The sequence below is a fragment of the Papilio machaon genome, chromosome 22 (genome assembly GCF_912999745.1).
Source record: "Papilio machaon chromosome 22, ilPapMach1.1, whole genome shotgun sequence".
NCBI classification, from domain to species: Eukaryota; Metazoa; Arthropoda; class Insecta; order Lepidoptera; family Papilionidae; genus Papilio; species Papilio machaon.
This window is the reverse complement of record NC_060007.1, coordinates 1,512,270-1,800,627: the sequence shown is the minus strand read 5'-3', so window position 1 is coordinate 1,800,627 and position 288,358 is coordinate 1,512,270. Positions and strand designations below refer to the sequence as shown.

At 33.0% G+C, this 288,358-nt stretch overlaps 9 protein-coding genes and 4 non-coding genes across 14 annotated transcripts in view; 4 read left to right on the top strand and 9 right to left on the bottom strand.

Annotated features, from left to right (window-relative positions):
• LOC106712570 overlaps positions 1 to 2,696 on the top strand; it is a 19,131-nt gene extending 16,435 nt beyond the window's left edge. Inside the window, exon 2 of the mRNA XM_014505174.2 lies at positions 2,199 to 2,696. Coding sequence (XP_014360660.1) covers positions 2,199 to 2,645 — 447 coding nt within the window. The 3' untranslated portion in view covers positions 2,646 to 2,696. The remainder of the gene's footprint in view (positions 1 to 2,198) is intronic.
• An 18,478-nt stretch (positions 2,697 to 21,174) lies between these two features.
• LOC106712549 lies at positions 21,175 to 45,285 on the bottom strand. Its single transcript, XM_045683556.1, has 2 exons — positions 44,368 to 45,285; positions 21,175 to 21,305 (listed from the first exon to the last, which is right to left on the bottom strand). Exons 1-2 carry the CDS (start codon positions 44,846 to 44,848, stop codon positions 21,250 to 21,252), a joined length of 537 nt encoding a protein of 178 aa, XP_045539512.1. The 5' UTR covers positions 44,849 to 45,285; the 3' UTR covers positions 21,175 to 21,249.
• A 10,077-nt stretch (positions 45,286 to 55,362) lies between these two features.
• On the bottom strand, positions 55,363 to 55,481 carry LOC123722281. The gene has a single exon (XR_006756462.1). It is a non-coding gene; the product is annotated as a 5S ribosomal RNA (ribosomal RNA).
• A 178-nt stretch (positions 55,482 to 55,659) lies between these two features.
• Positions 55,660 to 55,778, bottom strand: LOC123722280. The gene has a single exon (XR_006756461.1). It is a non-coding gene; the product is annotated as a 5S ribosomal RNA (ribosomal RNA).
• A 179-nt stretch (positions 55,779 to 55,957) lies between these two features.
• Positions 55,958 to 56,076, bottom strand: LOC123722276. Its single transcript, XR_006756457.1, has one exon. It is a non-coding gene; the product is annotated as a 5S ribosomal RNA (ribosomal RNA).
• A 1,767-nt stretch (positions 56,077 to 57,843) lies between these two features.
• On the bottom strand, positions 57,844 to 63,518 carry LOC106712554 (protein FAM114A2). Its single transcript, XM_014505156.2, has 10 exons — positions 63,255 to 63,518; positions 62,926 to 63,144; positions 62,479 to 62,652; positions 61,821 to 62,034; positions 61,129 to 61,380; positions 60,312 to 60,437; positions 59,442 to 59,577; positions 58,653 to 58,838; positions 58,216 to 58,339; positions 57,844 to 57,936 (listed from the first exon to the last, which is right to left on the bottom strand). Exons 1-10 carry the CDS (start codon positions 63,420 to 63,422, stop codon positions 57,862 to 57,864), a joined length of 1,674 nt encoding a protein of 557 aa, XP_014360642.2. The 5' UTR covers positions 63,423 to 63,518; the 3' UTR covers positions 57,844 to 57,861.
• Positions 63,519 to 64,747: 1,229 nt separating this feature from the next.
• Positions 64,748 to 138,274, top strand: LOC106712581 (protein kibra). Of its 2 annotated transcripts, XM_045683497.1 has the most exons (20): positions 64,748 to 65,395; positions 84,448 to 84,557; positions 93,636 to 93,730; positions 124,083 to 124,191; positions 126,064 to 126,238; positions 126,415 to 127,260; positions 127,450 to 127,579; positions 127,792 to 127,894; positions 128,080 to 128,181; positions 128,502 to 128,603; positions 129,112 to 129,229; positions 129,964 to 130,141; positions 131,207 to 131,360; positions 131,675 to 131,766; positions 132,066 to 132,211; positions 134,632 to 134,742; positions 135,353 to 135,466; positions 135,969 to 136,118; positions 137,136 to 137,306; positions 137,862 to 138,274. In XM_045683497.1, exons 1-20 carry the CDS (start codon positions 65,268 to 65,270, stop codon positions 138,193 to 138,195), a joined length of 3,468 nt encoding a protein of 1,155 aa, XP_045539453.1. In that variant the 5' UTR covers positions 64,748 to 65,267; the 3' UTR covers positions 138,196 to 138,274. The 2 variants fall into 2 exon arrangements, with proteins under 2 accessions (XP_045539453.1, XP_045539452.1); XM_045683496.1 differs by lacking the exons at positions 64,748 to 65,395; positions 84,448 to 84,557; positions 93,636 to 93,730 and adding an exon at positions 121,997 to 122,558.
• A 19,124-nt stretch (positions 138,275 to 157,398) lies between these two features.
• LOC106712557 (ras association domain-containing protein 10) lies at positions 157,399 to 246,705 on the top strand. The gene is made up of 6 exons (XM_014505157.2): positions 157,399 to 157,561; positions 229,132 to 229,188; positions 244,363 to 244,508; positions 245,108 to 245,235; positions 245,421 to 245,635; positions 245,765 to 246,705. The coding sequence occupies exons 3-6, from the start codon at positions 244,373 to 244,375 to the stop codon at positions 246,558 to 246,560; spliced, it is 1,275 nt and encodes a 424-aa protein (XP_014360643.2). The 5' UTR covers positions 157,399 to 157,561; positions 229,132 to 229,188; positions 244,363 to 244,372; the 3' UTR covers positions 246,561 to 246,705.
• Positions 229,799 to 230,141, bottom strand: LOC123722261. The gene has a single exon (XM_045683485.1). The coding sequence runs from the start codon at positions 230,139 to 230,141 to the stop codon at positions 229,815 to 229,817; it is 327 nt and encodes a 108-aa protein (XP_045539441.1). The 3' UTR covers positions 229,799 to 229,814.
• Positions 246,706 to 247,471: 766 nt separating the features above from the next.
• On the bottom strand, positions 247,472 to 250,004 carry LOC106712551 (alpha-N-acetylglucosaminidase). The gene has a single exon (XM_014505150.2). It carries the CDS (start codon positions 249,944 to 249,946, stop codon positions 247,619 to 247,621), a length of 2,328 nt encoding a protein of 775 aa, XP_014360636.2. The 5' UTR covers positions 249,947 to 250,004; the 3' UTR covers positions 247,472 to 247,618.
• Positions 250,005 to 251,704: 1,700 nt separating this feature from the next.
• LOC106712567 (proteasome subunit alpha type-1) lies at positions 251,705 to 255,309 on the bottom strand. The gene is made up of 6 exons (XM_014505169.2): positions 255,217 to 255,309; positions 254,648 to 254,898; positions 253,614 to 253,773; positions 253,136 to 253,345; positions 252,853 to 253,032; positions 251,705 to 251,911 (listed from the first exon to the last, which is right to left on the bottom strand). The coding sequence occupies exons 1-6, from the start codon at positions 255,217 to 255,219 to the stop codon at positions 251,891 to 251,893; spliced, it is 825 nt and encodes a 274-aa protein (XP_014360655.1). The 5' UTR covers positions 255,220 to 255,309; the 3' UTR covers positions 251,705 to 251,890.
• Trnaw-cca lies at positions 252,144 to 252,215 on the bottom strand. The gene has a single exon. It is a non-coding gene; the product is annotated as a tRNA-Trp (tRNA).
• Positions 255,310 to 264,407: 9,098 nt separating the features above from the next.
• On the top strand, positions 264,408 to 276,516 carry LOC106712574 (FMRFamide-related peptides). Its single transcript, XM_014505178.2, has 3 exons — positions 264,408 to 264,484; positions 275,579 to 275,713; positions 276,057 to 276,516. The coding sequence occupies exons 2-3, from the start codon at positions 275,589 to 275,591 to the stop codon at positions 276,481 to 276,483; spliced, it is 552 nt and encodes a 183-aa protein (XP_014360664.1). The 5' UTR covers positions 264,408 to 264,484; positions 275,579 to 275,588; the 3' UTR covers positions 276,484 to 276,516.
• Positions 276,517 to 288,358: the final 11,842 nt, after the last annotated feature.

Genomic DNA, 288,358 nt, shown 5'->3' with positions numbered 1-288,358 from the left:
ATAGTACAAAGAGGATCTTGTGACATATTTTGACGTTGACAGGGGCGCTAGTGTGCAGTCGTAATTTAGTTTGACTTGTGCCCATCGGTTCGAACATCCTTGTCGGTCTATACACTTCTATTCAAACTTAAATTTCATCGCACAATAAAATTGACTCTTAATGTGAGTGTAGCGTACGGTAGAGCCATTCGTCAACATCTAGATATAGACTTGAATCTAGGTCACAACCATTGTCGGTCCTGACATTAAACTGTCCTGCATATTTAATCGACTAACGATTTAATTTGACCTAAATATAGGGTGTTTTATTCTTGGTAGTGTATTTGTTTCTTTTAAATAACACACCAAAGTATTTCGATGCGTTAATTATATACAAAAATTCTATAAAACAAATGAAGCTATAGAAAATCGTTCAAAAACATGGTTGTTGTCTGTAGCTAGCACGCGAAATAAAACAAAACAGGAACTATGTATTCAAACATTATTACACTAACCTTATATATGTCTTAACTGTTCTAATATGTTAATTTTTAATAGAAAAATACAAGTATTTAAAATTGCATATATTAAAGACTATTGCAATTTTCTCATGACATGGAAAACAATCGCATCGTATTGTGTAACGTGTAACTAAAAGTGTGTAACGAATGCATTCCTTGTTACCACTAATGTTGCAATGTTGCAATGAACAGTGGTGAACTGTGAATTGTGGTGGTCAACGGTCGACTAACGGTGACCACTTCGACCCACCTTTGACTGTACTAAATACACGCTAATTACTCTGTTAACAACAAGACTTGCACAAATATATTTTAGTTTGAGACACATTACAAAATGCACTTCGATATTTTTGTCTACACCTATTACGACGTATAAAAAATTTGACTGAAATTTATGCCTGATATTTTAATTTTTATTTTAAACTAGCATTTACCCGCGACTCCGTCCGCGCGGAATAAAAAATAGAAAACGGGGTAAAAATTCTATGTCCGTTTCCTGGTTCTAAGCTACCTGCCCAACAATTTTCAATCAAATCGATTCAGCCGTTCTTGAGTTATAAATAGTGTAACTAACACAACTTTCTTTTATATATATAGATGTGTCCGATATACAATTATTGGAGACAATCGTATAATTTAATCGCATGTGCAAATCATTTTCAGATTAATTGCAAACAAATGATTTAAAACAACGGTTTAAGTTAGATTGTGTCTATAATTTGAATTAAATGAAATTGCAGAAATACTAGTCTTAAAATATCACGTAAAAGTGTGTAATTGTAAATACTCTAATCTAAAATTCTTTTTACCATCTCTATTCTATGTACAGTCGAACCTGGCGCGAGAATTGGATAAGCGAGAGATCTGTATAACCGATAGCCATTGTCCGGTCCTGACGGACGACCTCTATAACCAAGAAAAATATCACGGTCCCTTGGTCTCTTGCTTATCCAGCTTTAACTGTACTCCTAAGCTAACGTGATTAAGCAAGAACATGCGGTGCGTTAATAGCAGACAGTGTGTCGTCACCTTAAGTATGTAACGTAAACTGTGAACAGATTAAGACATCATCACACGGCCACTCATCGCTGCGAGACGTAACGCAGTGTTTTATGTTCACCGGAAGTTTATACGGAATAAACAAAGTTTTCAGTCTCGCGCAATTTAAATTCTTGAAGCGGTTTAACTTTTTAAGCCATAGGAAAAAGGTGTTTTTAATTTGTTCAACTGTACTTTCACCTTTAGATATTTACTATCTAATTAGGTATCTAATTAAAGTCAGTATAAAAAATCCTATTCTCTAAAAGTTCTAATTTGATCGTCTTATAGTGCGTATTTACCAGACCATACTTCAAAGCTCAAAGAAACAACCACTTCACTTTTCCATCACCACTTCATGCAATCCAATATATCTTCACCTGGCACCAAGTTTGCCGGGTCTTGTTTGTCATCAACTGAACCATACGTCAAACGCTTCACAATGTTTGGCAAACATTGAACAAATGGTCTTTTGGATGACAAGTTATACGACAATCAAGTTAATGGATTATTTTAAAAATCTTTGCAACTGTAATAATGTAATTATTATCACAATTAAACAAATTCCTTACTCATGTAACAAACAATATTGATTAAGAAACTATGTATTTAAATTAAATTAAATATTCCCAATTAAAAAAAATATATTTTTGTTCGCAGACTACCTCAAATCACCAAAGAGCCATGCATAGAATATCACCCGACAATCCTGTGAGACGACGTCTCTTCCCAACCGACGATCTAACAGATCAAGCCAAACATGACAACTTTGCAAACATGCTTCAAGAATCAGCCGCTAGAGAGAAACTAGAAAAAATGCACAAATGGAACTTTGACTTCGAAAATGAAATGCCTCTACAAGGCACTTATGAATGGTATCCGTGCACCGGTTCCCGTGATTGGATCGGAATTGATTCAAGCAAGTTTGAAGCAGATGACGTCATCAAGGTAACTGAAGATGTCTTTTTGCAGATGAAGTTCGAAAACGAATTAACACCAAAAAGCGATAAGGACGACAATGTTCCGCTACTTAGAAAAAGGAGGACGGAAGATCTGGAAAAAATGTTAGGAGACAGACGGGTTAAGCGCAAAATTAGCTTTGATTAGACTTAAAACGGAACAAAAAAATAGTAAAACAATTTGTTAATTAACAAAAGATTCAAACTGTCTCCGTAGAAGTAGTTACATTGTATTTTTTCTAAAGAATTTAAAAAAAAAAACAAAAATTTACTCTTAAAGTTAATCGATTGAAAAAAGGAATAAAAATTAATTTCTCAACATCACTAATTAAAGTGCCATGATTTAATTAAATCAATGTAAAAAAATTATTTATTTTAAGCTACTTTATAGTTTTTTTTTTTAATGTTATTAATGAATTATTTTCATAATTGTATGGATGAATCAATAATTCACCAAAATAAGACTGCTTTCTTGTGAAATATTTTAAATTTAATATTTATTTATTTAATATTTGTACATATTGGCTAATTTATAACAATATTCAGAATAATTGACGATATTTTGTATAAATTATAATTAATCTGGAGTGACAATAAAATTCCCTTTAAAATAAATCAATAACTTTCAAAATAAATCATTAAAAATATCGAAAAATAATATTGGATCTGATCTCTCTTAACAATTTTCATCATCATCATCATCATCAGCTCACTATACGTCCCCACCGAGGGGCTCGGAGCCTACCCCAATTTTAGGGGTGACTAGGCCATAGTCAACCACGCTGGCCAAGTGCGGGTTGGTTGACTTCACACATATCATTGAATTTCTTCTCAGATATGTGCAGGTTGCATCACGATGTTTTCCTTCACCGTAAGAACGTCGGATAAATGTACATATGTAAATCGAAAATCGAAAAACACATTTGTACATGGCGGGATTCGAACCCAGGACCTGCAGATTGCAAGTCAAGTGCTTAACCCCTGAGCCACCGACGCTCTAGCCACCGACGCTCTAACTAACAATTTTAGTTTTAGTAAAAATTAGTAAACTTTGTTTTAAAGGACGAACGTGATCACCGAATGCTTAAATTTTTTTAGTTAGTATTTTATTTATAGTGATATTAATTATTAATTTCCTACTGAATTGGTATATTTTTTGTTAGTAAAATAAACTAATAAACTAATTTTTCATATTTGAAAATACTATAATTACAATAGGTTTTAATTAAAACAGAAAAACCGAACCAAGAAATTCCTACAAAAAAGTTTATAAGAAAAATTTATCAGTTGTTTCTTTTTATGGTTTAACTAGCTGTCACACGCGACTCTGTCCGCGCAAAAAGTAACCGATGTGTCATATTCTGTATGTATGTTCTACATCTGTGTTAAATTTTATCAAAATCCGTTCAGTCGTAACGGAGATACCTTCAAACAAACATCCATCCATCTAAACATTCGCATTTATAATATTAGTAAGATTAAAAAGATTTATGTTTGCATTATTTTTAATTAATAAAAATAAAAATAAACACACTTAATACATTCCAATTAAAATTGAGTATGAAAATGAAATTCTTGAATAAAATCGAAATTGAAATAACCTAGTAAAATTTAATCATTTTAGTCAAGCCAATGGCAAAATAAATCTAGTCTAGATTTAAAACTAAAATATACCTATTCAGTAGTTAGTTTAATCTGTATTTAGTATTATTTTTACTATTTGATATTGTACAATTGATGTGTTTAAATATAGATTTTCAATGTATGTAAATAATGTAACATGTATGAGAAAACTTGGTTGAAAAATATTCCGCTAATTTTTTTAAACAAAAAAAAACGTTAGTTTTGATAGATTTTTTCCATAAAACTCCAATGAAATATTAAAACAAAAAATTTTTGTAAATGGAATACAATTATATATTTTTAATTTTCCATTATTATATTTTTGAATTTATAAAAATTTTTCCACTGCCGGAAAAAAACAGTTTTGTCTCTATTTTTTTTTTTCAAAGTAAATGAGAAGGACGGCAACATATTTATATACTTGACTTATGACTTTTGTTTCGAATGTGAAATATTTTTTTTCGTTTCAATAGAAATTTTTAGAAAATAGTACTTTCTTAATAATGCGTCCTAATGTGAATCTTAAAAAAAACACGTTTATGTAGTTTCGTATCAATTGAATTATTATTATTAATATATTTTCTTATATGTTTTGTATAATTTTTAAACACAGCTATATTCCAAAGTCCGAGTAGTACCTTGTTTTTATTACAGTACAAATATTTGTACATTCTTCTATAGTTAATTAATTTAAAATAAAATAATTATTAATCTCACTGAACACATCTTAATGTAATTATTGTATTTTTGCATGTTTAGTTAATTTATTGTCATTTATATTTATTTTAAAAACCTGCCATTAATTAGAAATATTTGTTAATACTATTTTATCGATGTATTATAGTTTAAATTTATTTAATAAATCATGGTCATTTTGAAATTATTGTTTACTAGCTGATGCCCGCGACTCCGTCCGCGAGAAAATAAAAAAAGACGTAATATGTAGCATATGTGTTCTTCCAGATTATGTTCTATATCTGTGCGAAATTTCATCAAGATCTGTTAAGCCGTTCCGGAGATACCTTCAAATATCCATCCATCCATTCAAAGATTCGCATTTGTAATATTAGTAAGAAGTAAGACTTTTGTGAAGAAAATTCCAGATACACTTTTCGAAATCTAATAGCACTTACCTTGGCATTAAAAAATTAGTGCCGTTAACATATTCAAGGTTAAATGGGTTGGGGACCAGACAGAGTTAAAATCGGGACGATTTATTATTTTCCGTTCGGTCAGACGAACCGTAACGCATCCGGCGTATACCGAATGCACCCTACATGACAACGTTCCAGTAATTTACAAACTGAGACATTTAAAGTAATACAAATTTGTGTTAAAAAGTTATAACTGTTCACTGATTAGAAGATTAGAGTAACAAAATTATAATCTTGGGGTCGATTTCTGAGCTGTTTATTATTTCAGATGAACGAAAAACAATATTCGTCATAAGAAGTAAATCCAGGGTAAACTTTGAAAGTACAGTTTTAAACCGTTAATTCTAGTCCCCAATATAAAAATCCTATAACATTTTATAATATCCCAGGATATTTCCAGGAAGAATCAGCCCCCGCGCAGCGCCCGTGACGTCAGATTGGATCGCCTCGTGCCACCACTCTGATATGTTCCCACGGGACCTCCACAAGGATAACATCTGACCCCTTTTTTTTGGACAATTTTCTTACATTGATTAGATTTTATATTGATAGTATGAATAAGCGTTAACAAAGTAATGAGATTGTATGAGGATGGCTCCAAACGTACATGATGACCGAAGGAAGTATGGCGTGATTTTGTAAAAGAAATGGGCATATTTATAACAATTACGAGACAGAATTTGTATTCAACATTGCAATATTCAAACTAAACTTGTAATGAACGTGTATGGTTCTTATTATTAAATTAGGAATATATTATAGGTAAGTAGAGACAGCAGATAAAATCCCTGGCTAAAAAACTATCTAATGCTCTAATGTTTCCAAATTTGAATCTAAACGCCTTATGTGCCTGGCCATCTAAAACTCTGAGATACTGTAAAACAAACAGTGATTAAGTCACAAAACAAAATAAGTAAATTCATTTAATTTTACCCTCTTGTTTTCTTTATATTTACGTTCCCGAGTGTGAGTCTTCATTCACAATGAGCACAAAAGTGAATATCATTCATAGTAATGTAGAGGAAATCCTGGAGGAACCCTCTAGTAAGTCAGGAATTTTGTTGAGGGAGAGATTGTTTAATTTATTTGCGAAATTTTGGTAATAATTAGTACACGTAACGTGATTTCGTTTTATGGTAACAGAGAGATAGTTTAATCGACGTATTTTATTAAAAATTATATTTTAAACAAGATTTTTAATATGTACTAAAGGTATATACACAAAAAACATATTATGGTCCCACTTATTCGCATAGTAATATGATTTTAAACAATCGAAACTATTTAAAATTTAATGATATATTTTATAACGTAAATAATGATAGAAAATATAACTTGTATTTAAAACATATAGTTGATATGTTACGTGATAGTTTACGTATCATATAACGGCCGCAACTATATAGTGTGTCACCACACGTGTTCGGTAATCGAATCCGATACCGCCGTGGAAACGGACATCCGCGCCCTCAACCCATCTGGTACTATGTAGGGCTTCCAACTGACAAACTGTTGCATCTAACTTTTATTTAAGGATCAATTTACTAGAGCGACTTATCTGACCCGGTGAGAGGGCGCTGTGATCGCGGTTAGTTCTGACAGAAAATAGGCACAGGATATGACAAGACAACTACAGTCCGACAAGTGTGTTGCGCAATGGGCACCTGTGAGCTTTTGAAATTTAGTTTCCCTTGTCCACCGTGCCACATAAGTTGCAATATGCATATCTACGGAAATTAATTTTTATGAAGTTTGACATATTCAACCTCTTTTGTAAGCCAAGACGTTTTAATACAAAAAGATGATACTGGCCTATAAGAATAATGAGTAAAAAAAATAAAAGTTCAATTGTCATTTGCGGAGAAAATAACAGTTCGAATTTTAATTTGTAAAGAGTAATTAGTACAGTATTGAAAAATTGTGCAAACAAAATATTTATTGTTAAATTAAATAACAATTTTCACCAAAATGCTGATATTATTAAAAATTACCAATACACTTTCCAATAAATGAATTTTATTTACTTTCGTCTCAGGACAAAATTAGATTCACATCAGATTCAGATCACAAAAATGTAACAAGTTAATCCGTTTATAATGATAACAATCACAAAAATCTTGTACCAACATTAAAATAAAATGATTTCTAACTACCTAAAATTAACAAAACAAAGGGCTTTCTCAATACTGTTGCTACGCGGCCCGTGACGGCGAGACGTTACGCCTAGAAATGTTATATAGAAAGTGAAATTTGAAACCGAATATAGGGCGGTTCACAGTTAGAAACAGTAAACAATATTATAAAGAACTTCAGAGGTTAATTTAAAATAAAGTGGACAAGTGACGAAATTAAAGTTGCAGATTGAAAGATGGCCGATTATTTTGTTTGGTGTTAAAGGTAAAGGAAACTAATAGATGCTGAATGGAGGTATATTGCATAAGGTAAGTGGTTGATAAATAAAACGATATCAATTTATGTCTCTAATAGCTTATTAATTCATCCATACATTTAAAGTAGATAGTTCTATGAATAATTTTGAATCAGACTTTCTAACTAGTACGACATAAGCCGGTCTTAACTTGAATATTTTTGACAATCGCATCGTCATCAACGAAATCACGTCCGAAAGGAGCGCTGTACAAATATTAGTGCTAGGCTCACAGTAATCAAAAGTTTAGCACAATCAACGTGCATGAAACGAGCGGGAGCGGAGTAGTCACCTACGTTTCTTTATATCACCTCGCTCCACAATCGGGCCGCCGCGCACTTCTACTTTCGTGCCCCCGGCCTTAGGGTCTTTTAAGAAGCGATCATATCTCTAATGGGCCGGCAACGAATCTGTATTTCCTCTGGTGTTGCTGATGTCATCATCGACGTGCATCGTCGATGATCATCTCGATGTTCCCGAGAAAGAATTTCTGAATAGAAATATGAATTTCTTTATTTAAATAAGGGCAGTTTAACGATAGTAACATTTCCCTATTATTTGTTTACTTTCAAATTGAATTGTACACTTCGCCCGTACCGCTTCCTCTTTAGGTCAATGAAAAATAGATAAAACTTGATTTTTATGGCGTATTTCGTAAAACCATGAGGGCGGCAATAGAATGCTAAATTTGTTTGTGTTGTCTAATATTTTAAATTTGAAACTAAACTAGAATAATTTACGCCAAATACTAAGTATGGTGAAAGATTTTTCCCGTTAAAGTTGAAATGACAACAACACATTGTTCTCACTGCAACAATGTTATCACAGAACATGTTATAATAACTCCGTTATTCAAATAAAATTACTTTTTGTATCAAAAGCAAAGGCAAACGAGCAAATGTTCACCTGGATTCGCCGATATAGCGAAGCTTTTCCGCCAAATCCACTTCCCCTTCCCACCCTTTCCTAATAAAAGGGCGGGAAGGGAAAGAGAACTAAAGTTAATCCTCCGGCACCAGACACTCATCAGACCAAACGCTTCCACTTCTCGCCTGTCTTCTATGTGGTCGTGGTATTTCACCGGTCGGCCCAGACCATTCATGCACCCAATAAATATTGTTGTTACGAGATCTACCACTGTTAAACTTTATGAATAAGTTGCCTCTAACCTAGTAGCCACTAGTTCTTTTTCAGAGTAAGTTAACAAAAAGTTAAAATTTTTTCCATTCCATGTACAATAAATAAATTACTATGTCATCCTTTCAACCCTTATTCGCCATTGTACTTAAGGTTGAATTCTAAAGATTTTTTTATGATTTTAACTACAAAAAACTATATAAGTTTGGTTTAAACTTTTAAAATAATCACCTATTTGTCCACTATTTTTATTTTTATTTCTTAATGTTTTGAATGTTTTTACATCTGAGATGAGAGAAAAAACTTATAAAATCATTACACATTAATCTAAATATTATTCCAATGTACAATACTAAATAAATAAATTAACTTTTAAAGATATTTGTTGTGATAAAATTAAAATCTGCTTGTATATTTTGGCCCAAAAAACCAAAAACAAAATTGGTATTCCTCAACGCGTTACCATAGATATAAGCCAGATGGCACCACTGACACTTGACACCAAAGTTGAGCGAAATTTTTTCTATCTAGCAGACAAAAACTAGTAAAGCATGCGGTTTTCGCGATGATTTATAATGGTAAAGATTAAAATGTAGTAGTTTTTGTAACAGGAGGTTATTTTGGAGCGTGGCCTTTTTAGATGTTAACAAAAAATACCATTCGATTTTTAAAGCCTAGTCGTTGAAAAAATACCAGACAAATCTTCGGTGCGTGACAAACATGAAACTAACATTTTTTAAAGAACTTTTACTATTAAATATTTATCTTAAATATTCCCGCCAAAAGCTTAAGCGGCTAAACTATTTACTACATAACCTCCTTCTTTTTGAAGTCGGCTAAAAATTAGACTGACCTTTGTAGTTCATACTAAATTAAAAATCGTCAAATTCAATAAAATAAAAAAATAATAATTACATAATTGCATTTTTAATATTCATCCCATTATTCTTGATATATCTTTAATTATTCGTGTATTTCTTTTGTTATTTAATCTTCAAAAATAATACAAGCTGTGACTAAAGTTATCACCATATTTTTTGAAGTACAGTATCGACATCTAGCGATGAATAGTAAGAATAGTCAGAAGTTTTGCCAACCATAGACATCGTTAATATAATTTAATTTAATCACATTTTTACTTTACTTAGTTCTTCGTACTTTTATACCGTTGTTAAATCTTATATATAAAATTTTCGTGTCACAATGTTCGTTCCCGTACTCCTCCGAAACGGCTTGTTAGCATATTGAGTGGGTCTGAAAATCGGCCAACAGCTAGTATTATTATAAAGGTTATATAAACGTTCAATGTTCGATAATTTTGTGAGCACTATAAGTTTAAAAAGCTTTTTTAATAACTTAAAATCTCCAAAATACTTTCAATCTTACTAATATTATAAATACGAATGTTTAGATGGATGGATAGTGGATGGATGTTCGTTTGATCGTATCTTTTAAAGGTTCTTGATGAAAGTCTGGAAGAACACATAAGCTACTTATTACGTTTTTTTTTTAATTCAACGAAGTCGCGGTGACAGCTAGTGATAATATAACTTAAAGACAAAACAAAAGAAATACTGTGTACAAATTATTTTAAATTACGAAATTTAGTTGTGGCTTTTCTATGCTAGATGGCATTATTAAGTGAGCGAAGCATAGCGATATGTTATTCCTTTTTTTTCGTTGTTTTTAATAGCAAAACAATTATACACAAATAAAAAACTTAGTAAAGATGAAAATGTTTGCTTATTTTAACGACCGGAGCTGTATCCTAAAGCGGAATATTTAAATATATGTTAAGTCATAAAACTCAGAAACCATAAATTTACACCAGACATTTCATTCATAATCTAATAATCCAAAATCACAAAACCAAATACACAAATTGACAATAAAATAAGTAATAAAAGCAAATTACATTTTAGTAATAATTTCATTACTGTCACAGAAGTTTTTTACACCCCTATATCTCTCGACACTTTTCCCTACAGAAAAAACATAAAGAATAGACCCCTATAGTGCTGAAGTGGTACACCAGAGGGCGCTGGACGCCTGTTTAACTCGTTAGGGGCGTCTCGATAGATTTTTATTCATTAGACTTAGAAGACAAGGGATGCTGGTACTTATCTTTGTTGCTGGTTTATCAATTTACCAATACTAATAATAACCCACGGTTTTACTTGCCATTAAATATAATCTCCAGTTCTCAAGGGATTCAAGTGAAGATATTTATTTTTTTACTGTAAGAAGTACTATTTGGACCTAAATTTAAAATAAATTGGGCTTTAATATTATTAGGTTTTGTATATATAGTTTTTATTAACATCATACAAAGATTATTAAAAACTGACTAGAATTAGAGCGGTAAAATAAAATCATGGGGCAAAATATGTTCCTATTTTAAAGTTTAAATCTTGTGTCAATCTCAAGAACTATTTAATACACAATTATTTTGTATTTAATAAGCATAGGTTTCCATTGTACACCAAATTATCGTCCTTTTCACTGTAGTGGAAACCAAAAATAACTTCACACTACACTTAGGACCTAATAACGGCAATTTCAGGCAACATTTATTAACTAATATAACATAATCCATAGATAAATAGATTTAGTATAGGTACATCTGGCATAAAACTATCGCTACTCCATCAAAATCAACCCCAAAACAACCCCGTAAATGAATAACGAGAGTTTAAGCTGCATCATTAATTTCAATCGACAGATGTTTTCGCCTCTTTGTTTCTGTTACAAAAAAACATGTTCAGTACAATCCCTTCTAATCAAATATATGAAACAATTTGCTTTTTACAAGATAAGAGAATTAAGCTATAACTTATCTTAACACTTTGTTGACCGGTCACTAGTTAACTCGTGTTTTTATGGCCGAATGTTGCTGACTGGCCACGAATAAACTCGTGATGCGCTTTTTTTCGCATCGCTGTTGTTTTCTCGAATATAACACCCGCCAAATCTTTTGTTGTAAAAATGTTTAGTAAATAAATAAAATAACGGAACGTAATGAAGAATCTTTCAATGAATTATACACCGATTCTTTATCTGATTGATTTTCAATAAAATTGCCGGTCAACAATGTGTTCATAGATGTGTTTTTTGTATTTTTTAAAATATTAGTTTACTAGGAATGGCGTTTAAAATAGTAATTTATTTAATAAGAGAATTTATTTATTTAATTGAATTTATTTATTTAAATATAGCATCGGAACGTTTGTCGACATTAGAACAAAATAACCGCATTAACAATTAACAGTAATTCCGTTATCGATGTTGTCGAGCATCAGTGATGGGGGCCGGCGGTGACAGATGCTAGAGATAATATCGCCCGTGGACACGCGCTGCCACAATACCGATTTAAGGAGACGTTACTTAAAAATCTACTAGTCTTCTAGTTATTTAAAAAGAATCAAAAAAATGGGACACATCTGCAAGCATTTCCTTTCGATTAAAATAATTTTTACTAAAATCGTACCACCAGGGGCGGAGCATCGCGGTAACATACATAAAAAAATACAGTCGAATTGATAACCTCCTTCTTTTTGAAGTCGGTTAAAAATACAGCGAAACAAAATAGAAAGCAAACCCAAATTTGATTGTTTGAAAAATTCGTTTGTTACAAAAAAATGAATTTAACATTGATATGAAAATGCTAGTTTTAGTTCGTTACATAGAAATATTTAGATCTAGGTTCGGTAAAGAAAATAGAAGAAACATTTCGTTTTTATGTCTCACGCGTTAGGTTAGTTTGGCTATGCTATATATCGCTTTCGAGGCAGTATTCTACTAGTTTTATTACAAGAGAATGAATTTTGTTTCTAACAACTCTCTTAACAATAATCTTGTCTTTTAGTTGTCTTCTATAATCTCATCAAAAGAGGTTTTATTGTAAAAACAAAATCGAGTCCAAACAATAATTGAGTTCCTTTTTAGAAGCTCACTTTCATTTTTACTCGGCCTCTAAATTCTGTATCAAGTCTGTATCCATTTTCTTAGAATAATATTTTGAATATGTAACTTCACCTTAAATAAAACTACGTGCGTTTTCCTGTCATATATACGGTATCCCGCAGCGATGTCGCATTCACTATACTCTCTTAATTTATGCACACACAGACAAAATAGACGTTACGATCGCCGCGATATATCACGATCCTGTCATCTGTATGTCACATATTTTTTCATTCGCCAAAGTGAGGAAATGTGTTCATAAATACAAAGATTTGTAAAGATTATGTCATATACCAGGAATGGCGAACCAATGACACGTAAAACAATATTTTGGACACGTTACTGATTGGAAAATTAAATATGCACTGCAAAAATGTGTGAAATATCTGTGATCCTTACATTAGGCAATATTTCCAATGATTAAAAAGTCAAAATTATTTTATGGCACTTCTATGACCTATTAACATTTCTCGAGAGTTTTCTATAGAAATGTTTATAGAAATATTACGCAAAGGTTCGTCACTCCATGCCGCATCCACCGAAGCGACCTAAGAGCTCTGTAGTCTCCTGATCCGGTAATAATAAGAGACTGTCGAGGGAGCCTTTGAGCCTAGTTACTCTTAGGAAATTTAGGCTAAGCGCTATCTGTGCCCTTCCACCTCAAGCCCGGTGAAGCTGTAAATGCCTCTTCAAGGCAAACAGTGGCAATTCAGTCACAAATGCAAACAATGTTTTGTTACTACTTGGTAACAAGTCTAGTTTAAAATGCCTGTAATATGTGACTTGTTTATTGACTTCTAAATCTATTACTATCTAATATTACTGATTCATGTACCTACAAAGAATTAATGAAAGTTAACTGACTGAAAACCTTAAACCAATAGACAATTAAATTGGTTCCCATTGTATGCAGATGTTGGGAGGAACATAACCTGCAATTTGGATGTTTAACTTGCATAGAAATTGCTAATACACGTGACCATTATTATCACAATTATAATATAAATTGATACATTACATAGCAAGTGAAGCATGAAAAAAATTACTTTTTATACATTTTAATTAAAAATCATTCAATATAAGTCAATATTAGGTATATTAAATTAAGAATAAGAACTTCACAATTCTAACAATTGCGTAGATTAACGTAAACGAGTAAATACTAAACGTAAGTTACTGAGAACATAATCTCCGTTTTAAATTTTCTGTATTTTGTCAAAGATGTGACAGGGATGACTATATTATGTTTTATACATATTTTGGTCTCAGAAACCCACGGTTAATCTAAAAGGGAAGTTAGTTTAATTTTATACTATTAAATTATTTATTTTTCAAAAAACAAGCTAAATATCTCTAAAACGACTAATGATTAATAAAAAAAACTTGAGAGGTGTCAAGGGACACCCGGATGGAACGAAGTTCCTTTCGATTAATTAGTGAAGGAAACAATGTTTCTTCTATGAATAAAAAACTTAAGTCTTCACAAGAAGTACATTTTATTTCTATGAATTTCACGTCGTTGCCATGGTTACTATAGCAAAAAGTGTCGTGACAACTTTTCGTAAGAATTTTTTCCGTCTAGCCCCCTTTCAAAACGCGCGATAAGGAACTTCGTTCCAAAAATATTGTATTTCAATATTCGAGTACAGTTATTAACAACAATAACAAAGTTTGAAACTATGTTATAATTTTCATGAATTAAAAATCAAACTTACCTACAAATGGTTTTATTAGACGTAAAAGGAATGTCTTAAAATCTTAAATCTATCTAATAATCTTGATTCATTCCACCCTTTTTCAATCAAAGCATATCCGATGTTTAATATCTTACACGGTTGTATATTTTTATATAATTTTTTTACAATCAAAATTAAAGGTGTAATTATGATTTCACAGTCGTACCCTTAACGAGCGGGGTTGAAACAAATGCACCTTGAATAACTTCTTACATTAAAATACTTTAGGACCCCAGCCATAAGTCTGACGTTATGCATATTACCGACTGTGTTATTTCGATCATTTTATGGTTAATTTATATTACATCTGTATTTAAGTCGTAAATAAAAGGTAAGCATTTTAAAAGTAGTTCAAAGAAAGACAATAATCAATTTTTGAGACATTTGTAGTTTTAAATTAAGCATGTACTTCCATTTCAATATAGACGTTTCAAAGAAATAAGATCTAGAATTCAAAAATATGACAAACTACTCGGAAATGTGGAATATAAGTAAAAGATATCATTGAAATAATCAATCATTAAACTCTGTCATTATAAATAGAGCCCTTTTTATTTAGATAAAATTAGTATCAATATACATTCGTGAATAATGTTTATATTAAATTAATAATAATACATAATTGTGTGGATGCGTGCGCTAGACGCGTGCCTCGATTCGTAATTAATTCAGCGATATGCCACCAGGTGGCGGGCGGCAGATGCGCGCGCATCATGGCGCCGCGCCAGCGACACACCGCAACGTTTTGTTTTAATTTGATGACAGTTTACTTTATTCATTCACTGATAAAATGTAAACGGTGCCATACTTGTATTTATTTTATAATTTTTTTTTCTGTAACAAATGATTGTTATAGTATTTAGTCCCTTCTGAGTCCTGAGTAATATATTACGCGGTTATTTTTATATGGTCAAACTTTAATCCATTCTACTTCTAAAATGCAAAGCCTTACATAAATATAGAGTTACATCTAGTTGCAATTTGTTTCTCTATCTTGTAGCTTTAGGTTTTAAAATTATACTGGGTTTGAAATATCGTAGAAACTAACAATAATGGTTCCTGGTAACTTGGAAACTTATTGGAGTACATCCAATAAGGTTGAACTGAGATGAAAGCGTCTAATGACAATTCTAAAAGGTAATAAAACAAATTACTGTCAAAACGTGCAATATGTTACAATTACAATTAAAAATAAAGTACGGTACTAATCTAATTTTTACACATATCAGCTGAACCTTGTAATTAGTGCTATCAGTTCCAATCTAAGACGTTAAGGGTCGCCACCCCGACGCGCGCGAGTGCTTACGTCACCAGGTGGATACTTTACCGCCACTTTACCATCTGGTTGAAGCCTTAAACCAACTAGAATTGTCTGGCTTCTCTACCTTCATAGCGACACGTGAACTTTTATTATAAAACATAAAATAGTTGTTTATGGTACCTACTTATCTGTGGTTTATTAAGATATCTAATATTACATCACTTTATATTTAATACCATGTATCTGTTAGGTGTTGATATAGCGACGGAAGGAGCAAAGATGATGAAAAATAAAGAAAAAATGTAGAATTTGATGTCTTTTTTATACCATTTATGGACCAACAATAGACGTTTTTCAGCAACATCGTCTTATTTAAATTTATCACTTCTGATTGTTGTAAACTCTACATTAAGGTTCGTCTTCATTCATTGCAAGGTATCGTAAGACACCCGGCCAGTAAGTAGTCGGTAAATTACCTTTTTTCCAATTTATAAGACACCTGGAGGGTGGCTTACCCTACAAGATGTTAGGATAACCTTAATCATTTTAATATCTAACTTACTGTCTCTTCCCGGTTTTGGTTGGCTTATTTAGTAACGGTTGCCGATGCAATATTTAAGTTATTCATTTATAACGTAGTCCACTTTTGATACAGCGTTCTTAAAATCTGTAATTAAATATGAGGAGGCAAAGATAGTACTCCGTAAAGCAAAAATTTTAAATAGAAAAAAATTGTCGTTCCTTTTTTATCTTCATAGTAAAACCAACACAATTAGAAAAATATCTTCTTTGTGACAGTTTCAGCCACAATTTCCTTTTTACAATACAATTTTTCTTTTACAACACTTATTTTAATGCTGCCAGTCGTTATTTTCATTATTTATAATTATATTATCATCAGCTGTTATCCGCGACTCTGTCAGCGCGATATTTAAAAAAACTTTATAAGTAGTCTATGTCTTCTTCCAGACTATTTTCTACATCTGTGCCAAATTTCATTACGATCCGTTGAGCCGTTCTGGAGATACCTTCAAACAAACATCCATCTTAACTTTCACAGTTAATATTAGTAAGATAGTGCAGACCCAATTACTTAATCGAACACCGCATTGCACTGTGAAGGTAATAAAAGAAAATACCGCATAATTTGTGTCGTTTACTGCGCAGGCGCATTACCGCGAACCTCCCTTTCGTGCGATGCGTTAAATTTATACAAGACGATCGCAAATTAAGGAATTTAGGGGAGGATGCGGTGTGTTTCTTGATGGAATATCGCCGCGGAATTTACGACGTCACGTCCGTTGTGTATCTACCCTTATGAAGAATTTAATTATTTCATTTTTATGAATAACATATGGACTTATTCTTCCGGATTTCAACTTTATTTCGATTACAAGGAATTTATAAAGGTAATCTTACTAATATTATAAATGCGAATGTTTAGATGGATGGATGTTTGTTTGCAGGTATCTCCAGAACAGCTCAACGGATCTTGATGAAATTTGGCATAGATGTAGAACATAGTCTGGAAAACACATAGGCTGCTTATAGTTTTTTTTAATGCCGTGCGAACAGAGTCGCGGGTGACAGCTAGTAAAGTTACAAATTAATTTTCAATCTGTGTTTGAATTAAAATAATCGTACTAATGTAATTTATTGAGCATTCTTGAATTTTTTGAATAAGTAAGAATATAAATAATTGAATTAATAACACAGGTCCAATTGTTTTCTTTTAAAACATCAGAGGAAATCTCACATCTATGTCATTCTGTTCGAATGATGTAAAGTATTTAAATATTTAAAAGGTAACGTCCATAATATTAAATAAATAAATAAACTATAATAATGTATTTTTAGTTTTGTAGTTTATAAAAACATTTGTAAAACTCATTTTTTTTAACCAGCAACGCCATCTGATGACGAGTAGTCATAAAAGTATCCAATACATTTTGGACAAGACCTTCTAAAATAATAAATAATTTCCAGTTTAGCAAATTGCAATTCAAGCTTTATTTATGCTTTATTTTTTAATAAACGAAATATTGAGACGAAAGGTGAATCATGTCAAATAACCAAATAGAAAAACATTGTCGAAACCGGGTTAAATGATCCCAATTCTTTGTTCATATTATATTATCACAGATGGCGCTTAACAATGACCAGATGCGTTCAAGGTGTGCTTCAACAATGGTCAATCAAACTTCCATACGGCACGCTCTAAGTGTTAAATGCCCCCATTATATTAAATGCAATCAGTTCCTATTGTACACGTAAAAATCGTCAAAACATATTCCCCTATTTTAAATACAAATGCCCGCAAATGATCACTAAATTGCATGATAATTACGTTTTGTCGTTTCATACCTGTTGATTTGTTAGTACAATACTGGGGTTGTACCTAATAATTTAGTGAACTGCTGTTCCTGCAAATACTTTATTATTAAAAACCGAAATAAAGCTTCAGTTGTCAGAGTTTTTCAGATTTTACTTCAAAGATTTAAACAAATAGTTGTAGTAAAATCTGAAAGGTAACCACCTTAATTACTAGCTTAAAGAATATATTACTTACAAAGTAGTTTATGAATAGAAGTATTTTGTCTTAAATATGAGCCATATTTGTATATTTATATTGAATACAATTGTAAAGCAATTATTATTAGCGCCTTACAAAAATAGTGTCGCAATTATTTATTTTTGTTAACTGAAGAAAAGAATAAGTTTGTTAATTAAATAATCTTAAACTTCTTTTTTACCATATTTTACAGAGATTAGATGAATTGTAAATGCCTCAAGTACACTTAGGTAAATGATAACTTATTACAAATGTTTGTTTAAATTTTATTTGTCCTCTTCTTGAAGCTTATTTTAAAGAAGTGCATAAGCATAAGACAGTTGGGTCAATTATTATTTTTATTTTGTTGCCATTTTCTATCGTATATTGGTGACCATGGCAACTGGAACTTTTGACATTGCATCTCTACATAAGACAACGTGTGCTCTTGTTTTACCACCGGCGCTGTAGATCTTGTCAATTGCTAAGTTGTTTCTTTAAGGAGTTACACTTTTAGTTGCTTCCAAATTATGTGACGGTCGGTAGATATTTTCTGATGGGTGTGATTACACTAAATACTTGATCTAATATGTAAGTTATTTATGACAGAGACAATGTTATATTTATTCTATGGAAATTAATTTTGAAATCAATCGAAATCTTAGCAACACTCCTTCGCATTATAAGAAGCACAAGAAATAGAAAAGACCTTGTTTGCTCTTTTTATTCTATAAGGCGCTTTTTAAAAATAAGTTTAAAACGGCATTTTTGTTTTCAATTATTCTGGACATACAAATTGACAAACAAACTGTTAATCACAAGTGAAAGTTTCTTTGTAAAATATGACTATCTTGTTTGAAGAATCCAAAGTGTGTAATAATTGAGAAAGTAACTCACTAAAATTAATTCATTCTTAAATAAACGACCGAAATGAATTTTTATCCGAAAAAAAAAACTAAGCTTTTGTGCCTAAAAGTCGTATCATAAAACTCATGTGAACTCGTTTTCTCGGTAGTCAATCTTATTCCCACAAAAAAATATATCGATGTTAAAAGTGACCGGTAGTCCAACAATGATTTTGTGAAACGAGGAATTCATGAATCAGTCTTCCCAGTATGAGTCACATCGGGACACAGCACTGACTCATACGATGCCCTTCTTTCTTAAGAACTTTCCTTTAGACTAGGATAAAGTTCGTAATGTTTAGATACAGTACTTTTCAACACAAAACCGAAAATAAAAAAACACATTTTATTAATCAATATTTTAATTGAAATTATATTAAAAGCATTTTTATAACTTTAATATTCTATTTACAAAACATTTTTCCTGGAAATGATTTTAACTTTCTAAAACGAAAATTATTTATTTTTATTAAATTATAGTGTGTTTTTCAAAATTATAAAATTTAAATATAGAATAGCATTTAAAGAATTTATTTTTACTTGTAAAAGGAATAAAACAAGTGAAAGTTTACATTTTAATTTAATGCATTTATTAAATAATCAATATTAGATACATTAAATAAACCAATTCCAAGATGTAATATTAACAACTAATTTAGTAATTTTAAATACAAAAACCATTCACTAACTAATAATTAGTCTTTTCTTAGTTAACTTAAAAACTAAGGGACAGAATTATAAGGAAGAATACGCACTAGCGCATAATAATTATTATTGCAGAGATCACAGACTAGATTCTACATTATAAAGAGGTTTTTTTAATCTGTAATATGTATTGTTATTAAATTCGTAGTTTCGAGGTAATTTTTCATTTAAATACCTTCATAAAAAATGTAAAATAATTTTGTAAACAATTTTACATTAATATCTTTTGTCTTAATTAAATTCATGTATACAAATGTATACTTTCTACATTGCTATTATTGTATACTTAAACATGTATAAAATGACAAATTGAAAGACAATCTATTTTTTAAAATTTTAGCCTCTAATATAGCAAGGTTTAATTTCGATACCAAAATATTTAAATAGTAAGAGCTTCATAAGTTTTTGCACACATTTCCTTGTGTTTTTTTTTTTAATTTGGTTATTACCTGACACAAAGACAATATGTGACTTTTAGTGGGTTTATGATTTTATGCATTTGGAACAAAATTTAAATAGTAATTTCAATTCTTAGAATGAAGTTCCCACTTTCGGAATACTCACAAAATAATACATTATATTAACTTTTAAATCAACAAAGGAATAGCAAATGTAAATATTATTTTTGATCTAATTTAAAAATAATATACATTTAATTTCCAATTGATGATTTTATTTTTATGAAAATGTTTTGTTTATGCCAACTTATTATTATTGTTATGGCTCTATAGATGTTTGTAGGTTATTTTAGGTGGGATTTATTAGGTGGTCAACAATGTACTTTAGATATATTATAAATAAACTTAAATTTATTTCTTCAAATAGAAAAATAAAGGAATAATTATCTGTTATTTTGTTCTTTGTACTATGTGTGTATTTTCCTGCGCTTTTTAAATATCATTTTGTTTATTTTATTTTGTCTTTTATTGATTTGAGTAAATTAATTTAAGCTTATTGTGGGATTTTGACTGTTGAATCTTGTACAAATATTATTGTCCTTTTTTTCTTTAAAAAAATGGAGATATCAAGATTTTAGTACAGATATTTTGCCAGTGGAATCCCACGGTAATCAGAACTTACCCGCCATTATAATTGATTGCTATTATTAATTTGATTAATTGTTTACATATTATTATTATATTAACTAAGCGTACACACATGATTAACTAATTTTAAATACGTACTACGTTATTAAATTAAATATTTAATAAAATTGGTTCTCTTTAATAATTTAGAAACATGCGATTTTTGATTGGCATTTGATTAATTCTAGTAATATTGGCCTAGTGCTAGTTTTCTTTATCACTAGATCCGGATTCGGTGTGTTTTCTTAATGTCCAGTAATCTGAAAAAAAAAAGAAAAACGCTGTTAATAAAAATATAAAATTCATTAATAACTGAAATATATTTTTATACTGTTTTTTCATCCAGCGTTTCCACTGTTGGAATACATTTACAAAAACATTTTTAGTCTGTTTTAAAATGTGTGTGGCATAGACAGGTAAAATCCATGGTAAGAATCATATTTGTAACATTAAGTATACAAAAATTATTTACAAATGTAAAAAACATTTGCACATCTATCATACGCAATATAATAGGCTCCGAAACTACTGGACTGATTTGAAAAATACTTTAACTAACAAGCTACACTATCCCCGGGTGACATAGGCTATATTACGAGATTTTTCGAGAGACGAAGTCGCAGGTAACTACTAAGTTTCACATAAAGGTAGTTTTAAATATATGGTACAAAAATAAGTTTTAAGTTAAATTAGGTTTTCTTCCTATAGTTTCAATAAAATGCAATATACATTTAGTATGCACGTATCATCAGCTCACTATACGTCCCCACTGAGGGGCTCGGAGCCTACCCTAAGTTAGGGGTGACTAGGACATAGTCAACCACGCTGGCCAAGTGCCGGTTGGTTGACTTCACACATATCATTGAATTTCTTCTCAAATATGTGCAGGTTGCATCACGATGTTTTCCTTCACCGTAAGAACGTTGGATAAATGTACATACAGTAGAATCCGTTTATTATGTCTCCGCCTATATTGACCAACCGGTTATTATGACGTAACTATACTACGAAGTTTGGTTTTCATATGAAATTCTTTATAAATAGTCGGATATAATGACTTCCCTTACAGTGACATGTCGCTTATTATGACCCATTTTTAATAAATTATGTCCGGTTATAATGACCGACATGATTCTGTACACCTTCGGTAATGTTCGTTGATTCCCGACGACGTTCGGCACATGGCTCGTTTTTGTTTTGAATCTCAGTGGCAATATTGAAAATGATAATTTGGCCATATAGAGCAAGAGCCCGTGAACCCCAGACCTTCGTTATTTTATAAAAGCTGAAAGTTTGTCAGCGCATGCTCCCAACACAGGTAAGAACGATGGACTATTATGAAGTTTGGGTTACCGTGGCTTTGGCAGGTAAACGGTACTAAAGGTGTGTAAAATACCGATCTAAATTCGTCAAATTATAAAGTGTGATTTTTTGGTATTACCTTCAGAATATTATTAAAAATCACGTTATTGATTGCCAGACACTTAACATCGTGGCAACCCCTTGCCAGACACCCCTAATGTTCATGAAATTATAATTCTACTTATGTTATAGTATAAAAGCTGATTTTTATATATAATACTTAGGTAATAATTAGATGATGTTTCCTCATCAACCAGACATTTTTGATAGTTCCAACCCCTTGCCAGACAATGATGTAGGGTCGCTGTAGGAGCGAGCGCGAGACAGTATATGTATGGTGGGTGCGAGTGAGATGGCGAGATAGGTCTATCGCGATCCCTCAATAACAGATTGTAAAACAAAAACCAAATAAATAATACTCAAAAATTTAATTAAAAATATATTAATAACATTACAAGTTATTATAGAGCAAGAGCCCGTGAACCCCAGACCTTCATTATTAGTAGTATAAAAGTAGTGTTAGAGACAAAAATCAACACTGTGCCGGTGTATCGGCGCAGCACTAGACATGTCAAATATCTAACAGACTGTTGAGGGTAGTCTCACAAAAGGTTTTATAAGGAAGCGTGCGCTGCTGCTCGAGGCAGTCTCTCTCCATCCGTCATTGCGGAACGTCTGACATTCTTGTTACATTTTTGTTTACTTACGTTCGGTTTGAATTTATACTATTGCGAGGATTATTTAGAAGTAGAGTTAAATTCACTATTTCGCTGTTAGTTTATTTCTTTTAAAATACTTTTGCATCAAATATCTAACAGTAGTATCCATTTCAATGGAATTCTCTGCATATATTCTCTCCAATGAATCAGTATATAATTCATGTAAATGGAATTATATATATATACTGATGACAGCGGCCATTGTTGATAATATCTTCTATGATGCTACAAATTTCATTGAAAGATTCTTGGTGGTACTCTCGATAATGATGCCAATCACTTTTAACAGATATTTTCGCCAATGAAGATATTTTATTATTAAACTGAATCCTACAGTCAGTGTGATAGTATATTTTCGGATTTGCAATACTTTCCAATCTACTTAACAACTCATTATACTCTTTTTGATTTTCAATGCTAGACATTATACGAGACTGAAATTGGTTTTTATCACCTTCATGGAGTGGAAGCATTTTTGATCTCACTTGTCTCTTTTTTTTATTGCAAAATAAACAAATTTTTTTACTTATACTGATTAAAATGACTAATGACTTATGACTGATGAAAAAATATTTTACCCCAGAACCTAAAAATTCTAAAAAGACTGTTGAAACAGAGCAAGAAAAAGAGCCATCTAAAGACGTAAATATATCAACAGACGATTCAATACCAGGTTCATCGCATTTGTCTGAGTTAACTGTATCACACCCACCTTCAGCTTCTCAATCAACAGAACTTCAACCTTCCCAGGCAGCTGTGGACATTCGCGGACTTGAAGAAGTGAGTGAAAATGCTAATGCAACCACAGAAGTAAATAGTTCGATTCAAGTGATACCAGTGTTGATATAAGTAAAAAAATTTGTTTATTTTGCAATAAAAAAAGAGACAAGTGAGATCAAAAATGCTTCCACTCCATGAAGGTGATAAAAACCAATTTCAGTCTCGTATAATGTCTAGCATTGAAAATCAAAAAGAGTATAATGAGTTGTTAAGTAGATTGGAAAGTATTGCAAATCCGAAAATATACTATCACACTGACTGTAGGATTCAGTTTAATAATAAAATATCTTCATTGGCGAAAATATCTGTTAAAAGTGATTGGCATCATTATCGAGAGTACCACCAAGAATCTTTCAATGAAATTTGTAGCATCATAGAAGAAGATATTATCAACAATGGCCGCTATCATCAGTATATATATATATAATTCCATTTACATGAATTATATACTGATTCATTGGAGAGAATATATGCAGAGAATTCCATTGAAATGGGTACTACTTTTACTACTACTAATAATAAAGGTCTGGGGTTCACGGGCTCTTGCTCTATAATAACTTGTAATGTTATTAATATATTTTTAATTAAATTTTTGAGTATTATTTATTTGGTTTTTTTTTTATAATCTGTTATTGAGGGATCGCGATAGACCTATCTCGCCATCTCACTCGCACCCACCATACATATACTGTCTCGCGCTCGCTCCTACAGCGACCCTACATCATTGTCTGGCAAGGGGTTGGAACTATCAAAAATGTCTGGCTGATGAGGAAACATCATCTAATTATTACCTAAGTATTATATATAAAAATCAGCTTTTATACTATAACATAAGTAGAATTATAATTTCATGAACATTAGGGGTGTCTGGCAAGGGGTTGCCACGATGTTAAGTGTCTGGCAATCAATAACGTGATTTTTAATAATATTCTGAAGGTAATACCAAAAAATCACACTTTATAATTTGACGAATTTAGATCGGTATTTTACACACCTTTAGTACCGTTTACCTGCCAAAGCCACGGTAACCCAAACTTCATAATAGTCCATCGTTCTTACCTGTGTTGGGAGCATGCGCTGACAAACTTTCAGCTTTTATAAAATAACGAAGGTCTGGGGTTCACGGGCTCTTAGACTAATAGCTATGTCTTCTATACACAATAGCATTAGAGATTGTTTATACAATAAAATGAAAAAACAAAAGCAGACAAAAATTACAGATTACTTACAATAAAAATACACTTGTATGTGTTATAATGTGCTGATTACGTGCAATTTTGATTTTGATTTAATATGTATGTAATTACTATGTTTATGTATTAAACTACTTAAGTACATTCATATTTACATAAAAAAGGTTTTTCATTTCACAAAACGCTTTGTATGACGTCCGCTTATTATGACAATATGTCAATCCCTTTCGATGTCATTACAAACGGACTTTACTGTATTTAAATCAAAAATTGTAAAACACAGGTACATGGCGGGATTCGAACCCAGGACCTGCAGATTGCAAGTCAAGTGCTTAACCCCTGAGCCACCGATGCACGTATACTGATAATCAAAAGATTCTAACGTAATTTACTGACTACCCTCATAAAATTAATCGATATTTAAGTACTCAATACAAAAAGAAATACGTAATTTTGTTAAATATACAGTAACTTTTTAAGGCTTCAGATATAGTATAGCTTTTTTCGACTTTGTGCTGTAAATTGATATTTATGACCGTCTGAGGTCGCATAAAAGTTTTTACGTGTTCTCAACATTTGAATACTAAATTTTGGGAAGTATTACCAAAAAAAGGTATTAGTTTTACGATGTTATTGACTTGGCTGTATAATATAATTGCGTATATAAAGTCAGTGAATTTTTTACATGTTTACTTGTGCGTAAATAGAGGACTGAATAAATAGCGATTTACTTCTGGTATGATACTAAGAGAATGGAGGTTTAAAATCTAAAAATATGTAAAATAAAACGAAAAAATGTTATGTTCATGAAGTATATTTTTATGAAATACCTAGCTCTCGCTGGCGACTTCGCCCTCGCGGAATTAAAAAACGTAATAAGTAGCCTATGTGTTCTTCCAGACTATGTTCTACATCTATGTCAAATTTCATCAAGATCCGCTGAGCAGTTCCGAAGTTACATTCAAACATCCGTCCATCCATCCATCTAAACATTCGCATTTATAATATATAATTACTAACTATCGTCCGCGACTCCGTCCGCGCGGAATAAAAAATAGAAAACGGGGTAAAAAATTATCCTATGTCCGTTTCCTGGTTCTAAGCTACCTGCCCACCAATTTTCAGTCAAATCGATTCAGCCGTTCTTGAGTTATAAATAATATAACTAACACGACTTTCTTTTATATATATAGATTGACTAGCTGTCGCCCGCGACTCCGTCCGCGCGCAGTTAATAAGCTTATATGACACGTTCGTAGATTTACCATAGCAGCGCCATCTATTGATTACTTACTCAACCCAGTCGAAAGGTATCGACATCTGTTAGAATAATTTGGAGTTAACAGATAATTGTGACTGTCAAATAATAACAGACAAATAATTAGCAATAAATTAAAATTGCGACTATAATTTGAGATTTAAACTATCCTATCTCTCAAGTTGGATCGAACTGCACACGGTGTGCGAATTTTGTTATAATCGGTTAAGTGGTTTAGGAGTCCATTGAGGACAAACATTGTGACACGAGATTTATATATATTAAGATTATTGATTGACATGACATGACATATTTTGGTTATTTACCGTGAGTTTTTGAAGTCAAAATCTGTTTATACAGAGAATTTGGTCTCAGAAACCCACGGTTAGACTTTTGTGTTATTTTGAATTTGGAATTCCAATCTATATCGAATCAGAAATTATATTCTACGTTCATTGAGTAAAAAAATGTAGTCTTATTTATTCGTGTTCTTGTTTAAATTGACCGTGTAGACAATTTATACTGCATATAACATTAGTCTAGCTTATGTTTATCTATTGGGGCGTGAAATTATCCTCACGACAATTATCACGCTGCTCTGAGAACCTTTCGTTCGAGATTATTATTATTCACGGTGTAGGAGAGATGCTGGTTAAACCAGTGATCCTCAAAGTTACTCCCTACAATCCACAGAGAACTCGGTGGGGGTGTCCAATGGCGGGAGAGTTCACAAGTTGAAGAAGTATTAAACTGTCTACGAGAAAAAAGTTTGGGAATCTCTGGTTTAGATGAATATTACTGACAAGGATCTAAACATAGTCTAAACAAAGATAGTCAAAACGTGATTTTAACTTGGAAAACAAATTTCCAAGCGAAGTTTCATAGATTTATAATCACTAATGTAAAAAATTCTGAAATATTAATAGAAAACAAAACAACATGAAACTAAACATACATTATTGCATTAAAGTCCATAAACTATACTATTGATGTAATGTGACCAAGAATGGTCGTAATATAAAATTACATAATCAAATGTACTAGTGGTTTTAAAAGTTTTTAATATATTAATAAAGGATAATAAAGGCTCTAGCGACCATGCCAAGGGAGAAGGAGAGGGGGACATGTTGCGCCTAAAAAAAACAAAAAGGCTAAAGGCTAAAAAAAAAAAATGTCGGCTTCACAAAGTAAAAGCTGTTGAAAGCTTGTGCACTATTATTGTATTACAATACATGAGATTATGTTGGTTTTTAATCTGTGCAAAATGAAAATTGTGTCCTTTTACAATTTAACCATTCGTAAAATTGTTTTAGATTTTTTTTACGTACGACTAAATTTGATTAGAGATAGATTACATTCTAGTTGTTTTGTCTCTTCTTGTATTTATTTATCGTTAATATTAGGTCCTTACATATGAAATTGGCGTTTTTCGTACTGGCCACTTTAATCACGAATTTCTCCTCTTTGGTAAGGAATTCCAAATTCAAATTTGTACAGCTATAGACTCATGTATTTGTGGTTCGATGACCGTCATTCATTTGTTTTTTTTCTTCTGTTTTTTTCTGTTTGCGTCACTCATTTTACAAAATGGAAAACTTAAAATATCGCATTATATACGAGTACGAGTTCCGCCGTGGCACTAGTGCTGCGGAAACGACTCGAAGGGTGAATGATGTGTATGGCGGTCGTGTTGCAAAAGAAAACACAGTTCGTTTTTGGTTCCAACGTTTTCGTTCTGGAAATTTCGATCTGCAGAACAAGCCCCGTGGACGGCCTGAGACTCAAGTTGATAATGAAGAGTTGAAGGCTATTGTGGAAGCGGATCCATCGCAAACCACGTCCGAGTTAGCTGCAGGCTGCGATGTTAGTGATAAAACTGTTTTAATTCACTTGAAGCAAATTGGGAAGATTAAAAAGCTTGAAAGGTGGGTACCCCACGAATTGACTGAAGCAAACCGGTAAACGCGCGTCGACTGTTGCGTTACATTACTAAACCGGCACAATAATGAAGGTATTTTAAACCGAATCATTACCTGTGATGAAAAATGGGTTCTTTACGATAATCGGAAGCGCTCAGCGCAATGGTTGGATCCTGGCCAGCCAGCCAAATCCTGCCCCAAGCGAAAATTAACCCCAAAAAAGTTACTTGTAAGCGTTTGGTGGACTAGTGCCGGTATTGTTCATTACAGTGTTCTCAAATCTGGCCAGACTATTACGGCTGATGTCTATTGTCAGCAATTACAAACCATGATGGAAAAGCTAGCGGCTAAACAACCTAGGCTGATCAATCGCTTCACGCCACTGCTGCTTCACGACAACGCTAGACCACACACTGCGCAACAGACGGCTACTAAATTAGAAGAGCTTCAATTGGAAAGTCTAAGACATCCTCCGTACTCCCCGGACCTTGCTCCAACAGATTACCATTTTTTTCGAAATTTGGATAACTTCTTGCAAGGGAAAAAATTCAACTCCGATGGGGCAGTCCAAATCGCCTTCAAAGATTTTATTGATTCCCGTCCGACTGGTTTTTTTAGTAAAGGGATCAATGAACTACCTATGAGATGGCAAAAGTGCATAGAAAATAATGGTTCATACTTTGATTAATTAAATATATTATATTAAAAAATATTCGACTTTTTGTTCCTCCCATACAAAACGCCAATTTCATATGTAAGGACCTAATATTCGTAAGAGCTTCGGTGGCTCAGGGGTTAAGCACTTGACTTGCAATCTGCAGGTCCTGGGTTCGAATCCCGCCGTGTTTTTCAATTTTCATCATCATCATCATCATCATCAGCTCACTATACGTCCCCTCCGAGGGGCTCGGAGCCTACCCCAATTTAGGGGTGACTAGGCCATAGTCAGCCACGCTGGCCAAGTGCGGGTTGGTTGACTTCACATATATCACATACACAACACATACATATGTAAATCGAAAATTGAAATTTTGGATTTACATATGTACATTTATCCGACGTTCTTACGGTGAAGGAAAACATCGTGATGCAACCTGCACATATCTGAGAAGAAATTTAATGATATATGTGCTATATATATATAGCGTGGTTGACTATGGCCTAGTCACCCCTAAATCGGGGTAGGCTCCGAGCCCCTCGGTGGGGACGTATAGTGAGCTGATGATGATGAATGTTCGCTAACTTTCAAAATTATTTCAATTGTCTAAACATTTCCAAAATAAAACGTTGTGACGTCTTATCTTTCAGTGATTTTACTCTAAACTTGTTTCTTAGTTTTTTTTTTAATTCTTATTTTTATTAGACATTTAAGTATTATATTTACATAAATAAAAGATTTGTAGCGACTGTCAGTGTAACACGGGAGCGTAACCTTCGAATCCTTTGATCTTATCAGCTACGGGTTGCATCTGATAAAGGTAGGTGTATTTATGTAGAAACTACAAAATGGTAAACTCAAAAGATTTAGGGTCACAAGTTTATTTCTTTATACTTGATTTTTAATATTACATATTCTTAGTAAAATATTCTAGAATTCACTCATCTATTGATTCTGACATATTTGAACATTTACTTCGTTAAAAACGCAAGTAAAAAGTTTTTTTGGTATACTTCCTTTGAATATACATATCTTTTACAAAACATAGATAACATTATGTTTTAAACGAGGATTTTGGTTTCAGAAACCCATAGTACGAAGTGTTATTTAAATTCTTAAAATGCAATATAGTAAAACGTAATCTACGTAACAAAAACAATATTACAAACGGTAAAAAAAAACTGGGATAGCAAACCAATGGCACGCGATACAATATTGTGCTCAAATCACTGAGCACAAAATTAATTATGCACTATGAAAAAAAAAGTATTATGAGGAGCAAACGAGAGTGATACACTAAGAAATGTTCCCAATAATCACAGTTACAGTGACTGAATGCCAGGTCTATGACTTAATTAAATATTTCTTTAGAAAAATGGCACGTTAATACATAAAGGTTTGCCATCACTGTAATGGACTATTCTATCCGTGATTTAGTACCAGTTCTATGTATAAGCAAGTCGCTTAGTGAGTTTTCAAATGCATTATGCTAATGTCAATAACATGAAAGCAAGTCATTGCCTCGGCTATCCTGCCAAATAAAGGACAACAGCAAACCTTGTACACGGGTACTTATTAAAAAACATATACATTTTAACAAGGTTATACCGAAACAAAACAATTGCTTGATCCTCTCAAAAGTTAATTTAAAATAACAGAGTATCTAACTTGGTTAGACAGAGATGGTGATAGTGCTGGACAAAAACTGGTTTCTGTTTTAGGGTGACTATACTTTTGTACATTATTATCGGACATGTCTATAAATGTATAAAAACTTCACTAGTATGCTTTCAGTTTCGAAGCACTCCTGAAAAAAATGTCGCATTTTTTATTTTCTTTGAAAACGCAAAAAATTATTTGTAAAAAATTAATGCTGACGCACTCATGAGAATCCTTCTTATAAGAAAAGCGATAAAACTAGTATATGGTCTCCGGAATTTATCAGAAAAACGCAGAAATACTTTCGCAGAATATTTATTATACCGGGCGAGCGAAACCTGGCGATCCATCAAATAAGGTACCACTCTAATTTGGACACCAGACCACTGCCCATAGATTAAATACAATAAAGCTATTTTATTTATTTATTACTGCAGCAGCAGATGATTTTGCGGACTCTACAACTATTGGGACAGTTTTATTAGTTGTGTTAATTTACGGACCCTACATATTATGTTAAAATAGGACTTTCCACTAAATATTAAGGCCACCCTACACCGCACACCCCGGTGTCTGACACAGAATAAAAAAACAGCTGCACAAAAACAGGCGCGGAGAATATATGAACGTATTTATTGAGTCGGCCGGCCCGCTACCTGACTTACGCGGGGCTTACAATGTAAGAATATTTTACAATTTACCTGTTTTTTTATACTCCCGACACGACAATGGATGAGATGTGGTTTACCGAATACATTTGTTTACGCGTCGAGTTTATTGCTCTGCGTAATTTTATGCATGAAAACACCAAATTCATGCAACTTTCTTATATTTTGTATATCTCATAAAATGCAAGCAGCAATACTCATTATGTAAATTTTACTAATAATCGAGTATTTGTATTTATTTATTGTTTAATAAAATTTAAAAATTATAAATAGCTATTTCTAATGAATATTGTAAAAGGGAAATATTTGATTATTTAATTTAAAATGTAGAAGCAGAGAAAACTAATGGGTTCGTGTCGTTTACCGTTAGTATTATTAAAATAAAATTATATCCACAACATTTTTATCTTAATTGGCAGCCCAGCTACTAACCTTTAATCGAATGGCAATCCAAAAAATCGATTAAAACGATACTCTCATGAAAATCAATTTAGCACCTGTTGTAATAAACTACGACTAGTCTTACCATTCAACTGCCGTTTTCTGTTCGCTAGATGCTATCAATTTGAACTCAATAGTTAACAAGTTACATTATAAATATTTATTTAAATAAGAAATTCACCTTGTATACTCTATGCTGATCAAAGATTAAGATCTATCAAAGATTATAAAATGATTTACAGAAATTCAACCAGAAAAGACAAGTCGAGTTTTTAATAGTTTTTTTTTTTAATAATTTTTAATAGTATGTTAATCTGGAATATTAATTATAATTTGACATAACATAAAGAGTTTTGTTTTTGGTATATAACATATATCACGACCATAATAAGATAAGGAAATAGTTAGCCTACAACTACACTTTCATAGTTCGCGCCAAAAATACAATTGACAATTTTTTTTAAGCGCGACCGTGGAAGTTAATAAAACAGAAAACAGACAGAAGAAAATAACAATTTCAAACTATTCGAAATTTGACAAGAAATAATGATACATTTGAAGTCATATTAGGTTAAAATTTAGGTACACATTATTTGGCAGGGGTCACATTTGAGTTGTGATTTTTTTTTACTTTTATAAAACAACGTGCGGTATCTACTTAGCGTGTGAACATCCGGTACGTTTTGGGAATGCAGGCCGAGTGTACTTTCCTTTATTACCGATAATTACTCATGCAATTGCCGGCATTCCTCGGAACTTTACTAATGACCGAGATTCATGGAATGACTGCAACGAAACGGAAATTTTAAGCTATAGTAATAATATATAAAAATCAAGCCACGGTGATTGTAATCGTAAATGCTTTAAGACACTAATGTTAGCAGAATTACTACATAATTAGTAGAATTACTAATTACTGCCAATTTATTTGGTCTCTGAAAAATTTACCTTTCATCGTGAAAGTAATTTTAAATCAATAGAATAAACTATAGATAGATGATCGTTCTGTGCTTTTGTCCGATTTGTGACTCCGTAAATAATTCGTCTCGAACCCTTTGCCAATAGATTCCGCGAAATCGTTTAACCATATGGTAAAGAAGCCCTTCCAAGAAGACCACTTGTATGCTAACAAATCATGAATTACGCGGGAATTAATGAGGACTTATGCCAGATTCATGACGCTATATTTGAATATATCTTTGAGTCAACGACCTTATTGAACTGCAACCAATAAACTTTATAAAATCCGTACAAATTAATTTTATTTAAAGCTGGTCTCGGTTGGAAATATAAGACATTTGTGAGTCTTTGATAAATACTTTAAAGGCGTACAATATGTTTTTTTTTTGGGTGCCCGAAAAAGGATGGAGAATTGTACTTTTTTCTTATAAAAAAACGAAGAGAGTTTTTTTTATGTTTTCATACAAAAATATTGAATTATTGGTAATGTAAAACAACGAATAGTTATATTAAAAAACCCAAGGCAACTGAATATGAGATATGAAACAAATGACTCCGTACACTGGATTAAGGGCCTGTTTTAAAATGTCCAAGTAAGTCCTAAATGAAACGACTTGGAACTTAGTTGTCACATAAAGTCGTCGTTTGCGTAACTCCAAGTAAGCTGTAAAACGCAAATATATTTTGAGAGAACGTAGGTACTTTATGTCAATTAGTTTATTTTTATTTATCCAACATTTAACATGGACATGTTCTAAAAAAACTTTTAACTATTTTTGATTCAAAAATAATGAAAGTAATAGCGATATTTTAGCAGATATTTTACGGTAGAGGAAACTCACGATAAAATCAAATTGTTTATAACAAGTCCTTTAACGTTATACTTTTGTCTGTGAGATAAAAAATAAAAATTAAATTCCTCGTACATAAGAGTACCGTCACAAAAGTTCAGTAATATAAAAAGTGTATGGGATGTCTCGATTTCAGTAAACATATCAGGAAATACCTGAGCCCTCGAAATGGTATTGCCGCATGAGCGTCCTCAATTACGTCACTGGAATGTACCTAATATGTGGTGAAAAAGTTCTTAGCAATTTTCCTCATTTATTTCGTTATGTATAAATTTTAGTACTTATTCTATACTAGCTGTCGCCCGCGACTCCGTCCACGCGAAATTAATAAAAAATATATTATGTAGCCTATGTGTTCTTCCAAACTATGTTCTATATTGATAAATTTCATCGAAATCCGTTGAGCCGTTTTGAATATACGTTCAAACATCCATCCATCTAAACATTTGCATTTATAATATTAGTAAGATTTATATCACTTACTAGCTTTTACCCGCGACTCCGTCCGCGCGGAATAAAAAATAGAATACTAACTAACTAATTATCCTATGTCCGTTTCCTGGTTCTAAGCTACCTGCCCACCAATTTTCAGTCAAATCGATTCAGCCGTTCTTGAGTTATAAATAGTGTAACTAACACGACTTTCTTTTATATATAGATAGATTCTATCTAGTTGTCGCCTACGTATTCATCGGAGTATGAAAATTACCAGGCGTTCACCGTTAATCGGACTTTAGACATTACAAGCCTGTGTTTGGAATCTATAGTCCAACAAGGATATCGGATTCGATTGGAGAGGCTTAACAATGTTAATTCTGTTAAAAAACATGTAAAACTAGAAAAAGGAAAAAATATGACATGCTAGCTACGGTACGAAAAAGATCTTGTGACACTTATATGACATTGACACTATTGAGCTGTCAAAATTTAGTTTTATTTTTCACCGGGTCAGATATCCTTGTCGGTCTATAGGTTTCGAATAAAGTACATACATGTGTTAATATAAATCGTACTAGAATTCGGTATGCGACATTTTTGGCAATCCCATACGCGGAGGTTATTCACCCGAGCTAACGGTACTCGGATTACGAGCCGTGTTGGTAAACAATGTCCCTGATTTTCTTTATTTGTACCATATGTATTATAACTTGTTATTGAAATGTCTTGTTTATGTAATGTATTACGAAACTTTCACGCCTTTAAATCAAAGGGTAAGCAGAGTCACAGATTTGGAATTTACACACTCAAGTTTCTGCTACCACGAGTTTTCAAAAATATATCTCAAATAGAACGTTGAAAAAGCCTGACAAAGCCTGTTGACAAGTTGACAGTGGTAGACACCAGCAACAACAACACCTGTTGCACGAATTGGTCGGCTCGCCCGGTGAAATACCACGACCACACAGAAGACAGGCGTGAAGTGGAAGTTATTCCGCGTTACGTCTGATGAGTGTGGTGCCTAATTTTAGTCCTCTTTCCCTTCCCACCCTTTTCTTATAAGGAAAGGATGGGAAGGGAAGGTGGATTTGTGGAGGAGATGCACAAGAAGGTTAAATATTATCTTTTTGTGCGTCTCCTCTTTCGTCGATTGAGGGTAGGCAACACATCTACAATTGCGAATGTCTATGAGCAGCGGTCGCTTCGCCATTTCGGCGAATTCATGTGGCCGCTTGCTCGTTTGCCAACTTGTAATATAAAATAAAAAGCCGCGATTACAATTGTTTGCATACGTGTTTCGGCAAAGTGAACCTACAATTGCATCGACATTAAAAACACATACCGCCAATATTACCGAAAAAATTACCGAAATTAATGTATTATGTATGTGCCTTTATACGAGTAGGAAGTAGTATTACCTAAACCTTCCCTGTAGCTACCAAATTTGGTCAACAGATGGCATCAGCAAAAAGAAATGGCGTTCCTTAAAGCCCTTTCTTTTTGCAATAAATATTTGTACTTTCATAATCGGAAGTGTACAGTTACTTGCAAAATAAATACGGCGTATTTTACTAAATGAATTCACCACCAATAAATAATGCTTCACAGATTATCATTACAATTCGTACAGACAACATAATTTGGGTTGAAATATCCAATTCCAATTGTAAATAAATAAACGTCATATCCGAAAAATGGCGGACATGGCGGCCATTACTCTATTTGATATTTTTAATGGAAAATATTTTTGTAGGTATAATGAAGTACAGTACAATATCCCGAATATATTTTTTATTTTATTTTAGATTTTCAACTTAAAATGTATCCTGTATTCTTTATCTTATAAATGCGAATGTTTGGATGGATGAAGGTATCTACAGAACGGCTCAACGGATCTTGATGAAATTTGGCATAGATGTAGATGATAGTGTACACACACATAGGTTACTTATTAAGTTTTTTTTTTAATTCCACGCGAACGGATTCGCGGGCGACAGCTATTTCTAATATTTACGCTTTCATTTTGAACATGACATTGACTAGATTTTCGTTGGTTTTGCAAATGTATTACCGCATGGTCTCCCACGATATATAGAGTTTGATTTTTCTTTAGTCATTCAATACTTTTTATTTGTTCCTTATGTTCTCTATTTCAATAACTAGGTCGAAGTTAGTTCTATGGGCGTGTGCCGACGTATTGTTATCGGATAAGGCTTCACAAGCACCGACTCTTATCAGGCCACGTGCGTTCATTGAACCTATTTTTCTCAACACCTGTGTGCATGATTAATTTAGTAACGTAAATACAGGTTACAAAAGCTATGGTTAAAAGTATTGTGCGATTAGTAACGTTAGGTTTTGTTGGTTTTTTTTTTGATATGACAATCTTAGAAGAGGTAATGGCGGATATTTTATTAATCAAGGAACAAAAGAGCCTAAAATATACAGTTTATATCGTTACAATATTAACTTCCTACTAATCAAGTCGTTAATAAATAAGGTATTTTTATAAAAAAAAAAATATTCTTAATATTCTATTTCATTACAATTTATTGAATAAATATAAATCCAAAACCTAATTCAAAAATTCTTCAAACTTCTTCAGTTACCTGTGCCTCTGATTCTCGGATGCAAATTAAAGAAAAAACAATCGCTGAGTAGCGTGAGAAGGAAGTTCTGCAATTTATAAATCTGTTTCGTGATGTATTACCGTTGGATGACACGTGAACTAGAGTTGTTTTTATCGATATTATAGTACGTGCTCGAAAAATATTTAAATCCTAAGTCGGTTTAATGAAGAGGAACGTTTAACGTGTTGTAATTTTTATGTTTTTAAAGACAAGTTTATCCTACATACAATAGTTAATACAACAGTTTTACTCTCTTACTTCTCTTCTGTATATAAGGTAATTTTTAGTATGCATTATTTCTCACCTAAATAAATCGGGCCGGTCTTTTATCGAGATATTTATTTCATCGTGGAAGGAATCGAATGCATAAAAATAAAAATTTGTCAAAAATTATATAAATAAAAAATGGATGGACATTAATGTCGATAATAACATCGAAATCATCAGTACATCACTAGTTGAATTTCTGGCTCAATATCTGCCCGCGGGCAATGATCAGCTCTTTAAAATTAGAATAAATAAAGACGTCCCGTTATCCGTGGAATGCCAGACGCACGGAAATATGTCTGATTTGGAGGAATATAAATAATTTTCACCGTGTAATTGGAAAAAAAACTATGACCGTATTGTAATTCTCTTCGGAAGGTCCTAAATCGTTCTATTTTTTTTAAGTTTACTTTAAATTCAATAACATTAGATATCAGTCTTTACTTCACACGTTCTCTGAAATTCTAGGCTACTATACATTTCATAGTACTAAGTCGAAAAAATTCTATTTCAGTGCTTTTAAAATTGTCCGTAAGTCGTCGTAATTTTTGTCTTATCCTGGTACGGACCATGAAAATACGTATACCCAAAGAATACCAACAAAAACAAAGTAGCGTCGAACTAAATATAACGCATTAAAATGCCGCAGTTACAGATCCGGAACGAACCGTGGTCCGTGACGAGCACCGTGCCCTATGAGCCTATGGGAATACATTACTGTCCGGGTGAATGATTCCTAAGCCGTTTGTTGCTAACCGAACTTGGGACTACGCTAGCGCTCGAAACACTGAAAAAATTGGTAAAGATACGATTAGACTACGAAATACATGTCCGACATTAATGTCTGCACTATTTTGCAGATTTTTAAGAAGCGGTTAACCCAACACTAATCATCGCATCGCAATCTTTGCAATCAGACACTAGTGTTGGTTGGACACACAGGTTGCAGGTTCAATTCCGTCACATTGTAAGTCATTCAGTGACCGCAGCATACCTCTTTGGTACCTCAAACTTTTTGGATAGTTGACATCACAGAACTGACGTCTATCATTATTAGATGACGTCATATTCTACAAAAGTATTTAGATATGGCATAGTATAGCCAAAACTATGATAAAGTTCAAATATGTAACTTAATGTTGAGATTCTTCTTTGCGCACGCTATCTTTGCAATAAGACACTCGTGTTCGGGTACATTCGTTGATATAAATTGAGTCATATACAAATTTCTTATTACTTCACTCGGTGATTCTGATTAAAATTTTTAAATACCTGTTTTGTTCAACCTACCTATTTTTTAAGATCTATGACATCACAATATGGAGCTGGTTAATGCATTTTCTTATTTTGCATTTAACAGATGGTTTATTTCTATATTTAAAACAACCTATATGTTTAGCATTTGTAGAACTATTTATGTAGCATAAAGAATTTCCCACAGCACCGAGAGTCGGCCTCATACGAATTGTCTCTAATCTATGTCATACAATCCGACATGCGTATTGAATACTAACGTGACATAAACTAGCCAACACAAACAAACTGATTATGCTTATAGATTGTGGTAGCTCCGAAGTAAATAATCGTAACCCGGAATTTCACCATTTTCATTATTTTTTTTAATCATACTAATAAATGCGAATGTTTAGATGATGATGAATGGATGTTTATTTGAAGGTATCTTCGGAATGGCTCAACGGATATTTATGAAATTTGGCACAGTTGTAGAACATAGTCTGGAAGAACTCATAGTCTACATATTACGATTTTTTTAATTCCGCGCGAACGGAGTCGCTGGCGAAAGCTAGTAACTTATAAATCTGTTATACTTTTTTAAAAATTTCAGTTGTGTGCCATATTGCCTTTGAATATGTTACAAACGTAATTTAACATTACATAGTTATTAATAATTTAAAAAGAAGAATGAGTTTTTAATCTTGTAAGCGAATAACGTAAGTAATGGGAATTTATACAATACGATTGGATTAAAGTCGAGTGCACTACATTGATGTTACCCTGGTACCAGCATTTGGTTTGTAACAAGAGAACAATAGAACAATACAAGGAAACCGTCTGTTTGTCGGTATTTGTTTGGGGCGCATCTGAAGCTACGTATCAGGGAGTCTTGAAAAAGGCATCGGCCATTGCCCTCAGAGGCGGACTAACTTACGTATTGAATGATTCGATTTCTTATTGTATTGTCCAACTAATTTAACAACACATAGTATGTTGTTATATTAGTTTGTCATATGATGTTAATTTTTATTTTGGTAATTAATGTTAGTTACAGACGGACGGTATCATGGAAATAGTATTTGCTGAACAAAACTGATAACTAGTTAAATGTGATATGTTATTTGTTGTGACAGAGTTTTTATTGTCAAAATACATGTACAAAAACACACATCAATCTGTTGTCTGATACAGGTGTTTCGGGAGTGGAAACTCAGGGTAAAGGGTTACACAAACACGATGTAATTAAATTTCATACAATAATTTTAAACCTTCCTTCACTGATGTTAAAGTTCATATTTAAGTATGAGTCTCATTATGAATCATACGTTGTTATGTCGTACAGGTTGCAGGTTCGATCCCGTCCTATTATGAGTCATTCAGTGACCGTAACATACCTCTTTGGTACCTCAAACTTTTTGGATAGTTGACATCACCGAACTGAGGTTCATCATTATTAGATGACGTCATACATAAATCTTTCGTGGCATAGTATAGCCAACAATAATAGAATTCAAGTATGTAACTTAAATGTTGAGTAACCGATAAAATGTATGTTTAAATATAAAACTGAAAAATTACGAAATTATGACGATTTCAATTGACTTCCTTGTATACTAGCAATCATTTTTCGTCGTTTTATTCTTATGTTCATTTGCTAACAGATAAGGTAAGCAAATTAAATACTGTAAAAGTACAAAGTCGCAGGAATCAGTTAGTTTTTCTACTAATACTTATCTAAACCATGGTTTGTATGTCATGTTGAAATAGCACATTACGTCTTGTTTATTTTGGTGTTGAAAAATGCGTAAAAAAAGTGGAACATGTTCATAGCAACAATGTTTCGTAAGGTGATTCAGGTCAAGTGACCGCTCCTATAAATGTTTGATATTGTCTGTATATTAGGTATCTAAGGATGCCACCACTTTGGGTATAATGGTTCATATTTGGGATATGCTTCGCATCGATGTGTTGTCAAGAAAAGAGATCCATATAAATCTTTTAAACGATTTCAAAAGAGATATAACTTTTTCCGTCGTATGTATCGAGATGTGGTCAGGTGTAGGAGAGAGACCTATACTCTCCCACAATGTTCACAGTTTTGTGATACACTTTACTAAAAAACTATTACCCTTTCAGATTTGGGCAATTAATTTCTGACATCTAGAAATATTGTCTATCGAAAAAATAGAAGATAGATCTGTTTTAACTAAAAAAAAACACTAGGATATGTATAACATCTATTAAATATCTATCTATCTCCGCGAGTTCTCCTAAAACACAGGTTTTTGCTAGTTTTATTTTGTGTTCTTATCGTTGTCAGTTTCTTTGTTCCTTCAAGAGTCAAGTGTGGACAAGTGACTGGTATTCATTTTTTTATTATAAGATGACAACCCTACGTGTTACTTGATATCATATCATCGATAAATATTTGTACAAAATCGATTTTAGGATACTATTGAATCGATGTTTGAATTCTGATAAACGATACGTATGATAACAATTAGTAGTAATTTCTAGTTGTAAATTGGTCATGTTTTTTATTACACGTGTCTATTGTACAGTTCTGCTAGTATCAATAGTTTCCACATCCAAAATAACGGTACAAGAACATACCGTACACATGAATCTCCGTGAAAATAAATCCCACGATTATGCAGATAAACTAGCCAGTAGTTTAAATATTCAATAATGTTTTTTTTAAGCTAAAGAAAAAATTACACTTTTCTCACCGCACGTCAAATGAAACGGAATTAATGTATTGTTTGAACATTTATCTATCTATATCTATATATATAAAAGAAAGTTGTGTTAGTTACACCATTTATAACTCAAGAACGGCTGAATCGATTTGACTGAAAATTGGTGGGCAGGTAGCTTAGAACCAGGAATAGGACATAGGATAATTTTTACCCGGTTTTCTTTTTTTTTTTATTCCGCGCGGACGGAGTCGCGGGAAAAAGCTAGTTTTTAATAAATAGTTTCAAATTGCAATATACAAATAAGCTACAAAGTCTTCTAATATAAAATTATTCTAGATAACAATCTAAATGCACTAATGCAAATTATTCAGCTATAAAACTCCAATTAATATCCTTTTATAAGTTGCAAGGTTCGTCGACCTATCTAATATTAAACATGTCACTCGGTACATCTAAGTTGGCTTCTATCAAATAAAACTGGTTACAATTGCAAAACCCGTCACGCTGTATGTACTTATAAGAAATCAAATACCATTAAGGTCACCAACCTTACTAAATACATTAAATTAATAATATATTAAAGTCATACGCACAGTTAAACTTTTTTAATTATAAGGTGTCAAAGATCGGTGAAGTGACCACTACAAATAGACATACGCAATTTCCGATGCTTTAATCGACGGAGAAGACGTACATAAGGAGAATATTTGCCCTTCCCATGCGCCTCCTCCTCCATCCTCGTTTTCCCCTTCTAATCATTTCCTTAGAAGAAAAGGGTGAGAAGAGAAAGAGAACTAAAATTAGTCCTCCGTCCACACTCATCAGACTACACGGGATTGCTTCCACTTGACGCCTGTCTTCTGAGTGGTCTGGTATTGCAACGGGCCAGACGTCCCATTCATACAACAGATGTTGCTGACGTATACCACTGTTAAACTGCAGTAAATTCTACCTTGTTCCAAATTCAAACTCTGTACATTGTATCCTAAAACCTACTAAAACTAGAAAATGCAAATGCAAAACAATTCACGATCGTACTAAAATTGTATCGAACTAGTATCAAAACAGTTACAGGCGGGGCCACGGAAGAAAGCTAAAGCGTTCCCGTGGCGCCCGCCATAATGCGTTAGAGGGCAGTCAGGTTTTAGTGGGTATTCCGGCCACCTTCTGTGACCGGCGAGCCCGGCGTAGGCGTGCGTAAACGCATTTCCTGACTTTAAAAAAAAAAAAAGTATCAAAACAGTTCAAATATACTATGTATCTTCACATCAATATAAATCAGGGTATATGTACTCTACTATATTCTATCATAAGAAACAGTTATGTCAGTATTAATGCTGGCAATGATTCATGGCCCTTTTTTGTTTTGTTTTTCTCCTTGCTTTATTACGATAAACATCTAACGTCGGTAGGGTGACCAAGTTAAATATATTGCGAGGAATTTTTAAATAGAAATCAAATATATTTACGCCTTCATGTTTTAACATTAGAATTTCAGCCGATCTTAATTAAAAAATATCTGGTATTTTTTGCGCACTGTACCTACTATAGAAGTTTTAAATTTTTTTAGGACTGAATTCTTGCCAAATCGCACTGTTATATTAAACCTTAAAAGTTAAATTATTCCACGGCCGTTTAGTTGAACGCGATTTTGTATTATTCGGAGTTTTTTTTACAATATCTACAGAACTCTTTTACTTACAAATGCTATATAATACAGTAGTACTATGTAAAGTACATTTTATTGTAAATAGGTACTAAATAAAAAAATAACCTGACAAACAAAAATGCATGGTTACTTTAACATAGTACAGTCAGTACAAAATTACAAATGCACACGATTTAAGTACAAAATACTCCTTATTGCAATGGTGTAAGGTCGTAAACAAAGTTATTAAATTACTACCAAAGTTTATAAAAGAGATAGCTCGGGCTTAGAGGTGGAACAAAAAATATGATGGTGTTGGACCATAGATGACGTAACCGGGCGATGACCTTAAACACCATCGAACTTTGAAAAGTTATAGGCTGAATACAAAACATCCGATCAAAGTTTATAGGAAATTTCGGAAGTCCTTTTCCGTTTTATTAATATTATTTACATGGAAGTAAATTCTTATAAAAAAATAATATAACCCTAATAATCAAATGGTAGATAAAATCATGCATTGAATAAATTCAGTTTAAAAACAAAATACAAACAAAAAATTCACATTTTCTGTTTTATTTTCGTAGTGCTGAAAATTTCTTACGCAATTAATAAACTTTTTTTTAATCTTGCACTGTTTTTATGTCACTGGCGAGTAAAAATCTTTTGATATAGTTGAAATTAAATTGTAGAAGTTTTTTTTCTATTTAATAACAACGAATGGGCACGTGTCTTTGCCGGTTAACCGTTTACCAATATAATCTTAACGATCCTTGTCCGCCATTGTACTCAATTAATTTAATGAATCCCTTATTGTTATATATCTGCTTTAGTACAGATAATGTAATACTGAATCTTTCATTAAAATATCCGAACGTGTATGATAACTTTCGGTTATCCGAACGCAATTGATTCATGTTCGGTTAAAATATTGAAACATGGCTGATTGGTTTCCTTTCGATTAAAATAATTGAAACAACTCACGCTTGTAACCCATAGGGGTAGGCAGAGATCACGTACCTCCATTTCGTGTGGCCAAATGAACTTCCGTAATAGACTTCGCCATTTCGGGAGACGGAACATAACAGGTGGCGAGCCGTGTCGCCGTCTTTTTCTCCCGGGAATTCACAGATATGTGCGGGTTGTGTCAAGATGTTTTCCTTCACCGTAAGAACGTCGGATAAATGTACATATGTAAATCGAAAATCGAAAAACACATTGGTACATGACGGGATTCGAACCCAAGACCTGCAGATTTCAAGTCAAGTGCTTAATCCCTGAGCCACCAACGCTTGATAAAATAACCGATGGTGGTTAATTAGTATTATCCTTCGGTTAAATATCCAAATTATTGATTTTAATGTAAAATATCCGCATACTTGATTGTAAATTGGTAAAGGTTATAAATAATTATATTTTTGTTAATCGTTTGAATTTTTATATCCCATATTCAGTTCATCAAAGGTCAAGCGTGAAGAAATGCATGTATCTAAATAGGATCTTGTTTTTAGTACGATGTTGAATATTTTCACACTACTGTTTTGCTTATTTTAACAAATTTAATTTTATTGATATTTTACATAATTATCAAAGATTAACGACACTATGTTTTTACTAAATTACTCCTAATATTAAAATCGGTAGTAAAAACTAGTGGCTATTTTATTAATTTTCTTATCAGAGTGGATTCGATGTGAAGATTGTATGTCGCCTGGATTGGACCATACTGTCATCCATTAGGTCATTCAACACTGAACAGATCAAATCATTGAATTTTCTAACTTACTTATTCCCAAATAAAATCGCTCATGAATTTATCAGAAGAATTTGCAGTTCTACAGTCCATATCAAAGTGGGAATAGAACAATTGCATAAAATTATGATTTTTCACAAAATAATATCTGTATTGAATTAGGGTATTGGATCTGGTACTAACCTGTCATCTGCAGCTGCCTCCTGGAGGCTGGCGTGCGCGGGGTGCGAGGCGTACGGGGCGTGCGTGGGGCGCGCGGGGTGCGCGGCGTGCGGGGCGAGCGTGGCGAGCTGCCGGCACTGCCGCCGCTACGCCTCGACGGCGACCCCAACATCCTCAGCTCCGTGTTTCCCACGCAGGACAACGCCTCCGCACCCGTCCTCGGACTCTCCTTATCCTCATCTATAAACTTCACAGGCGAATCCAATTTTGCAGCCTTGTACGCGCACTCCGTCTCGACATCGAAGTTGAATCTTCTAATGAAACGCTTTCGTTCCCGCGCATACTGCTCCGCCATGAGGCGCAGTGTCTCGTCCCTGTCCGGCGCTCCGAATAAACATTTGCAGCTCCCGCGCCTTCTCCTCGAGGAGTTCACGTCGCGTAGGCCCATCCCCGAAGACATCTCAATCCTCCTCTGCTTCGGTGTACGACCTCCAGCTGCCATGGTATCCGTGTAATAGGTCAGGTGAGCGACGACTGGTTCGCGAGAAACATCTGACTAATCTCCCGAGAGAAAACAGCTGTTGTGCAGGTACGGAGGGAGAGAGAAGCGGCACTGCGTTAGAGCGGGGGCGGCGATAGCACCTGGCGGCGAAACCCCGCCAATTCTAACCTATAAGGTACGGCGCGGCGTGGCGTGCGCGCGCAACTAGCAACTACGGACGACTGACGCTTAGTTTCCCGCGCATCGCCGCGTGCGCCGATTTCGGCACTCACTTGGCGCGCAAAAATCAACAATGAAGCCAAGGACGCGTTTTTATACGTCTCGGGATACAGGTGAAGTTACGAAAGGGGACGCAGAAATTGTTACCTTTCAATGACATACCATAAACGTCGTTTGTACGGCACAAGTGACATAAATAGAATACAGACGTCACCATTCTATCTATTGTTGGGTTCATGAATTAGGTCTGTGAAGTTACGAAATACTGTAGAATTATTATTACAAAAAGCACCATTTGCTGTTACAATAGTCTTATCGGTCTTAAGGTCGTAGCACACTTAAACGACTCTGCTCCAACACCGCTCCCACCCAACACCGCCCTAAACTAAGACGACTGCTCACAGTCCACGCGGTGACAGCTAGCAGGCACCCAGCAGTCCATGCGGCGACAGCTAGCAGACGGCCAGCTATCCACCCGCCGACCGCTCTCGCTTGGACTTTAGATACTGACCGACTGAGCGGCGACAGCGCCGACGGCGCGGCAACTGCTTGCTGTGAGCGCGCGGACACCGCACCGGTCGCTCATCTACGACGTGCGGCCAGCGAGGCGTCAACTACCGAGCAGTCTGACGGCGGTAAGCTCGCTGACAGCGAGCTGTCTGCTAATTTATGATGCTAATGTAAAATATATCTAAAGAGCAATACTTAAAGCCCATATTTAAATTATACTCTTTTTGCCGGGTGGGAGCAGAGTCGTGTAAGTGTGCTACGACCTTTAGTGTCACCGTTTAGAGTTGTCATAACTTTTATTATTATTACGAAACTCGTCAAACTTGTTGGTAATTTGTAATCTAATTGATAAACATGACCCCTAAAATGGCGCGTTATATTTGATAAAGCCTAGAATTAAAAAAAATGTTGTTCACATCATTGGTGAATCAATTCCTGACAATGCGCAGCCATTGGCAACAATTTAACTCAGCGTTATTGATTTGATCTAGCCAATAAACATGATTTATTTTTTATCAATAAAACATCTGTATTAACAATTGAAATGTATTTAGCTAATATAAGATGAAACAACTAAAATTACAGCTAATTGTTGTAATTCAAATAATTTCAGTAAAGATATAATACTATAGGTCTAATTACAATGGCTATAAAGGTAGTGGAAGACCATAGAAAGTATGGATGGATTGTGATAAAGAGGATATGCGTAAGAAGGGGGTAAATTCAGATATGACGGCTGATAGAGATGTATGGAGGAGTAGTACATACTGTGCCGACCCTCCATAGGGATAAGGGCATGATCATGATGATGATACAATACTTATTTAATTGTCTCTCTAGGTCTAGAATAAAAATGTATCCCGAAATACATCACGTAATCTGTGACGTCACTAAAAACGTAGACAATGCCCTTGCCAGACTTGCCCTTAAATCATATTCAAGTGTTTTAACTTTAAATATATAATGACTTTTTACGGTAACTTAAACAGTTAGTAAATTTTTAAGTTTGTTGCTTTAGTCGATTCATAGCTTAGGAAAATATTTGTCAGACTAAATAATTTTCGATATAAATTTAGCTCAGGATAAAATTGCTTTCGAATAATATAGTAGTATTCTGCCCCAATAATAAAGCGTGAAATTCATATGTTTGGGTACAATTTGCTTATTTTGACATTATAACGTTCCAGTGACATTTTAGTAATTAAATTTAATCGAATTTTAATTTTACTAGTCACAAAATGTTTTTGGAACTAAAAAAATTCTTACGAAAAGTTGTCACGACACTTTTTGCTATAGTAGTAAGTATGTTAACGACGAATGAGCGCTACTTCACCATGGCAACGACGTGACAATATATAACGAAAATTCATAGAAATAAAATGTACTTCTTGTGAAGACTTAAGTTTTTTATCCACAGAATAAATATTGGTTCCTTCACTAATTAATAGAAAGGAACTTCGTTCCATCCGGGTGTCCCTTGACACCTCTCAAGTTTTTTTTTTAAATTTCACCGTTCATGTTGATTACCTAAACACATTTACAAAACAATATTTAACTAAACAACAAAACGGCTGCCAGTACAACGATTATAAAAAAAGTTGACTTCAGTATTGTCCGAATAAACAGGGGCCTAGCGCGAAAAATTGCGAGCAAGTATTCGTAACGTCATTGACAAAACTTGTATAAGATTTGTTAGTGTACTTTACGCCTGATATGACCGCTGCACAAATATTATAACATTAGTAAGCTTTAAAAGTAATTTGCTATTAATTAGTTATTTTTTTTAATCTAAGTTTAATTTAAATTTATACCTTCCATGAAAGGTTGACAACACACGTCGTAAATAATTAAGCCAAAATATAAGGTTTGCAAAACATTGTATAATTTTTCCCTTTTAAATGATTTTCTTCTCGAAATTATTATGTAAATTAGTATTTTGTTGGTAATTCATTGTAATCAATATACCATAAGTTCAACGACCCTAGACTTCTTAAAATAAAAAAAACTCATAAACTATCACTTTACTATACTAACATATAATGCAGTATTGTTACCCAGTAGATTACAAAGGGAAAATAACCAGTAGCGAAGCACTTAGGTCTTAACAACGGGACCTAGACGGACTAACTCTGAATGGATATAACGCATCCAAAACACGTTCCCTTTACTACCTATTGTGTTACAATACACCTTGAATATGTTGTAAAATGTACCAGCTTCATATAATTGATACTCAGGTATTACTTTGTAACAAGCACTTCTGAAAGTGTACACGTATACCCCTTTAAAACTAATGTGTTTTGGAATAGTTATTTTACTTTAAAAGTTATATTTCGTTTTTCCTAGACTCATAAAGGGATAATTTCACCTTAACATATTGTAATTTAAGTTGGCTGATTTTTAAAAGATAATAGATTTGTACTGGATTATTCTAAAAAGTACAGTTCGTCACTGTTTCGTTAAACACATTAGCACTTTGACCGCCGTTGATTAATATTATGAATGTCAACGTGGTTATAACTATGTTTTGTGTCACCAAAACTGCTTCCAGTATAAGTATATTTGTTATTTATTAGTAAGACCACATTTCGGAAGCTCACGCATAATCATGATTTCTGGTAACGTCTCATATCAGCGTGCGATAAAAGGGTTGACATATTTAAGCTAAAATGTAATTGAAAGACTTTCTCATTTTTTTATGGTTAGGCCCTTAACCTTTCTCGAAATGTCATATTAGAGTAAAGGCAGTCGGTTTACAATTTTATTAGTAACTGGTAGAGATGAAGCCTAATTTATTTGGTGATTCATACTTTGTATACAAATGAGCAACTTTTTTAGGCAGACATGTTAAAGTTGCTTTAACATGTTCTCTCATGCTCTTGATAATTTATTGTGCAATAGTTGATTTTAACTGCTTTATAAAAACGTGATTATGACACGATTGTACTGTCGTGTAAATAAGTGTAAAAAATTTATTTTGAACAAAACAAATGAAACCATAAAGTCGAAATTGCTTAGTGATTTTAAGGGAATAGAGAAAAGACGGTTTCAGATTATTTGATGATGATGATGATGATGTAATCCCGGCCGATATCGGCCACGGCGACTGTCTTCAGCTCCGGTTTTGACGTTTACAGATTATTTAGAAAATAATTATTACAATTTAGCAAGATCTTTTACAGTTGGGAAGACATATTTATGATTGTAATAGAGAACCTAGAATAGTTAGGACGAAATGTTTAATTTTTATTTTTCAAAATTGAATCGATTTTTGTATCTAAATGTACAAATAGCGTTTATCTGTCTAGTTTAATATTTGAATTACGATCTTGTGTATTTGTATTTTAGTAACAACGTAATATTACAGATGTAATTTTTTATAAAAAAATTTCATGGTATGAAGTTTGAATTTTACGCACATAGCGTGGGTTTCTGAAAACATATCGTCTGTCACATCTTTGACAAAACATTACAATATTAAACGGAGATTGTGGTCTTAGAAAATCACGGTAAGTCCTTTAAAAAATTAAGAATTGCCTGAGAAACATACGTAATTTTTTTTATTTTAAGATTTATTATCAATATAGGCGTGGATCAACTCCTTTATAAAATCCCTTCACAACATTAACAACAAACTTGTTATCAAAACTTACTCCTTATAAGTATACAGAGTTAAGACAAAGCAAGGTCAAAGGAACAGTGAATTAATCAAATCTTGACCACCAATCAAATAAATTTCTTACCAACATTTTCACATTTACACAATGACCTAATACGTCCAGTGTTGACGAGTAATAAAACCTATTTGATTGTATAAATATTATCCGTACAATTAAATTTCGACTTTATAACTCAAGTTATAAAAGTACAAAATAGTCTGTAAGTTTTAAAGTCTATTAGTTCTTGTCTAGACCTGTATAATTGAATATAACCTTTTGTCTAAAATGACCAAAAAAAATGAGATGATGCAATTTTTCAATTCTAACTTTAAACAAACGGTTTTTAACGGTCACAATAAAATTAATTTTGAGATTTAGCAACAAAATCTGTCAATACAACTACATATAAGTATAAAAAATAATCTTTGTACATAAATGCGAATGTTTGAATGGATGAATGGATGTTTATTTGAAGGTATCTCCGGAACGGCTCAACGGATCTTGAAACTTATCACACTTGTAAAGAATAGCCTGGAAAAACACATAGCTACATAGCTACTAATAAAGGTTTATTTTAACTCCACGCGGACCAAGTCGCGGGCGACAGCTATTATAAAAAAATATACGCGATATCCAACCCTATACTTACTAAAAGTTAATTAGCTATCAAAATATTACCGTATGTTATAAAATTAATTTCATACACAACAATAATTTCGACCCTTCTGTAAGTATCGGAAATCATTATTGGGCAAAAATTATTAATTGAAAAATGCAAACCAATACTTGGGGTTTATTCGCCGTGAAATTGGACCCTGGGGTCCGCGGTGAGCAATCTGTTTGGCACAGTATGGTATTTTTTAATGATTTACGCAGGCACAGAACAATGTAAAATGATACGTTTCCCGCCTTTTGAGGTTTTTGTGTCATAACGGGTACGGGACAAGGCACGCGATTGTATTCAGCCACTACTTTTTTTATGTAACAAATCAACTTTTTTGTACATTTTTAATTTATGGATCGAGATCTTGATGTTTATTTAACATCATGAAATTATTAACTTTACAGCGAACTTGACAATGCAATCAGTAGGTTTTGTGTCAAGATTAAATATTTAATAATCGCTAAAGGTGTGTTTTGTTGGTTTATGCCTTCAAAACAAGTATGTTTCATCATCACGTTTGCAACATAACCGTACTATTAAAGAAATTTTTAATTTCGTAAATTATGAAGCAAAGGTGTTTTTATTACGGACACTTTGATAAAACACCTTTGCCTTTTAATGTCTTTTTATGTCAAAGGGTCATTGACACGTATGTATTCACGAGTTTCCTTTATACTCCTTTAATATTATTTGTTACAAAAAAGCAAAAAAATAACTACTAGTGTAGTGGTTTATTACCAAAATATGTTTTTCCTTTCTTTCTAAAAACTGTTATGATTTTTATGAGCATTCCTAAGCTTATTAACCATGATTTTTTTATCGTGAGGTTATATTAACAACAAATTACTGTCTCTATCTTTATACAAGTATTTCGAAAGTGGAAACCGACACATATTGGATTTGATCTGATGTTTAAAAATAACATAGGCTACGTAGATTTCTTAACTGTAGTGTATCGTTTCAAAAACACCTGCTCTTTCCAAGGTCGTCATTGTGCAGCCTGTGCGAAATCTTTCCCATTCATCTCGCGGAAGCGACGGCGGTAAGATGGCGGAAACGCTCACAATGAGTACTTACGGCGTAGGTTTCCGGTACGGTCTCGAACACAAGTGACAATGCATTTGGTAATTATTAAAAGTTAGCTCAGTTCTTTCATTTATTCGCGAATTCGTAAAACTTTTGCTAAACTGTCTGCCTGTAATCTATTCCATGAATCATGACATCATAATTTGTATTTTTAAATAAAAGTCTGCTTATCTTTTTTTTCTATTGACTCTGACTGTACTTGAAACTCGTGGATGTTTCAATTCCATTTTCTTTTCAAGATCATTATAATTAATAATGTCATGATTAATAACACTTTTGTACCCGCCTGTACCGTCTACCTGCGAACTAACTTTCGGAAGTGGTCATGTATTGTCTCACGCCCTATCTGTGACTTGAAAGCCAACGCGTACTTCGCTTTTTTTATTTGCAACACTCGAAATAGATTTATGAGTATAGAATATAAATTAAACAAATGGACGTCCGAAAGTATAAAGCCATTTGCAGTAATGTTAAATAATACTAGTTATAGAAGTACGTAAGTTTTCTAAAAAACAGGATAGAAAGGGCGAAACATCTGGACAGAAAGGAGCGTCTGCAAATCACAGACTCACCTACCTTGTTGCCCCTCTCCTCCAAAAGCATGGCAAAGCCTACCCTAATTTAGGGGTGACTAGGCCATAGTCAACCACGCTATCTCAGTGCGGGTTGACTTCAAACATATCTTTGAATTTATTCTCAGATGTGTTGCATCACGATGTTTTCTTTCACCGTAAGGACGTTGGATATATGTAAACATGTATGTCGAAAATCACATTGGTACATGGCGGGATTCGAACCCATGATCTGCAGATTACAAGTCAAGTGCTTTACCTCTGATTTTGTATATATAATTATTAATTAGTGATTCATAGACACTCGTTAAAGTTAATTAAAAATCCTGTCTAATCTAGAATAGTAGCGAAATTAAATCAACCAGTTTGTAGAGGAAACTACACGTCCGGACTTATAGTTCCCACACTTGAATATTATCTGTGCAATTAATGTCACCTTAGATACCTAATTTTAGTCCTCTTATCCTTCCTAAACTTATTTATAAGGAATGGGAAGGGGCAGTTGATTTGATTGAGGAGAGGACGCATAGAAAAGGGTAATATTCTTTTTCTGTGCGTCCCCTCCTCTGTCGGTTAAAGGTATTTGCAATTGCGGATGTCTATGGGCAGTGGTCACTTCCCTATTTCGGCATATTCAGGTGGCCGCTTGCTAGTTTGCCAACTTATAATAATACAGTATAATAAAAAAAAACTGCATAATTTATTTAATCAAGTTAAATTATGCTATTAATTTTTATAATCCAAAAGTATTAAATATATTTAAATTAGTTAAAATGACGCAGAAATAAAAAAAAAACATGTCTAAATACATTGGTCTTTGAAGGTACGCAATACAATTTGCCACTAATACAGTACTTTAATAATAATTGCGTTCATTTTAAAAAGTTTTTTTTTTTACTTTCTAAGAGATTATATTTCAAATTCTATATCATACGAATACCGTCGTATAGTTCTTAACAACAGATGCGCTAAACACCTTTACCAAAGATGTTTTCTGAATGAACTAAATTGATGTAAATATTTTTTTTTTGATGTCCCGCATATTCGTCACAATTACGGGCACGTTTCCATTGATTGAAGAGTAAACGGACAGCGCAAAATAACGCTAAAGTTGGAGTGTCTGTACCATTGAAAAAAAATATATTTCGTAAACATGATGATTTTTGTAGCAAAAAATTTTTAAATGATATAGGCTTTTATTTAAATTCTACACAGACATTGTCGTAGGCGACCGCTAGTTATACATAAGTAAAATTACTTACCACTTCTCCTAGCTATACCTAAAATTGTGTTGTGTGCAACGACTTATGCAAAGCTAACAGCCGCTAAGATATCTGGAAACTACTACTTACTAGTTACGTAGTAGACAATTATGGTTTCGACATCATCCAATAAAATAATATGGTAACACAAAAGAAATAATTATCATCGCCTTTCATGGAGTCTTACTGGATAAGTAATATTGCGCCTTATTTGGTGTGTCGCAGGAAATTTCGACCGTGAATTACAATTAGATTGAGTCCAACTCAGTTAATATGTCACGTAAAACAGCTGTCGATGTTGATGAACTGTGTACATTGAGCGTTAAGTTTAAAAATGTACTTCGAAGAGAACAGAAGGAGTAATGAATTGTTAAATTCAATGGATATTTAAAATGTGTAATATTGAATGAAGGCACTTCTTAACCGTGAATTTCCACTACTTATTAACCGTACAAAACTATATTGTTAACCCAATTTCATCAGAATAAGTGTTTCTTCAGTAGAAGCCCTGAGTTTTTTTCTATTTGTGTTCATGAAAAGTTCTTTCTTAATATCCTTGTTTCTATTTTTAAAACTGACTTCGTTAATAAGTAGCACGTGCGCATTGACACATTATAACGAAGAACGAACACGAAGTCACGATCGGAAATTGTGACGGTACAAGGATGGCCCTATGGCCCTTAATGTTTACACAGTCTGCACGTACCTTAAGCCTTTGACTTTCTACGGGTTTAAAAAACCGTTGATTTTAGAAGTCTTATAACCAAAGTTAACCGTGAAATATAACTAGTAATTTTATGTCGTCTGTTATTTATTCAATTGTAATTTTTTTATTACATAAATTAGATCATTAATAATGCTTTTCAATTGACAACACGTGTTCATATGACATTAGGCAAGTTTGGCGGGAAACGGTAATTGATTTGACATTAGGCACAAATTGCATCTGTCACGAATGTCACCATAAGTGGCCAGGAACAAAATTGTAGTACAACAAGGGTTCTGTGTACATATGTATCAGTTTTTCTTTTTTAAATATTATTACATGTTTCTAACTGTGTTAGATGCTTTATTTGTATACCTGGAATAAAGATATTGTGTAGTTTTTAATGCTGAATGTTAATAAAACTCCTTTCTTTACTTTCTATAAACATAAATCCATTTAAAAGGTCTTTGTGTTACTTAAAATTTAAATATGTAAACTCCTGTGCTATCAGATCTAAACTCTTTTGACAATTCAAATATAAAGTATTTTAATTAAACAACAATATCGTCTAACTTAAGAATTGAAAGTAGCAGCCCTATTTAAACACACAATGATGGCAGCCCTAATATTTTGTCGAGTCACGTAATGCTATTAATTTTTACACGTGGCAATGATTGATGACAAGAGCACGCGACTGCTTGTTGCATTGTTACAATGAAGTATTGTACTCAACACCTGGTGAAGAAATAAACAAAAACGAGATCAGATTATTTACCTATCTGTATCGTGTATCTTACCGTGGGTTTTGTTGTCTTTGTTTTGTCACAGAGATGTTGGTCTCAGAAACCCACGGTTCGGAGGTAAGTGGAAAATCTTACTTTGGACTTCTCATTGATTCCAACCTTCACCAGATTTTTCTATAGGAAACCAGTGGGTCTAGTATGAATAATTGTGACAATCGCCATCGTATCGTGATCAACAAAATTTGTATTCAAATTCGTGGAGCGCCCCCTATCGGGCGTAAAGTACTCAAAAAAATCTCATACAAGTTTTGTCATAATTGACGATTACGAATAGGCGAATAGGAAAGGCGATTATCACAAATATAGCTAGGCCTACAGCTTATACTGTAGTCACTACTACACACAACACGTCCATTAAATATGACACGAAACATGGTACTCCTTTCTTGCTTCTTCTATATCGAACATCGACGTAAATACATCTTGTGCGTACCTTTACAAATACCACAACACCAGTATTTTTACATACAATTCAAGCTAATTTTAATGTTTCCTAACCCTCGCTTTCTCTCTGAGTGACAGATGCAGCATGCAATGTCCACAGCTTTGCCCTTTTGCGGTAGAACTACGATAGTAAAGTATGGATAGCAGCCGTACATTTATTGAACAATTTTCAAAAGTAAATAATAAAATGACAGCATATAATCAGGTAATACATTTTAAAAATTAATTGTCATTAGGAATAATAATAAAAAGTTGTCTATAAAAAGATAATATTCATGTTATAGTTTAATATCTCCAGATGAATTACAACGTTCTACAATCTTAAAATCCACTAAATGTATCTTATTCGTATCCATATTATTCTTACGATAGTCATAAAATAACAGGTGTTATTCGAGAAAGTTTTGCTCTACTATATTATCAACATACGCGTCATCTGCATTCACAATTTCGTATTTTGTTTTTGCAAAAATGTTAATATGATTATTTTATTTTAAAACAAGAACTATATTTTGTAAAACTTAGTTACCTTGTTTACCACAATAAATTCGTTTACCTTATCAATAAAAAACTTGGTAAAATAAAAGAAAGCCAACATCACGCGGTGTTCCCAGGCGGTCACCCATCCAAGTACTGACCGCGCTCGACGTTGCTTAACTTCGGTGATCGGACGAGAACCGGTGCATTCAACGTGGTATGGACGTTGGCGACTGCTGGAGTTTATTTATCGAAAAGTATTTCGTTGAGAGAGAATTAGGTTTTTGTGTTCTAAAAAGTTAAAAAACATAAATTTGTCTGCCAATGAAATATGCGAAAGGTGAAATGAAAAAAAAAAAAACAGTTCTGGATATTGTAAGTAAAAAAAATAAATAAAAAAGTAACAAAAAGCCAACATCACGCGGTGTTCCCAGGCGGTCACCCATCCAAGTACTGACCGCGCCCGACGTTGCTTAACTTCGGTGATCGGACGAGAACCGGTGTATTCAACGTGGTATGGACGTTGGCGACTGCTGGAGTTTATTTATCGAAAAGTATTTCGTTGAGAGAGAATTAGGTTTTTTAATTAAAAAACATAAATTTGTCTGCCAATGAAATATTCGAAAGGTGAAATGAAAAAAAAAAAACAGTTCTGGATATTGTAAGTAAAAAAAATAAATAAAAAAATAAATAAAAAAGTAACAAAAAGCCAACATCACGCGGTGTTCCCAGGCGGTCACCCATCCAAGTACTGACCGCGCCCGACGTTGCTTAACTTCGGTGATCGGACGAGAACCGGTGTATTCAACGTGGTATGGACGTTGGCAAGCACCGGATTGCAATAAAATATCTTATTGTAATCTTTTCATAGTATTACCAAAAATTTCAAATAATTTTTTTTTTGCCAAATCAATTTTAAGTTTCTATTGATTTTTAAAATCGCTATAAATCTTAGGGCTTTTTACCATAAAAAAAAAAAAAACTTAGAGTTTCTAATACATTTTAACTTAAATATATGTCGACCCTTTTATACCGTGATTTATTCATGTCTGTTGAAACTTTAAGTAACACGTAGGCTTGCAAAATGCTATCTTTACTAATAACTAATGAAGTACTTATACCGCAAGCATTGTGGTGATACATATTTGTGGTGAAAAATCAGCTAAAAAGGTTTAAAACACGTGTTTAATTAAACAATGTCTAACAGTATTTTTTGGAGTAATATTTTCAGTTTAATGTGTTTTAAATACTGATTCAAAATGAGAAGAGGAAGTTTATTTTATGGCATTATTAATGGTGTATTGGGTTAGTAAATTATAAATAAAAAATAAATTTAAACAACTTTTATTTTTAATATTTTATTATTTAATACACAGTAATATAAGAATCAACATGAAATAGATATTGAAAATGTATTTTATATAAAAAGAACATTTGAAAAATTAAGCAAAATTATCGTCACAATAACTTATAACAAAAATTGGCATGGTCCTGGCACACCGCGAACGTCATAAAACATTTTGAGATTTTTATTATAACTACCTGTCGAAAGTCTGAATTAAAGGAAAACTTAATAAGTAGCCTATGTGTTATTTCAGACTATGTTCTACATCTATGCCAAATTTCATTACGATCCGTTGAGTCGTTCTGGAGAATATTCTAATAAACATACATCCATCTAAACATTTGCATCTATATATTTTTACCCCGTTTTCTATTTTTTTTTAATTCCGCGCGGACGGAGTCGCGGGTAAAAGCTAGTATATATATATAAAAGAAAGTTGTGTTAGTTACACCATTTATAACTCAAGAACGGCTGAATCGTTTTGACTGAAAATTGGTGGGCAGGTAGCTTAGAACTAGGAAACGGACATAGGATAATTTTTACCCCGTTTTCTATTTTTTTTATTCCGCGCGGATGGAGTCGCGGGTAAAAGCTAGTTTATAATATTAGTAAGATATTAGTATATTAAATGCAATGAATATCACGAATGTAAGAAAATTTAAATTTATATTTTTCTCAAATTAAATTTTTATTTTTATTATTACGGTTTTTTATTACACCAAAAGTACAATTAGGCAAAGAAAATAAAAGAATATTCCATTTTTGCAAAATAAAATCAAATAGTACAATGACAGTTTATTTGCATTTTATAAAAAATGTTTTTTTTTTTAAATTAATAATAACATTTTAATGAAGTTGCTTGCAATAAAATGTTATATAACATACATATATACATTTCATATATTTAAAAAAAAAAAAACAAAATGTAAAAAATAAGTGTCATTTAAAACAGTCGAACCAGGATAAGCGAGAAACTCGTGTAAGAGAGAAACTTTTATAAGCGAGAATATCTTACTCTAGCTTATCTTACTGGCGAGAAATGTACTCTCGCTTATCAAGATTTGTCTATATTTACATTAATACAACGCGTGCAAAATAACACAAGACTCGCGATTAGCACGATGACGTCACCTTATATGCTTACAAATTAGTATGGGGTTTCTACTTTTCGTCATTCAGTAAAGTAATACATTTTGTTATTTGTTTTTTTTTATATTTTTTATTATGCATACAAATGTGAATATAAATATATCTTTTTTTAATATTTTAAACAGCTCCAATCTGTATGATAGGTAATGCAAGTTGGAAAGCATTCTGTATGTATTTACAACTGTTATCTGCCTGTGAACAAAAAAATAATAATTAAATTAGTACATAACTGATTTTTTTTAAATTGTAGGTTACTTTGAATCTTTTCCTGTTTCTTTTGAAAGTAAAAATATCTGCAATTTACTAGTTTATTATAAGTTTATATCTAACTTAGTGCCTATTTCTACTTATAAAAAAAAATCCTTTGATTGTTTTATGTATCTATACACATATATATTAATCACTTCTGAATCATCATCAGGGTGATGATTTTATCTGCCCACTGTTGGACATGTCTTTCCCAATACATACCTCTAAAAATATGTTGGTGATGTGATTGCTGACTTGTTCCTTGTCTTCATCGGTGATGGAGTTCAACCTCGCGGTGAACAGTGTCGCTATATCACCGATGTGCTTCGTTATCACCACTGTCATTCTGAAAAATGTCATTGTATAAATTTAACATTGGTTTTTATAAGGTGGCATACGAACAAGCAGTCACTTCATTTGTCGAAATATATATTGAAGATATAATAAATCGGACAAAAACAAACAAATAGACAACAATTGATAATTAATTACAGTGCTGTCTTTCATAAGACCTTTATAACTACATATACCATCAAGTACATAGAATATCGTGGGAGTTAAAATGAAGTGAAACTTAGATAAGCGAGAATCCAACAATCCGCATTATTTTTCTCGCTTATAAAGGTTTCTCGCTTATCAAGGTTGGACTGTATACTGACTGTGTGAGTGCGTCTGCTTCATCAGCGGTAGACCGGCGTGTCTTCACCAGCAGCATCTCCGCAGTCTTGTGGTAGATGTCAACAGCGAGAGCGGTGGCTTGTGCCAAACTGCTCACAGCTCGCTTGTATATAACACGTGATGGTATATCTACCGTTGCTAACCAATCCAATGTCTCTTTGTAATGTCTGGAAATTTAATATCTTATTATATATATAAAAGAAAGTCGTGTTAGTTACACCATTTATAACTCAAGAACGGCTGAATCGATTTGACTGAAAATTGGTGAGCAGGTAGCTTAGAACCAGGAATAGGACATAGGATAATTTTTACCCCGTTTTCTTTTCTTTTTTTTTTTATTCCGCGCGGACGGAGTCGCGGGTAAAAGCTAGTTAATTATACATTTCTGTTGTATATTTTGATGTAATTTCTGTTTTTTTTTCGTTAATTTAATAGATTTTTTTTTCAATTAACAATTCAACAATCGTTTGGAGCGAATGGCGTGTTTTTTTTACCAAAAACAGGTGTCAGATAGCTGTAGTGAGGGGATGTAAGCGTTATTTTTGTAGATCTAGTGTTGTGTAGATACACCGGCAAAGTGTTTAGTTTTAATCCTAACAAAATATATGTTTTTTATCTTTAATTTTTTTCCAAAAATATTAACAATACATATACATATAAGAAAGAGTTTTTACTTTTCCTGTAATTAAAAAATTTAAGTATAAAATGTGCAATTTGTCTTTGAAAATGTTTTATCTATGTAACGAAATGAAATATAAGAGTCATATTACTTGATGAGAGGTTGATATTGCATCTTCAATCCAATGTCTCTGGTGGCAGTCTGCAGGCGCTCGTGTAGTGCATCAGGCTTGGATGTGTCTCCTGACTCCTCTTCATCATCATCTTCTTCCGGCATCTCACATAGCTCTGAGGAAACAAAAAATATTGGCTTTTATTGATTATTCAGCTAGTTTACTATATAACAAAACTCTTTAACAATGGTCTGCTCTATATCGTATACTAGCTTTTACCCGCGACTTAGTCGATGCGGAATTAAAGAAAAAAATTAATAAGTAGCATATGTTTTCTTTCAGACTATGTTCTATATCTATGCCAAATTTCATCCAGATTTGTTGAGCCGTTTCGAGATACCTTCTGACAAACATTCATCCATCTATCCATCCATCTAAACTTTTGCATTTATAATATTAGTAAGATAAAGAAATATATGCAAATTGTTTTAAATTATATTTCATCATCAGTAACACGGCTCACTATCCCCACTGAGGAGCTCGGAGCCTACCCCAAGTTAGAGGTGATTAGGCCATAGTCAACCACACTGGCCAAATGCGGGTTGACTTCACACATATCTTTGAATTTCTTCTCAGATATGTGCAGGTTGCATCACGATGTTTTTTTCACCGTAAGAACGTCGGATAAATGTACATATGTAAATCGAAAAACAAACTGGTACATGGCTGGATTCGAACCCAGGACCTGCAGATTGCTAGTCAATTTTACATATGTACTATGTATTCCCTTTAAAAAAGTCTATGAACCAATAAAATAATAAACAGCTATGATAAAAAAAGTAATAAATGAATAAGCTTAAATTAAATTAATCACCATCAAATAAAAGTCATATAAAAAAAATAACTGACCGGCAACTTGCTGCAATGTCTCTTTCATATCTTGTCGCTTGCTGGGCTCTGCTGCACGAATCCTCTCCTCTATCCTCATGCTGACCTGTCTAGATAACATCTCTAAAGCCTCCAAGTGTACCAAGCCTGAAAGAAAGTTGTCCTCAAGATAAATATTTCAAAAAATTTATCACAAAACAGTATATTTTTTTGGTATATAAAAGTTTAACACTGCAATTTTAATAGTATCAAACAATTGTTTATTAATATAGTGTTTGTAAGAAACGGGATTCTTACCACAATTAGGCTGTTTTAATTCCCGATATTTGGTTGATTAACAGTATATTAGTAAAAATTAAAAAACTTTGAAGTTATATATCAATTATTTATTGTTCAAAATAGACTATTGTACAAGAATAATCAAATCGGTTGTACAAAGAACAGTTGTAAAGCAAATTAATTGAAAACACTCTTTTGAAAATAAATAAATAACAAAAAAATATTTTTTTTCTACTATGAGATTAACTAAGAATATTTTTTAAGGTGGCAAAGAAGTCATGCAAATCTACCGCTGCCTACAAACATCTATAATTACTGATGTGGTTCCTACTTTTTATCAATGGAGGACACTCGGAAAACTAAATCCACTTCCCCTTCCCATCATAAGAAGGAAACGAGGTCTAAAATTATGCCTCTGACGAAAGGCTGAATTATTTCCACTTCACGCCTATCTTTTGTGAGGTTGTGGTACTGCATCAGGCAAACCAGCTAATTTGTGCACCCAACAAATATTGTTGTTGACGGCTCTATCACTGTTAAATCTAAATAACAAAGTTACCTTCAAAGTCATCAAATAGTGTTTCATAATGGACCTCCTTGGCCTCCCTCTTCTGTTCTTTAATCCTGTCTTCCTCATCAGCTTTAGCCTTTGCTTCTCTAAGCACTTGAGACAGTACCGGCTTATCGGCTGAGTCTAGACCGAGCATGGCTCGCTTCTTAGCCAAACCAGGGTCACCGTCTTGGAGTACTTCCATTGTCTTCTTGCCAATCGTCTCTAGAGTGTCTAATCCTCCTGCTAAGACTTTTGTACCTGTTATATGAGAAAAGATGTTCTTAAATATCTAGTAAACATACATAAAGTCTGAAAGAAAATACTATGCATAGTATGTCTTAAGTAAGAATATGTCTGACTATCAAAAATAGGTAGATAAATACAGATTTTAAGAAAAATTAAAGAGTAAGAAATATTTTTGAGCTTAGGGATTGAATTAAATATTTATTACTAACAAACTAAAAATTCAGATCATATTTTAGTAAAAAATACACAGTCAAACCATGATAAGCGAGAAACTTCAACAAGCGAGAGTCATTGTCCTGTCCAGCCAGACAAACTCCATTACCGAGAAACCGGAGTTAGAAAGAAACCTCTAAAGTGAGAAAAATATAACTGTCCCTAGGACTCTTACTTATTCAGGTTCAACATTATTAACATTTAAGATTTCAAAAAATTAATTAAAAAACAATACAAACCAGTTGTCTCCACAAATTTAGTTACACCAGACAAAAGGTTTCCAAATGGAAATTGGGCATCATTATTTTTACTATCTTCCTGATTATCATTGTTAGTATCTTTTATTACGCTGTCCTCGCTTTTATGTTTATTTTCAACAGTTTGAGAAGCTTTTCTGGCAAGTTCTTCAGGGTCCGGTGCCCCAATACTAGTTTCTAAGACTGTTGAAATCCCCTGAAAAGTAAGAAATATAAAAATAAGTGTCTGAATTATAGAAATAGTTTTTATTTCCACAAACAATGCTAAACACATCTGTATTTGCTTGCAGCTGTCATTTGAACACATCATAAAACAAATCTTAAATTTGTTTAACACTCAATGTACATATGGATAAAAATATCAAAGCTGCATAATATTAAACACATAAAATATTATTATTTACTTGGTAAATAAATTATTACAAATTTATTTACTAACTTTTGCCCGCAACTTCATCGAAGCGGAATAAAAAAAAAACATTGCAAGTCGCCTATGCATTCTTCCAGAATATACTCTACATATGTGCCCAATTTCATCAAGATTTGTTAAGCCATTTTGGATATACATTATAACAAAACATCCAACTTCATATTATTAGTATGACTTCTCACATAATTTTCACTATAAATAAATAAGAACCTGTGATACTTGTGAGGTGAGGTTAGTGATTCCAGCAGTGGCGGTGCTCAGTATGGAGTCCATGCCCCAGCCCCAGCCCCAACCTTCATTTTTTGTGGAAGTTGATGTAGATGTTGCTGCTAACCTTTCTGTGACTTCTTGTATGTTCTTATCAGGTTGTTTAGTAACATCTTCCTGCAAATAAAAATATGAAAATAGGTGACATATGTCTTAAGTGTGAGTGGGTTTATTTGTTATATTTTAATGTAAAGGAAAATTTACAAGATTAATATTTAAACTACACAAATCTGCATTTCTTTTTTCCTTTTTAGAATTACTATCTTCTTTTTAATTTATATTATAGTAACAAACTCTAGTTGTTGAGAATGTATTTTGGTTTAATGTTAACTTGGTAAGTTGATCTTAGTTACCTCAATTATTAAGAGAATTTAAAGATATTATAAATACCTTTCCAGTTTTGGATATGTCTGTATCCCCCCAATCGTCAAAATCAGTCCAGCCCGAGTCATTGCTAGCTCCTTTGTCAGTATTTGAGGTTGTGGCATCTAATGTTTTTGTTGTATTTTCTGCTTTTGGTATTGAAATATCTTTTTCTGAGCTAACTTTTGTTATACTTTCAGAACTTTCATCAATGTCAAAATCATCCCAACCATCTGTTGTTTCAACCTATGTAAAGGAGAATCAGTAAGACAGGGAAATTAATTCATTAAACAAAAGAAAACAAAAAAAACGATAATAAATTACTAATTTTAAAATAATTGAAAAAGGCTCATTACTTTTTTAGGCTCTGAACCTGTTTTTAATTGGCCTTTTCTGTTTTCCTGATCTGATTCTAAATTATCGCTATAATTTGACGAAGATAATCGCTTTTTTCTCTCCTTCTTTTGTGGGCTGTTTTGACCCTCATCGGCACTCTCAAAATCGTCACTATCACTGGTAGGCATGATAAATTTTTATGAACCAAATTAATTATTAATGTCCACAAATCTTTAAAAATCCACTACGTGTTGCAAAGTTTTTGTAAATTTTGACAAATTGTTTCACTTTGGCACGTATCTGTCAAAATGTTGAAACTGACAGGAGCGTTCCGTTTTCACTAAATTATAAAAAAAAATAGGATTTAGATAAAGTAACCGTGGAACCCGTCATTAAGGTGCAAGCAAAGGGTTTAATTATGTTTTTATTTTATTTATGAAACTTAAGATTAATGCTAGAGATTTCTATTATTACGTAGGTGAGCACTAAAAAAGGAGTTCTCCAAACTCATCCAATTTTTTCCAAAATCATATCATCATCAAAGATGATGAAGGTATGGATGAACGGATAAGTGGATGTATTGATTCGGCACGTGTCCGTTCATAGTTGAGATTTAATTCATTTTAAATTATATAAGGAGACACCATGATTTTTGATAACAGAAATGCTTTGGTTTTGCAAAAATCAAATTAGTGGTTAAAACAAACTACATTTATAAAAACTGTCTTAGCTTCAAATAAAAAGAATATGATAAGATATTCAGATATTCATCTGCTCATTCTTAAACCTTTATAGGAAATACCATCCTTGTATTTTACAGGTGAAACCGGTCATTTATTTTGCGTCGATGTTTTGAAAAAAATCAAAATGCAATTCAAACAACGAAATGTAGATAAGAAGTAGTGGTTTGTAGACTTCGAAAAACACTTGTACAGTGGACTTACATTGAGTTTTTCAACTTCAAGTATTCAATGATGTATTGTTCGTCATTTCAGCAAATAACTTTTCTCGAAATTGATCCATCTTTTCTTGCGACCAATGCGGCCCTCCACCTCTACAAATCATATTTCAATTTCTATTTGTCACATGCCATTATTAATTCCTCATAATTTGCGCAAGTACTATTTGAATGTAAGTGCTCAGAAAAAAGTAACTTTTGTATAAAAATGAGTCCCTACCTTTCTGAATTCGGTCAGAAAACTGTGTTTGTATGGTCTTGTTGTATACGATTAATAACAAAGGTATTGTTATAATATACCACTTACTATGTTGTATAATTATGTACATAAAGACAATTGATGCATATTACAATGTGATCATATGTTTTATAAACATTGATTAGTATAAAAATAAAGAACATTAAAGAAAAATAATCATGTGTATTCTATAATTAGATAAATATAAGCAAATGTAAGTAGTATGAAGTTAACATATAGTTGATGAAGCTACACTCACAGTTTTATTCAGTACGTTTTATGTCTATAATTCGTATGTTGTGTTGTCTCATACATACGCGTTGGAATGCGGCCTATACATATCTGTCTGAGTACGTAGGTACATGCGACGGAATCGTAAATAAATTGAATGGATAGGTACTACATTTCGCCTTCACTGTTGCTTGGCTCGGTTTTGTAGTTCGCACTGTGAATCGTAGGCACCCGTCGGCGGTTCGGTGTGTTTGCCAGGCCACGGTATGTAATGTAAACATTGTGGTCAAGAGGAATGCATTTAGACGGTAGGTGCTGGTAGTGAATATTATCATGAGCGGTGATAACGTGGCGATGGGCGCCCGCGGCTCAGTCAGCGACGCGGGCTCGCGTGGTGCGGTCGCGTACTTTGTACGTATTGGCGGGAAAGTGACGTGCGGAACTGTTCGCGCTCGCGTACGCGCCGCATTCCATCGTGGGGGCCCTTCGCCGCCATTGGCCGATCCCGCGTGACGTCACACCTCGTAATGAGGTATTCAACATGGCCGTGTAGCTAGTTCGCGAGTGTGCTTCGTTATTCGTTTGAATGGATTTAATCAGTGAAATATGCCAAGGAGACGAAACGGTGAGATACCCTTGCCCGACGGATGGGATTATGCGAGGGACTTTGATGGAAAGTTATATTTCATCGACCACAACAGTAGAAAAACGACGTGGATCGACCCGCGAGACAGGTAAGTTTTCCGAAGAGAAGTGTTAACCCGTAAGAGCCCCATGTCAAAACTTCACATTCCAATGCGATTTCCTGAGTTTTCTGATTGAATTTATTGCTTGCGATTATTTAGGTTGTGGCTACTAGTGTTATTTTAAGTATTACTTGTGCCGTACGTGATAAGAACTGTTTCTAAATAGAATAAATTGTGAAAAACAAACCGATCGTTCGCCGCGACGCAGCTGCTATCTGTCGGAAAGCACGCGCAACCGTCTCGATTTCACACGACATTCCACAATTGACTAACAACAACTGACCTAAACACAAATTATGGTTATCATTTTTATCCTTCAACGTTTTCAACTCTCGTATTAATATGAGACCTCATTCGAATCGTGTTGGAAAGCGTACGAATGCGGCTCGGAAACTGGTTAATATAAATAGTGTTAGCGGTCTAGATGCTAAAATAAATGTACAGTTTGTAGTGATCGGGACATGTTTAGATTTAGATGGTCGGTTTGGTTCGGCGCGTGAAGTGCGATGCATAGAGAGCGGGTTGGAAGATGGAATGCACTGCATAGGCAAGCTGTTCGAAGTGAATGACAGGCCGTAGAATGCGGCCCGGGCCCGCGGCGATGGTCGCGCCTTTCTAAAGCGGCGCGAACCCCCTCGGCCCCTTCACACCCCTGCCTCGCCAACACATCGAATTGCAGGTGCTCCGAGCTCGACACATCCCCATTAAATACCGATCATGTCTAGCCATATCTATTTGAGTTAAGACGCGGCACCTGCGACATTGTCTTAAAAAGTTGACCTTCAAAGCTACCCACCTGCAGCTCAAAATGAGCTGAGACCGTTAAAAATGCTAAACAGTCTCCGTATCACTCAGATGTGGGAATTAATCAAGTCGGTCATGTACAGTCACCAAAATAAGAAAAATATTTCAATGGAAATATTAGTGAATGTACAATCATATTTTAAGCTTTGGTAAAATTAAATTGCTAAAATTGTAATGTATCAATATGCAGCTGTAACCTTGCGTGATTGTGCGCGACTGTTTTAGCGGTATTTAAAGAAAAGAACGTTCTGTATTTTTTAAATTAAATTCCTTATTTGTAAAGTTATTCTTATAAACTTTGCTGTGATATCAAATAACAGAGAAGGCAGATATCGGTTGTTGGTGCATTGACTGCAATACCATTGGTCATTGACACAGGAGATAAAGTTGATATTTTTATTGTACCTTTTGGCTGACTGGTAAAATCGCAACATGGTATGCAAAAGCACATGCATAATGCTTGAGAAAATAGACGTGATTGAAAAAAAAAACTTGGAATGTATCATTAAACACTTTTAAAATTTTGCTATCTTGTAAAATAATCAATATTGAATGCATGGGATTGTGGTCCAGGGTGTCGTTCTGAGATATACGGGAGATGCAGCGGAGGTGTACGATATTGGATAATTAAATTTAGGGAATTTAAATAAGAGAAGTTTGTCACAGGCTGTTACCAAAACCGGGAACATTTGGAAAGGGATTACGAGAAAAAAATAATGATATAATGCAATAATACTGAACTATAACAAGGTTTTTGGATCAAAACTGACCTAGAAGTATGTGTCACATGAAATTGTCAGCGCGAAACTAGTACACAATAAAGCGCAACACAAAGCCAATTTATTAATGCTAAAAATAACCCGCCCATGTCTCTGACGCGTACGTTATTAACCTTATACAGAGTAACTAACTACATTACTTCAAAATGTGACGATGATGACAGTTATTTCACTAGAGATGAATTTTATACATTTCTTGAATGTGTGCGTAGGTGTATGAATCTGCAAGAGGCTAAAGAGGTCTTCCATTTGGTGCCAGGACCAAATGGAAAACTGTTATCTCTGCCTACCCTCCTCCCGAGCCTGAGTTATGTTGTTTTGTTTTTCTTGTGAGTATACATGGTATTAATGAATTGCAGAAAAAAAAATTACCAAATATGTTAAGAAAACAAAATTGCAGTTCGTTGTGATATCAAAATGTTGGTGTTTGTTAAAGACTAAAAATGGAAAATTTGTGTAAATATCCTAATAAAATTATAAATGCCAACGTTTAGATGGATGGATGGATAAATAGATAGATTTTTTTAAATACTGCGCGGACGGAGACGCGGGCGACAGCTAGTATTGATTATAAATGTATTTTGTTGATAAAAAAAATGCACAGTTTGCGCTAGGTTCCTCCGAGAGATTGCATTGAGGACGGTTCGTACAAGGTAATAAATAGCTTCCACGCTTTCAGTAACGAGATATCGCTGGCTAATAGGGATTGCGGTATTCGCGGGTCGCTGAAGCCGGTAGTACATAAAAAGAGTTAAAAGATAAAATGCCACCGGCAAAAACACGAACACAGCGGGCGATTAACGACGTATCGTAAATTGAAGAAGAAGTTATTGGTCTCGTTACTTTGTGAAAGACAATGACGGTTGTGAGATGGAGTTGACGGCACGGCAATGAATAATGTCGTGTCGTATAACCTCAATTGAATGCTATCGATGGGATTTTTGAAGTTATAGAATACGTATGTTAGAGAAAAGAGGAGTACATTAGCATGAATATAGCAACGAATAATAAGATTTCAATGATTGTTGTACATTGTCTAACTTTTTTCTTAAGACGCTCAACTATCAACGTAATAGAGAACGAAGTGTAAGGGTTTTTACTTTGAAAAGAACATATATTGTCAGACGAATGGCAGTGTGAATAGTTTCAAAGAATATATTAAGAAGCTGCAAAGGCAATTAGATCATAATTGTACCTTACAACTAAAATTCCCTTTGAAACGGTACTTTAAAAGTACAGATTCTATTAATAATGCCGTGGGAATGAATTTTAAAAGCTGCAAAATTATCTTACATCGGTATCAAGGGTATGTTATTACATTTAATTGTAGGTTACATAGTGAGTAGACAAGACAATGAACAAAAAAGTTTGTCAGATCTTTCTCTTTTCTAAATATTACACATTCGCAGATGCAGACGCGATAACACAAATCGAATTGTAATCCATGACCTTGTTACCTCCAGGAAACACTGATTGTTAACTGTTAAATTGCTTCTAATGATGTGGGGATGTCCTATAAAAATTAAAATATATGATATAATATCAGTCTGCTTCCTACTTTATTATAATAAAGATGCAATAGAGTAGTCTTCTCAAGATTGTGAAATCCAAGTATGTGTAAAGCGTAGTAGATACTTCCCACGCACAAAGTTACCCGATGCGTGACGCTAAAGGGCTGCATTTTACAACGTTTCTTGACTCCTAAAGGAATCCATTTGCGTTTGTAATGTGAATTAATTGTCACATTCAATAATAAATTCAACAATTTTATTACCCAGTTCTTGCACGTTGAATATATCCTGACTTTAAATGGTTGGTATTTTCATAGCTCTTTTATGTGTACTATCGATAATTTGTATGGAATTTGTTGATAAAAGTATGTAAAATATCAACCTATCTGCCTATACGTGAACCAATTCATGAATATGACTTGAATAAAGCTTATATAAAAAAGTTACAATAGAAAAATTTACATGTACGATTATTGCAGGTTCTAGTTCTTTCCATATTATCTAGTTCCTAGAAGATATGCCAGTGTTTCTTTTTGGTTACTTAAATGTAATTTCGAAGTTTAAAATTGTGGCGTTACAAATTCTGTAAAATAAATCTAAGCAATGAATTTATGGCACAAAGTTATACAATACGCAATGGAGCAAGCTCTGGGCGCGGTTTGAGGCGAAATATCGTCTAACATTGTTTACTGTGCGCATTCCTCACAGATAAAGCTGGCCTTGACGATCGCGCTCAGACGAGCGACTTGTGTCCATTTATTTTGATTCCTATGCTAATCAATGTGCCGTATTGTTTGTATTCAATGTATAATCGATTTTAAATTTAACGATCGTTCATTAAGTATTCGGACGATGTAGTCACTCGACTGATTTATCGATTTTTAAATCTATTTAGAACATGTTCGACGCGGTTGGACATAAAAAACATTTAAATATAGTTATTCGGAACGTTTTTAAGCATTGACATTGAATTTTAGGTTTAGAATTATTTTAGAAAGTGTTAGAAAGGAAAGATTTATCAACGTTATCATTTTAGATATCTCTATGCTGATATTTTGAGTCTTGATTTTAATTAATTAAAAAAAAAAACAGGAAGCCAATCTGGCTGTATTTGGAACTGTGATATGTCGGGGAATAATATGAATCGAATCACTACAAGAACAGACAAAAGAAAAACAAACAAACGTCAAAATTCCAAGGCGGCCAATACGCTATTTTACTTTTTCAGTTATTTTGAGAAAAATGTCAAATAAAATGAAAAGATGTTGCATAGTAAAGATACCTTAAGTTACACTAGTTGTCGCCCGCGACTCCGTCCGCTCGGAATTAAAAACAAACGTAATAAGTAGTCTATATGTTCTTCCAGACTATGTTGTACATCTGTGCCAAATTTCATCAAGATCCATTAAGCCGTTTCGGAGATACCTTCAAACAAACATCCATCTAAACATTCTCATTTATTATATTAGTAAGATATTAATAAGATAGTTATTTAAGAATAATTATTTTTCCGAAACTATTTAACAGAATTCACGAGTTTTTGTAAAAAAATGTTCAGCTTGTCTATGCTGATAATATAACGCGTTTAATTGGAACGAATGTCGTAGAATACAATAAAGCGTATAGTGCTACATTATCTATGCATTGATAAAGCTGGTCTTGTTTTTAATCGAGAGTAACATTCCATTGTTATCTATGTGCCGTCATATTTATTGTTTACTCATACGTTAATGATTTTTATTGCCTGAGCTATTTTTGTCGCGTCGTTTCATTTTATAGCTGTATGTACGCTTATTATACGTTTACGGTGATTTGTGGATTTAAAATTCATTGTATTATTACATATTTTTATTATATAATAGTTTTATAATTTGTAAAATAGTGATTCATATAACATTAATATCAATTTGTGAATCAGGCGTGTTTCGAATTATTGTTAGTGTTATAAAAAAACCAAATATGCGTATGAATAGATGTATGTCAAAGGTGTGCTAAACCCGTGCATAAAATGCGTAACCTTGTTGCGTTATTGACAAATTAACGAAATAATAGTTTGTTAATAAAACTATTACTTCCACTTTTAATAAACCTAGAGATAAATCGTTGTTTTAGAAAAATAGATCCATAGCATTAGTATCTCTGATAACAAGATTTTCACCTTTTTGTATGTGTGTATAATAAATATTGCAGATGTCCATGGGCGTCGATGAACACCTTGGTGTTCCCGCTGCTCGTTTGCCCCCTTCTCTTATAAAAAAAAAATATATAATGTTGTAAAATATGCTGTGTAGATATAGCGGTGTTTGGTATGCTGGGTAGAATTTCTGCGTGATTAGTATAGCCGAATATGGAATGTTGATGAATCTGTACGGCTATGGCATGTGGCTAGCGTCTAGCGGGAGATGGCTGGCACGTAATACAAGTTATGACCGCTATTCTGCACTCAGTTCCCTTCAAATAATTCTATCCCTTAAATGTATACATTTTATGATTGAATAAGGAATACCCAAAATAATTGCAGAATTGGACAGACTTGTCTGAATATATTGTACAACGCCATCTATTGGTGATAATTTTCATATCAATTATAATTATTTTTCTCTTGTCGTAATCGAAGGCTAATTTTAAATAGTCATAATAATTGTGGCTCCTACAAATAAGGGCCAATGAGCAAATTGACAACTTTACAGGAGTGGCTCTCAAACTTTTAATCATGTAGGCAAATAGGTCGCATATACCCTTTTACTTCAGAAAAAAAATAACATTTACACCGGTAAATGTGTATTTACTAAACTAAGAGGTAGCTTTTAACACAAAAAAGTAAAAATCATCAATTTGTTACATTGCCCCTTATAAGTATGACCCATCGATAATATTAATATTTTTAATGAAGTCACCATGTTACTACGAAAAATAATTAAATCTATATCGTCACCAATAAAAAGGTTCTACGTTCTGTGTGCTGTATGCTTAACATAGATTCATTACACACAATTTTACGTGCAAAAAAATAGCGGTGTGTACCTAAAATATTTATCTAGTAGATAAACACTTAAAACATTCGTATCTGTACATCTTTAGACTACGTGCACATTTAGAACTAAACCGACATCTTATTAATTTACATAAGATTGATAGGATGGCGGCCAGACGGCGACGAAGGAATGCTGAATACTTAACATTATATTTAAAGGTTTATATAAAAATGTCCGATGCAAATCCGCTAGGTGACGGGGACCATTTTACCGCTACTCGACTTTAAAACGTCTAATAAAAATTAATTTTGTTATTAACAAACTCCTTAGTTGGCGATTGAAAGATAAAGCATTCGCGCCAATTTAATGAGTACCAGTTCTCGTCATTTCTGGTGCGTCACTTCTTTGGTCTTTGCCCATGACGTTTTTCTATATTAATATTATAAAAAGGAAACATTTGATTGTTTACATTAACGGTTCTGAAACTATATTTGAAAAAATATTTCAATGTTGGTTAGCTACACTATACCTGGATGCTACGGGATATATTTATTACTAGATTTTTTTATCCGACCTTCTTTTACGGTGAAGGAAAACATCGTGATGCAACCTGCACATATCTGCGAAGAATTTCAATGATCACTGGGCTAGTGTGGTTGACTATGGCCTAGTCACCCCTAACTTAGGGTAGGCTCCGAGACCCTAAGTGGGAACGTATAATGAGCTGGTAATGGCATTCATTTTATTTCCATGTCCATTCCCGATCCCGTATATAATAATTAAATATCTTTTAAAATAATTTCTGATAAGCTTTTGTGTTACATAATTAACCCCAATGACGCATTGCTCTAAAAATAAAAGAAATAATTATATTTCAATCGAGAACTCGTTTCACTTTATGAATTTATCTCTGTGCGATTTTAGCAAAACCGTTAACAATGGCGACTGAATGTTGATATAAAGAAGGGTTTCCTATTTTAAATTTAATCTATTAGGAATAACACGTGTACTAAGGAAATTATAACTTATAATTCCTTTTTTGTTTATCAAGTACAAACAACAGATTAAACTGACTGATTGGCCGTTGGTTTCCAAGATCAAAGTCTCTGTCTAAAACATATCATGCCTGTCATTACCTTTGACACAACAACTGGAAAAACAATAATATGTTTTTAGCCGAGATTTTGGTCTTAGAAACTCGCGGTATGTAGTAAATAAGGGACCTAGTTCTGTGTACAAGTGATACAGGCCATAAAAAATTTATTTATTAACTCTTATTAAAAATCAGTGTTTTTCATTTATAATAATATAGATATAGATTACATGCATTTATTTATCTGAAATTGAGATTAAAAAACTCTTCAAAGTAGAAATAAGTTGTACCGTTTTTATACTCGTCATGCATAAATAAATCAAGGATCAAGACCGTTTTCACACCACACCATATTTTGATGTTTGATTTACACATCATTCTTTCATGTCTAGTATCAAAATGGCTTAGGTTCGCAAATCCTTGATAATGTAACGACAGGCGCAGCCGACGTGGGCGAACCATGCGTCCATTACAACACAAACGCATAGTAAAATGCACCTTATTTTCTACGAAATAGGATATGAAATACGAACTTAGTAAAATTTCTAGAACGTAAGCATTGCGGAATGCAAACCAACCACCTGTAGTACTGATCATTCGATAGACATTGGCCAAGTTAAATTCTATTTTATAATATTCTTACGCTTTTTGTCGCAATCTAGTAGACAGACATACAAATGGAACGATTTCCATTTGATTATTATATAATTGCTTGATTAATATAACGATTTAGAGAAAACGAAGCAAGATGATCTTACGCAAAAGAATTAAAAAAAAAAAAAACGTTGTACCAACCATTACAATATGAACCGTGTGTCGACGTATTACAACGTAATATAGTAACAAAGATGGTTCTACATTAGTCCAGCTTATAAAAAAGTTTTGGATTACAATTAACTATACAAATATTCCCGCAATTTAGTTTTCTGATTATGTTTACTACTACTTCTTCAACCGTAGGTTTTCAAAACAACCGTATAATATGGCTACCACTTGCATTCAGCTTAAAAAAGCGATGATAAACTTCAGCAATGAAAATCTACGGTTATTAAATTACAGCACATCTTTCAATTGACAATCGTCGTTCGTATCCAAACAGAGTTCTGTTTGTTATTCGAAGTCGCCTTTAGACCGGAAAGTAAGGTTAAAACACGGTCCATACAAGACAATATCAATGATATCCAATGGAGGCCGAATGAATGGGACGCGACTGACTTCTGCGAAACATTGTTGACCACCAAATACCACGGCCATTGTTTCGTGAATGGATTCAATGAGTCGATTGAGAAAAAAACTTCCTGCATGTACCCGTCTTACGAGCCTCACAAATGAATCGTTGAATCGATTCGAATTTTAATTGATAAATTAAATAGAATTTAAAAAAAATGTCATTTTAAGCATAATTTGAAGTCTGTAGACAGAAATGTACTAATGTTATAAATGCGAATGTTTCGATGGATGTTTGTTTGAAGATATCTTCAGAACGGCTCAACGAATCTCGATGAAATTTGGGATAGATGTAGCTCATAGTCTAGAAGAACACATAGGCCATATATTACCTTTGTTTTAACCCGCGCGGTAGGAGTCGTGGGCGACAGCTAGTAACTTTATATACTACTAACAGTGTTTTTTTTATTTATTTTTTATCTCTACAAGTATTTATTTTCATTGATACTCTTTTCTGGAATGTTTGTCGTAGGTTTTCACTACCGAAACATTTGAACAAATTTATATACTAGCATTTGTCTCAAAACAGTATGTTTTTGTAACACAACAGTATAAACATTCTTATGTTTTGTTCAATTCACTATATAAAAAAGAATAATTCCTGTGGTGTCTTGTAATTAAGATACTTTATTACTGGGATCCCTAAACTATTTTGAACAAGTATGGCCCATGGCCAAATTACTTACTTTTAAGATCAATTATTATTAATATTCATTCCGACTTTGGTCAATAGAAGAAGACAGAGTGAGAATTGGCAATGCTTTAAGTTCAATATCGACCCCAGGGGGTAGATATCGACCTCTTTGGTAATCCCTGCTTTATTACAATCTATGCACCATTATATGTATGCAAATGGTATACCTAACTAGTAGTAGTTGTTAGACAATGGCTTAATCAACTACCGCTCAGTCATTTATCAAACTTAAAAAAAAGTGTGTTATAAAGTGTTTGTTAATTTTGTTATCTTTAGTACTGCAACATGTTTTGAAATAATACAATTGATATAGTAGTTTGTAATATACTTTGTCTTTACACTGTTATTTAATAATGGAACATTTTATTATGGTTTTATTAAGAGTGATAGGGCTATTTCATAAACAATTACTTATTTTACTAATATTATAAATGCGAATGTTTAGTTGGATGGATGTTTGAAGGTATCTCCGTTACGGTTGAACGGATCTTGATGAAATTTGGTAAAGATGTTGAACATAGTCTAGAAGAACACGTAGGCTACTTATTTTTTTTTTGTTTAATTCCGCGCGGACAAAGTCGCAATCGGTACCCAGTAATTAAATAAAAGTAATCTATTAATTGTTTTATTTAATTGAACGATCACATACAAAAATATGTTTTTTTAATGTTCTTGTCTCATATTTTAGGCAGTGGTAATCCACAATATGCTGGGTCGATTTTGAATTGTTTTATTTTCCTAATGATTAACTTTATAAAATGTAACTAAATTAAACTTATCTTCTATATATCAAATGTAAAGAAAAATAATCTAAGCATTTATCGTGGGTTTCTGAGACCCAAATACCCGTTTAAAACATATTGTTATGTCTGTTTTTCCAAAGATGATGACAGTATAACGATATGTTTTATACGAAGATTTTCGTCTCAAAAGCCAGGGGTTAGCAACTCGACCGTGATATTTGAAATGAATGTAACATATTCGCGTAAATTTCCGTATTAGTTGTGTAAGAATTTTAACTTGAGGTAAACATTGTCCGGTGTTATTTACGTGTTTCATATTGCATGGTATAAAATGTAATACAATACTTTTTGCTTCAAAGAAAATGCAATATCATGCTTTAAACCAAGTTTACATAAGCAGACCTATAATGTAGATTCATACTAAATCTATACAGATTATTAAACAGCGGTAGACGCCAGCAGCAACAACATCTGTTGCACGAATTTCCCAGCTCTCAGAAATACCACGAACACACAGAGTACAGGCGTGAAGTCGAAGTGATTCCGCGTTTCGTCTAATGAGTGTGATGCCAGAGGTCTTATTTTAATCTTCTTTCCCTTCTCATCCCTTTTTAAAAGGAACGGTTCGAGGGTACGCATAGGGGATATATCCACGTTCTGTGCCTCCCTTCCTCTGTCGATTAAAGGTAGACAACGCATCTGCAATTTCGGATGTCTATGGGCCAAGGTCTCTTCGCTATTTAGGCGTATTTATGTGGCGTGGCCGCTTGCTCGTTTGACACCTTATGATATTAAAAAAAAAACTCTGAGTGTAAGTGTTCATAACCTAGTTTTTACTGCTTGTTCAATATAATAGGGGAGTGAATTGACCGTAACTTTGTATTGAGTCGTTGCTTGTGATATGACAAAGGAGCTCGGTATGCAGTGAATCAGACAAAACCCCGACAAACATACGATGTTTGTATAGTCCTGTCCATCATTTTGTAGTTAATGTTTGATATTGGGCTGTTAATTTAAGTATTCATGACATTTGATATGGTAATATTTTTAATGGTATATTCGTTCTAATCCAAAATCTAAATATTTTATCAGTAGTTAAAATTCTAAGTTCCAACATATTTCCGGTAAAACGCTTTTTCATGTCGTCACTATTACGCTTATTGCGCGTTTTTTTTACTTAATTTAGGTTTTGCATCAAAACGAGGTATTGCATGTTCTTGTGACTTAGCATCCTAAACGATTAACCGTGGGTTACTGAGACCAAATTCTCCGTTTAACCCATTGGCTGCCAGGTACGAGATATCTCGTAGTAAGCGTGTGTATCAAAAGTGCCAGCTACGAGATATCTCGTAGTGCGTGCTGCAATTTTAGATTAATTACAAATGGCCATTTCAGTTAAAAATATTTTAAAAAGGTGAATGAAAAATTTATACAGAGTAAAAAAACGTGTAAATTTTCAGTTTTTGTTATAAACAAGAACTAGATTTACTATGAGACTATTAGATTTTTACATAAAATTTTATACATATATAATGTATGAATTAAAAATTTACATAGTGCAAAAAACTTTAATTATCAGTTTTTAGTATAAAAATTATAACTTAGACGATTAGATTACAATAATTATATTCATATATATGAATTTATTGCTAAAATTAAAAAATATTTTTATTATTGTTGCTGAATATAGTAAACTCTAAAACAAGGATCAACACAAAGTGTTGGCTTCTCGATGCACTGTGGTCAAAACCTAGTTTCCTTTTGTTTTTTTTGCTTTGTGTACATTCGACATGACTTCGTAGGCATTCATTTTTTTTTCTCTGGGTGGAAGATGTCTTAAATATTGAAATGCATTACAGACCCTGCTTTCTCTTGCATTGCTGTCGTCACCAAGTAAATGCATAATAACTGATTCTAAAACTAAACTAAACTAACTAAATTGAATTATCGTCATCCTTTTATTCCGTTGTTTTTTTTGGTTGTGAAACATGTGTGCATTGTGCAGGAACATTTCCAAGTAATGTAGTTTTTTTATAAGAGCAATCGCAGATGCGTTGCCGGCCTTTGAGATGGTGAAGTCGCTTCTTGAAGGACCCAAACTCGTAACGGTTTAGAAATACCGCCGAGGACAGACCAGTTCACAACGCGGTGGTACGCATACACCGCACGGCTGTGGATTGCCAGCCATCGAGATGGTGTGGATGGAACTTGGCGGTCTGTCGTGTCGTCCGATGACAGAACTCGACGGCAGAAATTGTTCCAAACAATTCTTCCGAGCACTCCCCGTGGTAGATGCGATAAAAAATGCAGAGGGAACTAACGTCTCTCCGCGACGCCAGAGTGTCGAGCCGATCAGTAAGAACTCGGTCGTTGCCGATTCGAACCGCTCTCCGTTGTATGCGGTCAAATGGAAGAAGCTGGTACTGGGGTGCTCCCGCCCAGAGGTGCGAGCAGTATTCCATGTGGGGCCGAACTTGCGCCTTATACAGCTGAAAGCGATGGCCCGATAGGAAATACTGCTTCGCTGTGCCGAGCACACCCAGTTTGTAGTTTATCTTTCCATTTGTTGACCATACTGGATCCTGATCTGAGCCACTTAGAGTCGCCTTGATTCAGTTTCTTTTTCACTAAATTTTCTGGATTTCCCTTTCGGTCGAATCTTAGCGAGCCGCATACATATTTTTTTATATATGAAAAGGTGGCAAACGAGTAAACAGTCACCTGAATTCGCCGAAATAGCGACGCGACCGTTGCTCATGAACATCCGCAAATGCAGATGCGCTGCCTACCTTTTACTAACGGAGAAGGGGACGCACAGAAAGTGGACATTTCCCCTTCCTATGCGTCCCCTCTTCCGCCCAATCCACTTCCCCTTCTCATACTTTCCTAATAAGAAAATTATGTGAAGGGTAGGAAGACTAAAATTAGGCCTTCAGCACCACACTCATCAGACGAGACGCGGAATTACTTTCACTTCACGCCTGTCTTCTGTCTGCAATATTGTAACGGCATTTACTGCAATTTTTATTGAAAAAAGAGCATTACGAGATAACTCGTAAGTGGCAACCAGCACAGGAATTTTATTCAGTGACGCCAGCTACGAGTTATCTCGTAGTGTTTTTTTTTTCAATAAAATTACTGTAAATGCTATTACAATATTGTATTGGTAACTTATACATATATATATTTTGTAAAATTTCATGTATTCTTCAAAATAAAACCTTGGCACCCAGGGCAAGACGCTCTAAAAAAAGTCTGGCAGTCAATGGGTTAAAACATATTGTTATTTATGCTTTGTCAAAGACAATGAAAGGGATGACGATGTTTTATACATAGATTTAGGTCTCAGAAACCAACCTTTAATCGATTTTAAAATGTGAAGTCTCTGCTGTAGTCAGTTTTTTAATTGGATTACTAGTTACGTGAATGATTTGGGCAGTTAGCACAGTGATTTACGTGTTGATTTCGTCGTGTATATCGCGAGGCCTTGGTGGGCTAGTGACGCGCCTCAGCCGCATTCTGTCGGCACTCGCCTCTGGAATGTCGTTTGTCAATGATCGAATAACGTGACGTTGGTGTCACATCACTCGTACACAGCGAATTGTAGAGGCCAGAAATAAAAACAAAATTAGTCAGACTATGTCCATCTTTAGAAGAATTATTGTAAAGTTTTAATGTTCGTAGGTACAAAGATACATCGTGTAGCATTCTAAGATTGATGCCCAATTATTTGGAAATAAGTGTACAATATTGCATTTTTATTGTCTGCACATTGAACTGTACTTATCGAGCGTTCCGTATGTTCAGTTCTTAATTAATAATCTAACTAATAGGAAGTGTAAACTTCGAAAATGTTGAATTGAATATAATTTGTGTTTTTTATAGCATATATTATACGGTAGTAATTTCGTTACTTAAGCGATTTCTGAATTACCATTTTCCTTATAAAAGTTTTACTTCTTTTCCATGTATTTTGCGTGTTAATGAAATTTCGTATACGTAATGTGTACGGATGTTTACATCAATTTATATTATCTATACCTAGTTTTTATGAATTCTTCGAAGTGTTATTATGGCGCGATCGTTTCGTGTAAGCGATTTGGAATGCGAGAGGAAACTGCGTTGACCCCTAACGTTGCGTTTCCTTTTTCGGCCATCCAATCCGAGACGGTCCGTACTCTTTGTTTAAAACTCGAACGGAATACTTGCGTACGTAATGAGCTGGATATGACGTCATTCTAGCATTTAAATACAACGTGTTAAAAGATATAGAAATAATAACGGATGAAAATTTTCTAACGAAAGGAATACGAAGTTATTCATTTTGTTAATTAACAAGTTTAATTCTTACTTATTACTTTGTCCTTATATTAAACATGAACAAAATGCTTTCCTTTATCTTTTCCTCTTTAACATTTATCAGATTATTAGTTGTGAGAATTAAATGATAGATATTTTATACACTCCATATAGTGCAAGAGTGTTTAGAATCCCGAGGGAATGCATCAAACGGGTTGCTGGGTTTAAAATATTACCCGTGATATTTATAGAGCGTCGGTGTTGCGCTGAGACTGCGTGGCACCGAACACATTGTAACCCGGGATTTGGCAATCGGTCTTTTGAAACGGCCAGTAACACCTCCTCGATACCTATAACTTTGCGTAATTTTATATTTATCTATATAAATGATTTGGAATTTTTAAGCAATTCAGCAATATGTTAGGTAATCTTATCTATATATATATAAAAGAAAGTCGTGTGCTGAAAATTGATGGGGAGGTAGCTTAGAACTAGGAGACGGACATAGGAACATTTTTATCTTGTGTGCATTTTTTTTTATTTCGCGCGGACGGAGTCGCGGGTAAAAGCTATATAGGATAGAATATCTTTATACAGTTTTGAGGAAAAATTTATCCGATTAAATAAAATTATTCATATAGATTATAATTAATCTTTCCTTGTATTAAAACTACTTAATCAATTTTGTTTGACTTTGAATTAGGTCTAAACGGAATATTAATTTATTTTTGAACTTAATGATGGTTTATTAGACATTTAATCTTCTCTTATAAGGATTTAGTGCTGACGCCAGAAACGCGACTCAAAAAAAAAAAATTAATTAGTAGCCTATATGTTCTTTCAGACTATGTTCTACATCTGTGCTAAATTTCATCAAGATCCGTTGAGCCGTTCTATAGATACCTTCAATTGAATTATATCATATTTGCTTACTGCAGAAAGTATTGTGAATATCCTTCTTCATAGATATTTTAAAGGTTATGTAACATTTTATATTAACATGTTATATTGTATTGTAAATAAATAAATAAATAATAAATAATTTTATATTTTAAATTATACAATAATTCTGATTATACATTGAACTACATAAGTTACATAAGGAAATATAACTATGTAAAAAGATAAATTATAAAAATATCACAGTTTAATAAATGAAACTAGTTTAGTTTTAAATCAAAATCACTATCCACTGATTACATTGATCATATTTTCACATATTTTAAAAGAGAACGAATATTTAAAATCTTATAAATATATTTTACGATTTCTTAGATAATAAGAGACAAATTAAGTTAGACTTACACTTTTTAATAGAATAAGAAAAAGCGACATGACGTTATATTTTATAATGTGTGTTTCGTAAGTGGAAACGCACTGTTATAGACATAATTTCAATGTCACATTAAGCACATTGGTTATATAATTAAGCAACACCTTGAACGTCATAAAATGCAAGAAATAAATAATGTAAGACGGGTAGCAACTTCAGGTCTATTTGTGGCTACTGATCACAGTGCGTTGCCCGCTCCGTGCTATTTTACAATTCTGCAATATATTGCAAGACATACTTTTGATATCTATTTTAAGATATTAAGGAGTAATTGCGATAAAGACACAGATTTTAAACACAAATAAGGTCATGATTATGTGACATTATACTTTTTTTCTCACTTCTTTAAAATCTGGACCCACTGATCGAAACGTAGAATTATTTTTCTAGTGTGAATACTTTGAGTAGGCCTTTTATCTTCAACTGACCTTCAGTTACAGTTGTTTTATTAGAGACCTTAGAAATAATATCTTTACTGTGAATTGGAAACTTCAAGGTTTAAAACTATGTGTAAGTTTTTCAATGTTTATATTAATATAATTCTAATATGTTCCAAACTGTAATAGTAATTTCATAAAATAATTGTGGCAATAAAAACTCTGTCACCATGTCAAGTTACTCGTGTGCGTATATATATGTGTGCGTGACTAGGGATTCCGTGACACGGGTCACCGTTTCCGAGAACTCGACTCGTCTTGACGTCCCGCTGACAGGACTGGTTTTGCCGTTCAGTTGCCGCGGTAACATTGTAGCATGCGACCATCCTGCTCGCACTTGGAGCGTGTTTCGCTCCGTCTCGCTCTCCCGGTATGCATTGGATGCGCACACGCACGCGTCCTCTATGCTCAGGGTTGCCATTTTTATTGAGTTTTTGTCGTAATAATTTTTTTCCCTGGGTATTAAACAATATTCAAAAATTGTTTGTTTATCGATGAAATGGCAAATAGAAAGTTTTGTTTCCAGTTTCTATTATTATATATTCGTGTGTTATTATGTCAAGATATTTGCGCGTTTCCTGGAATTACTTCTAAAATTTCGCAGATCATGCACCGTATATGTTGGTATGTGTGTGTGCATTTAAGATACGGTACATAAGGTACCGGTGCATGTAAGATACGGAAGCATAAAATTTAGGTTAGCCATAAAATGTAGTAGGTATATCAGACGAAATGATATGTCATGATCATTACCCTGTCCTTGTTATATAGTATGACTCTTGAAACCCATGAAACTCTTACTCTTATCAGCAGTCATCTGAGTTCAGTCCCTTCTTACGCATATCCTCTTTCATACAATCCATTCATACTTTCTTTGGTCTTCCTCTACCTTTGCGGCCATCCACATTCAATTCCATTTTCTTATTTATGTGATCATCTCTTCGGATTTCTGTTTTTCTCCATCACTAGCGCGACTTTCAAACTTCCTCTATGATATGAGATGTCATTATGTTCTTGTTCCAATTCATTACAGCAAACTATTCCAATCAGATATGTTTAATGTGTGTTAATTATCGTTATATTTTCATTCAAATATAGTACAATTATTTGAAGGTTGGTAACCCTAAGTATCCCCTCACCTCGATTGCTGCGATCGTGCCCAGAAATGGATGCCGCGCTTTCGGTAGTTCGGTAGGAGTTACAATTTCCATTGAAGATCAACATTGAATAAAGTATCAAGTTTAGATTTGAGAACGCTAGTTGTTACATTAGTCCGTACTGTTCGTAGACGAGGACATTAGAAAGAACCGAGGTTAGTACTTTTCAGGTTGTCTAAAGCGTTCATCAAACGCTTCTTTTGTTGAGGGTCCAGTTACGCCCTAAATTCATTCGAGGTTTGAATATCGTACTAGGGATGTATTGATTTTTATATTTTATGTATTCAGAACCGTTCGCGTTCGCGTAAATCAAATCAGGCGTTTCGAGATTCTTCCCAATCTTTATTTCATCCACGAGCGTCAGAGTGGTGGTTTTGTCGGGACGGCGGAACAAGCCCAACAGATAGCCCCTACGCAAGTCTCAGGAGCGCGTGCAGCGGAACATCGTGTTAAGACATAGTTAACCGTGCTCAGACTTAGAGAGGAAAGTTGGAATCCAACGCTCGAGCAAGTGTTTGTGAATTTGAAATTGTTAACCACGAAAGTGGGAACCACACAGGCGGGTTTGATGGATAAAAAAAAAAACGACACAATTAAATGTAACCACAAGAAATGTGGCGTTTCAATCTTTCGTTGCAGGGATATAAAATTAAATAATGTAATAACTTGGATCTGATTTATTGAAATACTTCGATACAATGCCTAGGCAACTTCGGAACATGTAAACTTAAAAAAATTGTAAAACTTTTTGAAGAATCATAACAGTCTATCTCTTCACTTTCTCCAATTGTCTTGGGAAGCGGGTTTATGATCCCAAAAGTTAATTTTCTTGTGGTATTTGTTTTTGGTTACATCACGTGTTAGCGTTTGCGTGGTGGCGTCTTTTGTTGGTTTCGAGGAGAACGAAGTGTCCAATTTACAACATTTGCACGTATTATTTTACATTTGTACTCGTACATTGTTGATTCTCCTTCTATTTCACACACAATTACATTTTTGTTGACTATAATCTTTTGTAGAAAATTTTCATTTAAATAATAATAATATCAATACATATGTACAGTGCTTGTTAAGTCCCGATTGTAATTAAATACGATATCGACTCCATAAGATAAGCATTAGCCATATAGTATTTACGGTCTATGTATAATTATTCAAAAGAATGTCTCAACAGTAATTCAACACTGTCATGATTGTAACATACCTACACAAGGCACATCGTAAAAACGTAAAAAAAAAACCAAGAAAAAAATGTGTTATGTTTGGTCAGTGGTTTTATTCGGTAGCGAGACCTAGAAACCTAAATTTAACAACCAGATTTTACTCTTATTCTCTTGGCATAGATAAGGGTTGGATTCGCTAAGCTGACGTCCAACCTCCAGTAATAGAGAGCAGAAATATGATTTCCGATAATCAGAATTGCTATGAAAACTACAATAAAAAAACAAATTGTTATATTTTGAAATAAAATCCGTTACCTTTAAATGTATTAAATATGTGAGAATTGCAGACATGCGATTGTTGGAAACCGTCAATTCCAGTGAGTCGCATGCGCATACTGCGAAACAAAAGTGCTCAATTAAACGATTCTTATTTAATAATTGACTTCCATCGCTTAAACGACGGTTAAGTCACGGATCACCGTTAAGTGGGATGTGCGAGAACACATTCGAAATTTAAAGTATTAAGCAATGTTTATGAACGTATAGGTTACGAAATAGTTATCCTACAAAGGACTATGACATTCCTTTAAAAGTCATTCGTAATACACACATCATAATCAGCCTGGGTTCGTCCACTGCTGAACGTAGGTCTCGCCCATCGATTCATAATAATCATATCCCATACGTAATTTGATATTGAACATTTTAGCGTTGTCAATCAATATCGCTATGTGTTCGTAACCATCGCACATTTCAATTTCTTTTCAGAAAATTTATAAAATCTTCTTCATTTCAATATAATAAAAAATATTGTGTTTGTTACAGATATACAAAGCCACAGTCGTTCGCGGATTGCATCGGAAATGAGCTGCCTCTCGGTTGGGAGGAGGCCTACGATCCTCAGATTGGGCCATACTACATCAACCATGTCAATCGTATGTCAATTTATATTTTTACTATTGTAAAATACTTCAAAATAACATTGCAAGGATAAATACAAAAAAGAATACTATTAAAATGTTTGGCTGTCTGTATGTCTGTCTTAATAATAATCTTCGGAAGATTGGCCCAATTTCGACGGGAAGGTAGCTAATGCTATATGCTATTTTTTTCTGCGCTGACAAAGTCGCGATCGACCGCTAGTATGAAATATAAGTAACATAAGACATAAGGCACGCAATTTAATTGAATCTTCACCACAATTGCTTTGTGTTGACATTCCTTTCTAATAATAACTTTCACTGATCAGTCTCAATTGCAAGCTATAAATAGTCCGCAAAACAAGCATGTCCTAAGGTTTATCAAAGACGAACGCACAATGATTTGCGAGCGTTGATATCGTCATGCTTTTCATTCAGTCGGACATTCGTTAAAAACTTGGTAGCTAGTTATACATATAAATTCAGTAACTAAGAAATAATAAAGAATAGTTTTGTACTGTAAACGCAATGACATTTATTTATGTTAGCTAGATTCAACATGGCGGGTGTAAAATGCACATCGCGGGGGGCGTATGAAGGACTTCAATGCTTTAGTTATAAGCCCTATGAATTATGTAAGAGCTTGATTCATGTCTAACTGCTAGAATGCCTAGGTATCCTACGGTTCTGTGTTTTGTAATCCTGATGCGATCGAGATAGATGCTGCAAGTGTCGATTGTCAACCTATAGATGGCGCTACTTGTACCATTTTGAATACAGATTTGTCGTTGCTATGGACTGTACGTGGATAGGACGTTTAATGATCGGATCTCTTATAATGTTTTTTTACTCGAAGTATTGCTTTATTTCATATTAAAGGAGACGTTTAGTATGTTACAAGAATTCTAAAAAGCTATCGTAATAATAGATGGAGCGTTGGTGGCTCAGGGTTTAAATACTTGACTTGTAATCTGCAGGTACTTTGTTCGAATCCTGTTATATACCAATGTTTACGTATTTACATCCGACATTCTTATAATGGAGGTAATCATCGTAATGTAACAAGTACATATCTGCGAAGAAATTCATAGATATATGTGAAGTCAATTAACCCGCTGTGGACCAGCATGGTTGACTATAGCCTAGTCACCCCTAACTTGAGGTAGGCTCCGAGCCCCTCAGTGGGGAGGTATAGTGAGTTGATGATGATGATAAAAACTAGATATTAAGTGATGGTTTAATATTAGTAACTATTAGAAGAAATACATTTGTATTTTAAAACGTTGTATAGAAAAAAAATGCGTTAAGCTTAAATGTCTTATTGTCAGAATTTAATTTATAATTTGCCTACGAGTAGAATGATTTTAAACAAAGTTTAGAGGACACTTTATTAAATACTAGCTTTTACCCGCGACTCCGTCCGCGCGGAATAAAAGAAAGAAAACGGGGTAAAAATTATCCTATGTCCTTTTCTTGGTTCTAAGCTACCTGCCCACCAATTTTCAGTCAAATCGATTCTTGAGTTATAAATGGTGTAACTAACACAACTTTCTTTTATATATATAGATATTCAGAATTTGGACGCAGACGCAAAAAAAAAAATCAAATTGAATTCGAATTTCGAATCGTTAATTCGATTAAAATATAAATTTAACGATCAATTTATTATTTGAGTACTCGAAAAAAAATTTAAAGCATTTAAGATTAGATAAGACATGTGAAAATTTTTATAGCAACACATCATGAGCACAATAAAGTGAATCGCTCGATTATTGAGTGGTTTGATAAGATTGGAACATCGTATTATTTTTATTTTAGCTTTGGATTTGTCTTCGGGTTTCCTTTTCCACCGATTTGTGACTACTTTAAACCTTTGGGTCATAGCGTGATGCTTAATATGGATAGATGGATGGATGTTTGTTAGAAGGTATCTCTAGAACGGAAATTTTGCATGGATAAACATGATTATAGGCCACAAATAAAATTTTATTTGATTTGGTGTCAAATTATATAGTTTTTTTATTAACTATTTCAGAAATTAGTGTGTAAAATGTATTGATTTTTATGATATGAAACTCAAATACAAAAATACATATTATAATGACTATTTGTTCATAAATAATTTAATGGAATTTGTATACAATATCTTATCTCCTTCATTATCGTATTTCTTCGATATTTTTTGTTATTATTTGAGGTCAATGGCATATATTTCTTGCAATAAGAAAACTTACTTCAAGATAAGTTTAAATTAAGTTTATAATTTTAAAGTCCATATAAATTATTGCAATCGAATCCCGTATGTACGCTTGTGTGATATCAATATTGATTGATTTATAGAAAAAGTATCTCAAATCCAGTCTCTGATGTAGACGTCAAGATGTTGACTTGATGAGAATATTAACAGAAGTTTTGTAACTTTAGAAACATACTGATCATGTGGATTGGAATCTTCGAATTGTCGCGAAACATATCTTAAGAGCAATTTATCACAACTTGTGAATCCTTTGTACAAAAACAAAAGCCTAAAGGTTATATTATGTTGTAAATTCCAAATTATTTTCCTAAAAACATATCTTCTAATATAATTATAGACGATTTATAAAATTTTAGCTGACTCCAAAAAGAAAGAGGTTATCAATTCGACTGTATTTTTTTTTTTAAATACAATCATTACGTTCTACGAAGACTACTAGAAGTTGAATTTTCTCCTAAGATCTAGGTGTTAATGATAGAGATTTTATTGTTGCTTATTTTCTTATTTCTCTTATAAGCTTGTATTTTGTCTTAAATTAATTTTAAATGCAAATGCATGGTGATGTTACGCGTGCGAACAATAACGGTGCTTGTGGGTTCACGCGCGTTTCGCACGACATGCGCATTCCGATGCATTATTGATACGTAACGCTTTTCTGATGTTTTTCTTTGCCCTTTTTTCATCTTCCTCTTATCCCTATGGAGGGTGGGCACATTATGTACTACTCCTCCATACATCTCTATCTCTGAATTCATCTCCTTCTTGCGCATAACCTCTTTCACACAATATCTTTTTCTTTAATAGACTATTAACTGCTGGTTTTACAGGATGTAGAGATTTTTTTCATGCGTTAATTATTAATCGTGTTCTTGTGTAGCGGTTTACGATTAATGTTGATTCTTTTTTTGCATAACCTTTAACGCAACGGATGTATCATGATTTTACTTAACCAATTCCGCACTTGTTCGGCAAACTATAATTTTGTGCAGTATTTTGCTATCTTTTTATAAAGCGTATTGCATTATTTATGTCGCGTAGGTACTGCATCTTGAGGCTTGTTTTTAAATGTGGTTTGTAACAGCGGGTGTCCATTGCTTGTTAGGTGCTTCTTGAATTGGTGATATTGTGTTGTCAATTAGATCGGTGCTTATCATTTTGATTTTGTTCAACAATTACACCATAGTTTTTTTTCCTTCTTCCATTTTATGGTTTATTTGTAACTGGCTGTCGGCCGCGACTCCCTCCGCGTGGAATAAAATAAAATAAAAAAACTAATTAGGAGCCTATGCGTTCTTCCAGACTATGTTCTACATCTATACTAAACAGCGAGATCCATGCAGCCGTTATTAAAATATCTTCAAACAAACATCCATCCTTCTAAACTTTCGCATTTATATGTTAATTAGTAAAATCTTGGTTAATCCTAATCTTTAATTAGTCGATACAACTTTAAAAGATCAAATATTCCATCTTTTTCAAAATCAAAGCATTCTAATGCATGTTTAATTAACATTTTCGTAATGAAAATCTATGAATAAAATGTAAACTCGTTAAGGTGTGCATGTTCAATTGGTTTGTATTATAAATTCTGTCCGGTGACCGCGCCGCCGACTATCTTATATAAATTGTTCCATTACATTAAAGTGATTACGCTTTAGATATTTTAATTTGAACAAGACTGAAGTAAATTGTCTCCTTATTATACTGTAGTTTTAAACGCTTCAGTAACGGAACAACATTCAGAATTGATGTTTTAATAATCTATTATAATACTAGCTGTGCCCGCGACTTCGTCCGAGTGAAATTCTGTCTTTGGATAGAATTTTTTAAGGCTAATTATTTTACTTAACCGACGTGCTATGATTTGATGTATGGATGTAGAAGAACATAAAGAGAGGTGTGCCAGGTCGTGCCAAATGTCTAAAATATTCCCAAACAAAATTTCATCCCCTATTTTCATTTAGCACCCTTGAGGGTAACATTTTTGCAAACGTTGAATTTCATATTTATTTATATCAAATTAGCAGCCACAAAAATAATATTCAAGCTTCTAACTGTAAAAATGATCCCTTATAACCCCTTTTTCGCGTTAAAATATAGCATATGTCCTTTCTCAGGCTCTAGACTATCTGTGTACCAAATTTCATTTAAATCGGTTCAGTAGTTTTGGCGTGAAAGCGAGACAGACAGACAGACAGAGTTACTTTCGCATTTATAATATTAAGTATGATTACTAATATTATAAATGCGAATGTTTAGATGAATGGATGTTAGAAGGTATCTCCGGAAAGGCTCAACGGAATTTGATGAAATTTGGCACAGATGTAGAATGTAGTCTGGAAGAACACATAGGCTACTTGTTAAGTTTTTTTTAATTCCGCGCTGACAGTTTTACATCCAAACATTCGCATTCACGATTAGTAAGATTAGCACATAAAGAAGAATATTTTATCTATATAATACATTATCAATAACATGTTTATTTGTAAACTTTTTGTAAAGAACCACAACAAATGATAAAAAAACAAATGGGGGTTCGCAGTAGTATTCATAGTCCGGACTAGATTTTTTGATATATTCCTTTTTGATTCCATGTTATTGTATTACTATAACAAAGCGTCGCTTTATTGTTACTTAAGCAGACACTTCGATTATAAATATCATCATACTTAAACACTAAAGGACCATTAAACGTTTCTGAGTGTTGCGGTTAGTCTAGTACGGGATATTTTCAATAACTACATCTCCAAATTTTCATCGTAGTTGTGAATTAATAGAATTATTTGACAAAAAAATTTGAGATAAGATTTATGTTCGCCCATAAAAATAAAAGTCCCACTATTTTCGCCGATAATGGCGTACGTAATACTCGCGTTAAACCGAGTGATGGATGCGTCGCGCAGCCATGTTTTAAAAAGCCATTTACGATGATCAACTATGGATAAGTTATTATTTATCGATAATGCAAACAATCGTTACTGGAATAATTATTATTATATTTATTTAGCTTACAACCTTGTATGTTATTGGTTATTTAGTTTCACTTTGAATTTATGTTATTATTAGACCACAGTTATTAGCTATTTATTATTCTTGATGGTATGTTATGTTTTAGGAAAAGAAATGGGTAAGTATGTCTATATAATGTTTATAGTATGGCTATGTATTTTATAAGATTTTGAAATGCCTTCTCCATTTATTCATCTTGTTTACAACATCCACGTGCGCTATCGCGGTATGCGATCTCCCCTATACCTATTTTCTGCTTACGGCTGCAATGTTTATACGCTTTAACCCTGGCTAGCTTTTATTTTAGGGCTCTTTGCGTTGGGAATATTTTCTAAGGAATTTCATTTTAAACACAATTTTGCAGTGAGGAAATTTACCTTTTGTTCATGAACTATGATAAATATAATACTAACTGTCGCCCGCAACTCCGTCCGTGAGGAAAAAAAATGTAATAAGTAGTCTGTGTGTTCTTCCATGCTATGTTTTACATGTGCCAAATTTTATCACGATCCGTTGAGCCGTTTTGAAGATACCTTCAAACAAACATCCATCCATCTAAACATTCGCATTTATAAATATTAGTAACATTATGAATACCTAGAAGAAATACACCACAAAGCAAACACAAAAGGCTTTAATATTTTAGGTTTAAAGGTTTTGAAGAAAATACATCTGTTGAAGTAACTGTTTTAAGTCTAAAACTAAATCTTATTTTGAGGTTCAATATCTAAGTAATATTATTTATTTATTAATTTATTTATCAAGCGACGTGTGAGGTCGTAACTTATAACAATAGCAGGAGTGCTTTAACAACGGCCCGCAAACGATATACTCATTGAAGTATTTTTTTTTAATTTTGATTATATTTAAATAGTGTATAGTGAGATAGTCTTCGCGTATAGTTCAGTAATGCTTTATGTTTATTTGGTAAAAATATGAAGTCAGTTATTGCACAATGAAATTAGTTATACCCCTTTAAAAGTGCAAATCTTAATTTCATTTATTTTTCCATGTTATAAATAATTTAAAATGACATTTAGATGAAAAAATCCATCTAATATTAGTAAACGCGAAAGTATAGATGGATGTTTGTTAGAATGTATCTCCAGAACGGTTCAACGGATCTCGATGAAATTTGACACAGAAATTTAGATGTAGAACATAGTCTGGAAGGACAAAACGCAAAATACGCGCTTGTCGTGGAGTTGCGGAGAACTGAGCCCCTACTACTAACTAACTACTAGTCTGGAAGGACACTTAGGATTTTAAGGTGTTTTATTCCGCGCGGACGGAGTCGCGGGCTATACCTAGTACTTAATATAAAGAGCATTAAACATGACCTCATACTCTAATGCACTTCAAATTGTAATTCTAATATTGTTTAGTATGGCTTTTGATATGTTCCGTTTCCTGTTGGAATTGTTAGGACAGACACGTCGTTGGAACGTCCTGATTGTGTCACTTCCTTGGTTATAATTTTTCCATTATTGTGAACATTTTGTTTTGGGAATTTAATACGTAGTATTCCTTGTTGGGTATATTAATAATTATCCTACGATTGTTGCTAAGTTGTAAATGTAATCTATGTTACTCATAGTTTTATGTAACATTACATATAATGGTAGAACTTATTTCGAAATCGATTCAGTGGTATTTGAGTTTATTCCTTACAAAGATAAACAAATAAAAATCTTACTGTCACCTTAGAAATCCACTGCCATGACTTTTGTGTTAATGCATATTGTTGTCTATGTTTTATCAAGGATAATGTAAGGGATGGCAACATGCAATAAACTGTCACGGCAGTGAAATACTACGGTTAATGTATATGTGTTGAATATTGAATAAGCTAGCGCTTGACCAACGATCCCACCTGATGAAGTGATTATGTAGTCTAAAGATGGTAAGCGCCAGCTAGATAGCTAGCTTTACTCTACGTTTCGTGTAGATAGATTCAAGAGTCATGAGTGGCGTTTCGACCTTCACCCTCGTACCGTGTCTAAATCAATTGCGGTATTGTCTAATCGAGTGGCCAGTACGATCGGGACGCCGGCCTTGCTACATAGGAATTGGAACGAACGATAATTGAAAGATCGTCGCACTTTGGATATCACGCGGCTCTTGAATGCTGGTTCATGTGCAGCTGTGCTCGGGAACCCCTTTGATTGGACATACACTAGTTGGACTTACTCATTGGTATAGTGATAATGCAGCATTTTAATGCATGCTAACTTGATTACACAATCTGAAGCGAAAAAATATGTGAGACGTTTTAGTTATGTCGGGAATGCAGCATTTTAGTGCTCGCTTATTTTAACCTAATATTACTAAGGCTTCGAAGTAAATAATAAAATTAACACATCAATAACTAGCTGTCGCCCGCGACTCCGTCTCCGGAGCCTAAGTCCAGACCATGTTCTACATGTATGCCAAATTTCATCGAGATCCGTTGAGCCGTTCTGGAGATACCTTCAAACATACATCCATCTATCCATTCGTCCATACAAATATTCGCATTTATAATATCAGTTAGATTATTTATGTTATCATTATTTTAATCCTGATGTCTACTTTAAAAATCAATTTTACATACAAATCGTACAAATTAATTGCGAAAGTAAAAAGCAATACGTCAGATACCGTTATCACGAATCACCTGATCGCGTCATTTGATACATACGTACAATTATAGAAACAGTTTACGTACACATTGATTGAAACATGTTGCTTAAGACGTCATCGATAAGGTTTTATTGATTTATGACGTAACACCGGTAGCAAATATATGCACTGATAACATGGGATTTTTTTGATAACGTATGTTTGATTATTAATATTTAAGACGCAATTTACGAGGAAATGTACAAGGAAAATAATGAATGAAAATAATAATGATATTAATTACTGAAAATAAAAATTAATAAAATGTAAATTATTGTTTTTGTCAATGAGGTGGCTAAGTTATTACAGTTTTTTGAAATTATCAAATTATTATTATTATTACTTAAAATTATTCTATACTAGCTGTCGCTCCCGATTCTACGCTCGGCATTAAAAAAACTTAAGTAACCAATGTGTTCTTTTAGACTATCTTCTGCATCTGTGCTAAATTTTATCAAGATCCGTTGAGCCTTTCCGGTGATACCTTCAAACAAATATTCATCCATCCATACATTCGCATTTATAATATTATTAAGATATTAGTAAGTCTCTGTAAAGAGAAAATATTTTTGATAGGTTTCAACCTTTTCATTCAAATTCATTTACTAGTTATAGTTTTATGTATTAATTTTGTATTTACGTTTGTATGTTTCATTTTAGTGAAGTATACGTAGTATCGTACGAGTGCTGGGCGATTAACTTTCAAACGAAGCCATTCAAGGCTCGCTTGTCTGCAGTTATGTAGTATTTATATTGAATTTACATCCACTAGCGATATACAGTAGGACGTTAAAATATAAATGAAAGTGAGCATTATAGGATTGAAACAAGGTTTAATTATACTTTTTCACACTCTTTCTACGACTTTTTTTATAAAGAGGAAGCGTAAAGAAAGTCAAAAGTAAAATTAAACTTTGTTTTAATTGCATAAATCACAATTTGTTTTGCGTTAAAAGATTTTAGTCTCTATTCCGATCCGAACAGACCCTTAGATATTTAAGAAAATGTATTAAATGAATTTAATCTTTTCGGCGATTACATTTACGGTTATAGAATTTACTAATGTATTTATAATTAAAACCAGTAGAAGAAATAAGATAATTGTAGTACTAGATAATATTTTAAGTTAATATTGTTATTGATTAAAGAATCTGTTTTGTTAACAGAGGTGACGCAGATAGAAGACCCGAGGTTAGAATGGCTGAGCATCCAGGAGGCTATGCTGAGGGAGTACCTCCACACTGCACAGGAGGCTCTCGAGGTAAGCTATTACCTACAATAACTCATACAAAAACATAAGATTAAATTAGTTTTACTTGTACGTGTTGCTTTCAGGTTTTTAATTATTATAAAACATTTTATTCTTTAATTTAGTCTGTTTATAAATTAACGTGGTATGATTCTTATGTCTTCATTAATACTTTTTCATATTCCGAACAGTTAATTTAGCCCGATGTGAATTTCCGAATAGCAATTAAAATTCGTAAGATAACATATCGGCTGGTTATCTGCAATGTAGGCAAGCAGTGCGCGGTCTCCCCGTCAGATAGCGCTGGAATGTGATGATGCTGATAACACCTGAAAACAGATAAGAGCTCGAATATTGTATCCAAATGAGAACACTGAACATGTAGATAATATGTTAAATTAATTTCGTTAGAGGTTCTTAGTTTAGAGTTGAGTGACGGTTGAAATGACGTATGGTAGAACGCTCTGGACAACGATAGTTGGTGTCTGGACTCCACATAGAGTGAGATAAAGAGAGATAATTAATTTTATTGAGGAGTATATAAAACTGGAAGACTATATTTTCTAAAAAATAAATATATTTCCAATCAAATAACCGTAGATTTCAGTTGCCGATTGTAGACAATCTAGAGTTGAGTTAAAATTTTTTTGAAAGGCACTTCGGCAAAAGAAACCTACAGCCGTGACTAAAAAAAACAATTAAAAATTATTTTTTATCAAGTTGTAATTATTTTTGATCAATAAGTAAGTTAAAAAAAACGAGTCTTACGTTATCTTAAACTTATACGGCTTCGTCATTATAGTGTTTGTTTATGCTTAACCTTTTCTAGGACAATGGATACTTGAGTAACCTAGCATTTTCTATACCACTACTTGATATCAAGATTTTTTACTTTATTGCCTTGTTGTATTGATACAAATACTAGTGTCTGTTTAACAAAAAATAATAAATGGAACAATCTTACTAATATTATAAATGTGAACGTTTATATGGATGGATGTTTTTTTTGAAGTTATCTCCAGAACGGCTCAACGGATCTTGATAAAATTTGGCATAGATGTAGAAAATAGTCTGGAAGAATAGGTACATAGGGTACTTATTATGTTTTTTTTATTCCGCGCAGGCAGGGTGACAGTTAGTCCCATATAATCTGCGTTCTGCCTTAGATGTTCTTAGTAGATTCAATCAACCAAAGATTTTACCTCGTAGCCGCAGAATATATGTATAATGTTATTGACTGAGTGTATTTGCGTCGCGCACGCGGTATCACAGAGTGTTAGGCAAACACGTCACGCGCTTGCAAGTTCGCACTCCGCTGTCCCGTTATCATGGCGTTTAGTATACGTGGCAAAAGCTCTGACTTGACACCCGGATTTGTCTTGATTCAACTATAAATTCTGTCACGTAAGTCTTCCTCTTATCGTCGTATTGTAATGTATTTCACAATTGATTCGAGGGATAACGCGTTTGTGTGTCTCTTTCAAAGTCTAAACATCTAGTTCCTTGAAGAATAAGATTTTATTCGAAATTTAATTTGTGTTTTATACTATACTATAAAAGTATTTAAAATTATTTAATTTATTTTAAGTATTTATAAAAATATTTCTAGATAAAGCAAGTTATAGCTAAATTACTGTAACATACTATACTTAAATTTAATTCTATATCTTAAATAGAACGCTATATAAAATAAAATACAGTCGAATTTATAACCTCCTTCTTTTTGAAGTCGGCTAATAAAAATACTACAAGTTATTACAGTTTTAAAATCGAATTAATTCGACACCCGTCATACCAAATGCTAAGCGAGCTCGTGAAGCATAGCCACATCACATCTATGAAAACCGATAACCTACGGTAACCGCTTGACGTCAAATGATTGATAACCCATGGAAAAAGTCGCGTTAAATAGCTCACAGCTCTGACCTTACACCCTGTTAAACTAGATGGTATACCATTCGTATTAAATGCACAATATAATAAAAAAAAAAAAACAATCATATCCATCAAGTGTCATTTTTGAAAAGGTTAAAAAAGTAACCTTTATGTTTATAATGGGAGAATTTCTTTATGTTCTAAATTTTGCCAATTTATTTTCACATTTTTTTTAATAATACTGATTAGCAGATGGTAATTTCAAGCTCAAATTAGTGCCACAATTTATCATATTCATACTAGAACTATTCTAAAGGATCTCTAGTAACCCGTCTACTCCATTAGTAACAAAGACTCAAAGTATAACACGAACTCTGCAATATTTAGATCTTATCTTAATGATCGAATTCATGCATAAAAAAAGATAAAATCGTATTCGGGAATATGCGTAACGGATATTTGTTGGCGAATGTTTTTCAACACATCGTCTGCATGGCTAATATAACTACACACTAATTTATATTTCTGAGTAGCGCGGTCCACTCAATAGTTCCGTATAACAGGATTTTGTACTCCGGTTCACTTTGTATTCGGTTGTTTTACATTCCAAAACGCTTAGGTCAATATAACATCACGCGATACCTTATTACGTGGCTAACGTAAATATTTCCTTGTACAGTGGAGGACGTTTATTTCCTACCCATTTTATCTCGTACTCGAGACATTAATATTGTAATTAGGTCTATAACTTTTAACAATTGTATTGAATTTAATTTTAATATATTTCTCCCAAGTAGGGTTGGCGACAGGCTGTCAACTGGCCGTAAATAATTAAGCCAAAACTTAAAAGTTTATACCTTGTACGCCGACCCCACATGAGTGGGATAAAGCCAGATAGACGATAACGATAATGATGATGAACATATAACAAAATACAAAATTAATCTTTTATGAAGACAGTACGTTCAACGATATTTGATTTTAAGTGGAAAGCGAATTTAATTCTTTGACTACGTATCCAAAACATCACATTTTGGTACACGTAATTGGTCATATCAGTCATTAAATAATTTTGTATTTTAATTTAAAGTTTTGTCGGTTTATGTTGTTACTAATACAGTCATAATAAAACCCTGTTTCTCCTTTCACAATTTGAAAGTGTGTTTAGCTTCGTACCTTTCCATTTCTGAAAAATCTGCATAAAATTGTTTTTATATTTTTTTTTCAGTAGAATGAAAAAAAACGCGAATAATTTTTTGTCATGAAAAAAAAAACATGCAAAGTATTTCCCTTATTCCGCACATGCCGGGACCGGAATTTCGTAGACTTGGTAAAATTCCATAGCGTACCAGTAAAGCTGATTACATTATCTCCACCTCTGCATACTAATGTCGATCTTATTTCACACACATACGGTTTAGTTTAGCTCAAGTGGGACAGGAAAATAGCACGACAAGCGATTAGCTGTGCGTACCAGATATTGTGGATTCCGCAGTTTGGATTCGGACGGAAAACCTGCACGTACCGATTTCATATTTATTGAACCGCTTAATATGATATCGATACAAAACGAAAAACAATTGCATACATACCTACTCAAGGTTCCCATTGAACCGGGATAAGCGTGAAAAATCTATAAGCGACAGTCCTTGTCCAGTCGCGATGGATGAACATAAGGGCGCAATTTCGTCAGTCGTTAGCCCGTATGCTGAGACTCCTCGCATGCTGTCTAATGACATCATCGACTTATGTAATTGCACACGAAGCGAAAAACTCGGGTTAGAGAGCCTCTATATGCGAGAAAAATATAGGTTAGACCAGGTCAATATGCCCTTCCGATGTTGCTATAACCGATTTAAAACATCTCTTAACTAGTATCTTCCTTTGTAGCATAGCTTTTACGACAGTTTATCTACGGATTCTGAATCTAAAAATGATCAATTCAATTCGGTCATAATAGAACGGATATACATGGGCACGTAAAACAACAATCGAAATTAATTTAATCCTCTCTCATGCCATTCATTGAGTGTATTCAAAGTCAGTTATTACGTAAAATTAACTGAAGTTAACCTTGATGGTAAAAAGTTGTACTATCAACTCGTGGGTCCTGTTTACAAATAAACGTTACGCTAGCGCAACTCTTTCATACTGTTCAATTTACTTTAAATAAAGAGTAACTCTTGGTAGGTATAACTTACTTCGTAAAATCAACTTATTTCGTAAAACAAATCTAATAGTGTTAAACAATAATTTGTTATATAACTTTTAGAATAGAGTTATTTTTTCAATCTAACGCCGAAATTAAGTAAATAATGTTAATTTCCATACATGGCGGTCATTACACTATTTCACACCTTTAGTTATTTTGCGAGATATATTAAAGTAACTAGCTGTCGCCCGTGACTCCGTGCGCGCGCAGTTAAAAAAAAAATGGGGGGGGGGGGGGGTTATGAAAAATAGATGTTGGCCGATTCTCAGACCTACTAAATATGCTCACAAAATTTCATGAGAATGGGTCAAGCCGTTTCGGAGGAGTTCAAGTTCGAACCCCGTGACACGAGAATTTTATATATAAGACATTACTTACAGTGTTGCACGAGTCAGTGTCTTTTACACGAAACATTTTACACTTATGGTGAAAATACGATGTTTCGATTTATACAAAATTGCATGTTTTTTTTATATTATTTATTTATCATATCGTGATATTACGTCGTAATCACTTTTGTTGTGGAATGTATGAAATCCGGAGATCTACGTAATACGATTAGATTAGTCATTAATGAAATAATAGCTGAGCGGATGACGTCGTGTAAAATTCCGCTGATATCGTATTTGATTAAATAGCTCGCAGATGTTTTGGTATAAAACGAAGCGAAGACAATCTAATGGTCTATAAAACTTGTACCGTCTGCAAAACACGATATTTGAATCTATCTGTTTAACATTAAAATGACTAAATATGTCAGCGTTTTACAAATCAAATACAGACTTTTGCTTTGATTATATAACTACTAGCTCTGGCCCGCGACTCCGTCCGCGCGCAGTTAATAAAAACTTAATAGGGGTATGAAAAATAGATAGTAGGCGATTCTCAGACCTACTGAATACGCATATAAAATTTGGTAAAAATCGGTAAAGTCGTTTCGGAGGAGTAAGGTAACCAACATTGTGACATGGAAATTTTATATATAAGATGGTCGAATGAAGAATGAACTGTCACATGATAAAAAAGCACTAAACATTGTAGAAAGAAATGTTATAGAGTACAAAAATGTAGAGGCTTCGTATTCAAGTATTAAAATTAATTATTCTAACAATATAAACACTCGCTTAATATAGTGTTGGTATTTCACCACGAATTCCATCCCATAAACGGTGGCAACAATAGTATATTGCATCCTATATTGCGTAAACAAAGTAATACCAACATGGTACTAGCATATAAAAATTCGCAGCGCCATCTGCCGGCCTATAATAGCCTCACGGTAGCATCGCCTACGTGACACTATGTACATTGCAATACAAAAGAGACATGCGAACAGGGAACGAAGAACTAGACGATTTAGACCCTTATAAATAACACCATAAGATTTACCACAGTGTAAATTACAATGGTAGTTCTGTACTGCTGAGTACACTGTTAAAAAGGCTCTTTGTATGGACGTGCGTCCTTTGTTTGCGCAAGGATAGAGCTGGTACTAGAGTTAGGAGTATTTGGCAACGTCTGCCCACATACGTGATGTAAATTTTATCAGCAAACATGTTTAAATAGTGTTTTTGCACTTTATATTGCTTTTGAAATGCACGAGGTTATAGGTTAATGTCGTATTGTTTTGTACCGCATTGTACATTACTAAAATGAATAGTAAACATTCCAGAATATTGCAGTCTGTAGTGAAATTATCATCTAATATATAAAATTCTCGTGTCACAGTTTTAGTCACCGCACTCCTCCGAAACGGCTTGACCGATTCTCATGAAATTTTGTGAGCACATTGAGTAGGTCTGAGAATCGGCTAACATCTATTTTTCATTTTTTTTAACTGCGCGCGGACGGAGTCGCGGGCGACAGCTAGTTATTTAAAAAATCGTAACATGCCGTATGAAAGATCTCAACGCCTAATTTATTAAAATTTAAATACAATAAATCTTCGTACCTTATTCTTTGTAAGAAATATTAAAATTAAAATTTTAATTCGGGAACATTTTAACTTTGATATTCAAATATAGAAACTCTGGTACCATCAAAACCATATATATACTTGTCTCTGTTTTTTTGAAATGGAATAAGTGAGATGAATCGATGAAAGATTTTGTACAGTCGTGAACAGTTGAAAATCGGATACAATATTTAATTTTGGAAACTCAAAAATAACATTTTAAATATAAAGTTGTGTAACAACAATGCAACTTGTCTCACCTGTTCACGGTCTGGTTTTTTCACCATAATCCAGTTTCGACCATCGAAAATATTATTTGCATATAAACGGGTATCTCCATTTAATAAAAGCACGAATGACTAATGCGATAGGAATTAGGTTGATGCAGTTTCCGCTGTTAAAACAATGTCATATATAATTGACGTCTCATTCGTTCAGTTGTTAGATTCCGATAACAATTCTAACTTGAGTTACTGTGTATCTATATTGATGAAAATTCTTATTGTTCAGATCAGCACTGTTTTAATAAGAGTGGTTTGGCAGTAGAATTTGAAGGTTAGTTTCAACCTGCAACTTTCTTCTGAGGCCTTCTGGCTTTGTTTTGTTTTTTTTTAATCATAAGGTGGCAAATGTGCGATCTGCTACATGGATACGCCGAAATAGCGAATCGACTGCTGCCAATAGACATCCGCAATTTCATATTCGTTACTTACCTCTAATCGACGGAGGGGTCAGACAAAAAGAGAATATTGAACCTTCCTATGCACCCCCCCCTCCGTCAAATCCATTTCTCGAGGTCTAAAGAGGACTATAATTAGGCCTCCGGCACCACACTCATCAAACGAAACGCGGAATCACTTCCACCTCACGCCTGTCTTCTGTGTGGTCGTGGTATTTCACCGGGCGAGCCCCATTCGTGTATCAGATGTTGTTGCTGGCGTCAACTACTCTTAAATGGTTTCTTTCACCAATTTGTTTCAGTTTCTTAAATGTGCCTACACCTTCCTTATTTATTGGGCTTATAAAAACATTACAAACTTCTTATTGCAGATTAATAAAGACAAGTTATGACATACGAGAATGACATTATCCTGTAACTGGATAGCTGCCATGTGATACGAGCACACTTCGCGGAAACGAGATGTATCGGGAACCTTCCGCGAAATTACCTGTTACTACTACGCTGTCATTATAAAAATATTAAGGATTTCAGTAGTTAGAATAAAAAAACACGCGTTATGTTGTGACGTCATTAGCTAAAAAATCGATAAATTTAGTAAGTTCAATTTAATAGTAGTGGACGCTTAGTCCCCTTTACCTTCCCACCCTTTTTTCTATAAGGAAGAAATGGGAAGGGGAGTGGACATGACAAAAGAGGGGATGCATAGGAAGGGGAAATGTTTTCTTTCTGTTTGAACACTCCGCTGTCGATTGAAGATAGGCATCTGCAATTGTGTTGTCTGTTTGCTATTTCAGCGAACTCGGTCTTTCACCTCGTGATATTAAAAAATCTCTTATTTATAAAAAAAAAATATTTGAAAATAAATTTCGTTAAGACATTTTTAAAAAAGGAACATATCAAATTACTGTCATTAAATAAATATACTTTTGTATTGGTATCTAGGTCAATACACTTGTAATATGAAACTCCGACAAATTGTAAGAAATAAAGATCATAAACCTAATTATATCGGAATGTTTCCAAGTATATTTTCGTAACGCTTTTGTTGTAATATGATCATCATTGTTAACTTTCGGACGCATGTTGACATAATGATGTCACCTTTGTTATAATGTTATGCTAACAAACGGCCCAATATTTACTTTTTAATCTCATCTGAGCTAAACATGCGTCATCCGACTTTTTCGTCTATTTTTTTTTCTTCTTTTATCAACCGTTGTGAATTTAGATACATGCTGTATAGCATTCCAATCAAAACGAATTATTTTAAATTAACAAACGACGATAGGGTACAAATATTTTTCGCAGTATGTTTCGAATTCCAAAATATTTCCGGAGGATTTTTTTCCACATAATTTTATAACAATTTATACAAAATTAAGATACCGGCCGAAAAATAATAGCCGCCATTTTTGGATATTGACGTATGAGTTCATTTTATGAATTTGATCGAAATGAAATGTACACATTATTTAAGAAAATCTCGTTCCAATAAATTAACAAAGAGTTAAAACTCTTCCTAACATTAGAAAGGTCATTTATATTGCAATGATTGTATAATCTTAGTAATATTATAAATGCGAATGTTTGGATGTATGGATAGATGTTTGTTTGAACGTATCTCCAAAACGGCTCAACGGATCTGGATGAAACTTGGCATAGATGTAGAGCATAGTCTGGAAGAACACATAGGCTGCCAATTAAGTTTTTTTTTTAAATCCGCGCAGACGGAGTCGCGGTCGACAGCTAGTTTTATATATAGTTTGGAAATAAATTTTCAGCGAATGTCGCCTTAAGTAACGCCCATAGCTTTATTATCAACAACGTTTTATACGACTTGCCTTTACAATTATTCAAATGTAGCACCATAACAAACGCTAATACATATTTAATTGTCCACACCCTGAATATTTTAGAAGGCTAACCACTGACTGTGGTACAAATTCAAAAATACTTTTAAAACTTAACAACTACCCACACAATTTGGACTCACTGTCTAATAAATAAAGAAAAAACATGACCCTTTTTTATATGTTCCATAAAGTTTAAAACCGCGTAATTGTTTTTATGTTCTGGGTTTGTTATTTTTGGTCTGGTTGTACGTGTAATTTGTTGTGTTTTGATTGTGATGATGGGTAATTGGTGGTTGATGCGATCATTATGTCTGACCTGGGACGTTCCAGGAATCAAGGTCGTCAAGTAGTGATGGACTTAGATGAATCAGGATTTTGAAGTATTAATAATCTTTTTCGACGTTATTTTATAGTGTTCTATTTTATGTTAATAGGATCTATAACTATATTGATATTTTTTCTTATTGACCAATTTTATAATTTTATAGCTTCCAGCAGTGGACACTTTTGATCAAATTTATTATTGTTTAGGTAAAATGATTTAAACACCCAGAATCTCTAAATGAGTGCTAAGCGAAGCCTCTAGTGTAGACTTACATGAGAAATCTCTACAAATGGGTTGTTTAAATAATTATAATATCTGTGTTCGTAATTTAATCTTAAATCGACTTAGAACATCACTAGACCGATATCTTTTTGGAACAGGTGAGGAGGAGGGGTTTGGCTCCCAGATTTTTTTGTGAAATTGATGACTATAGGGCGAGATATTTCGGGATGAACAAAAAATGAATGGTTTTAACTCAACCCATGTCTGAACATATGGGATGCGGTAATAATTGTTGGTTATATTTTGAAATTTAAACATATAGTTCAGTTCAACTTAGTATCGAAAGTTTGTAAACAAATGAACGTCACATAAAATTTATGATATACATTTTGTTATCTCTTACATTCTCTTTGTAAAAAACAGAGATTAAAATATGCATTAATACAGTCGAAACCAATAGTAACATTGACCTTTCAAACTCTTGTCAGATACTGCAAAAGGCTATCAAGAAAGTCACAAGGTAATAAAAGTAATTTAACTCTTGGAATTGGAATTCCTTGTTTCCGTACTATTTTTTTTCCGGAACTGATTTCCGTACATTACATTACAACTGATGTTTACTTAAATTCTTTATGAGTATTATCTTAAAGGGAAATATTATGTTTCCTCAATTTTATTAAGTTTATATTTATGTTGGACATTTCATTGAAGATTCTAGCTGATTTATGTCTTCGATTATCACGTCTCTTGAAATGTAAAAAAAAAAACTTGAGAGGTGTCAAGGGACACCCGGATGGAACGAAGTTCCTTTCGATTAATTAGTGAAGGAACCAATGTTTATTCTATGAATAAACAACTTAAGTCTTCACAAGAAGTACATTTTATTTCTATGAATTTTCGTTATATATTGTCACGTCGTTGCCATGGTGAAGTAGCGCACATTCGTCGTTAACATACTTACTATAGCAAAAAGTGTCGTGACAACTTTTCGTAAGAAATTTTTCCGTCTAGCCCCCTTTCACAACGCGCAATAAGGAACTTCGTTCCAAAAAAAAAAAATTAAATGTATTCCACAAAATCTTACACAATCTAAAATGCCTAATCAAAGTTTAATTTCAATTATCAATCGTGTTAAAGTTATTTATGGGTACTCCGCTCCGCTCCGTATGGGTAGCTGTTACAGAGATACCTTCTAACAAACATCCATCCATCCATCTATCCATATATTAATCTATTTTAATTTCGCATTTATAATATTAAGTAATATAAATAAGATGTAACGACAATAAACACTCATGGCAATTGTTACGTTATAAATGTAACTGGTTTTATATCAAGTTACGTTAACTCGGCGCAGTTGTTGAGTACAGTGATTGTAATTTCAACGTGCAACAGGATGAAACTAATTGATTTAGCTATTTATAACTTAATTGGTGCGCAAGAGTCGATGCGGTGACTAACACTTCGTGCTACAGCTTCTATTGTTTAAATGGTTTTTATCATGTGCAAATATTACATTGGTTAACTGCCACACACAGTCGTTAGTTAATAACAGATGCTTGGAGATTTAGTACGAATAAAAGGGACACTGTATTGTAATATATTCTTGTCTTTTTTTTTTTTCAAAGTGAATGAGAGAGAGAACAAAACATGTGAATAAAATTGTCACCCAAATTAAATATCATCATGTATGTAGACCGACGAAGATTTTTGATCCCTCTGTCAACTTTAATAACTGTCACGAACCTCGTGATAAACGTCTTTAACCGTAGGTTTCTGAGACCAAAAATCAAGTCCAAACCAAAGTCAAAGATATATGTTTTATACAGCGATTTTGGTCTCAGAAATGAACGGTAAGTGTGGCAGTATGAGAAGCCACAATATTGTTGTGATGGTTTTTGGTCTTTTTTAATTAACAATATTGAAACTATAACTTGTCTGTTTTTCGAAGCTCGAGGGCTTTGTGATTTTAAAATGTAAAATTGTGGACCATAAATAAAACTTATGGTCGGCTACCACACTACGCCCCACAAGCATGTGGCAGATTATTGCTCGCAAGACGAAACTTGTTATTTTATACCATACATATAAATACTTTTGAATTATTATTTGTTGATAGCTTCCATATTTGGGTGGATTTAATTACATTTACTTTGTTTTATGTTGGACTTGACTACAATCAGTATAACAGTATTGTTACAACTATTTATAAAAGTCTGAAAATAACTTCCAAATAAGGACTTGAGACACATCAACACTCAGAAATACTTCAATTACTGATTACAGTAATTCCAAATTCGAATTTCGAGAAACATCTGTATAACAAAGCTGACTGTGATTAATAAAAGATTTCAGGGCTGCCACATTTTTTGGTTTGCATAATACATATCTATGTTTATTACATTGGCAACCCTAACACTGCGTAGAGAAGTGAATCGACCGCATTCCTAGCTACATTGTGCGACCCCAGCGCTCGTTTATCATAAACTATTGTTTTGTCTCTATTATTATCCGGGCAATTTGTATTGATACGATGCACAACGCAAGTTTGCCCTCTATTCTGGTTACTATGCTTAGCTTATTAGATTTGAAACTATGTTAACATGTATACATCTCATGTCCCTGATTGCGACAGTCAAATGTAGTCAGATTACATTCCAAATATAAAGTTTACCATATTGGGAAACTGGTACTTTTAGATCTAGATGATATTACTGACCATAAATTCAAATATGGCATTAATCAGTAACTGTTGCCAGCGACATCTGCCGCGTCGAATTGTAAAAATCTGAGTGTATTTTCACTGCTAGGGTTGCCAGGTCGCCAAACCTAATAGCCGGACAGACCAGTCAGTTTAGGCGGAAATTTGGGTAGAAAAGCCGGACACGACCGTCAATCGACTTTCGTCGCCGGCGCTCGGCCACTCTCGTTTGCGAAATGTAAAAAGCCTAACAATAGCCGGACAACCCGGACACCGTTTATTTTGGCCGGACACGCAATCAAAAAGCATACCTATGTCCGGCTTTATCCGGACACCTGGCAACGCTATTTGCTGCGATGTAATTATGAATTAACTCAGCAAAAGTACTTATACCGTTCGCTACAAAAGCACTAATAAATTAATTAAGAAACGGCTTAACTCACGTTTGATCGTCCGGTGACGGCACCGACTAGTTTCGAACCCATCGGGGGTCCATCTTCAGGGCGAGTGTTTAATCCGAAGACTTCGCGGTCGCGTCGCGTCTCAGTGCGTCACCGGACGATCAAACGTGAGTTAAGCCGTTTCTTAATTAATTAATTATGATGTCTCACGAAAGTTTAAACAATTTAAAAGCACTAATACGTAGTTATAACAGAACAGAAATATATTAGAATAAATTTCGCATTCAACACTGAACTTTTGAAACGATGTCTTATATATTAGTTTCCAGTGGCTACTCTTTACAGCATTATACCATTCAAGAGTGACGTTTACTAGACTATGTAATTTATTGTACCTAGATACTGCCTAGATTATGATATATCTATGACCTATTATATCCAGAGAACCTCGTGGGCATGTCAGGATGTTATTATGTCAATTTTATGATCGTCGTCTCTAGAAAATTTTAACCTGTTAACGAATAATAATAGTTAAGCTACTATATATAGAATAAATTATGTTAATCGAAGATTATTAATGTAGATATCTTCACCGATGGTTAATATTGAAAGTGTGGTGCTTTAGTAATTACGTCTTAGTGCTGCGATTCTGTAATTACAGTAAAAATAAAACGATTGCATACAAAATTATAACTACACACAATTATCTGAATCTCGAGTTCTATCTTCATACATATTCAAATATCTTGCGTGTTTTTTATGAAAATGTAAACATTGCCTAGGATGTTGCACTATTATCTGTAGGTATCTTTACAAGCCTTTGCAAAATGTTTTCATCCCAAGCTAGTATCTTACAGACGAAATTCTTACCAATATTATAAATGCGAATGTTTAGATGGATGATTTGTTACAAGGTATCTGCAGAACAACTCAACGGATCTTGATAAAATTTTGCACAGATGTAGAACATGTGTGGAAGAACACACAGGATTTCTTTTATTCTTCGCAGACGGAGTCACGGGCGATAGCTAGTAGGGTTTTTTTTATAGCACTAGCTATAAAACGTATCGTAACGTAAACGTAAACGTAATCGTAATCGTTTATAACCTACTAAGGTTATAAACGATTACGATTTGACAGATAGAAGCTGTATTATACGATTGATTTCTTTTCATCATTAGAACATCTAGATTCTAGATAGTAAGCCAATATATAATACCTCATAGTCAACGACGTACTTCATAGAAATATGATCAGTGTGAATTGATTAAGAGCATTAACATATCTCTGTTATAAATTGTTAACGTCCACGCATTTGTCATATGAATATATACGTATCTCATCTCAATGGAACTGTTATTTAATTCCAATGCGAGCGAATTTAAATATTTGATTATAATCTTGATGTAAATGACGATTTGTATGAATAATGGGAATAAAGCCTGCCCTTTACTAATCTTATTTAAGTGTAATATTTAAAGATTTGTTAATTAAAAGAAAACGTTTGACAGAAGAAAATGATTTTGATGGAATCTACTAAAATCATACACAACCAAGATTATTCGAAATAAAAAAAAAGTTAAGCAGTCGTATATAGTGTATTACCCGTTAATATATCTGTTATTTTTAATCCTGAGCTTCTACTGCTTAAAAAAACGTATATGTACGATGGATAGATAGATGTTTGTTTGAAGCTATCTCTAGAGCAGCTGAACGGATCTTGATGTTTGACACAAATGTAGTACAAAGTCTGAAAGTACACATAAGCTACTTATTAAGTTTATTTTTAATTCCGCGCGAACGAATTCGCGGGCAACAGCTAGTAATTGTAATAAAAGACAAACGAACGCATTCAAGACATCTGTGGACCTAGCAGGAATATTTGTGACATTGACCATCGGGCGTAACGTACATCAAAAATCTCATTAATTTTGACATAATTAACGATGACGATACGAAATCAATTCTCACAAATATTCGTACTAGGCCCACTGAAAGAATTTATTAAAATGAGTTCTCTTCATAATAAACACGTTCAAAGGAGAGTCATCCTTCATATTTAAATACCATTTCAATGGAATGAATGCATTTCACTGACACGTGTGGAGGAGAGTCATACAATTGGTATGTATGGAATGGGGATCATTTATTGTTGTACAAAAGTATGCTTTGATGTACTTAAGCTTGAATGACATCGCTTAGCTTTTATTCAACAAAAGTTTACCCGCGGCTCCGTTGACAGTAAAAAAAAACTTAATAAGTAGCCTTTGTGTTCTTCCAGATATTCTACATCTATGCCAAATTCCATCAAAGCCCGTTGAGAAATTGTAGACATACCTTCTTATAAACATACATCCATCCTTTACAATGTTAGTAAGATTTTATAAATGTTTTATGTGATCTACTACTCTATTACTACTTTCTACTATCTTATAGTATATATGTATATCAAAAGTAATAAAAATGAAACATTTATGTGTCTAATCGTAGGTTTCTGAGACCAAAAACCTCGTTTAAAACATATTATCTCTGTTTTGTCAAAGATAATGACATGTTTTATAAAGAGATTTTGTTTCAGAAATCAACGTTTAATGATTAAAATAAAACATTAGACATCTTTAAATGAATTTTTAAAAGCTATAAAGTATGAAAATGCACTTCAACCAAATCTCTTTAGTTATGGACGTAAATCGTTCTCCGTAAGATTAACGAGGGGCGACGTTTATCAAGAGACGGTCGTCGTGGAATTTTAAGAAGCTTTCGACACCGTCCGCTCGGTAGCTAAAACATTCACCTCGTAATCAGAAAACATATTTTATAAAGACTTTTGGTAATGCTTTTATAAAACAAATGTGGTTCGATATATTTAAGATGTGTTGAAAATTATTTTACGGTATGATTAACGTCTTGTGAAATGTTTTTTTCCCTATCCCAATAGTATAGGTAATTTACTATAAATATAAATATTTGTGTTTATCAGTTTGGAAGTAATGTCGAATTTCAAATTGACAGGAAACTATTTATTTTAATAGTTTGACAACATAAAATGTTACTCTATAAAAAGGAATTTCGTTTCCTACAACGTAGAGTTTGAGACAAAGAATTCGAGTAGAATTGTTTAACTTTTCCTTATTTTCTTCAAGGTTAAATTTTTAAACCAATTATCTGATATTAAACTCAAGCATTCAATTCTTAATACCACAGTGTAGGATAATAAATCGTTACATTAGTTGCTATAGAGACTACTGGTTATTGATTTACGCTGCGGCTACCTGGAAACGTTTTATGAAGTTGTTGGGAACATTTTTATGCAAATAATAGACAGGATCGAGATTGTTATCGCTTGTGATGATACGTGATTGCTTTATTTTGTAGATCGGACCTTTGTTAATATTTATATATGACTAGCTTTCGCCTGCGAATCCGTCCGCGAGGAATTAAAATAAAACTTAGTAGCCTATGCGTTCTTCCAGACTATGTTCTACATCAATGCCAAATTTAATCAATATACCTTCTGACAAACATTCTTACATACATCCAAACATTTCATTTTTTCATAATATAATAAAAAAAAATCATTTCATCATTTATAATATTAGTAATTAATAAAATTTGCCATATTTATTGATATGGTAATACTCGTAGAATTCTAGAATTTAAGTTCAAAAATATCGTATTTTTATATTACGAGATGTTCGAATGATCGTCGTAGATCGTGTGAATAAGGATAATAAACCGTGTTAGACGTAATAGAATTAATATATGACGGCTGATAGGTAGGCTCCGGAGGAAAAAGAATAGAGATGACGATGCTACGATTTCGTGCAATTGATTTTAATAGATTACGAATTGATATATTAAAAAAGAAATTACAAACTCATGTCCAATGTATATTTAACGTATTTTATAATAACAAATAGCTCATCTGAAGTGCATTAAACTTCACAAATTACATCCTACAGAATCTATAATTGTATAGAAGGAGCTTGTGAACAAAATTATTAAAGTTATTATTAGACCCCGCGGAATATCGCCATCTTTTTTTTTCTTTCCAGCCAGCGCATTGAATAGCCTGTAATAATGTAGTTCTATTTATGAAAATTATTTTTAAATAGCATAATTCTATAGAACCAGTGTTATTGCTTTTGGTATAATATTTTATACACTTTTAAATATTTCAAAAAAAGAATACTTAAGAATTCAATGGTAATTAATTCCAATAATTTCATTTATATTTTATTTTTGCAAATACTAAATACTTAATTAAAATTCTGACATCATATACATAATTATTTTATACAAACAAAACCTTAATTTAATGTTTTACGTTGTAAAAAAGATGACTCAAACCATCTAATCAATGTTGTTTTGAACAAAATTATAATTTATGGTACTATAAAATATATTTCAAAGAATGCAATCATTATAATTATGTCATTTGCAGTCAGTAGATAGCTTTGACATTTGATTATGAGATTTCAACACGCGCGAAAACACAATTATACTTCTTATTATCATATACATATATTATTTTTTGACCTTCAATGACCTTCAATGACGTGACTTGAAATAAGCTTCATATGTTTGGGATACTAAAAAAACAGACATTTTATAAAGCTATTTTTTGTCTCTTAAAATATTACATTCTTAAATCATAATTTTTGTGTCAATATTACAGTTTACAACAAAATTTCGAAGCCTTTAAAAATAATTACAGAAATATCTTCATGTAAATTCATTTGTCAATTGGTGTTATTACATTGTAAAAGTTATAAAATCGTTATCTTATTACATTGTAGGAGTTATCTGACCTTATCCGACTAAAATTGTTAAAAAAAAATCCAATATGCTCAAACGCTACAACCCAAATACCGAAAGAAAACGGTCGTATGATCTTAAAAGCTACTTGTTTGTATTTGATACTTGAGCAATTAAATTTTATTCATACTTTGTAATGCATACGAGCAAAGATATTCGGTTTCCTGCGCTTCGGACGCCCGCGTGCACATGTGTACACCGCATTACACCATTTTGACTGTTGCTTTTTACTTGTACAGTGCACCACACAAGTGCTATATCGGATTTTGTTACGAAATTTCCTGGAGTTCCCTTACGGGAGTTCCAAAATGCACATGTTATCTTTGTACGCATTCATTTTAAATAAGGCAAAGTTAAGAGACTAGCAATGGGTTCCCCCTTCCTTCGATTCGATAAATAGAGATTAAATACATTTAAAATCGGTTAATCTCGGTGTGATAATATATCATATGAGATGTTTTTGTTTAGGTTTAATATCTTTGTAATTAATCTTTAATATTTTAGTGATATAATTTGAAAAAGAAAACAATATTAATAAATTTGTTTTTGTTTCAGGTAAACATTTTCTAATTCATCACATCCTGTGTATGTATAACTCTTCATGTTCTATCAGAAAAATCATCACCCTATAGTTACTCTATATGTATACAAAAGAATCTAATGGATTAGAATTTAAAATATTCAAATAAAAATATTTATGGTACTGACTGTACTTAACGCTCGTAAACCGAAGAATTCCGAATGATAAACATTCCACGCGTTTTATTTTAAACCACTACACTTCTTTGGTGCATGCGTTCACGGCTCTTTGTAATTATGCTGCGTTCCGAAGTTTTTTTTTTCTGTTATATAAAAATGTATTTTTACGGAATGTATCTGCTAGCAATTATTCTCTATGGCCTCTAAGTGGTGTTGAGTGGAATTACGTAGATTTATGTGAGTGCCACTTGTACCGTTATAAATTACTGTAGGATACTAAAGCGGCTTCGTTTACGTAGATCTGTGGAACCAGTGAAAACTAGACCCTTGATTCAATTGCATTTTAGAACCATCTATTTATAGTTTTATCAAGTCTTCTCGTCCATTGATAGTAGGACAAATTAATACAGTTTAAAAACGCAATTTGAAAAGATGGTCTTCTGTTTTTTTGTCGTTAAAGTTTAGATTCCTCTATTATTTATTTGTATATAGAAATAGGACTTTTATTAAATAAATGGCATTGTTTAAATGGAACTAAGCGGCTGCGATAACAGTTATATACACGAAAAAAAAAACATTATTTTTGTACAACATTACTAATATTATGAGTATAAATGCGAATGTTTAGATGGATGGATCTTAGTTTGTTTGAAGGTATCTCCGGAACGGCTCAACACATCTCGATGAAATTGGCACACATAGGCTACTTGTTGAGCTTTTAATTCCGCGCGGACGGAGTCGCGAGCTACAGCTAGTTGTAATATAAAAACACTGTAATAAAAATTTATCTTTATATTTGAGTTAAGAGCATTTAAGCATGTCCATCATTTTCCATCAGTCTATTTGAATAACAATCAGAGCTTAGTGGCCGTCAATCGTCCACACAAAGCGTCATTTAACGCTATCTAATCTGTGGCGTAGCCCGGTAGCTCGGACCATTGTCCCTTACTCTCCCTCATAAATTATAAACTTCCTCCTACGACCACATTCCTTTTATTTTATAGCTACTAACTGTGGCCGTGATTTCGTCCGAGAGGTATTAAAAAACTGAGACTATATTTCATTGCACACTTAAAACGAGAACTTTAGAGTTTGCCGTGATGATAAGTAGAGTGTACGCTGTTCCTAACTGTTATTTGTATTTATTTCAAATTTCATCCAGATTCGTTTAATCGTTCTGGAGTTACCTGGTAATAATCATCCATACATGAATCCAAACTTTTGAATTCGTAATGTTAGATAATCTTTTGAAACTATAAAAAAGTTGTGGCATAATTTATGTTATCAGAAGGTATGTATAAAAAGTTAAAATTAAAGTTTTCATTGTTCGTTTATGTAAATTGACAGCAATTAAAGTTAACTGATTATTTTTTATACAAACAACAAGAAATTACGATTTAAGATTTTTTGTAGATAACATCTGAATATATTTTATTATTCAGTTTTATGCAGTCTTTGTTCTTAAGTTGTAAAACAGTTTAAAAGTCGGATAATGTTTAAAATTATAATAAAGTTTTTTGTTCAAAGATTAAAAGATGTTTTGGTTTCTTAATATTGAATGAACAAATATTTTAATCCGTTTTGTTACACTATTAAGACAATAACTTGCTTCGCTTTAAAACTTTCTTTGAATACATTTCGTGGAATGGAATGTTACCTCAATCATGAACGTTTAACGACCCTTCTTTGTCACATTTTTGTATAACAATCATTTATTTGTTATGAAAATATAGTTGTTTAGATAAATTTAAGTGACCGTGAGATGTTTCTAATCTTTTAATTCTTTACTGGAAATACGTCTAATTTTACTTTAAAGAAGGAAGATGAACCGTAATCCATGTAGATGTGTAGGTATAGTTCCATCTAAAATAAATGCAATAGACAACTGGACAAATTGAAAGTTTGCACTCTAAGTTTTTGTCAAATTTTACATTTTAGTGAAATTATTTGATACAGCTTTGATTCACGATTTTGTTCATATTTGAGATGTTTGATGAACAGTTTGATCAACGTTGGCAAACATATTTGATATTTGATCGTTTATAAATCGACTTTTTAGTGATGTTAAAAATAACGTTGATGTCTTTTAAACTGGGATGTCATAGTTTAATTTTAATTAGGGTTATAATAAACATATAACGTATTCAGAGTTTTTTAGTGAAAACTTGTATCTATTAGAAAATTTTAATATAGATATAACGGGGTCCATTCTTCGTATTTAATATCAACTTTACGATCTGGTTGTAGTTTTTCGTGTCACAATTTATCATACGGTCCGAGGTATGCAGATTTCCTTTTAAGATGTCATAAAGAAACCGTTGTACTTTACGATACGTTCGTATTCTTGTTGAATACTTTAAAACAACATTTTGATAGTTTACGATCTGACAGTTAAATTTGAATTGCAATTAATTAAAAATTTAATTTAATACCCTTTTTCAAGCGAATGACAAGATGACAAATGATGAGATTGAATAATATTTTGATTTGTTCGATTAATTTTTAACGTATGTTTTCACTGGTTACAGACATACAATAAGAGTGGCTTAGTAGTGAACAGTTTTCGAAATATTTCCCATTAATTTTACTAAATCGTCTTTCAGGATATTTGCCGTAGAGATTGCTTAGTAAAACGCACTCCAAACGCCCTCTACGACGTAATATTAGCAACAATACTCAAGTCGAGTTTAAGTCTCTCTTTGCTCTACGTTTTGAACTGCGCTAAAACAACATAAACCTAAGTGGGTTGGACCTACAGCAAAAATAGGGCTGTGGTTTACTGAGAAAACCTTATAGCACTAAAACCTTTTAGTTATTCTTCTTTGTATAAACTGTCATTATAGTTTATTCTAGATTTTCAAAACTAAAATATTATAAGCGTCCAATTAAATTTCGTCAACTGAGCAGTATGGTTTCTGATTGGTCAACTTTTGGTTGATGGAACTTTAATGTAATTAATAATGTCACGGATTTATTAACTATTTGTTAGTGTTGCTAGAAAATTAAGTTTGACCATAGATTGAGCATGTGTTTCAATAATCGAGTACCTTCTATAGTGTTAGTGCCAGCCCTGTGGTCGGGTTGAAGGCCGGGGAAGGCTGCGCGCGCGGCCTCGACACGCCCGACCTCGGCGCGTGCCGCATTGTTCTCGCGACGACGGACCCAGCGACCGCTTTTGTTTTGTAACTTACCACCAATCTATATTACATTTAGAATTTTTAGTCGCACAGTACCTTAGGCGATCTGTAGTCTCGCACCATGGCAATCCAGATTTCAAATTTCCAAGAACCCTATACCACTATATATCTTGGTCTATTCACTACGGTCACTCCTATAATGGTACGAACACGGTAATTCACAATTCACTATTTTACTGAACATGGAATAGATGCTTGTGTTTTTTATTTTTATTTTGCAATAGGTTCAATAAAAGATTAAAATCTCAAACTAGTCTAACGTCTGAACATTCATACTTAAAAAAAAGTTAAACGATGAATTTCTTAGCGACTTAATATTAAAGCTTACCTTATAAATCTCTATAAGAAATTTCATACATTCAGATCAGACCCAACAAAAATATAGTTGCAGTAATATAACATTGGTTTTTATAATTCATTCGCTCGTTTTAAAACATTATCGCCGTTTAGCGCCGTCAGATGGCTCTTAATTTCATATAATAGTAACATTTAAGATAATTTTAATAATTCTCTGGATACATTTACGTCGCGTTGAACCTCACTCCCATTACCTCATATAATGAAATACCAGTTATTATATACTAGGACTCTTACTGAACTAACATTATCCTATATTACTTTACATTTCCAAGTGTAAATTAACACTTATCTAAAAAAATATAAACGTTACTCACATTTTTAATGCAAACTATTTTATAGAAATAACAATGATCCAAATTGATGTTTGATTCTTTATTTTTTCTGTATTTATAATTAATACGTGGTCTAAACATCAAAGGTCACTTACCTTAAAGAGGTAGGTGACCTTTTTCTTATTTGTGTTTTTTAAACCGTACATACTTAAAACTATTATATTAATTTTTTTATGATTTTTTTTATATTTTTGGTAATTAAGAATAAATTCCTTTTTTTTAGATAAAACTAATTTGAAAAAAGAAAAAATACAAAATGTTTACACTCAAAAAGTCAAGTTAAAAGTCTTAACACAGAAATTCTACCTTACCCAAATGTATTTGTATGTAGTGTGCGTATTTTTTTTGTACTTAAACTTAATGTGGATTGCTTAATCACTTTTAAAAAACTATCGTTATCTCACTCATATTCTTTAAACAAAACAGAGATAACTAAATATGTAAGTTTTGGATTGGATATTTTTGTAGTGGAAACAGATGGATACAAATTTTACATTCGCTTGTGGCCTTCTTAGAAGTCGGAATGTCAGATATTTTGATTTGTTCCGACCCTGAACTTGAACTGTGAACTAGAATGCGTGAAGTATGAAGCAAGTATCGCGCACTTTGATTTAAGATAAATCGTTTCATGTTGATTGTTATTTTTGATTTTTTTTAGTTTATATACAACGAGTGTTTGATACATACAAAATGTTAATATAATGAAATAAGCAGTGGGTATCGTTATCGTTAATTATGTCAAAATTAGTATGAGTTTGTTGGTATATTATACATCCTATAGGGGGCGCTGTTCAAATTTTTATAGAAATTTTGTCGACGACGATACGATGGCGATTGTCACAAATATTTGTACTAGGCCTACAGATGTCAAAGATTTGACTTTGGCAGTACACTAGACATTTTTTCTAGTTTTGTTTCTATTTTGAGAAACTTAAGTTTTGCTATAAACTAGTGTAATAATTAGATTTTTCTACAAAAAAAAAAAAACATTGCCAAGTAAAGAAAGAGTAAGGTTTTAGTAAAGTTTTTATTTTTAGTTTTGCAACAAACAACACGCTTAACAATTAGTTGACACGGTTGGTTGATAATCAGATCAGAAAGGATTTGAAGTCACGACAGATTGTAAGACCGGCGCCCAGTCTGGTGCCACACGCAAACAAACATAATAGTTTAAGAACTTGCGGATGACATGCGAAAAATATTGAGCATTTATTTGGCTTCCTAAATCTAAAAACATCTTGTTTTCTTCTTCTTTGATAAATGGAACAACATATTGTTATGTTTTTAAAAGAATATTAGTTTGTTACCGAATGTTAGTTAAAACTGCACCTATGTATAGTGTATATAATAAAAAATAGATCTTCCACAACCAACAATGTGCTGTGGCACGCGAATACCAGGAACGCACGATTCCCATCCCCCTGACAAAGAATGCTCAGTTTTTTTTATACCATTTCTCACGAGAACATTTCCCTTTTTTTACCCGCATTCCCCGAGTGTTTACATTTTGAAGGTCGCAGGTAGATCTGTTCATCTTTACTATTACTAGTATTGGTACGCAGAATTCACCATAAAAAATTCAATAAGGAAAACATCTGTCGATGTTACAATATACTTTTACCAATGAAGGTATAATTACTGTGGGTTCCTAAGAATAAAATCTCCGTTTGAAACATATTGTGATCTCTGTTTTGTCTAAGATAATGACAGGGATGAAGATATGTTTTATATAGAGATTTTGGACTCAGAAACCTACGGTTAGTGAGGAGTTCCATCTACAAAACATTCGCAAACATATATACTATCTCAGTACAAGAGTACTAGTCTTTCAACATTAGAAACTCACATAAAATTCTCTACAGATTACTGAATTTTCAAAACCAGTATTACAAAAAACTTTCCACGTCAAAATTAGATTTTTTGTTTTTTATTTTTTCAATTATAGTTTACGGTAATGATTAGTTCCAACGTGCTAGTCGTCGATGGTTATAAAAAATATTTATGGTATTGATTATGGTCACAACTCTCGAAATGAATTTATAATAAGCTATACGGTAGCTGTGACGTTATGAAAGGGATTTGGTTTTTAAAAACTTTACATATTGGATTACTGTATACGAAATATTGTGGGAAGATAATGCCTTTAGAATGAATAATTATTTGTTTATATAATTATTATTTGGGTATCTTGGATTAATAATTACTCATAAAATATGCGACCAATAATATTAAATGATAAAATCTGGTTTAAAAACCCTAATTTTCATATGTAATCGATTCTCGCTATTTATTAATGTTTTGTGTTTTTTTTAAAGAGATTGGAATCTGGAATTTATGCTATTTTTTATTATTTTCACTTGTATAAATCACCACAACAATTTTAATATTATTCCAAAGTGTAAACTTGTATGAAGTTAAAAACTGTGGTGTCGCGTCTGCGTGCGCTTAGGTCTATGGCGCATTCCTCTCTCGTAACACCGGGAGCGGTCGGTCGGGCCCAATAATAAGAATATGAGAGTAAAAAACGAAAAGGTAAAGCCTCGCATTTCGTGCGCCCGCGCCGCTCCGCCGCGGCCTTCTGTCGTGTGCTTTTTTTATTATTCTTTTTTCTCTTTTCCCTCTCGAAGGGTTGCCAGGTGTCCGGTATTTTAAGTCCGTTATTCCTGTACTGGGGAGCAGTTGTTTCAAGTAAAAATTGTATACTGCAAATTGGATTTTTTTTTTTACTGACGACTTTTAAAGTTTAGCTGCCAGGTATTAATTATGCTCGAGTTTTTTTTCTCTGGCAACCCTGAGTTATAATCGCGTGTAATGCTAGACTGCCTCAGAAATATGAATAATTTTTCGGCGTATTATTCGTTTTTTTTATTTTCCTTGTCGTTTGTTTTGATTTATAATTTGACTCTTGTCTTTGAGATGCTTACGTTTTGATAACCAGCTATGTCTGTTATGAACTTTCGCAATTTTTTAAAACCAAGTAGTTCAACTTCGATGTACATTACGTTATTTTTATCACGTTTGCTATAGGTGTCGTGGCATAGTTTCCTAGAACGTTGGTACTTGAAGTCAAATGTTGCGACAGGTTCGATTCCCGACCCATGCATGGTTCCACAGACGGTGTACTTGTTTGTCACGCGTCTTCTAAGAACATGCTATATTAATAATTGCGTTTTCACTTAAGACCGAATCTTACATAGATTTAGCCTTGGAAAAATGCAAGTGACATTTTTTATCACCATTACCATTTTTATTTTATATTTATCGTACATATTACTACGTTGATTTAAACGGACTTTTTTGCTATAATTAAAAAAATATAGAACTGTTAGAAAATATTTTAAAATTTCAATACTAGATGGCGCCACTTACCCCCAATTTAAACATAATCGATTAATAAGAAACTTAACATAAAAAAATAAGAATGAACCGTGCTTTTGTAATGAATTGTTTTTTAAGCCGCTAATAAACGTTCTTTTACCTTTTAGAATATTTTTTTAAGTTAAATTTGTTAGTGCCCACTGATGTCCACCAAAATAGGGAATTTGGCTTCATATTGCGATGTTAAATTTCTACCACATGCTTATGCTGGTCCGATCTCGACGATCTTGACTATCTTTGGTTCCCACTATAAAATATTTAGACATGTCATATGAATTAAATAAATTATATAATATGAATATGACCTATTACGGCGCCAAAAGTGAAGTTCATATTTCACGCCAATAACGACCTATCTTGTGGGTACGGTTACTACTATGTTATTACTGTATTGAGAACGAAAATTCAGTATTTTTATCAAAAATATTGTCTATATGTTATATGGTCTGTGGCCCCGCTCTGGCGGGGTACGGCGAGAGGCATCTCAGGAATTTTAATCGCATCCAAGCGTCGGCCTGGCATCGGCCCGCTGCCCGCTGCCCGCCATCGCCATCTCAACGCAATAAAAACTAAACGTCCCGCCAGAGGGCACATACAGATTTTCGGATGTGTCTCATCTAATTGTAACTACTCTATGGTTTTAGAATGTTCTAGATTTTCCGCGTTATTCAATGGCAAAATTGCCAAGAATTGCTTAGTTTCAAAATCAGTTATTACCTACTTAAATGTAGTTTTTAAGTACTAAATTTACACTTAAGTGAGGACCATTCAACACATAGTTATGTGTGTACAAATCTCTTTAGGTTCAGATAAATGATAGCTTTTTTTTATGAACTTAAATTAATATTTGAATTTCAAATTTGTTATTTTACGACTTAGTATATTAAAATATAACCAGTGTTAATCCGATTACAGTAAGACTACACATCCAATAAACTTTGTATGTAAAGATTTGTGAGTCTTCGATTGTGTAATATTTTCCTACTTTGAACCCATTGTTTCGTACATGGAAGTTTCTCTTAGAAATTCCTACATTTTTACTCACTTATTCTTGGATAATATTTTTTGTGATTCCAAGAAATAATACAAATGCAGTACTTAATAAGGATGTAATAAAACTAATAGATTTTTATACAACATTTTCTATTATGCAAGTCGTAAAACCATTAAACAAAAGAAATCATAAAAGAGGGGGGTTTCGTCCGTTTCATAGATAGACGAACGAAGAAAAAAAAAAACGTAAAATTAGTCCGCTGATGCACTAGTGGGAATGAGACGGCTGTATTCATGATATTGTATACGAGTGAAAGAGAGAGTTGAACGGTAGAATGAGTCGAAAAGTAACCGGTCTGGGGGAGGCAGATGTGCAGCTCAAAACCCCCACGGCAATACAGATTCCAGCAATAAGAAAATAATTATTTAAAAAAAACACGAAGTAGTATAATAAAAAAATAACTTTCACGTCTTTAATATGACAGATAAAGTAAATAATATTTGTTTTTAAACGTGAATAAAATTTAAAAACACCAACCGCAATAAAAACTTTTTACTTCAAGTCTAGTCCAAAACATGGAATCCTGTTTATCATGAAGATAACCTTAGTAAAACAACTCGGCATACATTATAATAAATTTTATAATATCTTACAACCGTACATCTCCTAAAATATTTCACTAAAGTATTAGGAAACGGCCAGTGGTTTTAATTTACGAGCAGTTTTTATTATTATTTTATTGTCCGATTTTGTTTATGCGACTATAAAATGCCTACATATGTTGTGACAGGAAAATTTTATAGTTTTATAACGTTATGTCGTAGGGGGAGTTGGTAGAAAGTTGGGAGAAATTAAACATTATTAAGTAACTCGCAATGACACTTTAAATTAACCAATAAAGGTACTAAGGTTCGATACTTTATGGTTAGTCTAAGATGAAAGCTACTAAATCTTGGTTAGGAATTATAATAACTTTGAAACTGTTTCAGAGGAAATTAGATCTAGTCGATGAGAAAAATAATACAAGAAAATTTGTTTTGTTTTAGACGCAAAGGTTCAACTTCAAGTTAGAAAACTTTAATTAACATTACTTGGGTAGTAATGATAGTTTTAATAACAAGTACCCTTTACAAGTAATGCAGAAGTAACGGTTAAGAAATGCTTGTTATTTACGTCACTCGGAAATTCCATTGCGTTAACATTTATTGAATGCAGACGCCTCTATTTCTGACTGTACCTGAATTTTTACCGATCTTTTCTCGGTATAGACGCTACTACTATTCGAGTCTGGAATGCAGCTGGCCAAATTGTTTTCTGGATATTTTATTTTATGTTTGGAACCTCGTTATTTACTTTGATATTTACATTGAAGACGAAATTATACGACTATTTTGTTCAGGTCTTAAATAAAGGCAAGAATTTTTATACATACTTTTTGAACTTTTGAATAATTCAAGATATAAAACTTTATAGAGTCTTTTTAGTTTAACAGTAAAACGGTTAAACAAAGTTGCTATTGTAATGATGAGGCTTGGTTTACAACAATTGAGCAATACCAAAAAGTAAAGCTTCGTCAGACGGTCATTCACATATCGCATGCCGACCTGGATTATGAATGCGTGAGCAACGATTCCTGATCAACCACGCATTACATTTATACCAAGACAGACGTTGTTGAAACCGACCACAGTACATTCCATTATCAAAGGCGTGTGAATCGATTATGTGGAAAATCCGAGAAAATCTCACTGTCACAGTGCGTAATGAGCATCGCACGGACACATGTGAAATTGACTGCTTTTTTGCATTCCACCTCTGACGGTGCACGCCTTCGACACAACCGTGCGGCGATGCCTTAATGTCTTTCAATCAGGTTTATCATTATTAAAATTTATAAGTCTTTTGTGAGCCTTATTTATAGACTCGATGCGTTGTTTATTTACGTATAAAAACGGATTACGGATATAAATTATTGTGGTGCTTTTAATTACTTTCTTTGTGAAGTTTAATCGGTATGGCAATGGTCGTAATAATTCGGTGAAGGTCGGAGGATTCGCGTTGTGAAGATGAGGTACAGGCACGGGGCTCGACGACGGGGTCCGTTAGCGCTGCGTTGCGACAGATGGGCGCTGGCCGGGACGCGGCCCGCGGCCCTGCGGAGAGATCGACCTCCGAAATGCGTCCGAGATTGCATTCTTTGGACGGCGCGGGCGCATTCCGACGGAGCGGCGCCGCGCGCCCGCGCTCGCCAGTCGACGCGCGCCCTTTTGGGGGTTAAGATGTGTCGGTCGCGGCGGGCGCTCGCCATGTGGTCCCAGCCGCCTCCCCCGGGTCCGGACGAGGACACCGAGCCGTTTCGAGCGCGCGCCTCTACCGGGCCGCCAGCCACGCGTATGTCACGCAACGCTGTTTGCCCAGAAGACAGCCGCGTCGCCCGCATGGTGCGCGAATACGGTGTCAGAGTGGGCCCCACTACGACTCAGCCTCCCGGCCTGCGTGTCTTGGACCAACCTCAGTACCAGAACCTGGAGGAGCTGCGCAAGAACCCGGAGTACGCGAACATAGACGAGATCAGCCGCGAGTTCGGATACCGACTGTGTCCGGAGGGCCAGAACCTGGAGGATGAGGCGATATACGAGAACATCCTGTCGGTGCGGCAGCTGCGGTCCGCGGAAGTGCGGCTTGTGCCGGTGTCGGAGGTAGCCTACTACGAGGGCCAGGGCTACGTAGCAACTCAACTGCTCAGCAGGAATGGCACCTTCCCGCAGTGCCCGCCGCACACCTGGAGCCGCCTGCAGAGTGCCGGACGACTCACAGGATCACTTCGTCTTTTCACTGTAAATATTTAACATCTTTTAATAATTTGGTTTGCTAGTTTAAATCAAATATTCTTAATCGAAAATATGAAATATAAATTCGTAACTAAATAAATATTACGAATTTGTTCGAAGCAGAACAGGATATATACGCGTACAGTGTCGGTCATGTTTTTGCACGCATTCCATACAAAAAGTGGTCGCTCATTGTACCACTGTATTTATGTTCATCGCAAAAAAAATTGAACAGCGGAATTTCGCTCTAATGACTCGTTAATTTTGGTGGTGACTCGATGAATTTCGAACCGACGCGTGAATCTGAACCGCCGCGACTGACCGAGGCAACGGAGGCCTCTTCAATCGCACCTACGCAGATTCACATTGATACGCTTTGATTCGCCATTCACCTTAAATACTTATTCAAATATTAATAAATAAAAATTATTTTTTATCAGATTTATTTCATCGTATAACGGTTATGTAAGAAAAGTTATGAAATCCTAATAATTCTTTTTTTTCTCTATTTTTTTTATTACGTCTATGAGTGCTTATATTTTTTTTATTTTTTTTTTAGACCGTCCTATATCTTAAAATCATAAGACATTATCACGTATTTCGCACGTGGTAAATTACTGTAGTTTGAATAAAGCAGATTTCATTTGTTTGTCCATTTCGGCATATTTCTTAAAAATCTTGAAAGTTTACAACGCATGTGTGAAAAGCAATATATTTGTTTCATAAATTACTGTGTGAAATCTTATATTATCCTCCCAAAACAGTATTAAATATGTTAAAATTCTCAAAATTTATACGTTTTGTAGCGACATCCTATCAAAAGCCAATTTAAATGATACTGGGAAAGTAAGGTTAAGTTTAAATTCGACTATAAAGTCATTTCAAAGTTATAGTTACATATTGTAACCTTTAAATCTATTCTATAAAAACTCAACACTTTCTGTTGAACTTAGAGTAAGTTAGTGGTTTTAAAGACCTTAGTGTAGAATTTTTGATTGCGACAGTTTTCGGTATTTGCGTGATCCATAAATAGTTTTAGTAGGCAACATTGGCAAAGGCTACTTCGGATAAGAATGTTTTTTTTTTCTTCTTAATTATAATTAAAAATAATATTCTGTCCGGCGCGGGTGTAATTTCCGTCGGGTGCCTCTGCGTTATTATAGGTAGCAAAAAATTAATGACGAATAATAAAATTATAACCAAAAGCGAGATATAATCTTTGATCAAAGAAGTTTTTTCTTACATTCTTGTTTATAAAGGTTGTTAAAATTGTTTTTTTTTTTTTTGTAAAAATCCCTCTTTTATCCAATATTAAATTTAATACGTCGTATTATACTTATTCTACTATTCTTAGTGTTTCACTAGCAATAATTATTGTGGGTTTCCACTGTCGAATTACTTGTATAGACATATTTTATTCTCTTTGAGGGACACTATCTGTATTACTACAAAAATACTTTTAGATACTCTTTGGTTAAACATGTGTTTTGACCCTTGGACCGCCTTTTAATTTCTTATTATTGTCCACAGGCAAAACGGGAGATGTACGATGTAAAAAAGCAGAGGTTATGCCTCGCACAGGACGAGTACAAGCATTTAAACAATGCTCTGTCTACCCTCGCCGCTTCCAGAACGAGTCGTGAGTATATTACTATCCTTCTTATTTATCATACCTATATATCGACACTGGAAAGCGTAAACGCTATAACCCCGAAAGTATGAACTTTACAGGAGAGCTAAAAAATGATAACTCGTGAGCTGATACGCCTACAAGCATGCGGTATTTAGCAATGTTGTGTAGTTTGTGCTAACCTATAATAAAATCATTATCGTTTGATAATGATTGAAGTTATTAACGTGTGAAAAACATATTCGCGATTTCAAGGGTTACAGCGTTTATGCTTTCCAGAGTCGATATACTCGTATGTATCCATCCATCTATTTATGTGGAAGAGAAAAGTATATGACTTTACAAACTTATCTTACTTCTAAATGTGAAAGTTTGGATGGATGAATGTTTGTTTGATGGTATCTCCGGAACGCCTCAATGGATCTGGTAGAAATTTGACACAGATGTAGAACATAGTCTAGAAGAACACGTAGGTTACAGTTTAAGTTTTTTTTTTTTAAATTTCACGCGGACTGAGTAGCGGGCAAGGCGACAGCTATATATATTAAACAGTGGTAGACGTCAGCAACCACAATCTGTTGCAAGAATTGGCCGGTGCCAATTTATAGTATACTAGCTTTTACACGCGACTCCGTCCGCGCGGAATAAAAAAATAGAAAACGGGGTAAAAATTCGTCCGTTTCCTGGTTCTAAGCTACCTGCCCACCAATTTTCAGTCAAATCGATTCAGCCGTTCTTGACTTATAAATAGTGTAACTAACACGACTTTCTTTTATATATATAGATAAGAAAAATATATGTCCTTAAATAACGAATGATTGTATTTCCATTCATTCATTCCATTCGAAAGGAGAATAGAATGAATGATCATGCACAATATCTATCGTAATACCTATATTTATTTATGAATCCATTCCATTATGAAGTCATCATTATGTATTGATTTATTATAATAATGATTCAGGATGCATTTAATAATTACTGCGAACCGTGATGGAATTCTGCTACGCGAAAATATGTCGGTGGCTCGGTACTCGGAAGAATGCAACGATATGTAGATTTGCAAGTTTATGTGGATTGTACAGGAAAAATTTTTATAGTTTAATATTTAATAGCGCTGCAAATTTTACTTTGAACTTGAACCGTGATTTGATGGTTTTTTCGATGTATTAAAAAAACTTTTAAGTAAAATGAATAGTCTATGAGAAGTTATATAAGTAATCTATACTAAGTTTTAAATTATATGGCATTTAGATAATAAAAAATTAAGCAAGATATGTAAAGATTTACTTCCATTTTGGTATCAAAAAATGTCAAGGTGTAACCCTTCCACAGGTCATTGTGAAGTTTGTTTTGATTTGCCTGTTTCTTATTTGGGTCTCAATCAAAAGAATTGACCTAAAAGTTAATTTTTATTGCGTTTGTCGCAGTTTGACGAGGAACTGCATTCCGTTGTGGTTGAGTAATGTGACATTCTCCAAATACCTTTTACTCTTACATACTAGTGTAAAAAATTATTCATGGAACCGTTTTAATTATTACATAGATTAAATTAGAGAATACTTAACAAATTAAAAGACAAAAGTTTTTTTAACAATAAGCTTTTATGATGTTCTTGTTAATTAAAAGAAAATAAAATAATTAGAAGACAAAGTACACGTCAAGACTATTTAAACGGCCCCAATGATGAGGCTGTGTCGCTTCATTGCGAAGTAACTATGGTCACCTTCCAGAGCCATGATCAGATCAGTGGACCAAATTTACAAAATTTGATGAAAAGCTTATAAAATATATCTCATCTGGTTATCTTTTAACTTAATTATAATAGGGTTACTAATGTTTGTTCTTTTGGTGGTACAAATAAAGTAATTGTAATTGCAGTATGTTCATCGACGACTTCGATGACGACGACGTCGACAACATCTCGTCATGACCCCGAAGTGTTGCGGGCGGAGGTGTCACAGGCGCGCGGCAGGGTCGCTCAGCTCCGAAAGGAGCTAAGGCAAGCGCGCGCTGAAGTCGCCAGTGCACGACGCGGTGTGGATACACTCGCTGAGTAAGTACACACTTTAAGTTATACCCAGAGTCATTCAACATCCACCAATAGACGGAATAATAGAATAATAGTAACCAAACTGAATTCCATTAGATATTTAGCCTACCACGTTAGCTCCATTACCAAGATTTGAAGAGACCTATTTATTTATTAGGACAATATTTCTATATTTACAGAGTGGAACAAAAATTAAGCTCTCAACAGGGCTGCTACAACATAACAGAGGCTCAAGCTATTATGACGGAACTGAAGAACATACAAAAATCCTTAACCTCGGGTGAGAAAGAGAAGGCAGATCTCATGCAGTCTCTCGCCAAGCTTAAAGATGATCTAACTCGTCTTCAACTGGGCGAAGCTTCCCCTGATTTGTCAACATTAAGTCTTCCTCAGGAGAAGTTAAGTACAGCATCCCAAACGGATCTGTGCGCCGATTTAGTACCCATAGGTACCAGGCTAGCAGAAATGGCGCGGGTTCGCCTACAATACGATGAAGCTAGAAAAAGAATACAACAGATACAGCAACAGCTAGCCGATTTAGAGGACAAAGTACAACCTGGACAAGCTGAATCGGACAAAGACCGTCTCCTACTCTTTCAAGAAAAGGAGCAGTTGCTAAGAGAACTTAGAAGTATAACTCCTCGGACTAGATCTAAACAAGAAATGACTGATATACAAATTGAATGTAAAAAGTTGGAGCAAGACTTGAAAAATGCCTTTGAAATGTCGAATAAATGTATAGCGGATAGATTAAAGCTTCACGAAGAGAAACAATTACTTCTTCAACAGTTAAAAGACGCGTTGACCTCTATGACAACATTGGAAGGTCAACTAAAGACTTTGTCAGCTAGTACCTTGTCAGTGTCGAGTAGTTCCAGTTTAGGTTCTTTATCAACTGCAAGTAGCAAAGGGTCATTAAGTTCCGGAATCAGTTTCACTGATATATACGGAGGGCCGCAGATCGCGAGCTCGTTACAAACTGACAAACCAATCGATATGGTTGATCTTCATCGGAGAGTTGAAAGGTAAGAAAAAACATACATCTTATGCATTCACTGTAGACTACAATTTACTAATTTAAATTATATGACTTCAGGTTAGTGCTTTAACCTGAAATTATATTATTATTTTGAATACTAGTCTCATTCAAGACAGAATTAATAGGTGTTTTGACAGTGGAAACCATCAGTTTGATAAAATCTTGGTATCTGCAGACTTCTACGTGGTACCAGCTACCCTTGCGGCAGCGTGACGCCGGCTGGCAGCTCTGCCTCGCAGCCTTCCCTCTCTCCTCGCAGCAGTCTGTCCTCCGCCAGCCCGCCACCGCCGCCCTCATACACACAGGTAACTATCGTCATACAAACGACAAGTAAACCCTGTTACAAATATACAAAAAAAATCCTTACATCATCTTCAATAACTAATAATTCGTTGTCAATCAATCACTAAAGGGAAAATTAAGTATTATAAATTTACTATTCTTAACTTTAATTAGTTGGTTAAGTTCGTTATTAACGTACTAAATTTCCTATTAAATCAATATATATAATTTCCAGGTCGAAAGACAAAGGCGACAGCAGCGAGAGCTGGAGGAAAAGCTGGCGGAGATGAGAATAGGTGTCGCCACAGGATTGAACGAGGTCACAGGACATGCCACCAGTCAGTACCATCTGAAATAATATCGTACATAATTATACTTAAAGTAATTATAACTGTATTCGTAAATTATTATTTCAGCGCCATCTATCTTAAGATAAAATAAGTTAATTGGTCCTTCGAGCAAGGATATTATTCATTTAAATCAAAGATTATTATATTTATTAATATATAAAACTTTGTCACAGTCCCAGTACAGCTGCAAGGCCCAGGTCGGCCTGGAGAACCACTGTCCCCCATATCGGAGACACCCCCACCACCGCTCTCCCCCAGAACTCCCTCTTCTAGTGGTAAGTAACAAATATATTTAAACTTACTGTCGCCCGCGACTCTGTCCGCCCTAAATTAGTTAAAAGAAACTTGATTAGTAGCTTATGTGTTTTTCCAGACTATGTTCTACATCTATGCCAAATTTCATTAAGATCTGTTGAGCCGTTCTGGAGATATATTCAAACAAACATCCATCCATACATCCAAACATTCAGCATTTATATTACTAAGATTCATAGCTTTATAAACAAATTATATATGATCAAAAACCTATCTTTGAGTCTGTCTACCCCTGTTGTAACAAAAAGATAGAAATATTCATATTATGTATAATTTCCAGGTACAAATACTAGATCAGTGTCAGCGGCAGTGAGTGACGAGTCAGTGGCGGGTGACTCCGGAGTGTTTGAGGCTGCACAAGGCGGAGACGCTTCCAACGCCGGTATATACCTTTATTTACTACTAGCACTTCACCGCGACATCGTCCGCTCGAAAAAAAAAATAGTCTATACCCTACAGCAGTGATTGTCAAACTTATTTTCTTTTACCGCCTTCTTTGAAAATCAATTATATTTCAGAGCCACAATTTCATTACTTTAATGAATTTCAATGCCCCCCATTTTTGGGCTTTTTATCGCCCCCTCCTAGGTTTCAAACACCCCCAAGGGGGCGTTATCGCCCACTTTGGGAAACACTGCCCTATAGGGATACTGTAGCTCCACAACAATGAAAGAATTTTTCAAATAGGTTCAGTAGTTTTGGGAGACTATTCAATAAAAACAATAAAGTGTTTCCTTTTTGTAACTCAAGTATTGAATAATAAATAATGTAGAGCATTAATTTTTTTTTTGAAACAATGTCTTGAAATTGAATAAATGTAAAATGGTCCTTCGAGTCAGATTTTTAGTCTTTATTTAGTCTATTTTTATTAATTATTATTATTATTACAGTGAACAGTGCACAAATTGAAATCAAATTGCGCTACTGTCCGGACGAGAGCGCGCTGGAGATCGGCATTTTGAGAGCTCGCAACCTTCACGCTCTATACATTGATATGGGCACTGAAGTGTAAGTTGATTTCTTATATATTTAATACTAGCTTTTACCCGCGACTCCGCCCACGCGGAATAAAAAATGGAAAACGGGGTAAAAATTATCCTATGTCCTTTTCCTGGTTCTAAGCTACCTGCCCACCAATTTTCAGTCAAATCGATTCAGCCGTTCTTGAGTTATAAATAGTGTAACGACGTGTAACGTAAACACGACTTTCTTTTATATATATAGATTTTAATATATTAGTAAGATGTCTAATCAAATTATTCAAACTTTCGTGAGACATTATCATTAACTAAAATAGGAAACGGCTAAAACACTGACATATGTCTGGTGTCGGCACCGACTAGTTTCGAACCCATCGGGGGGTTGGCTTTACTAGTCGGTGCCGACATGAGACATATGGACGTGTATGTTTTAGTCGTTCCTATATAAGTTAAAGATGTCTAATTTTACTTAGACTTACTCGTAATAAGGAGCCTAATAGTTACCATTTAAATGCAAGTTACATGCAATTTTGATCACTTTATTTTGATAGCTACTTACCCCAGAATAAAATTTAGTTCTTAATTTTGGTGTGCGGTAGAAAGTTAACGTCTAAGTATACTTTTATAGTTGGTTTCTGAGACCAAAATCCTTTAAAAAAAAATTATTATTGGTAAATTTGGTTTCAGAAATGAACGATTAATGGATTATTTTAGTTATTTTTGATTCTTTAATAAGATTAATTGATATAATGTATTGTGTAGTGCTGTCCGTGGCGCGTTAGTGGTGGGTGGGGGAGGGGGCGTGGCTTTTGGTACTGCTGGACTGGCATGGCGCGGAGCTACACTGGCCTGGCGCAAGCTGCAGCATGCTGCAGTGGGACCTCGTGCTCTCCGAGCTGCCACATTGCAGCTCAACCTCACAGCTGGCACAGAGTGTCTCGTTAGTACCTACATTCTTATGTTCCCCTGGTACTTTTGTACCCTTTGTACCCTTTTCAGGTACAACCCATACGATATTTTAGTAGTATAGTTTGATAAGGATCTTCTGATAGTCGGAAAATATGTAATTTTGACTAAGTAGGGATAAATGTATGGTTTAGTGTTGCCATTTTCATTTTGAAATTCTGTAAAATATCACGCTTAATATTATTAGTTAATTTGCTGATATGTTTGTATGTATCCATTTAAATAGTAAGGAATTACTAGAAGAATTTAGGTAATAAGTTACAAATAATATTTTTAAAGTTGTAACATAAATTTTTACACACTGGTAACCCTTAAAACTTGTCACCCAATGTCAATGTCAACAAAAAACTTTTATAAGATCCATGTGGGACTTTTATACCTTTTGAACTTGCGACTGATTTTTATAAAAAAATATTTCCACTGGAGCAACCAGGATTGTTTAAAAAATTGCAGTCGCAGTGAAAATTGTGATAGTCGTTTAAAGAAAAAGAAACACTTACAGTGTCATGAAGCTTAATACCTACCTTATTATTTACCTTGAACTACCTTTAACTATGGGTTTTCACTGTTGAAATGTAAATTTTTTGGAACGAAGTTCCTTATCGCGCGTTGTGAAAGGGGGCTAGACGGAAAAAATTCTTACGAAAAGTTGTCACGACACTTTTTGCTATAGTAAGTATGTTAACGACGAATGAGCGCTACTTCACCATGGCAACGACGTGAAAATATATAACGAAAATTCATAGAAATAAAATGTACTTCTTGTGAAGACTTAAGTTTTTTATTCATAGAATAAACATTGGTTCGTTCACTAATTAGTTGAAAGGAACTTCGTTCCATCCGGGTGTCCCAACACACCTCTCAAGTTTTTTTAGATTATCTAGATTATGATTATAACTAGCCAAATTCGAGTATTCGGCGATAGCCTTGAGTGCCATGTGATAAAAACAGGGCGAGAGCGATTATTTTCTGACTTAACCACATCATATTAATAATCAACCTTATATCTATGTGTGTTAAAGTTGAATATCCTTTGCAGGGTTGTGCACAAGTCAGCCTAGCAGATTTCGACGCGGATACAGTATCTCAGAAGTGGTACAATGTACTCAGCTTCCGTAGTATGAGACGAGATGAGAGCTCAGATGAGTCGACTGTCATCTCCTCGCAGACATCTACTCTAACTAGAAATAGAGGTTAGTTTTGTTTTTTTATGTTATGATAAAATAAAGTGTTAATTTTTTACTTATTCTTGCTGATGTTATGAATGTAAAAGTTTAGATGGATGGATGGATGGATATTTGTTAGTAAGTAATTCAATAATTGTATTTTAATATTGAATTGTATTAAACACTAGCTATACCTCTCGACTCCGTCTGCATGGAATTAACATATGAGTTCTTTTCTGTTGAGTCGATTTGAAGATACTTTCAAACAAAAATTCATCCATCCGTCTATTTATCCATCCATACAAATATTAATAAGGTTAATATATAATATATTATCTTAGGTCCCGAGAGTATGACTGGTGCGGAGTGCAATGTGGATTGTGGAGATAACTCTGCCTCAGAGGATGATGAATCCAGAGAACCATTGAATCAGGTATATTGACATTTTTAAATAATATACAAATCAAAGAACTATATTTTCCCAGTATTTAAATAAAATATTACCAAAAAATTATCATTACCAAAAAAAAAAAATTTTTTTTATAAATATTTTTTTTTTTTACAAAACTGTCAATTTCAGTCTCAAATTTGTGTTAAGTTTAAATTTTGACTAACTTAAATTAAATACGTTTAATGAACTCTGGGAGGTATTTATTATTCATAAATAAAGAATAATTTACACAAAGTGTTAGGTTTAGGAACAATTATTTAATTTATAAACTAACTTTCCAGATAGTGGAAGAAGATTCCTTCGAGGATTACATTCCTGAGGAGGATATCGCATTGGAAGAGGAATTCCTTCACCCTACCACGGCAGAGAAAGAGACAAATACAGAATGCAACTTCTGCCCGGAGGGAGCAAGACAATTACATAGACGGTTAGTTATTAACACATGTCTATGTTCTTGTAATAATCGTTAGTTTATAATCTGACGGTGTTATTTAATGTGTTGGGATATAACTATTGGGTTTTGTAGTTTTCTTGATGGTAAGCAATAGGTTGAGGTTTTATATTTATTTTTACGGGTATAATAGATTTAAAAATTTTTTTGTTTACCATTGGGCCGTTCAGTCTACTGATAAATCGGATAAATAGGATTTTTTCCCATCAAGGAATTTGAAATCATAGACAAAAAACTTATTGGTCTGATTGTTTCTATTGGATTTAATCGGACCAATGAGATTTTTCCCATTCATTTTGTCGATCGGCCCAACGGCAAACACTCTAAATATTGGCTTATTTCATAAGAGAATGTATGAGATAATAATATATTTGGTCAATGCTATCATGTACATTTATTTACTTAGCTAAACTAACTATAAGTAATTTCGTTGGAATCTATATAAATAGATTCCAACGAAATTACTTACAGTTCACATGTTTTTTTTTTGTACATAATTGTGTACAAAAGTATCAAAAATATGTACAAAAATATGTTTGGTGACAGATATATAAAATGCTTGCGGCGAGTGGAGGCTGATGGTCGGCCTCACGAGGATACCACTTTACAAAAATAATTTAAAAAAAACCGTCCAATATCTGTACATAGTTTATAAATATATAAATAGGTATGTTCGCATTGTGTCGTGTGTGATTTCATGTGCTAACTAAACTAGATTTTTTTTTGTATTATGACTGCTAGTATGCTATCTTTACTAATATATATACGAATGTTTGGATGGATGGATGTTATAAGGTATCTCTAGAACGTTTCAGATGATCTAGATGAAATTTGACAAAGGTAGAGCATAGTCTGAAAGAACAAATATGCTATTTATTATTAACTTTTTATTTAAAATCGTGCGCACGAAGTCGCGTGCGACAGCTTGTTATATGTGGGATAGCTTGTAGTATGGCAACATTATGAAAGTTATTTGTCAATTTAAATTAAATTATTTCATATTTGCTATGACTTTAAGATTCATTCATCATTAAATTATATTAAAAGCACTATTAAGTTTTATAAATTCCACATATATGGTAATATTTTATATATTTGGTAGAAATTAGTATATTAGTAGATTAGCTAAATTATATCTAATCTTAGACAAATCCTTACAATTAATAATATTAGTGTCTATGTAAAATTGTAAAATGTATTTCGTAAACATGATTCATGCGTTGTTTAAAATTAATGTATGTTTTTTTCAATTTTTGTCTGTCCGTCCGCAAGGATGAGTTTGTTCCGGGTAATCTCCGGAATGGCTGGACTGATTTTGATGGGACTTTAACTGGAATGTAACTGATGTATGCGAGCAGGTTATAGGTTACTTTTTGTGTTGACGAAATCGCTAATATTGCTCTATCTACACTTATATTAAAAAGAAGAAAGATTTGGTTGTTTAGCATTGAAGGCTTCAAAACTACTAAATTGATTTGTAAAATTCTTTCACTGTTGTGAAGTACACTTTCCTGGATGTTATGGGCTATATTTATTACTAGATTTTTTTATTACACACAAAGTCGAAGGCAACTGCTAGTATATAAATAAAATAATTGAAACAAAAAAAATTATACTTTTTTTAGGAAACTGCGCGAACGGATAAAGGTGAAAGATTTAGTTAAAGTTGATGAAAATAAAAATTGCAGGATATTTCGATTGAAAAAAAAAATGCATATAAAGTTTTTAAACTTAAAAAATTTGTTAGACTGTTCTGAGTTAGCCAGAGAAAAATATATTAGCATACCATTTGTTTTAATGATAAATTATTTGTTAGTTAATAAAAAAAATCTTAATTATTTTATAACTAGCTGTCACTCGCGACTCTGTCCGCACGAAATTAAAAAAAAAACTTAATAAGTAGCCTATGTGTTCGTCCAGATTATGTTCTACTTCTGTGCCAAATTTCATCAAGATCTGTTAAACCATTCCTGAGATACCTTCAAACATCCATCCATACATCTAAACATTCACATTTATAATATTAGTAAGATTTGGTAAAATATAAGCATGTGGTTATATTTTATTTTATAAAGGCATGATAACGCATGAAAAGCATGTATTTTGGCACAATGTGGATGTATGAATTAATGTGTTTTTGTGTTGTTTAAATTGACAATCTTTTTAAAAATTATAATCTATTATCTTTTTTAAAACAACATCTGTCGAAAAAAAAATGCACTAGTTTTTGTGATGAAAAATTTAAATTAATTTAATATCTGTCGCATTCAGTCTTAAGTGATCTCCCTTAGTTTCGATTTAGACAGACATCTAAGAATCTCACTTAATTACCCATTAAGGATTCTGAGTGCGGCATTACAAACTATAACATCTTTAAAAGATTTTTTTTTATGTAGAAAAAGTCAACAAGCGAATGCGAGCAGTGAAGAACGTTTAGCAACAATAAAACGATCTCAGACGTTTTCACCACAACCGCAGAGCATCGGCAAAGGACATTATATTTGCAGGTTAGTTTTAGACAATTTCATTTAAATAATACTAGCTTTTACCCGCGACTTCGTCCGCGCGGAGTAAAAAAAAATGCACACAAGATAAAAAAGTTCCTATGTCCGTCTCCTAGTTCTAAGCTACCTCCCCATCAATTTTCAGCTAAATCAGTTCTACCGATCTTGAGTTATAAATAGTGTAACTAACACGACTTTCTTTTATATATATAGATCTAGGATAACTGTCTACTAGTGCGTTTATTTATTTATCATACTTTTTCTCCTAACTTTGGGATTCCATTGCTAAAATTGTTTCAGCAGTGAAAGCCTATGGTTATATGAAAAGACAAGAACAGGTGCAGTAAAAGCTATTGTTAGCTAAACTTCTGATTTCAATTTTCATCGTATTTATCTATACATATTAGTACAATTTTAGTGTATGAAATAAAAAATTTTAGTCTGTTGTCTATTGATTTGTCTGCTAGGCTGTGTTTGTGCCTAGTAATCTCCAACACGGCTGGTCTGATTTTGACGGCTATTTGATGGGAAGGTAGCTAATACACGAGAGCATGTTATTGGCTACTTTTTTTTAAATTCTGTCCTGACGAAGTTTATTTATGTATAATTTCAGACTGAACCGTTCCGAGTCTGACTCGTCAATGGCGCAGTACGCTCGGCGCAGCTCTCTGCAGCCTCCTGCTGGTATACCCTTTGACAGGAGTGTGCGCGAGCGCAGATCTCTCAGGTACGGTGTCATATACTGTGTCATACTGTTTGTCATATGTATTATGACATACCTTTCTAGCAACAATGGCACACAGAAGACAGACGTCAAGTGGAAGTAATTCCAAGTACAGTCTGATGAGTGTGGTGCTGGAGGACTAATTTTAGTCCTCTTTCACTGCCCACCCCTTTTTTTATAAGGATAGAATGGGAAGGGGACGTGGATTTGATGGAGGAGATGCATAGGAAGGTTAAATATTCTCTTTTTGTGCGTCTCCTCCTTCGTAAATTGATGGTAGGCAACGTTGCAATTGCGAATGTCTATGGGTAGCGGTCGCTTCGCCATTTTGGCGAATAAAAAAACCTTTAACTTACATAAATCAAGATTTACGTTGAAATTGTTAGTTTTGACATTGATTTTTAATTAATATATTGTAATCTGTCATTACTAAATTGAAGAAGGTCTCTCTTTCAGTCACACTCTCTCTCTCTCTCTTGTTGTATGTAATACGATGTATGTGTAGATGGGGTCGTGTGCGAGGTGCGCGTGTGTCTCGTGGCGGAGGTCGAGGAGTACGTACATCACTGGACCTGACACTGGACCTGCGCGCGCAGCATGCTCGTCTCGCAGATCTCAGAGCTGAGATCTCAACATTGGCACAACTCAAAAAGAGGTATGTTATACGTTACAACTAGAAAATGTCTATTAATACATTTAAAAATTGTTGGTAAACAGATTTCCGTCTTTCAGCTGGTTATTTTATACATGTATTAAAATATAAATGCAAAAGTTTAGATGGATGGATGGATGAATGTTTGTTTGAAGTAACTTCGGATCGGCAAAACGGATCTTGATGAAATTTCGTACAGATGTAGAACATAATTTGAAAAAAAGAAATTCCGCGCGGACGTAGTCGCGAGTAAACGTTAGTTTTAAATTAGTATTCAAACATAATGAAAATTTTCTTGTAGTTATGTCTACAAAAAAATCCATAAAGACATTTTCCAAATGCGAACAAAGATACAATATGACATTTGATTCAAACATATTTGTGTTCAAAACATAACTAACAAATATGTAAGTCTAGACTAAGTGTCATCATCATCAACCTGCCCTTATCCTTATTAAGGGTCGGCATAGTATGTACTACTCCATACATCTCTATCAGCCGTCATATCTTAATTTACCCCCTTCTTACGCATATCTTCTTTCACACAATCCATCCATACTTTATTTAGCCTTCTTCTACCTTTATAGTGTAAAGCGTCAATTTATAATATATGTATGGAGCATCCATAGCATGGAGATTTGACTCTCAGCTGTTCTAGGAATTGTTCATAGATACATTTCAAATAACCTGGTAACAAAATATGAACTGTTTTATTTTATTTTTACCAACATAGTTGTAGGATCTGGTTTTTTTAACACTATATGGATCTAACTTATCCGAAATAAAAGTTTATTTTATACTAGCTGTCGCCCGCGACTCCGTCCGCGCGTAGTTAAAAATGGTGGGGGGGGGGGGGGGGTTATGAAAAATAGATGTTGTCAGATTCTCAGACCTACTGAATATGCTCACAAAATTTCATGAGAATCGGTCAAGCCGTTTCGGAGGAGTATGGCAACGAAAACTGTGACACGAGAATTTTATATATTAGATTTTTTTATAATATAACGGTGTATTGTTCAGGCTGGAGGAGGCGTGTAGTGGTGGAGACGCAGGTGTGGCGAGGTGGGCGGCGAAGGATGAGGCGCTGCGGAGGCTGGTGACACCTGCAGACCCTCCACGTCTACTGCACAAGACCGCACGCGAGATATACCGCCTGCGCCGCGCCAAGAGACCTGATCTTGTCACTTTTAAGTCAGTATTCATCCTACCTGCTGGGTTTTTATACTATCTACCTTACACAACATCATTAACATGAAGCGATATAATGATGCCAGGGGAGAGCGGGGGGGGGGAACTGTGCACAACGGCCTTAAACCACCAAAAATATTTATGTTACAGTTAAACATGTCTTTTAGAAACTTGTTAATAAACCGTTGAATTCTATTAAATTTGATTATCACATTTTTAAAAAAAAAAAGGTTTACTTAAGTTAAATTTTGATCATCACATTTAAAAAAAAGGTTTACTTAAGTTAAATTTTGATTATCACATTTAAAAAAAAAAGGTTTACTTAAGTTAAATTTATTTATCACATTTAAAAGAAAAGTTTTACTTAAGTTAAATTTGAATATCACATTTTTTTAAAAAGAAAAGGTCTCACAGTTACTTAAGTTAAATTTTTACTAAAAGTATACGTAAAAATCATCATCGAAGTTATTGGGTTTAAAATGTAGATCCATTTTTACGGATGATCTATCTATTTAAAGTGTATTAATTCAATTCACTAATAAATCATTTTCATTACAGAGAAAAGATGGCATTCTTCACACGAACAAAGAGTGTCATCCCGATCCCGCCTGATGAAGAGGGTGACCTCTCCGGGGAGGAGTGGGAAGGTGACCTTGAAGAGAGACGGACCCCAGACGGCAGGTCGTCTAAGACCTCGTACGAACTGAGAAGAGAACCAAACCAGACCTCGGATGTTAACGAGCAGGTGGTCGAATGCAAGAACCCCTGTTTGAACCCTGAACCTCACTTCGAGAATATTCCAGCAGAAAAACTGAATATTACAGAAGAGAAGGAAAAAGAAGAAGTTAGATATGATTTCGTTGTTGATAGAGTGCTTGGGGTTCAGGTCTGAGTGAGGAAGAAAGTTGTGAGTCGTTATTGTCTATTCTTTATACAATAGACCCATAGTTTATGGTCTTTTATTTACAATTCCATGTTTGTCTCTGGTTTTACATATTTTTTTTAAATTGAAAGTAAATTTTTGCGGACACTAAAATAAAAAAAATACTTTTATTTATTAAAAAATAAAAAAAAATACTTTTTTTTATTACTAAAATAAAAAAAAAATTTTTTAATAAACAAAAAAAAATACTTTATTTTTTATTTTTGTTTATTATTTTAAATTATTTTTTTTAATATTTGCTTTGAAATAATGACTCACACACTTTTAATATAGTTAAGTGACTTAATTTATGTAAAAAAAAAAATGATATAAGGAAATGGCACCGTTTAAAAATCGCATATATCTGTGATTTATTTGCCTAATGAGATTTTTTTTTGGATTTAAGACTGAAGGAAAATTATGTTTTAAAATTACACTAAAATTAATCGCAAAAAATTATATACAGTCTTAATTTTCTATGATTACGTAATTATTTTATTATTAATTTTTTTTTTTTATTTATTTCAAGGACTCTTAAGTTATTTTTTGTGCAAATATAGTGCCATATAACTTTGAGAGATTATTTCGGAATATTCAAAATTCTCATTTTTAAAAAAAATATATAAAATACGACTTTATATTTTGTATTTTTTTATATAAATATTTTTAAATGATCAATTTTATATGTACAAAAATATAGTGCCTTAATATATCGGTGCCTTAGGTATGTGAAAGCCTTTTGTGCCATAGAGTGGCATTGTGTGGCATAGTGTGGCATGCCAGGACACGTTAGGGTACATGTATGGAGTCACAAAATATTATGCCAAACATTTAAACGTAATTAGATACTAGTTGAGTGGAGAAAGTGTCATTGTCTTTTATCAAACTATTGTAGACTTTATTTTATAATCTAACTAGACATATTATAAACTGACTTACGTTGAAATTTTACATCTTAATTTTTTGATAGTTTAATAATATGTCTAGTAAGATTATAAACATTCACAATCGTTTGATTTTATGCTCTTTTTTTTTCATTTTTGTATATAAAAATACGTAAAAAAACCATAGTAAGTGGTGACCCACCGGAATAGTCAGTTAATCAAGTTTAACTAATTTTTTTTTTCTTTTATATAAAATAATCTCCACCGAATAAATAGGATTTGAAGATGACCAAAAAGAGATCGCTTTGTAAATAAAAGCTATGAAAAATCTAATTGCAGATACGATAATGAGATTTTTAATTCAAACGAAAGAATATTAAAAACTAGCTTTTACCCGCGACTCCGTCCGCGCGGAATAAAAAAAAATGCACACAAGATAAAAAAGTTCCTATGTCCGTTTCCTGGTTCTAAGCTACCTCCCCATCAATTTTCAGTCAAATCGATTCAGCCGTTCTTGAGTTATAAATAGTGTAACTAACACGACTTTCTTTTATATATATAGATAGATATCCAAATTACATAATTTTCAAGAGACTTGTAATACAGGTCTTGGGTTCGAATCCCGCTATGTACTAATGTATTTTTCCTATTTACATATGTACATTTATCTGACATTCTTACAGTGAAGGAAAACATCGTGATGCTGCACATATCTGAGAAGAAATTCAATGATATGTGTGAAGTCAATCTGCATTAGGTCAGTATTGACTTACGTCCTATTTACTGCCTAATTTAGAGTAAACTCCGAGACCTTAAGTTTGGACCTAAAGTAAACTGATGATAACTCATTAAGGGATTTACGTAACTTTAAATTAGCAGTGATTGGAACAAAAACATCTCTGAGTATCAAAAAGAAAAATTGACACATTTCTTATGTGTTTTAATATTTATTATTACTAGCAAATTTGTATTCTTAATTTCTTTCGTTTGGATTTTACATCGTATCTGTAATTTGAACATATTATTCATTTCTCAAAAGTTGTGGCATATAACATTTTATTAGAATATCCTCAATTAAATTTATTATACATTTATTCATTAAAAATAAATATTAAATTAAAAATAAAAAAAATTCAAGGTTCATCTGTAAATTGCGTATCAGATCGTTCTGAGTTAAATTATACTTTCATATTAATATTATAAATGCGAATGTTTAGATGGATGGATGGATGGATGTTTGAAGGTATCTTTAGAACGGATCAACGGATCTTGATGAAATTTGGCACAGATGTAGAACATAGTTTGGCAGAACACATAGGCTACATATTACTTTTTTTCTTGATTCCGCGCGGACGGAGTCGTTTGCGACAGTTAGTATATTCATATATTGCAAATTGATGTGCAAACGAGCAAGACCATTAATGAAATCTAAATTCGCCGAAATGGCGAAGAGACTGCCCACTGACATCTGAAATTGCAACGTTACCTATCATCATCTCCTTGACCTTGTCCCACTTACGTAAGGTTTCAGTCCCCCAAATAAATCTGTCTGCCGTCATCTCTATTGTCACCCCCTTCTTGATCATGTCACCTTTCACGCAATCCATCTATAAATTGAGGATATTCTTAATGTAATGTTAAGTCCATACATAATATTTGGACATAATTGGTTTATTCCGTGAAATGTTAGGATCTGAATTTTGTACTGATCGATTTTGTTAGGAAACTTTCTCAATCTGAGGCGGGCTTTAGCCTATTTTAGTGTAAAATTTAATGTACATTATGTAAATTATATTAATACATAACGATAACGTCAATTTGTACATAATATGAGATTAAGTGACGCTTCGTATTCTGATTTTGACTATGATTTTTATATAAATGTAAGTAGAATTTAGTCGATGTTAAGTATTTTTTTTATATAACTTAAAAACATCGTAGTAACTTAGTCTTGTAATGTTACATTTTTTTTTGTAAGAAATGTATATTTTATATAAACATTTACGTGAAGTTTATACATATATATATATTTTTTTGTAATTGTTACTAAGGTGAATTTGGATTTGCCAAATTAATATAATTTGTTTTTTTTTTAATTCTTCCATTATTGAAAGGGTTTATTATATTTTGTAAAGATGCCAATACTATCGTTAGATGGTTCGTATAAATAAAAATTGAAAATAAAAATAATAAATTAATGAAGTTGATTGTTTGAATTCCACATATCTTTAATAATTTTATAAGTGAGCGTGCCTTTTTTTAAAAGACCAGTGACGCAATTGCAGATCATCGTTAGTTAAAAAATATAGGCATAGATCACCTCGGTGTTTTCACTGCTCCATTGACACCTAAACAAATAAAAAACAAAGTTACATAAGTGATAAAAAAAATTCAACATCTATCACCGATCAATCTCCTTCGTGCCATCAACTCGCTACTGGCGAAACAATCTGTGCCCAGTTGGCACCCCAAAAAGCCACTGCTTGGAAAAAAAAACCAAAAAGTTTCAGTAAATTAATAGAAGTTGCAACCTTTTAATGTAGCAAGTTACTATTTCATGTAACTATCAATAAAAAAAAACCGGCCAAGTGCGACTAGGACTGGCGCATCGAGTGTTCCGTACAAACCTAGGCATATAAGCAAACATACCTTACCCTTACCTTACCTAGTAACCTTATGATATAAAAAAATATCTGTTTTCGTAATTTTTCTTTTATCTGTGCTATAATACGTTTCTTCTTGCCAAATTACAAAATTCAGAGTTCACAGGAAGTACCTTCTAGGTTTTAATTTCCTTGCGAGTCTCGACAATTTGCTGCATAAACGGCTGTATCTTTTGATGGCGTTGGCTTACAAATTTGATTTTTTCACAACTCCAAGGGACAATAGACCTGAGCATTTGATATACATTCCAGGTTGATACTTCCTCGTGTTCCTGCGAAAAAGGGTCTTTGACAGACAGACGATTATATATATTATATACGAGACGAGATTATTAGACGAGATTAGACGAGACGATATTATAAGGGTTTTCCTTGCGAGATACGGAACCCTAAAAATGTTTATTTTAAATTAAAAAAACAACCAACCATTGATGAAAAAAAAACTGACATATAACAATCTGAGAAAAAAAAGCGTATCGAATGTACGATTTTTGAAATTCTTCGCCTCCTAGTACATTAAAAAAAATATTACATAGCATCTGAAAATTCAGTATACCACAGTGGTGATTGTGTGGGAGTGACCCCGCGTTATATAACGCTCGGTCGTCGCACGCGAGGAGCCAATCTGAGTATCGGAGCTAACGATCGCAGATTACCGCCTAAACAACACACCGCTGGCACGATACTGTGGCATTAAAAATATAGCTACTGCCGACCTTGTTTTTTCCAACAATAGTATTTTTATGTTACTTTAAAGGCATTTTTACCTTATGTACTTTCTTACAAATTATTGTGTAATTCAAAAATTAGTACACAGTAACGTAAATAAAAGAATTTAGGAGCCATTAATCATATGTTTTTTTTAATTTTCTAGCTCGTATCCCACTCTGGTGCTATTTGGTGAGGTTTTAGGCTACCCTTAAATTTTCGGCATTAGTCAGAAAAAAAAACCACCTGATATCTCATTTTAACACCTTCCCAAATCCGCAGTGATGGGAAGATGTGGTGGATTTCGCAGAATAGGGGACTCACAGGATGGGAAAATTTCCTCTTTCTGTGCATCATTTTCTCTATTGATTAAAGGTAGGCAATGCATCTGCAAAGTGCAAAGGATACGTTGCTATTTAGGCGAATTTAAGTGGTCGTTTGCACGTTTTCCACCTTTTGCTATTAAAAAAAACCAAATAAAAAAATCAGCATATTTTTCGTAGACCATTACGCGCACGACTTTACACGCACAGGATATGGCTTAATGTTGTGATTGTACCAAGAATTTTGGATGGAATTTTTTATATTGTACAAGTGAGACCACGTTAATGATGACTACTTCGGTCACGAAATTCACTTTCGTTACCACTACGAAGGAAATTAGATTCAAAAGATTAATAACGCGTTAATAACAGGGGTCATTTAGTTGGGGTCAGATTTTATACAACGAATGCTTGTAACTTCGCCTTGAAGTAATAATAATAATGCTTCGAGTGTTATTAATAATGGTATGAATAATTTTTCCATAAAGCTGATGTTATTCAAGAGTTGAATTAAACAAGTAATAAAGATTACATTTAATTAATAATAAAAATAATTAGATTTAATAGTGGTTAACCAGCAACAACCACATCAGTTGCACGAATTGGTTTCGCTCAGTGAAATACCACGACCACACAGAAGATAGGCGTGAAGTGGAAGTAATTCTGCGTACAGTATGATGAGTGTGGTCTTGGAGGCCTAATTTTAGTCCTCTTTCCCTTCCCACCCTTTTCTTATAAGGAAACGATGGGAAAGGGATGTGAATTTGTTGGAGAAGGAGATTCATAGGAAGGTTAAATATTCTCTTTTTGTGTGTCTCCTTCGTCGATTGTAGGGTACACAACGCATCTGCAATTGCGAATGTCTATGAGCAGCGGTCGCTTCGCCATTTCGGCGAATTCATGTGGCCGCTTGCTCGTTTGCCACCTTGAAAACTAAAAAAAAAGATTTTTAATACTATAATATAGTACGTATTGTTGTTTCCTTAAATTGGAACCAGATGGCGTTGCACGTTTGTAATCGCAAAATCGATTCAAGTTGTGAAGAATGTTTTGTGACTAAATTAGCATCTTCATCATTGATATCACCATAATCATTATATTATTAAGAAAATGTATGATGAAGTGAACGGTTGAGGAATTTCCTTCACAGATGTGAGTATGAGACTAGATACATAGGTAACAGGAATGCAGGAGCTTTTTAACAATGTTCCAAATATTATGAATTTGTTCAGCTATGATTGTGGAAGGGCTATAGGGGTTGGGGTGAGGTGTAGGGGGGGCTCAGAGGCGTGCTGTTCAACGTCGGTGCGTGACGGCGGCGTCACGCGCGGCCGCGGCCGGAAACACCGGCAGCCGTGCTATACAAGTGTAGGGGGTCTAATCTGACTACATGAAGACGAGACAAATTGCAACTTTTTGTGATCTCTTACAATGTTATAAAAAAATTTCTTTGCGTCGCGTTACATTTATCAATCAATAGTAATTTATTATTAAATAAGACATGTTTCTAATTTGATATCTGCGCATTAAATTCGTTTTTGACAACCGAGTCAGCTGTCAAAAGTCCAATCTTTTGATGGCTGAACCGCTTGTTATAGGATCTTCTCATAAGGAAGACGAGAAGTATTTCCAGTAATATGACTACTATTATTCCATTTAAATGTGTTCCACTAAAATCTATAATACTATTAGCAACAATTTAATTTTTATTAAATAGCTATTTTGCCTTGTACTGTCTCGACTCAAGATATGCACACCCTATACATCCAACCAAAGTTATCGACTTTATGGTAATCCACAGCAACTACTGACCGACACTGCGCCGCGGCCGACAATAGCTTTACCAACGTCATTCTAAGAAATATGTTTACAGCCAAATGCTAATGAGATAAATTTAAAACAAAAAACAAATCGAAAATTTTGCTATTAAAATGTTATAGGTGCTAAGTAATTATTTTTATTAATTAACTTAACATCCTTCGGTTTACCTATATATTGGCTGATATATCAATTCACAAAATACTTTAGTTATTTCTACGTCGACCCATATCGAATCTCTTCCGAATTGTATTTTAGGGCACTGTTTCCTCTAATATTTTTCATATGGAATATTCGTAAAGAAATATTTATCTAAATAAATAATACATTCATAGTAAACCCGCATAGTGAAGATATATAAATATTTGAGCGTCCGACAAATAACATTTTTATGCGCGTTTCATTTAGCACGCACTGAACGCACTTATCAAAGATTTTATTCCCATTGTATGCTTATTTTAACATCCAGTTGAATACCTTTTAAATATTAAACATTGTGTATTAGTAAAGGACTCTGTAACTTAGTTATTATACTTAATACCTTTTTTAAGATGTCCTAAATACGATTTCCAGTTGAGAAAAAGATAAGCTACTCCAAAAAACTTTTTGAATATATGTGATTTTTTATTTATATTCACAATAATTTAATACACATAATTTTTTTAAACAAAAAATTTATATATAAGAACATTTGTAAGGTGTAATATAAAACAGTAATGGTTAAAAATAACCGACGAAGAAATTCTTTAACAATTTCGCACAACAAATCCTTTCTAAATTAATGAAAAGTTAAGATTAATGTTTGTATGAACCGCGATCATAGAACGAACTGGTACGATAATGGAAATCCATTCTGTTGCTATAATACAGTGATTTGACGAAATACAACAATATATACGACTTCATTCTTTTACAAATTACGCTCTAATACACACATATTTTTGTACCTATTTCTATAAAATGATTAATAGATAAAAAACAACTTTTATTTCACGGTACACATACCTGTATGATACATATTACCATCACATTTATTGTCTTTGAAAAAGACAGAGACAATGTTTGTTTGAAAGTATTTCGACAGTGTAATAACGTGACATTGTACTGTAAGACTAGATTTCAACCGCGAACCCGCAAAATAAAAAAATAAGGAGTAGCCTATGTGTTCTTCCAGACTATGTTCTACATCTGTGCCAAATTTAAGCGAGATCTGCCGTTCTTTTCTAACAAACATCCATCCATCTAAACATTCGCATTTATAATATTAGTAAAATTATGTTATTAGGAAATTATTGTTGTATACGGAATTTATCCAACTAGCTGTGCCCGCGACTTCGTCCGCGTGAAATTCTGTCTTCGGATAGAATTTTTTTACGCTAATTATTTTACTTAACCGAAAATAAGTTTCAAGCTTCTAACGGTAAAAATGACGATAATTCCATACAAACTTTAACCCCCACTTTCAACCCCTTACAACCCCTTTTTCGCGTTAAAATGTAGCCTATGTCCTTCCTCAGGCTCTAGACTATCTGTGCGAAATTTCATTTAAATCGGTTCAGTGGTTTTGACGTGAAAGCGAGACAGACAGACAGACAGACAGAGTTACTTTCGCATTTATAATATTAAGTAAGGAATATTAAGTAAGGATTTGTGCTATTCGGAACTCTAACAGGTTTCCATATAGATTAAACTTTACGAAGACCAAGATTATAAACAAACCATATTTTGATCAGACAGGTTTAAAGAACGATAGTAAATAGACGATGGACAATATATGGAATACTATCGTAATATTCTACTTTCCGATAGGCCATGAACCTGTCACCTTGGTGTCGGTTGAGCGGCGACCCCATAGCAGCTGTACGCGCACCTGTCGTGACATAGAGGGAAAGGGGATGCGTGTGCGCAGGTTGTATAACAGTATAAGGGACACACAAGAATTACACCAATTAAGAACTGTTACAATTTATCAAAATATTAACTGTCGAACAAAAAACTTGGATAGATTTCATATGCGTTTGTTAATTTCCAAAGAATATATTAGGTCCTTACATATGAAATTGGCGTTTTGTATGGGAGGAACAAAAAGTCGAATATTTTTTAATATAATATATTTAATTAATCAAAGTATGAACCATTATTTTCTATGCACTTTTGCCATCTCATAGGTAGTTCATTGATCCCTTTACTAAAAAAACCAGTCGGACGGGAATCAATAAAATCTTTGAAGGCGATTTGGACTGCCCCATCGGAGTTGAATTTTTTCCCTTGCAAGAAGTTATCCAAATTTCGAAAAAAATGGTAATCTGTTGGAGCAAGGTCCGGGGAGTACGGAGGATGTCTTAGACTTTCCAATTGAAGCTCTTCTAATTTAGTAGCCGTCAGTTGCGCAGTGTGTGGTCTAGCGTTGTCGTGAAGCAGCAGTGGCGTGGAGCGATTGACCAGCCTAGGTTGTTTAGCCGCTAGCTTTTCCATCATGGTTTGCAATTGCTGACAATAGACATCAGCCGTAATAGTCTGGCCAGATTTGAGAAAACTGTAATGAACAATACCGGCACTAGTCCACCAAACGCTTACAAGTAACTTTTTTGGGGTTAATTTTCGCTTGGGGCAGGATTTGGCTGGCTGGCCAGGATCCAACCATTGCGCTGAGCGCTTCCGATTATCGTAAAGAACCCATTTTTCATCACAGGTAATGATTCGGTTTAAAATACCTTCATTATTGTGCCGGTTTAGTAATGTAACGCAACAGTCGACGCGCGTTTGCCGGTTTGCTTCAGTCAATTCGTGAGGTACCCACCTTTCAAGCTTTTTAATCTTCCCAATTTGCTTCAAGTGAATTAAAACAGTTTTATCACTAACATCGCAGCCTGCAGCTAACTCGGACGTGGTTTGCGATGGATCCGCTTACACAATAGCCTTCAACTCTTCATTATCAACTTGAGTCTCAGGCCGTCCACGGGGCTCGTTCTGCAGATCGATATTTCCAGAACGAAAACGTTGGAACCAAAAACGAACTGTGTTTTCTCTTGCAACACGACCGCCATACACATCATTCACCCTTCGAGTCGTTTCCGCAGCACTAGTGCCACGGCGGAACTCGTACTCGTAAATAATGCGATATTTTAAGTTTTCCATTTTGTAAAATGAGTGACGCAAACAGAAAAAAACAGAAGAAAAAAAACAAATGAATGACGGTCATCGAACCACAAATACATGAGTCTATAGCTGTACAAATTTGAATTTGGAATTCCTTACCAAAGAGGAGAAATTTGTGATTAAAGTGGCCAGTACGAAAAACGCCAATTTCATACGTAAGGACCTAATATGTTATTTTTTTATACCTTTCAGCTAAGTTCTAAGCTTTTGCTAGTCAATGCTAATATTATAAAGAAGCATGATCTTATTGTTTGTGTGTTTGTTTGTATTGAATAGTCTCCAAAATTACACTTTCTTTTCAACAATTTCACTGTTGTGAAGCCACACTATTCCCGGGTGACATAGTTTATATTTATTACTAGATTTTTTTAATTCTGCAAGGACTCATTCACGGATATGTGCTAGTGTAATAAATTAATTAAATAAATGAATATTGTTTGCTTTATTTAAATAGCTAACTTCTTGTTTCTGAAGTAATAAGTATAGTTTTTTAATGTATACGCACATTCAAACAACGCCAGCGACAGGTAGTTTTACTTAAACAATCATTATTTGCTCCGACGAGTCGTCTCCAGCAGACCGTGACGTGTTGAAACTATATGAGCGACTGACGAGATGTATATCACCTTCACATATTGTATATTGTTGTCCATATACTTCGGAGATAGTATGTTACAATATTTTAACACGTTCAATGCCACTATGATTTAAAGTTTAAAAAAAAACTTACTCATAGGCCGGCAACGCATCTGCAGTTCCTCTAGTGTTGCGGATGTCCATGGGCGTCGATGATCACCTCGGTGTTTTCCTCGTTTGCCCCCTTCTATATTATAATAAAAAAGTAACTTTTTATGAAAAAAATATGGCGCCGAGTTCTTTCTGCCTTAGCTTATATATGTATGTCCAGACTGAGTGGTTCTGAGCCTACCTTAAGTCAGAGATGATTAGACCATAGTCAACCACGCTGGCCCAGTGCGGGTTGGTTGACATCACACTTTGAATTCCTTCGCAGATATGTGCAGGTTGCATCACAATGTTTTCCTTAATTTTGAAAACTTCGGATAAATGTAGGTACATATGAAATTTTAAAACTGATAAATACATTAGTAGATAACAGTGATCGAACCTGGACGTAAAGTTCGTCTTATTAAAATTAATTACTTATTTTATGAGGCAAAATAAATAATTAAAATCAGCCAATGTGAGGTGATATTTTTGCAGTAGAGTCCAATTGTTAGTATGGACACCATAAAAAGAGAAATCAAAAGATTTTCCTTTTCCATATTTAAAAAGCTAACTGTGTATCACATAGTAAGTAATTATTAAGATAGTAAAGTCACTTTCATCATTAACAGCGTCTGTAGTTAAATAATTTAATTTGTACCAGCTTTTCTGTACCACTTTCGAAGGCTACGGGAAAAACATCTATTAAATGTGATTTCCAATTCTCTTCAACTAATGTTCGAGGTTTTATTAACCTGGTTCTCTTAGCTATTATGAAGACATTATCGATTGTTCACTAACACGAGTTTAATATAATGCGGTTTGCAGAGCTGGGCATTAACTCGTTAATCCGTTAATCGTTAATTAACGAAGTTAACATTTTGCTTAACGGATTAACTTTTAAGTTAACTTCAAAAAGTGTTAACGCTTTTGTTAACTTCCGTTAAACTCAACTTCCGTTAATAAAAGTCCGTTAATCGTTAAATTAGAAACTTGGAGACGTGCTGTCATTTTGTTTAAATTACGTGCCACGCCACGCTCGTAAGTTCAACTATGTTGGGCGACTGTCAGCGACTCGAATGACGAACGAACGAGTTGATAATTGATAAATGTGAAGTTCGCGTGCAAGTGTGATGCATCAGAGCGTCCGGGAAAGACGTGACCAACAGGACAAAATCAAAAGAAGGTTCGAAATAGTATATTTCATAACGAGTCTATAAAAGCACGAGTATGTAATAGCCCACTTTCCGAACGCTCTTCGTCCCTGCAATACGCCACTTTTAGAGCAACTGTATTAAAAACACTTTTTTACTCGTGATTTTTCTTTAGCTTTTCCAAACTCGTGCGTTCTCTTTCCCAACTGTCAAAATAATGTCTATTAAAAAGAAAAAACCAACCACGAAGTTTTTACAAAAAAAAAATCATTGAAGTTTTTATGATTCATGCAAATATTTCTAAAAAGAAGCTCCTAATTTGATACAATATCAGATTTAATGATTTGATTCAATGAATTAGGTTAAGTTTCATTTTATTTCATCTCATTAAATTTCATTTCCATTTCATACCAATAAAAATAATCTACCAAAGACTTCGCTGTTTGGGCATAGTTCCCTTTGCCTACCCAGAATGGGTGAAGAAAACAAAAAAAAATCTCTGTTGGTATTCTTTTACGGTTGGCGCCATTTTCCAAACATTTTAGTTAGTTGAGTTTATTGTGTTTTTATTATTATATTAAATTGCTTCAGTTTTTCGGAACTGTATTAAAAATAGTTGTTTAGTACATGGGCGGAACTGTCATTACAACTTGTGCCAACTGTCAACCCTCACCTTTGGCTGCGAATCGGGTCGGGTAGACATTTGTCGGAACACTTTGCAATGAAAGGCTTTCCGCACTCGTAATGAAATATACTATAATGCATTCATACTTGTCTCTAATACTAATGTTTTATAGAATTAAGATTTTATAAAATTAATTTTTTATTAATAAAAATTAATTAATTAAAATAATCAAATTAATATTTTAAACAAGTGTCGCCACCATAAGTGTGAAAGTAGTATGTATAATTTTGGTATGGTTAACTGTTAACGATTAACTTTAACTTGCGTTAAATTTTCGAGAATTTAACGCTTTAACGATTAACGAAGTTAAATTTTTAATTATCGAATTAACGATTAACGAAGTTAACTTTTCGATTAACTGTGCCCACCTGTGGCGGTTTGTGGTCTAACTTACCGCAATGTTCAGTGAATGTGGAGAAAATGTTTATGTCACTAGATGGCGTTTTCACTTACGGTTTATAGCGTTACTAGGTTTTACCCGCGACTCCGTCCGCGCGGAATAAAAAATAGAAAACGGGGTAAAATTTATACTATGTCCGTTTCCTGGTTCTAAGCTACCTGCCCACCAATTTTCAGTCAAATCGATTCAGCCGTTCTTGAGTTATAAATAGTGTAACTAACACGACTTTCTTTTATATATAGGTATAGATTTGACAGTTTTTTTGTATAAATCTAATTTCTTGTATCGCCAAGTCATGTATCAAGATGATTTTAGGTGTGACGTTATGACATCTTAGTGTTGGAATTAATTTTTCATTATGAATGAGTTTGATTAGGACAAGTTAATCCGTGTCAATAACAGAATCGCCAAAATATGCATAGAAACATAGGTGGGCACAGTTAATCAAAAAGTTAACTTCGTTAATCGTTAATTCGTTAAATAAAAATTTAACTTCGTTAATCGTTAAAGCGTTTAATTTAAGAAAATTTAACGCAAGTTAAAGTTAACAGTTAAAGTTAATTTTGGTTTATATTACGAATATAGGGCGCAAGCGGGAAATGGCCATACGAATAATCTCCGAATCATATGGACTGATTTTGTCAAGACTTTCTATAGAACTTAGGCTATTTTTTTACTGCGCTTACGAAATCTCGGGCGAGCGCTAATCCTATCTATAGTTTAGTTATATAATATACTCAAATAAAATGTTGACGATTGGGGTGATGTACTACTGCCTCTACGATATTAATGACATAGCATGCACTAGTTACACACACTTATATACTTCACTGACAATGATGGACACTTGACCTTTTCAGTCATTTTTTTATCGACCATCCAACTTCACGGAATTAGAGAGCTAACTAAATTTAGACAACACAAGTTTTCTATTAAACAGTGAGACATACTCGTATTATGGTAATATTCAAAAGAATATCAATCTCAAATAAAATGCAGTAAGAAGAGACATAAACGTAAGTATGTTTAATACATCTCAAATATAAAATGTCACCTATTTACTTCGGCCGACACCGACTGCGAAATAACAATAATTATACAATAAATGTTACAAGAAAGAAGAGAACTTTCTTTAGAGTTAAGAGGGTTTTCATGACATTATTTTGTTACTTTTCAGTGCTTTTTGTTTGAGATTGTTTTTTATGTTATTGTAAAGGTCACTTGTGCCGACGACATTTCATATATTGATTTTAGTATAACACAATTTAACATTATTTCACTAACATAATTATTTTATCTTTTTCCTCATTCTTTCTCGTTTTATCGTATACTTTTTTTTTGTAAACAAACAAATTATCTTCGCTGTTGTCTTTGTGCAGCGCACGTGCATCCCCGACCATTAGAAGGGTTGGGGCCATAAATCCATCGAGTTCGTTATCGCATTCTCTGTGCGGCTGTCCACTTAATCCTTTGTTCATATTTTTAAAATGCAAAATTATTTTTCGTTGACTATGAAGAAGCCCCAAAAAAAAACAAACGACGGTAATAAACACCTTAATCCCTTTTGTTTTTGAGGAATGTTTATTGCGTGCACATTTCGTCTTTCGTGTTTTTAAATTTATTTTTCATTGTTTGTTTCTTATCTACGCAATGACAAAAAAATCCTATTTGTACGCTTTTTCAAATGAACCATAAACGATTTTTTTTTATATTTTTTGCTGTCTTTAAACTTCAATATTAAAATAAACATATTCGTCGCCAACAAAGTTTAGTTGTAATTTAGTTACGACGTTGAAGAGTTATGCACACTTGATTATTTTGATTGCAATTCAACGCAGTGTTTATCTATATATATAAGTGTACAATTATTGTATTTAGAATAAAGTACTTTCGTACCTTATGTTGGTTTTATAACAAAATCATGTTCTAAAAAAAAGTGATGTTAAATAAATGAAAACCAGTTTTAATGTGAATAAAATGTAATATAGACTTTTCGAGATATTTGTGTAAATGTGAAATAATTAAAAAACTTTGAAGGTGTCTAGCGCCTAAACTTCGCAATATTTGATAGAGGTAAGTTTGGTTAAATCGTAACTATTTTCTAACAAGGATTCTGCGGTACTCTTTTGATCACGTCTTTCCCGGCCGCTTGGTGTATTGTATAACATGCATCACACTCGCTCGTTCTCGTTCTCTCTCGTTCTCGGTCACCATTCGACTCGCCGACGGTCCCCGAACATAGCCGAACTTACGAATGTAGCCTGATGCATAATTTAAATAAAATGACAACACGTCAATAAGTGTCTATTGTAACAATTAACGGACTAAATTAACGGAAGTGAAATTTAACGGAAGTTAACAAGAGCGTTAACACTTTTTGAATTTAACTTAAAAGTTAATCCGTTAAGGAAAATGTTAACTTCGTTAATTAACGATTAACGGATTAACGAGTTAATGCCCAGCTCTGCATAGAAAATTATATAAAAGAAACATTTACAAGACAGTATAGTGCGACCGATAAGTATTTTATGTCTCTTTGTTTACGGGCACTCCTAAACTATCATAATTTAGTTTGATTTCTGCTCACCGGGTCAGATAACTATGCCGGTTCATACATTTTATTCATATCAAGTGAATATTAAATTTAAGTATACGTTATGCAATAGCATAGTTCATTATTAAAGCTGATTAATAATGAACTATGCTATGCTGTAACTGACGCACTGATGCTAAGGCTTTTGCAGAATATCAGCGCTTATTTCTGAAAAGTAATAAGCACAATGCTGAGTAAAGGCCTTGTCCATTCAGCATTGCAAACCTAGTAGGAACTTTAATTTTTTATACTTGTTAATATGTACATGCCTGTTGCTTTTTTATATATATAGTTTTGTGTTTTTCCCTCCCTTCAGCATGTTTGTTATTTTTTATTTTTTTTATATTACATTATTATTGTTTACTTTCCAATTATTGTTTGCTTTCTGAATGGATTAAATGAGTTTATTATTATTATTATTATTATTAAATTTCTCTTGACAAAATCTAACAAATTAAAAATTCAATAAATTTTCTTATGGCATTCAGTAAAATATAACTTTTTCAGCGGTGCAACATCGCGTGATCGTAGCGCCATCTGTCGCCAACAAATAGTAGTTTCGCGTGGCGCGTGTATGCAGTTTGTGTTCGGTGCACTTTTTGTCCGCATTATTACGACAAAATGACTGTAATAGAGGTAATGTTTTAGTACGACATTGTATGCAAAGTTATATTTTTAGTGCTTTACTAAACATGTTCCGAGACATTTTTTTCCAGGGGGGAATGGTATATGCATACTTCGTCCCGGGATTCACTTCTGCATACCCAGTAAACCCTTCTGTTCCTCCTAAGCATGGTGGCGAGGCCACGGGCACTCTTGCGCTTTCATCCACGAATTTACCTGCATGTTCCAACCTTATTAATCAATATAATTTTGTCTAACAATAGAACGTTGTAAAATTTTCAAATAGCTTTTCTTAAATTCATGTAAACAAATTATACTCCAGAAGAACTCTTTAATTTTTTTCCATTATAACGCATTCAACTCTATTCAAGCGAGCCTGGTTTTAGTTTCGACAGTGAATATAAATTAATTAAGCCAAAATAAAGGTGATTTTCAAGGTACGATGATTAAATTACATTAGTCGACTAATTTATTACGTTAGTGGGTAATTCATCAGCGGCGAACAGAAGTCTTGAACATTTGACGTTCACCTATCTATTCACTAATCTATAAACCATGTCGCATACAGCTGCCATGGAAAATTACTACTAAAACTGCGTCTTCATTGTCGTTAAAGCTGTTGTACAACAATATTACTGTCCCTCATATTTCTCTTTCAAATAATAGAGATAGCAATTATGTTATTGTTCACGATATTTGCAATTCACGAAAAACCGATTAAGTAAACAGCCAAAATTTTTAGTAAACTGGATGTATTATAAAGTGAATTTGTTAGAGAAAACTGCGTACATATTCTTATAAGTTACGTATCGCTTTCGGTGCGCTTTCGCGACTGTGTGCTGCAGACATTAGTCAGTTTTGCATAAACAGCTACTACATTTTAAAATGTATATTTGTAATCTTTAACATCTAAGTGATAAGTACTATTTTCGCTTGTCACTTAATGTAAGTTTTTCATCTTCATCATAACTGGTTGTAGATAGAAGCGCCAGTTACTTGCAAGTTTTTGATATAGTTTTGTAACGCACTCGTTTTTAATTAAGTCGATGTTAAATATAACTGGTTAGTACTACTCGTATGAATTCTATTAAAATAACTATTCAAAACAGGCCTTTTATCTATGTTATAAGGCAATTTGTTACACCAATAAAATTAGTCAACATTTAGTACTTTGTTCATATTCAAGTTTGTTTGATGAGAGGGAGTGTTTTTATACAGATCTTTCATTAGTAAAAACACTCAAATAAGCATTGATATAAATATTAGTAACTTAAATACGTATTTTTTTTAACACAATGCTTAAGAATGGTCTAAGGTCAACGCTCGGGTTTGACTTGTGAACATAAATCTGAATCATTGCATTGTGTTTGAGAGATCCTTCCGTTGATCAAGAAATCTTTGTTTTATGTTATACTAACTTTTGCCAGCGACTATGTCTGCGCAGAATTAAAATAGTCTCATGTCTTAATGGAGTCTGTGTTCTATATCTGTGTCAAATTACAATAAAATGTGTTGAACAGTTGAGGAGGATTTAACGTTTCCTTCGAGAACCATACACCTTTTTTGAATCTATTCTTCCAAACTGTTTTCTACATCTGTACTAAATTTCATTGAAATTCATGCAGCCGTTCTGAAGATACATTCTTACAAACATCCAAACATTCGCATTTATAATATTAGAAAGATATTACGATTATTATTCATATGAAGGCGCTTGTCCCAAATATTCGTGCTATGACCACAGTTTTCGAATTTACAAAAATTGAAAATATTAGAATTTATTTCAAAATTTCTTCAACTTTTATTTGACTTTTTATTTAGTAATCGCTCGTTTTTTTCTGTTTGTTTGTTAATTTGTAATGTATATGTAGTGTTAGATATATGTATGTATTAAGAAATGGAGGCGAGCGAAGCGTGAACTTGTGATAAAAGTATTCGTTCAAACAAAATACTATTGTTTGCTTAACAAACTTTGTACAAACTGTATGATCCATAAACCTTATGCTACTGCATTAGGTTGACCGCATACTTCTCATGCGGAAGCTATTTTTATTTTTAACTAGCTTTTACCCGCGACTCCGTCCGCGCGAAATAAAAAATAGAAAACGAGATAAAAATTATCCTATGTCCGTTTCCTGGTTCTAAGCTACCTGCCCACCAATTTTCAGTCAAATCGATTCAGCCGTTCTTGAGTTATAAATAGTGTAACTAACACGACTTTCTTTTATATATGTTATATAGATAAAATAAATTTTAAATCATTAAAAAAAACTGCCAAACTCTAAAAGTAAGGTGGCAAACGAGCAAGAAATAATGAAACGATCGCTGCCCATAGACATCAGCAATTGCATTACCTACCTTGAATTGACGGAGAATATTTCTAGAGAGATAGAGATTACTATTCGTCCCGTCCTTTGTAAAATCCACTGCCCCATCCCATCCTCTACTTATTAAAAAAGGGTGGGAAAGTAAAGAGGACTAATATTAGGCCACAGGCACCACACTCATCAGAGTGAACACGGAATAGCTTCCAATTCACGCCTGTCTTCTGTTTTGTTGTTGTATTTCATTAACTAAATAACATCTTTACCGTTGCACTAAAGACTCGGATATCCCGGAACCCTTCGATTGCGCTCGAGGCTGGCAACCAAGAGGGTTTTAGTGGGTCAAACATTCCCCCCAGAAGGCATCTTTCGAAGATTTCCTCCCCGATACCAAAATGTACACAAGACACATACTGAATAAGATTTTAAATGACGTGTTATAAAATAAATTGACAATAGTAATAATCATCAATACGTCAAATAAGAAATATGTATCAAATAGAGGACATTACTACAAAATATCATAAAATATATCATCAAGATAATTTTGATGTTATTTTGATTGTTATTGATCGAGCCGCATTAGCTCGGATAATGATACGATACCTCATTTCATGAAATTGGTATCAACTATAGCGAAACTATAATGATATAGCTTAGGAGTTTTGTTTACGAAATTGTTAATGTTTCACTTGTAAAAAACATTGATATCTATGCTTTTTAAGAGAATAATCTTGCAGTTTGTGGTTGATGTTCGTATCAGTTGAACAACTTATTTGTTTATTTTGTTATATAAAAACTGACTTGTACGAAATATATATCGTGAATTTTAAACGGCTTAATACATGTATATGAACATACTATCTCTTTTTTTTTCAAAGAGTATGAAAAGGACGGCAATATGTAAAAAGGTGCTAGGATAAAGATCCATCCGTTTAACCTTTATCATATAAATCATGTTATATCAATCTCAACAATATTAATAATGTACCAAAAAAAAAAACAAAACCGGCAACGCACCGTTGGATAATCGGTGCCTCTCGTATGCGGCCGGCTTTAATCTTTGCTATTGTTTCTAAAATGACAGGTGTACTGCGTCAGTCGGTGCTGAGCATGCGCGTGCGCCGGTCGTGTTCTATACCACGAAGTATCGATAACGAAGTGTTAAAGTGTAAATTACACTCGAGTGTCAAGTGTTTGAGTGTAATAGATTTGTGATCTATGTGTTTCTGACACGGATTTTGTTCGAGTTTGTACACTTATTGGAACTTGTTTTTGGTATGTTTTTTTTTTTAATTGTTAAAACGTGCGTTATCGTCACTTATGATAGTGTAACTGTGAAGTAATTTTTTTCGATCATTTTTATAGATAGGTCTCGGTTTTCGTAATAACGCGAGGTAATTCTGTTGTTGGAGCAACCTTAATTTTAATTGCCGAGTACATGTTTCATTATTTTTTATTACAATAGTGTAATTAAATCACTATTTAATTAAAATATTACAAAATAAAACTAGGTACCGTTTTGTCTCAAATCATGATGTTAATATTTTCATGACTTTTGAGTCTATTTTCTGTTAGAACTTAGTGCTAACTTAGATGAACTTTGAGTCACTAGGAATCTTATTGGTTTTGGCTCTGCTAAGTTAAGAAAGGTTGCATAATATTTGGAACACCAAATAATCTCCCAAAATATGTAAACAAACAAACGTCAATCATTAATAAGCGCTGAAAGCAAAAATGTCCCTAATTTTCGCAACACATTTTGAAGCTAAATTCCAAATCTACTAGTCTTCAAGTTATTTAAAAAAAATCAAAAAATGGGACCCATTTGCAAGCACTTCCTTTCGATTAAAATAATTTTATCAAAATCGGACCACAAGGGGCGGAGTTTCGCGGTAACACACATAAAAAAATACAGTCGAATTGATAACCTCCTTCTTTTTGAAGACGGCTAAAAATTACCAAATAAAAATATATAACTGAACAAATAAATATTTTTATCTGTTATAGTTAATAGAATTATTCAATTATTTAAAAATTATATTAATAATGTACAATTTCATTCAATTCTTCCTCTGACCTCGAAGACGTTCCGTTTCGTTGCGTCTTTGAGTTTTTTTTACAGCATTTACTTAAGCGAGTGTTCCGAGTAATTGTTAACAATTATTCAAGCTAGTACTTGGAAGATTTTCTTTGATTTACTACTATCTTTCGTCTCAATTTATCAGATTCAAAATACTGCAACATATGAATTAACATTTGCAACATATTAACTTATCTCCAAACACATACTTTAGTTATAAGAAGTTAGTTGATAAATACATATCATAACAGATATATTTATTTTGTAAAAACTTTGACTCAATTCAGTATTTCAAATTTCTCTAATGCTTTTTGACCTAGTTTCCTTAATAAGACATTTTACTTCTTATAGTCAAACAAGAATAATCTGGCTCGGAGACAGAGGCGATATAATCGCGGTTAATTCCGTCACAAAAAATATAACAAACAAAAAAAATACAAGACAGCTACATTACAACAAAAATTTTGTGTCACATTTTTGATATTAACAAGAGGGCGCTAGTGAGCTGTCATAATTTAGTTTGACTTATGCCCATCGGGTCATATTATATAGGAATATGTAAGATCTCCGACTGTCTGTCAAACTGTCGAGGCTGTATTAAGAGCATTTGTAACGTTTATATTCTGAGGACATATGTTTTGTTGTTCATTTGTCATTCGACCGAGCTGTCAGCCTCAGACGTCCTATGTTGAAAGACTTGTATTTTAATAAATGTTTTTGTTTTGTTGATATCAACATAATACGATTATCGCCTTTTTATTTATACTTTTGTTTTTATAGAAGCAAGTTAAAATATTTTTTCGTAATAAATAATTATCTTACCATGATAAGTGGTAGTGTGGTCGAAAAAAGGTACTTGCGAGTTTAGAAGATGTCTATTCACCCTAAACTTGAAGGCTCTCACATCATACTTGGTTTCCCATCCACTGACACTGTAAAAAATGTATCTATAAATTTGAAATGATTCAGAACATGTTAAATTATACTTTATATTATTTCAAAATATTTAAACTTAACTTTAAACTTTTTCTAACGTTCATATTTGACCACACCATGTTAATGAGTGACCGTCTTTTTGATGGATGGATGGATTATTAGAAGGTATTTCCAGAACGGCTCAACGGATCTCGATGAAATTTGGCATAGATGTAGAACTTAGTCATGAACACATAGGCTACTAAACAGCTACTTAATTTATATATCCTAAAATAAATGAAAAGTCTTTCAAGTAGAAATAAGATTGCAAATTAATAATGTATTTATCATCGTGTTTTTGTATTTAGAATTCCAAGTAAAACAAAAGAAATGCGGGTAGAAAATAAAAAAAATCTACACAAAACTAATATAGGATTGTATTATCTGTGGCGATATATGAAAAAAAAAATGTCTAGTTGCATTAGTAAATAAATACATAAACACCTCGATCACTAATCTCATTGTAAATGTATGGAAAATTATTGATATAAAAATGTAATTTAAACATTTACAAAAATGTCCAAAAGAAAACAAATAAACAATATATTATTTTACTTTATTTCACAGACGGACGACCGTTTGCCCTTGCCTGTGAGGTAAAAAATAAAAACTGCAAAAATGTGACCAAACATCACATCATTTTTTAAACGAAGGAATCGGTATTATTAAAGTTATTTGTTGTAATCAAATGGAAAGAAAACTTTTACTTGATTGTTTTTGGTTCAAGATATGTTAATAATTTTGATGAGTAGGTACTTAACATTTTAATATATTTTAAACATTAATTTTTTATTACTATTTTTCCAGTAGAATTATTTTATAAAAGTAAGTAACTTAAGTTTATATATCTGTCTTGAAAAGAAAGTAAACTTTGTCTATTTGTAATAAATAAACTCAAAAAGTAAAACTTAAAAAATTCTTTTATCATTAGAATACTACATTATTGCCATATTACTATACTAACTGTTGCCCGCGACTCTGATCGCGAAAAGTAAAAAAAATAATTAAAAGTAGCGTACGTGTTCTTCCAAACTATGTTCTTTAGTTATGCCAAATTTCATCCAGATCCGTTGAGTTGTTCCGGAGATACCTTCTAACAAACAACCGTCTAAACATTCGCATTTATAATATTAGTAAGATATTGTATTGCAATCTATATATATATATAAAAAAATGAATTGCTGTTCGTTAGTCTCACTAAAACTCGAGAACGGCTGAACGGATTTATCTTATCTTAGTCTTGAAATGTTCGTGGAGGCCTATGGAAGGTTTAAAAGGCGAAAAAAAAAATCATACCGCTATTAAGGTATTTTTTTCCTGCACGCGAAGTCGCGGGCGACAGGTAGTGTCTAATAAAAAAGAATGTCACTAGAAATTACTATAACTAAAATCGTGATTTTGTGTTTGACAGTTGAAATACAATATTGACTTTTAGTTCCTATGTTCAATACATCGTATGCGCTTTTGTAAGAGCGAAATTGTTTCTTTTCTTGATGACTATTGTTAGATAAGTATCTATTGCATAAGTACTGGCAATTTACATGAAATGAGAAAATTACGTGCATTGTTGTATTGTTTGCTTGCGCAAAAACATAAGTTCCTATCCAGCTACTATCAATAATAACGTTTTCCGTTCGCAGAGTAAATGTTGTTAACTGAAAGATAAATAAAAAATATGATTACGACTTAGGGTCTTCAAGACGCGAGCGTATCACCATCTCAAAGGTCAGCAACGCATCTGCGATTCCTCTGGTATTGCAGATGTCTATGGGCGTCAAATGAACACCTTTCCCGTTGCTCGTTTGCCTCCTTCGCTTATAAAAAAAGTTTTTATTATTTAATACATGTATTTTCTTTTACGCGTCATTTGTATGTTATATAATATAATAGACTGATTTATCCCTCCATGTTATGTAATTATTCAGGTGGATGTAAAGGAGCCAACTGAAAACCAGCGCAGGGACTGCTTTAGGCCGTCTCTGCATACGCTGAGTTGGCCCCTTTTACCACATTTCTCTAAATTATTTTCATAAATATGTGGTGCGATTTTTTTTCTCTTGTACTTGTGTGGTAATAAACGAGATTCTTTCTTTCTTTCTATTTATTAATAATAAACAAATATAAATATGTTTTATTTAATTTGTAAGTTGTAATGGTTAAGGAAGTTTAAAATATTAGATGACTCTTGCGTTGATGTCTTTTGTATTTGAAAAAAAGCGTAATGCGCAAGAGTGACTCGTTGTGTAAATATACAATTAAATTCTACTTTACCGTATTGTCATTTACATTTATAAATAATAAATACGATGACAAAAAACATAATAAAGAATTATCCAGTCATAACATCTTGTTAGTTTCAGGGAATTTCATAACAAACAATTTTTACTTAGTTTCTTCTAAGGATCTTTGAGCTACAGAAGTAAGAAAGTAAATCTAAACGTATTAATTGGAGTCTCTGTATGTAATATTGAGAAAAAAATATATTTAGTATATGTATGTGTGTTGTGATAACGAAAAAACAATTTTTGAAATGTTTGTCTGTACGTCTATCCTCAAGGATAGGTTTGCTCCGAGATTACTCCGGAACGGCTGGACCGATTTTGACGGAAAGGTAGCGGATGCAGAGGGGCAAATTATAGGCATTAGGGGCATATTATATTTTTAAATTTGCGTTGAGGAAGTCACGGACGATCGCTAGATAAAAATAAATTAATAAGATTATTATACGAGTATATATTAAATTGTGGTAAATGAAATTTTATTATAAAAAAAAACTTTTACTTTTTACTTTTTGTCAAACTGTCGTATTGTAAAATATGTACAGTCTCGGAAGTTTGACTGACTACATTATCATTTTGAGTTCTCTATTTTTAGTGTTGCCAGGGAATGAAGGGGAAGGTATGTAGGGGGGAGTGACGCCGTGGTGCGCGTGCGCAGAATGTTAACGCATTGTCATTCAAGAGTCTCTATGAGTTAAATCGTCAGTTAGGTGCGTCTATGGTGACATTACGATATGGATAATCGTATATATTTTGTGATTTATTAGTTAGTTAAATATTTAAATGGTTAACAATGATTTTGTAATTTTCATTCTAAGTATTTTGGAGAGATTAGCCTGCACATACTAATAAATAAAAATGTCATATGTTTTACCTGAAAAAAGTTGCAAAAATGAAAATTATTTTTAGCATTTAAAATCTGTACAGTTGGGAATACATAGGGGCAAGTATATAAATAATGATTATTATTTACATAAATTGAAACTTAACTGAAACAAGTAAATATGTTACTTACTTTTCCACCTATTTATCTTCAAATTAAGCTTTCTAGTGATATCTTTAAATTGGTGTATTCACTAAGACAAGCGTATGAATCGAGAGATTTATGCGTTCGGAAGTCGAAGCTGGATTGATTTACAACAGGACGGGTTAGGTAAGGGAAAAATATAGCGGCTGTCGACATCCCGCTATTGTATTGGATGTTACAACGATTTAAAAAAAAAAAAACTTGAATCTGGATTAAAACGGTTATGGAGAGTTTGAATTTAAAAATATAAGTAAAGTAACTCTGCATATTGATAGCCAGAAATACTTCTTAAAAAGAGTCAGAGAAAATCTCTTAAGATAGAAACAAATAGAGAAAATTGACAAAAGTATAATTGTTAATATTGGCATAAAGATGTTCCCAAGCATTCTGTCTCTTTTTCTCTTAATAGTACTTATATCTTTCTTCTCTCTCATGTAACGAAATTCAAGGTCATTACAAGTTTAATGTCTATTATATCTAATAGAGTTTCACTTCGAAATTACATGTGATTTATGTATGATGCTTTTTCCGCATTTCTCCGAGCTTATTATTTATTAATTCATTCGATTAACAGCTTTCACGACGAGAAAAACATGTGTAAAAACAAAGATACTATTATAAGAGGTGTCTCGCGAAGGCATGTCGATTATTTTCTTCTTTCATTGTGCAAAAACATCCATTCATAATATTAATATTTGTTATTTCATTGCTTGCAATTGTTTAACACTAATTTTGGATTAAATAAATTTAATATTAACGCAATAAGGAATCACAGATTTTACTCATGTTAAATTTTTTGGATAGATAAATGAACGTTTGTTAGCAGGTAACGAATTCTAAAAGAGCTGAACAGATTTAGCTACAAGTTTGACAACGAAATAGATTACCGCATAGGCTACTTTTTATCCCGGGAAAAATATGTGTTGATTTTTTTTATATACTCAGCAACAAAATACACAGTTTTGTTTTTTAATTTCTCATGGACGTAGCAACATGAATGTATCATATTATTGTTTAAATGCTTAACTTTGTGTTTGAGTGTTTGAGTATAAAATATTCAAGTGGTAGCTAACGGGGACACGTCATCGTAATGTCATTGTTAAGACATTTCGGTGTCTGTCCACCCACGCCACACCATAATGGTATAAAGTACATTGTTATAAGGAACAAATTTGCATAATTTGATGCTCTAAGTAAAATTATGAATGAGGTACTTTTGTGTTCGTATTACTTTGTTATATATAATGTTTTGTACGCATTCATATTGCTTGTTTTAATTACATGGCAACATTTAAAGCGCTTATCGATTGTTACTCAATTACGTCTCGACCAAATGGCTCGAATCTACCCTAAGTTAGTGGAGACTAGGCCTTAATAACGCTTGCCTAGTGCATTTTAAGTCTAACATACCCTAAGAAACATTATTCAACTGTTTAATCTATATATATATAAAAATGAATTTCTGTTCGTTAGTCTCACTAAAACTGGAGAACGGCTGAACGGATTTATCTTAGTCTTGAAATGTTCGTGGAGGTCTAGGGAAGGTTTAAAAGGCGAGAAAAAATTCATACCGCTATTAAGTTTTTTTTCCTGCGCGCGGACGGAGTCGCGGGCGACAGCTAAAAATTAATTAGTTTATTTTCCATTTAATAATTACAAATACTATAATACGACTCTCGGATGGTAATATATAATAATTTTTATTGTGGCAACACTAAAATTTTCTCTCCATCTATTACTGTGCGCCGTGTACCAAATCAATTTTTAATTAAAACTCAATAAATTGTTTTATACAATATAAAAAAGCTGTTTTATATACATACAGGTTTTTGTGGTCCTTCGAGCCGGATATTATGGTAACATGTCAAAACTGTTTTTATAAACATACACACGTTTTTGTGGTCCTTCGAGCCGGATATTACGGTAACATAACAAAAGCTGTCATTACTTTTTAATAATAATTTACCGTCGGTTTCTGAGACAAAAATCCCCGTTTAAAACATATTGTTATATCTATTTTGTCAAAAATAATGACGAGACGACGATATGTTTTATAAAGAGATTTTGGTCTCAGAAATCAACTGTAAGTAAGTTCAAAGTTACTTACCATAAATTAAGTACTACGATAATGTACTATAGCATGTGGGCGGCAGTATTGGGACTATTAAAGTGTTGCTTACTACTTGCAAGATGAAAGTTTACCATCTTGATATTACAATCTACGATACTTCCATACGATATCATTCTAATGTTATATTTATTTAAATGTACAAGTAATATTGATAGTAATATTGAATATAAAAGAAGACTATTTTAGGAGGAAGATTATTTTACATTTTTGGGACGTACGCAGAAAATATTGAATTGTATTTAATAAAAGATACTGGACACAATAAAAAGAGGATAAGAAAAATATTGTATTAGTATTTATTATTATTACTTTTATTTATAAGGTTTACTATATAGTAAGTAGTAATAATTAGTTGTTAATTAGTGTCTTCATTTATTAAATACTAACTTTTACCCGCGACTTCGTCCGCGCGGAGTTAAACTTAATTAGTAGCCTATGTGCTCTTCCAGGCTATGCTCTACATCTGTGCCAAATTTCATCTAGATCCGTTGAGCCATTTCGGAGATACCTTCAAACATACATCCATCCATCCAAACATACGCATTTATAATATTAGTAAGATTAGATATTACATTTGTAGAAAAAGTAACGACTCATTGTATTTATATTTGCGTGTTATGATCCCAAAGTAAAGTTTTAATGTCGTAAAATAGGCCAAGTATAACTTTTGCCGTAAGTTGTAAGTTATTCAGATTTTTATGACTTAGTAAATATACTTGAGCTTTAACGGTTATAGAAACTATTATATACTCGTATCGAGTTTTACTCGTTTACGTTGTAAGGAAAATATTATTTTTTATGTCATAGAAATAAATTTTATTTATGACACTATTCGAGTGCATTCTAACCGAATGGTTATTGGTTTTAACGATTTATTTGTAACCATTTAGTTTTATTATCTCCTGGTATAAAGTACACTTGCTAAAGATATAGAGACTTACACTCAGAAGGACTTACATGATGACAATATGCTATCCCACTCATTCTGTTTGAGATTAGACAGAGATAACTATATGTTTGGTAGTAACATAAAATTTTTAAACATGCATGAAACAAGCGGAGATTTCTCTTCCCATAAAAGATTTATTATCCGTAAACAGTAATCAGTTCATCGTTTTAAAATTTCTCCATGACCTGAAGCTACATGTGATATACAGCCCGTGAAAGCCTGCGTCAACAATAAATATCGTTAAAATAAGGAAACCGAGAATTAGCTTGGAGCGAAATATGGGGAAGGAGGTGGAGCTATTTCGAACGCAAAGATAATGCATGTTACAGACGCGCCAAAGAGTAATTTAAAAAATACATTTTTGTTTTATCTGAGACTAAGTTATGTGATTTAACTTATGTACTAATAGATGGCACTACAATAAGACTTGTCACTAGGTAATAAGTCTCGGATTACAGTTTTATAGGCAGGCAGAGATTTTATTTACCAAAAGTAAGTAATTTGCCTTACATCAAACAGACTTATTTTTAAGTGATACAGTTAGTGAAGTTCAAGTTAACGACATCAGTAAAAAGCCTGTGAATCGAAATTACGTAACATAAGAGATTAAATTGTGTCGATTTAGTTTAACTAATCTATGATCGTAGGTCATTGGGTCGAGTTGGCCGCACGAAGTTTTACCCGAGCCTTATCTTTGATGTTGCTTTATGGAAGTTTTGTATAACGAATGCGGAAACCTGTAATAAATGGTAGAAAAATTTGAATTTATTAAGAGTGGGTGGTTTAGTTTTCTTTATTTATTGATTGGTAGTAAAGGGTGTTTCACGTTGGGTGGATTTGAAATGAAATCCTATTGATACATAGGTAGACTGACCGGTCCAAGGGGAAACACCCATAGTAGACAATACCACGACCACACAGAAGACAGGCGTGAAGTGGAAGCAATTCCGCGTTTCGTCTGATGAGTGTGGTACCGGAGGCCTAATTTTAGTCCTCTTCCCTTTCCCACCCTTTTCTTATTAGGAAAGGATGGGAAGGAGAAGTATGTAGATTTGGCGGAAGAGAGGACGCATAGGAAGGAGAAATATCCTCTTTCTGTGCGTCCCCTTTTCCGTTGATTAAAGGTAGGCAACGCATCTGCATTTGCGGATCTATGGGCAACGGTCACCTCGCTGTTATGGCGAATCCAGGTGGTCGTTTTCTCGTTTGCCACCTTATGATATATAAAAAAAAATTACTATTTTCATAATTTTCAATAAAAATAATATTTGCTGTTGTAATAACAAAGTTAATGTCTATTATTGTTGTAGTTCTATGAGTTTTCATGTACATAATAAACAATCAATATGGGGTAGGCACTGAAAGGGAACGGAGTTAATGAACCATGTAGTGTTAACGGTTTGCATTCAAATAAAAAGTTGATTATAATTGTAATTTTATGACCTTCCTTTATACGAGACATCTTCTTTGTAGTACAAAAAAAGAGAAAACTTTACAAAAGTGAGAATCTAAGTTGATAGGAGAAGTTATAGCGATGGTTTTCTGACGCAACCTCGTATCTCAGAAATCACTACTTTTCAGGAAAGACAAAAAACGTTTTATAATGAAATTTTTAATTTTTTTTAACAATTTTTTTTTCTAATTTTAAAAATATTCAATCTTTTGACAATTTTTTGAGTTAAATATAGTATTAAAAAAATTAAATCATTATTTTTTCTTTTATTTTCTGAGATACGTGTTTGTCGCAGAGAAAAAAACGTAACATACGTGATTGCGTAATATCTTTTTCAAATAAGGATACATGAATAAATTTTTTTAATTATTTTATTTTAAGAACAGATCATTTGCACAGCTTGGACATCTACAGTGAAAGCCTTGATCTCTCCAGCAATAGCCTTTGTTTTATTTATCCTGGTCTTTTTCATCTCGAGCACGGTCTTTTTCTTTTACATGCTTATTGTACTCTTCTGTTGATATATTTTTATTTTTATATGCAAAACATGTGTCGCAGAAGTCTTTTCGCGGTTGGAAAATCTCAATATTCATCGATTGCATTTTTTTAACTAAAAATCCATAGCTAGATACTTCACTATCTGGGATATTTAGCTCTTTCATAGATTTTAAAAAATCAGGGTAAACGTCTTGAGCAGACTTATATAAATTGTCTAAATATAATTTGATGTATCTTTTCGACAATAGTGAGACTCCATCTTGGGTAATTTATTTAAAAAATTCTCTACGTGTGATAGCTTCCCCTTGATTAGCTTTGATTCTTTTCTAATATTCTTTGATTTTTAACAAACCAAAATCACTACTTTTTTACCCAGTTTAGAACTGTCAGTTTGATTCAAAACTATTGAATTTGATGAATTTAATAATCCATGTGATGACATTGATTGATCTGAATCTACTACAAATAAGCCCGTAGATTCATCTAAGTGCATATTTATAAATAAACTAGAATCAACATTCTCCTCTTCGTCTTCGGTCACTGGTGTACATTCGAGAGGAATTAAAACTCCAGTAGTTTCATCAAGCACCATTACTACTTCGTGATTTTTACTTTCATTATTATTTCGATCTTTATCTGATATTGTTTTTTCGTTTGTTGAATTTGGCTCTTCGGATGACATATTATTTAACTCTAAAAAATAACAAATTTAATTTTTTAATTTCATGCCAGTGTGTCAGTGATAGGTTAGAATTGATAATTGTTTAATTTTTTTTTACTTACTTTGATACTTTTTTTTAATATACCAAAAAAGGTGTTTATTAACTATTGTTTATTCACTTTGAATAACAATTCAATTTACTGAAATATATTTAAAGTAATAATAATAAAGTAATTATAAAGTTTTTATTAATAAAATTGGACCAAATAACATTGCTGAGAGAGAACTTGTTTTTTTTTGTGACTGAGTTGTCACTGTTTGCCTTGAAGTGGCATTTACAGTTTCACCGGGCTTGAGGTGGCCGGGCGCAGATGGCGCTTAGCCTAAACCTCGTTTAAGAGTAACTAGGCTCGAGGGCTCCCTCAGGAGCCTCGGCTCGGGCTGTTACTTCGTTATTATTACCGGATTGGGAGGTCACCGAGCTCTTAGGTCGCTTCGGTGGACGCTCCATGGAGTGACTGGGCGCAAGGGACCCCGAGAGGGGACCTCGGCTTGGGCTGTCACTCATTACGCGTTTAGCATTCCGATTCAAGGGTGCCCGAGAGGGCCGAACCTCGGCTTGATCGGTTGCTATTATCTGATTGCTATTATTAATACAGCTAACATTACTACCACTTCGGAAAGCGTTAGCGCTGGGAGAAGAAGTGGCGGAAGAAACTCCAGCAACGCTTCTACTGTTAATAGGAGAAAAAGAGAGAACTTGTTTATAAATGCGCCATCTTGTATTTCAAGATACGAGGTTGCGCTTGACACATTTTTTTGAACTGAGATACGAGATTGTATTTTTTTTAATAAAAAAAAAATTAATGAATATTTTTATTTATAACTTTACTGATCTATGCGGCTATATTTATTGATTAATTTTCCGATTAAATCTCAAAATCGTCAAAAATCGAGTTACGAGGTTGCGTCAGAAAACCATCGATAGACGATCTATTATTGACTAGATTTGTTATTTACCAGGAAAGAAATTTAACCGTCTCTGAGTCGCTTCATTAAGCGACTCAGCCTCAGAGGGTATTGCTTAGGAATCCCTTTAATGACAGTGAAGCAAGTGACAAAAACAAAAAAAACTAGTGATAAAATATTACTAATACCAGTAATAGACCCAAAACAATATGAAAAGATGTAACAATGATATGGGCTAATGCCATGTCTTAGATCCAGATGTTGAAGATAGTGCGAAGTGAAAGAAATTAATGAAGCAAGCTGACACTATCATTTGTAATATAAGGTAGGAAGCGAGAGAATATAATCCGTGGGTAGTATTATTAATAAGTGATCGTAATGCCGAGCTTAAGGCCCACGTGTGCGCACGCGCAGGTCATAGTTACGTTGACCTGTGAGTCATGCACTCGCGTTGTATAACCTAGCCTTGATGTAGTCGTATCGTTATATCGGACGTGTGGAGATGACTTATTGTTTATAGTGATGGCACATTTGAAGTTTATCGATAAAAAATTTACTCTTATCGATATTTCTTGTCGCCTTTTCTGTGAATATTAAATGGATTAAATAATATAAGAACTTGTTGTATGGATAATCAATATTCCAAAATGAGCAAAAATTCACTGTTTTTTTTTTTTCTCCCAGATTAATAGATATTATGCAATAGTTCTTTTATATTCCGTCTTATTAATTTACCGTTTATTCAATTAAGGAATTTTTAAAGCTATTTACAGTACAACAAAAAAATATATGTTAAGATAAAAATATTTTTTTTATATTTCGCAATAATATAATATTATAAATGCGTAAGACTGAATGTTTGTTACTATGAATCTCCAGAACGGATCAGATTTGAATCAGTTAAACGGATCTCAATGAAATTTGGTTAAGATATAAAGCATATTCTTGAAGAACACATAGGCTACTAATTAAGTTTCATTTTTTAAATCTGCGCAGTAGGAGTCGCGGGTGACAGCTATTAATTTATATATTCAATTATTAAATAAACATATTTCTACGTTTTTATTTTGTATATGTACAAGTGTAATTTCAATAAATTATTTAATTGTTGGCGCAACCCTAATGTTATTCGCACATCACTAAATATAATTCACAATATTTTTATGTAAAAATATTTGCTAACCAAGTATAGCTGCCGACTAATTAGCGCGGAAAATACGATATTTTATGAAGTACCTAAGTATTTGATATTTGTTAAAAATTGCTTAATTAGAAAACTTACGTATATGTTTTCTAACTATATAATTATTTTATTTAATTAACGTGGTAAGAACCGAATTAGTAAATATGCTCTTTAAAGACCCAAATGTATCGGACTTCTAAATGCCCGGTGAATATAGATGTCGGTACTTGGATGTTTTTTTTTATATCAAAAGGTGGAAAACGAGCAAACGGACACCTGAATTCGCCGAAATAGCGAAGCGACCGTTGCCCATAGACATCTGCAAATGCAAACACGTTGCCTACCTTTAATCAGCGGAGAAGGGGACGCACAGAAAGACAATTGCTTTGACCCCTCTTCCGCCAAAGTAATGACATTTTCAAAATTGTTACTAATTTTAGATCTGTTTTATGCATTATTATGTTCTTAAATTGACAGGTAAGCGAAAAATAATTATGAATGTTCTTATAATAATGATAACTTAGAAGTGTTTTAAATTCTTATATTGAGAAATAATGCTATACATCGTGTTCTAATATAATTTATTATAGCGTATTTTCAACTTATCATGTAGACAATGTGAAATAATTATGCGCGTACGCGTCTCGCATGATGATGTGTCAGTGAGAATGGCATGTCGCTAACTTACGTATGTTGATACTAATATAAACGTACGAATGTGGGAACGCATAGATTCCCAAGCGAAGTGTTACCGGCAGTTTGCACTGTCAAAAAACATGTATAAAAACAATACTGCTATACCTCTCTTTAAAACAGAGATCTCGATGTTTTTTGTTTTATTTTTGCAATGGAAAAGCACGGTTAGATGACGTTCGTGTCTAAATTTTATAACGGTTCGTCAGAATTTGTTATTGAAATATCACGCTTGTTATAACAAGGTTGTTATTGATGGTAACTAAGTTATACGGTTTACCTTGATGCCTACTTAAAGCATGGGTATCAAACGAGCAAGCAACATCAATTCGCTGAAATAGTAAATGACCGCTGCTTATAGACATATGTCTACCTTTAGCCGACAGATGTGGTTACGGATTGAAAAAGGATATTTTTCCTTTCTATGCATACCCTCTTCCGGCAAATCCACTTCCCCTTCTTATCATTTCCTTAAAAGTTTGGGAAAGGAATATGGACTACAGTTAGGCCTCTAGCACGTACATTCATCAGATAAAACGCGGAGTTACTTCCACTTAACACCTGTCTTCTGTGTGGCCGAGCATGTCGTGCAACCAACAGATATTGTTGAGGGCTCTACCACTGTTAACACTCAATAGGAAGCGTGATTATACACTATATACAGATTATAGTATATATATAGTATATAGGTTTGTTATATTGTTTTTTTTTTAATGGAATTGCGCCATGGATATGATGAATGTCTTTTGTTTATCATATAAATGGCTACATGTAGGTAACGAGAAAGCAAAAAAAACTTTTAACCTTTGGCTTCTTTGCCAAAACGGTGCAAAAAAAACATCCGGTCTATGCAAAGGTCCCTTAAAAAAGCTATCTCAGAAACATATCATTGAAATGAATCTTTTGTTTTAGTATAGAAAAACCGTTGTTACAAAGAACGTGGGTGTGACAACTTGAACATGATAAGCAAAATATAAAAATTGTTTTTGCCGTGTTTGTAAAATTTGGCAAACTTCATATCGCCCACGTGACTTCAATTCAATATGGATAAGTTTGATTTAACGCAATTGGTTATTGGATAAAATTAAATAGAAGTATACAGTCTTATAATAGAGTAGTAGCCTTAACTAGAACCAGGTATAGCTTACAATTTTACAGTCAAAATAACATTTTAAAGTTGAATTATTTTGATTATTATTTTTAATTATTTATTTTTATAGAAAAGAGATCGAACCTACAAGAGATTAACACTCTCGTTGTAATCTAATTATCCAGTGATTGTGGCATCTTGTTTATTCAATGACAATGGAGGATGGATCCATAATTCCCGTTAGAACTCGATCTAGTGTCACGAGCGCGTGTATTTGCATAAATAAATAAACAGCTGATCTCTACTTCGCGCGATCAACGGAACTCTATAAGTACTTTGTTATAAACTCGGTAAGCTAGATTAGATTGAATCAGTTCTCAAGAGAACTTAGTACTTGATACCTAAAATCATAGGGATGAAGGAGTTTAAAAGTTACAAGCGTAGTTTCATCTTGAACTTTAGATCTTCAAAGGTTGAATTCAGAAGATACTTCTAAGAAATCGGTGCACGTGTGTCTTATGTTGAGTTTCCATCTGAAGAACAGAACAGAACAGAAATAATGGTATGATTTAGGTGTTACGTGTAACATAATGGTTAAAAAATGAAAGAAACAAACGCCGAATATTGTTAAAAAAGCTAGAAATAGTGTTTGAATACGCTTTTCTTTCACTTATATCTATAATCTTACCATATATTATAAATGTGAATGTTTAGATGTATGGATGGATGGACGTTAGAAGGTCGTGATGAAGGTTACTTTTTAAGTTTTATTTAATTTTCCCGCAAACAGAATCGCGGGCGACATCTAGTGAAATATAAAATAACAATATGAGGTCGGATCAAATTGTTTAGCATAAAAAATAAACTTATTTTTATTCATAGGCGTGTTTTATTTGTTTTTTTTATATTCTATGGCTATCTGCCGGTTGACATTAATGTTTCAAGTCGTGATTTTTAATTACCTGGCAATAAATTTTCACAGCTGGAACATTAATGCGATCGCATTTCTTTAAGGACCGATATACACGGACTGATCCAAACGCTCAACAGCTTCAAGCTGACGTACAGAAAGACTACCTTTACTTCTCCCCAACAAAATACACTCCCTCTTCCCATTCTTTATTTAGAAGAAAGGACTAGGGCTTGAAGCCGGTATACACACTCGTTAGATGAAATTTCTTCAATTTAAAAATAAAAAAATAATGCATAGCTGCCTTACTCTGGACGACAACGCTGTTAAAATGTCTTATATGTCAGCCTTTACTTGAGATAATTTTGTAATCAACTTGGCGCAAACATCAAGTTTAATACAAGAACTAGTTTTAACTAGTTCTTTGTTATGGACAATGGCATTTAAAATATTCTACAGAACTAACTTTTATTTTCCACCTAACTTACTTGATTTAATGAGGCATTGGAAATTATATGAGTAACTGTTAAGATTTTATGTTTCTATTTAACAAGAGAGAATAGATAATATAATTTTATCGTTTAAAAATATATTAAAAATCTTAAAACAAAATAAATAATGTGATATTGAATTTCGAACATGCTAAAAATATTGACGTTATGTTAGTTTGTATGTTACGTTTTAAATGTTGTATTATGTTACTTTTAGTATATGTTACGTTTTTAAGATTTCTCTAATATTTTTTACATTTATAAATATTTTCTGCATAGTAAAATTATTTATTAATTACGTTATAAGTTAATAATTAGTGTTAAATTAACTAACATAGTCAAATTAACATTACTTTGGTAATAATTATTACATTTATAATGTCATGAATTTAATAATTGTTTTTTTTATTTACCGAAAATGTTATTTTATATTCTAAGTATAAATAAATGAAAACAGTTTTATTCTTTTAGATATTTTTTATAGCTTAATATTTTATAGCTTTAAACATTATAATAATATTGAATCGTAAAAGTTGTTTAAGATATCACTAAGCGATTCCTTTAAAGTGTAAATTGTTACTCATTTATTTGAAATATCTAAAAGTAAACCTTTTAAAATTCACTCTAGTCATTCAAACTTCAGTTAACGGTGCTATAAGTCATTCTGTTTTGTCGTTCACTCACCATTGGACACCTACACGCACTGTACGTACATTTGTTATAGTACATAAATCTTTTTTAAGTATGCACTTACATTCTTAAGTTAAGTTATACTTACGTGACGTGAACCAGTGAGGTCGGGGATAAGTTAATAACAAAAAAAATTTTGGGTATGGATGGGCAAAATGGTCATACTAAGGTTTATTAAAAAAAATGTAAACTAAATTAGTAAAGTTTAGGCAGCAAAATAAAAAAAACTTGAGAGGTGTCAAGGGACACCCGGATGGAACGAAGTTCCTTTCAATTAATTAGTGAAGGAACCAATGTTTATTCTATGAATAAAAAATTTAAGTCTTCACAAGAAGTACATTTTATTTCTATGAATTTTCGTTATATATTGTCACGTCGTTGCCATGGCGAAGTAGCGCTCATTCGTCGTTAACATACTTACTATAGCAAAAAGTGTCGTGACAACTTTTCGTAAGAATTTGTTCCGTCTAGCCCCCTTTCACAACGCGCGATAAGGAACTTCGTTCCAAAAAATAAACAAAAGTTATTTATTCTGATGATAATCAAACATTTGATTTTTAACTTAAAATTAAAATTTATTTTTAACAACTGAAAAGATAGCTAATTGCAGTTTTAGGAGGATGATATATTTGTCTCTTTCTAACAATTACTCCACGAATGAATTAAAATATTCTTTTTGCCCGACATATCCGTTTTACCCGTTTATACCCTATGTAATGTGATACTGTGAATTTTGTAACTTTAAAACGTATTAGTAGGATTTAGGCCTCGAAGTGACATTTAAGTTAAGTGTACTATAACCGTGCATTTACTGCTGGAACTCTTGTACATAACAATTATTGTAAAATTGATTTTTTTAAAGCGATAATATATTTATGTAGAGATAGAATTAGTCTTTAGTATCTAGTCTTTATAATTACCTTATTTGTAATTAAGTAATTATTTTATTTAATTGAGTCTTTTCTAACCATGAACTTAGTTACTATTTGTCTATAAGTATAAAACTGAAATGTCATTGAACGTACCGAATCAATGTTATTTTTAGACATCTCGGGTTACTTGAAAGGCAAAGGAATTCGTCCCTATTGTTTGCTTACCAATATATAAGTAAATACAAAGTCTTTGAATGATTAATTATTCGAAAGATTCAAGCCAAATAGGCGCATATGTCTTTAAGATAGAGTTTAATATTCTGTGATTGTTATAAAGCCATCATCAGTCGAGGACTGTGTCATATCGAGAAATAAGTCATTAAGCTTCCAAGGTGACTCAAACGCTTACTGTGAGGTACAGTCACGTATTTTAGCAGTATTAAAAAAAAACGAAAAACGCTTAAACATCTTCTACTCCTTGAAACAATAATGGCTGGTAAATATAACACTAGCGTATACCACACTGTACAATAGTCAGGGTTACAGTTTAAGAGACTGAAAGTTGTTTGTACATCATCGAAAAATTTATAACACACAAAAATATAGGCAAAACAGACACAGATGGACCTGGGACTTGTCCAGTAAATAACACTATATTGGTCTACTTTGGATTTTTTTAACGATAACATAGTAATTATATGTATATCGGGAAATAGTCGGAGTATAAATTGGTTGTAAAGTGCAAGGTCTGTTACTGAAATACCACGAACTACGGTGACTGTACCTCTTTGCTTTAAGTTGAAACACTTTATGTTAGTGTTTTAAAAAGCTACATTCTTTGGTAATGTCTAGTTTTGTAAAATTTTCGGTTATTGACACCTACATTGTTATTACTCTAGTAGTTTTAGTAGTTATGCATTATCGTAAAGTTTATAGTTTATGAATACGAACGAAAAAGTATAAGGTAAGCCGCTTAAGTCTAATAAAAAAAATATGGTAACAACTAAGATGTTTTTAAAGTTAACTTACATATAAATCATTGGGTAACAATGTGTATATGATAAACTAATTAACATTGGCCCTTTGTGACTTGTCTAAGGCCCTACGTACACAAGGTAAAGTAAAATGTAGACACTAACATTTTATAGTCGCGTCGCAAGAATCGCGTTGCTCGCGCTCCGTACACATCGTCATTGAATCGTCAAGACGTCTATTCAGTCGGTAAAGGCATAGCGACATGCCAATTGTATTGCTCCGCCATCTTGGAAATTGCAGCGTCTTTTCTGATGACAGATAGAAATGTCAGCAACGAGCGCTATGTACGAAACTCTAACATTGTTACACAAGTCGCTAAGCGACTAAAATCGTTAGTTTTCGAAGATCTACGGTGCCTTGTGTACGAAGGGCTTTACTTAGAAGTCTGGGGAATTCAGTTAAGAATGTGATAAATGTTTCGGTCGTATTTGTGTAACTGTAACATGCTAAATGAAATCCCAGCTGTTTTACGCAAGCAGTGTGGATTGAAATTTAGTCAAGGGTCACATTATACTTACTTATCTAGACTTAGTTTTCGGCTTAATTTGTTATAAATCTCTCAATGCAGGCTAAGACTGTATTGACCTTTATTATCACATATTGTTGTCGCTGTTGTCAAAGAGAATGTAAGCAATATGTATACAAGTGTATTGTAGTGAAGTTCTGGAAATTAGGCTCTTCGTATACAAGGCTATGTAAATCTTCGAAACCATGCAATTTAAGTCTAGGTTAAAAGACAGACATTTTGTGTTTTTTTTGTCGTCAAAGCCAGTCACGCGCTACCTGTGTGTCAAGAAAAGTTGCTGCGTTTTTTAAGATGACGGGTTAAATCTATTTAGTTGACATTTTGTAAATACTTGTAAGCCGTGTAGATTCAATGTTGTATGTACTCTATGCTATACTCGGGACGCAAATATTCATTCAATATCAGTTTAGAAGATTTGCGTTTCCTCGCAATTCCTCGCATTGACAAATTAAAACTAGTTTATCGTCTTTGAGAAATATATTGAATTTTTACACAATAAAATAATTTGTGTAAAGTGACAACCTACATGTTCTATTTTTGGTGTATAAATGCTACAGTTTTGTGTATTTCCATGTCATGTCAAGAGACAAATATATACCTACGTCCAATTAGAGCGACCGCCTGAAGATATAACAGCGGTATACTGCTACAAATTATACTGGCAATTACGTTTATAAGTGTCGGTGTTGCCACATCCATGTAGTGTTTGTTTTATTTGAAGCTAAAAGATTTACTATTCTAATAAATTAATATACGCTTATTAGTTACGAAACTTATGTATAAAAAACTTGCTGTAGCCCGCGACTTCGTTCGAGCGGAATTAAAAATCTACTAATAAATATAGCGAATGACATCCGGGGATAGTGTAGCTTCAACAATGATAGATTTATTCAAATCTGTTCAGTTTCGGAGCCTATTCAATACAACAAACAATCCAAACTTTCCTCTATATGATATATTAGTTGTCAACCACGACTCAGTCCGCGCCCTATTAAAAACAAATTAACTAGTAGCCTATGTGTTCTTCCAGACTATGTTCTACATCTATGCCAACTTTCATCGAGATGCTTTGTGTCGTTCTAGATATAACTTCAAACAAACAAACATACATCCAACCATCCATCGAAACATTCGCATTTATAATATTGGTGTGAAGTAGGTTTTGTAATCTCAGTTTTAAATCACATAATAAAATGTTTTTATACAAGTATTATGACAATAAAAACACAAAGTAAACAATACATGTGTAATCCGATACTATGTAATAACAACCAAACTGCAATCTAAAGATCTGAATAAATTACGTGAATTGAAACTTTGTCACCGCGTTACTTTCAAAATAATCGTTTACGATTTACCCGACACTTAAAACTTGTCAATGTAAACACTTAAATGTAATAATAACTGTGTCATAAAATCACAATGTTGATTGGGATACGAGTAAGTGCAATCATTTACGCGTGTACAACTTTTTGTATGAGTGTTCAAGGTAAAGTATGGCCGATTAAAACTTTGTCCTACATACACCGAGTCATAGGTGACCATGAACGGTAAAAAGAGATGGGATTGTTAGTTTCAAATTTTATTGCATATTGATTTTGTTTTGCAGTAATACGAGTATTAAAAGTTCTCTTTACCGTACAAGAATTGTAGGAAAATGTTACACTGAATTAACAGTAATTGTAGGTTTCTGAGACCAAAATCTTCGTTTAAAATACAATGTAAATAAACTCTTTATAACGTTATCCTTTATAACAATAAACTCCCTGTAACGTTGAAGTGAGCCCAACTTGGTTGGTTTGCGTTAAAATATGTGGGATATTGAAACACTCTTTATAGCGATACGCCATTCTCTATTACGAAGAAATGTGTTCATATTTGTAGACAGTAACTATTTATTATCGGTATTATTTTTTATGCTATGTTATCTTGTTTATTTAGTTGTTTTTTTGTTCACTCCATAAAACGACAACTCTCTATAACGACAAAAATTGCTCAGTCCCTAGAGTTTCGTTATAAAGAGTTTACACTGTATATTGTTATCTCTGTTTTTTCAAAGATAATGACAGGGATGACGATATTTTTTATATAGAGATGGTCTCAGAAACCTATAGAAATTGTCTTAAACGAATGGTCATAAACATAAATGGTCTAATTTTAAGTGTTTATTAAATTATTTGTTGGTTTATCGGACATTTTATTAGTTTAGAAATCAAAAACAATAATAATAGAAAACGCGAAAATTCTGCTAGTATTTGCAAAAAAGATTACATTGGAATATAAATTGAAAAAAAACCCTATTCTCCAGATTATTTAAATAATTTTAATAAAAATGAAGTCAGAAGGCGGATGTTACACCTAACTTGTGTTATTGCTATTTTATTTTTCACATCGAATTGATTCCGATGAATTGCCAGAAATCAAATATATTCTTTGTATTTAGCCAATAAAATTATATATCAATTAGTTACGATTAATATGTTTTATAGAATTGGTAAACATAAAAATTTATTAATTTATATTTTGTAATATTCTTTATTTTAGTAAGAATATGTTTGAAAATGTCTTTAACAATACACACACAGAAGACAGGCGTGAAGCGGAAGCAATTCCGCGTTTCGTCTTCTAAGTGTGGTACCGGAGGCTTAATTTTAGTTCTTTTTCCCTTGGGAATGGGAAGGGGATTTGGTGGAAGAGTATATGCATAATAAGGGAATATACCCTCTTTCTTTGCGTCCCCTTCTCCGTTGATTAAAGGTAGGCAACGCATCTGCATGTCTATGGGCAACAGTCGCCTTGCTATTTTTGCTCGTTAGCCACCTTCTGATATAAATTGGATAAATATTTAAAATCTCTGCCTCTATGTTGTGTGTTGTGAAGATTGTTACATAGAAATAGCCATATTATGTAAGATCTTTACCTCATTATTTCCGTGGGTGATTTGTCAGTTTTCTGTATGTAATTATAATTTATAATACATATTGATCTTAGTTGGCAGAAGCTTTGATTTCGCACACTTCGCTTGAATAACTTTACAAGCAACGTGTGCGGTAAAATCGACAGCGGTAGGTTGCTAGTGAAATAGGCTATTCTCCAACTGTGCCAAGTTTTTACTTCAATCAACGCGGCATTGGATAGTGCTTTTTGCGATAGAACCACGACTTTATCATAAAGTGTAGATTAGGTTTTTGTATCTTTCCATTTAATAGAAATAGATAACTGTTAAGAGGCGTCAGGAATGAAAAAAGGAACCAATATTTATTCTATACTAAAAAACTTAAGTCTTTACGAGAAGTACATTTCATTTCTATGAATTTTCGTTATATATTGTCACGTCGTTGCCATGGTGAAGTAGCGCTCATTCGTCGTTAACATACTTACTATAGCAAAAAGTGTCGTGACAACTTTTCGTAAGAATTTTTTTCCTTCTAGCCCCCTTTCAGAACGCGCGATAAGGAACTTCGTTCCAAAAAGTTAGTTTCGCCGTTCTGTGTAAGAAGCATGAACATCCACAGAATAGTAGAGATGTATGTGGTCGTGTTCCGATACAGTTTTCGTTAAATCCTCTGTCTTCTGAGCTAGTAAAGTAAAACAAGAAAGAAATATTAGCAATCAGTTGTAGAACGGAAATTCCAAATATTACAAATGCTAAAGTTTAGATGGATGGATGGATGGATGAAGATTTGTTATAAGGTATCTCCAGATCTTCTCAATGGATCTCGATGAAATTTGGCATAGATGTAGAACATAGCCTAGAAGAACACATTAAGTTTTATTTTTAACATTGCGTGACCGGAGTCGGGGGATAGCTATTGTTAACATAATCGTCAGTAGGAAAAAATGCCATTTCATATACGGGCATGTCAAATTAGACTGATCAACGACTTGTTATTCAGACACAATAAAACAGTTTGTTTTGTGTTTTCCAGTCTTTTGTTACATGATCTATGACTGTTAGTGTTTTGAAACGTAGATATAATTAACACAATATTTTCCTCGAATTCATATCTACAAAGACCTTAAGGAAATGCAACTGATAGTGTCGTCTAATGACTTAGAACTTGTATTTGTCTTTATTAAGTCGGTAGGATATCGAGTGCGCGCTCTGTTAGTTGGTTTATCTACACAGAGTACCGTTTGCCAGATATGTAACACGATAAATTAACTTCTAAACTACTGTTTTACTAAGATTATTTAAAAAATAGCTCAGTTAGTAAGTAATTAGTGTAGCATTAGGTTTTTTTCTTTTTTTTAAGTAAAACAATAACATTACACAAATTAAATTGTATTTCCCGCCAAACCAGATACGTTGTTTAAATGCGTGGCACCTTTTTTACAATAAAAGTATATTTTAGTGATAATAGCGGTAGTTGTTTTAATAAGATAACGTTTATCTGATGTTGAGACCACAAATCTTTTCAACAAAATAAAAGTTACATAGGAAACCGCGCATACTCTCGCACATAAAACCCCTGGTCCATAATCAAAAGACTTTGCTTGACGGTGAACGATCTGATTTTATGAAAATTGTATGAGTAAGACGAAAGGCGTATGTCTTTCTTACAGTGAAGGAAAACATCGTAATGCAACCTGCACATATTTGCGAAGAAATTCAAAGTTATGCGTGAAATCAACCCGCTCTTGGCCATCGTGGACTATGGCTTCACCCATAACTTAAGGTATTCTCCGAGATATCAGTGGAGACTGCTGCTGATGATGATGTTTATCGTAAGCACATAATATTAAGTTGGTGGCGTTACAAAATGTTTTCCATAGTCACTTTATATCACAAACTGTGTCAGGGGCTCGTATATTGAATGTAGGCTGTCACATTTAAAATTGTAATCATAATGTATTACTGGATCGGAAAATACCGCGCCTAAAATGGCGGCAAAAATCTAAGATTGTAAGATTCGAGAATCTTAATTTAAATTGCACCAATCACATACTAGTCTTTTGCACATTGACAGCATTTTTTCAAAGGGCATTTAATGCGTATTAAACGTGAAAATAGCTCCGGTTAAGATATACCCTAAGTTATACTTAGTGTATGTAAATTTCTATAATTTTTGGGCAACATTTATAGGTTTTTTGAGTATATTTGTCGATAATAAAATCTAATAACAGATTTATTTTGAAATAAAAATGTCGAATGTTACGTTCGTTTTGCGGTTTATTAAATGTATTAATATGTATGTATTAATAATTATTAATGTATTTTTTTTCAAATACATAACTTATTATGTATTAGTATTAAACTTAAGAGAGCGTCAGTGGCTCAGAGGTTAAGCACTTGACTTGCAATCTGCAGGTCCTGGGTTGGAATCCCGCCATGTACCAATGTGTTTTTCGAGTTTCTATTTACATCTATCCATGTTGCAACCTGCACATATCTGAGAAGAATTTCACCAATTGTCATTTCATAATTGTATTATGTTTAACTTATTTTTAACTTCTAAAGAGATTGTTGCCAAGTTTACCTTATTTATACATCTGTATGTAATTTTGAGAAAAAAGGCCTATTTCGTACAAATTATGTTTTCGCGTTGCTAATAACGATAAACCAATTTTAATTATGTTTGTTGTTTGTTCCGGGTAATCTCCGAAACGTCTTTATCGATTTTGACGGGACTTTGACGAGAAGGTAGTTGATGCACGCGGGAAACTATAGGTTACTTTTTTAAATTCTACTCTGACGCACTCGAGGGCGACCGCTAGTAAACAATTCTTAGTTGGCAAAAACTAAGACTCATGAACTTATAAGTGTATATTTCCTTATTAACTTTGAAGATAACTTAGATAAAGTTCTAGATATGTAATGTATACATAATATAATATGCATTATGTACAGATGGCGCAGCTGTAGCTGTTTGTACTCGTATAGCGGGACCACACAGAGGTTGTTAGTTTCGCAATTTATTATTGAGTGTGATTCGTTTTGCATTTATATACACTATTGAATTAAACTGAGCATCTTACAACATTGTTAGACTAAGCTACCTACTTACGATACTTATAAGCAACTTGTTTGTGCCTTACTAAATAAGCTTTTGCGTATTTAACTACTAGTTGTCGCCCGCGACTCCGTCCGCGCGCAATGACAAAAAAATAATTAGTAATCTATGTGTTCTTCTAGATAGATTTAATCCAGATCCATGCGATCTTTCCGTTGTGACCATAAAACAAACATTCTGGAAACATCCAAAATTTCGCATTTACTATATCGCGAGCAATATCATATAGTTGTCATAAGTCTTTGTTATTAAGGTTATTATTTGGAAATTTTGTTGTGGTTTGATGCAGTTTAAATCACTTTTTTAAAGAAAATATAATAATACTAGCTGTCGCCCGCGACTCCGTCCGCGCGCAGTTAAAAAATGGGGGGGGGGGTATGAAAAATAGATGTTGGCCGATTCTCAGACCTACTGAATATGCTCACAAAATTTCATGAGAATCGGTCAAACCGTTTCGGAGGAGTACGGGAACGAAAACTGTGACACGAGAATTTTATAATATTAGATGACACTATGGTTTTCTACAAGTTTATATTATGTACAAAGTCAGAGATGCAGAAAAATTATACATAGACAGAATAATACATACTTAAAAACTTTTAGTTAGATTATATATATGTTAGTGCAAACCTAAATTCAATACGAAACAGTTTATATGTAAAATATAAGATATATAGTATGTATGTAAAGCTTGTATCTTGTTCTTTTAGTACCGCAAGCTGTTTAATATACATTTTAATATTATTACAATGTCTTGTAACTGAGAAGGTGTCGGATAATGTTGTGAAACCGATACTAATATTATCTAATCTATAAAATCTAATCGTTTCGTACGCATTACAGCTTGCACGAGTGGTTAACTATTATAGTCCTAAACTAGCGGTGGTCTGCAACTTTATCTGTGAAGAAAAACATGTATTATATAATACGTCCGCTTGCATTTTCCCGTTAAATTCTTGTCGAAATTAGCTTATCCGTTTCCGAGATTACCCGGTATAACTTAGCTTAGTGGACAGACAGACTGACAAACAATTATTTTAAAATTTGGTTTTTCGAAATACGATTTCTTTTAAATAATACATAGAGACAGTCCAATTTTGTTAATAAATATATAGATTCAATTACTATCTTGTGTCCCATCTATATTATAATGGCCCATCCCATCTATACTATAACTTGATCATAACTATAGAATCTCACCGTCACTTGTATTAATAGATTAGATTAGAGAGAAACGTAAGGACAGTGGAATTCTACGATTACTTGGCTTGAATTTAAATTTTAACAGTTACTAATATTAAGATAATACTTTTAAAATTTACATTCTTTCTTCTTCTTTGTGCTCTTCATTACTGAAGATCGTGCTCATCTTGAAGTACCATCACTGATGTGTCGACGAGTTGCTTCCACACTGCTCTGTCCGCGGCTTGTCTCATGGCGGTCGGAATGTTGAGTCCCAATATTGTCTGGACTTGGTCAGACTAACGGATAGGATATCATTCCTTATTTTACTAATATTATCAATGCGAATGTCTAGATGGATGGATGGATGTTTGTTTCAAGGTATCTCCAAAACGACTCAACGGATATCTATGAAATTTGGCACAGATGTAGAACATAGTCTGAAAGAACACATAGGCTACTAATTAAGTTTTTTAAATCCGCGCGGATGGAGTCGCGGGCGACAACTAGTGTTATAATATTTAAGACTACAAAATCATACTTAGAAATGGCTTTGATGCCATTTGTAAGAAAAATCTTTAACTCATCGTATTTTATTCTGCCAATAATTCCGCAAGGTAATTATTAAAATCATATCTATATATATAAAAGAAAGTCGTGTTAGTTACACTATTTATAACTCAAGAACGACTGAATCGATTTGACTGAAAATTGGTGGGCAGGTAGCTTAGAACCAGGAAACGGACATAGGATAATTTTTACCCCGTTTTCTATTTTTTATTCCGCGCGGACGGAGTCGCGGGTAAAAGCTAGTTTATGATAAAATGATGTTTAGTTAAGCTATAAATTACATGGGTCGTAAATTTGTTAGCTCTTAAACTACAAGGACTTAGTCTAAGAGATGTAGGTAGTGAATTAATTAACTATATTCATTCGCATATTTACATCAAAGAAGATATGTTCAACCGTTTATCAGGAGTCTAACTGTGTAGTTATGAACAACAACCGCTCAAGCGACAGCTCGACCACTGGTTTATGTTACAATGTTGGAATAGTGAAGGGAAATAAATGTTTTCGTAGACGACTATTTTCATTACATATTTTAAAATAATTAAATAACAACAACATAACTAACGACCGTAACCCATAGGGATAGGCTAAGGCCTCGAATCTCCATTAAAAAAAAAGTTGTAAAAAAAAATTTAATTAAAATGTTCAGTATGGTCAAGAAGCTCTATAACTATAATTTTTTTTAACTCCTGAGAAAAACACTCATGACCTGACAGATCGCATTTAAAAATAGGTTAAGTACTTTTTGATTTTTTTTTATAATTACAAATAGGATGTTAATATACATACATATAGGTTATAAAAATTGGTACATTTTAAAACTTAGTACGGGAGGTATACATCACTAAACCCTTGAAACTTCAACGTACATGAAATCAATGTTCCACGGCGGTACACTAGAGACATAATCGTCCAAAATTATCGATTCGTTCCTTTTATTAATGAACAAATCGTTAATTTAACGGGGCGTCTCAGATACGTCGTGATTCGATCTCCCGCACGAACAGCGGACGTTGAACGTTGGAAGGTTCGGTTAAAATATATAATATATTCATGAGCAAATGGTAGCTGTTAAAGTGCCTATAACTTTGATTATGAGGAATACGTCTAAAAGGAAAATGTCTTAAAAAAAAGAAAAGAACGAAAGAAAAAGAAAGTTCTAGATTGATTTGTCAAGTTTTGGCTTTTAAAATTAGATTTTTTTATATCTTAAATTCATTAAATAATTCATAATTTGTTACACCTTAAACAGTGGGAACATAAAATGCGATGGGTTAAAGATTTTCTGTCAAATAGGTTTAATGTCTGTTCAGAGTGATTTTTCATTCAATTATGTTGTAAGTACGTTCTGAGTATTGACTTCTAAATTTTTTTTAACTGAAAAACTTGATAACTTTATTTTTATCAGACTGAAATTATAATTTATCGTTATTTATATTAATTTTGCTAGTCTTATAAATTAATATAAATCATAATAATAATAATGAATAAGGATCTACAAATGTAGATTACGAACAAGGAAACTTGTTACTTAGTAAAGATTATTATTATCTAAGTAGTAGCCTTGAATAATCAATGAAAAACCGTTGGAAAATCGTGTTTGTGGTTGTAACAAGTCTTGCAAACATTATTGTCATAAAGTAGTTTAGTTATAAAGTTAAGAAGTTCTTCTTTAACTAGAGCTATTTAATTAGTTATTCATTATTAACTAATAGTTAGTAATAACAGTAATCTTAAGCCGGATGTTATTATAATTATCAAAGAGTGAGTTCTACTTAAGTTATCTACAAAAGTCACAACATCTCAGAGTACAAGTTGGTTAAGTTAGGTTTGATTTAAGTTATCAACTTAAACAAGATCGATGATGGTATTATTGAAAGTATGAGTTAAATTACATCATATTTTAAAAATAGTATTGACCTTAGATTATGCGTAATTTTTCTTGATACTTATGAAAGAAAAAGATTTATCATTTTTTCATAAGTATCAAGTAAGTTTAAAAAAAAAAATGTACTTCAGTTTTTAAATCAAAATTAGATCCGTTAGCGAAACTGTCATAAGTGTTCAAGTTATCTTTCTAATATTATAAATGCGAATGTTTAGATGAAATGATGTTTGTTACAAGGTATCTCCAGAAAGGCTGTTTGGATTTTGCTGAAATTCGGTATAGATGTAGAACATAAGCTGGCAGAACACGGCTACAATTTTTTCTTTTTTTAATTTCGCGAGGACGGAGTCACGGGTGACAGCTAGTTGAAACATAATCCATGACAGGTGTATTGACAAATTCATAAATGCCTCATGCGTCACCCGTTACATTATTTTATAACAATTAATAAGCTCCAACAAATGTGACATGTTACATTAGGCCCACCGTTGTCGAGTGGCGTGCTTGAATTAAAATGCAAATTAGTGCCTACAGCCGCCGCTATCCACCGGAAGTGGGGGTAGATGGGAGGGGCGAGGGGGTGCGGAAGTGACGTCACCGCGCGCCGGCGCGTGAAGCCCCGCTCGGCTCTACTTAACGGTGTATCCAGATTATTAGAGTGCCAGTAGATTTTTTTGTTACGTTTACGTAATGTTTCTTCAAAAGCGTAGACTAAAACTAGTTTTTTTATATTATTACACACGACTTAAAGCATTATCATTAAGTTTTATTTTATCAAACTTTATTTAATAACTAGCGGTCGCCTGCGACTTCTTCAGTGTAGAATAAAATAGTAGTCCATAATCACACGCGTGCATCAGCTACCTTCCCGTCAAAGTCCTGTCAAAAACGGTCTAGCCGTTCCGAAGTTTACCCTGACGAAACACGACCTTGCGGACAGACAAACAGACAGTCAAGAATTTTAAAAATTAGATTTTTGTAATCAACAACGGAAATACAACATGTGAAATATATATTTTTTCGATATCACATATAGACATACCCATTTTTATTAATATGTATAGATAGTTTTCATAAAACATATGGCGCAGTATTTTTTTCATACACAAAATAAAAAAGAGCTTTTTTCATTTACTTTCGTACTATATATTTATGCGTTTTTAATTTTATATAATCTGTAATATTATATTAAAATTAATATCAAAAACATTGAACGTTGTAATATTCACAATACATATTACTAGATTGAGTTTTTACCTACCGTTGTCTCTATGACCTCCTTGGGCACATTTATTTAGCGCTTTGCGGCGTTCAACAAAAGGGTTTTTGAAAATTATACAGTTTATGAATCCGAAACGAAATTCATTTTAGTTATCGATGTTATCGTTTAATTGCGAATGTTCGTAAATTAACGCGCGAAATTACAGCTCATAAATATTGATGTAAATTGAAGCACTCAAATTTTCGAAACACCTTCGATATATAGGTTTAGTTAATGGTACTAAATATGTAAGATAATGCAATTATGATCGTAATTAATGATTTAATATCTTCTTTATACAACTTACAATCTTACTAATATTATAAATGCGAATGTTTCGATGTATGGATGGATGTTTGTTACAAGGTATCTCCAGAACAGCTGCATATATCTCGCTGAAATGTGGCATATGTAGAATATAGTCTGGAAGAACACGTAGGTTGCTAATCAAGTTTTATTTTTAATTCCGCGGGGACAGAGTCACGAGCGGCAGCTAGTAACGTCTAATAAAGTCTGTGGCCATTTTTTAATATTGTCCGTTCTGGTTTTCTTCTAAACTCTGCATACGTTGAAGTGCGGTATTGTACGGTCAATGACAATACAGTTCTTTGAAAAATGTACAATTTTATTTAAATTATTTTCACTTGAGTGCTCCCACAAATTGTAAGCTCCGAGAAGACCACGAAGAGCTTAATGGTTGTAGACTAAAAAATAGTTTAATTTTAAAATCGTTACCTACACAAATAAATTGGCTTGTCCAATGTCAGAATATATAGCCTAACTAATATAAAAATTCTAGCCCGAAGCTCTTCAATCGGCTTCTTTATTAAATTACGTTATATATGCGTACAGAAATAAGTTCTATATTTATCCGCAATATGGTGAGAGTTTTTATATTTCTGGTCAGACTATATACATAATAAATTATTTTAAATAAATGTAATGATCTTACTAAGCTTCATTATCCAAAGATTACACAATACTTATAACCGTAGAATTCTACTGCTGTGAATAAACATTCATAAAACAGGGAGTAAAATGTGGTAATAAAAATATCACAGCAATGAAATTCTACGGTAACTTAACGCATAAAAATGTAGCAAGATATATACGAGCGGAAACAACAGCTGGTTACCGTGGTCCGTCAATTTCATGTCGGCGGGATTCGAAGCGAAGCCATAATGCCCGCAATCAGTCCGCTCAACCACCGTGGCGTTGGGATACGTGCCTGGTATGACTTATTGAAGACGAGATGTGCGGTTTATGACTTATACAGAGATAAAGAATTATGTATCAATTGTGTTAAGAAATTGAATATTTAATACAACCTTATATTTTCTATTTTCTAATTATAAATCTCTCAAAGTTTTCTTCTTAAAATGAATCGTACAATTATTATTAATTTCACTAACTGACAGAAAGTGCTAAGAAAATGCTACAGAATGGACCTTTCTCGACATCACATCATTGTCCTTGGAGCTGTAGCCCGTCCCCTCGTAGTTAAAAAACAAAACTTAATTAGTAGCCTATGTGCTCCTATAGGTTTTGATCTATGCTTATGCCAAATTTCAGCGAGTTTCATGCAGCCATTCTTCTACAAAAATCCATTCATCCATCAATATATTGGCAGTTATAACATTAGCAAGATTTACTTTAGAATTCAGTATCATATGCCAGATGTACAAACTAAGGTATAAGATGGATAAGTAAGAAAAATATTTTATTAGTGGAAATGCGGCTTAAAAATATTACGCTTACTTTACTATTAGCTGTATACTCCACATTCTTAACACGTTCAGTGCCACCGTGTTCACTTTCATAAGAAAAAAGCATAGCATGTTACGTGTTAAGTTGCGTTTCCCATTGTTAACGCGTAATGTCGCGAGGTTCCATACAGCTCGGGTATAATTTCGTGAGGTCAACAACCTGGGCTACAAGTATGGAGTCGGTGTTAACGACTCGTGGATAGAGTATTAAGTACTCTAGATGGTTTGTGGAAAATCTTGAATATTTAAGTTTAATTGTACTTATGTAATTTATGGAGTAGTCATGTGATGCTAAGATGGTTTTTGTTGAGGTGTTAAATATCAAGAGACTGAAATAAAGATTACGATTAGGAATGGAAAAGAAATTAACTGATGAACTAAATTAAGATTTTCTGTCGAATAAAATGCATTTAAACTGTAAGTTACTAAAATTTTCTCTTATTTATACTCGTACTAGTTAGTTTATATTATATTTCATTTTAAGAAATTCCTCCCAAGTAGAGTTGGTGACAGGCAGACGGCCGGTCGTAAAAACTTAAGCCAAAACATTAAGGTTTATAAAACCTTATGTGCCGATCCCACGTGAATGATGACTATTACATAAGATTATGTTCAGAACTCAAAGTAAGCTGAAAAGTATTTACATAAGCTAATCAAATGTCACATGTACCCAATCTAATATATAAAATTCTTGTGTCACAGTTTTCGTTCCCGTACTCCTCCGAAACGGCTTGACCGATTCTCATGAAATTTTGTGAGCATATTCAGTAGGTCTGAGAATCGGCCAACATCTATTTTTCATAACCCCCCCACCCATTTTTTAACTGCGCGCGGACGAAGTCGCGGGTAAAAGCTAGTGTATTATAGATTGGGTACATGCATGAATTTGAGAGTAAGTTTGAGTGAAGTTTGGTTTGATGAGTAATGTTGGTATTACTCATTGCGTACTCAAAGGATGGTTTCTGTTTATTCTGCTTAATTCTTACATACGTGTCTCAACGTATTCCGAACAACATTGTTTATTTAACAGTTTGCGTTTCAAATAAGTAGCCTTTACAAAGTTTTCTTTCTGTACACAAATGGGCAAAATTAACGGACAAATATTTGAACTATCTATTGTGGAAGTTTACTTCGTACTGTAGTTTTTTTTTTGACTTTAGTAACATTACAAATTACTGTAAGTCGTTAAAATTTAAGTAGTTACACTTTAGTGCATTCGCAACTTTATGTATACTTAGTACATACTTTCGTAATAAGTATATTGTCAAAATTAAACTTAGGCGACTTAATAGAAGCGAAGCGAAGACTTAGAGCGTCGGTGGCTCAGGGGTTAAGCACTTGACTTGCAATCTGCAGGTGTTGGGTTCGAATCCCGCCATGTACCAATGTGTTTTTCGATTTTCGATTTACATATGTACATTTATCCGACGTTCTTACGGTGAAGGAAAACATCGTGATGCAACCTGCACATATCTGAGAAGAAATTCAATGATATGTGTGAAGTCAACCAACCCGCACTTGGCCAGCGTGGTTGACTATGGCCTAGTCACCCCTAAAATTGGGGTAGGCTCCGAGCCCCTCGGTGGGGACGTATAGTGAGCTGATGATGATGATGATGACTTAATAGAAATATCTACTAAAGTACGAATTGAATACGACTAGAAATTGAGACATTAATGTCTGTACTATTTACAATTTTACGGATGAATTAAGAGACACTCGTGTTCATACAGAGACACTTCGATGTGAATTTTACCATTAGTCTAATTCTAAGATTACACTGAAATTAATCCTTATAAATAAATCGAAAACACTTGTATATGGCAAAGAGAACGTTAACTATGATTGTGGAGGTACACCGGTAAAGGTAGGACTAGGAAGAGATGGTTTTTTTTAAAGTCAGGAAATGCATTTAGGCACCCCTACGCCGGGCTGTGCAATGGCGTAGGGAGTGTGGGACTCGCCGGCCGCAGAAGGCGACCGGAATACCCACTAAAACCTGACTGCCCTCTGACGCATTATGGCGGGGCCACGGGAACGCGTGAGCTTGCTTCCGTGACCCCGCAGGAAGAGATGGATGTATTGCGTGAAAGGTGACATGATCAAGAAGGTGACAATGGAGATGACAGCAGACAGATTTGGTAGACGGAAACCTGATGATCCGACCCTACGTATGTGTAAGGTCAAAGAGATGATGAAATAAATTGAAAACACTTTCACTATAGTGTGTCCGTGCCCTAATACACTACTGCATAACTTCCCAATTAATCTATTCCATGTATTAAAACACTTAACACTGTAAAAACATCAGAGCAAACAAATCATAAATCTTATAAAAGGCATGGTCTAACCTTTTATGTAGTAAAAGATTTCCTGCACAGGAAGGCAACGCTTAGTGGGTTAATTGCTCATCAAACAGCAAAAAGAAGACGGTACAAGTGACCGTTAAGTTACTAAGTTAGTCTAAGTTAACGTGTAAGTGATAGATCGATTAAAAGAACTGTCATATATTGCGACTTGTGAACGGGTTCTCATGTACGGGAAAGGTTGATGAATTAAAAGGATATTCGTTTTTTTATTCTTGTTTATATAAATGATAGCAAGAAGCAATACATTAATTTATTGTTCAAGAAAATTTAGTCACATATTGTTTGGAATTATGTTAATAAAAACTATACAAGAATGTCTCAAGATCCACACTATTAAAAAAATAATACCTTTAAAAAATCAAATGCTAAAACCATGGATGACCATTGGTTTACTGCGATGTATTCGTAACAGAAACTTAATCCAAAAAAAGCTGAAACTTGACCCACATAACGATATCCTTAAAATTACATTTAAAAGGTATAGAAACTATTGCAACTGTTTAATTAAAAAAATTAAGCGTAAATACGAACGAGAAAAATTACTTGCAGCACGTAAAGATTCTAAGAAGCTATGGAAGGCTATTAATGAAGTTACTAATCGGAGACTAGTTAAGACACAAAACGTTGAGTTATTGGAAATGGCAAAAAACCCTTATGAGGTAGTATCTAGAGTAAATAATCATTTTGTTATGGTTGGTGAAAAATTGGCTAATGCTATTTCACTACAACATTCACCACAAGCAACTAATAAACAAATTCAAAATTCAACCCAACCCACTACATCGTTTGTTCTTCTTAATACCGATGATCAGGAGGTGCGCAAAGTTCTGATGAGTTTAAAGTCAACTAGTGCCTCTGGCTCGGATGACATACCTACTGCTTTTCTTAAAGAAGCACATGAATTTATTGTCCCAATCATTACCTACCTGGTCAATCTATGCTTTGAGCAGGGTATTTTTCCTTCTGCATTAAAGGAAGCTATAGTCACCCCTGTGCACAAGAGTGGAGATAAGACGGTTATAACAAATTACAGACCAATATCAGTTCTAACGCCCCTTTCAAAAATATTAGAAAAAATTATTAATTTTAGACTAGTAAATTACCTTAGTAAGAACAATATCATATCGTCATCATAATTTGGGTTTAGGCAAGGCATGTCCACAGAGGACGCTATCTTGCAACTAGTTTCTCTTGTTACTAACAAAGTAGACAATGGTGACAAATGTCTGGGTGTCTTCCTAGACTTAAAAAACGCTTTCGATTCTGTTTCTGTCTCCATACTATTGCACAGGCTGGAGGAGATTGGCATTAGAGGCCAACCTCTTAGTCTTTTCAATGACTACTTGACTAATCGTAAACAGAAGGTAAAAATAGGTGATTTCATTAGTTCATCGGAGACCATCACCTATGGGGTTCCCCAGGGTAGTGTACTCGGTCCAACTTTATTCCTCCTATACATAAATCATCTTTGCAATATTAAGGTTCATAATGGACACATTTTCTCCTACGCAGATGACACGGCTCTAGTTTTTTACGGTAAAACGTGGGATAGTGTGCGGACAAATGCTGAATGTGAGCTAAAGCGGATAGCAGGCTGGTTGGACTCTAACTTGTTAACTTTAAACACTAAAAAAACAAGCTACGTCTGCTTTACCAAATATGACAGAACCCAACCGCCAGACAATTTTACAATAAAAATTCATAAGTGTTCAGATTTAAATAACCACACATGTACATGCACAGCCATTGACAAAGTAAAGCGTATTAAATATCTTGGTGTGATGGTTGACCAGCGCCTTTCTTGGCATGATCATATAGAACTTATCTTGTGCAGGTTGCGGAAACTTATGTGGACCTTTAAGACCTTAAGACATGTAGCCCCAAAAGATATTTTACGACAGATTTACACTTCACTTGCCCAATCAGTTATAACGTACTGCTTACCTATCTGGGGTGGAGCATCCAAGGTTAAATTCTTGGAAGTTGAAAGGTCCCAAAGATCCCTCCTAAAAGTTATTTATTTTAAACCGTATAGATTTCCAACAGAAAACCTTTATACAATTGCTGAAGTTCTGACTGTCAGAAAATTATTTATCTTACAAACTATATTAAAATTTCATAAATCATTCAAATATGACCCAAAGATAGATAAAAAAAGAAGAAGAAATGTAGTAAATGTTATCAAAGTAAATTCTACTTTTGCTGCTAGACAATACCCACGACTATCCTCTTATTTATACAATTTAATAAACAAAGAAATTAACATTTACCCCCTTAAATTCTCGAAATGCAAAAAGACTGTAACTGATTGGTTGATGACTAAAACTTATGATGAGACTGAAACGTTGATTCAAACAATACCAACAATATGAAATCTGCGCCTTATTACACTGACACATAGGTACAAACTTTCACACACACACACACACACACACACACACACACACACACACACACACACACACACACACACACACACACGAAATTTACTCTCATATACACTCAACGCACATACTCTCGCACACATTACTTATTTCATTATATATTTTGTTTTTGTATAATTCTTAGATTGTACAGGTTAAGTTACCATCATAATGTAGTTACATGGAAGAGCGGGACTTCCTATCACAAGTACCTACCGGATACTTAAATGGAATTCCCAACACTTGTTTAAATTTGTACAATGTATTGTTAAGCCAATAAATCATTTTCATTTTCATTTTCATTTTCATGTTATAATTTACTCGTATAATATGTGCTTCACTTCATAGACAGTAATATAAACGAAAGTGATATATAATATATGTATAAATATATATATTTATTAAATATCACTTGCCAGCTACCGTCCGCAACTCCTTCCACGCGGAATTAAAAAAAAAAACTTCAATAATTAGTCTTTCTGCTCTTCCAAATTATGGTATATATCTGTATCAAATTTCATCAAGTTCCGTAGAGCCATTCCGGAGATACCTTCTAACAAACACCTTGGTGTTCCCGCTGCTCGTTTGCCCCCTTCTCTTATTAAAAAAAAATCCAGTCATATATTTAACCTTTGATATTTATAATATTAGTAAGATAGTCATATATTTGGCATTTTTAAAAACTCTTATTTTCCTTTTATATCTTTTTCCTATATTATGAAAAACATTTGCTGGTTATTGCATAACGTTTAAAAAACATACGTGCAATCTAGTGAAGTGACGCAGGTCTTGGCTTCCGACATAAAAAGTCTCCATTTCTATCTATCCACGCCATCTAGACCTAGTTCTAGATTTGTAGCTGCCTGCCTCTTTATAACTTAACTGACTAACTAACTAGTGTAGTCCAAACGTAGGTATTTAAATTCACATAATTTAAACGCTGGCTGGAAATAAAATGATCGTGTATTATAGAAATAAAACACGGTTTAACCGAGTTCTCATGAAACTGGTGAAGTGCATACGTACAAATAAAGAGTGGAACGATCCAACTTGCGTTTGATTTGAAAAAAATATATATACATCATTCGTAACGGGTCCATCGGGTCTATAAAGCATCTCGTTATGTTTTTTTTTTTTAATTTTGTATCTAGCAGTTGTATTGACGATTATGGATTGTGGTTTAGGTTTTTTATGTTTCTAATTTTAAAATGCCCCTTTATGTTTGTTTACCAATCGTTTACAAAAACAGTTTAGCTATACAGTTAAATTTATAACGGACAAATAGCTGTTAAAAATAAACGGTTACTTAATTTTTAACATCCTTTGCGGATAGTTTAAATTAACTGTTCATTACGTAAAAGGTAATATTTAAGTCGTTTCCTTATGACTTTGACAACGTGAATATAGTGTTTATTCCTTTTTTTTTTAGTATAAAGCCAACAAGAAAATTGCCATTTTATGTTAATTCTACCATCACCTAAGTACATCCTGAATAATTGAAACAGACAACTATAATTATGGCAGGTTACGCAAAAATTAGATTTTTCATAATTATATACAAAATAAAGTCATCTTTGATTTTTCAAAGATAACTAAAGGTATGACTATATGTTTTCTTAAATGTTTCGGCAATGGTAATAAAAGGTTAACGTGTAAATGTTATTGTTTAAAACATAAATTATTGGAACGAAGTTCCTTATCGCGCGTTGTGAAAGGGGGCTGGACGGAAAAAAATCTTACGAAAAGTTTCACGACACTTTTTGCTATAGTAAGTATGTATTAACGACGAATGAGCGCTACTTCACCATGGCAACGACGTGACGACGTATCGAATATATAACGAAAATTCATAGAAATAAAATGTACTTCTTGTGAAGACTTAAGTTGTTTATTCATAGAATAAACATTGGTTCCTTCACTAATTAATCGAAAGAAACTTCGTTCCATCCGGGTGTCCCTTGACACCTCTCAAGTTTTTTATTATTCTTTATCATTTGTATCGTCGTCAGATGGAGAAAGCAATAGTTTAGTGATTGTCTATTATTACGTACTTTGTATTGTACAAACATATTGTCGAATCTTGTTCTTTATATAATCGTGTTCATCATAAAGCCCAAGTCAACTAATGGTAAAAGGTTTAAGCAGTTTAACTTATTGGTGATATTGACTCTTAAAAGTATTATCAGATTTCATTTAAAGGATTGAAGATAAACAAATATATAAATTTATATATTCCTTTCTGAATGTCTGAATTTGTGCATTAAGACAAAATTATATTATTTTTTTTGTTAAAGAATATTGGGTTCCGGACAAAAAATTAAACAAAATTTCGCTTAATATGTTCCATACTAGTAGATCAGTTTTTAATAAAACTATAACATACTGTATTAGAGAAAATATTTTTAATTACGTCATGGATCAAAACAAACACTTTTTTTAAATTCATACGGAACTCTAAATAATACTAACATTACGACAATTGTGATTTTATTACAAAGAGTGGGTTTGATCCGATACTGTTTTGCATAAAAGTGTAATATTGTTCAATATATAAATTGACAATACTCTAAATGTATCCAATATTAAGACATATATTTCTTAAAATCCATACTTAAGTATATCTTAATCTAGATTTTATTTTGATGGAAATATATCTTTATTTAAGGGTACAACATTTATTGATTTTTACGACGTTGGATTTAAAAAATATATAACATATACTGTGCCGTATATGACGGGTTCGGGTCCTGCGGCACAACCTGCCTTACACTACGTCTTACAAGGGTTGGCGTAATATTGTAATTATATGAAGTGGCACTTACCAACTCGATGCTCCGTCCACCGCCTACAGGTGCCTGGTCACTCTGTCGGTGTCAGTAGAGTCAAATAAGTTACTGTCATACAGTCTAAAGTCGCCAGCAATGCTACACTCCTGATGCACCCGATGCACCGCTTCCCGTAAGCGCCCTATAGATGCGTCGTTATCGGACCGAACGCGGAACCGTAAACTTAGCTACCCTGTATGCTAAATAAACGATACGTCAGATGTGCTCTCTACTCCCGTCTACTTCCGATGCTGACACGATGAACTCTGCCGACTCACTTCCCCGAACAAACAACCGCAGGCCCCGCGCCCGTCCGTAGAGGTGAGGGATTTCTAACTACCCGCTTGTGCGGGATAATAAAAATGAGTCGACCTACCTACATAAAACCTGTATAGGTCAACCGCCAAATTCAAAAATATAGTTTGTCATTGGAGATGACGAACTATAGTGCATCTGTACCGAACATATATGTATATAAAAAGACACTGAACTCAGCGGGATAATAATTATTAGCAAGTTTAAGTAAAGCAACATATTTTTTTACAAACCTTCGCTCTGTTATATAAACACTCCCTTCGGAGGAAACGCGCGGCGGGTACAGTGAAGTGATTATTGATAGGTGGACATTAGCAGTACTACAGGAATTACAGATGCGTTGCCCGCCTTTGAGTAAGAGATAGACACGCTGGAAGGACCCAAATTGGTTAAGTCGTGATAATCAGTTAGACAGAGGTCACACAGCTGATACGGCTATAATGCGGTGTTATGAAATTAAACAACAGAAATAATTACTGTCAATTCCTTTTTTAATTTATTAATGCGAAAATTTAGATGGATGAATGGATGTTTGTTTGAAGGTATCTCCGAAACGGCTCAACGGATCTTGATAAAATTTGACACAGATGTAGAACATAGTTTAGAAGATCACATAGACTGCGGTATCAAGTTTTTTTTTTAATTACGCGCGGAAGAAATCGCGGTCGACAGTCAGTTTTGTTATGACAATGTCACGCCTATTGTTCAACTTTACTAAAAAATAAACATAAAAAAAATGGTTATACTCGATTTACTTTTTATACTAATTGCGTAATGTAATAAACAACACTGGGAAAATTTACCAAAAAAAAAATCCTTCAGAGGTCTTTTAATTTGCCTCACCTTTATGCTCCGGATTAAATATCTGTAGGCATATATCAGTGTCTACAACATAACAGGATCTTTTATGCCGTCGTAATACACTCATTCAATACATATTTACATCCGAGATACACATCTCTTGTTGTGGGAGCATGCCATGTGAATTTCTTTGGATATGATACAATTATCTGCCTACAATAACATGCATGTGAAACATAATGACGTCATCGCCTTTGTTTCAATAAATGATTGGCAACTAATTTAGTGACGTTGAAGAATCGACGACATTCAATTGTTATTAGACGTAACTTTTTTTATTATTATTATAAGTTGGCAAATAACCATGTGGCCATATGTATAGCGAAGCGGCCGTTGCCCATACCCTGCAATTGCATTGTCAACTTTTTTTTTCGGTATTGTTGGCTATAAATGTAGAGGAAGACCAAAGAAAGTATGGATGGATTGTGTGAAAGAGGATATGCGTAAGAAGGGGGTAAATTAAGATATGACGGCTGATAGAGATGTATGGAGGAGTAGTAGATACTGTGCCGACCCTCCATAGGGATAAGGGCAGGTTGATAATGATTGTTGTTGGTTATTGGAAGAACTTAACCTAAAATATGCTAAACATTATTATGTATTTTTTTCAGGTACGTGAATTGAAGAAGGTATACTGCATTGACAACGTATATCAAGGTATAACTTTATTTTAAGTTTAAAAAGTACGCTTTATTTCTTAAGTTACGACCATGTTACGTATTACATTTAAACTTTTAAACCATTCATCACTCGAACGTCCATTTATAGAAATGATTTATGAAATGATGATTTATAGAAATATATAGATATTTCCGACATTAGATAACAATCGTTAAAATTAGATATTTTCCATGTTTGGACCTTCTAATGGACGTATGGAGTTTTTTTTTTAATAACTAGTCATTTCTTTTAGCCTCGATAAAACAAATGACAATCCACGTGGAGTAATCAAACAATATTTATATGTGAAACGTATAATTTCACGACTGATATATTGTTTTTATTTTTTACTTTTGTAGTATGGCTTTTGAATTAATTACAGAGCAAAATCAAACATTGTTTTATCGTTGTTTATTTTATTTTTATAGCTAGCAACATATCTTATTATCTATATACTAGCTTTTACCCGCGACTCCGTCCGCGCGGAATAAAAAAAAAAAAAAAAAAGAAGAAAACGGGGTAAAAATTATCCTATGTCCTATTCCTGGTTCTAAGCTACCTGCTCACCAATTTTCAGTCAAATCGATTCAGCCGTTCTTGAGTTATAAATGGTGTAACTAACACAACTTTCTTTTATATATATAGATATATAAAAGAAAGTCGTGTTAGTTACACTATTTATAAGTTTATAACTCAAGATCGGTCGAACTGATTTAGCTGAAAATTGATGGGGTGGTAGCTTAGAACTAGGAGACGGACATAGGAACTTTTTTATCTTGTGTGCATTTTTTTTATTCCGCGCGGACGGTGTCGCGGGTAAAAGCTAGTGTTCTATAAATGGTTACAAATAAATACACTCTAAGTTCCAAACAAAAGATTGTCTATTTTTAATTTTGTTCCATAACTGCTTTACTTATTCATATGTCGATGAAGCTTAATGATGAAATAATTTTTAAAAACTCTTTAGTAGTTTTTCGAGTTAAAACAGAAAGTCAAAAGTTTTCTTTGTAATATTAGCATTGAAGATACGAAACACTCGCGTTCTTACATTGCATCTAAAATCATCGTATTTACTAGTAAATCGCGTGTGAAAAACAGAGTATTACATAATTCAAAGTCAATGGCGTCTGAATTAAATTTGCTCGATTCTAAAACACCTAACAAGGTATCAAATGGACGTTAAGATGGATGGGTGTGCGGACATGCTCGTTTGTAACGCAAGCACGAATGCGTCTCTACAGCTAGACGTGATCTGTCATTTGTACCCATACTATTGGTTTAAAGTGTACGTGATTATGTACAATTTGATAACTAGGACATATTCGTACTAAGCAAATACTTCGAATGCGTTTAACTACGTGTCATTATGTAATTTAGAATTTTAATGCATTATTTTTATAATTTGCTAGACTTAACTAACTGACTACATGACTTATAGTGGGTTTTTGAGATCTTAATCCCCGTATAAAACATATTATTATCTCTGTTTTGCCAAAGTTAATGATAGGACAGATACTGACCTAACATAATGTGGCTGAAAACACAAAAAAATCTGCCATTTGGACCCCATCATAATAGTCAAAATAACAACTTCTATTATAAAAGTTAAGCGTTTTAAAAGGTAAAGATCGTAGGTGAATAGGTTAGTACGCTGTTGGCCAGAAAAACTTACTCCACCAGTAAAGCTTTAATAGTAAAGATCGTAGGTGAATAGGTTAGTACACTGTTGGCCATAAAAACTTACTCCACCAGTAAAGCTTTAATAATAGTCTACATCTAGACAGTGGAATAAACAAACGAGTATAACGAGTTATAATTTCACATTTAAAAGGAAAAAAAACTCGATGCACGCTACTAGCTAGTTAGTTTTAATTAACACAAAAAGTTTACTGCACTACATTTTTTTTACAAATAGAACCTTAGTAGGAGATTCGTAAAATATACTTTTTTTGTGTAAAAAAAAAATAGTTGTTCAACACGTAATGCCAACGCAATCCGTACAGAAAGATGAGCTGAGAACAATTTGTTCGCGTTCGCATATTTAGTGGTCATGCCTGTTACGCTATTACTATTATTGATTGTAACAATTCACTTCATATTATCATCATTGTTTAAAATCTGGAGCGTCGATGGCTCAGGGGTTAAGCACTTTATTTGTAATCTGCAGGTCCTGGGTTCCAATCCCGTCATATACCAATGTGTTTTTCGATTTTAGATTTACATATGTACATTTATCCGACGTAATTTTAAAGATATGTGTTAAAACGTACTTAGATATAGAAACTGACATAAAAGGAAAAATGACATGACAACTAAAGTACAAAGAGGATCTTGTGACATTTTTTGATGTTGAAAGGGGGGCGCTAGTGTCATGATTTTATTTTATTTATGCCCACCGGTTTAGATTATCTTAGCGGTGTATAGTATCGCACTGCATCGCTTTCGCCTAAGTATAACAACACCTTAGGCGACCTCGATGATGAAGAGTTGTGAATATTCCGAACTGCTATGTAGCTGTATACTCTTTAACACATATATGTAATAATATTCCACTTGTGATTCTGAAGTGAGAATATTCTCGCATTTCGAGAACTTTCGCATCTCATTTCTTGTTTTCTTTACGAGTTCGCGTCAATTAACCATGTTCAAATAACGTCCTATTAATAATTATAATATTAATAGATGTCATTCACTATTCAAAAAGAAGTACTTCTGTTTTCAACTTTTTTACTCTGTGACATTATCGTCTGTATCCAGTTGCCGGATGTTACCCAAATGTTAAGTTTATTTATATATATTTTTAATTAATAAATGTAAAAAATCTAAATCGTCTTTGCTTTTACAAATCTTAAATAACTACACCCTTAGAGATTATTTAAATAAACATGTTCAAAGTATGTTACCAAAAGTCAAACAAAGAAAAATGTTTCGAAATTCACACGCTATGTGGGTTTACGGTCTCGGATGCATGCGAACAACATACCTATATATAGTATAAGGGTTAGTACACATTAGGTTTTTGATTTTTTTTATCCTAGGAATTGTGTACAAAAGTGCACACAAATGTTACGGCAAATCAATTCAAAACGTAATAATAATAAGTATTTATTCTTTGCCTAAAATGTCGCAAATTCAGAATTACTATGATAGTGAAAATATAACAAATTGAAGACGAGAATCTATTAATAAAAGTTACTGAGAATTATCTTCATTTATCTGTATGAAATACTAATATATTTTAACGTAAAACTAGTGTGTGAACAGCCTTATTAAGAACATTAAATGTACAAAGTGAATTTTTACGATAGCATTTTGAAAACTTCGAGCTGCTTTAACTACTGCATATTAATCCACTTAAAAATTTCTGTCCCCCGCATTCTCTGGTACTTAAAAATTCAGTCGAATTGATAACCTCCTTCTTTTTGAAGTCGGCTAAAAATGAAAAATACCACAACCACACAGAAGTTGAGTGTGGTACCGAAGGCATATGTTGCTAGCTTTAAAAATCCTCACTCCTGTATTATTTTAAGTCTTACCGATACTACGGACTCGTCATGTCTTAACTCACGGGATCTAAATTTAAATAATGTAACAACATTGTTACAAAAATAGTGTTAAAATTGTATCTTGTACATATATTAATAAAATTGTATCTGCACTGCTGACAACGAATAACTAATTTTTAAAATGTTTGTCTGTATGTCTGTCCGTAAGGCCGCGTTTGTTCCGGGTAATCTCCGGAACGGCTGGACCGATTTTGACCGGAAGGTTGCTGATGCACGGGGGCATATTAAAACCTACTTTATTTTCAAATTCTGCACTGACAAAGTAGAGGGCATCTGCTAGTTTAAAATAAAAGTGATGTTCTACTCTCAATAGATTAAACAAAAACGTGTCGCTAAGCGCGCGAAATACTTTCTTTTCTTATCTGTGTACGTGATTGAATTCAAACTAGTTGTGCGATTGGTGCGGATACGGCAGATTGCTTACGATTTTAAACGGGTTCTTAGATAACAATTATGTATTTATTGTCATAGTATGTTCTATGTGTGATAATAAATGTTTTTTGTTTCTAAATATATATTATTTAAATAGTTCTCAAACTTTTGAAAACTTAACATTGTGACGATGTTAATTATTTTTTTTTAAACATGCAACATTGGTAAGCAAAAGACTCCTAACTAAGGACAATTTAAGAATTAGAACCCATGATTTATTAGCATTCCGAATCTTTAACCATTAGGTGGTTGTGGCTTAATATGTTGTTATTGAACCCTAAAACAAATAAAAAAGGACAAAAACGAATCTTTGTGGTAAAGTTTTTATCGCTTCTATTCTGTGTGGATTCACAAAAAATAATCTTATAGTAGTTTTCGAGCAATTTTTTCTAAGAAAATATGCGTGAAAATAGTAATAACGGTCACAGTTGTACGATTCTAGCAAAAAAAGAGTACTTAGGAAGAGCCAGTTATTCGATTTGGATAAAAGTGTACCTCTTTTAAGTAGTGAAACTATAAATGAATCATGCTGTATCTGAAATTTGTACTATTGTTTCGTCAGGTTTTATCTGTAACTAATGCTTGTTGAGAATCTGTATTCTAATGTCAATTAACATGAAATTAATTCGTTTTCTTTTGCTTTCTGAGTATACTTTTAAAGACTGTCCGTCGTAAAATGCAAGTAATGTTAGGAATAGAGTTCCAGTATGCATATTCATGTGAGTAACCGACTTCAATCGACCATTGTACGGCCTATGACAAATGGTGTCCTTATTCCCATAGTCGGTCCGTTTGTCGGTCCATCTGTTTGTTAGACCACGGCCAATTTGTCCGTTGCTTTATTATGTGAACTCCGTATCGGGCAAGGCCTCTGCAATTCTATACGTTAATTAAAATTGTTATTGTCGATTGTTGTGATTTAAAACTTTATTTTAGGTCTTGAACTAGACAAGTATATATTACTAATTAGCTTTTACCCGCGATTCCGTCCGCGCGGAATAAAAAATAGAAAACGGGGTAAAAATTATCCTATGTCCGTTTCCTGGTTCTAAGCTACCTGCCCACCAATTTTCAGTCAACTCGATTCAGCCGTTCTTGAGTTATAAATAGTGTAACTAACACGACTTTCTTTTATATATATAGATTACTATATTGCGAAAGTTTGGATGTTTGTTACTTCGTATCTCCAGAACGGAAAAGCGGATCTCGATGAAATCGGAATCGGATGAAATTTGGTATAGATGTAGAACACAGTTTGGAATGAAATGTCGATGTCGATGAAATCGGAATCGGATGAAATTTGGTATAGAACACAGTTTGGAAGAGCACAGTGGGTACTAATTTATTTATTTTTTAATTCCGCACGGACGGAGTCGGGAGTTTTCTAGTAAAATAAAGGGTCAAACACCCTTTATTTTACTAGAAAATACGCAGTAGAAATTTAATTACGAGATCTTTTTTTTAATTTTTACGGTGATTTTTCACTGTCGACATACTAGTAGCAGTATACATAAAATAAATCTTTGTCTGTTACATACATAATGCCATGCAATTTATTACATACATAAAACGGCACTTTATTCAGTAGATTCTTTGTCAAGAATGATGAATAGTTTTGATACTTGAAATTATTTAAAAAATCAAAACGTGTTTAGGAACCTTACATTTGCATGGATTAGTATTGTTATATCAGTTGTTGTAAATATTAATGGGTTTCCACTGATGTGATACTTGTTTTAATACATATTATTATCTCTCTTATTCTTTTTTTTGAATTAATATAAATAACAATGTGTCAACAAGTCAAGCGACGGCATAAAAATTAACATGGCGTCTCTTATTTATAAAGATTATAAATCATGTTAGAAAACATCATAAATATGGATTTACAATTCTATCATACTAATATTCAAAATGCGAATGTTTAGATGGATGGATGTTTATTTGAAGGTATCTCCAGAACGGCTGCATTAATTTCGATGAAATTTGGCATAGATGTAGAACATAGTCTGGAAGAACACATAGGCGAGTAATTAGTTTTTTTTTAGAGTCGGGCGACAGCTAGTTGAAAAAAAATCGATTGTTTTGAAACAAAAAAAATGAAATTTTAATTATTTTATACAGATGACCAAAATGTTTGTCATCTCTGACTTTATTTCTTTTGTCTCATTACTACCCAATAAATCGTATAACCAGAAATTTAAAAGCTATAAAACTTTAACAAAATTTTTAACGTTAGTTTAGTGCTGCCAACATTGATTTCGCGTGATGAACAATAACTGTTGGAATTAAAACAGATTAGCACAATTATAGGTAACGCCAATTAGGCAGGTATATTCACACTTTGGGTCAAAGAATGTGAACAACGTAGGAATAGTGCATGTTAGACGAATGATCAAATGGGTGAGGTACATTTAAAATATTTTAATTTTAATATGGGAATAAATGTAATTTTACTTATTTATCCTCAATAAAACTGACATATTACTGTCTGTTACATAGTACTATCTTTCGTCTAGCAACTCCGTCCGCGAGGAATTAAAATAAAAATGTTAATTCTACTAATTATGCTATGTGTTCGTCCAGACTATGTTCTACATCTATTGCAAATTTCATCTAAATCCGTAGAGCAGTTCTCCGGATACGTACCAACAAACATCCATTCACCAATCCAAACATGCGCATTTATAATATTAGTAAAATTTATGTTAGTTTACTCGTCTAATTCGTAATGAAAAATGAAGCAAAATTAATAATATAATAACATAGTACAATTAAGTGTACACTTTAATTTGTTTGTAATTAGAATAGTGTTCAATAATTTATAACTGTCAGTACTGGCTGTGTAACTTCCTCCGTTGCCTTTAATTATAACATATAATTACGAAGTGACTGTTGATTAAATCAACAACTATTTAAAGGGTTGCTTCATCTCTGATACTATGTATTTATGAGCTATTTTCTATAGATATGCATGGGTACATGGGGAAGCTAGACAACGCATACAAAAAAGCACATTTTTATTTTAAGTAAAAAGGTTTCATACCTCTGAATTGTCAGTGCGAGACAGGAATACATTATCTGTGAACACGCACACAAACAAAAGTTAATCCGAATTTCGAACGTGAAGCTTTATTCACGTGAAACGAAATTTGAATATCGAATAGTTGTCAAACAATTCGAATAGCATTTTGAAAAACGTTAATTTTATTGTGATGTTGGTAATAGGTTGGTAATAGGCTACTTATTTGTTTTTTTAATTCCGCATGGACGGAGTCACAGGCGACAGATAGTACATTATAAATCAAATTGAGGAATAACATTATTGTGGTCTTGATGTAGAAACAGTAGGGGCAAAGTTTTCCCACGAACTGTTGCTAAATATTAGAAATTCAATGACATATTATTAAAATATGTTAATAGAGTCTTTAATGGTAAATGATGTCTTACATAGGTTTGGTATACAATAAGTTGAGTCGAACATTATTGTTTATTTGTTTATTAAACTCCACTTATAATATGTACAATATAATCTTATTTTACTTTGGGTTCTTAAAATGGTAGGTCCCAATGCATCTGGTTACATAGAAAAAGGATTAATTTTCTGCGAACAGATGTTTAGTATGTTTATATACTACGTTAATTTTACATTAACAAAAAAAAAACACATTGTATCTCTTGTTGTAGAAGAAAAAATTACAACTTTAAAAGGAATCGAAATATTGACTTTTTATATATAATGTAGACCAATACAGTTTTTGTACCTGAAAGATTAGTTTAAAAGTTTGTCTCCATAGCAACTAGAAACGTAATTTTAATTCTCTTTCTCTTCCCACCCTTTTCTAATTAGGGAAGGATAGGAAGGGGAATGGCATTTGGTGGAAGAGGGACGTACAGAAAGGGGAAATATCCTCTTTCTGTATGTCCCCTTCTCCGTTGATTAAAGGTTGGCAACGCATCTGTAATTGCGAACATCTATGGGCAACGGTCGCCTCGCTATTTCGGCAAATCCAGGTGGCCGTTTGCTCGTTTGCCAACTGTTGATATTAAAAAAAACACTGAATACGAATAATCGTAGTGTCTACAAATGTTAGTTTCTCTTTGCTTTAAACATGTCGTATCCAAAGGACAACGTAAAGCACTTACGTTGTGTGTAATTTTACTTTCCTTCCACGTGAACAATTGCAAGCGACAATCGACGGAAGCCGTGTGCCGCGCCACATGCCAAGCACCGCGTGACAGCTTTGCGAAATGTTGCTCTGACACACCGCTGCGGGGGTTCACGAGCTAATTGTCAATAGTACGGATGTTAATTGAGTTGTTTATTTAAAATATTTAGTGATACATTTGTTTAATATTTTGTCGAACCTAAATGAATGAAGTTATGCCTTTATTTTATTTATTAAATTGTATACTTTCAGATTATATAGTTTGATATAATATTTTGTAAATTATTTTAAAATTATTGCAATAAATTTTCTTAATCATTTGATAATGATTTGGGGACAATGATGGCTGATCATGGACACTATGTATGTATATCAAGACAAATATAATCAATTAGTAAACGTTATTATGATTAACTCAGTCAAAAGTTATCAAACAGCCATTTGTAATATCGGATAAGGAATAATTTAAATAAATTAGCAATCTTAACACCGAAACATGATAACTGAATAAATTTAAATACACTTTTAATACCATCAGAAACAACTAACAGAATTAACTATACTCTTTACTATAACTATGTGGTTTAATTTTTTTAATCAAGATATGTTATGCTAACAATAATATGCAAAATACAAAACAAAAAGTACAACTTAGTTAATACTAAGATATAAAATACGTATTCAGAATCGATCAACGTGGCTATCTTTGGGGGAGATCTATGCCCAGCAGTGGGCTTTTTGTGGCTAAAAAGAAGAAAGAACATATGTGTAAAGATTGCTGTTTTATCAAAATTTTTAAAGCTTATATAAACTGTAAGAAGTAAATATTGATATGTTTCTAATCAGTCTCCACTTTCGCCGATCCCGTGCTGTCCCGACCCAGTCTCGGACCTGCAGGTCCCGAAGATCCCTATCCACCTCATCCATCCAGCGATACCTGGGACGGTCAACTGGGCGCCGACCACTCGGTCTTCCCATGTATGCGCGTTTGACACCACGAACATCATCCATTCTTTCTAAGTGAGACAAAGAAAGTGGAGACTTTTGTTGTCGGAGGCCAAGGCCCACTTCAGGTCACTGCGTCACCCTAGTTAGTTAGTTAGTTCTAATCAGTGCTTAGACTTCGAACATGATTGTAATTTTTTTAGAAGTTCTATTAAATTCGATTTAAGAAACGGAAATTTTAAAAAAAGAATTTTTAATTAGTTCTTGTTTCTAAACGTCCGTGTGTATAATTGCAAAAGCGGAGATTCGGTCGCGAGATGCATCGACTCAGCGACGCAGCGACGCGTGTCGGTTCACGCAATCGATGTCATCTTTTGTTTACACCACAACACAACATTACACACAATAAATAGATTGGATACGATATTGAGCTGAGAACAAGTCAGGAATGCTTAGAGACAGTTGCCGATTTCGAAGAGTAGTGTAAGTTTGTATTCTCCGCTTATTTCACTCGTATTGCATATGACACGGACAACGATACTCCTATACTCCTAGGAAGAGATAAATGTCTGTAAAAGGTGACATGATTGACAACAGCGTGACGAATGAGAGAGGTGATCTGAACTAATAAAGAGTAAAGAACTAGTAGTAATCAGTGGATTGATGTTTCGTATGAATTGCTTGTCCTTTGTCTTTTTAACTCCTAATTTTTTTGGAACGAAGTTCCTTATCGCGCGTTGTGAAAGGGGGCTAGACGGAAAAAATTCTTACGAAAAGTTGTCACGACACTTTTTGCTACAGTAAGTATGTTAACGACGAATGAGCGCTACTTCACCATGGCAACGACGTGACAATATATAACGAAAATTCATAGAAATAAAATGTACTTCTTGTGAAGACTTAAGTTTTTTATTCATAGAATAAACATTGGTTCCTTCACTAATTAATTGAAAGGAACTTCGTTCAATCCGGGTGTCCCTTGACACCTCTCAAGTTTTTTTTTTAATTCCTATTTTGAAAATAATATGCTTTATTCTTTACGGAATAATCACGGGTTCCATTGTTGATAATTATTTATTATAATTTTAAACCAGACCAGTTTTAATTTTTAAAAATGGAATACAATTTGTTTTTGTTTTTTAATAGGCTATGATCATTCGAGTGACATTAAGTTAATGTTTAAAATGCAAACAATTCGTAAAACGCAGACGTTAAATAAAAAAGATTCATAGCTTTATGGATTTAAATTCTTCGCATGGTTTCTTTAATGGGCGCATAAATAAATTCTGTGTTTTTGTAATCACCACATGATATGTAAACTTGTTGTTTTATAAATAAAAATGGCTGGTACTACTATTTTTTTTTATGGAATTCATAACTTCATCTTCAAGCCTTCATATAGACAAAGATAATTTCAGAACCAGAAAATTTAACCAATAGAAGTTAAAAAAAAAAACAGATTTATTGGCAACAAAGATAAACAGGTCAGAAGGAAAAAAATTAAAATAAAAAAGCTTCATATTCAGTTTACATTTGAAAAAGTATATCACGTTTTTGTCTTAACAATGAGCATCAAAAATTGATAAGAGCTGCAGATAGATTCCTAGTCGTTGGAGGAATAGTATGTTATATAGAACAATAACGAAGCATAGGAACACGATAGGATAAGTGAGATGACATCACATCAATGGTGAACAACTCCAATTTACTATTACAAACGTTGAAGTAACCGCATATTTACTGGAATATCATACGATATAAGTGGCGTACTGGTTAAGTAATTAAGAAAATTGCCGTAAATGCGTTGTGTTGAAAGATTTTTCTCTTGCGCAATATTTTAGAGAAGTAAACGTTACAAATTATTGAAAGAATTGCATCACGACACTAAGGAATTTTATGGAAAGGGAATAACTTTTTATGCCAGACAAAAATAAAAATCTTTTTGTAAACATAACCTTCAAAAGTCATCAGAATAGCTTTTAATAGCTCTAACCTATGAATAAGGAACGTTAAATTGACAGACTTCAAATCTTATCGTGGGTTTCAACAGCCGAAAAACATTTACAATATCATATCATGACTCCACTTATCTTTGGTTTCTGAGATCAGAATCCCTGTAAAAACATAATTATTATCTCTGTCAGAGATAAGAGGGATGAAGATATGTTTTATATAGCGATTTTTGTCTCAGAAACCAACGATTAATCTTTTAAAAAAAATAAAATGTGAAACTATCAGTACAAAAAGAATATATAGCTACTTTAATAATGGGAATCTAATAGGACTAAAGTAGGGTGAGGTTTTAATTTTATCTTTTAAATCAGCATTTAACTTCACTAACAATGCTTTAAATAATGATTTACATAACAATTGTTAAAAGCCATCAAATGCTAATAAGTCACGACTCTATTTAATAGAATGCTATTAGCATGAACCTGGGACTATTGTACCGTTTGCGCAGTATTCGTTAACTTAAACGCAACTGATTGGTCACTGACCAATTTAATAATGTTTATGTAAGCTAAAATAATATAGAAAACAAAAGATCTTTGTAAAATTGTTAAATATATGTAAATTGTTTATTTACGCAACCTCTATACGATAATTGTTCGAGATTCCAGTGAAATTGCACATGTCAAATTTACACATTTCGTTACATGAAAGAGATGCAATATATAACTAAAAGAAAGCGAGAAAGGGAAGAGAATATTCTGTATCTCTGTACGCATAACTAATCTAAAAATGTTTAAAAAAATTACATACATGTGGTCCAAAATTTTACAGACAATATTATGATTGACCTTTGCTAAAATTCAATCGATTCTAGATAATTGACAATCGCGTATCAAGCGATTAGAGTATCAATAAAATTATATCTGTTTCGAAATTAATGCAATTTATTATTATATAAAATTCTCGTGTCACGGGGTTCGAACTTGAACTCCTCCGAAACGGCTTGACCGATTCTCATGAAATTTTATGAGCATATTCAGTAGGTCTAAGAATTGGCTACTATCTATTTTTCATACCCCTGTTAAGATTTTTTTTAACTGCGCGCGGACGGAGTTGCGGGCGACAGCTAGTCATAATGTAAAATTGTCGCCGATTATTTGTTGTTTTAATTATCCATCCATCCATCCATGCAGCCTCAGAAGCCTACTGCTTGGCATAGACCTGTGCAACCGGCATCCAGGATGCTCCTGCAACCTTGACCCGATCATCGGTCCATCTTGCAGGAGGCCTGCCCACGCTGCGTCGACCTTGTACGTGGCCGCCATTCCAGTACTTTGGGGCCCCATCAGCTACAGCTACAGAATTCTTTTCTTTTGCTGAACATATCAAGCTACATCCAAAACCCATATGACAATACCTTTCCATTATACGATTAAATTAGAGTAGATTAGAGAATCTATATATATATATATATATATATATATATATATATATATATATATATATATATATATATATATATATATATAAAAGAAAGTCGTGTTAGTTACACTATACTCAAGATAGGTCGAACTGATTTATCTGAAAATTGATGGGGATATAGCTTAGAACTAGGAGACGGACATAGGAACTTTTTTTATCTTGAGTGCATTTTTTTTTATTCCACGCGGACGAAGTCGCGGGTAAAAGCTAGTTAATAATAAACTCCGTATATAGGAATCGATTTAATAAATCACTTTTAAATCACACACTAATGTTATGTAATAATACTCGATTCGTTTTAAATCGATTTATCTTATTCTACAGTTACGGTAATCAAATACTTGCCAGTAAAATATATCAAACACCTTCTCAAGCACCACTATCATTAAAGGTGTAAATGTCACCGTCATATTAGGAACATTGTCAATTTACTATCTGACCAGCTATGAAAAAGATGACACTAAGTTGTACAATGATTTTTTGACTTGTCATGTCTCGACATTTTATAAACTACTAGTTGTAAGCGACTTCGTCCGTGCCGAATTAATTTTAAAAAAGAACTTAATTAATAGCCAGTTTATTCTTCCCAGACTATGTTCTACATCTATGACAAGTTTCATCGAGATCCGTAGAGCCGTTCTGGAGATACCTTGTAACAAACATCCTTCCATCCATTCATCTAAACATTCACATTTATAATAGTAAGAAGTAAGGTTGTTAATCGGCATATTATCAAAACTGCTTAAATAAAATCGAACCGAACTTAGAGGGTGTCGGTTGCCACCTGACAATGACTCTCACTTAAAGAGGTTTCCTGCTTGTCCAGGTTCTACTGTAATTTGTTTTTTATTTGCCACAGTCGTATTTCGAAAGCCTACGCAATCGTATTTCAATAATCATGATTTCTAGTAATGTCTCATATCAACGTACGATAGAGTTGACATATGTTTAAGCTAAAATGTAACTGAAATTCTGTCTAATTTTTTTTTTAAATTTAAACGACATCTACATACTCTTCTCTCGTTCGTACTCTTTTTTTTGCACAAATTCCTTATTTCTATTTTTTTTTTATTTACAAAAACATGCGGTCATGGAGTTAGGAGTAGTTTTTTATGGTAAGGCCCATGATTACAATTTGACGGTGACGTACACATTAGTTGTAATTATTATATCGGGACCCACGCCTTCACAATCGGTACATGATTGCTCGTCAATTATTCATCATTGTTTGTCGAAAGGTTACCCCGGGCCCCGAGTAATCGATTTACGAACTTCTTGTTATTAAGGTGAAAGTTTTTTTTTACCTGTGTATTATGCTAGATGAATTATAGTTGATTTTCCTTATACGTTAAGATTTATTTCCTGTTATTTTGGGAAGAAAAGATATGATTGAACGTGAAAGAATAAAAACTATTAACTGATTTTTAAAAGTACCATAGTAATAGAAACCTCTTTTATTGCCATGTATCACGGACTTTATTTTATTTATTTGTAAATGAATTTATTCTTGTGTTAAAAAGTGTGACTTTACTACAAAGAAATGTAGGATTCCTTTTTTGAAAAAAAAAGTAGCCAGCAATTTTACTTTTAAAAGTTAGTGCTGTGGAAACCCACATTTCAACACGTAAGATTTAACAGAATATACCGAAAATCTCTTCGCGTCTTATTCTGGGAAAAAATTACTTCGCACAAATGCTATTGTCATATAAGCCCATGGGAAAGTATATTTAAACGCCCAAATGTACTTATTCCCAAAAAGTACACACTAAATTCATCGTTGTTTAAATTTAAATAGGGCTTTAAATGGCTTGGAGAATATTAAATTGGATTGTAGTAGGCTTTACGTTGAGGAATTTGGAATTTAAATATTATATATGCTACGTATGTAGTTGAAAACGTTTCGTCGTTATAACGAAATGATATTACGTCATTAAAAAGATTAACGTTTTTATAAAAATGTAGTTTAAGAAATCTTTTCTACTCAAAATTGTTTTGAAATAATTTAGTAAATGTGTAAGTCGTAATGTATTTAAAAAATAATTCCTAGAAAATTATTAAACACTTTAATAAACGATTCAGTATTAAAATTAGAACGACTTATATCAATTAACAAGATAATTAAAGTAGAATAATTGTAAACATAATGTTATCTGAGATTTCAATACCTGACTTATTCCGTGCGGTTTAGTATCGCCCATTAATTTAGACAGGTTGCTTTCCATACGATTACTAAGTAGCCAATTCGTATACATTACTAAGTAATTGCTACAACAGTATGGAGGAGGCTTCATTATTGTTAATATTAACTTAATTGCCTTATGTGATAATCGACTTTTTTTTAAATGTTGCTTGTGCAAGTTTTTTTTTTTATTTTGTAAATATTTGGCTATCAAATGTTCTATGTTTTATGACATACATAGACATTAACATAGAAGATGACATTTCTTTCAATAATGTTACAAAACTCGTATAAATTTGTATCGATCGCTAGTATTTCGATAACAAATCAAATTATCATTTAATTGGTATAACATGTCACAGTTTTGACACAGTCTACAGAATAAATTAATTTTGCTTCATAGCTGTGTCAATCATTTTATTGTGTAATAATAACTTGACAAACACTAGATAGGTGTTATTAAATAACTAGATATGTAATAAATAATACGGTATTAATATATAACATATTATATTCTTTATTAATTTAATCTTACTAATATTATAAATGTTTAGATGTATGGATGATGTTTGTTAGAAGATATCTCCAGAACGGCTCAATTTATCTTAGTGAATTTTAGCATAGACGTAGGACGTAGTCTGGAAGAACACAGGCTGTTATATTTTTTTGCTTTTATTTTTTAGCTGAGGCAGTTTCAGGCAACAGCCAGTACTTGATAAAAGAACGAATGTGGTTCCACAAAACTTCCATTGTATGTTTATTATAATTTTTTTTATATTTTTTTATTAAAAAGCCATTGCCATAATAACATAGCACCTTATAATACTCTGATACAGCATGATTTAATTTCGTTAGTCTGGAGTATTAAAATTCATTTATATCAATTAACACTAGTACATTTATTAAATCTTGGGTGGAACCTATCATACATTATATACAAAATCTATTTATTAAAGACATAAAGTTTATTACACGTATTTAAACCTTGCTGAGTATAAAACGTATAAAATAATTTTTGATAACATATAATACTCAAGGAAAACACAAAAAGAAATCGAGAATCGGGTGAATTAAACAAAAAAACTTGAGAGGTGTCAAGGGACGCCCGGATGGAACGAAGTTCCTTTCTATTAATTAGTGAAGGAACCAATGTTTATTCTATGAATAAAAAACTTAAGTCTTATAAGAAGTACATTTTATTTCCATGAATTTTCGTTATATATTGTCACGTCGTTGCCATGGTGAAGTAGCGCTCATTCGTCGTTAACATAAAAAGTGTCGTGACAACTTTTCGTAAGAATTTTTTCCGTCTAGCCCCCTTTCACAACGCGCGATAAGGAACTTCGTTCCAATAACAATATTAGACTATAATCTAATTTAGTAATAAACCGTATTATTATATAAACGTAATTTATTTATTTATTCAATGAATTAATCAGATAACCAATAAAAGTATTGTTCATAATATTTTATGATTGTATCATAAAATTAATTCCAACTGTGACAAAAAAATAATACAATCGTTCTTTTAAACAAAAGAAGTATCGAGATATTTTTTTTTCCCTTTTAAAGTTATCCATATGTTTTCAATGTCAAAACTTCATATCGACTTCTTGCAGACAACACTCGCGGAATCGTCAAATACTGCCACAATCAAAATCTTTAGATCGCTAATATTGTCTTCCTAAAGTAAGAAAATCTATTGATAAAAGTTTTACTTGCCTTTGGTTTCTAAGACCACAATCTCCGTATGAAAAATATCGTCATCCCTGTTATTATGTTTGACAAAACAGAGATAATAACATTTTTTACCCGGTGTTTTTGATCCCAGAAAGTCACGGTTAATAACGTAGACCAGGGATCCCCAAACTATTTTGGACAAGTGACCCCCTTTTCCAAAATGAACCGTTACATCAGACCCCAACATGGCCAAATTAGCTTCAACTTTTAAGATCAATTATTATTATTATTATTATTGGAACGAAGTTCCTTATCGCGCGTTGTGAAAGGGGGCTAGACGGAAAAAATTCTTACGAAAAGTTGTCACGACACTTTTTGCTATAGTAAGTATGTTAACGACGAATGAGCGCTACTTCACCATGGCAACGACGTGACAATATATAACGAAAATTCATAGAAATAAAATGTACCTTGTGAAGACTTAAGTTTTTTATTCATAGAATAAACATTGGTTCCTTCACTAATTAATAGAAAGGAACTTCGTTCCATCCGGGTGTCCCTTGACACCTCTCAAGTTTTTTTTTCATTCTGACTTAGGCCAATAGAAGACAGAGTGAGAATTAGCAATGCTTTAAGTTCAATATCGACCCTTTTGGGAATCCCTGATGTAGACAGTTAAATTGGTGAATTCAAACCCGTGAACCAATATTTCATATCTCATATCCTTAACCAATAAGCTATAGACTCTTAGATCATGAGAGATTACAACCTGTCATTAAATAGCACATCCTATTGATAGATAAAATATCTAGGATGTTGATTCAGTAAATAAATCTGTCGTTATCGTGAGATTTAATCTGTTAGTCGCTTTGCGGTGCGCACTGTCATATTAGTAATGTAACAGTATACGTTACGTTGAAAGTTATTGCTCTAGATTGATCTGATGGAAGATAGTCCTGCATATTGCAAGTTTAGTTTTGATGCGGTTATTTTTGTACCCCCCCCCCCTGATGTAGGAGTGAGGAGGGAGAATGTTTTTTGAGCTTATGTATAGTTAAACCAAAAACATTATAATCCTAGCCTGAATTAGCTGTAATCTGCTTTCTGATCTGTGCAAATAATTAGTTCCATATATTTCCGCAGTATGGCTAGGTTTTTATATACCTGGTCAGGCTGTAGATATAGTTTTATACATATATCCGGACTAGTATGTAAGTAAGTAACTAAACGTCTGATTTCATTCGATTTATAATCATTCCACGAGATATTATAGTTGATTGAAAAGTTATAGCTCAACGAGGATAGTCTTTAAAGATTTTCTTGTTAAATACACTTAACTTTCCCACCCTTTTCTTATTAGGAAAGGATGTGAATGGGAAGTGGATGTAACGTTTTCTGTGCGTCCCCTCCTCAGTTGATTAAAGGTAGGTAACGTGCCTGCAATTCGGATGTCTATGAGCAGCAGTCGCATTGCTATTTAGGCGGACTCAGGTGATCGCTTGGTCGTTTGTCACCTTATGATATTAAAAAAAAGATGCGAAAAATAAATTTGATATATTCGTAAAATAAATATTTTCAATCTGAAATTCACTTCGACCTAACCAACATAGATGTTAAAATACTAGCAACTAGATATTGAGGTTGCTTTATTTAATAAAAAACTATCTTAAATACAATATAAAAGCTAAAATATATCATTAAAAGAAGTCCCTTTAGGCAAGGTTCCGAAGATACTGGCAGCGTTCCCCCTTTGAATAGCGAAATATATAAAGCCTTTATGGGACACAAAGTAGGTCAATTCCACTTTACAAGCTAAATTCTATTTATATTCCTATAAACTAGTCTGATTGAGAATGTAGTACCATTTAGTACTATATCCCGATTAGGAAAACTGGTGTGAACAGACACAACAAAGAAGCAAGCTCAATAACATGGAATATATAATTGGTAATCGTTTAAAACTAAACGCAATTAAAATCTTTGTGTCGATTAAATGACAGGTGTGTTAGACTTAAATGGAAGCTTGAATTTTACTATAAAACGGTATAAATGTCTTTTAAGGTCTCCTTCCACTGAGATAAAAGGTAAAAAATATTACTAGCAACTGGAACACTTCACAATTTTAATGTGGTTTGGCCTAGAATTATCGATGTAACTTACACTAATTTAACAATTTGTAACTTAAAATATGGACATGCATGTTATTGTTGTAGAAATTGTAATAATTGTAAGATATATGTTTGTTATCCCGTTTCACTAGTCATAAAAAATAATTAAAACATATTGACTTAATTCACTTTAATGCAGTGAATACACACCTTAACAATTAATTCCAGTTCAGACTATTTTTGACGTTCGATAAAAGAAGAACGATAGTGTTTTTTTTTCAAATCCAGATTGAAACAGCCTTGGAATATTTAGAATTTTAAAACTGCTATTTATTATGCTATTGATAGTCTAGTGGTTAACTTACTACTTTTCGGTACGTTTTTTTGTAAGTTCAAGCCAGAGTAGCAATACTCGGGTTGACATACACGGACTACTATAGAAGTTACTGGTAACTGAAAACTTCAGTTCGTGTACAGTAAATTGGCAAAAAACTTTTTTTTAGATCTATCACCCTATAACTCAAGTTCAAATAGTATAGTTTATATAATTATAAAAATAATTAATGTGAAAGTTTGAATGTATGAATGGCACCAAAAACTAGATTTATTTGTTAGAAGGTAGCTCCAGAACGGCTCAACGGATCTCGATGAAATTTGCCATAGATGTAGAACAAATTACGAAAGAACAGACAGACTACTAATTAAGTTTTTTCTCGACAGCCACATATAGTACTTAAAGTTTTTGATTAAGATACCTTGAACTAAATTATATCAACGTTAAGAAATTCCTGAACGTAATAAAAAAAAGTCACTGCAAGATCAAAAGATACACCGACAGTAAGTAACTTAAATAGTAATGTTTATTGTTTTTATTGCCTACGTACTATTTAATTATTCAACATACATTAATAAATACATACATACATATATAAATACATTGCCACATCTTTTAAAAAAGGTATTACATTATTAATTAATTGCTTGATCTTAACGTTCCCATAAACTTAAATTCAAGTTTTATTCGGTTGTAAAATACAAGACTTAAGACATTTATTTATTTCTTTCCGTGCAAAAAAAAACTATATGACATCTCCACTTTGTACATTCTCACATCTGGTTGTAAACAAAGTGCATTAAATCCGAATACGGCAAGAAAAATATATTCGTACTTGTGAAATATAGTGGTTATCTTATAAATAAAAAGAGCATTGGTAGCTCAGGGGTTAAGAACTGAACTTGTAATGAAGCCCTAGTTCGATTTCTGCTGTGTACCAATGCGTTTTTCGAAATTCGAATTTCATAAATACAATTTATTTGTCGTTTTTACCTTGATGGAAAACATTGTGATGGAAACCTTGAGATTTGTCATTTTATATTTTGTTTAGAAGACATAAAAATGTAGATTTCCATTGTCAAATTTTCTGTACGTAAACATATTGTCATCCCTCTCTTGCTCTCAATAAAAACAGAGATAACACGAATTTGATTCAGTTATTTACGTTGGTAATAGTTGCAGCAGTAATACCGCAATGCGTTTTACTGGAGACCATTTTATTTACGATGCAACAAAATATCAAGTAAAAAAATGACTATCGGTTTGTTATGTTATTAACTAAAGTATTCATGCAATAATAAACCTAAATATTAACTAATTAATAATAATTAATCATTGTTGGGTACGGATAACTATTCGTAAGGTCGCGGATTCCAATCCACCATTCGACTATTATCAACTATATCCGTAGCACTTGTTTCTAAATTGAAATGGTCACTCTAAATCATTAAGTTAAATCTATATATATAAAAGAAAGTCGTGTTAGTTACACTATTTATAACTCAAGAACGGCTGAATCGATTTGACTGAAAATTGATGGGCATGTAGCTTAGAACCAGGAATAGGACATAGGATAAGTTTTACCCCGTTCTTTATTTTTTATTCCGCGCGGACGGAGTCGCGGGTAAAAGCTAGTTTATAATATAATCAGCTTGCATTTTAAATAATAATAATAAACTTTTATTTAAAACCTAGTTTTTTAGTTTTTGCCACTTGCATCTTACATGAATCTTAAAAGATCAATTTGGTTGTGTAACAATATATTTAATATTGTAACTTGCACGCTTTAATTTTGCTGTTATAAAATTATATTCGTTAGTTCATTGACCTATAATTTCGCAAATGCTTTCCAAGAGAGGGGTGTGAAAATGTTTTACGCGGATTCAAAGGGAAACTATTATAATAAATCGTATAATGAAGGAAAGGTGTGGTTACGAGGTAAAAGCAGGAAGTAAAGAGGTTACGTATCCTCGTGAACATGTTAATAGGTCAGGTCGAATGTGGGAAGGGTGAAAGGACAGAAAACACGACACGTTCATGTAAAAACAAATATAAATAGAGTGTTGATTTCTTATTAGACCCGATAAAAACTTATTATGTAAAACTATTTTCTAACCCGTGATCGGAATACAAGAAAGAAGAGAATTCATAAAATTATTTTGTAATTTTTGTAGTGCCTTCTGTTTGAGAGTGTTTTGTTTTGTAGTCGGTTTTCTTTTTTTGTTGAAATTTTTATTTTCTAAAACATAATCGGAAAATGTTTTCTGCTTTATTTCTATTTGATATTTCCTTCTTATTTTCAAATTCATTAACTGGTATATGCCTTAAATTTTTTCGCCTAATGCGAAAAGTTCATTAAAATGGAACAAAAAATATGTAAGTAAGCGTTCATTCCAGCGATTTAAAAAATGTTCGTTAAAATACTTATTATCAGTTGAGTTTATAATTACTGTTAAATCCAGGCCATATAACTTTTAAATGTACACGCGTGTTCGCTCTACGTAAAAGGTTCTAAGTCGTTATGTTAGATTTTATCACGTAAAATTAATGATAAATGTGATGTTATAACATTTTATAGAAATATAAATCATAATAATGAAATAGTTTTAGCTAAATAGAGATAGATATATTAGTTATGAAGGTTTGAAATAAATTGCATGAATGTAAAAAAATATCACAGTTATTATCTGATAATTATTTAATTATTTGTGGTTAAAGTATGATTTGTTCTTTCTTAATTTATTGAATTAATTAAGGTTGCCGTAAAATTCATTGCCGTCAATTTTTTTTTCAATCAGTACTTGTGCTAATATAGATTACTAGCTGTCGCCCGCGACTCCGTCCGCGCGCAGTTAAAAAAAACTTAATAGGGGTTTGAAAAATAGATGTTGGCCGATTTTCAGACCTACTGAATATGCTCACAAAATTTCATGAGAATCGGTCAAGCCGTTTCGGAGGAGTACGGTGACAAAAACTGTGACACGAGAATTTTATATATTAGACTAGCTGTCGCCCGCGACTCCGTTCGCGCGCAGTTAAAAAAGAAATGGGGGGGGGGTTATGAAAAATAGATGTTGACCAATTCTCAGACCTACTGAATATGCTCACAAAATTTCATGAGAATCGGTCAAGCCGTTTCGGAGAAGTACGGTGACGAAAACTGTGACACGAGAATTTTATATACCTATTAGATTTAACTTCACGCTACAACTTTTTGCATTGGTTATTGGGAAATATTGCGAGTAAAACCGCAATGCGTAGCTAGTGTGAATGATATAAAGGGGTTTTCACAGGGAATAAAATTCGAAACTTCGATCTGGACAATACCAATCAATCATTCCGATCGCTACATAATTAATAGTTCGCCTACCAGTACGAATCACCACGGCGCGCCACCCTACGGCAATTTGTCTGACTTACTATGAATACAGTCGCCCTTATCAGTACATTATGAAAATAGGGGTACGCGAAATAATCAATATTATACAGCCCCACCCGGCAAAGCGCATGCGTCGTGGTACTCACCTGGTGGTGGTGGTACGCCCCAGTGGGATGGAGAAACCCATGCCCAAAACCCATAAACCATTCCGAAACTGCAAGGCGCCCGAGCAACACATAAGAACGAAACATGGCTGTACTTAAAGGCAGAACACAAGCTTGGACTTTTAGAACGCCCTGTAAGTTGCTTTAATTTAAAATTTTTGAAAATGGAATTCTAAATATTTCTTTTAAATTTTAACGTCGTTACGCAATTCGTTTTAGCTGCCAGTATACTTGACCAGCCATTTTATATTTAATCTTTTTCTTTTTAATTTTTTTACACTAATATAGTAAGTAATTGAGAACATTTTGTTTAATTTACGTTCTTTTTTTCTCAGAAATCACGCAACGGCGCGCAATGACGAAATGGTAAGACGTGTTTGTAGGTTTTATGTGAAAATGCTTTTTATTAGTACATTTATTTTTTCTATTAAGTTACATGCACTGTAAATAATTAAAACATACATAGCGAAGTGTACCATGAACTGTACCAACGTTTTTTATGTACATAAAGTTGAATAAATATGCTTTTTGAACACACTATTTGTTTGTTGCCTCACCTTTCCATATTACACGGTTAAGATGGAGTTTCACTGTTACGAATGCACGCAATTGAAAGTATTATAAAAGTTTGAGCCTTATAATATCTCACCAAAGTATTTTACGTTTATTGCAATTTTAATACGGATACGGTCTTTGCGGGCATAAATTTGAAGTCGAAAATAATTAAGCTCATACGGACTGATATAAAAAAAATAAAGTCTAGGATTCAAATTCCAAACAAACAGACTATAAAATGATAGAATTTGCAAGAAACGTGATCGATGGGAACATCATTAATACAGTAAAAACTCTAGTCATTTGAAATTTGCGAAAGCAAAAATATTCGTCAATACGTTTTGGTTGCATGTAAATTCACCTTAAGTTCTTGTTCGAAATAAACGTTATTAATTTCATCGTAACCCGATATATTACGAAGCGGTATATTTTCGGAAGTTTGTCGATGTTTGATTAGTTTTACGAACTACACTAATTATGTTTATTGGGGGTTATTTTCAGAAAGCTAATATCTTATAAATAGTACAGTTTTACGTCTATAGAGAAATCTTAAATATTTAATTAGGAAATTTTAGCAAAACCCCATAGCTTTTACATATTTGATCAGACCGGCATAGGGTAACGCCCTCTGGGCAATCTTCCCTTTGTTTTTCGCGTAATGCTGAGTTTTTTAGGCAAATAAAAGAAGTAAAAGGTAAAGAAACTTCCTACGCCACACTTCGACCTTTACGCCATTACTACGTAGGTATCTCAGTAGGGAGTTTTTTTAGGTCTGTGTTATTTCTGACTGTGTTGTTCGCATCAGAAATTTCAATTTTGTCTTTTCACTTTAAGAAGTCCTCTATAACAAAGTTCATCAAACTTTTGCTTGTAATATTTGAACATGTAGGCGGCACGTGCTATTTCGAGATTTATGTACGTTGTATTTGTCAATTTACAGACATTTTACATTTCGTTGTACTCTCACCTACGTCTCAATTAGAGTACGGACTATAAATGGGTTGAACGTTGTAACCTCTATTAGTAAAGTTTCAGAAAAGGAAGTGCATTACGCAATAGATACGCAATAAAGCTTTTATAAGTAGACTAAACAATAGGCAAAGTTATTAATTTTATATTAACGGAAAGCGGACTTGGGGAGGCTTATACTCCCCCCTCTGGAGGAGTTACAGTGGTGGCTAGCGCTAGCGGGATCGCAGAGGAGTGTGAAAGCCCTTAGTCCCGCCACCATGCGAAGGAAGAACCAAAGGTGATTTAGTGGGTATGGTCCCACCTAGGTCATGGAGTATGCATATAGGACCAACGTTAGACCAACACCTCTTAACTGAGCCCTAGGGTATTTCTAATTAAATAAAATACACTACTAATATATCACTGCCCACATTGTTTATTAAACACTTTCGGTACATAAGCAATCATTATCTATGCCCCAGATCTGGATAACAACCATTATAACTGTACCTATTAAAGTCGTTAAAGTATTAACAAAATTCTTAACAGAGGAAACGTTTCATTTGTTTTCAGAGATCAAATTAAATTGGTGTGTAAAAGCTCGTATAAAAACATGCATTTGTAACGAGTGATTAAAAAGAATTGCAAATGAGATCATACGGGATAATAAATCTTTAGATAATAATCGGAAATTTCGCCATAAAATTATTATGTCTTTGGCAGCGATCTATGAGAATGAACTGGTCTGGACTCGATAGAGAACCAATAGTCCAACTGAGTTTTAATTGTATTATATTAATACTTTATAGCCTAGTAAGTGTTAAATGGAATATACACTGATCGATTGCTTTTTTATTATATTTTTTAATTATTGAATATAGTTTGGAAGACGGGTCGCTGCGAATATCTCACTCTGTAGTCGGTCCCTGATGGTTGAGGATCATGGTCATCATCAGGGTTAGTTCTGGAGTAGATGATTCGTTTCCACCGACTGCGGTCCAGCGTTTATCATATCTGCGTAGAAATCAGATTATGACTGGCCCTTCATTTAGTCGCTCTATCTGATCGGTGAGCGGCCGCGCGATCTTTTGCCGTCAGTGTAATCTTACTTGTTATTATATATTTACTACGTCGAAATGTTTGCATAATTTACACGGCTATGACGTCATCGGACTTAAATCTCATGTTATTTCCCATACAAGTTATATCAAAGTCAGTTGACTTTCTACTTTCTGACATTGGACTTGACTGTCAAATTTATACTACATAAAATAAAAATAAAAATGAAGCGTCGTTTTTATCTGTCAGTTTAAAAATATACAAAACGTTTTATCAATGCATTGTATAAGGACCTTTATAACGCACATCTTAATTCCAGAAGGCAAATTGATTATTGCTGCCAATGATTTAACATTTAATTTAATTTAATTTATTTATTATTTAACAGTATCATCGAGTTTTCTCTAATTTGTTTGAATCGCTTATTTGAATTCAAAACGATGCAATAACTTGCAAAACGATATTTTTATTCGCAGCTATATATCGAATGATCGCGTTATTTCGCATAATAAAACGTAACTGGTTATTTTATATCTTTATTACCCATCTTATTTATTGTTTTATTTTCTTAAAATATATACAATATTAAGCTATTATTATAATTTAGTTGATACATTTAAAACAAAGAAATAGACATACATCTTTCGAATTGTTTTACATGTGTTTTCGATCGATTTAAATATTTCATTCATTAATGAAAACATTTAAAATAATGTTATTGTTTTGTATAAATATATGAGTTTAATTGCATTGAAAATCTACAGAGTGTTAGGAAATTATTTAAATTAAACACATTCTTTTCTTGTGTAAAAACAGCAGGTTTTTTCATGTACATAGTTAGATTGGAAAAGAGATTTAATTTATTCAGATTTGAGCTTCGTTTTGTGACCAACCTATCAATCATGATCCTTATAATTGATATTATATAATGGATTAATAATCGATATTTAAACGTAATCGATCAAAATACGAGTAACGGTTGTATAGCCACCGTTTCTGACCGATACAGAATCGATGTTTCGTAATCTCTATCAATTAACTAGCTTAAGTTCAACGGGGAAAAATCGATTTGTTGTATTTCTCGGTTGCATTATATCTGCTTGGTTTTTACCCAAGTAATGGTAGCGATTTAAAATATTATTTTGTTAATTGTATACGCTGTTTTTTTATACTTTTAAATCCGTTATTCATTCGTTTTCAATTTGATAGTAAATTAAAAATGTATTAATTGGGTAGACAAGGCACTCGTCAAACAAATAGAATTTTAACTTACTGTACTACATTATTTATTTAACGGCGTTAGTTTTTGTAGGAAATAACTTTGTAATAACAAGAAAAGACCAACTAGCAGTGGTAGATGCCAGTAACAACAACATTTATAGTACGACCACTAAGAAGACAGGCGTCGAAGTAGCTCTACGTTTCGTCTGAATGCGTGCCAAAGGCTCTTTCCCTTTCCACCGCTATTTTACGAGGAAAGGATGAGACGGGGAACTGGATTGGACTTTTTCTTTGCCTCGAATCGTCCGTCGATTAAAGAAATGTGGGATTTATGTTACTGAATAAAATATTTGTTTCGTTCACTTCTATAGAAGTCCGCTCTCGTAGGCTGACAGAATACTACTGAGGGAAAATTACCCCCTCCACTTAAATTCGGTACTACCCGCACTTTGCTGCCATTGAGTTCAATAGACATACCATATGTAAACTCTTTTTGATATTTGACAATCTCCAGTACACATATCAGTCGCAAAAAAAAGTGTGAAAGAAATCGTGGTTACGCAACATCCGAGAGTTGACTGGAATTTCGAATCCCAACCAACTGTTTCTTCTCACAAGCGTCACACAGTTACAGCAAAAGAGAGACACCTCAAAAAGAAGAAGAATACATTTATAATTTAATTATTGTATTTATCTATCCTTTATTATAAAATACATCAATTTATTTATAGGAAATAGATATTAAGTAAAACAGATTTATTGTATTTAATACTATGACAGATTGTTTCACAATAATACTAATATATTTTCTATTTCAAATGATAACGCTTTATTCCTAAAATTATCTCTGAATATAATGGGCTAAATCAACACCGGCTTAACTAACATTAATAACGCTTTAGCCTGCAAAATTTAGTTACAAACAATGATAGAACCTTTATAGGTGTCTAGCGATTATTATGAATTCAAATCTGTTTGTTTCTATCTATTTTAATATTTCAGTAGTGTCACATTATGAAGACAAAGAGACAAAAATTATAGTATAAAAGTGGCAATAGTGGTAGACGCCAGCAACAACAACAGTTGCACGAATTGGCCTCCCTCAGTGAAATACCACAACCACACAGAAGACGGGCGTCAAGTGGAAGTAATTCCTCGTAGTCTGATGAGTGTGGTGCCAGAGGCCTAATTTTAGTCCTCTTTCTCTTCCCACCCCTTTTCTTATAAGGAAAAGATGGGAAGGGGTGGTGGATTTGATGGAGGAGGAGATGTATAGGAAGGTTACATATTCTCTTTTTGTGCGTCTTCTCCTTCCTCAATTGAGGGTAGGCAACGCATCTGCAATTTCAAATGTCTAAGGGCAGCGGTCGCTTAGCCATTTCGGCGAATTCATGTGGCCGCTTGCTCGTTTGCCACGTTGTTATATATAAAAAAAAAAAGATTTTAATATCTCCGAAATTTTTTAGGCTGTCGGTGGAAATTTGTTTTCTATAAATGTTATTACGTGAACTTTCTACAATGAGCGACAAATTAGTACCATATTTGTATTTCATTGGAATATTTTATTATATTTTTTTTGCACACTGTACAAGCATGTTGCTATGACTAAATGACTTGACGCCAGTCTTAATCAAAACATCCGAACCAATTTATCATCTAGATAAGTAAGCGTTGCTTTTGTTTTCAGTACATTAAAATTATCTTTAGTCGAAAATTAATTAATTCTATTTTCTGCGATCGGTATATTTATTTGCTGTCCGTACAATCAGCAGATCCAGTATTTAGGTTATGCCCTAACTTGGTATTGCTGGAGGCTTGACTATACCATAACGGATGTCGTTTTACGGATTCAAATTTATGACTTTCCATTAAATTTAACTGCCCATGCTTACGCGATTATTTGATTTTTAAGAGACAGGACCTTTCAAGCGTGGTACCCTCTATCAAATAATAAAAAACAATAAGTTCTAAACTTGATTGTTGCTCGTTTTTTTGTATGTAATTTCTTTTTATGCAGTATGCGTTTCTAAAATTGTGTGCCAGTTTTGTTTGTCAGCATGCTCTCTGTAATTATCTTTACATCACCCCGTCGCCGTAAAAAGTGGCAGAATTTATTTAGTATTAGTACATCGACCGGTGGCTCCTTGCCAAGTCCCTTTCTCAATAGTCAATGACGCGAACGAACCAGTTCATTCGATTGAGTTTTGCTCCGTTTTATTCAATTTCCATTTTATATGTTTCTTTGGGAATCATTCTTGTATATTTTGTCACTGTTTATTGTATAATGTCTCCATTGTCGCAGAAACTGCATTAATATATTGCCATCCCTTTCATTATTTTTGAAATAAGAGAGATAATAATATTGTTCTTATACTCTTAAGACACTTGATATTAATGGTTATTCGGACATCTTTATTGTTAACTTTTTAATATCTAATATAGACAAAAGCAACTCGATTTAATAGATTTTTACTTTACTTGGATATTTGTATTGAAACGATTGAATATATGTATTAACAATTTTCTAGCAATAAAAAAGGCAGGGTTAAAAAACACTCAAGCAAATTTTAGAGCTTTTAAGAGCACTATTTCCATATAAAAATGTACAAAGTTTTTAAAAAGCTCAAATTTCCAGTTTAAACATTTAAGATAGACATTGTCACGAAGAAGTTTTACGTATCCGTTCACCTGTCGACTGGTTCACAGCGTTATCCAATTATTCCCACGTCAGCAGAACTAAAATATTTAACCGTAGTTTAATTAATCGTTAAATCACGACAACAAATAAACCTCATTTTCCACTAAGCGACAAACCGCGCGACTTTAATAAGTAGTTGCGACAACTCCAATGGAAGTTGTACATTGCTCATAGAAATTTAAGCAACTTATATCACAGTGGAAATGAGATCTAAAACGGGCAACACTTCCCGGCTACACTCGTTATCTCTGAATAGATTTCACACTGATTCAAAATGGCCGCCGATTGAAATGTCACTTTGAATAGAATTAATTTAAGTTGTCAATTACTACTGTTCTCTTGTACATATTAATTTTGTTGTTCAAATATTAACACCTTGTGCACATTTAACATTTAATTAACGTAACTCGAAAATGTTCAATCTTAGTAACCAATTAATTTGGAAAACTTATTATTATTGTAGTATGCTAAATTATTCTTGAAGAACATATGCTAAGATGTCTTATTAATATTATAAATGCGAATGTTTAGATGGATGGATGTTTGTTAAAAGGTATCTCCAGACCGACTGAACTGATCTTGATGAAATGTTTATGGAAGTTAGATTAAGTCAGGGTTTTTTCTTTTAATTCTGCGCAGATGAAGTCGCGGTGAATAAATAGTATTTAATATAGTTATGAAACGTTTAGAAAAAGAATATCCATGCCAAGAAGTTACCGGTAGTTATTTTATATACACAATCCATATAAAACTCTACACAAACTGTACATTTTTGTACATTAGTTGTATATTAAGAAATGAACACAAAATACATATGGAGTTATTTAATTAAAGTTCATTTACTATCAGATGAAATATGCACTTTTGAAATGTAAATACACATTTTAAATACGGAAAGATAGTAAATGTATTAATATTACTGTATGTAAATATGGTATATTAAATGTTAAACTGAATATACACAAGAAGTCGTATAAATAAACTATTAATTTAATATTGCATATAATACCTCGTTTTATATGTTATTACAAGTTAACGACATAGCAATAATCTTATCGCATATAACAGTTAAAATAAGCCGTATGTTATAAACATAGTTTTAAAGATTTATTTTAGCAAAAAAAAACAATGCAACAAAAGAAAGAATACTCATATTGTAATATGAAACTTTGACAGTATTTTTTGAAGGCTGAATACGAGTTGGTATCTTAGAAAAATTAGACTATAACAAGCGGTATTATTATTGAAAGATTTTTTATGTTATAGGTATTTTATTTTTTTATTACGCTTTTTATTTTAAAATATTTATTCAATTTGGTTACAGATAACTCTTCGTAGAGCCATCAAAAATGTTGAAATGATACAGCAATAACGTTTTGAGGTAAGTAATAGTACTGATGTGTCCACACCGGTTGCTATGACAACGTCACAAATAAACAAGATGTAAATAGATAATACTGTATGTGTCGCTTATCTTTCATTTATAACGCACAACAAAAGAGACAAAAATTAGGGTAATTACCCTAGTTTTAGTATGTTTAATACATAAGTTAAATACCATCAAATAACAGCTTGTTTATTATTAATTGATAAGTTAATTAAAAACTTTAAACATAATCTTTAAGTTGTCGATGGTCAGGTCTTAAATAACAAGTTCGCCATTGAGGTAGGACCGACAAAAACTGGTCGTACGTTAAATGGAGCCTGTATATCGCTTGCATACCCTTTACTTGATACACGAAATCGAAAGTTAAGGCAATATTTTTAATGTTACCTTATTAATCCTCTTCCTGCATTGTTAATACTTTATGTGGTCAACACATCAATTTTTCGTCTTCCAAATCTGCCATTAAAGTCGCCATTCACTTTGCAAAGACACGTCAAAATAAACTTGCCTTGTTTACATTATTCCAGTCCAGCGATTGATTTCAGTGCTGGTTTATAATTTAAAAAAGGAAAACCAAACTGGAATGACAATGCACTTCTTCCGTCTTGACCTTATCCCATTTACTTGGGGTCGGCCTTCCTCGTTTTCATTCTCCAATTAGCACGATCTTGCGCTTCGTCTGGTGTTAAAAGAGCACTTTTCAGGTCTTTTTGAACCGTCGTCAACCATGTGGCGGGTGGTCGTCCACGTGTACGTTTCGTCGTAGGCATGTTTAGGGCAAGCTTTATCATATGATCGTCTGGGCGGCGTTGGATGTGGCCGTACCACCGCAGACGTTTTTCTTTCAATTTTTCAGTTATGGGCGCCACTTTAAAACTTCCTCTTATGTACTCATTTCGAATTTTGTCTAGCAGTGTGACATCCGCTGACCAGCGTAGCATGCGCATTTCTGTAGAGGAGGTTTTCTGTGGAATGACAATGCACTGTAATAATTTAAACCGGACATATCGTCAACATACTCGTACTACATAAGAACTAAGATAATATGCTTTTATACGAGAGTTTTACAGAGTAAAACTTTAGTGTTAACAAAAGATCAACGAGAGTAGAACCTGGATAAGCGAGAGTCCAAGGTATTAGCGTAGGTCTTCCCATAATCCGAGTTTCTCTGACTTTCGCTTAAAGCAGTTTCACGATTATCAAGGTTTTTGTTCTTTTACTCGTTTTTCTGATCTGGAAACTGTTAATATATGCAGCTAAACCGAACTATATAAGGCAAAAATGTGAACTGATTCGTTCGTATGTCCGTTCACAAGAAATATTGCGTCAAAGTTAAATTGCCAAGAATTTGGGACGACAAGTGCCATACATAGAGTTAGTGCCAAGGTTGACATTAATTTTGTTTGAAGGAAGTTATATAGTTTTACATTTGGACATTTGCCGTAATTTTTTTACTTAAAAGTACTGAAGTATTGCATCAATTTATTTAGGACATTTATAGATGTATTCAATTTAAAGTTACAGAATACTATAGAGTATTTTCTAACCTTAATTTAAGTATTAAATTATACTTATAAGGTAGTCGACTATTCGTTATTTCGCTTACTGATTAGTCCGTGATTTATTTATGAGCTCCAATGCATGTCAACTGCGATTGCGTTGAAAATGTATTAATCACTTACAACTCAATGTGCTCACTATAAAATCAACAAACAAATTTTATATAATATAGATAATGTATTTTTTTTTGCAATAAAGTGGTAAAAGCTAAACACAAACTTTTAATTTATTGCTGATGACTATAGATAGTAGTTACGTCGCTATTTTATCTAAATCTCGTTAGTTACACATTTTACTATTATAAATAAAGAGCCAGCTGGTCACATATAAGTAACAACTATCCATACACGATGCAATAAGCTAAAGAATCATAGATTCGTTGCTTTTTAGGACAAGTAAAAGAATATGTATTTTTATCCGAGTTTTGCCGAGATAAACATGTTTTGTGTAAATGTTGAGTCAGTAAGAACTCATACATGGCATATATTAAATGCATGTAAATATTTTGTCAAAATTACTTGAATATGGATTGATATGTATATATCTTACTTATATTATAAACTAGCTTTTACCCGCGACTCCGTCCGCGCGGAATAAAAAAATAGCCCACAAGATAAAAAAGTTCCTATGTCCGTCTTCTAGTTCTAAGCTACCTCCCCACCAATTTTCAGCTAAATCAGTTCGACCGATCTTGAGTTATAAATAGTGTAACTAACACGACTTTCTTTTACATATATAGATTATAAATGCGAATGTGTATAGACGTTTGTTACTGGTTTTCTCCAGAATCGCGAAATGAATCACGCTGAAATTTGACATAGATTTGGAACATACGAGTAGTCTAGAAGAAAACATTAATTGACTATTTTTTAAATTCTGCGCGGACGGAATCGTGAGTCAAAGCTAGTGCAACATAAATGTCTATCACAATAGTCATAAACTTTATCTCTGTGACAGTTGATTTGAATAAATGTGAACAAAACATTGCCCAGATACGTAACATTGTCGGCTATAAATGTCCAATATTGTAAAACATATCTTGTTAATGATTAGAAGGTTATAGAAATAATAGCCTTTTATTATCAGCCTTTCAGTAAAATCCGCTTCCCTTTCCCATCTTTTCATCTATATCTATATATATAAAAGAAAGTCGTGTTAGTTACACTATTTATAACTCAAGAACGGTTGAATCGATTTGACTGAAAATTGGTGGGCAGGTAGCTTAAAACCAGGAAACGGACATAGGATAATTTTTAACCCGTTTTCTATTTTTTATTCCGCGCAGATGGAGTCGCGGGTAAAAGCTAGTTATTAATAAAAGAATGGGAAGAGAAAGGGTACTAAAATTGAACCTCCTGCACGACACATTTTTAGGTCTTTCCTTTTAAAGTTTCCAAGTTAAAGATTAAAACAACATTAAGACATACCGAAACAAACAGTACAATATATTTAAATACAAAGATAAACGACTTAATTCACGTTCACACTTTCGGAATCACAGACAGCTTTTGATATAATGATCTGTCAAATCATGGCGCGTCGCCTTGAGTTTCGTTCTCTAACTTGTAATAATTGGCTTCATAAATATTCTACGCAGGTGCGACTGATGCTTGGCAATGTAACACAAATTTATAATGGTAACAAAATGTTACAATTTACATTTATTGTAGTTTATATAAAATAACAAAATTTAATAGAGAATAAAAACACGCCAAATCAACGCTCAAAAAACGAGGAAGCACTTCGTTGTTTTTTTTTAATTAAATTAGATTAAAATATTTTTAATCCTAAGGGAAACTAAATAAAACTAGAAATACCGTACGTATATTAAAGTACTAGACTTTTTAAATTTATCGCGGCTAAACAGACAAATGTGACGTGGGAAGTTGGCTAACAGTTTTTTTATTGTTTAGATCTTAAAATAATTGTTATAGACGAAATTTTTTAATGATAGAAAATAAACTTAACTCTTTTTATTTAAGTCGATCTAATTATACAAAACTGTTACGATATATATGACTAACTTTAAATTAAAAAATTAAGGATTAAAAATTATTGGCTAATGAAAAAACTTTACCCGTACAACAGATAAAAAAACACATAATTCTTATTTTATTATTGGCAACCCCAGACACGATCCTCAATTATTAATTCCCGCCATTTTTGTGTGTAATAAATTAATGTTAAACAGGGTCAAAAAGGATTAAAAATCGATTTCCAAGCGATGCATTTTATTGACGCTAAGCTTTTATTTCTCGATGTTTATTTGTTTTAAAGACATTTGTTATTCACGAAAAAATTATTGTTAATAAATTATATTTAAGATTTTTATGTTGCCTTTTAAATTATTGGTCATTAAATGATAAATTCATTTTAATATGTCACAATAATATTTGTGTATTGGATTTTTGATTATAAATTTTATTGTTTTTATATTTTTTAATCTTGTTAGTGAAACGTAAAAGATTTTTCATTTAATTGTTCATTAATAATTACTGTTACCACATGCTGAATGAGAATTAAATGTTTTATCGCGAAAAAACATAATCACAGAGTATATTCAAAGACAAAGAGACATACGATACATAATTGGTTGAATTAAAACAACAATAATGTTACAAAATTATATAATACTAGCTGTCGCCCGCGACTCAGTCCGCGCGCAGTTAAAAAAAAATGAAAAATAGATGTTGGCCGATTCTCAGACCTACTGAATATGCTCACAAAGTTTCATGAGAATCGGTCAAGCCGTTTCGGAGGAGTACGGGAACGAAAACTGTGACACGAGAATTTTATATATTAGACTAGATGTCGCCCGCGCGGAATTATAAAAAAGTAATAAGTAGCCTATGTGTTCTTACAGAATATGTTCTACATCTGTGTCAAATTTCATCAAGATCCGTTAGAAAACAATGGCTCTACAGCCGTTCCGGAGATGCCTTTTAAGAAACATCCATCCGTCGTAAACGTAAAATACGTTGTTAACAAATGTTTTTAAGTTTAGTACAAAGTGCGGAGCATTTTATTTAGTTTCAGTATTTTTTTTATTTTTCGTAAATGTCATTTGCTGCCACGCTTAGTTAAATGTCAGCATGCAAACAGTATTGACGGAATAAAAGAAAAACAGCTTCAAAAAACCTTCGTAGAAATAAGCGTGTTGTGTTAAGATTAACTAGTTATTGATAGATGTTGATTAAAAAACTCAAGTTTCGGTAACATACTGTATGTTTAACAACAACTGTGTGTTTCCACTGTTCATAAAACATGTTGTCATCCCAATTATTCTGTATTAAAGATCAGTCTTGCTTTATCACTTACAAAGGAAATTATAATTTGTTACGTCATTCCTCTCATACATTTTCGCTGTGAAAACTCATTAAAGTGTAAAAAAACATAAGTTTCATTACGTCATAATTGCATATTAACCTTAATAAAACATTCTTAGATAAACAGCCTACCCTGATTTAACATCAAATCATTAGACAGCAAAAGGGTAAAGTGTCATTTGTTGGGGTGGCCTAGTTTGGTCGTACCACCCTTCTGGGAGGGGCAGTAAAACAAACCGGGTAGTTTATATTAAACGTGATTTGTAACACGCAAACCAAGCTTTAACATAAGTAAAAAGCTTTATTTTTCAACAACGTTATTAATGGATTTTCTATGTGTTAACTTTTATATCACCTTCAAAACTTCAACTTATACCTGAAATGTATATTTAATCGAACGGCTAAAAATAACATATTAAAGTAATCAAGGCCTTGGAAATGTGTCGAAAATTTCACTCAAATACGTGCTTGTAATTTCAACTTGCATTGTGTTGGTGTTTAACCTATCGCCATTTGTAGCCATGGAAACCGACTACAAACATTACACGACTTTTATATAATAGGTATACTTTATTTGTTATTAATTATACAAGTATTTTAATTTTATAGGTTAATAACGCATTTTTTAATTAAAAAAACTTGAGGGGTGTCAAGAGATACCCGGATGGAACGAAGTTCCTTTCTATTAATTAGTGAAGGAACCAATGTTTATTCTATGAATAAAAAACTTAAGTCTTCACAAGAAGTACATTTAATTTCTATGAATTTTCGTTATATATTGTCACGTCGTTGCCATGGTGAAGTAGCGCTCATTCGTCGTTAACATAAAAAGTGTCGTGACAACTTTTCGTAAGAATTTTTTCCGTCTAGCCCCCTTTCACAACGCGCGATAAGGAACTTCGTTCCAAAAATCTATTAAAACTTGTCAGTTTTGATAAAAATCTTCATACAATTTTACACTTTCAGTGTCACTTACTTTCCTGACGACTTTAATATTCTAGAAAAAAATTGTAATAGCAAGGAATGTATACTTTATTTAGTTTTAACCTAACTTAAATTATTGATCGACCCTTCCCCACCCCATATCTCCCACTGAATGGTATAGTGACGAACTAATATTTGTTCTCTTTATTAAAATATACACTAATGGAAAAAATTCATTACTGTAAAAGCAATTTGTTCGAATAAGTAAATACCATTTGACAAATGAAAGATGTATTCAATTCTGTATAATTTTGTCCCTTATTTACTCAAGTTTCTATACTTTCCATGTATATAATAACTTCTGTGAAAAAATACTTGTAAATAGAAGGATAAGCATCTTTAGAAATAATAATGTTAATACTCTTTATAATTTACTTGAATTAAATACAATCTCACATAAAATATGTGTGTGTTCTGAAATAAAATTATACTAGTGGTAAAAATTCGACGATAATTCAATATTAAAAAAATGCTTAAAAATAGTGTTGACCTTTCTCCACATTAACTTCCATTCGCACAATTTCCATAAACGGCGTAAAACTATTCACTTCATGTATTAATAACGATTTTAGGAAGATTGTATTGGTTCGACCAATGTTCCATGACATTTTAAGAAGAAAGAAGAATAAAGCAAAAGAAGACGTGTCCATGTCGGGTCTTGGCACTGGGAGAATTCACAGGAGTTATGTCACATACCCGTGAATTTCCTGATGCCTTAGCTCGATGTGGAACTACAACAGAACAGAAAGCATCAAGAATCAAGAAGCAAGAAAAAAGAAGATTTACCTAAAGATTTTAGAAGTTTTAAATTCTATTTTTAAGCATCAAGAATCAGATAATGTAAACGTATTGTGAAACTAACAGCTAACAGTATAAGATTAAATGCTTCCTGCACCATTGTCTTATCGTAAAAAAAACGGTTAACACTCCTAAGATGCGTAATAAATCATAAGCTGAAGCGGGTGAACAATTATAAATATTTAACAATTATTGTATTTACATCTTTCCAAGCAAAACTAACTATATCAACATTTTTTACTTATTAAAAATCACTAAGCCAGCCACTTAGTTATAATACTGACTCATACAGTTGATCGTTGAATAATTAGTCAGTAGAAGCTGTCAATTGTAACATAATTAACTAAAAAAAAAATAGTATATGTACAATTTTCAAAAAGAAAAGTACATGACAAACATTTTGCTGCAAACAAAAGACATTACGATAGAACTAGGTAACAATTATGCACTATCCGTGAGAGGCGGGAACGGCAAACTGGAACTTTCCGCAATCTCTTATATCTTATACCATGTCATTTGCAGTGACAGTTATCAAGTCTGAACTGTTGCATTGTTACTGCTTTAATCTGTCCCTCTCATAATCCATTAGTAATGAGATATTATACATTAAGATGATGTGAACTTTGTTAAAGCTAACGGAACTCTTTTTCCTTACTTTATTACCTTTTAATTGGTAGTTAAGTTTAGATCTTCACGCTCTCTTGTAGTAAAAGGGGTGAACTGGTGATAAAGGATTCAAATAAAATTCATCAGGCAAATTTAAAATTAATTTTGTTTTTCTGTTTTACGGATTTTTCATGTCAATTTTCAACGATATTTAAATGTTCAGATTTTTTTTATACAACGCTAATAGAAGACTCTACTAATATAAAAAACAATCTCAAACAAAATACACTAAAAAGAAACAAAATAATGTCATGAAAACTTCTTTCTTTCTTTCTTCTCTCTTTCAAAAACCCTCTAAACTCTAAAGAAAGTTCTCTTCTTTCTTGTAACATGTCTATATTGTATAATTATTGTTATTTCGCAGTCGGTGTCGGCCGAAGGAAATAGGTGACATTTTATATTTGTGATGTATTAGACATACTTACGGTTATGTCTCTACTTAGGCCGAAACCGACTCCAAAATAACAATAATTATACAATATAGACATGTTACAAGAAAGAAGAGAACTTTCTTTAGAGTTTAGAGGGTTTTTGAAAGAGAGAAGAAAGAAAGAAAGAAGTTTTCATGACATTATTTTGTTTCTTTTTAGTGTATTTTGTTTGAGATTGTTTTTTATGGTACTTTTGAATGCATTTTTTTTGAAATTGTTTTTTTATGTTACTTTTGAGTGAATTTTGTTTGAAATTGTTTTTTTACGTTACTTTTGAGTGCATTTTGTTTGAAATTGTTTTTTTTAAGTTACTTTTAAGCGCATTTTGTTTGAGATAGTTTTTTTTGTTTTGAAGTCGGCTATTTTTTTTTTCTTAAAATGTTTGTTTTATTTCTCAATTTTTAGTGAATTTGAAGTTTAATTACAAATTTCCTTAATACGTATAAGGACATAAATAAGACAAATAAAGAAAAGGACTTTCCTATTTAATATGTGTGTACTTCAATTCAAAAACTAATTTAGAATACACCAGATAACCACTTATCCTTTAAACAATGAAATAATTATCAAAATCGGTATACAAATTGAAAATTAACGAACTAATACATCGTAGCGTGCCTTTAATTTTGTCCAGCCGCGCGCCGCAGTAGCATTTTTCGAATGCGCGTAGTTTTTAATAATTTAATATCTTCCAAACTATTGATCAGAATTACATAGTTTAAAGGCTAATGTAATCTGCATTTAATACTCTAGCCATCAAACATATTTATTTGGATAAGGATTCATATCGAATATAATATAATAGCGCCGTAAGCTTACGACGCTGTTTTTCGTGTGCAATTTAATCGAAGTTTGTTCATAATAACATGGTTTTTGTGAGACATCCATAGATGATAGATATATGCCACCTAAGACTTTTATTTAGCAAATTTAAGGATCTATAATTACTCGATACATCATTTTAATGTAGGTCATATAGTTTGACCTACGTAAGCCCAGAAAGCAAATTTGTGCTATTCATTGTAACGCGATGTAGCATTTTTCGTTTCCGCGTAATTTTATTCTTACGATATCTCCTAAACTATTAGACAGAATGATATAGTTTCAATTGCAAATATAATCTACATTAAATTCTCTTGATAATGAACATATTTATTTACATAAGGGTTAATACTGAACTTGAATAATAGCGTCGGAAATAGGGCATGAATTTAATTAATGTTTCTAAAGAAAAAAATGGTTATTGTGAGAAAACTATAAAAGATAGATATATGCTATCGCGGACTTTTATTTAGCACATTTAAAGAGCTACAATTCGCCATACATCATTTTTATGTAGGTCCTATAGTTTAGCCTACGTAAGCGCTGAAAGCAAAAATGTCCCTAATTTCCGCAACAAATTTTGAAGCTATATTCAAAATCTACTAGTCTACTAGTTATTTAAAAAAAAAACAAAAAAATGGGACCCACCTGCAAGCACTTCCTTTCGATTAAAATAATTTTTATCAAAATCGGACCACCAGGGGCCGAGTTTCGCGGTAACACACATAAAAAAAAAAAAAAATACAGTCGAATTGATAACCTCCTTCTTTTTGAAGTCGGCTAATAAAAACAACGGTTTAATCCCACGCACTTTAGGGAAACAACACGAGCAAGATCTGTCTCAGTTAACGTCAAAAAGTTGATGTCATTAACCCTTCCGTTTAACAAGTTTTTGTTGTTGTCAAGAGACTGATGGGAGTCAATCTTGTAGACAATGCTCCAGGTTGTTACTTATCTATGGTATACACAAAGTTAGATTAGTTAGATGTGTCGTATTCTTTAAAAGCACTTCTTTTAGATTAACCTTCTTCAAAAAAAAAACAACATTACAAATTTGTGTACGAATGTTTTTTTTTTTTAATAGTGTTGTATGAAATTTGTTTACTAGTACACTTCCGAAGACATTAGAACTATTTAACACAATAATAATATTTTGTATGTATTTATATTACCGTTGGTTTCGGAGACCCAACACTACCTTTACAAAAACAGAGATAACAATATGATTTAATCGGGGATTTTGGTCTCAGGAACCCACGACTATCAACATGGTCGCTTAGTTTCGAAACAAAATCGTTGCTACGATATTTAAATGGCAAGAAATATTTGAAAAATACATTTTACATCACCAAATCTAGTAGTTTTTATTCAACGTACCTTGTTAAGCACCAGACCGGCAACAGTCGTGTCAGCTTGAGAAGCGATAAAGAGCTTAATGTAGATATAATTTTATTTTAATATCCTTAATACAACCTTTTTGTATTTCGTGACATTAAATTATCAAAAAACATTACAATATTATAAATGTGAAGGTTTAGATGGATAGATGGATGTATGTTTGTTCGAAGGTACCTCCAGAACTGCTACATGGGTATCAATGAAATTTGGCATAGAGGTAGAGCATAGTCAGGAAGAACAAATAGGATACTAATTAGTTTTTTTTTAATTCCACCGAGTAACGGGCGACAGCTAGTTTAAGTATCAAGTACTAAAAACTCGAAATGTTTACGTAAATATATTCCAGTAGTTTAAACGCACGGAATAATACTTGAAGAAAAAGAATACAAAATCTATACTTATTTTTTTACTTTATTAAATCGTTGAAGAATAATTCATTCACCAAGCTATTAACTTTAGACGCTTTCATAAGTGTCTAATGTTTTCTGACGGTTTCTAAATTGCCTTGTTTTCCAAGAATCGGTTAAATGGCGGTAGTGATTTGGCCCGTGCCTTCTAAATATATAATTAACTGATTCCAAACTCCGTTCTAAGAAATAGTGGCTGAAGCCGATCCAATTTTATATAATCACTAACAGCAAATCTTATGTTATTATTAATCTACATTGAGAAACCTAGAGACTTGTAAATGTCTCATTTAGACGAAGAAATCTGTTGTGGCGACTCTACATAGAGGAAGAATACGTTGATTCGCATCGCATTCTTCCGACTTAATTCGATTTTGTATATTTATAACTAAACTTTTTAGTCACTGATGTCTAAATGGATAGTCATTGCTTGAAAATGACAGCTTTAGCATCGTTCCGACTTAAACGCGCCTATTGAAGTTCCCCACAGTTAATTCTATTTCTATTATTAATTCTAACCCTCACAACTGATACCAAACGCAACCATCAGCGCCAAAATGGCGAATATCAAATCGGCACAAAATACCGCGGTTTATAGCCTGTCCAATGTAAAGAGGCTAGTGGTTTTTATAGATCCACAGATTATGTTCATTATTTAGTTAGACAGTACAACAATTAGTTAAAAATTTTAATTGCCACTGAGATTCTTAGATCGATGAAATTTTAAACAAATGGATTATAAGAAAAGAAGGTTTGAGATCTATTACTTCACGACCTTTTATTTAGATTATATCCTCAGGCATTAGACTATTAAAGCTTCTGTCACATAATATAGAGTTAATACTCGGTGTACGTAAGAAAACCTCATCAGGAGATATTGATATTAAATGGGTGTGGCAACACTGGAAGGCGTGGGAATAGACTCACCTTTCCTCAGACGTGGGCGAATAACACAAAGTTAGAGGAATATTGTATCTAACTGGCAATACCATTAAATAATGTAGGTAGAGCAAGGATATCAAGCGTATATTACTTAGGAATAACGTATTTATTTTGGTTGTTATTTCATTTAAAATCATCACAATAATAGCGAGAATTTAAACTCTAACAAATGTATAGAAACACTAGCTGTAGCCCGCGACGCCGTCCGCGCGCAGTTAAAAAAAACTTAATAGCGGTATGAAAAATAGATGTTGGCCGATTCTCAGACCTACTGAATATGCTCACAAAATTTCATGAGAATCGGTCTTGTAAAATTGCCCCAGATGTTGTTTTGTTTAATTTAGACGCAAATTAAATGCGCCAGTTGAGCTCTTGATGATTGAAACCTAAGATTACTTTTGTTTACATCCTTTGTATATTTTTGTAAGGCCTAATGGTGAATACACACTGTCTGGTAGAATGCTGTGCTTTTATGACGTACCTTTCTAAGGACACTATTCTTGTTTTAATTTAGGGTGCATTTTTTCATTAATGTCAGATATCAATGCGTCTTTACAAGCACACAACAAAACATATTCGAAAGGAATCAAATCAAATATTCGCTTTAATTTTTTTTACAAGAATATTAAATCATCATCATCATCAACCTGCCCTTATCCCTATGGAGGGTCGGCATAGTATGTACTACTCCTCCATACATCTCTATCAGCCGTCATATCTGAATTTACCCCCTTCTTGCGCATATCCTCTCTCACACAATCCATCCATACTTTCTTTGGTCTTCCTCTACATTTATAGCCATCCACATTCAATCTCATTACTTTTTTGTTTATATGATTATCATCCCTCCGCATAACATGTCCAAACCACGCTAACCTACAAGAATATTAAATAAGTCTCGAATTTGATACTTTTACGAAACAATCATAACATTCATTTAATATGTTCTATATCTGAATATTAAAGTATTTAATCTAGAACACTGCCGTAAGCTGTTCGCAATTCGGAGTGCTCGTGTGTCCTAAGTAATTCCGCACGTCCTTGCGTGCCTGCGGCAGGCAGCGGGCACAGGGCGGCAGCACGGCTCCTGTCATTACGCTACGCACCGGCCAAGGGCTACTGATAATTTGCTTGTAACTCTCCTACTTGTGTAATGATTTAGAATACATTATCGATATCTTATTCATCAGACTTTTGGATACCTTACTTCTTAATATTATAAATGCGAATGTTTGGATGGATGGATGGATGTTTGTTTGAAGTTATTTCCGCAACGGCTGAACGGATTTTTATGAAATTTTACACAGATAAATAGTCTGGACGAACACATAGGCTACTTATTACGTTTTTTTTAATTCCGCGCGGACGTAGTCGCGGTCGACAGCTAGTATAAAAATATATTTTAAAGTTGTACGAGTAGTATCGCACTTGTTATTTCAAATCTTATTTAATAGATAATTAAATGAAATCTTATAAAATCTACAGACTTTCATTTATTATTTTATTATAACTTCTTTGTAGAAAACAATCTTTATATTCCAGTGATCCTGGTTTAAAATTCACCTTCCACTTATCGCTTACAATCTATAATCTATTTACGTGGTAATTTTAATAAATGAATTATATCTGGAAATGAAAAAAATATCGATAGTAATAAAGTAATTAAAAGCATCGATATTTACATAGACACATCACTAATGCTACCGTGCAGTCGGCAATCAGGCTGTAGGCGTTGCGTGAACTCCGTAACACCGACTACCTACATTGTAACCACTACCTGTGTACCGATTTCCTGTCAGACATCTAGTAAAGTGGTCGAGAATGATGCTTCGAGGAAATTAGATCGAGTTGTTTTGTAAAATAGCTTCGTAGTTTATAGAAATAAAGACCAATTTAATTACATTTCTAGGATCTACAAAAGGTTATTTAATTTTATATCCCCTTGTTAAATAGGAGTCTTAATATAGATTTTACTAACTGTCGCCCGCGACTCTGTCCGCGCGGAATTAAAAAAATGTAATAAGTGTGTTGTTCCAGACTATGTTCTACATCTGTGCCAAATTTCATCAAGATTCATTGAACTGTTCCTGAGATATCTCCAAATAAATATCCATCCATACATCTAAACATTCGCATTTATAATATTAGTAAGACGACAAACGTAAACCCTACGATATAGCTTTGGATGATAATGTCATTTGTTTTTTCTTGTTATCAATGTACAAGCGAGTCATTTGTATGTCGTTAGTTAATATATATTATTAATTAATACGTTAAAATATTCTTATACTTGACACATATCTGGGAAGAAATTCAAAGATATGTGTGAAGTCATCCAGCACTGGGCCAGCTTGGTTGACTATGACCTAGTCACCCATAACTTAGGGTAGGTTCCGAGACCCGTTGTCTCCAATGATGCTAACGTATAGTGAACTAACGGTTAATTGTAGGAAACTGATTATTTCAGGATAGAGTTATATTTTTTAATTCATTTCTATGCTTGAAATTGTGAAATGTCACTTATCATATGATTGTAAGATTTTCGTTATTACTAATATTATAAATGCGAAAGTTTAGATGGATGGATGTTTGTTTGAAGGTATCTCCGAAACGGCTCAACGGATCTTGATGAAAGGCACAGATGTAGATCATAGTCTGGAAGAACACATAGGCTACTTATTATCTGTTTTTTTTTAATTACCCACGGCCGGAGTTGCGGGCGACAGCTAGTTATTACCTATATATAAATTTATATTATTTAAAATCCTATTATTGGTGTTACCATAATTTGTAAAATACAAAGTACTGTTTGATAAATGCAGTACATTCTTTACAAAATTGTAGTTCTTTTAAAGCAACATTATATAAACTATATGACTAACTTATACAACGTGATTCAAAATACACTACAAGGCGTGGCAGCCACCCTAAATGTCAGGGGGTTGGGGGTTAGCTTAACATTAGGGGTGAAAAGGGGAGAAATAACGGAAACGCCTAATGGAGCCGAGTCACGACATTCCATATTTGGAATTGTGGGCTATTGCCCACGTTAATGTTTTCGTGGAAAACGAAGCGATTTGAAGTTTTTTTTTCACTTATAATATTATTTATATGCAACATGAACACGCTATAGCAGTACCTAATATGTTAATGAATCCAATCATTTTAACTTTGCTTAATTTTGGATTAAAACTTAATCTTTTGATAGTGAAAATTTGAGAAAATTTAATTTTGGTTCTAGAACTACAGATTAAAGCCAACTTATTTATCTATTACGATATCCCTTTATATATTTATGGTATAACAAATAAATTACATTCCATTTTTCTTTTATTTGAAAACTTTTTTACAGTATAGTCAGTTTGAACTGGTTATTTTCTGCAATAAACTGGTTTATACCGGTTATAAAGTTTTTCGCTAGCAATCAGGCGTGCCAGGCGCGTTGTAGCGCCAACTTTGTACAAACTTTACTTGTAATAAGCAACTTTGGCAAAGTTTGATGTTACTTTAATGTAAACCGGAACTGATTTAACATTTTGAAGATAAGTTGTTTATAAAGGGTGATGAGAAATGAATCAATTTTGCTCCAAGTTCATTGACTTATTGGAACCTGGAACCTTATTGGAACCTGAGCATATTAAGAATGTTTTTTCTTCTGCTATTATTCGTAAACTTGATAGAAAGGGACTCTTCTTTTAGAACTATTTGATGCATCATCTGAGTTTAACTGAAAAAAACAGAGGAGGTTCAGGACGGGGGTCAAATTCTTATTTCGATTAATGGAAGCAAATTGAGTTCCATTTATTAATATTGAAAGATTATATTTTGTTCTAGGTGATGTAACATGGAGGCATCGTCATCGGACTACAGTGACGAGGAGGTGGGGGTAATCGCGCGGGGGCAGAAGTTATGGGTGCGAGGTGTGCGCGCACACACCACCTGCGCAGACATAGTGCGCGCGCTTCAGGACGCTCCAGAAGGTTACAGCTGCTTTGATACTCATTCACGACCCTAAAACCTATTTTCCACTAATCATCTAGCGTTTACTTGTAGCAGCTATAGATATATACTGTAATGTTACAAACAGGAAAGATTCTAATATTGAGACCGATTTCAAAAATTATTTTGCTATTAGCAAGCTACTTTATCACTGAGTAACTTAGACTCATTAATAGACTTTTTTATTCAACGTGGACGTTTTCGTGGACAAAAGCTTGTGTTTGATAACACAAGCACATAACAGTGCAGTGACGTCAGAAGACGAAGCTATCGTAGATATTAACGAAAATATTCCTTATCATAAGCATCTCCCTGTTCTTGTCCCACTTACGTACCGGTAGTAGGGTCGGTGCACCAGGTGTCTGTCCTTCAAAGCAATCTATCTACCATCATCTCTGTCGTCACTCGCTTCTTACTCATGTCACGTTTCATGCAATCCAGCTATCTCTTCCTTGGCCTATCTGAAACGGTGTACTCTTCCATTGTTAAAAGAACAAGTGAACTATGCTGATAATTTCAGCTTTACTTTTCGCTTTGTTTGTTTAATTATGAAAAGTTGTAATTAAGCATATCTTTACAGCTGGTAGTGGGCTAACCGAGCAAGGGGAATGGGTCTTAGCGGAGAGGTGGCGGGGTGTTGAAAGACCTTTGCCTCCAGACGCGCCAGTACTGCACGTTCTAGCAGCCTGGGGAGACGCCAGGCATGAGGTATGTAAACATCACACTTCACATCACTACCAATATTTATACACTACTAATATTCAGAGAAGCCATCATTCTAAAGGACACTTATAAATATTTTCAAATAAAATGATAAGATAACAGGTGACAACTGTACCATTAAAATAAACGATATACGCAAGGTATCTGAACTGAACTTTCTTTATTAACAGGTACGGTTATCTCTTCGGCGTCTATCGAGCGGCGGAGAAGATGACTCAGGCCGTGACAGCGACGCCGGCAGTCGAGCTAGCGCGAGAAGACGTCGTAAGAAAGGCCTCCGAGCCGCCACACCACCGCCACGAGCGCGGGAAGACCCTGCGGCCAAATTAGTTTCCATCATACAACATCAGAGCAGAACTATACATCAGCAATTGGATAAACTAAGGTAAACACAACACCGACTTAAATCGTTGGTTAGTAGAGGAAGTTTATGGAAAATATCATTTTGTTAAGTTTTAATAACTCCGGATGAAATTTTGACATTATTAATATATTATTTACTGTACCATTTCAGAGAACAGGAAAAAGTAATCGATCACTTGGAAGATCAAACACACAAGAATCGAATGGAAAAACACGGAACTAATTACTTGCTCGAATCATACCTTAGAGATCTCGGACGATGCAGTGAAGTAAACGACAGTCAAGCTGGCAACAGTGACAGTGGTGTCGGCGTTGGCAGTGGTACTCCTCCAAGGAGACACACCAAACATAAATCAAGAAGAGAAAGACAACTAATGAGAGAACATTACTTTACTAAAGAATTGACAGATATTTGTCAAGTCAATTCAGAAAGACTTGTACAGACCCACACGGACACCGATTCGGATGTATCAGCCGATGAATTATCAAGGATACGAGAAGAAATTGAACTTCTAGAAAAGCTTGCGATTATAAATAAAAGATTGCACCGTGAAGAAGAATTAGTAGTTAGACTAACGGCTAAAGTGAAAAGATATATGGATGAGAATAAAGCAAACAGTTGCGAAAATGTAACACAAGTGAGTATGCTTATTGATAAAATAGAAGAAGAGTTGGCGAATACGGCACAAGAGATGGAAAGTAACGCAATTGAATTAGCGAGAACGGATAGAGAAATAGAGAACAGAATTAAATTACTGGACGAGTTGACATTAGAACTTGAAGAAGAAGAATTACAGAATACGGTTCTCGAGAGAAAATTAAATGAAGCTTCTAGTCGACAACCTATACTTCTCCATGAAAGCTATGTACCCGTACTAGACCAGGCTAATACCCAGCCTGTATTCACATACGAACCTACAGGCTACGTTTTAGACACGCTTGTATGATACAGGATAGACGTGAAAAATTTGTCCCAAAGATAAACTTTGTAATTACCATTTACTTAAATTCCAACTCTGATAGTGATCATAATCCAAATCTAAAACGATCCCCAAAATTTTTATGATCAAATGTATATATTTATGTTTAAAATTAAGTACGAAAATTATTGTAAAATTTAATGGTGCTAAAACAGTCTGTGTATAGTTTGTATACCAATATTTGTAAGAATAGTTAATATAATTTGTGTCTAATACCAAAAATATGTTACAAAACCACCAATCGATTGTTTTATATAAATTAGTTAGGCCTAGTCAATTTTGATCAAGTGACATCACATTTATTCAAAACTCCTGCTATGCACTATAAACTTAGATCCCAAAAACTATTAGGTCCCTAAATCTTTAGAACGCTTCAGTGTATCAGCCTCTTATTTCCTCGAATTAATAAAAAAGACGTCACTGAGCAATATTGAGCCAATGGTTTTTAAAAATATAGTAATATCCCAAAAATTGTGTATATTAAAAACTTGTTGAATATGTTTAATTGTATGCTAAATGTACATAAATATAAATTGATTTCAAATTTTATTTTATTTTACCTTAGTAACTATGAATGTAAAAGCGAGAGAGTTGGGTCAGAACCTCGTCAAATGAAAGTCCGTGGTCTCTGCCTACCTATCTGGGTAACAGTCGTAATTGGTTGTTGTTATTGAAAAACTGTTTAATTTGTCAACTATTCAAAAAGGTAAGTATGAAAAGTAAGCTTTTTTTCTTTTTTATTGACTCCAGGGTATACGAGAAAATAACTTTAGTCAATAGAAGAAAGACAGGGTTAAATAAATTTCATAATATTCTTACATTTATTTTTTGAAAGTAATTTAAATACATAAAATATTAATATTACCAACATACGCATACAAAAATATCTGATAGGTTCTTTGTTTTCACAGTTTACAAATAACATTGACACGGACAGATATTGAATTTTGTCTTGTAGCCCACTAAGTTACATAATTTAGTATGACTTATGTCCACCGAATCCTTGTTGGTATATAATTTTCAATTTAGTCAGTTGGTGTTGTCGAATGCCAGTGTATTACAGTTGGTAAGTCCACTTCCCGCTCTGCGGAGTCAACATCAGGTAGAGTTGTTCTTCTCGAAGGATTTGATCTGACAATGCTGAGCGGCAAATCTTCGAGACCTGATACGAAACCCCATTTCTCGTACATATAAAATGCCACCGCTTTCGTATCATTACATTGCAAAGGCTCAATTGCGACTGTCAGAAATTGTTCTTCGACAGACGATCTAACAACTTTCTGGGCACTGCTCTCATCGAAAAACTCATTACGAGCTTTTGCGTCTAGTGCCATAGATAAGAACAACGACCATCTCGGCGTGTAATAATAATGGAACAATTCCGCCCATTGCTTACAGGCATAGTCAGATATCTCTCCATTTGGACCCCACAACGTAATCTGATTTCTAGCATTTAGTTCGTACAAAAATGTATTGTCATTAGACACGCTTCGAGCTGCTGTCAGCCAGTCGACAAGCTTAAAATTATTATTAGTAGCTAAAATATTTTCCATATCGTTCATCAGGTCGATAAACCGAACAATTGAAGCGTTAAAAGCCATCACATTTGAAAATCTTTGATTTAAAATATCCAAATACAGCTGATCCGCTCTGTATTGCAATGCTTGTCGAGTAACATCTACGAGATCATAATAAAAGCCATCGGAATTGCAGCCGGAGTTGGTGGCGAGTACGAACTCTTTAAATGCGTTCAACAGATCGCTGCTTTTGTACCAGGCCCACGGTCGTATCCGGAAACTTGGCCGGCGAGTGATTACATATTTACCCCTAATAGGATTAAGCCCGCTGAAATTGTATACGCTCTTCAATAAATATCTCCATGCACTCGATGTAGTATTACAACCGTACCTTCTTTCAGCATAGTCTGCCACCCAGTTATCGAGATTTTGTACTGGTTCTCTGCGCCATGCTACTTCTAGCATCAAGTCGTACATGACATAATTCTGGTTGATGCCTTCTGGAGTCAGTCCTATACCGATCATTGTACTGTTCGCTTTATCTCTTGCTTTATATACGTCTTTATTGATCGCTTGCATATTACCAAACATACCCAACGTTCCACCGAAATTATGCAGCATGCACCAAATGAACGGCTGGCCGTAGTACATTTGATAGAGATTATACTGTGGCCATTGCTCAGACTGCAAATCTAGCACCAACATCCTGCCTTCCGGGACGGCCGTAAGGAAACTCTGTACTCTTTTCAAAGGCCACTGAACGGGGTTGTGTACGAACATCCAGTTCTGAACTAACCACACGGCATTATTGTTAAATTTCGATATCGCCGAGAATATGGCAGATGCAGTATCTCTCACCAGACTAGTCGACCACGGTTGTACTTGGATTTCGTTGAAAGGATCAGCTGTAAAAATATCACCCACACCCAAACCACTATTCATCTCTCTCAGAAACATTTCCCCTATTTGCATGAACAGAGGTTCTCTAGGATTGATAAATAAGCTGCAGCAATAATCCGGGTTGAATTTATTCCATTTTTCCACCGAGTAGAAGGTGACGTTAGGATACAATCTCGTAAACGCTGCCGGTACATGACCGTTGAACGCTGGGAAAACAGGTATTATACCGAGCTTAAACATGTAACTGACTACACTATCTTGTATGTTCTGCTGTCGTTCGTGCCAAGATTTAGTAAGTGGCCCTCCCCATCCGTGAATATTGCCCATGCGAAGCCACGAAAGGAACGCTGGTCCTGTAAAATATTCATTGATTTCGTCATCGGTCATACCTAACTTCCGATAGATCCGGTCCCAAGCGGCCTCCTGCGCGATGGGCGCTAGTGCCAAGTTAATACCGTTCAGTGCCATCCATTCTACGTGATTTATCCACTGGTCTGGCGTCCACCACACGAAGCTATACGACGCGGTGCACACGTTCTGATAATATCTAAATCTATCGCTGGCTACAATCACTTCGTTGACCTCCGGCAGTGTATCAGGTATAGTAACCCTTTGTGTTTGCCAAGCTATTTGACTTTTGCAGTATTTCTTCAAATAATAGTTGAAGCCCCAGAGAGCCGCAACACCTGTACTAGCTTTGATTTGCAAACGTCCATCGGATGTACGGAGGGCACAGACATCTTTTTTATTATTAAACAGAAGCGGATCAATGGTAACACTGACTTGACTGGTGTACTTATTAATTATGGTAGTTGCGGCATTTTGTTGAACTTGAGGCGATGTTTTAGTCTGAAGCACTGTCGGGTCTAAGTAGTCGAGGTTGATTGCGGCGATGCAACATATTTTTAAATAAACTAACAGGGCCGGTAGCTTCATGGCCGCGTCGGTCTCGGTCAGTGACAGAACTCGAACTGAACGGACTTAGATAACAAAGATGCTCCTCACACAATAATAATCAACCGCTGACCCCTATCTCGGGTTACTTCTTACTAGGGTGACCAAGTTAAAATAAAAAGTCAAACATTTATATCTATATATATAAAAGAAAGTCGTGTTAGTTACACCATTTATAACTGAAGAACGGCTGAATCGATTTGACTGAAAATTGGTGGGCAGGTAGCTTAGAACCAGGAAACGGACATAGGATAATTTTTACCCCGTTTTCTATTTTTTTATTCCGCGCGGACGGAGTCGCGGGTAAAAGCTAGTATAAGGATAGTTGTGACTGTTGAATTCAGACTACAAAATAAAATACAAAAACAATCTGTATCAGTATTTTACAGAAATAAAATATGTTTAATGTGGATATTTTGGATATGCAAATTAATTTGTGATCGAACGCACATCGATTTTAAGTGGCTATATCCAATACAATCAATAAAGTCATAATTTGTAGACTTCTAGGTGACAAAAACAATGTTTTGATTTGTTCTGAGAATTCTCTCAAAACGGTTGGCCTGATTTTGAAGTATTCAATTCGAAGTTATCTGATATATGCAAGCATTTTAATTTCTGCGCTCACGAAGTCGCGGGCTATCGCTAGTATATCTCAATTCCAAATTGATGAAAATCGTTACAGCTGTTTTTACTAAACAATATGAGTGTGCATCTAAAATGTATTAAATAAAAAATAATATTTTTCATTTACAATATTTTTAGTACTAGAAACATAATTATGGTGACCCTAGTTACGATAACGATTCCGGGTATGGTCCATCAAAGTTAATGCTTTAGTGTCCTTTTTGTTAATCAGTATGGCCGTTGAAACTCGATTGACAAGAAGTTTCGGGAATTCCCCGCTATAAAAATCTAGTGTTGCATTTAACCGGTGGGCATAAGTCAAACACTATGACAGCAAACTTGCGCTCTTCTGTCAACGTCAAAAATGACACAAGATTCTATTTGTACTGTAGCTGTCATGTCATTTTTTCTTTTTAGCCGACTTCAAAAAGAAGGAGGTTATCAATTCGACTGTATTTTTTTTTATGTGTGTTACCGCGAAACTCGGCCCCTGGTGGTCCGATTTTGATAAAAATTATTTTATGTCATTTACTGTCTTCGTAGGCTTTATATATGTGGCATGTTTTAAAAATCCAACGTTTGTCATTGTAACTTTTTAATTTGTAAAATGCCTTAGGCAAATTGACAAATCTTTCGATTGCTTTTCTCACAATAATGTTAGTAGTATCAGACGTATTTTCTAGACTGAGAGCAAGTTGTGATGAATATTAATAGCCATAAGAAAGAACTACTCTAAAGCTGAACTTAAACTAATGACAGGTTCAGATTCTTGTTTGACTATATTTTGTTGAAGAAAATATAATAAATGACAATTTCTATAAACAAATGTCAGTGCAGTTGAGTTCTACCAGATAACACTCTGATTTATTTATGGTACCCCAGTTTTATGAACATAGTGTGTACAACAAAATGTTATTGATAATTATAATAAAGGATTGTAAGGATCAAGGAATTAAAGTAACAAATAAAATACATTGCAAAATTTAAACATTTATTTAAAGTGAAAAAATTAAGAGTACATATTAGTCATTTTTATTGCCTTGGCCAGTATTTAGATAGTCATGCAAATGTTACAGAAAATTATATTACTTTGATGAAAAGTTCTTAAATTATTCTTTATTTAAGAAGCGATAAAAAATCTAAATACTGGCCAAGGCATTTCTTTGCCAATAACTAAACAGAAAGGGGTAAAGAAATTTTTATAAATTGAACGCAAGTCTTTCAAATCAGAATAGCAAAAGTTGAAACTTGTTTCATCTTTAACACTTTGCTGTGAAATATCTTGCAGGCGCTCCGCGATTATTCCGTGTCCATCGCGACCTTGAAATAAATAAAATCAATTAAAATATAAAAAAAAATAAGAAATCCAGATAAAATTAGCGGGTATTTATTGTTCATTATTCGAACAGAATTTGGTGAAATGTTAAATTGCAAAAAAGAAAAATTTTAATTTGACGTAAATTTGTGATGAACTTGTGCATTAAAAAAAAGAAAAGTTAAACATAATGTATTAAAAAAAAATAGACAAAAAGTTAAATCTACAAAAAAAGATTGACCCCGACGTGATTTGAACACGCAACCTTCTGATCTGGAGTCAGACGCGCTACCGTTGCGCCACGGAGTCGGTACAATAAATTGTAAAAATGCTCTTCAATAATGATAACAACACTCGACTTTTATCTTATTTAATTACCATCCAACACCGTAATTTAGTAAACGGAAAGAATTTAAATTCAAAATATGAAAATTACGATATTCATTTTCAGTTATTTTGTCATCATCATCAACCTGCCTTTAAAAAAAAAGACACCCTACAGAGTCTACTACTTCATACATCTATCAGCTATCATATCTGAATAAATACTTTCTTGCTCTTTGTAGTTTGTCTATGGTCGCAACACAACAATTTATCTTAATTTGAAACAAACTATTGAGCGACCTTCAATATAGCACGGTCACTCCGGCAGGGAAATTGAGGTTGGAGTTGGAGAAGAAATGTAGCAGGTGGTTTCACCAATATCAGTAAAACTATGAAACTAGTCTATGAAAAAATAAAGTTTGATTAACTCTGACTTCTCTAACATAGTCTGTACTGGATTTTAAACCAAAACCTTAACCATAGACAAACTACAATATAGGTTAAAGCTTAATAATACAAAAAATGGTGCAAAACTATTTCATATGCTATAGCTATCCCTATTTCATAGTATCACTTCACAATATATGAATTTAGGCTTTCAATCAAAACGAAAGATACTAACCGCTGGTTGTGGGTCCCTGTCGTCCCCCGTGGCCCTGTCAGCGGGCCCTGCGTCCCCAGTAGCACTACCACTACCTCCACGACGCTCTTCGCCCTCCACTAGAGACAAGAAGCGAGCCAGCTCCGTCTCATCACTCACACGTAACGGAGTCTTAGGTCCAACTATAGCTATGGACACATTCTGTAAATAAGCATAAAAAATAATAAATTTTGTCAGTAAAATCCATATTGTACAAGAAATTTCACTTCCAAAATTAATTCCGGTCCACAAATAACCAACTTACCTTAGTGTTAAGTTCAACTTCATTAGGCAATGTATCTCTTAAGGCTCTCAAGCCGTGTGCCACAAGTTGTTGCAAATCGCAATCCATGAATGTATTGAGGTGTTTCTCTAAGTAAGTACGAGCCGACTGTGACCGAGCTCCAATGGCCATCGCACGACAGTCAAAGAAGTTTGCAGATGGACATGTCTGGTAGATATGTGGGCCTTGGTCCTGAAATAATATTTATATTATTTAGTATTGGATGTTCCATTTGGAGTAACCCTGGTTCACTTCTCTTGCGTCATCCACATTCATACATGGTCATCCATTTTGGATGGTTCTTAATATAGCATTTTCTTAGTACCACACCAATATGGATGATAAGTTTGTCTTGAAAGTTGCCATATGAGTTCATTGAATGAAAAATAATTTATTTATATTTAAAAATACAGTAAAATATCTATGTACATTTTATAATTGTAAAAAAAAAAATACTTACATCATAGCCAGCTACCAGTAAACCCACACCAAGCGGCCGCTTATCATATCTCTGAGTGCATATCTGCATCTTGTTCCCCACCAGAGCAATAAGACGACCAACTGGCATTTGTGCGTCATGCGAATACCGATAGTTAAGACACTCAGTCCTCATAAAACGGCTGTAATTAAATAAAAATATTTTTAACTAAAACAACACTAGACAAATTTTCTTCTAAAATCTATTTTAGAGTACCTACAGTAATTAAGCATTTAAATTTAAAGGAGTGATCAAAAAAGAAAATTTGTCTAGTGTTGTTTACTAACAGTTAGAACTTGGAAACAAAGAACGCACATCCATTTTAAAAATGATGATGGTGTTATCAAAACTGTCTTATTATGTATCTTGTGTTCATTACATTAAAATTCAAATTGTAATGGCTAAAAAATATGATTATTTTAATGAAATTAAAGATATTGATAAAATATATTAAGATTAGGAAGTACATGAAAAAGAAAAACTCAACTAATTTTGTACAAAATTATTTTTATCTTTCTTCTCGGTGTATTTTGAAGAAGACTGAACTGACTGTGAATGTAATTTCTCCGATTATGCTCTACAACCATTTTCATATGCTTTATGATTTGTAAAATTATATATTTGAAAATGTTCCTCCCAAGTAGGGTTGGCGACAGGATGGCGGCCAGCCGTAAAAACTTAAGCCAAAACTTTAAGGTTCATAAAACCTTGTGTGCCGACCCTAGGTAAGTGGGATAAGGCCAGGGAGATGATGATATAGTTGAAAATGTTAAAAACTTGACCAAAGAGCACATAATAATTAATAGCTTAAAACATATCTTAAGTTTTGCTTGTCAAAATTATTTTGCTATGGCAAATGCAACCATAAAACAATTTTGCTTTTATTCTTCTCTAATTATCTTTGAACCAACAGACATAATAATGTTTTTATAGCTATATCGGCAATGAAAAACTATTATCTCATGAGAAACAATATTCAAAAATTTCATAATTATTAACTTGATATATTTATGTACCTCAGCATACGAGCATCAGCGGTTAAACCAGAAATAGAAATACCGATGTGATCATCAATGGGTATAATCTTCTTCTGGTATGCAGACAGTTCGCTTACAGCTCGTTTCAATGCAATAAGTACTGCAAACTGTTTGCTCTTTAAGCCTACAGTTGCAGAACCAAGTTTCACCGCCTCCATAGCATATTCCACTTGATGCAGGCGACCCTGGGGGCTCCATACTGTGACGTCGCTGTCATACTGATTGCGGAACTGGAAAATACAATGTAGCAGATTTCAAATACAGACAAGTTATACTTCATAAGCTTTTAAGATATTTGGGTGTGTTATTTTTAAATAGAAGTAGGTAAAAGTTAGGTTAAGTTATAAATCAAAATTATCTTAATTATAATTACAAGTTATCTCTCTTTATAACAAAGAATTGGATATATACATGTAATTTTAATAAAAGAAAAACTACAAGTCACCCGGCGTGAAAATAGCAGGTCAATCGTTCTTCAGATACTATGCAAAAATATGTACAAAATTGGTCATAACTATCATCAATGGCCTAATGATAAAAATACGTACCATCTTTATGGGAATAAAATTGAATTTGTAAAAATATCAGATAACCACAAATATTAGACGCGAAGCAACAATGACTTTGAAAATGTCAAAAAATGACAGAATGATGAATGTAAGTTGTGGAAGAGTGAGACAAAAAAAAATCAGTGTTGCCAGTCATATTTGGCCATCTTTTAATGTTTAAAAATAAATCAACAACCGTATTTATAAAAAAGTGTGATAAAATAAATAAAAGTTTTAGTACACATTCAAATAATCCATTTAAAGTTTCATAAAAAAGAAATGTTTTTTTTAATTTTCAAAAAGTTCATATTATTAATCTCAAGGAATTCGAACTGGCCACGAGCGCGCGACGCTCGTTAATGAAATGAGACAAAAGACAATCGAGAGAAGAAAAGAGTTGGTCGGAATTGGATACGAATAGTAAATAGGCTTATTTTTAACAACTCTAGGTCTGTCTTATACTTTTGTAGAATATTAAGCATTGTAGGTCATTCAGATTTGAATTTCTAGAATAACTAACTACATTTTTGTTCCATAAGGCATTTCATAATTTCGTTTATGTAAAAAAACGTATCTGATCCCAAAGGTCTATCATCAAAGAACACTGAATTAGAAAAGCCCTGAAGTAAAAATGAAAACTCACAATTTTCTTCGATTACTATAGAATTTTTCCTAACTGAAAGCACGTTTCTTAATTATAATATTTTCCTTACTGATCAGTAACGACTATGTCAAGGAGCGTATCGTCTTTCATGTTTGCGACGCTAACATTTCAGAGAACATGTGGGAAACGCCCACATAAGTTAATGTCATTGCGAAACAATATGTAATTTGCGAAAGTAGCCTAAAATGTAAAGATTTTCTGTTTATCAATGGCGATTTTTTTCAAAATACAATTTGATATTTTGTGCTATTAACTATATTGTCGTATTCTATTGACAACTTATTATTGCTTGAACTGGTTAGATCTTTTTTTTTATCTTTTTTGAGGTATTTTTGTATTCATCATAACTATTTTTTTTTTAGTTTTTCCAACTAAATAGAATAGCAAACTTTTCTATGACATTAACTTTGAATAATGAATCGTATTGTTCACTTATACGAGAAAAATATAAAAAAAACAGAATAGAATGTGAAACTAGCGCTTAATTAATTTTAAAATTCAATCAAAACAAACGAACAACTTTTAAAATAATTAGTTGGAAACACGTTTTAAAAAAATAAGTTTCACCTATCCGATGACGTTGATTCTTTAAAATATCAAAATTTTTGTTGAGTGAAGCATTAAGTATCTCATCTCTTTGGTAGACAAGGAGTTCTGCCAAAGACGTTGTATACTGGCCACTAATAACTTTGTTTTTTTTTTATTAAGAAAAAAATAAATGTAAAAAAAGAAAATCGCGCGGGAAGTTGAAGAGTTAACAAGGAGATGTAGAAGTGAATAAAGTTCGATGAAAGAATATCGTAAATATGTAAATAGTTTCTATTTTAACAACGAATAAATGCATTCTGGCTGCGGTTCCGATGTTTCAATTTATAAATTTTTCTCAATTTCTATGAAAAAGGAGAGAAAACAAAATTTTTGTACAGGTATTTCGACAATGGAACATTGGCTGAGACGTAATCAAATGAATTTATACGAGCATTTGAACCAATCGTTTTACTCTTTTATTCAATATGTTTTTTGAGAAAAGTAAAATCTTAGCGTCAATCAAGTGTTAATAAAACGTAATTTTTTAATCATTTACCTTGGGTTGTCGAATCCGAAAATCAATACAAAACGAAATTTTTCAATATGGTTAAGAAGTAAGTTATGTTAAGTAGTTTCGAAATTTATTGCAGACCAAAACTTTTACTGAGATACTGGATTTTTATCTAAACATATTAATAAAATTGGAGTGTCTATAAAATATAGAAAAAAAAAACATTTTTTGTACACATAATGTATTTGCGTAGTTATCCCAAGTAGTTATGCCAAATTTTTTATCAATGTTTTTTATCAGCAAATCCGTGTTTGTACCGTGTAAAATGTCAAGTTGATTTTGACAGAACTTTGACAGGTAACATATTATAGATTACTTTTTTTTGCGCTGACGAAGTCGCAGTCGACTGCTCATGTATCGTATTAGTAACAAACAAATGTCAGCAAAATTTATTATTTTGGATGTTGGCCAGAATTAGTCTTCATAATAAATAAGGACAATCATATTTGTAATCTGTAACAGACGGACATTTGTATTTTAAACATAAAAAATAAATAAATCTTATAAAATTATTAATAATAAGAAAAAATATTTCTCAGTCACCAGTGGTATAATATAAAAAAAATACGAACGAACTTTCTCTATTTATGGTTAGTAGACAAAGATGGTTTTTTTTTTAAGCCAATTAATCATGTCAAAATAATTCGAACAAGGTAACATTATTAGTAGTAACATTCTAAATGTTGGTACACAAAAATAAGAAAAAAGAAATAAAACATTCAAACGCAACGAAATGTAATTTTCAATAAAAATTTGCATTCAAAATTACTTCACTACTGTTATTTTTTACGTTTCCAATTTCCAAGTGAACTATAATCATCAATTTTCTAAGTCGACTTGATTTAATCTACATTTTGAATTTTTCTCAACAAAAATAACTCTTATTCTAAATTATTGTAAAACATTTATTTATACGAGTAGTTCACATAATCGGTATAACATTTTGACTTGTTTAAAATTTAAACTAAAACAGGCCTAATTTCATGAAAACTAAACTATTTATTATGATTTGTTTGCTAGGTTTTTGTACACATTTTTTATAAGTATAAAAAACGAGATTTCAGACTACAACGAACTCTTTAACTATTAATCTTAAAAATCAGACGATTTGTAATAATTTCAACAGCTTCGTGTGACTAATATTTATATCACTGACCTTCGTTTCCAATGTTACAGTAGTATTCCACTTTCTTAATACTTGTATCATCCCTCTCATTCTATTTGATAAAATAGAGACAACAAACACCATTGTCACGACAGTGGAACTCTACGGTTTAAGGGTAACACATATTGCTCCTCTCCTTGTCCTGCCAGAACTGCCTCGCATCTAGATCGTCGTGGTCCTACCCAACAAAGTGAAGCAGTGCACGTTAACCTTAATAGACATGTATATTAACATTCAAGCGACATCGTGTTGGGTGTATGTCGTCAGAACAATACGGTTCAAATCCTAAGACGTGTCCACACGACCAGACAAAGTCGCGGTGACAATGCGACACGTTTCACGTCTGGACCTCACGTAATTTAGAAACTGAATAGTTACGGATTTACTCAGCTATCTGAGAGTGTTGTTTATTTAAGTCTCCATTGAGGATTGTTTTCGAGTTGTATGTTATTTGGCTTTGTTCCATACAAATAATATCGTCATCCTTCCTTTTTTTACGGAAGGTACATTTTGTACTCCTTCCATACATTTATATAAGCTATTATATGTGAATTAACTTCCTTCTTCATATAATCCCTCTTTCATACTATCTTACAATGTTTTCATGTTTAATAAATAGCATAATTAATGCCCTATAGAATTCAAATTAAATTAGAACTTTTAACTTATTTATCCAATTATTATCCAATATTTGTTTTACCTTTTACTTTGAGTCACAGGAGATATGAAATGTTTATCATATGGTTATTACTGGCAAAGATTTTTTTTATTAATTTTGTTCGGATCTCTTCAGAATTCTCTGAAATCTTTTATTGTAACCTTAATTAGGATCGAATGTAAGCCAAAAAAAGTTTTTTTTTGATATTCTAACATCGTAGTTATATTATTATAAAATAAATGAATCACAAAAGATGACATTATTGTGTACTAGCTTTTACCCGCGACTCCGTCCGCGCGGAATTAAAAGAATGCACACAGGATAAAAAGGTTCCTATGTCTGTCTCCTAGTTCTAAGCTACCTCCCCATCAATTTTCAGCTAAATCAGTTCGACCGATCTTGAGTTATAAGTAGTGTAACTAACACGACTTCTTATATATATAAAAGAAAGTCGTGTTAGTTACACTATTTATAACTCAAGAACGGCTGGTTCGATTTGACTGAAAATTGGTGGGCAGGTAGCTTAGAACTAGAAAACGGACATAGGATAATTTTTACCCCGTTTTCTATTTTTAATTCCGCGCGGAGAGAGTCGCGGGTAAAAGCTAGTATTATTATAAAATAAATGAATCACAAAAGATGAAATTATTGTGTATTTACATGAAAATATATTTGGCAATTACGTTTAATGTAACGACTATATATATATATATATATATATATATATATATATATATATATATATATATATATATATATATATATATTTAATTCTTAGCCAGAAGCCGTATATTCTTTTAAAGCGTTGTATCATTATCACTTAGAATATTGAATATCCATACAAAAGGCAAAGTCATCGTACTTAATTTATAAATTTATTTTTACTTGAAACCTTATAATCGTAGGTTGATGTTCTTTTGTAATAAAGGCGTCAAATATTATTAGTTCAATGCGACTTTCTTATTCACACCTTGGATTTATTGGAACCACTAGCTGTCGCCCCGAACTACGTCTGCTCGGAATTAAAAAAAACTTCATTAGTAGCCTATGTGTTCTTCCAGACTATGTTCTAAAGAGATCCGTTGAGCCATACTGGAGATATTTTGTAACAAACATCCATCCGGTCCATCCATCCAAACATTCGCATTTAAAATATTAGTAACTAGCTTTTAGCCGCGACTCCGTCCGCGCGGAATAAAAGAAATGCACACAAGATAAAAAATTTCCTATGTCCGTCTCCTAGTTCTAAGCTACCTCCCCATAAATTTTCAGCTAAATCAGTTCGACCCATCTTGAGTTATAAATAGTGTAACTAACACGACTTTCTTTTATATATATATATATAGACTAGCTTTTACCCGCGACTCCGTCCGCGCGGAATAAAAAATAGAAAACTGGGTAAAAATTATCCTATGTCCGTTTCCTGGTTCTAAGCTACCTCCCCATCAATTTTCAGTCAAATCGATTCAGCCGTTCTTGAGTTATAAATAGTGTAACTAACACGACTTTCTTTTATATATATAGATATAGATATAAACTTATCTCAATAATCGACAATAAAGTTTGACAATGATTTATCGGTAAGTTTTGTGATTCAAATCTTGACATTTAATTTGTGTGTGCAATTTAAAATGTTAACCATTTCCGGCAGTGGAAACTTACTGTAATAATGACTTATGTACAGTTGATTTTAATAAAGCCTTAAGTATCCAGTAGTTTTAACTTGACTCTTTAACTACCTTACTGTTAACTTATAATAATTTTATCAAAGCTCCATTTTCAAATAGAGAAAGTCAAAATATTTACCCTATATTTGCAATTACATTTTGTTAAATAAGTAACTTAAAAACTTTAACTAAGTTATGCGAATAAACTATACAGTCCGCTTTGTTGTCGGAACTTATTATAATAATTTAAACTAACTATTCTTGTAATGAGTCACCTAGATACCTTCTTTGTGCTTTGGCACTTCATTCATAATTATAAGTCATGAAGATATCCGTATATATTAATAAAATTGGAGTGTCTGTAATATCGGGGAAAAAATTATAACGAAAATCCAATTTTTAAAATATCTGTCTGTCTGTCCGCAAATCAACGTTTGTATCAAGTAATATCCGAGATGACTTTACTGATTTTGACGGGACTTTTGCTGAAAGGTAGCTTATGTTTGCGGGGTAACTTAGGCCATTTTTTTTTATATTTTTTTCAACAGCTGATGAAGTTGCAAGCATGTTTATCATAATTTCATAACAAAGTTATTATATAAATATAAATGCAGTTGTAAAGTTTTAAAATTATAATGAATGTGTATATTTACTTAATTATCTGTGAATAACTCACGCTCTTTATCAGGAGGAGTACGTACAGATAAAATGAAATGGTTTCTTCGAATTTAAATATAATTATAACCGTGAAATTTCACTGCCACATCTGCATTATTGTTGACTTTTTTTTGACGGAGCATTGCCAACTTACAAAACAACGCCTGTAATCAGGTCTGGTATCCGAGATGGCAAATAGCCATTTATCGTAGGATGTGCGATTGATTTGTCGATGTATACTTAAAACCTACGTAAGTAGTGGGAATTACATAATGGTACCTATTTAAACTTTACAAAATTTGGCGTATAGCATAAAATAAAAAGTGTGAAAATTTTTAACACAAAAAAAAAGTATGACGATAAAGACAACTTTGGTATGATTTTAAAATTAAAACATTGTCACTAGATGACGCAGTTGACTAAATTGTACTAATTAAGAAGGTCTAACTCACGTGTGACCGTTCGTTGACGGCACCGACTAGTTTCGTTAGTTGACGATGGACCCTGACGGGTCCGAAACTACTCGGTGCCGTCACCGGACGATCACAGGTAAGTTAAGCCATTCTTAATTAATTTATTATGTCTCACAAAAGTTTAAACAATTTTGAATTGTACTAGTAACGAGATATTTCAATGTTTAAGTTAAGAACGTGAACTAATAATAGTAATTATAAAATAGATATGATCCTTCACCTTTCTCTTTTCATTCATTTTGTTCTAAAATTACATATCTGTTCCTTAAATGAATTGCTCTTTGTAACTGGTACATTGTTATTAGATTCACATAAATGTGTATAATAAATCAGAATTAAGTATCTATGAAGGTATATTATCAAGCGTAATATGAGTGTTCGTCGCTTGTTGTTAAGAAACTTCGAGCAATAACTCGTTATATAATTATAGTATCTAGTGTTGATGTAATCTTTAATGTCCACTATATTGTGTCAATTATCTTACTAATATTATAAATTCGAATGTTTAGATGGATGGATGTATGATCTTGATTTTTTTATATCAAAAGGCAAACGAGCAAACGGTCACCTGAAATCGTCGAAATAACGAGGCGACCGTTGCCCATAGACATCCACAAATGCAGATGAGTTGCCTACCTTTAATCAACGGAAAAGGCGATGCACAGAAAGAGGATATTTCCCCTTCATATACGTCCCATCTTCTGCCAAATCCACCTCCCTTTCCCATTCTTTCCGAATAAGAAAAAGGTGTGAAGAGAACTAAAAGTAGGTTTCCAGCAGCACACTCATCATACAAAACCCGGAATTGCTTCCACTTCACGTTCTGTATGGTCGTGGTATTTCACCGGGTTAGACGACCTATTCGTGCAACAGATGTTGTTGTTGCTGGTGTCTACAACTGTTACGTTCTATCAACGTATCTTGATGAAATTTGACATATACATAGAGTATAGTCTGGAAGAACACATAGGATACTAATAAAGTTTTTTTTTTAATTAAACGCAGACGGAATCGCGGGCGACAGCTACTTTTATAATACAAACAAAAGTTCTGTTGTGTATGTAGTTTAATTAATTGGCATGGTGGAACATATATTTCTTAAGTATGTATTAAAACAAGGCGAAGTGTCGTTGATTTTGTTTTTTCCCCATAATACTACTAAATCATATCATCGAAAATATTTACGCAATACTTCGAATGCGTAGGTTGTGCTTTGTAAAGTTTTGAAAGAGTTAAGATTTCCGAGATATAAGTAGGTTCATTTATAATATTATTTTATTAATAAGTACTACTATAAATAACAACTTATTAATGAATATTAAAAATGCGACTAAGTAATTAAATTCAATAAAAGTCGTTTTAAAAGAAATTATCAAGATAACAATATATATCTAATCTTGTCTTAAAATTACACAATACAAATATGTAATGAAAAATCAAGCTCATAAAATAATATTACATTTGTTAGTTAAATTTTATACGTTATATTTTCGTTGAAGTCTTTTACACGGACTCTATGTTCGGCCTACTAGTAATTGTAAGTAAGTTTTCACAGCTGAATTACCCGTACAAAACATTTCTATCTCTGGTTATCAAAGTGTATGAAAATATGAATTTCTGTGGTGTTACGTAGGCTGGGAAAATTATGTCTAATAATGTATTCCGTTTCATATAAAGTCCAATATCCTTATTATCAATTCCGTTAATCACGTATTGAAAATTCACGTGTTCATGCCAAAATATTATAAAGCGGTTTCGGTATCCGAGATACATTTACGAAACGAAACCCCTCCGTAATCCGGAGATCTGACTGTAGTAAATTTCTGATCGATCTCAAAGATAGGATATTGATTTTGGCCGTACACAATTGTACCTATATATAGTCTGTACCTACACTTATTGTTTGGTTACAATTTAAATCTGTTAATATTTATTACTCCTACGCATATCTTATTGATGGTACGGGTCACTTTCACCTCTATTTCAATACTTAAAATACATTTTACAAAACTTTGATGTACATTCGTAAAGAAAAGTGATATATTTATTTGAATGTTTATCATTTGTCCTTTGAAAGTTTTAAGATCGTTAATTAAACGTGGGATTCATTAAATAAATCAAGAGTAATTAAAAAATGATTTAAGGCATGCCTATATTTGTACAGAACTTTTTAATTCAATTTAAATTCAAAGCAGCAATATTAAATCATACATTGCTGGATTTACTTTTATAAAAATGTCTATAAATTCTTAAATTACGGTATAATTAAACCGGATATTTATAACTGTTTACAACATACATTACAAATTGCATTATTGGAAAATGTGCCATAAGTTAAATAAAATTATGTTAATAAAGTATCCTATTATTTCACCATATTTAATATAAACGCTGCCAGTATCTTCGGAACGTTGCCTAAAGGGACACCTTTTAATGATATATTTTAGTTTTTATGTATTATATTTAATCTAATATTTTAATTTATTGTATATTTACACATTACACACTATATGTAGTACACATTACACGGTGCATAGTACACTCATTATAGAGCAAAGATGTTGGTAATATTGTTATGCTCTGTTTAATTTTGTTAAACATTCCCTCTTCAGATAAATATATTTAATATAATACTTGATGTTTACTTGGTAATAATATTCCTTAGATAGCTTAATTACTAAGACTTATGTTTGTAACAGTACTCCCGTCCCACGTCCGATGGTTTTTGGTCGTCGGCCAAGTGACGTCACCATGGTTCGCACATATAACGCCGTGCTACAGCGCTACGGACACCAAAGCCGTAGAGCACTCGCTACGCCGTAGACGGATCTACGGGACCGCGCAACTTTGAACGTGCTTTGTGAATAATTTCGTTTAAATAACTGGTAAGTAACTTTATATATTTTAAATTAAACTCTACTATATAAATGACAATTAAGTATTTACATATTTTTTATGTACACCGTAATTTGTGAAAATAATTTTTAAGTTAAAGTTCGGTAAAAGTTATTGTGTAAATTATGTTACATTGTATGTAAATTTTTTAATTGATAACCGTGGTCTGTGAATTAAACAAATGTAATAGTTTACCAAAATATAATTTAAATCGGTTACCTTTCTATTAAACAATAATTACGTTGATTTATCAAGTTTTAAAATTTGAATTATTTCTTATTAAATTAATTTAGCTGATGTAACTTATAGAAAAACAGACAATAACCTAGAAAATAACTTAATAAGTGTAATATTCATCACATAATAAAGACAAACTTTTAATGTCAAAAGCGCTCAATCATAAATGTGCTACGAATTTTAAAGTTCTCAGTTTCCGAAGTATATTCAAGTTTTATTACGTTTAAGTACTTCAATAAAAATGTAAAGCTCAGATCGGAATGTTCTTCGGATGTCTTATGAAAAGTTTATTACCCATAATTAAATTTATAACATATATCAAGATGACTATAATCCGGATTACTCGAAACAGAACACTCAAAGTTTTAACATCTCAATAAAAACTCTTGAAAGTCACAATATTACCTATTAACATTAACCTATTAACATCTGTGAAAATCTTTAAAATCTTAAAATAAATATTACAAACACTATCTATCCCAATAACTATATCAAAATCTCATGATGTAGACATCTTGTTTTCATCATATTCTAACTTTTTGCACAGGATTAAAAAAATAGAAAAGAATCTAAAGTATTATTCAAGACTATGTTCTATATCTGTGCCAAATTTCAGTTAGATATATTGAACTGTCGAACAGTTATTGACTAAATATGTAAATCAAATGTACCCCATTGAAATCGCACACATTTCCGGGATCATAGGTAGTCTATGTGTTCTTCCAGACTATGTTCTATCTAATATATAAAATTCTCGTGTCGCGGTTTTTGTGGTTAAACTCCTCCGAAACGGCTTGACCGATTCTCATGAAATTTTGTGAGCATATTGAGTAGGTCTGAGAATCGGCCAACATCTATTTTTCATACCCCGCATTTAGTTTTTTTTAATGTGCGCGGACGGAGTCGCGGGCGACAGCTATATCTAAATAAAATTTCATAGAGATCTGTTCATCAATCTATCCATCTAAACTATCTCATTAATAATATAATAAGATAGACAGATTAATAAGTAAGATAGATAGTCCTAACATCAGAACACTGTTACATAATAACAACAATGAAATATGCACTAAAATTCCACCATAAAAATCGTATTTTATGTTCTACTATATTCATGAGAGCTGTTGAAATATGTAGTATGAAGCAACGCTTTGAAGTTTACCACGGCCTAATCAAATTATTGAGCAAACGAAGTAATCTTATCATCGTATAAAGGTAGGAAATAAATGCCTATATTATGTCGTATAATGAATAAATAAGGAAACCCCATAATGTGTTACGATGAAAAACATGTTTTGTTTCTTTCCTAGTAATTTATACTTTCAAACACAACCTTTTCATGTTCTCCGCAATTGCTAATGTTGGTAACAGAAATGCCGCATGAAATCTGGAATGATTCCAAAATAAAATGGTACATGTTTCCTTTGAAAAGATACGTTCAGTTCGTCCTTCCTAAGTTTATCTCGTTTTCGATTTTATCATTTCAATGTTGTTTCATAAAATTTTCAGTTTTGACAAGGGTTTTCTTTGATGAAATATCCATACAAAAAATATTGTTATTTAAGTTTTTTTCAAGGAGAATACTTTGTTGTATAAATAATTATTGTATGGATTTTTATTAACAAACTAGTGTTTTATTTATTATCCAATTATCAAAATTCTTAGAGAGTTTCACAAAATTAATAATAATTACTCGAAAAATCACAAAATAAAGCACCCTTATTGACGTTTGTGTTCTTCAAACATGTTAGTCATTCAATAATGATTTCTTTTTGTTTTTTAATATTACGACTTCTTTTCCAATCTGTATAAAATGTATTTAACACAAACATGATACTGCATACAAACCTTAAAACGGATATAAGTAAGGATATTGTAAAAGATTTACAATCTTCTCTTTTTGCTAAAAAGTAAACATTCTAAAGGAAATTCACGCTGCAGCTAATATAGTGCGCTTCCTTCCTCGTCGCAAACATATTCATAATATAAATATCACTGAATGAGCAAAGAGGTGGCTCAGGCGTTAAGCACTTAACTTGCAATTTGCAGATCCTGTATTCAAATCCCGCCATGTACCAATGTATTTTTCGATTTTCGATTTACGTATGTACATTTATCCAACATTGATACAACCTGCATATATCTGAGAAGAAATTCAATGATATGTGTGACTTGACTATGGCCTAGTCACCCCTAACTTAGGATAGGGTCCCCAAGCCCCTCGGTGGGGATGTATAGTGAGCTGATGATGATGATGATTCAAAGCAAAATGATGCACAAACAACATAAGTCAAGCATATTTTATTAAGTCAAGTATATCACTTGCTATATTATCCGCCAAAAGTAATAGAATTTTTAAAATTACAATTACTTCTAAAGTGTGGAATGTAGAGTTTTGATATAAGACATTTTATACTGAAACTAAACTCTAATCTAATATATAAAATTATCGTGTCACAGTTTTCGTCACCGTACTCCTCCGAAACGGCTTGACCGATTCTCATGAAATTTTGTGAGCATATTCAGTAGGTCTGAGAATCGGCCAACATCTATTTTTCATAACCCCCCCCCCATTTTTTAATTGCGCGCGGACGGAGTCGCTGGCGTCAGCTAGTATTCAATAAAAACCTTGTTGCACGTTAAAAAAATCAGTCAGTACAAAATAAACAGTTTTCAAATCAGGTAGAAGGAACCGATGTATGTTTATACGAAATATTTGGTACTCAAGCATGTATCATGTTAAACACGACTTCAATTTGTCCTGTCAAATTAAAGATCGATGGTTCATGTAATTGAATGAGATTACAAACATTTCACACCTGATTGGATTTAGGCGTGAGTGTGTCGTCAATTTGGAAATATTGTACACTGATAGATTAAGATAAATCAATTGGTTCTGAGATTTATTGATTGAGGTTTAAAAAAGCTGCTTTGGTTTTCATGATCCGAAATCAATTTGCGATCTCAAATTTTTGTATTGCTGTATTTTTTAATTACTATTCTTAATCTATTTGTTTGAAAATGTACTAATAATTGATCAGATAATGTTTAAAATACCTTTGATAAAAATTAACTAAATATCTTTTTGATATCTCGTAAAAAAAAATTCAAGGACTTCAATCTGTCGCCTTAGTGTAATAGGTGATGTTTTTTTTTTCGCTTTTATTGAAACTAAAATGCAAATTGTTTATTTTTGTATTGTAGAAAATTATCCGTGTTATTTTGAAAATGGAAAAATACTTCGAACATTTAGTCACAGTAGATCTGCGTCGGACACACTATAACACAATTTTCATTCAGCACTTCGCTAACTTAATTAAAAAGCAAATAACGCATGCACAATTTAAGTGTTGATTTGAAACGATCTTCATTTGTTTCAGCGATTTCCAGTTAATAACTTAGATTGGAAATAGAAAAAAACTTAGGATTATAATTTAGAGAGATTTATATTGAAATCAAAAATATGCTATCTTGTAAATTAAAGAGATAATTGGGCTAAGTATGGATGTTTTTTAATTCCGTCTACTTCACTAAAGTTACTTAAATATAAAAGTAATGCCATTTATCTGGTAAATAGTTTATTCATTTTTTAAATAAGTTTTTGTAACTTGACAAAATTTAAATAGTAACACAATCTCATTATCCCTTTTCAAGACGCGTAAATGAAATTTGATGGACCTCTTTCTTATGACAAAGATTGAAGTTAACTAACACTCAAGAGGTTATTGTTTAACTTAAACAATTTCTTATTATTATTTTTATTATAATTTTATAATATTTAGACGACTTCAAATGAAAAATGTAATAATTATTTTTGTAGAATTTTTACATTCATAAAACAACTTAATTTTATTTTAAACTAGCTTTTACCCGCGACTTCGTACGCGCGGAATAAAAAAATGCACACAAGATAAAAAAGTTCCTATGTTTGTCTCCTAGTTCTAAGCTACCTCCCCATAAATTTTCAGCTAAATCAGTTCGACCGATCTTGAGTTATAAATAGTGTAACTAACACGACTTTCTTTTATATATATATAAGATCTAACTAAAATAAAAATAAAAAACATTTAAAACCGAGTGTTCCTGAAATAATTTGTATGCTTACACACCAAGGATATTAAAAAAAGGAATTATATCTCATACACGTTGCTCCCAAGATACGCTGGACGAATGTAATCAAAAATTTTGTTCAAAGCTAACGAATTCACATATTACTTTTTCGGTTATTTTCATTCGAATGTGGAGGAAAATTTAAAAGGTTTTTTGCTTACTCATAAAAGCTTAAGTATGAATATTCAACAATATTTGTATCTTGGAGACTTTCCTATTAATTTTTCAAAGATTTTTAGTTTCTAAACTCCATGAAGGTTTTGAAACATCTAGTAGAGACATGTTTTATTAATGTTTATTAAAAAATATAAATAGCAGTGGAAACCCTGCTAACACAAGTTGTTTTTCTTTTGTTTTCCAAGGTCTACAAATATTTGGAATATCATTTCATATTACCTTATAATTAAACTAATATATGTTTCAATCGGTAATAATTCAATTCATGGTTAAGGTTTCGCAGTAAATTAATTAACTAGAGAGTTCGTTTAAGAATAGATTTGGATTGCCGGATAGACGTGCTTAAGAGGAAAGTTCGAGAAGAGTTAATATGAATTAGGTACATTTCTTGATGTAATTTAAGTAGTTTTACTTTCTTTGGTGTTGCGGATATCCATAGGCATCAGTGACCTCTTTCCATTGAGGGTCTCACTCTTCAAGATATAATTTTGAATTTATTTTTATATATAATATATTTTACATATCATAACTAGACGTGATAAATATTATAAAAATACGAACAAGATAAATACGTCAAAACAAAAAGGAATTGATTATAAAACAATTTATATGTTTAAAATAAATAAGCCGCAACAATCACTGCTCTTTTGCCCCATATTAAAATAAAATGTTTTATAATGTGTTTTTGCTAGTTAATTGTACTGTTATGTAATAACAATCTCTAGCTTACTGAAATATTCGGAAATAATAATACATTATACATTACATAAGTACTTATTGTTAGGAGAATTAACTCATACGAATTACACAAAATTTACGATTTTATTACACATTATCAGAGTTGAAATTTTAAATAAGATTATTGTGATTTATCGAAATTGTAGCATTTATTAAACAAAATTGTGTAATTAGTGTGTAAATAAATGACAGTAAAATTTAAATAAAAATCCTTTTTTTATTACCTTTTATTGAAATTGTTTGTTCCAAATACAAAATTATTACAAATACAATATACAATTTAGTTACATTTCTCCAAATGTTTTTATTCTCAACATAACAATGAAAATAAAAGAAACCAATCTACTTTTATATATCGTATTCAATGAACATCTGCCTCTTGCTAATTTACAAAAGTTTTTGCATCGTTAGTATCCAATTCAGAATTTATCCTAATTACATCTAATGTTTCTTCTCTACATATAGTTTTTTACGTTCTATCTTATACCGAATTACCTTTCAATTTTATTTATTTAAAATAATCAAACAACAAAATTCATTTATCTATATATATAAAAGAAAGTCGTGTTAGTTACACTATTTATAACTCAAGATCGGTAGAACTGATTTAGCTGAAAATTGTTGTGTAGGCAACTTAGAACCAGGAAACGAACATAGGATAATTTTTACCCCGTTTTCTTTTTTTTTATTCCGCGCGGACGGAGTCGTGGGTAAAAGCTAGTTTACAAAACATTCTAATTAGCCACAAAAGCTCGTGTCACTTTTATCTCGATTTAATTTTTTTTTATTCAATGTTTGTTTTTTTCAAGTAATATTAAATACATTAATAAATTGGAAATACCTATATAATTATAATCTCTAATTTCTCGGTACTCTATGTTCAAGTTGAGTTATTGTTCTCTCTGAAAGTTAAGTGCTCTTTGTAGGACGATCTATAAAGTGTTTAGTAACTTCCAAATTACTAAAAGGCTGACAAGTTGCCAGAAAATGTTGTAAATACCTTATTCACTTCGCTTAACTTGACAAATTGCCGAATTATGATGTAAACTTTCAGAATTCGATGTAAAATTTTCAACGCGTCACGATGACTCAACTATGTGATTATAAATTTTGATTTCTTAAAAATTGTTGTAAGAATAAGTTATTGTTTCAATAAAGGTGTGCATTTTTAGAAGTATAAAGTTATAATTATTTAGTTTATAACATAATATTTATTTATAATTACATTATACAATGAAATGGACTAAAAAATGACTGAAAAATACTCGCCGGCAATTTCTACCAACTTATTTACTGTATTTAAATTTCATATTGAAATTTATTTGCCTTTGATAATGTTATATTTGTGCAGAACTTTGTTAATGTTTCGTACGACTTGTTCAGAATAAGTTCATCTTGTTAGACATTGTGTTAACTTGTTATTGGCGATGCAACATTTAATGAAAGCAACATATTATTTTTAACTTAACACAACAAAGTAAACAAATGTACCAGGCTAACATAATCATATGAATGGTGTTCATAATCCTTATTGCCAGCTGTCAGTGGATAACAAAGCGCGGTAGAGTCGGAACCCGACGCGCATTGTATCCATAAACGGATACCCGTGACATTATGACGTCATAGTAATATTATAAGGGTACAGTCGACCCGCGACCTCTTTATATCGATGGATTTTCTTAGTTATTCGATGCTTGAAACAAATTGATACTTTAAGATATGACCGGGGTCAGAGACATTAATCTTATTGTTTTTTGCACAAATAAAATTTATAACGCTTTCACATATTTTTAACTACAGTAGGATAGATCGAACCATTCTGTAGCCATCATGATAAAAAAGCCGCAAATTGAAAATATCTGTTGGTAATTACCAAAGTATCGAGTTGATTATGAAATTTTCTTTAAACTTTTATTGAAAAACTGTCTTAAATTGTTAAATTTAAAAGGTAATAGTTATTGAATTTTACAAATAACCGATTGACTATTTGGGGTAAAGTTTTATATCTAAACGAAATTATTTAAATGGCAACATAACCTTACCACATTCTATATCTTAGGGAACGTACCCATACTACGTGACCCGTTTAGGGGGGGGGGAGTCTTTAAAATACTACGGTCAGTCACGGGAGGGGGGGGGGGGGTTCAGCTTTTTGTCACGTAGTCGATTTTAATGAGAGAAATCTCGTATTTTTTCGACCTATATTCGAATATAGCGCGGTGTTTAGCGCTTTGTAAACTCGCAGTTGGTGCATAGTGGTGCAGTGGACAACCTGCCTCGCGTGCGACCTCTGCGGATTCTATCCAGGAGGCTACAAGAAGTTTTATGTGTTTTGGAAGTCGTCTTTATTGCAGTCTTATGCAATAAAGACGTCAAATTATTTTTTTTTTAAATTTTTGCCTGAGAAATGATTAAAAATCATAATTATGAATTACTACGTGAAAACTAAAGGGGGAGGGGGGGGGTCTTGGCATATACTACGAATGGTCACCGAGGGGAGGGAGGGGTCGAAAAATCTTAAAAAATAGGTCACGTAGTATGGGTATGTTCCCTTATATAATAAAATTCTCTTGTCACAATTTTAGTTACCACACACCTCCGAAACTGGTTGACCGGTTTTTATGAAATTTTATATGCATATTCAGTAGGCCTGAGAATCGGCTACTATCTCTTTCATACCCCTATTAAGTATTTTTAACTACGCTCGAACGGAGTCGACAGCTAGTATTACTGTATTTAACTATAATGTCGACCCATTCAAGTTTATACCTCCATTAACATTATTTATATCGCGCCCCCTTAAGTGTAACTACTCAAACTTTCCTAACTCTTATAAAATACATCGGAAGAACTTTTATCTATGAACCTTTGGTAATTAACAAAACTTTCCTTCGAGTCCTACAATTGAAATTACTGAATGCCAAAGATACAGTTCTATTTTATTTATAACATCTTCCTTTCATTGGCACTATAACTTTTGAACTTTGGCGGAAATTATGACCAAATTTAATTGTAACTTAACCGATTTTCATGCTATTAACTCATATATAAACAGTAGTTAACTTTTGCTTCAATTAAATACAACATATAATAACAATATCGTGTTTTAAAGCGTAACCAACGCCATCTATTAGCAATATTTTCAGAAACATGACGCGATTTGGTTTTTAAAAAATAATTATGAATATAAAAATTAACTGACACTTTAAATAGGATTTTCAACTAAAATCTAAATTCAGTTGTTATTTAACATAGTGGATGTCCAAGTGTCTTTTAATATTTGATTGTAGTCCCCTTCGTTAGTGTTTGAAGCCTTTGTAAATTACTTAAACTCACTTCAACAGACTGTTTACCGAACTAACCGAGCGAGGTTGAATCAAAGCCGCAAACTGGTTTATAATTTGTCACCAGATTTCCATTTCCACATTCAATTTCTTGATTTCAGAATATTGATTGTAAGACTATGACTATTGTTAGTTTATTTTGTGAGGATTAAATGTTTTATACTGTTTTATTTAATTAAAATAAGGTCCACTTTAAATTTGACATATCTTTAGTTGAAATGACATTATCATCTTACTAATATTATAAATGCTAAAGTGTAGAAGGATGGATGGATGGATGTTTGTTTGAAGGTATCTCCGGAACGGCTAAACGCATCTTGACGAAATTTGGGACAAATGTAGAACATAGTCTGAACTGAAATTAGAAGAACACATAGGCTACTAATTGAGTTTTTTTGCGTGACAGCTAGTATTCTATGAAAACATAACCGTTTAATGTTTATTATATTTTTGAACGAATATTCCGACTTATTCCTTTTACTTCAAAATGTTTTTAGACCGCTTAACATAACTGTGCATATTTACGTAAAGCGTATACATAAAAGATGTTTCGTCAATGAAATCACTCGCTTATAAGTATTGTGAACATCGACACGTTATGTATCGCCTTACTGAGAACAAATTATACGAATAATTCATAAATAATAAATAATCCATTAGCCAAGTTATAATTTATTGAGCTTTAGTCGAACTATTACGAGTATTTTATTCATCTTTCTTTTCTATTAATAATGGTCATTATTACTGCATTAATATTATATTGATACTAGCTGTCGCCCGCGACTCCGTCCATGCGCAGTTAAAAAAAACTTAATAGCGGTATGAAAAATAGATAGTAGCCGATTCTCAGACCTACTGAATACGCATATAAAATTTCATAACAATCGGTCAAGCCGTTTCGGAGGAGTATGGTAACTAACATTGTAACACGAGAATTTTATTTTTAAGATATCATATCTAACAAATGGTAAAGGCTACAAATGTGGAGTCAATTCAATTATTATTGATTATGAAAGGAATCACCCTATAGTTTTTTTTTATTAAAAAAATATTATCCAACGTTATCTATCCAACGAGTGTGGGGGGTATACCCGTAGAGATAGGCCTAGGAAGAGATGGATGGATTGCGTGAAAGGTGACATGATTAAGAAGGGGGTGACGATAGAGATGATAGGTAGGTATATTGATTTGGAAAAGGTCATGGAGATAATAATAACGACGATTTCCCTGAGAATGAATAAATGTAGAGTCTGAAACTATTTTTTGGTTAATAACAATTTGCTAATACATTTTAAGCTCTAACGTTCTTAAATAAGTTATTAATAGTTACCATGAATCGATATTAGGAAGAAACTTTACAATTTCTATTACAATGACGATTGTTTCTCGAAACTTTTTGGAACAAATCCAGCTATCTATATTCGTTTGTTACATAATAATACTAGGATTATGTTTGACCGGTATAACACTTTTGTAAAGTGTGGGTGGCTCAGGGGTTAAGCGCATGACTTGTAATCCGAATGTCCCATGTTCGATTTCCGTCATGTACCAATGTGGTTTGCAATTTTCAAATTTCATATGAACATTTAAAAAATTACGAAGATAGATTTAATTTTTTGCTTCTTTGCTTTGAATAGGCTCCGAAACAAATGAATCGATTTAAAAATTCTTACCTCGTAAAATTTTCTCTAAAAAATTCGTACCTTAGAAAGTACACTATCCAGGGGTGAAATGAGCTATATTTATCACTACTTTTTTTTGATTACGCGAGTATGAAGTCGTATCATCTGCTAAGTACATTATAAATGCAAAAAATGTGCCTCAGGTTTTTTATATTTTAATATTATAACTCGTGAAAAGTAACTCATTGTCTTATGAAAGAAAAACATATTTTATTACGAAATCCTTTAGATGAAACGTCCAGCAGTTTTATCTGACTTGTTTCAGGAAAATTCGACAATACATTATCTACCCACTACGGCGCCATGGTGTCTGAAGCTATGACCTCTAGCGTCGCTTAACGAAATTACACCTTATCCACTTGAGTTAAAGATAATTTTCATTTGATTGAATATTAAGATGTGTATTGATGTACGGTGTTAAAACTTTTAGTAATTTGTCTGAAACGAATAGTAAATTTAATGAAATTTATTATTGCAAGCGTTAAGTTAGTTTAGAACTTAAACTTGCTTGAGTGATATAAGCTTGAGTTCTAGGTTAGAGCTTGCATAGCAAGAAATACGTGTACACTCTGATACACACTCTGTGTCAATCATTTAATGAGCACTTAAATATACCCTTAGGGACTCAATACAACTGTGAGTACGATAGCTAGTATTAGATATTTAATTGCAACATTTTTAAAGACATTGAAATGTAATGCCTACGTCCAATCGTTGAATGAAGTAGGGTTGTGAACAGTGTGTGTTTGTGTTTTTTTCTTTTTCAGTTTTTTAACTTATTGTTTTGTTTTTACAGCTTCGCAAGTATGGCGTGTTCTAAAAGCATCACTCTACTGTTGGTGTGTCTCCTGAGTAGCGTATTGTGCAACCCTGTGCGACGCTCGCCCGACCTGGAGGCACGCCGAAGGAGTGCTGATCGGAATATGATAAGGTATTGTACTATGCATTATTTATGCTAGTCAGTACCGACAGTTCTAAGGCATATGCAGCAGCTGCCTACCGCTTGAATCAGGTAGTGTATGGCAGCCAATAGAATTGGAAACCTGCATCGAAGCGTCTTTTTGTAATAGTGTAGAAAGAAAGTGCAGCAATTTCTCTTTCTTGATGTTTAAAATGCTTCTTTTCACCGTAATATTCGTGTTATTATTTCCTAAAAAGACTATTTACCATTTCTGGCTTTACGAAAACATCTTCAAACATTATTTATTACGTCATAAAAATTTGATTATTATTATTTTTTTGGTTTCTAAAATACATGTATCAAACTTCTACAGATTTGGCCGTTCATACCCTCACGAAGCGACCGCCGCTGAGATCCGGGAATCATTGCAGCGTCCAACTCGTCGTGGCAACAGCTTTCTACGTTTCGGCAGATCCCAACCACTGACCTTCACTACCGACGACCTTATATCTCTTCTCCGCTCCTACGAAGAGGATTACGATACCCCTACCAAGCGTGTCTCCAACTTCGTCAGATTCGGCCGTGATCCCAAATTCATTCGACTAGGCAGGTCTGTTGATGACGAAAAGACTTACGAACAGAATACCGATCTTTATGTGAACGGTAATCCTCAAAGGAAGAACCGAGCTAGAGACAGCTTCGTGAGACTTGGCCGTGATAGTGAAGATGTTATTGAGACTGAGGAAGTTCTAGATGAAAGAAGGAAGAGGTCTGTTGAATGCGACGACTGCCATACGTAATTTTACCCCGCCTACTTATAGAAACCGTGACGTGATTCCATATTCCTTCTTACTATATTGTGATAAATCTATATAACCTTTAATATATACGGTTTTTTTAAATATGATTGTATTTCTATTACCCTAATACACAATCCTAACTAATTTTATGAGAAGATATGTTAGAATGTATCCGTTCTTGTGTGATTTTTTTATTTTCTCTCTATTTGTATTATTTACTCTAAATGTATACTACAAGTATACACATGTAGAACATATACACATTGCATAATTGAACTTCGAATAGTGAAACTTGCACGAAAACATATTGCTATCTTTTTTTTCTATCTTGCTTTTCTATCTTTTTAAAAGAGAGGTATGGCAACATATTTTTATTCATACGTATAAAAAGTAGAAACTCATAGTTTTCGGATTTTTTTCGGAAATAAACTTTTTATAGACTTTCATGAAGATAAATTATTAATTTTCAACATAAAAATATTTGCGTCACCGATTGTTTTTACGAATGAAAGTTATGTAAATTTAACTTATTGAAGCATTTACATAAATGTATTTTTATTTTTAACATTAAATTTACTCTTAAATATGTCGTGTCTGATGAATCATGTTATGTATACAATACTCTACTCTAAATGTATTATAAAAATACCAAATGTTAATTGTGAAAAATCCTTTATTTATTTCAATAACTGGAAAACTTCTACAAAGATCTTAAAATTTGCAACGTTATTTTTTAATTTGCTTAATCAAATTTATTTCTTTAATTTCTTCCTACATCTTATAAATAAATATTTAATATCATAGTTACAGTATTTGACTTAAAGCTCAGTATTAATATTATTAATTTAAAATTCATTAAAATTTTAATGTTGTGAATAAATAATAAAATAAAATTATAATTAAAATTAACTGTGTACGTGATAGTATTCGAAAAAGGCTGGGATTTATTTTTAAATGTTTCGGATACTTTCACTAAACTTAAAAAAAAAATGTTTATAATATTAAGGAAATATTTTATTTAATAAAAATGTTCAATTTCAAATAAAATGTAATAAAAACAATTATAAAATTAAATGGCATTATTATATCAATACAAAAAGTTTTTATTTAAAAAAAACTAGCACCCTATTACTTTTTATTTTAAAACTTAAGCATACTAAGAGAGTACATACATCTTATTAATATTATAAATGCAAATATTTAGATGGATGGATGGATGTTTGTTTGTTTTAAAGTATCTCCGGAACGGCTGAACGGATCTTGAGGAAATTTGGCACAGACGTAGAACATAGTCTAGAAGAACACATCGGCTACATACTAAGTTTTTTTTAAATTCCACGCGGATGGAGACGCGAGCGACAGCTAGTATAAGATAAAAAAAAATTATAAATATTATAAACAGATCCTATAAACCACGTGTCAATGTGTACAGAGAAAGGTGTGTGTGAGAGGCCGCCAATGAAATATATACTATGTTATATATATTATATTTATACAGAGATTTTGGTTTCAGAAAATTAGTATACAATTAATGTTGCTAATGCCAATTACGTTCAAAAATATGTCCTCAATTTACGATATCTTAACTTGAGAGTAATACAATAAGTATGCAATATAAAGAAACATTAAATATCGTATAACCAATTAGATGAGCAACAAAGCTCAAGTTTTATTATTAAAGACCTGCTTAAGTGATACCTTATACGTCTAATTACCTTTTAAATACGATATTTGATAGCTCGCCTTTTAAATACGAGTTTTAAACTCAATTTTAATACCTTATTAGTATCTAACTGTACTCAGAGTCTAAAGTAGCCTCTGGATTATGCCTAGCTATAGCCTATAGATTGGGTTTAGTATGCAAAATCTACACTTAGGCACTGTTTAAGTAATTTTTAAACCACACTAACCGTAGATTTCTGAGACTAAAATACTGTCGAAAAGTATTTTAAGTATTGAGGCTACGATGTGTTAAAAATGTACCTGGTCTGATTGTGAATTAACAAACTTCACAATTTATCTGCGGCATCGTTTACACCAACATTTTAACAAAATGCTTAGTCAGTCAGTATCTTCAAAATAAAATTTCTTTTCTTTCCTAAGATAAATCGAGCGGTACACGTATTTTGATATAATATTGTCTATCGAAGCATGAAATATTAACAACTAGCTTTTACCCGCGACTCCGTCCGCGCGGAATAAAAAATAGAAAACGGGGTAAAAAATTATCCTATGTCCGTCTCCTGGTTCTAAGCTACCTGCCCACCAATTTTCAGTCAAATCGATTCAGCCATTCTTGAGTTATAAATAGTGTAACTAACACGACTTTCTTTTACATATATATAGATAAGATTTATTCCGGCCTATTTAACAAGGTCTTTTCTTCAATACCAGATATGTATAACATCAAAAGAATGTGTATGATACAATTCCTTCTACTGTATTTAACAATCGCATAACTTCCAGAAGTTTTTCAAGAAATCGTAACAAAGAAATGTACTTTGGTTTTTGACAATTGACTCTGTTCTTGAAGATTACTAAGAATACAGTTGCCGCATAGCGACAAAACCCCTTCGTTATATAAAAAAAAGAATATTGTTAAAGCACCTAAGACTTTTATGCTAACTATAAATTTTATGAACGCTGTGGCCCGCGACTCAGTCAGCGCGGAATTAAAAAAAATACTTTATTTATAGTCTATGTGTCCTTCCAGACTTTGCTCTACATCTATGTCAAATTTCATCAAGATCTGTAGAGCCGCTTCGGAGATAACTTCAAACAAACATCCATCCATCCATCCAAACAATCGCATTTATAATATTAGTAAGATATTGAAAATGTGAAGAAAAAAATAGTCCAAAATCAGTCAAATATTTATGCTCCAGTTCATTTTTTAATCACGTTGTAATATTGCTTTTATAAATATTGACATCGCAAAGGTATTACTCGTTATTATTTAAGTTTTTTTTTATTTTAATACAAGGGTTAGATTTGAGTTGAGAAATAAAATTATAGTCCTTTTCCACTGGCGCGACTAGACTATTACTGAATGAAACTTTTACTACTAGCAACGTTTATACCGTTAATTTTAGTCTGACCAAAATTCTTATACGTAAGGCGTAGAGTCAGCGGTTTAGTCAGTCGAGCGTCGTGTCGCCTAGTGGAAAAAGTGTCTAAAAATTCGACACCAATACTCGTCGCCTTTGTTAAATTTTCTCATCTTGATTTTGTACTTTTTTATACTTTATCCCCTTCTTTGTTATGAATATACTATTGTTTCAAGATTTTAAAGCGTAATTTCTTCGTGATTTTAAATTAAATATTATTTATATTAATATTATCATATTATATTATATATTAATATTTAATAATACTAATATTATTTAAATTTCAGTTTTATTTTTGGCATTGATATTTAGTGCACCAAGACAGAAGTTAACATAATATTTTACATAACATACAGAAACGTTTGTTTCTTAGATAACAAAATAGTTAACATAGTGATATGTATTAAATTCACATAAAATGAAATTATTTTTAAGGTTCCTTTAGATTATACAATCATTAACAAACATATTCTATTGCCGTTTAAATAAATCTGGCAAAATGTTGAAAACAATTTTGCTAAAAGAAGAGTAACATTGGTCGTAAATGTATGTTAATTAAGGGAAAATAATTAACATTATTTCTTTATAAGAAAAATTGTTAAACGAACAATAGCTAATTAAAGAAATTATAAATTATTTAATCTTCTTCAAATTATTTTCTATTGTATTCGTTTATCCTTTTTTTTCTCCAAACTAGCTTTGTAGCTTTTTAATTAATATTGATTGAAGACTCCAGATACAATAGGTACGTGAGTTTAATGCTTATAGTTTTTTATGTTTGATTCGAGAAAATACAGAGACAAAATAAATTTATATCTATATATATAAAAGAAAGTCGTGTTAGTTACACTATTTATAACTCAAGATCGGTCGAACTAATTTACTTGAAAATTAATGGGAGGTAGCTTAGAACTAGGAGACGGACATAGGAACTTTTTTCTTGTGTGCATTTTTTTTATTCCGCGCGGACGAAGTCGCGGGTAAAAGCTATAATTGATAAAATGGATATTCCCAATCTCATTTACTTTGCAGTTCATGTGAGTGCTATATATGTATAACTTGTTGGAAATAAAAGTTTTTTTTTTAATAAATAATAATGTAATTTAATTACTAAGCCAACACTTGTCTAATATTAATAGTCAAAGGCCTTAATAAAAAATATATAAGGGTCATATGAATATATTTATTGTCGTACGTTGCACAGTAGAAATAGTAGTTTAATCCTTGTTCATTTCCTCTTCAGTCTGTAATCTATTTATACGCATCACTGCAGTTAATATTCAGCTTACTTGTGTTATATAACGTAACTTTAAAACAAATGAAGTAAAACGTCGATATGAAATTGTTTTTTTACAAATCCTTGAAAATAAATTTTTATTATAATTATTGTTGAATTATAATTACACTAACTGACAGTTTCTATAAGTAAAGAATGTACAAAACGTTGTTATCTCTATTAAAAAAAATGCTATGAGAATATGTTTTTGTTCAAGTGTTACGACAGAGTTTACACAAGCCTACACTTATTTCCCGTTGTTTATGTACAATCAGGGTACATGTCGGTATTCAACCTTAAAAGTCGTTTGAACATTTCGTAAGCATTGAGACGGTGACGCGGAAATAATAACCAATAGGACACAGCTTTCAAATATTTATGAAGTCGGTCATTGGTATACGATTTATTGTTTTTACAATTAACAACGAAGAGGAGTTTGTCTCGTTGCGAGGAACAAGGTATATTTTCTGTAAGTGGAACACCGCAGAAGGCCCTGACTGTACATATCTATCATACGATCAGCATCCATCTCATTACGCCGACGGCAACTATCGCAATAAACTGAGTACATCCGCGTTAACGTGCAATGGCAACGCCGGAACAAAACACACAAGCGATACCTTGATACTGAACAATACGATGCTTCGTTTAGTCTACAAGTATATATTTAATATTATATTTATAGTTAGAAAAAATAGGACATGATCGTTAAATAATGTCTACTTACCTTTTTAAGTATGACAGAGCATAATCGTAGGAAAGAAAAAGATTAAGTGAATAAAATTCAATCGATCTTAAGTATTTAAATGATTTTAAATAACAATGTGTATAGGAAAAGCTGCGGTTCGTAAGACTACTAGCGACATCTACTATCAACATTACTAACATGTTGTTAAATAAAATGAATAACTTCACCTATAAAAATTAATGTACAAATATTTCACTAGCTCTAAAACTAATTTTAATTAGATAGAATACTAAGCTGGTTGTACAAGTCAACTGTCTTTAGTAAACGCTCGACAGGCATAATAATACACAATGCGGCAACGTTACGGAACACTTTGCTTATTACCGGATTGCAAAATTACAGCTCTAACTTTGTCCTCTAGTGCACAAAGCCAACGCATTTCATTAAGTAGATACACATGATGGCTAACGAATATATTTAAAATGTATACCTTGACGGTTGATTATGGCCTAGTTAAGTTTAACTTAGGGTAAGCTCCGAGAACCTCAGTGGGGACGTATAGTGGGTTGATGATGATACATTATTACAGTCAGATTGTAGTGAAATTAGAGAGATAAGAGAAGGGAAAATATTTTTCTTAAAGCACAGACCCTTTCATCAGTCTTATTACGGTAGACAATACATCTGAAGCTCGTGTTCTTATTGGCAACGTCAAAATGCGGCGCTATCGTCGATAGATTTACTCTGAAAACTCTATTGAGATCACTCGCTTGATGGTTTATCATCATATTTCATTAAAAAAAACTCTGTACATATTAAAATAAAACTAAAAACAACTCTAAAGATGTCAAAATATTACAAACTTAACCTTTTCAAACTTATAAAAATCCAAACATGAGTTTCCTCTACAACTGTTCCTGTAAAAACTTATACTTCATAACATTCAATGTACACGCGCTAGGATTTTTTTGCATAAATATAAAGAATGATAATATTGTCTATAACAATAAATTAGTAGTACTAACACTTTTCCCGGTTACAGAGACAAAGGCCGAGCTACAGATTTATATCTGAAATCCTATACGTGCTAGTGATTGTCTCACACTTTATCGATAAAATAATATTATCAGATTCAGGAGTTTATTTTATTAGATCTTTTTAAAGAGCTTACGAGAGTTTTTCTTCGACAAGAGTTTAGTGTTATTCGCGTGTATGTAAGTTTATTTTTCTGTATGTGGGTTTGTATTCATGGAAATTCCTTTGGCGGTCTAGAGCCTAAACTACTAAACTGATTGCGGCGAATAAGGTGTTATTTTGCTATATTACATTGGCACAAAACACGTATTTCGAAAGTACACGTAATTCAAAATTATTGGAAATTACTGTTTGAGTTGAAATTACTACTTAAGGTACCTGATGTTATAAAATGCTGATGTTTTATGGAAGAAATACCGGAGTTTATTTTATCTTCCCTTTACTTTGATATCGATAACATGTACACATCACTAGTACTGTCCGAGAAGCACGTGTTTACAAGGAGAGCTCGTGAAATGGATAAGACAGAACAAAGAGGCGGCGCGTGTAATGATGCAACTATAGGTTTATAAATTAAAATACGGGTTTTTGCATAAAATGGAATTTACCATGTCAATTTCTTTTTGGAACGAAGTTCCTTATCGCGCGTTGTGAAAGGGGGCTAGACGGAAAAAATTCTTACGAAAAGTTGTCACGACACTTTTTGCTATAGTAATCATGGCAACGACGTGACAATGTATATCGAAAATTCATAGAAATAAAATGTACTTCTTGTGAAGACTTAAGTTTTTTATTCATAGAATAAACACTTCACACTTCACTAATTAATCGAAAGGAACTTCGTTCCATCCGGGTGTCCCTTGACACCTCTCAAGTTTTTTTTTTTAAACATTGTATTTGACGAATTTTATTTCTTCCTAAATACGCATTAATATTTATAAGCCACCAAAGCCATGACGCCATTAAAAAGCTTTTAAATTTAAAATGTGAGTTATTAATTACGTAGTGTGTAATTTTAATTGGGGATTGACTTGCTTGTATCACGCATACAACGAAAATTATATTTACAAATAGACATATTTTTGATATTATTTTTTACATTTAAAAAGTAAAAGGTTTTCAATGTTCAAATTCATTGATAGTAAAAGTTGGTCCATACAGCATTTGGAGTTTCATTCCTTAAGAAAAATGGTAGTCAAAATTTTTATACAATTAACTAGTGGTTACCGGCAACTTCGTCAGGTCAGAATAAAAATTTAAAAGATGGTTTTTTCGTTATCAACAACACAAGTACATCACGTGCAAGAAATATGATGTTTTTTTCTCTTATTTTAACTAATACTATTACCAGTCAGTGTAGTGGACAAGTTATGTTGTCATAATTTAGCTCACATGTCCCGCAGTCGGTTGACCACAAAGCGAGATGATAGAATGCAATTGATTACTTCGTATGCAAATTCCTTATCCCGCTAATATTCATCAACGTAATATTCGTTTATGAATAAATTTAAATTAATTAATATCACATTTTTGGAACGAAGTTCCTTATCGCGCGTTGTGAAAGGGGGCTAGACGGAAAAAGTTCTTACGAAAAGTTGTCACGACACTTTTTGCTATAGTAAGTATGTTAACGACGAATGAGCGCTACTTCACTACACACGTGACAATATATAACGAAAATTCATAGAAATAAAATGTACTTCTTGTGAAGACTTAAGTTTTTTATTCATAGAATAAACATTGGTTCCTTCACTAATTAATTGAAAGGAACTTCGTTCCATCCGGGTGTCCCTTGACACCTCTCAAGTTTTTTATGTTTGTCTTTACTAGATTATTTACAATAGTATTATATTGTTATAGAAGGCACTATATATAGACTTATTAATTATTATTCTTCTGTCCGACTAGTGGAGGTTGATGAACTCTATCTCTTGCAACGTCAAACAGTTGGGCTACACTTATAAATTAATAAATGAAATTTGTGCAACACAAAACTAATTTGTAAAAAATTTCATTTTATTACCTCTTTTAATATTAAGGTTTAAAAAAAACTGTGTAATGACTTATACTTAGCATTAAAGCATTATTTTAAATACTGTGTAGATTTTATTGATATGAAAAAAACAAATTGTTGTTGGTATTAAGTATTATACGTTTTTAAACATTCTTTTCTTGTTAATCTATTCGTTTGTGATTTCACACATCATTTGCGACGCTGTGGGCGTTAATAGAAGGGGCACTAGGCTACATATCAGATGCCACATCTCTATCAATAACATTCACGGGTCAATTCGCAAACTCAGATTGATTATTGTATCTATACAACTATCTATCTTATAAAAGACTAGCTTTAACCCGCGACTCCGTCCGCGCGGAATAAAAAATAGAAAACGGGGTAAAAATTATCCTATGTCCGTTTCCTGGTTCTAAGCTTTGAGCCCACCAATTTTCAGTCAAATCGATTCAGCCGTTCTTGAGTTATAAATAGTGTAACTAACACGACTTTCTTTTATATATATATAGATTTGTTCGTCTAACTGCCGGATTCAGGGACGTTTAATGTGTAGTGTGTTAATGCTTATTATAGCTTAGTGTAGATTTTTCGTACTAAATATATACGAAATGGAAACTTAATGATTTTCTGGTAGTAAACTAACCGTTGGTTTCTGAGACCAAAATCGCATACAGAGATTTTGGTCGTCATCCCTGTCATTATCTTAGACAAAAAATAAATAAATAAATAAAAATAAAATAGCCTTTTATTCCATGCATTATAAAATAATAAAATTACAATAATCGAATATCTTTACTTGTATAATTCGTCGAATATAATTTATTATTATTTTTTGAATTTTCAAGTTATTTCTATTATTTCTGTTATTTATACATGGACCTCACACAAAGTAGAGATAACAGTATGTTTTAATTGGGTTTTTTAATGCCAGAAATCTACGGTAAGAAGTGGTAAGTCGTATTTTGAGCTAAAATTTTTTTTGTGTTTTTCAACTTTTAATTGAGAAGATATTTATTTCCCACAAATCAGAATTAGCATATCTATATTAGTTTAAATCGTTAGATTTTGTATGTAATATACTCTTAACGTAAAACACTTCCATGTTACTGACGCACACTAAAATGAATTTCCTAAAAAAATTGCATTACGACTACATGCTTAGAAGTTGTATTTCGTATACAGTCTCTACTATTATTGTAAAAATTACTCATAGTTCTTCCACCGCGAAATGAAATTACATCTTACTAATATAATAAATGCGAAAATTTAGATGGATGGATGTATGGATGTTTGTTTGAAGATATCTCCGGAAAAGCTCAACGAATCTTATTGGAATTTGGCACAGATGTAGAACATAGTCTTGAAGAACACATAGGCTCCTTATTAAATTTATTTTAATGCTACGCGGACAGAGTTGAGGGCGACATCTAGTAATTTAATAAAGACAAAATGTTCGCTTATCCCATTAAACATTTCCACGGGTTAAAATAATATTTGAAGAACATATTTGGAAAGGCCGCTAGAATCACTTGAAAGCCATATAAGAAATGTGAATTCTGAATATGAATAAATTCAACCTCCATTTTAACCCTTTATAAAATAAATATCCATCACTAACAAAATGGGGTAAATGTTTCATATAATGTTTATAGATTATTATACATTTTACGAGAAGTACAGTTATTTGAATCAGCCATTCGGGCAGTCACGCACCCCTGCGCCGGGCAGTGCAATGGCGCAGGGTGTGTGGGACTCGCCTAAAGACGTTCGGCCATACCCACTAAAACCCCTCGGGCCCTCCACGTCGCCTTGCGGCTGGGACACGGGAACACTCGCGCAATCTTCCGCAACCCAGCCGGCGACCGTCCGCTACCGCAGACTCACATCCTCACGGGGGCAGGGAGTACCCCCCACAACGCGCGTCATAAGAACCATATACTGGCACAAGATTAGTTTGAATGACTAAAAGAAATGTTAATATTCCCTTTTTGTGCGTCTCCTTCTTCGTTGATTGAAGGTAGGCAACGCATCTGCAATTGCGAATGTCTTTAGACAATTTGCTGCTCTTCTGCCTTCTTCTCCTATAATAAAAGAAATATATTAAATATCGTGCAGAATTAAAAACTGTTACCAAGTAAAGTTTGTCCTCATTGGATAAATAAAACATTATTTGGCTTCAACAAACGCTAATCGGAACGAGTTCGTAGCGGTTTTGATAAGTACGCTCTAATCTCATTTTGTATTAGTACCTTACCTTTAATTATACTATAATTGTTACTACGGTAAACCTTTATATGTGGCTTATGTGGCTTTCGATAATATTTTCTCATTGTTTAATAACTAGTAATTCCTGATAGAAAAAAAAATAGATACATCATTCTTTTTTTGAAAATAAAAAGAAATAACGAAACATTAACCGAGCGGTTCTCAAACTTTTTTGGCTACGGAACGCTGTTGGGAAGAGGAGTATTTTATTGAATCAAACACCGATTTGTTATTCTTTTCTCGTTCAGATCGCATGCTAACGTATTTTATTACGTATCCAAACGTATCTTTTGTAACGTATCTTTAACCTTTTGATGGATTTTCCTTTGGAACTTCAGTATTTTATTATTTATGATAAGTACTTATTTTCTTAGGACTCCGCTTAGCAAACTTTGAGTATAGCCCTGAACGATAATATTTAAAACAGTAAATTATACTTACTATATCTTAATATGCCATCGTAACAACATAACTTAACAATTGGTTCTCTATTGTAACACGCTATCGAACCGTAGTAAATAATTAGTAATTTTCAATAGGAACAAGTTAACAGAACACCACAAATACTTAATATGTTCATTGGTTGCCGGCTTACACTATAATTTCGCTTTTTAGATATAAAAACAATGAAACTATGTGTATAGGACCAAGGTTCATACTTACCAGATAATCAGCAAATGCCCTTCAGTGACAGATTAAAAAGATCGCGACAGTTAATCTGTTATAGTAAATAAACAGTCAGATTGGATAACTGCGTAAACGGATTACAGAGTACATCCCTGAGCCGGACACATGTTGGCAACGCCTTAGCAAGTTATTATTATATAACGAGCCAGTGGCTCTCAAACTATGTATGGTTAAACTTAAAAGTGGCTTCCGAAATAAATCAAAAACATATTTTTTTACCTCTATTTTTAACTGACTACAAAAAGGAGGAGGTTCTCAATTTGTCTGTATGTTTATTTGTTACTTCGTAACACCGCTCTTGGTTGTCCAGTTTTCATAAATATTTTTTTATTTGAAACGTATTGCAAAATAAAAAAATATCCAGTGGTGTTTAAGATATTTTTAATAGAATTATTCTTTATAATAGAACGTGCCAAAAAATCGGTAAAATATAGGACAATTTTGATTTCTTCACTTTCTAAGGGAATAAAAGAGGTGAAATAATGTTTGCACACGATTTTCGGTAATCGAAGTTCAAACTTACGAGGATTTAAGCAATATTAATGTCCAGTCAAGATTCTTTTGAGTAAGTTCTAGAACACTTTCTAGAAATAAAATGTACAATTTTCTACAATACTAAAGGTACAACGAAGAATTTATGAATAGATTGAGCGAATGAGTATGTACGTAAGTAGTTAATTCAGGCATGACAGCTGATAGAGATATATGGTAGAGTGCCTTCACACAGAGAAAAGGGTTTAAACTTTTAACAAACTATGCTTTGCTATTTTGGCGATTTCAGACGACCTTTTACTCATTTGCCT

Excerpts from the sequence above, each read along its gene's own strand:
- LOC106712549 (XM_045683556.1), bottom strand. The coding sequence starts at position 44,848 with ATGGCAGCTGGAGGTCGTACACCGAAGCAGAGGAGGATTGAGATGTCT. Across the intron at positions 21,306-44,367 it reads GAGGCAGCTGCAGATGACAG|ATTACTGGACATTAAGAAAA; the intron begins GTTAGTACCAGA and ends TTTTTTTTTCAG.
- LOC106712554 (XM_014505156.2), bottom strand. The coding sequence starts at position 63,422 with ATGCCTACCAGTGATAGTGACGATTTTGAGAGTGCCGATGAGGGTCAA. Across the intron at positions 61,381-61,820 it reads TAAATTTGTGGAGACAACTG|GTACAAAAGTCTTAGCAGGA; the intron begins GTTTGTATTGTT and ends CTCATATAACAG. Across the intron at positions 57,937-58,215 it reads TCACCAACATATTTTTAGAG|GCAGATAACAGTTGTAAATA; the intron begins GTATGTATTGGG and ends TTTTGTTCACAG.
- LOC106712581 (XM_045683496.1), top strand. The coding sequence starts at position 122,001 with ATGTGTCGGTCGCGGCGGGCGCTCGCCATGTGGTCCCAGCCGCCTCCC. Across the intron at positions 131,767-132,065 it reads CCAGAGAACCATTGAATCAG|ATAGTGGAAGAAGATTCCTT; the intron begins GTATATTGACAT and ends CTAACTTTCCAG. Across the intron at positions 132,212-134,631 it reads GCAAGACAATTACATAGACG|AAAAAGTCAACAAGCGAATG; the intron begins GTTAGTTATTAA and ends TTTTTTATGTAG.
- LOC123722261 (XM_045683485.1), bottom strand. The coding sequence starts at position 230,141 with ATGCGCATGCTACGCTGGTCAGCGGATGTCACACTGCTAGACAAAATT.
- LOC106712557 (XM_014505157.2), top strand. The coding sequence starts at position 244,373 with ATGGAGGCATCGTCATCGGACTACAGTGACGAGGAGGTGGGGGTAATC. Across the intron at positions 245,236-245,420 it reads GGGGAGACGCCAGGCATGAG|GTACGGTTATCTCTTCGGCG; the intron begins GTATGTAAACAT and ends CTTTATTAACAG. Across the intron at positions 245,636-245,764 it reads CAGCAATTGGATAAACTAAG|AGAACAGGAAAAAGTAATCG; the intron begins GTAAACACAACA and ends GTACCATTTCAG.
- LOC106712551 (XM_014505150.2), bottom strand. The coding sequence starts at position 249,946 with ATGAAGCTACCGGCCCTGTTAGTTTATTTAAAAATATGTTGCATCGCC.
- LOC106712567 (XM_014505169.2), bottom strand. Across the intron at positions 253,033-253,135 it reads AAGTTGAACTTAACACTAAG|AATGTGTCCATAGCTATAGT; the intron begins GTAAGTTGGTTA and ends GCTTATTTACAG. Across the intron at positions 251,912-252,852 it reads ACAGGGACCCACAACCAGCG|GTCGCGATGGACACGGAATA; the intron begins GTTAGTATCTTT and ends ATTTATTTCAAG.
- LOC106712574 (XM_014505178.2), top strand. The coding sequence starts at position 275,589 with ATGGCGTGTTCTAAAAGCATCACTCTACTGTTGGTGTGTCTCCTGAGT. Across the intron at positions 275,714-276,056 it reads GCTGATCGGAATATGATAAG|ATTTGGCCGTTCATACCCTC; the intron begins GTATTGTACTAT and ends AAACTTCTACAG.